The sequence below is a fragment of the Hirundo rustica genome, chromosome 15, assembly GCF_015227805.2.
Source record: "Hirundo rustica isolate bHirRus1 chromosome 15, bHirRus1.pri.v3, whole genome shotgun sequence".
Classification (NCBI taxonomy): Eukaryota; Metazoa; Chordata; class Aves; order Passeriformes; family Hirundinidae; genus Hirundo; species Hirundo rustica.
In genome coordinates, this window is record NC_053464.1 from 13,739,727 (window position 1) to 13,977,962 (window position 238,236).

The 238,236-nt window shown below is 53.4% G+C and overlaps 9 protein-coding genes across 19 annotated transcripts; 3 read left to right on the forward strand and 6 right to left on the reverse strand.

Moving 5' to 3' along the window:
• Nucleotides 1-1,757: 1,757 nt before the first annotated feature.
• Nucleotides 1,758-4,769, reverse strand: TNFRSF13B (TNF receptor superfamily member 13B). Its single transcript, XM_040079505.1, has 5 exons — nt 4,634-4,769; nt 3,672-3,788; nt 3,483-3,509; nt 2,979-3,179; nt 1,758-2,032 (listed from the first exon to the last, which is right to left on the reverse strand). The coding sequence occupies exons 1-5, from the start codon at nt 4,767-4,769 to the stop codon at nt 1,758-1,760; spliced, it is 756 nt and encodes a 251-aa protein (XP_039935439.1).
• A 10,649-nt stretch (nt 4,770-15,418) lies between these two features.
• Nucleotides 15,419-88,795, forward strand: MPRIP (myosin phosphatase Rho interacting protein). 7 transcript variants are annotated; one of them, XM_040079014.2, is made up of 26 exons: nt 15,419-15,567; nt 26,371-26,448; nt 28,233-28,298; nt 46,349-46,500; nt 48,397-48,481; nt 51,849-52,059; nt 52,578-52,737; nt 58,954-59,095; nt 59,595-59,711; nt 61,874-61,930; nt 63,091-63,159; nt 63,380-63,469; nt 63,893-64,002; nt 64,948-64,986; nt 68,267-68,852; nt 69,772-69,888; nt 72,815-76,678; nt 79,554-79,701; nt 80,290-80,407; nt 81,335-81,494; nt 81,584-81,703; nt 82,268-82,354; nt 83,000-83,162; nt 83,478-83,563; nt 84,654-84,719; nt 87,604-88,795. In XM_040079014.2, exons 1-25 carry the CDS (start codon nt 15,448-15,450, stop codon nt 84,684-84,686), a joined length of 6,978 nt encoding a protein of 2,325 aa, XP_039934948.1. In that variant the 5' UTR covers nt 15,419-15,447; the 3' UTR covers nt 84,687-84,719; nt 87,604-88,795. The 7 variants fall into 7 exon arrangements, with proteins under 7 accessions (XP_039934948.1, XP_039934949.1, XP_039934947.1 ...); XM_040079015.2 differs by having other exon boundaries at nt 84,654-84,715; XM_040079013.2 differs by lacking the exon at nt 84,654-84,719.
• A 4,614-nt stretch (nt 88,796-93,409) lies between these two features.
• Nucleotides 93,410-94,862, reverse strand: PLD6 (phospholipase D family member 6). Its single transcript, XM_040079441.1, has 2 exons — nt 94,454-94,862; nt 93,410-94,175 (listed from the first exon to the last, which is right to left on the reverse strand). The coding sequence occupies exons 1-2, from the start codon at nt 94,860-94,862 to the stop codon at nt 93,937-93,939; spliced, it is 648 nt and encodes a 215-aa protein (XP_039935375.1). The 3' UTR covers nt 93,410-93,936.
• A 1,695-nt stretch (nt 94,863-96,557) lies between these two features.
• FLCN (folliculin) lies at nt 96,558-107,940 on the reverse strand. 2 transcript variants are annotated; one of them, XM_040079021.2, is made up of 12 exons: nt 107,897-107,940; nt 106,372-106,650; nt 105,027-105,173; nt 104,159-104,380; nt 103,472-103,632; nt 102,543-102,634; nt 101,666-101,856; nt 100,987-101,100; nt 100,492-100,615; nt 100,087-100,218; nt 98,722-98,827; nt 96,558-97,971 (listed from the first exon to the last, which is right to left on the reverse strand). In XM_040079021.2, exons 2-12 carry the CDS (start codon nt 106,618-106,620, stop codon nt 97,770-97,772), a joined length of 1,740 nt encoding a protein of 579 aa, XP_039934955.1. In that variant the 5' UTR covers nt 106,621-106,650; nt 107,897-107,940; the 3' UTR covers nt 96,558-97,769. The 2 variants fall into 2 exon arrangements, with proteins under 2 accessions (XP_039934955.1, XP_039934954.1); XM_040079020.1 differs by lacking the exon at nt 107,897-107,940 and adding an exon at nt 107,704-107,810.
• A 4,270-nt stretch (nt 107,941-112,210) lies between these two features.
• Nucleotides 112,211-123,067, reverse strand: COPS3 (COP9 signalosome subunit 3). The gene is made up of 12 exons (XM_040078903.2): nt 122,969-123,067; nt 120,082-120,211; nt 119,099-119,211; nt 118,946-118,995; nt 118,006-118,098; nt 117,088-117,267; nt 116,013-116,153; nt 114,788-114,961; nt 113,855-113,941; nt 113,471-113,584; nt 112,855-112,935; nt 112,211-112,549 (listed from the first exon to the last, which is right to left on the reverse strand). Exons 1-12 carry the CDS (start codon nt 123,021-123,023, stop codon nt 112,496-112,498), a joined length of 1,272 nt encoding a protein of 423 aa, XP_039934837.1. The 5' UTR covers nt 123,024-123,067; the 3' UTR covers nt 112,211-112,495.
• A 1,703-nt stretch (nt 123,068-124,770) lies between these two features.
• On the forward strand, nt 124,771-171,497 carry NT5M (5',3'-nucleotidase, mitochondrial). 2 transcript variants are annotated; one of them, XR_009208335.1, is made up of 6 exons: nt 124,771-125,600; nt 128,185-128,285; nt 128,668-128,728; nt 129,060-129,174; nt 129,333-131,622; nt 171,487-171,497. XR_009208335.1 is itself a non-coding variant. In XM_040079515.2 (5 exons), exons 1-5 carry the CDS (start codon nt 125,337-125,339, stop codon nt 129,488-129,490), a joined length of 699 nt encoding a protein of 232 aa, XP_039935449.1. In that variant the 5' UTR covers nt 124,771-125,336; the 3' UTR covers nt 129,491-132,402. The 2 variants fall into 2 exon arrangements, 1 of the variants encoding a protein (XP_039935449.1); XM_040079515.2 differs by lacking the exon at nt 171,487-171,497 and having other exon boundaries at nt 129,333-132,402.
• MED9 (mediator complex subunit 9) lies at nt 156,598-160,902 on the forward strand. Its single transcript, XM_040079508.1, has 2 exons — nt 156,598-156,746; nt 160,105-160,902. Exons 1-2 carry the CDS (start codon nt 156,610-156,612, stop codon nt 160,319-160,321), a joined length of 354 nt encoding a protein of 117 aa, XP_039935442.1. The 5' UTR covers nt 156,598-156,609; the 3' UTR covers nt 160,322-160,902.
• Nucleotides 162,285-164,251, reverse strand: RASD1 (ras related dexamethasone induced 1). Its single transcript, XM_040079173.2, has 2 exons — nt 163,872-164,251; nt 162,285-163,627 (listed from the first exon to the last, which is right to left on the reverse strand). The coding sequence occupies exons 1-2, from the start codon at nt 164,155-164,157 to the stop codon at nt 163,083-163,085; spliced, it is 831 nt and encodes a 276-aa protein (XP_039935107.1). The 5' UTR covers nt 164,158-164,251; the 3' UTR covers nt 162,285-163,082.
• Nucleotides 171,498-172,720: 1,223 nt separating the features above from the next.
• Nucleotides 172,721-224,465, reverse strand: PEMT (phosphatidylethanolamine N-methyltransferase). Of its 3 annotated transcripts, none has more exons than XM_040079499.2 (8): nt 224,446-224,465; nt 221,781-221,888; nt 202,025-202,140; nt 194,129-194,274; nt 189,635-189,746; nt 175,638-175,712; nt 174,799-174,859; nt 172,721-174,101 (listed from the first exon to the last, which is right to left on the reverse strand). In XM_040079499.2, exons 2-7 carry the CDS (start codon nt 221,871-221,873, stop codon nt 174,805-174,807), a joined length of 597 nt encoding a protein of 198 aa, XP_039935433.1. In that variant the 5' UTR covers nt 221,874-221,888; nt 224,446-224,465; the 3' UTR covers nt 172,721-174,101; nt 174,799-174,804. The 3 variants fall into 3 exon arrangements, with proteins under 3 accessions (XP_039935433.1, XP_039935431.1, XP_039935432.1); XM_040079497.1 differs by lacking the exon at nt 224,446-224,465 and adding an exon at nt 224,184-224,273; XM_040079498.2 differs by lacking the exon at nt 224,446-224,465 and adding an exon at nt 223,396-223,650.
• Between the last annotated feature and the right edge of the window lie 13,771 nt (nt 224,466-238,236).

Sequence of the window (238,236 nt, forward strand, 5' to 3'; positions counted from 1 at the left end):
CCTGAGCCAGCCAGGGCAGGAGCTGCTGGTGCCACACAGGGTGAGCTCCTGCTCTCACTGGCACGGCCCTAAAATCCTTCTCATTTGAATAATTGATGCCTCTTGATCCTCCAGGGATGTCCTAATTGCGACACTGGCGGCACGTGTTCACTTATTTCTGTCCTGTTTTTAAATAAGGTTCAGAATCTCTGTATAAATACCATGACCAGGGGTTCCTGGAGGTGACACTCGAAGGTCTGTAGGGCACCAGGGCTGGGCTGGATCCACGAGTCCCCAGGAGCTCCCTGCTGGAAAGGGGCAGCCTGGTGAGGCACTGGCTGCTGCTCAGGGTTTTCCTTCTCCTGAATTCCCTGTCCTTGCTGGGAAGGGCTTCCTGGGAATTCCTCCCTGTGAGGGTGGGAGGCCCTGGCACAGAGTGCCCAGAGAAGCTGTGGCTGCCTCTGGATCCCTGGAAGTGTCCAGGGCCAGGTTGGACAGGGCTTGGAGCAACCTGGGAATGTGGAAGGTGTCCCTGCCCATGGCAGGGGGTTGGAATGTGATAATCTTTATGATTCCTTCCAACCCCAAATCATCCTGGGATTCTCCCTGCAGAGTCTGGGAAGGGAAATGCGGAGGAGGAAGAGATGTGGGGCTGTCGGTGCTGGGGGGCCCCACCCGAGGGGGATCTGAGCCCCAGTGAGGGTGCGGGACGTGGTGCTGCAGGAACACGGAGCAGGAGCCAGGGTGAAGAGGAGCCAAGAGGTTTGGAACACAAACAGGAACCTGAGGAGAACAGAGCAGGAGCAGAGCACAAATGCAAAGGGAGACTGAAGGATGTAGGAGACAGAGCAGGAGATGATGGGAGGGCAAGGAAGAGGCTGAGCTGGAACAGGAACCAAGAGCCTGGGGAAGCTGAGGGAGAGATTAATCTGTGCCAAGGTGCAGAATGAGGGAGAGCTGAGGCTGAGCAGGGCTGGGGAGCTCAGCAAGGGTGGAGGCCAAGGTGACTTCTGGGGCTGAAAGACTTCTGGAGTTGTAGAGGACTTGCGTTGCTATTGATCCCACAGGATTTGGGGCCGTGGTGTTGGAGACTGTGGGAGCTGAGGCTGTGGGGCAGAAAACCACAGGTCTGGAGACCACGGGAACTGACAGCAGCATGTTTAAACACAATTCCATTAAGGATTTTGGTGCCTGTCCCAGCTCCTCACGTGCAGCATCATGTCCTGGTGGTGAGGCAAAGCCTCACCATCGCCCATGGCAGTGCTGGAAACTGACAGTGGAGCTTCCCACACTGGCTCCTTACAAATTCCACCAGGAAATCCTTGGATCCAATTCCACATTTGAGATGTTCACAGCTGTGAGAATCATTCTGATACATGAAGGAATGTCCAAGCAGGGAGGGGTGAGCTCTCCATGGGCAGGCACCGCTTGGTCCTTTGCAGGGATGCTGGTGGTGGAACCAGGATGAAAACCCCCCTGAGATGTCCCCAACGGCCGGGATGCACCGAGGTCAAGCTGGAGGGTGAAGTCAGATGCTGCTACATGGGAAGCAACTTCTTTCACTGGGAGTGCCCAAGAACAACGGGAATTTAGTTTCCTGGGTGGAAGCAAACAGCTCCGTGCAACCTCCAGCTCTGTCTGTATCCTGCAGCCCTTGGCACAGCCCGGGCTGGGTGGGGATTGTTCCAGTCACTGGCAGCAGAGGGTGAAGCAGCTTTGATTTGGGCGCAGAGGGAGCATCCCTCCGTTCTGATCCCGTGCTGGCACATCCACTGAGCTCACACCACGGGTGCCTTCTCTTGGGAAGGAGAACAGATGATTTTGAAGTGGCCGTCGTCCTGGCTGGGAACGGCCCCGGCGCTTCCCGTGCTGCAGATCCCGGAGAAGGAGGGAGCAGCCCTTTCCCCAGGGTGGCAGGAGCTGCCGGGGCAGGATTTGGTCTCTTGTACAGCAGAGCCATGTCCAGGGAAGCAGAAGCCACAGGTTTCCACTGGTTCTGGGATTCTGATGCTGGTGAATCCATCACCAACGCTGCCAGCCTCCACCAGCCGATCTGCAAATAGACTCGGAGTCAGCTGAGGGGGTTTAGGAGCAGCTTTGACCTGAGGATGCCCTGAAGCACTGCACTAGAGCCCGTGAAAAGCTGTCCTGGAACTGGAGAGGACACCCAGCTCCCAGCATGGATTCACTGCATCACTTAAAACCACCCAGAAAATCTCTCCAAACCTGGTGGCTTATCTTAAAAATGACCCTTTGATCCCTGTGTCCTTCAGCAAACAGACAGGAACGGCTTGAGGGACAGTCCTTGGAGTGACTCCAGGTGTCACATTGGCTCATGGGCACTTCCTGTGTGATTTTTAACGTTCGTGGCTCTGAGGTGGATGTGTGTAAACGTGGATGTGTGTGATGTGAGTGCAGAAACAGGTAAGTAGGCAATTCTTCTTTGGAAAGGCAGGAGAGAAGAAAAGAAGGAAGAATAAAAACACCTTTTCCATGTTGAATTGTTCCACGTTATCCTTTCTCCTTTTCTCCCTAACACAAGGACTTGTGAAGCCCCTCTGGCTGCGGAACTAAACCTGGGTTTTTCTGGGATAGGTGCTTGTTTTGGGTTGGCTTTTCTCCCCTGTCTTGGTTTTGAAAGACAGTTGTCTGCCAAGGAAAGCTAGAGCCTCTCTTGGAATGGAGAATGTAAACCCCCTTCTCTCCAAGACATCCCCTCAGCCTCTGCATGGGGTCTGGAGAGGTCCTGGCTGTGGAGCAGCTCCAAGAGGGAATCTTGGAGGGGATCTGTGCCCGGGGCTTTGCAGGGAGAGACTGAGGGGTCACAGGGGCCCAGTCCCGCTCCCCTTCCAGGCTCACCCTCTTTGTCTTTGCTGTTTCTCGCCACCCTGTCAGGAGCTGGCTCTGCTTTCTGCCTCTCCAGCAGCTCCTGGCAGCCCGAGCCTGCCCCCCACAGCCCCCCACCCTCTCCCAGTGCCCCCAGCGCCGCCAGCACCCACCTTTGGCAGGGTCCTCCTTGCAGTGGCAGGTGCCGGCGCTGGCCTGGCAGGAGACCCCCTCTCCCTTCCTGCGCAGGTGAGTCCAGCCCAGGAGCAGGGAGCAGATGAGGGTGCAGAGGCAGAGCCCCAGCAGCAGGTACAGCACCAGCCACGGGTCCTGCTCGGCGCACGCCTTCTGCTCCAGCACGGCGGCGGGCGTGGCTGTGGGGCAGAGACACGGGGGAGCTCAGGCACCTCCGCGGCGGCTTTCGGGTAGGGAAAGGGCTGATGGAGCCCGTGCCCTCCGCTGGGAAAGGATCTGAGAGCAGCTCTGGATCCCCTCTGTTCGCCGGCACTCCTCTTCCACGGTGAGGGAGAGGAGATCCCTCCCCACACCCCATTCACGCCCTCCCCCATCTCCAGGGATCGCTTCAAGCCCACTGTAGGACTTGGAGGTCTTGGAGATCGGCCCCCTCCTCCTCCTGTCCCCGAGGGCCGGGGGCAGCTCAGCCGGGTGGGATCCACAACCCAATTCCAGCCCGGCTGGAGGAGCTGCCCAGCCTGTGAAACACCAGCCCAGGATGGGGAAAAGCCACTGCAGGATGGAGAAAAATGGGAAAGAGATGCCCCGGCTGCTTTTGCCCAGCCCCCAGAAGCGCAGTCCCAACCCCTGGGACAAAGTGGGGCACTTTGGGTTCCCCTTCCCCGACTCACGCTCGCAGGACGGGGCGCATTCCTTGGGGTGCTGCCCGCACACCGCGCTGCACTTGATGCAGTTCTTCACGAGATCGTCGTAGTAGAACCCGGGTTTCTTGTTGCAGTCCATGGACTCTGCGGGAGGAGAGGGAGACGATCACGGTGTCCTCAGGCCCGGATTCATGAGAGGATGAGCCCAGCTCACGGCGCTGGCAGGCACAGGGTGGGACCTGCCCACTGCCCGAGGCGCTGGCAACCTCTGCAGGGCTGGCAGGGGGACAGATCCACGGGGTTTGGGGTGGTGTTTGGCTGGAGAGCCGGGGAGAGGCATCTGCTCGGGGAGGGGATGAGCCAGAGGCAGCCATGCTCACCTGGGAGCTCCTGGCTGCCGCTCTCAGAGCTGCTGCTGCTGCCCTGGGGCTGGCACGGCTTTTTGGGACGCACCAAAACCTGCCTCAGCACCGGCTCGGGATGCCAGGAATGGCATCTCCTGTCCTCAGCCAGGAGTTGTTCCCTTGTGGCTACTGAATGAACCCTGGGACGGGGTGAAGCCGCCTCAGCCTACGGCTCAAGGAAAGGCGCTGGCACGGGGTTGGGGGCACGAAGTTTCTGTCTCCTTTTTCCACCTCCCCAGGCGTTTTCAGGACACCTCAGGGCCTGTCCCAGGTCAGGGGTTTGTCATTATCCGTATCCACTGAACCTGGTGGCTCCCCAGCCCTGCCTTGGGAGGGTGGGGTGGCCCCAGGAGGGGACAGGGGTGCTGTGACCCCGGCAGGGAGCAGTGCAGCGCTGCAGGTCCCGGTCTCGCTCCTGAGCTGTTGCCAGCCCCAGCCCATCCGTGGGAAGCTGTCACGTCCCCCCGTGGTTTTGGCTCGAAGCTCTGCAAAGCTGAGCGGGCTCAGAGCCTGTCCCGGGGTCTGATCCTCCCTCCCAGCTTTGCCCCATCCCCGATGGACAGGCAGGGACAGCGCAGCACTCACCACACACAGCATCACACCTGGCCAGGGAGCGCCGGCACGCCAGGCTGCAGGGGATGCACTGGGAAACCAGGGTGTCCCAGTACTCCCGGTCAGTGCAGTTCCTCATGGCATCCTGCCCCACGCGTGTCCCATCCATGGCTGCAGGACAGACACACGCGTGGGTACGGGGTGGTCACGCGGGGCAGGGAGATCCCGGCCGCCCCTCTGCCCTCCCTGCTCCCAGGCTTGAGCAAGAGCACACAGTCAAATCTGCATTTCAGACTCTGTGTGTGTGTCCTGTGCCAGCCCCAGGGGACGCACAGAGAACCAGCCCCGGCTTCGAGGGGGCCCCGTGCTGTGTCTGGGGGTCCCTGCACCTGCCAGTGGGAGCCCAGGCTCTGGGGGCTGTTCCTGTCTGAAAATACCAGAAACACGAGCTGGTGTGTCATTGCTGCCCTTTCTCTTGGGTGCTCTGGTGTCATAGTGAAACCCAGGCCGATGTGTAAGACGTGTCAGAGCAGAAGGAGGAAAAATCTCCCCAGGAGACTGGGCACCGGTTTAACCAGTGCCGGCTGGAGGTGGATGTGCTCTTGTCCCTGTCACGGGCTGCTTGTCCCCTCCCCGTGCCCTCGTGCACTGGGTGTGATGCCACCGGCACAGGAGCAGTTCTCAGCAGCCTGAAAAATCTGCCCCAAAGCTTCATTCGGAAGAATTAGCTGGCTGATAAAAGCTCCTGCGTTGTGCCACGCGCGGGGTCTGCAGCCAGCGCCATGGAGCTGCTGCAGAAGCTCTGACCCAACACGAGGGTGGCCGTGGTGGAAATGTGTGCTTTACAGCCTGAGAGGGCTCCGCGGAGCCACATCCCTCCCCGGAGCCGCATCCCTCCCCGGAGCCGCATCGCTCCCCGGAGCCGCATCGCTCCCCGGAGCCGCATCCCTCCCCGGAGCCGCATCGCTCCCCGGAGCCGCATCGCTCCCCGGAGCCGTGCCTGGAGCCGCATCCCTCCCCGGAGCCGCATCCCTCCCCGGAGCCGTGCCTGGAGCCGCAGCTGTTTCCTGCACGGCTGGGAGATGCTGGTGCTGACAGAGCCCAAAGGTTTGAAACTTCCCCGAAGCCACAGTGCTGGTCTCTGCGTGCCCGAAGGCTGAGCTGCTGCTCTGGCAGAGCCAAACCTTTGATTTCTACACAGAAAATCCCCTGTGCTCTGCCAGGATTTCTCCTCTATCCCTAGGACCCGGGAGCGTGCAGAGGTTTGGGAGCTTTGCACGTCCGTCCTGCCACTGCCGACCCAGCACCTTCCTGCAGAGGGGCTGGGGATGTTCCACATGTGCCTGGGGCAAATTCCCTCCCATTTCCAGGGAAAAAATCCTCTCTGCACTGAGATGCCGGCCTGACACTCCCAGTTGTTCAATTAACATTGCTGTAAAATTAAATAATGACTTTCTGTCGAGCTGACATCCCCAGGTGGAGCCAGGCTCAGGCCATCGCAATCCTCGGATGCTCTTGGAAGAAATTTTGTACCTGGAGAAATCCCCCAGGAGTGGCAGGAAACCCTTTGGGGGGTTCCTGCAAGCCCTGGGGATGGCAGGGAGCTGAGCCACCCTTGGCTTAGGGGGGTTTCCCTTGGGAAAATTGATGGGAAACGGATCTGGGGCTGTGTTAAAGCTGAGGAGCTGCAGGCTGGGAATCTCCCTCCCAGATGCTGCGAGGACACGTCCAAGGAGATGTTGGGTCTCATCTAGGACAGAACTTCCCCTCCCTGGGAAGTCCCAAGGTACATGTGGTGCTCCCAGCATGGATTTCTCAGCCGTGGATTTTCCAGCCGAGCCAGGTGAGATTTCCTCTGCCTCTCAACCACCAGGATCCTCTGAATTCCCCCACAGAGCCCTCAGGCCAAGCTTTAAGCAACCACAGGACAAGGGGGAATGGCTTTAAGCTGAAGGAGGGTAGATTTAGATCAGTTATCAGGAAAAAATGCATCCCTGTGAGGATGGTGAAGCCCTGGCTTAGATTCCCAGAGCAGCTGTGGCTGCCCCTGGATCCCTGGAAGTGTCCAAGGCCGGGTTGGACGGGGCTTGGAGCAGCCTGGGACAGTGGAAGGTGTCCCTGCCCATGGCAGGGGGTTGGAGCTGGATGAGAATTCAGCTCCCTACCAGCTCACACCATTCTGTGATTCCCTCTCCAGCCCCAGTGCGCTGCCCACCCTCAGCTCTGAGCAGACCCTCGGCTCCCTGCGGGCACTGGGAGCAGAACCAGCCCCAAACCCTGGCACAGACACAGCCCTCGCCCCCAGCCCTGCAGCCCCTCCCCGGGGGAACTCACGCCTGACTCTCCAGCGCTGTCTACTCGCCCCAGGCTCCTGCCATGGCCCCACGAGCTGCAGCCCTGAGCCCCTGCACGGCTCAGGGGTTTATTATTAGAGAGATTTGATTAATGCCTGCGCTCTGCGTTTCCTGGGGCTTCCCCTCGTCCCTTCCATGCAAATTGGCTGCACACTCAGCGCCCTGCATTGGCTCGTGGGGTCCCTGGGCTGCTGGGGACAGGGTGGGGGGACGCTGTGTCACCAGGACCAGGGACAGGTGTCCTGGGCCAGGTGGCCACATTTCAGAGGGCCTTGGTGGAGTGGGAGCTCTGCAGCACCCGCTCTTGGACCACAGGACTGCGGCAGAATCCCAGAATTAAAAAGGTTGGGAAAACCCTCTAAGATCATGGAGTCCAACCATCCCCCAGCACTGCCACGTTCACGGATGAACCACATCCCGAGTGCCACAATTAAACACCTTTTAAATCCCTCCAGGGCTGGTGATTCCACCACTGCCCTGGGCAGCCTGTGCCTGGGGGATGTTTCCTTCAGAGAAAGGTGTTTCATTCTGTGTGAGGCAATTGCCAGGAGCAAGCATCGCTGGGAGCTTCCATCCTTTCCATGTCCTCAGGATGGTCAGCACAAGCCTCTGTCCTGTCTCCTAACTCACAGAACATCTCTGGAGCCCAATGAGGTGCCTTAAACATTGACTGTCTCTGGTGATCCACGTCCAGGAGGCAGGAGGGCTGTGCTGTGTCCTGCATGGGCAACGGAGTCCCAGCTGGGCTCGGGGCACAAAGCATTAATAACACGTGAATAACACATGAACAGCACATTAATAACACATTAATAGCACATTAATAACACATGAACAGCACATCAATAACACAGCTTGCTCTCACAGAGGGAAAGAGCCACCTCTGCACTCCCGAGGTTTGTCCCTGTTTCCCGGCACGGCTTTGGCAGCGGTGCCAGGAAGAGGCACGAGGTGCCGGGAGCATGGCAGCACAGTGACTCAGCTCAGTCCACAGGGACGTTTCTGCAGAAGCAGCTCAAGGAGGAAGGAAGCAGCAATACCTGTTATTAAAAACATTAGTGGAGCAGCGTCGAGGGTTCTTGTTTGGTTCAAAAACTCCTCTATTTTGTGTTTGCCACGTGGAGCTGGAAGGGAGAGGCCAGAGGATGTTTCACTCCTGTGTCCATTGCAGGGACACTGGAGGATGATCCTGCTCATGGGGAGCAGAGCCCGAAGCAGAGGGACGCAGCTCGTGGCGTTTGGATGTGACCCATCACAGCCCAGACCCTGAAGGAGGGCGGGAAGCAGCACTGGCATCATCCGATGGACCACGGGGGCTTGGAGCAAGGACCAAGAGAGGAGGAGGCGCCACAGCGACACCGCAACGCTGCCACTTGTCGTGTATCCGGTATAAAGGATGAGATCTCCGCTGCCCTTCAGCCTCCCACTGGGAGGGAAATCACGATTTTGGCGTTGCCTGAGCTGGTTGAGTGTGGCAGAGCTGGGAGATGGCCCCAGCCCGCCGGCTCTCGGGGTTTTGCAGGGGAAACTCACCTCTGTAAATAGCACCAGAGACTTGCAGTTTCCACCCTGGTGAGCTCTCGAGGGGGAAGTGAGAAGCACTTGGGGGTGGTTTGTCCCTCCTCGCTGAGCAGTGTGGTTTCAGCTGTAGAATTCTGGAGCTGTGTGGACTGCAGCCCCATTTTCTCTGCTGTGTGCCCCAGTGGCCTGACTTTCTGTGCCCCAAACGCCATCACGCCCTCCTAGAGCCTCTGAGGATGCTCTGTGGCTCCCCATCACCTCTGGACATGGTCCCCCGTCAGCTCCTGTCCCACAGCCATGACAGTCTGGGGTTGTTCCCGAGGTTTGGGCAGCCACTGCCATCCCCCTGCTCTGGATTTCTGGATTAAACCCTTCCCTTGCTGAGTTCACTGGTTCCCCAGAGCATCAACCAGCAGCTCCCCGTGCATCCTCCGAGTGCAGTGCATCCCTCTGCAGGGCTTTGCATCCCCCCACATCGTTTTGCATCCTTCAGTGCCCATCTGAGCCTGGCTCCGGAGGTGCCACCCTCTCTTCAGGGTGACAGAGCCCGTTTGATTTTTTTTCCTGACAACAAAAATCTACTTTTCTGCGGGGCTCTTGCCCCAGTGGCAGTGCTGCAAGGGGAGCTGCAGCTAACAGGCAGACAGGGCGGATAATGCTTGGCTCTGAAAACTTTTAGGGGGTGCTTTGCCTTCCCCTTGAGCGACTCTCTTGGGATGATTTCCTCCCCTCAGCCCCGAGCCTTGGCCAGGGCGTTTGCTCGCACACGTGCTGCTTTTAGGGCCCGAAAAAAAGGGAGGGGCTGCGGGGGAAGAAGGAGAAGAAGGGGGAGAGGAGCCCTTTTGGATCGAAACCGCCAACTGCGGGGCCGGGCTGAGCGCAGACGGCTCCCAGGCTCATTTCTGTCACCCTGATTCCCCGCGGAGGCGCTGGGGACAGGACGCGTCTGTCCCCGCACCCAGCCTGGGCATCCCCCGCGTCCTGCCAGCGTCAAAGCACGGACAGAAGCACGGCCTGACCGAACCCCGGGGCTGCTGCTGCCCCCGGGGCCGTGCAGAGCTGAAGGACATCGCCGTGTGCCCGTGTGCCCGTGTGCCCGTGTGCCCGTGTGCCGGCGGCTCGGGGCGCGGCTGTGCGGATGCGTCCCCAGGAGATGGCAGCCTCGGCCAGCGCAGCCCGGCTCCCGCCGGCCCCCGGCGCTCCGGCCGCCTCCCCCAGCACAGCCAGGCCGGGGGGGATCGCAGCATCACAGAGTGGTTGGGGTTCAAGGGACCTTAAAGCTCAGCCGGTTCCGCCCGGACACTTTCCACTCGCTCAGGTTGCTCCAAGCCCGGTCCAACCTGGCCTCGGATGCTTCCCCGTGGGGATGCAGCCCCTCCAGCCCGGCTCCTGCCCTCCCCTGGTACCTCGGTTTGCAGCAGCTCCCAGAGCCTGGGGGGTTCAGGGCCCCCCATACACCCCTCACTGCTCAATTCCTCCCTCTGCTCCCCTGTCACCACCCCGGGGCTGCCGTGGGGCATCATCCCAAGGATGCTCAGCACCCAGCGGTGTCGGGGGGTCTGACCCTCACAGGGGTTGTGCCGGGGCTCTGGGTGAGCCCGGGGTGAGCCAGGCTCCGGAGGTGCCCCTGTGCATCGGCGGGGCGATGCCGCGACGGCCTCCTTGCCAAAAGCCTGCACGGATCAGGGAAAGGGAAGCATTTTACCAAAAGCCAGGCTGTGCTCGCGGCTGGTTCCCCAAACCCAGCAGACAGCACAACAAGGATGGCCAGATGGGAAAAGACCTGGGTTGGCTGAGGTCTGGCACAGAGATGAGGAAAAAGCCCTAAAAATGCGTAGGGAAGGAGCAGGGGAAAGAGGGTTCAGTGCCAGGGCTGTGTGCTGAGGTGTAAAGCGTGGGTGGTGGATAAAGGAGATGAGTCAAAGAACAATCTTTGTCCAGAACAGCTGATGTGATTAGGTGGAGTTTTGACCTGGTGGGAACAACTCCTCGTCCTCACTGCTGAATTCTCTCTGGAGAGGCGTTTTCCTGGCAGAACCCTCATGGGAAGGGGTTTGCAGCCTGCCCAAGAGCTCTGCTGTTAATTTTTAACACTAAAACCCTGGGGAAATTCCAGAGGACTGGAGGGTGGCCAGTGGGAGTCAATTTAATATTTAAAAGGGATAAAAGGGCTGATCCTGGGAATTATAGGCCAGGTGAGGCCGATCGCCGTCCCTGCACAAATTATGGGCTGGGTAATTGAGGATACTGTCAGCCAAAAATTAGAAGCTAAAAATATAATTAAGGTCGTTAGCTTGGTTTCATGGATGGCAGCTCCTGTCAAGTGAGTCGGCTTTGGTTTTTGGCATGACTCTGGGCTGGCTGATAAAGCTAATTGTGCTGCTGCATTATAATGGGTTTCTCCAAAGTATTTAATTTAGGGCCATGTGACATTTTCATTTGTAAAACTTGCATTATATGGAGCCAGCAGAGCAGACATCCGACGGCTGCGCTGGCAGCTGCGGGGCGGTGGCCGAGGGGGCGAGCGATGGAGGAGGCTGAGAGCGCTGGATTTTGCACAGGGTGATGTTTTTAGCAGGGATGCCGAGGTCACAGGGGGTTGGCAGGGCGGGCAGCCTCACAGGGGGATCCCCTCTGCCCTGACAGGAAACACAGGTGGGAACGAAAATTGGGATTTTCCTGCTAAAGCCCAGCAAGGTCCGATGGCAGCAGCAGCCATTGATAACGCAGCTGGGGGTGTGATTAACCAGTTTTAGGAGAAAGGTAGGAACTTGCAGACATTTGGCATCTCTGGACAAGAGGAAAGTTCTGCTTGATGGGACAGGGTTTGTTGCTGCTTCTGCATGTGTGTGCAGCTCGCTCTGGACCATCCTCCTGGGCTGGTCCATCCCCATGGAAGCTGCATCCTCTCCTCTGGGCTGCATCAGCTGCAGCTGAGTGCTGTGGATTTCCTCCAGTGGATAATTTGGGTCCTTTTCTTCTTCCCAGTGGAAAAAATGGGATTGAACGGGGCTTGGAGCAACCTGGTCTAGTGGAAGGTGTCCCTGCCCATGGCAGGGGGTGGAACAAGATGATCTTTAAGGTCTCTTGCAACTTAAACCACTCTGATTCTGTGACAATTGGGCACTGAGCATCCATGGGGCCTCTCTCTCCATCCAGGAAGGCGTTTTTCACCCCATATGGATTTCCACCCTGTGGGTCTCACCCCTATAAGACACACGGCGTCATGACGGGCATCCAAGCCTCCTTTGGTCAGCGTTTCCTGCCAGATATTCCCCAGGCAGGGCTGTGGGGGGCTCTGGGCTCCTCTCGGAGCAGGGCAGGAGGAGGGGAGCCCTGTCAGGCGCCGCTCAGTCCAAGCCTGGATCCAGTGTGAATCCAGGAGCCAGCTCCGAGCCGTGACTCCTGTCCTCTCCCCCGGGCATCCATCTGTCTGGCTCCACGGTAATGACGGCGAGCTGGCGGCACGGAGGCGTTAAATGCCTTGCCCAAGGTGCCGTGGGGAGCGATGGCCACCCGACAGGAGCGCCCGGCTGTCCTGCTCCTGCCCCGCCAGCGCCCGGCCCTGCAGAAAAATGCGCCACATCAGAGCCGGAAAAAAACACGGCACAGCCCCACGGACCGTGTCCCCAAACCGGTGACATCCTGGTGAGCAGATGGATGGTGCTGGTGGGATGTGCAAAGCGTGACCAGGAGCAGGGGCTGCTCGGACCCTTCCCTGGAGCTGGAGGGTTTTGCCGGTGCCCTGCCGGGCTGAGGCTGGCACAGGCCGAGCCGTGACTAACACCTCTCGGTTTGCAGCTTGTTTACCTGGCGCTGGGGCTTCTTTTTGGAAGGCTGACTCACCACAGCACCTTCTCCCTCTCTGCCGCTGCAGCTCCCTGACAAAAACTTTCCATTTTCCCATTGTTTTAATTGCCCTCGTTTGAGAAAACTCCTCCGGAAAAAAAAAAAAAAAGAACTGGCTCTTCCACCGGGTTGGAGAGACATGGCAGCCCCAACTGGGCATTCCCGATGGGAGGAGGATGGGTGGGACACCCACCCCACGGCACCCTCGGTGCCACGGCTGTGCCAGGATCCGGGGCGCACAGGGGACATCGCAGGCAGTGAGTTTCCAGCAGCCACCAAACGTGGCACACGGGCGAACGCACGGCTGAATGCGGCCCGACAGGTTTGCGGAGAAGCTCGTCCCGTTCAGCTGGATTTTTGGAGAGGCTGGAGCCAGCCCCGGCAGCAGCCGCTTTCCCGCGAGGTGCTGCCGGCTCCGGCAGAGCCGTGCGCGGCGCCAGGTCACGGCCCCGAGCCCACGGGGCAGGCACAGCCTGCGGATGGGGCACACGGGGCTCGCCCCACGCTCTGTGCCAACGCCGCACCGTTCCTTGGGGAACCGTGCCCCGTGGGAGCAGGGAAAGAGCAGCCCCTTCCCTTCTGGAGGGTTCCTTCAGTTTGTGGGGTCAATGCCCTGAGGAGGTGGAGAAGGGTTGGGGACCATGAGGACAACACGTGGAGGTGTCCATGGAGCTGCAGAGAGGTTTTTTGATGGAAAAAAAAAATGCTGGGCATCCGTCGGAGCTGTGGGATGCAGGGCATGCCAGGTGCCCAGCAAGCAACGTGGCAGGGAATAATCCAACATTGGGGATGGAAGCAGGGAGGGAGGAAATGGGAATCAGGGAAGGACAAGAGCTGGTTGGGAAAATCATCCACCCTTCTCCAAGGAGCAGCATTTCCGCTGTCATGTGCCAGGTGAACCCTGGACCCACAGCGAGGGCAGCAGGGTCTGTACATTCCAGAGGGGAAAATCCCCTCTTCCTGGGGCGGGGTCGTGCTGCTTTTATAACATTAGGATCAAGGAAAAGGTGGGAGAATCCACCCAAAACGGTGACGTGTGGCCACCCTGGGATCATCATGTGGGCTCGGGGCTGGCTGAGGATGCCCTGGGGGTCACCGGTGCTCTGCTGTCCCATCCCAATCCGTGCCACACGGTGTGCGCTGCGAGTGGCCCTGGCAGGATGGAGAGAGATGATTAAAGCTGCCTTTGATGAAGCAAAAATTAATAAACAAGCAGGCAATTGTGCTGGGCTTTATTTACTCGGGATGACAGCGCGGAGCCGGCGTGGCGAGGCCGGGTCCCACATCAAACAGCGGGACAGCGCCGGGCGCGAGGGGACCACGCCGTCGCCTCTTCTCCAACGGGTTTTTCCTGGTCCCAAAAATCCAGGAAGATCCATGTGTTGTGTTCCTCATAGCAGGGCCCCATCCCACTCCAGCAGGGAACACTGGGATGAGCAGGACATGCTCTGTGCCATGGTGGTCTGACTGTGGCAGGATGTGCCAGACTTGGGTGTATTTTGGAGGTGACACCTGGCACCTTTGCCCTGTCCCCCTGCCCCAGGGTCAGCATTCCCACCTCTCCTGACCCAGAGTTGCTCCACAGGCACTGAGCTCCCTTCCCTGGCACTCCTGTGCAGAACCCAGGGGCAGAGCTGGGAGGCCAAACCAGTGGCCTCGCAGCGGGTCCTTATCAGCCGGTCAGGAATATTTACCCGCCGGTTTCCACCGGATGAAAACTCACTGGACAAACAGGAGCTCCCAGCTGGCCCCAGGGCGGTGGCACAGCGGGGACGTGGCTGAGGTGGGACATGCAGCCCTGTCCCTGCTTCATCCCCGGTCTGTCCCCAGTGCCGCAGGTCACCGAGGTGCCACAGGAGCGTGAGGGACATCGTGCCCACCAAATCCAAGTGTCCAAGGGTCGGTGACCATTGTACCCCCTCGTGTGCCAAGGCTGGGGACAGCGTCGGGGTCATGGATTGTCACCCCGTGTCACTGTGTCCCGCTGATGGGGTGGGCTGTGTGTGGGCTGTATGGGAGGGTCATTGTGCTCTATGGGGGCCAAGGGCAGGGGCACTGCTCCTACAAGGGGCTGGGCTGAGCTGAACTGGTCTGGGACAAAACGAGCTGAGCAAAGCTCAGCTGAGCTGAGTTGAGCTGAGCCGTGCTGAGAGAGGCTGAAGAGAGCTGAGCTGGAATGAGCAGAGCCAAACCAAGTTGTGTCAGGCCAAGCCGAGCCGAGCTCATATGTGCCAGGCTGAGCCAAGTCAGGTTGAACTGACTTGGGCCGAAGGAAGCTGGGCTGGGCCGAGCTGAGCCAAATTGTGGTGGGCTGAGCTGAGACAATCTGTGCAAGGCTGAGCCGAACCGATTCGAACCAAGCTGGGCTGAGCCGAGCCGGGCCGAACCGGGACTAACGGGGCCGAGCCGGGCCGAACGGAGCCGAACGGAACCGAGCCGAGCCAACGGAGCCGAGCCGGGCCGAACGGAGCCGAACGGAACCGAGCCGAGCCAACGGAGCCGAGCCGGCCGAGCAGGGCCGAACGGAGCCGAGCCGAAGGGGGCCGATCCCGCCCGAGCTGTCAGCGCACCGCCCCTCCCCGCGGCCGAGGCGGCCCCGCCGCGCCCGCCCCTTTCCCTGCTCGCCATTGGCCAGCGCGGCCACCCGTTCGGGGCGGGAGCGCGTTCCCATTGGCGGGCGGGTACGTCGGTCCCCGCCGCGCCCCCGCCCCCTTTTCCGCCTGGCTCCGCGGCGCTGGAAACTTTGCGGGCGGCGCAGTCGGGAGCGGCTCCCGCAGCGCCCGCACGCCCGGCCCGCCCCGCGCCGGCCCCCGGCCCCGCACCGCACCGACCCCCGCGCCGCCCCTCAGCGTCCCGCCCGGCCCCGCACGGCGCGGGCAGCGCCGCCCCTCCGCGCTCCGCCGCCGCCCGCCCATGCGCGCCTGCTGAGCCGCAGCAGAGGCGGCCGCCCTGCGCTTCGCTCCCTCCTTTGATTATTCTTTTGCCTGCTGTATTCGTTGGCGTTCTGTGTTGGTTTTTGCGTTCGCCTGACGCCCCCCGCGGGCGCGGGGCGGCGGCGATGGGCGCGGCGGCGGGCGGGCGCTCCGCGGGGCGCTGAGCGGGCGCTGAGCGGGCGCGGGCCGCGCCATGGCCGCCAAGGACAATCCCTGCAGGAAGTTCCAGGCCAACATCTTCAACAAGAGCAAGTGCCAGAATTGCTTCAAGCCCCGCGAGTCCCACCTGCTCAACGACGAGGATCTCAACCAGGTGGGATCTTCCCCCACAAACCCGCTGTTTTCTCCCCAAAATCCAGCCCGGCGTCCCGCCCCCCTGCCCGCCCCTAGGGCGCCCTGGCTCTCCATGCGGTGTCCGCTGGCCCCGTGGGTAGCCTGGGGTCCCACAGGTACCTTGGGAGCCCCCTGGGGAGTTTAAGGTCCCATGGGTGTCCCGATGGATAGCTCGGGATGCGATGGATAGTATAGGGTCCCGTGGACATCCTGGGGTCCCACGGATAGAACAGGGTGCCACGCGTGCCTGCTGTCCCCATGGCTCACGCAGGATCCCATGGGATTCCCATGGGTGCTACAGGGTGCCTGCTGGACACAGATATGGTAGGGTCCTGTGGGATCAGGTCAGGGATGCTGTGGGGTCCCATGGATGTGACTTAGAGTTATCCTTATATTCCTTGGGATGTTGTGGAGCTCCAAGGGTGCTCCCTGGTCCCATAGGGTATGTAGGAGCCCCATGGGGTGTTCGCTGATCTTACAGATAGCCCAGGGACCCACAGGTATCCATGGATTCTGTGGTGTGTTCAGGAGCCCCACTGGTGCAGTCTGGTCCTGTAAAGTGTCCAGGAGTCCCAGGGGTGCCTGCTGACCCCATGGGAGGTGCGTGGTCCCATGGGGTGCCTCCTGACTCCATGGGTTGTGTGTGGTCCCATGGGGTGCCTGCTGACCCCATGGATAGCACAGGGATCCACATGTATATATAGGTCCCCTGGGGTGTCCAGGAGCCCCATGGTTGCTCTCTGGTGCCATAGGGTATCCAGTGATTCCAGCGGGTACCCGCTGGTCCCATGCGTATCCTGTGGTCGCTTTTGCTTGCTGACCCCGCAGATAGTACAGGGACTCACAAGTATTTGCAAAGCCCCTGGGATGTCCAGAAGCACTTTGGGTGCTCTCTGGTCCCACAGGGTGTCCAGCGATCCCATGAGATGCCTGCTGACCCCACAGATGCCCAGGTGTCCCACGGAGCACCCACAGTGCCCACTGTTCCCATGGCTCACCCCAGTGCCACCTCCCCTGGGGCCTCACCCCCTGAGGCCATGTGGGGCCCCGCACCAGCACTTGGGGTGATCCCATCCCTTCCTGGGGTGCATGGCAGCAGGTGGGGGGTGAGCTCCTGTGAGCTCCATCAAGCGATCCAGAAAGTCCTGGGAAAAAAAAAACAAAACTCTGTTGAAAACAAAACGTCCCCTCCTGGAGGTGCCGGACATGAGCCCCCTGCCCTACAACCCGCTGCTTTCCCAGGGACATGGGGAGGGGACCCCAGCCCCTTTTGGGACAGGGTTCAGCGCTGGGGGGGCTGCCAGGGCTGGGCCTTCCTCCTCTTCCTCCTCTTCCTCCCCGGCCTCACGCAGGCCCAAGGCCGGCACTCCCATGGCAGGGGGTGTTTGGGGCATGGGGGGCGTTTTTGGGGTGCGGGGGCCCGTCCGTGGTGTCGGGGTGAGGGGAACAGGGCCTCCCTCCCTCCTCCCACACCTTTCTGGGCCAGCGCTGCCATCCCCGCTCCCGATCCTATTATGGCAATGAGATCAGACATATTGCTGCGCTCGCTGGGGGGGCGGCGGAGGGGGGGGCATCGTGAAATCTGAGGGCTAATATGGAAAAAATGTAACTGGAAAAAAATGCCGTGGTGTGTGCGGGAAAGGGGAGGGCGGCGCGGAGCTTCGCGGCCGTGCCCAGACAAAGGAGCCGTCCCGGAGGGTGCTCGGGAAGAGCCCCCCGCTCCCGGCCGGCCCCTTCCCGCTGCCCCGGGGATTGCGCTGTCTCCTGGTGCGAAGCTTATTGACTTTTGTTGGGGGGCTCAGAGCATCGCACGCAGCCCGCCGTAGTGCCTGCCTGCCTGCCTGCCCTGCCACGGCGGCCACCCACCTCTCTGGGGAGCCGGGGACGTGTTTCGGGCAGCCCCTGGTTGGCTTTGTTCCCGTCGGGCCGGTGGGTGGCCCTGGGGGGCTGCCCTCGCGTCCGGCTCCCACGGGGTCGGGGTCAGCCCCGTGGCCGGATCCAGGCCCTGCGCGGGGGGCTCGGGTTGGGAAAACGGCGCAATCCTGCTCGGCTTCTCCCTTGCAGCTGGGGTGAAGTAATCCCGCTTCCCAGATAAGATGGTGGCTGTGGTAGCGTGCGATGCACGCACGCACCTCCCGCCCTGCCCGCGGCTCCAGGAGCCCCCCGAGCCCGGCGCTCGCCCGCCTCCCCTCCCGGTTTGTGCCCCGTTTCGCAGCCTGGCTGGATGTGGCGGTGTGCTCGCTCCGAAGAAGCACACCCAGGAATAACGGTTCATTTAACAGCTCTGAATGTTTCTGCCTTTTAATCTCAAACATTTTAAGCTTGTGTTGCGGGGTCCAGCTCTGCAGCGTGGGGGCTCGGTGCCCAGCACGTCCTATTCTCCCCCTGGACAGGGACAGTGTTGGTGATTACCTAGAGCCAGGCTAGAAAAGTCTTTTGGAGTCATCTGACCTTTGTACTTGGCTTGGAGGAAAGGTGAAGGTACTTCACACTTACGCACTCGTGTCTCTTTTGGATTTTTATTAGATAAAAATACCTGTGTGTGTGTCAGGAGCTGCCCCCGCTGCTTCCTGAGGTGCTGCAGGGCGCTGGAGCCGCTTGGGGTAGAGACCCTGTGTGTGTTTGCAAAGAGTCACAAATATTCAGTGGTAGTAGTGGATTTCCATCGTGCTCGGGAACCGGCTTAGGAATGGGGCTGGGAGGGGGGGAAATCCAGCCCCAAACATCAGGATTAATGAGCTGGAGCTCTCTAATAATAATCAGACTTAGCGCTTCCAACTTCAAAGGGCTGTGCGGACGCTAAGTCCCTAATCCCGGGAGCGCTGCGTTCACGAGTTGTTTTTGTGCGTGGCTGTGCTGCCGGACGGGGCTCGGTGTGATTTGGGGCAGCTACATGTGGTCCCACCATCTGTTGGGGACATGACTGTCCCCTCCCCAGGGTGCAGGTGGGAGGTGATGTGCTTTTGCCTCCCTCAATCTGTGTTTGACCTTCTGAGGTGCCCACACAGCATGGGAAAAATTGGGTCAGTCAGCATGGCTGTTCTCCCTTTGGGAAAATCTGTTGCTGTGGGTTGTGAGCTGTCAGATCCCTCGATCCTGTGCGGTGGCAGGATCTGGCCACTGGCAGACACGGTGCTGTTGGTGGTTCTGTTCTGGCTGTGCCACCCACCTGTTGCCAGCTTGTCTTACGCTGCTCCTTTCCCATCCAGGGAGAAATTCCCTTTTTGTGGGAATTTCCGCTTTTCCTGGCAAAGACATGCCCATGCTGGCACTGCACGGTCCCTCTGTAACCACCTGCAAACCTCATACGAAACTCGGCTTTCCAGAACCTGCCCTGTGAAGAGGGATGGTTCCTAGCGTCCCCCTCCTGTCTCCAAGAAAAAGCCAGTGGGACCCTTTTCCCAAGCAGCCACCCAAGGCTCTCGTGGGGGTGTCCCTGTGGGCTCCCTGCTCTCCACGCTGGCTGCTCCGGGCCAATCCATGTCTGCACACACATGCCCTCAGTGTGTGAGATGAAGCCCCCAACAACATGGGACATGCTGGGAATTAACCTAAAAATTTTGCCTGGCCTGAATTGGAAGAAGAGCAGAGTGTAAAGCAGTTGCTTTTAATTTTCTCCATGCATTTGCTCTCTCGGGGAGTGGGGACTGGCACAGATAGAGGAATTTGAGGACGTCTTTCCAGCTACCAGTGTCTTTTTTTCCCTCGTTTTTTTTCTTTTTATTAGAGATCGTGGCACAGATGCCCAGAGGACCACCCAGTTAGAAAATAGAGCTCGCAGAGTTTTCCCACTGCCTCTTGCCGTGACACCCCTGCTCAGTGGCAGGGGGTGGTTATTTCCATCTCTTCTCCATTGGACATTATCACTTTCCTACTGTTCTGGATGCTGAGCAGCTGGTGGCCAGCAGCCCTAAGGCTGGAGTGTGTCAGCGTTGGGTCGCAGATTTGGCTTTGCTCTGGGACATTGCATCCATAGGGCTGGGATGCCCTTTTCCGCAGGGGTCTTGTCCTGGCTCCTTGCATTGTCCAGAGGGTGACAGGGTGAGGGATCATGTCCCGGCCACACTTTCCCCTCCAGCCCTGCTCCTCTTTGGGAGGGAAAGCCCCCGTTTTCCTGGAAAGCAGCCCCTGCGCTTGCATTCCCTGCTCCCCGCTGCTTGTATCATGCTGCAAAAATCCGCCTCTACTTGACTAATTATTAGCACTGAACAGGGGGAGATTTCTCTGCAAATGTCAAATTTGCCTCTGTCTGTGGCAGAGGGCAGGGACTTGGGGGGCAGGGTCATGGTGGCTCTGCCCTTTGGGCAGCATCCCATCCTTGGACAGTGACGCGCAGGCAGGGAAGGCAGCAAGCACTCGGAAGCTGTGTTGGATGCTGGCATTAATTTGGGGTGCACTTGAACCTCTGCCTGGCCCAAGGGAAGGGACGTGGTGGCGCCTTTGGGTGCTGGAGAACCATCCCACTTGCTTGCTGCTGGGTTTTTGCATGGCGCCGCACCTTATCTGCTGGCACCCGACAAAGTGATAAATCCCCTCTCCAGCACCGTGGAGAGATGTTGCGGCTTCTCCCAGGCGCTGAGGAAGGCCAGTGGTGGGAAGTGGTTAGATACGCCTGCTCGCTGCCAGGCACACCGCCTTCGGGGCTGCTCGAGGAGGAGCTGGAATTGCAAAGTCCATTCTGTCCCGCTTCGTTTTGCTGCTGCTTGACAAATTCCCTGTGCGTGCCTCGGCCGGCTCTCACCCCGACTGCCCCAGGCAACGGCGGCGCTCAGACCCAAGCACGGCCCTGGACCAGGGGTGTTTGCCGAAGGAGGCCGGCTGTTTGCGCGAAGGGTGAATTCAACCTTTCCCCTTCCTGTTCCTCTGGCCGGTCGGTCACTCCCACTGCCCACACAGCAGACTGTTCGGGCAGCTCTGTCCTTTGGGATTTGCCGGCGCCTGGGGCGGCGCTGGCGGAGTGCGAGGAGGGCTGTGCCATGCACGGTGCCCAGCAGCTGGCAGTAGCGCTTGGTGCTCCTTGTGCCCCAGGTCCAGCCTGTCCAGTCTGGTTTGGCCTTGTGCTGCATGTGGAGATGTGTCGGTGGTGAAATCCTGGCCTGGGATTTGCACCTCTGGCAGTGGCCGACTCATGCCTGCCTTGTGCAAGTGTGTTTTGGCAGAAGAGCAGGATATGGATGGAGAGGGGACTCTCTCCATCATCCAGGGTGGCCTCCAGGAGCTGCCCAGGTCTTGTCCTGGAAAAAATACTGTTAGGGCTGAACCCAGGGGCAGTGGGAGTGACCAACAAGAAGCTGCTTGGATGAGGAGCTGGGGGATGGGAGAGTGTTTTTGCTTCAGGAATGGTTGTGGGTGCTCAGAGGCAGCGCTGCAGCCTCCACGCTGGGGTTTGGCGTCACCAGGTGACAGACAGCAGAGGGGAAATGTTGTTCAGGCAGGGAAACAGTGATGTAAGCAGCTTAACTACTGAGGCTGGGCTTCATCCCAGCCCTTGGGATTGCTGCTGGAGCATGGGTTTGCCCAGCAGTTTGCAGAGCCTCCCGACAGCCGTGGTCACGGGTCTCTGGTGGATCTCCACCTGCCATCCCACTGGGAGCGCACAGAATGTCAAGTGATGCCTGTCTCTCAGTTCCTAGAAGCCATTCCGTGGGTGGGAACACCTGCTTGGGTAACACATCCCATTCCCTCCCTGAACACCGTGTCACCTTCCCCATTCCTGCCGAGTGACGGCTGCTCCGACTCATCCATCAGCGATGTTCTCGTGGCTCCAAGGTGTGCAAAACTGAGAGCAGAGTGGAGCTGAAACGGCCCAGATTTCCTGTTTTGAGGTTGCAAACTCAGTATTGGTAGTGACTTTCTCCTTGACCTGTGCCAGAAACGGGTCCCCGCCTATGGGGAGCTGAGTGAATCAGGAGACAGTGCACAGGCAACAGTGACCTTACTGTTGCCCCTCTCTGGGTCTGGATGAGAGCTGTGACCCCACTGTGCTCCCCTGAGTGTGGGGAGCAGCAGGCACTCCTGTCAGAGAGGCTCCTCTGGTGAATATTGGGGCTGACCCATAAAGGTGATGGAATGACTTCCACCATGGATTCACCCACAGCCTGGGCACATCATTCTTTTGTGGGGCTGCTGTAAGCCCTGGCATCACTCCCCTGGTGCACAGGGCTCCCTGCTCCCAGTGCTGGAGGCAGAGCCTAAAGCTCCGATGCAGCAATCCATTTTTCTTCCCCTTCCCGCTCAGTTGCCAAGCCTGAACAAAACAAGCCCTGCCTCCACCCGAGACAGGCTGATTACGTCTGCCGGCAGCCTAAACAGATTATCCCTCCCGCCACGCGCTCGGAGCCAGGAGTCTCTCCCGGCTGTGGATTCGGACTTCCCTCAGAACATGTGGGGGTGGGTGGGCACCGGCTGTGGGAGCATCCCAGCCCACCCAGGTGTCCAGCACCCCAGCAGGGATGTGGGTACTCGGCCGTGGGGTTGAGTCTGGACCCTAAGAGAGGGTGTGCACGTTGGTACAGCTCTCCTGTTCCACCTTGTGCAGTGAACTCCTGCTGCACTGTGGGGCTGGCACGCTGTGGCTTCGGTGGGTCCTGGGTGCCTGGCTGGTTTGTGTGGGGAGGGAAGAGCTGAAGGTACCACCAAAAACACAAGAGGTGTGAAAGCCTGTCCAGCAGGCAGCTGGATGGTGTCACAGCCCACCTCCAGCCCTGTGATCTGGTGCTTCGTGGGCTGCCACGCTCCTGTGACCTATCCTGCCCTCTGGAAGCAGGTGCCCAGTGGCCCTGGGGGTGTGCAGGGGTTCCTGTGTCACCCTGGGCTTTGGGAAGTGCTGAGTGGCTCTGCACATCCTTCAAGCCCAGTTCCCCATCTGCTGGGAGTTGTGTTCCCAGTGCTGGTGGAGCTGGTTGGGGTGGTTTGTCCATGCCTGGGCAGCATCAGCACAGCAGCCTGACAGCTTTGTGTAAACCCAGCTGGGGCCGCTTCCTTCTCCGCTTCCTCCCACCCGCCGTGCTGCCGGCGCTGGGCTGGAGGCAGCGTCCTCCCCCTGGATGCACTCTAGGCCCATGGGCTGAGGGGATGGAAGCAGTGGCTGGAACAGCGACCTGAGAGGCAGGTGAGGCGCTGCGGGTGCCCCGCAGCCCAGCTCCAGTGTCGGATCAAAGGTGGGATGCGATACCTGGACACTCCCAGAGGTGTGACAGGAAGCGGAGCGGTGACGTGGGGATGTTTCTGCCTGAGTCAGCCTCCAGCAGTCCCAGGGAAGGGATGGAGCTGGGCACCGTGGGGCTGCAAACCGGCCGCACCTCTCACGTGATGAGCGTTACCCCACCCTGCCCCAGCTCCATCAGCAGCCGCTCTCCACTCTGCTTTCCCATAGCATTTTGTGGCTCTCTCTGCAGCCAGGTAGCTTCTGGTTAAAAGCAAAGCCACCCACCCACTGCCTGAGCACCCTGTGTGGCTTCTACCTGTGGAGAAACGACTTGCAGCTGCCCATTGGATATCACCAAATCTGCCAGGAGGCAAACAGGGCCCTGTGTGGTTGAAGGCATCCTGGGAACCCTGGGGTTGCTCTAACACCATCCCTGAATGTGAGGTTGGACAAATCTCCTCGGAAGAGGGAATTTTTTGCTCTGAGGTCTTGCTCAGCGCTGGCTGTTGCATTTTCCTCCTCTTGAGGAGCTCTTCCAGAGGAAGCTGAGCCAGTGGAAAGGACATGTGATTCCAGCTCCATCCTGGTGCTCCAACACCCCCTCAGACCTGCCTCCCACATCGGGTTTATTTTAAACCTTGCTTCAGCAGGGCTATTCCAATCCAGGTGTGACGAGCTTATTTCAGACACTTCATGTGCTAATTCATGTCCCTTTCATTTAGGCTTGTACCTCTCTGAGCATTTGCTTGGTTTTAGCAGGAGCTTGTTTAGGTTTGGCTTTAAAAAGCGCTGCTGCGTGTTCGTTTGTTGATGGGTGGAACCAGGCTGCCCACGCTGCCTGGCTCTAACTCATACCTTTCAGCTATTTTGGTTTCAATATCTGGAATTGGATGCTTCTGCCTAAGTAAGTGTAGCCCACTGGTGGTTTTTTATGACGCCGGTACAGAAATGACCATGCTCTGTGTTAAGGGTGTGTATTTCAGGTGCTCGGTGTTTATTTACAGACAGTTTGTGCTAAAATTGGAATGGCTTAGGGCAAAATCATGTCTGCTGGGGGGTGTGAGCCAGGCTGAGGTAGGGCAGGACTTCATGCCTGTAATACTGGGTTGAGGCTGCTTGCTGCTGGCCCTGGTGATGATGTCCGCTCTTGGTTTCACAGTTACTTAGTCCCTGCTGTGGCACTGGGTCCTGCCTGCTGCCTGTCACACAGGCTGGATGCTGTGGGGTGCTCGGAGTGGCTGGGGTGGCTGCAGTGCTGTGGCTTGTGTCAGGGAGAGTTTTTGCTCATGGGGCTTTGCTGGGTTGAGCACTTGGTCTTGGTCTGGAGCTGTGCTGGGGCATGGAGGGGAAAACAGGATGGCGGAGGGCTGAGCCCTGCACGCAGCTCAGCTGTCCGGAGCATCACCAGGGTGCTGCCTTGGTGCTGTGGTGCCAAGCACTGGGGATGTCACATGCTGTTGTCACTGCCATCCGCTTGTTCCTGCATGGTCGAGACCACTCCTCAGATCTTCTCAAGCCCCAGCTGCTCAGCACTCACCCCAGGTTCTCTCATGGCACTTGGGGATCCCATTTCCTGTCACAGCGACCCATTGAAGGCTCTCTGATGGGTCATCATTAGTCATTTGCAATTCTTCTTTTCCCCTGTAAAACCCAAGAGAAATCTGGGATGTTTGACTCTTCCCAGGCCACGCTGGTGGCCGCGGCCACATCCCAGCGTGGCGGGGAGCGTTGGGATCCCCGGCTCCGGAGCCCTCCCATCGCGTGGGCACGGATGCGTCACGGACGGCTTTGGGTGGGGGCGCGGGGCGGGGTGTGCCGGGGGAGTGGCAGAGCCTGGCTCACCTGCGGGGCGTTGGCAGCGTGGGCTGCAGGGAGACGGGCACGGAGCCGGGCCCTGAGCAGTGCTGGGCAGCTGGAGGTGGCGTGGGGACCATGGGAGAGCAGGGCACCAGCATCCAGGTGAGCTGGGCAGGGGTGACGGGGGGGCTCTGGGCTCTTTGCCAAACCCAGGGAGGGTTGTGGTGCACACAGGTGCCGTTGTGCGCCCCCAGCGTGGTCGTGGGAACAGGTGTAGGGGTGCCCTGGGCCCCTCTAACTCCCCCAAACTGGATCCCAATCCCAGCGCTTTGTTTTCATTGGTTTAAATCTCATTTAAAGGGGGAAGGAAGGAAGGTCTTCTCAAATCATGTTTTCCCAGCTGCTGGGAGAGCAACACCTCGGGCTGGTATGTCGCATGGTGGAGGGGATATGAGATTTTGTTATTTCTTTTCACTTTATAAACAGCAAAAGGTCTCCTCCGGCGTGTTTCCAGTTTGCTTACTCAGTGCTTCATGCATTTGACAGTTTCTGGTGCATAGGCAGTTTTTTCTATTGTTTGCAGGGATTTTTCCAGAGGGGAAACTTTTTTTTAACATTACAAAACCACAGAAACTGGCAGGAGGAATCTAGGGGAGGTACTGAATTGGAAACAGTTTTAAACTTTAAGGAACAGAAAAGAATGAAAGCAACAAGATCAACTGAATCAGTTAGAGAAGAGCTGGGAGTGTGCGTCCTTGTGACTTTTTGGCTGGGCCAGGATAGACGTGCATGGATGTTCCACGGTGGAAAGCAGCGTTCCCAGACCCAGGGTCTCTGAGAGCTGGATCTGCTCTGGGTTTCCTCCCTCCTGGTCTGTCTTGGTATCTGTGGAGCCGCCTTGCTGGTGTGGCAATGCCTTGCCGCTCTTGCAGCAGGATTTGGCCCCAGCCCTTGCCAGGTGTTGGCTCATCATTTACAGCTTGACAATGCAGCAGGAGCGGTGCCCGCAGGACTCTGCGTGGGAGGACGTGCCCGGTGCCCATCCCCATCCCACCGCTTGCCGTGGGTCAGCTTCACCCTGGCCCCTTCTGCATCCAAGCCGCCGGTGGAAAGAGCCTGGATATTTTTTTTCCCACTGACATACGGCGGTGCTGCAAGGTTCTTTCCGAGTATTCTTTCCCTTTCTCTTCCCGGCTGGCTGAATGAGCTGTTTTCCCTCCTCCTGGCTCTGACCTTCCTGTGTGCTCGGCCGTGGGCCTCTGGACGCTGCTGGCAGGGGGAGCGGGCTGGCAGGGGCTGCCCCTGCAGGGAAGCAGGAGTTGGATGTGCACAGCACAGGAAGCGGCTGGGAACTGGAGAACTGCCAGCGCTGGGTAGTTTTTCCTCTCTTAATTAACAAACGGAAAACATCGAGCTCTCCTTCAGAGCGTGTTTTTGCTTTGGAGTAGAGGCACGCTGCCGATGGCAATGGGAAGAGCCGTCGGTGGGGATGGGCTGTGCCGCTCGGCAGTGCCCGGGAGCTCGGTGCTCTGGGCACGGTGCCATGCAGGAGCAGCTGTGTTTGGAGTTTGTGGCTGGGGTTTTGCCTCCTCCCGAGTCCTCGTCTCAGCCCCGTTGGCACACAGTGTGTGTCACACCGCGGGTTGCCATCAGACACCACGTTCCCTGCGCTGGGAAGGCTGAGTTTGCCTGCGTGCGGGAGGCCGAGCTCACGCAGCTGCCTTCGTGCTGGGGCTGCTGCAGTTCCCCGTGGTCCCTGACCATCGATTCCCCGTGGTGCTGATCCATGTTGAGCCGTTTTCCGTCGTGCCTGAGTGTTTCTCTGCTGTTTCTTTGCAGGCCAAACCCATTTATGGTGGCTGGCTGCTGCTGGCCCCGGAAGGAACGGACTTTGACAACCCCGTCCATCGCTCCCGGGTAAGTGAAGCTGAGACATCCCCTCCCCATGACGTTGGTGGGGGTGGTAGGAGGAGCAGCAAGGGCTGTCCTTGCCCTTGGGGGTGGCTGTGACCCTGGGAGTGCCGAGGGCATCTCCGTGCACCCCTTGTGCAAACCAGGAAGCTGGGAGATGTTTCTGGCAGCAAGGCTGGAATGCCTTCTCTGGGATGCAAGGTCTCCCGTGCTGGGGCAGGAGCCTGGGGCACTGCAGGTGCAGGTCAGACTCAGACTGTGCAATTTTATTGCTTGTTGCTTTTGCTTTTTGATGTTTTTGATGCTGCTCTGGATTTCCTGCCACGTGCCGTGCTGCCAGGAAGGCGCTCAGGCCAGTGGGGTGTGGGCTGTGTGACTCTGAGCTGTGCTGTGACCAGTTTTCCTTTGGGGCTTGGAAACATCTACTTTATTTTCTGCAGCTCACCATGAGCGTGCTGCCCAGAGCTCTAGAGGGAGGCTGCATCCCATCCCCTACTGTGAATATGCCAATGTCAGGCAGGTCCTGCAGCAAGGAAAGGGCTGAGTGGTGGCTCCCATTTGCTGTAACCCTGCAGAGCTCTGAAGCCAAGTGGGACCTGCAGACAGAGCAGGACACACTCAGCTCCTTCCCAAAGGGGTTTTCTCATGCCTGGCAGAAACAGCAGCATCCTGTGGGCATGGAGCATCCCCCAGTTTCCTGTCCTGGGGGGTGTGAGGCTCAGAAGGATGTGGCCAGGCTGATGTCCTTTCACTGCTGGCTTGTGACGAGGACTTTCAAGCTGTCCCCAAGCTTGTCTTGCAGGGAGCTTCTGCTGAGGCTGCCAGGATGGGGCTGTCTTGTGCGTGGGAGGGATGGCAATGGTCCGTGAACCCTCTGTCGTGCAGCCAAAACGCTCTCGGAGCTGTTTGTAGTAAAAAAATTGCTCCCGAATGAGCAAGAATTGGGTTCTGAGTTCAGCCTGGGGTATATGGGTCATTACTTGGAGTCACAGCTTGTCATAGACTTGATGGCCTCACATCAAGGGGACGTGGGATCCCGTTCTCCCCAGAACCCAGGCTGCCTGCTAAGCTGGGGCTTGTGGAGGTCCACAAGGTCCTCTGTAGTTCTGCTTGTCCCTGAGCACCCTGGACTTTGCCCGAAGGCTGAGAAAAATGAGATAAGAATTGCTGCACTGGGGCTATGAATCCAGGATCTTTTTTATTTCAGCCTGCTCAACCAGTTTTTGCTCTTGGCTGAAAACAATCTGGCACACATGAAAAAAAAAAGAAAGGGCAGTTTTCCAGCCAGATCAGTCCTTCAATCTGATTTGCTGTGCAGCTGCAGAGGCAGCAGTGCCAGCACGGTGCCAGGATTGCCTGGGCAGTGCCATGCCAGAAGTATAACCACCATCCAGACTGAGCTCATGTGCTGCTGGGGGATGCCTGACGTGACACCCTGTCACCCTCCAGCACTGGATGCTGGAATAGATGATGCAGGATGAAGCTGAGAGCTCAGAGCATTTAGTTTGGGGATCCTTCTGCCGAGTATTCCTGGCATAAACCTGAGTCATGAGAAGTTTAGTTTGGATATTGGTTCTTCCCCCAGAGGGTGGTCGGGCACTGAACAGGCTCCCCAGGGAGTGGTCAAGGGCCCAAGGCTGCCAGAGCTCAAGGCAGTCAGCATTGGGCAATGTGGGCTGGTGCACACAGACCTTTGGCAGGGCCCAGCTGGTGTGCAGCTCCAGTGCTCCCAGCAAGGCCCAGGGACTGGTGGGCACTGCCATGACCCACCTCGATGTCTTCTCTTGCAGAAATGGCAGCGTCGGTTCTTCATCCTCTACGAGCACGGGCTGCTGCGCTATGCCCTCGACGAGATGGTGAGTGCTGCCTGCTCTGGGGATCAGCTGCGTTATCTGCTGCCCTTGGAGTGCTCTGCCAAGCTGGAGGAGAGTAGTGCTCGCTGGGTTTGACTCTGTGCCAGGCTGGGTTTGTGTGGGAGCTCAGTGGACACTCTGCAGAGGATGGTGGGTGTTTGGGAGGTGTGCAGGTCCCCCCGGCATGGGATTCATCGGTTGCTGAGGGATCCCACTCTGGCAGGAAGTGCTGGAGGGGATCCCCGAGGTCATTCCCCCTCCTTTTTGCCATTTTCCTGGTGCCAGCTGGGTTTTGGTTGTGGTGAATCACCTTGGCAGTGTCCGACAAGGAGGCCCTGCCTAGCGATGCCCGTGGAAAGTAGGTCAGCTGGAACGCCTTCCTGCTGCCTGCCCGCCCCGGAGCTGCAGCTTGTCACCAGCACCGTCCCCACCGGTAAAAGGGGATCAAAGGAGGGGAAACCCATCCTCTGTGAGCTGCACAGTGGGGGTGAGGAGCCCAGTAGGTCAATCCCAAGAGCACCCGGGTCTGCTGATTTATGCTGCTGGCTACAGCAAGCCCACGGGAGGGTGCCCAAGGCTGTGCAGGCTGGCACAGTGGACACCCAAGTGCTGAGATCTGCCTGACCAGGAGGCTCAGGAAGCCAGCTGGAGAGAGCACACCTGTGGGACAGGGACATGTGGGGACCTGCATCTGTGGCAGGGAGGCTCCCTGCGAGGTCAGTTGCCTTGGTCCTCCTCCAGTGCCTCCTGTGAGGGCACCGTGGAATGAGGAGGCACGGCGAGTGTGGCTCAGATTTCATGCTGTGTTTGTTTGTATTTTTACTTGGGGTTGGTCCAAGTGCCCTAAATAATTTAGATGTCTTGGGTAGGAGCAGCGAGGCTTTAATACATTTTCAGTGTCAGCAACCTGGCTCTGCATTGTGCTGGTGTTTCCTGTCCTACACTGGCAGGAGGGTGCTTTGTGTCTGGATGGAGTAGGGAGATTACCCAGTCTGAGGCAGAGGTGCAGGAATGCTGGGAAGCACACTCTGGAATATTTTTTTGCTGTTTTGCATCCTGAAGAGGTTGACCTGTCCTAGGTTCTGCCACTTCTGGGCAGAAGCAGACAGGCAGTACCCCCAACCCTGTGCCACAGAGACCAGAGAGCACCCAGAGGACAGCAGGAACATCCCGCAGTTCTCCAGGCACCTGTTGGGCTTTTTCCCCTTGAGAAGGGAGAAAGTGGAAAAATAGAAACCAAAAGGGAAGGTCCAGATGTGCAGCATGGGATGGTGTCCCAGACAGTGTGACACCACTGTGCTGGCTTCTGGACTCACTGGCCACCTGTGGTGTGATCGATCCCCCCCAGGAGGGTCTGGCCTTGTCATAGTCATAGATGGAGGAGACTGTCATGGATCCTTGCTCCTCACTAGGGTTTGACACATGGTATTAAAATAAAATACCCTCTTGACCTTTCCATCCCTCCAGCTGTCTGGCACCTTGCCCTGTCCCCACCATGGACAGGTGAGGTGTGACAGGGGGTGCCAGCAGAGACAATGTTTTTTTCCATGTGGGATCCACTTTGCAGTCCACTCAGGGATTATCTGCCCACAGTGTGCCCCAGTTTCTGTGCAGGAGCTGGGTTGGGATCCCATGGGAGCCTTGGTGCGGAGCAGCCTTGGGAGCGTGCAGGAGCTGGGCAGCAGCTGGCTGGAGACCTCCCAGGCAGTTGCAGGCTGGGATTGAATGGCTTTGCTTCAACCTTTCAGACAGGAATTTTGTGGGTTTGGCAATTTTTGCTCTTACTAAAAGCAGAATTGGAGGGAGGGGTGAGCTTGGGAGGGGAGTCCTGGGCTGGTGATGCTGATGGAGACATTCCTGTGCCTGGCCAGGGAAGTTCTGCTCCTGGCTCCCAGCAGGTTGGAGAGCAGTGGGGTATGGAGGGGCAGCTAAAGTGCAAGCCCAGGTTGGGGAGACTTCAGGGAGTCCCTGGAGATCTTGGTGCAGTGGTGCTCAGAGGAAATGGGATGGGGCAGCATTGGGCACAGGGAGCCTTTTTCCATGGGATGGGTAAAGTTTGGTGTTGGATTGGAGCATTTTGGGCATGGAAGGTGAGACAAGCAGGCAGCAGCTGTCCTGCTTGTCCCACTCTCTCCTGAGACCTGCCAGGGATATCCCAGAGCTGATCCTGAGTCCGTCCTCATGCTTGGCCACCTTCTTTTTGTGTGTCCATCGTTCTGTCTGTCCTTGCTCTGCCATAGTTCCAGTCTGAAAACAAAATGAGTTCTGCGTGATGGCTGCGATGGGGAGAATTTGCACAGGCTGTGGACCTTCATCCCCACGGAGCAGGCTGAGCTGCCAGACTCTCTCCCTGGGGTCTCTGTCTTTGAGGCTGGGTGCAGTTGGTGGCACCCAGAACCAGCCTGGCCACGGGGAATGCCCAGCAGATCCCACCCCCTTCCCCTCTGCAGGGACCGTGCCAGCAGCTGTTCCCAGCTCTGCCGAGCCCTGGCTAAGCCGAGCCTGCTCAGACGTGCAGAAATTCCTGCCTCCCAACTGTGGGTGGATGTGGAGGTTGTGTGATCACTTAGGGATGCCTTCCCATGCTGCGCATCCACGACTGCACCCCGATGGTAACTTGCTCCTGCTGTTTGATAAACCTTTGTACTGGGGCTGCTGATGACAGGGCTGATGCTTCTCTGCAGAGCTGGAGGATGACAAAGCCACTGTTTTGAGGGAAAGCAGGAAAGAACAGGCTTGGGATTGAGCTGCTGTGTTGTGAGCGTCCAAGGACGAGTTTCAGTTCTCCTGGTAAAACACCCTGTGGTCTCCAGTGAAACCACTGCCGTGGGAGAGCAGCTCCGCAGTGCTGGGGCGCTCCAGGAGGCTTTGGTTGGGATATGGGAGCTGCCACAAGAATAGTGCCGGGCTCAGGGGCCAGAGCCAGCAAGTGGCAAGTGCAGAGCTTTTGCCTCCTTTTGTTTTGATTGCTGCGATCTATAATTAGCGGCCGAGGTCTCTATAAATAGAGCCTGTGTGCGTGGGAATGGAAAGGCAGGAGGGGCTTTGTAGGGATGGGGAGCGCTGCCGTGTCCCTCCCTGCGCCTGCAGGTGGGCACTGCCTGGGGATGGATCCAGCCCCGTGGCTGGGGCAGGTCAGAGGAGTCTGGATCTCCAGGCCATCTTCTTAATGAGTGCATGGCCAGGCCTTGTCTCTGTGCCTCAGTTTACCCCTGTGCTGCTTCTCTTGAGCTGGGATTTATACTAGACTGGCATTTTGCGTCCTCCCTGGGGGTATTCTTGTGTCACATCAGCCTTCATTTTGGTAGCTGAGACTATTAATTTAGAGGGTTTTTGCTTTGTGCATATACTGGTTTGGAAACAGGGCAAAATTCAGGCTTGTCTGGGAGCATCTCAAACTCTCTGATGCTGTGAATGAGGGCCAAGGTGAGAGAATCTTCTGGATGGGCTCTTTTAGTTTCCCTGCAGGGATTCAGGAGGAGCATCCTCGTCTGTGTCTGGTACTACCCAGCTTGATGAAATGTGTAAGCCCTGTCTCTACTCCTCCCTTTACTTGCTGGAGTCAAATTGCTTTGTGAAATTGGGAAGGGATCTAGGAGGATGCTTGAACCAGTAGTCAGCCACCTCAGTACCAGAGATTTCTGGGGTTGGATGATTGTGTCCTCCGTGGTGGTGTTGCAGACCCTTCCCAAGCTCACAGCAGGGTGGTCCCGCTCCTAAATCAGGAACTTGAATGGAGCCTAATGTCATTAACCTCAGTATAGTGGAGCAGACATCCCTGCTCCAACCTGTGATGGCAGGGAGAGAGGCCAGGAGGGAGCCAGGAGCTGGTGGGACTGGGGTGGGATGAAGGGTGAGGCCAGCCTGGCATCTGGGAATGGTTAAGGGAGCAGTGGGACCCCTGGGCTGAGTGTATAAACAGGAGAAGAGAGGCCAGCTCAGAGGTGGGAGGTCTGGCACTACACAGCAGGGCTGCGGGGTCACATCTGGAGACCTGCTCGGCCCCAGGCCCCATTCCTGGCCACAGAAACCTAAGGAACTGATAAATGGGTAAAAAATGGGAATGGTGTAAGCATTGGTGGCAGCTGGAGGGGGATCAGAGGAAGGGATGTGTGCTTGCTGTTGTTGTGATCCACAGACCTGGGTGATTATTGTTTCCTAATTCACCCCCGTCCAAAACCCTCTTTATTTGGAGGAAAGGGGCATTTTAAAATGTCACTGTCAGCAGAGCTGTGCCATGTTAATTTTCATTGTAGTTACCTCTTTTGTCATCTGTATTGTTTTAAGAAGCCAAGAACCCGTGCGTGTGTTTTTTTTCCTCCCTTTTAGATCAAAGCAGTTTACTTCAGTTTTGGCACAGAGTTGAAATTCATTGGCAGGGATTAAAAACAAACCTTAAACATCCTGGCCTCTCTGTCCTTACTTTTTCCACACGTTTTGCCATTAAAGTGTTTCCAAACTCTCCCTGCCCCCTCCTCTGTGGGAGCAACCAGACTTTACAAACCCCATCCCCAGTGGTTCTCCCTCCATGGACACAATTTTGCCAGTGCCTCTGTTTGCCAGACAGAGACTTTCAGTTTCTGTTCAGCCTAAAAAGCTTTTGGCTTGAATCAAAGCATGTTTGAAATTTAAAGTAAGCAGAGACAGGAAGGCTGGGTGGGAGTGACTGTGAGGCTCAGACAGTGACAGGGACCCCCATCCCAGTTTTTTCCAAGACTGGATGTAGTAAAGTCAGGGTGAACAATGATCTGTGAGGAGGTTTTGTTTGGGGTGTTTGGTGTGAATCTCATAGGTGATGCGGTAGCAATAAGGAAAGGATGGGAAAATTGGGAAGCAGAGATCCTTTCTCCTTCAGGGAAGCTGGGCAGGAAAGGGACACCTGAAATCAGGGTGCACAAAGTACATCCTTGTGACTGCTCTAGAGGAGATGCAGAGACAGCACAAGTGCTGGTGACTTGACAGAGCTCAGACATCTTTGATGAATTTGTTGTGTTTATTTTCAGTACTAATTTGGGGGAAAAAATACCCATGAACTTTCAGGGAGCCCTGGGAACTCATTTCCCAGGACATTGCTGAAGCCAGGACCAAGCAGCCTTGAAGGAGGTGAGAGGAGGATACACAGATCTTCATTTGTGGTTTTATATTAATGCCTGCCTTGATGTTGGTGCAAGTGTCATTACTGGGGTTGGGTGTGGGGATCCCATAAGGGTGGCTTCGGGGTGCTTGTGTCTTCCCATTTCTCTCTGTTCCAAGTGTCTGGCCCCAGTTGCTGTGGGAGGTGGGTCCTGCTGTCAGGATACCCGTGGACTCCTCCAGGAATAGTTCTTCTGTTTTATGTCTTTTAGTTCAGCTTAGTGTGCTTGGGAAGGTAAAACTGCTGAGCTGCAGTAGGAGGATTTGGTAGGGGGCTGAGGGAACAGGAAGGTCTCCTCCAGGGATGGCTTCATCACGAGTCCTGACAACTGACAACGGCCAGGGACCATCATCGGGGCCCCAAAAGCACCTGGGTTTATTGTGAGCTTTGGAGAACACTGCTGTCCACATCCAACCCCCCCTAGAAGGACATTTTGTGGCTGCAGGACCCTCCTGGGAGAGGCGCCGGTGTGAAACAGTCCGTGGTGGGAGGTTTGGGAGTTAACAGGCAGAAAGAGGATGAAAGTGGAGTTGAAAGCTCGATGCAGCCAGCAACCTCCTAACACAAGCTGCTTTGATGACCTGGCCCAGGTGTTTCCTTCCTGGAAACAACACAGCTCCTATTGTCTTCTGCAAAGCTGGAATTGCTCTTAGGCTGAGCAGCGAGGACAGGTTCAAGTGGCTCCATCCTTCTGCTTTTTCCCCACTCCTTGTCCCTCGGGACCTAGCAGAGATGTTTCTGTAGAAGACGTGTGCCAGAGCAGCGAGGGAAGTGAGCTGGAGTTTAGATGGCATTTATCTTGTTTGTGGGGGGCAGAGTGAAACAGGAACTTGTAGCAGCTGGATTTCCTTTTTGACTCCTGGACCTGTGGCTTCCAGCCTGGCTGCGGGCTCCTGGTGAAGGGAAAATTGTATCTACCCTAAAAGGTTAATGTGAAAATCAAGCTCTGATGGCATTTAGGGGGGAGGATGTCAGGGCTGGCAGTGAAATGGCGCAGCTAAGGCTGAGCAGTTACCCTCGCACGGGCCTTGTGGTCCCCCCGGGCAGCAGAGGAGGGGGCAGCAGTGGGTGCCTGATCCCAGCTCTTTCCAAGCCAGGGCAGTGCTGGACTCCCAGGCATCCCCCAGTCCCTGGGTGGCCGTGCCAGTCCGCACGTGAGCGACCAAACCACCCAAGGAAACAACAACAACACCATTTTTTCACGTTGCTGTTGCTTGGTGCTGGGGAGAGGATGTGAAATGAGGTGCCTGCAGAACAACCCTGAGCCCACCAGCTGCAGCCATGTGGTGGGGATGGGGTCGGGTTTAATTCTTTCCAGCCCTGTTGTAGCCCACCAGATGAGGTCACTGAGGACCACCAGTGGGCTGTGGGCTACAGGTTGGGTGATGCTGGGTGACAGCATCCCTTTCCCTGCTCCTAGGAGAAGCAGCATGCCAGCTGCTGGCACATCCCTCTTCCTGTTGACGGTCATGAAGTATCCTGGCATTGACTGGTGGGATTCAGTGCTGCAAACCCCTCAGTGACACCTCAGACAGGAGGAGGACGAGGACATGAATGGAACAAGGCAACAAAACCGCTCCAAAAATCAAAGCGCGTTCCCCCTTTTTTTTTTTATTCCCGGCAGAGATCCCGCATTCATTGATTGTTGACATGACATATGTGAGTTGGAGAAAGGCAGCGGCAGCTTCTGGCAGGGGAGGAAGGGGCTGGGGTGGGGGGGGCCGGAGGGGCTCTGCAAGCCGAGATGCTGATTACCAGGGGCAGCAAATAGCTTGCAGCTGCCTCCGCTCAACACGCTCTTTGTGGCGCTTGCAGCCACTCTTTGGACGCAGCTATTTTTAATTTCCCCAAGCGCGCACAAAGCAAAGGGGGGTGGGCGATGCCGCCGGCGTCCCCCCTTCCTGCCCCCCGCTCCCACCCCTTTCCCAGCCAGCCCTGCGCTTCCCGGCTTCCTCCCACCCTCCGGGGAATGTGGGGAGCTGCACTCCCCCTTTTCTTTTTTTTAGTTTTTTTTTTTTGGGTCCGCGTTGAGAGCCGGCCTTGGCTCCCCCCCCCCCTTCCCCACCCTGCGCCAGTGTGTGCGGGGAGCTGGGAAAATGCAGAAATAAATAAATACGCAATTAGGCAGGCGTCCAGCCGTGGAAGGGGGGCGTGCTGCGAAAAGAGGCTCCGGCCAAATTTTGGAATGCCTGAGAAAGCGGCTGGAGCTGTGGGCGAGCGCGGGGTTGTGGGATTCCTCCCGATGGAAGGACCCCCGAGGAGGAGGAGGAGGATGAGGAGGAAGGGTGGCAGCTCCCAGCCTTGCTCTTGGGGTCTTTCCCCCCACTGACTTCTCCCTGAGCCCAGGACAAGGCGTGTTTGTGCTGGAGCTGTGGTGAGAGTGGGGGATCTCAGCGTGCTTTTGCCTCGTCTCAGGAGCAATTTTTGTGCCGAATTGTGCCCTCTGTTCAAGCAGCAACACGGTTCGGGGTTAATAAATTACTTATTTGCAGTCCTTGTTTCTCTGTTAGGTAAGCATTGGTGAATATGATATTTCTGCTTTATCCCAGGCATGAATTATTCATCAGGTTTGGAGGCTGTAAAAGGGACGTCAGGTTAAAACTTGCGTGGAGACAAGCTGAGGTCTTCGGTGAGGTTTTGTTAAGAGCTTTTCTCAGGGTTACCAAGGCCAGGGTTTTTGCAGGAGTCTTCCTCCTTTTGTCTCTGCTGTTTTGAGGCATTTCTGGTGAAAAATGAGAATTTCCTGGAAGGTTTGGTTATTGGTCTTGCTTATTTACTTATCATGGGCTGCAAGATACGAAAGTAGAAATAAAAAAGCCATGAAAAAACTGGTTTCCCTTTATGCTAGACCAGGTAACAGCGTGTTCATGTGCTCTTGGTAATACATATTTTGTAAGATCTTTTTATTTTGCCCTATTTCTTCAAAGCTACAGAAGAGGCTCTTCCCTGCAGTCACTGAAGTCTGCCTGCAAGTAGGTAACGAGATAAAAACAGCCAGACAGTCTCGCTGAAAGTTGAAATTACTATAGGTTAATCACGTGTGTGGCAACTTCACTTACCCTTCACCTCCTTCCTGCAGGATCTGATCCAGGAGCTGCTTTGTGGGAGTGTGTTCACAGGCTCGTGCTCTGCCGCCCGCCGCAGGCAGCGCAGCTCCTCCTGTGCTGCTGCAGGAGAGCAGGTCCAGGGGCAGAGGTGCTGCATGTGGAGCTTGGGGTGCTCCAGGAGCTGGGGAGAGTCCCACCTTCCATGGAAGTTTTTTCCACACACGTTTTCGTGGCGTGGACCCCAGCACAACGCCCAGTCTTTGCTGCCATGGCACCCCTTGCCGTGGGGCTGTGGGGAAGAAATCCTTCCCTGTGAGGGTGGGGAGGCCCTGGCACAGGCTGCCCAGAGAAGCTGTTGCTGCTCCATCCCTGGAAGTGTCCCAGGCTGGGTTGGTTGGGGCTTGGAGCAACCTGGGATAGTGGAAGGTGTCCCTGCCCATGGCAGAGGCTTGGAACTGGATGGGCTTTAAGGTTCCTTCCAACCCAAACCATTCTGGGATTCTGTGGCATCATCCTGAGGGTCTTGGCTCTTGCACCCCGCAAGCCCTGGGTGCTGTGGCTTCCAGGTGCTGTAACTGTGGCTCTCCATGATTTTATGGCCAAACAGAGCCCTGGGAACCTGCAGTGAGGCCGTGGGCTGCTCTCCCTCTGTGACCCATGGCTGTTCCCACTCTCCTCCCAGTTCCCTTTGCTGTGGGTGACTGGTCCTTGGGCAGAGGAGACAGAGGGAACAGGCGCGCAGGGTGGTTTGAGAAGCGTCCCAGCAGCATCCTGAGCTCATGTGGGATTTCCACCTGTTGTGATGGTGTGACTGGAGAGAAAGGTGGGGTTTTGGAGCACACCCAGCCATGGCCCTTTCCTCCACATTTCATCAGCCCTGCTGGGATCGCATTGATAAAATCACAGGGATCACCAGGACGCTGGGGAGCTACTGGGATATAATTAGGGTTTTGGTTCACTTTCCTGGCTGCTTTCCTGTTAGGGGAGGGACAGCAGGGATTATGGATGGAGCAGATGTGTGTAGGGAGGGGACGTTCAGCTTGCATGGGTGGTTAATGCCATGTACAGGCCAGTGCTGGGGGGGAGTGAAGTCTGTCATCCCAGGCATGGGGGATGGAGAAATCTCTTGTGCTCATCCCCCTCACATGCACTAGCCCCAGATTGCTCCTCTCTGCTGGGATTGCACAGCTGCTCCCAAAGGAGGGGCTGGGAGCAGCACACGGCTTTGAACTCCCTCCTCTCCCTCTATTCCTCTACAGGAGCCAGATGTGAGCAGCAGGTTTAGGGACAGTTCCAGCAGCTCTGTGTGTTAGTCTCAAAATTTTCCTGGGGATTTAAAGCACTTTTTACCCCAGGTGCCACTTGCCTATGAACTGCCTGGCCAGGACAGCTCTTTGCTATCAGTGTCAGTGCCTCCCCCACATCGTGCCTGTGGCAGCAAAGCCCAGCTCAAGCTGCTGCTGAGTGGTCTCCTTGCCCCACAACAGTCGTGTGTGCCTGTTGGCAACTTTTCTCCTTGGAACTGCCCAGGAGCCTCACATTTTGTGCCATTTGATGGGTTGGCCAATGGTCAAAGTCTGGAAAACTCCCTCCAGCCGTCACCTTGGCTTTTAGGAAGGTCTATAGGGTCCATACTGGTCTGGAAGCTGCTGGAAGCAACGCAGAGTGGGTGTGGGATTTTCTGTAGGGGCGTGGGTGCAGGAAGTGGCTGCTGCTTGGTTGGCTAAGCCCAGCCAACCTCTTTGGCTCACGTTGGCCCTCGCACCTCCAGCTGCAGACCCAAGCGCCCTGGGAGCCCGGCCTCCTGGTATTCCCAGCTCGGCAGGAAGCTCTGCAAAGTTCATAAGAGCGGCGCTGGGGAATAATGAGATTTCCAGACTAATTTGGCCGGATTCAAGAACTTCCACTGAGGCATCTGCGCCTGTGGGAGTTTCCCGAGCCTCCGGTGGTTGTGGTGCTGCTGATCCCAGGGTTGTCCTCTCCTCCTCTGCAGTTGTTGAGTGCCAGTACAAGACCCTGCATTGACAGTGCTGGGGGGTGAAGGTGGGATACCCCACCATGGTGGCTCCAGGGCCTGAAATTATGCAGAGCCCCAAACAATGGCTGTTGGGGGTGGCTCTTCCTGGCTGTGATGATGCTGATGACTTGGTCTGTCCCTGATTGCTCTGCTTGGTTGCATTTGCAGGAGAGGTTGTGGGATGGCTGGGGATGAGGAGATCTGTCCCTCCTTCCCCTCTAGGCTGGAAGGGAGATGGGCTTACTTAGTGGGAGGTACAGGGATTTGATTGATTTAATTTTCTGCCTTCCTTGGATGACAGTTACTTTGGTCATGTTCCCTCACCCCCGTGAAACAGAAATCCAGGTCCAGCTGTGGTGGAGCAGAGCTGACCGACATGGGTAGAGGTCATCCTGCCTCGATCCAAGCTTTCCTCCTCCTGAGCCGTGCCCAAAACTGGCGTCACTGTGTGCATGACCATCTTTGTGTGTGGGTGACCTTAGGGAGATGTGGTTGCTGGTGTTTGGTGAAGCCCCTTGCTGCTGTGGAGGGCCATGAGCACGGAGGTGGTGGTGAGCTCCTGCACATGTGTGCCTGGCACGCGGTGCAGGGACCACCTGGGACTCGTCTCCTACACTGAGGGGGTGGAGGATAAAGTTGACAAGGCCAATTTGGAACGGTGCAATTTCAGATTCAACTATCAAGATGCAAATGAAGCCCATTTTTCCTTCCCACCTCCAAACTACTGCAGTTCCCTCTCCAGAAAGCTCCTGAGAGGAGTGATCCCTGCCCCAGGCTCTGGTCTGTCCATGGTCTTGCCGGGTTTTTGCCATCAGGCTGATTACCATGACAGCTTGCTGGAAGGCTGCAGATATTTGCTTCCCCTTTGGCTGTTGTGCCTGTAGATGCCACGCTGGCAGCTGTGAGCAGATGGGGTCGGATCGGTTATCATGTATTCCTCCCGCCCCCCTCCTCAGAGGGGAGGAGGACATTTTGCATTTTAAATGCAACTAAATCCCATAGAGTAAGAGGAAAGAATAACTATTGGGTTTGCAGGGCTGCAAGGGGGTGCCTTTGGCGCTGCAGGGCTGGCAAATGCCTGTGCATTTCTGGGCTTCTGCTTTGGTCCCCAAAGAGTTGGGATAGGACTTGAACAGATGCTCCAAGCTCTTTGTAAAACGTTTGGCTTTTTGCTCTGGTCTGCAAACAGCCGGGATGGCAGCTCAGAGCAGCCTCTGGGTCCCCCATCCTGGAGGGTCCTTGCTGTCCTTCCCATCATGGTGCCGACATTTTCTGCGTCTCTCTCCCGGTGTTGGAAGTGGAATGTGCATATCCATGGAGGCAAGCTTCCCTGAAAAGCTTCTGGACTTGTCCATGCTGCTGAGGACCTGGAGGGTCAGACACAAGTACTGAGGGAGGTTGAACCCACTTGGTGACCACCACTGGGTTTGCTGACCCTCCCTGCCCAGCGCGGGCGGTTGTGCCAAGGCTGGATGCGGCTGTTCCCACCGTGCACAGACCCCTCCGAGGCCGTTCAGCAGGAAAGAGGTTAACAGGAAGGAGGCAGGCTAGGCTCTGGCTGCCAACTCCGACCCTGCTTTGGAGTGGGGAGCAGCTGGGAGCTGCAAGAGCAGTGCGAAAATAGCCTTATAAGGCCAAGACAAGCCGGCTCCAGCCTCCACACAGCCCCGGCTGGGCTCGCTCCGCTCCAGCACCCGCTCACCGGATGGGTGCTCGCGGAGATGGGGCTACAAATGGGATGTGTGACCCCAAACCTGATGCCTGGGCACCCCTGGGATGGGTGCTGCCCATGCCTGGCTGAGGTGGCACTGGGTGGGAGAGGAGCCCGAGGGTGCACACAGGCAGTTCGCAGGCAGCTCCCGGCCTCGCTCAGTGTTTAGACTCGCTGTCTGTGGACATAAACACCGACTCTGCTTAAAAGCGGCCCCTGGCTGAACTCTCCTGCCCAGCCCCTGCACTTCACCCCCTTCTCAAACTGCTCCCCAGGGGAGAAAATTCCATCCCGCTGGCAAAAGGGGAGCTGATGTTGTTTGATGTCCTGGTGGAGGCTCAGGAGGGCCCTTCAGGGGCTGGCATGCAGGGTCAGGTGTGTGTGGCACTTGCTGACCCATCCCACCCCCTTGGGCTGGGTGAGCTGGGGCTGTGGGGAATTCCTTCAGCAAAAAGCAAATCTCAGGAGCTGTCTGTCGGCACCTGTGATGAGCAAGCCAGAGTCAACAGTGGGGAAACCTATGGTGGGGCTGGGGGAAGTGGCATTTGTGGCATTTGTTCATTTGGGGGATGTTCTGCATTGCTGGCTGCACACCAGGGCAAGTGTCCTACCTCCTTCTTGTGCTGGCACAGGTCTGTTGCCAGTACAGAGGCACGTTGGCAAGTGCCAAGGCCACATCTGCAGAGCACTGTTTGTGCCTCCATCTGTGAAAGGTGACAATGGTTTCTGTCAGGCTGGTGAGTCCAGGCAGTGGTGACATCTGGGGACATCTTCCCCTGTTTCTTGCACCGGGGCACAAGGTGTGAGTACTGAAGTGCAGGGGACGTGTTGCTTGATACTTCCCCTGTGGGTGTGACAGCTGAGGACATGATTTAATGGTGAACGTGGTGGTGGTGCCGGGTTGATGGTTAGGCTGAATGATCTTAAAGGTTTTTTCCAACCTTTATGGTTCTGTGATTCCCCTGCCAGTGGTAAAAACCTATTTTTCCATTGCCTGGTGCATGGCTGGAGGTTTCTCAGTGGCTTTCATGAGCAGTAGATGCTGATACAGGAAGTTTGCATGTGCTCAGGTAGCCAAGAAAAGATACCTGCCACTTCCTTGGGTGGCACAGGGAAAGCAGAGCTTCCATGGGGGTGTGGGAGCACAACCTTCTACTGCCCTTCCATGGGTGACTGCTCCAATCCATCCTTTTTGCAGAGCCCACAGAGGTTGTTTTCAAGAGCCTTTGTCTAATTTAATAAATCCAGGATGCTCAGCCTGCCAGCAGATCTATAAGTGTAATAAAATCCGCCCACCGCAGCGCTCCAGCCCCGTTGTGGCCCTATCGATAGCCTCGTGCCTGGTGGCAGGAAGCCCAAAAGGCTCATTAAAGCCCTGCTGCTGTGCCAGCCGTGCTTGCCTGGCGCCTGGGCAGCTCAGGGCAGGCTGAGCCAGCCCTGTGTGTGTGCACTGAGCATCCCCAGCTGGGATTTGGGAGGTCGTGCCTCGCCTTGCGTGGCTGAAAAGGGGTGACTCTACATCTGAAAAGGGGATCCTCTGCAATTACCTGAAAGGTCGTAGCCAAGCGTGGGTCAGTCTTTTCTCACAAATAGCAAGTGATAGGACAAGAGGATATAGCCTCAAGTTGCTCCAGAGGAGTTTTAGGTTGGATGTTAGGAAAAATTTCTTTAATGGAAGAGTGGTCAAGCATAGGAATGGGCTGCCCAGGAAAGTGGTGGAGTCTCCATCCCTGGAAGTGATCAAGAGATGTCGATGTGGTGCTTAAGGAAATGGTTTAGTGGAGGACCTGGCAGTGCCCTGGGTTAATGGCTGGAGGTGTTTCTACGATTCTGGAGCTTTTCAAGGAGTCGGTGCTTTCTTGATGGCCTCCAGGTGGGAATGGTGGATGTGGCTCTGCTCTGGGCTCCCAGTGCCATGCTGGTGCTGGGAGCTGCGTCTCCAAGCTCTGTCTGTGCCCTTGCCCAAGCCGAGTTGTCTCTGTGTTGCCCTGATGTGCCTGTGAGGATGAGACAGCGAGGTCTTGGTCCCTTCTGTTTGCATCCTGCCTGCAGCACTGTGATCAGCTGAGCCTGGGCACTGGGATGGGTGAAGCTTTTAGCAAGCACAGGAGCTGCCTTTGCAGAGCTTCGAGTGAGCAGCAAGTGAGCAGCGCTCGGCAGCCACCCTCATGAATATTTTAGCTGGGAGAATTAACATTTGTCAAGGCACATTTACGGAGGCAGCCCCCATCCCCAGGCGCCACAGGCTCGCTGCTGCTCCAGGGCAGAGCCAGGCAGATCCTGAGCCCAGAGTGGGACAGCAGAGCTGTGATCTCCCCTGGGACAGCCAGGCCCCGATGCCAAGGCAACCAGCCTGCCATGCGAGATAGACAAATGGTTGTGGGTTTTTTGTTTTTTGGTTTGTTTTTTTTTTTTCTTTTCCCCTCCTGGTTCTTGGCAGAAAGTAAAATGTCCCTTTTGTTTGGTTTCCTCCTCCCCCTGCCCCATCGCCTTTCTTTAAAGGTTGTGTTCCAGATTTCATCAACCCACGTTGTGTAATAGCCCCAGAGAATGGGTTGGGCATTGGCCATGTCCCATGGAGGCCATGGCAGAGCCCCTCCTTGGGAGCTTGACCGTGGGGTTACCTGCTCCAAAACGTCCTGTGTACAGCTCCTGAGCAAAGCCCCCTTGTATTTTGTATCAAGCTGCCATGATCCCCATGTGATAGAAATGACAGGGAAAGTCCTTGGAAAAAAATTCAGAAATTTTTGAATCTAAATAATCCTGGTTTTCTACCTCAGCCCTGCAATGCCTTATGGAAATGAGGGACTTGGCAGATAAACTCTTGATTTACAGCATCAACTCCTGTACCTGGGAGTTCATCACCTGTGAAGCATCCAGCACCGTGCTGGAGGATGTAGTAATGCCCTGCTTGGGATTTCTTCCTTCAAGCTTCTAAGAGGTCACCATTCTTTCTTTCCCTCTTTTCCACTGCCCTAGGAGGGGGTTGCTGAGCTCTGCATCCTAGCAGCATCCATCCAAAGATCCCTGCATCTCATGAAGAGGCTGCTGGTGTTGTTGATGTGGAGAGCCTGGCATGACTCATGGCCTGGGCACCCGGGGAGGGAGAGGAGGAGGAGGAGGAGAGCTCTCTATAGGCTTTGTGTGTTATGGAGAGGGATGCTGTGAGCACGTGTGTGTGTCAATAGGGTTCTGTTATTCCAGAGGGAAACAGCAGCACAATTGTTTCTTGTCTCCGGTTCCTCTGCTGGCACTGGCAGCTGTAGCTGCTCGTGTGATGCAAGTGCTCCTTTTCCTGTCCTGGTGAGGGACGGGGACTGCTCGAATGACTGGGCTGGAGGCACCTGGTGGCACTGGTGGCCTCAAGGAGAGCTGCTGCTGGTGATGGTGGCTGTAATGGCGTCCTCTGCTTCCACAGAGGTACACCCTGCCGTGCTTCCACTCCTACCTCTAGTTAAATGACACACCCAGCCACCAGATCCAGTTCTGGGGTAGCTGTGGACTCCATCCCGTTGGCAGCAGCATGGGAGAGGGCAAAGGCAGGGCCAGAGCCTGGGGACGAGGCTGTCCCTCAGCTGGGGACTGGCAGCAGCCAGCAGCTGGAGCAGGAGCTGAGCCTGAGCATCCACTCCTGCCTCACCCAGACACAAAGCCACCCTGGGGTCTGATGCTAGGTTCAGCCTTGTATCAAAGCGTCTGCTCTTCCAAGGGCTGGTTGAAATCCCAGCCCTGTTGTTTTAGTGTCTCTGCCATGCAACACCTCAGTGCTTCTGCATTTGTTTATTCCCTTCCAACTGCTGGAGCCACACAGTCCTCACCTGGCCAGGGACCAGCTTTGCTCACCCTTCTCCAGGGTTCCCCAGCCTTGAGAAACCTTCCAGCCCAGAAACAGAGCTGAAGAAAGGGTCCAAGCCATCTCCTTTTCCTTGGTGGAGTTGTTGTGCGTGCACACGCGTTTCCATTTGCATTTTGCTTCACTTCAAAGCGCCTGTGCTGCCTCCGAGGAAGGAAACAAGTGGTGTAAAGGAATTTACATCCCAGCGAGGCTGCTGGTCTGTCAGGTTTCATCTGCTACCGAGGGGTGTGGGGATGCAGGGGAGCTGCTGTGGCATGGAGGGTTCATCCCTGGGTTCACAGGTGGAAGGGGGTCATTCCCAGCTTTGTTCCCAGCTCTTTCCTTGTGTCCTGGCTCGGAGGTGTGGTGGTGGACTGAGACCCATGTGTCAGGCTGTGCAAGGTGCCAGCATTCACCCTTCACAGGGAGGGCTGAGTGGCAAAACCACTCTGCAGGGCCAGCCCAGCAGTGGGGAGGCCCCAAACCGGCTCCTCTGCTCCCGGCACGCTTCGGTCAGGGCTGGGTGTGGGCAGAAGCTGCAGCTGCCCTGAGCTGCCGTGGGGTTGAAGGGTGTTGCTTCTTCCTCTCCTCCTGTGCCAGCTCCCTGCCAAATCCCTCTGGGCCCTTTAAGTGAGTCAAGGGACTGAGTGGCCCAGGATCCCCCTGTGGGACTGGGGCTCCCTCCCTCCTCCTCACCCTCCTGTCCTTTTTGAATTCCCTGGTGCAGAACTGCTCTGGGAGGGGAAGGAGGTTGGACCTGGCCCTACAGTCCTGGAGGCCTTGGCTGTGCCAGAGGCCAGCAAGACAAAAACTTTTCTAAGACTCCACTTGGAACAGGAGAAAGTTTTTCCGTTGGGTTTTTATAGCTCCCGGAAAGCGGGGTTTTATTTTTGTTGTCTAAGACAAAAAAATCCTCTTAGGAGCTGACTACCCGTGGCGATGCAGGGCGGGAGGCTGGGCCTGGGCTGGGCTTTGCTTTCCCTCCCTGCATCCTGGGGGTTCTCTGGATGCTGATTTCCACAAGGAAATGAGGAGGGTTTGGTGTCCCTGATGTAAAACTGGTCCCATTCGTGTACCCAGTGCTGCAGCGCCTGTGATGGCTCCTTGCCACCCCTGGGCTGTCATAGGATGCTCCCACCCAGGGACACAGCTGCCTTTTTCCTGGGGAAAGGGGCTGTTTCCCACCACCCACAGATGGCTAAACTGTGGGCTCTGGGGAGCTGATCTGAATTTTCTGGGTTTGTAGGCTGGGGCCGTTGAGCTCTCCCCTGTCACCCTTTCTTTGCATGGCACAGGCTGCTTTTGGAGGGGTTTTGCTGGCAGGGGAGCTGGTTTCCATGGTAAAAACCTTAACAGCATCTGCCAGAAATCCGTCTCCTTGTTGGCCTGGCCATCTGGAGGGCACAAGGAGGCTTTGGCAGGGTGAGGAGGTGTCCACAGGCTGCTTTAGGTCCTCCTTTGGTGCTGTTGGCAGCTCGGAGGGTTCTCTCCCTCAATCATTTATGTCCCAGGTGCAGCTTTGCCCTGGGATGCTGGATGGACCCCAGTGTCACTGAGCCTGGTGGGGACATGGGAGCCATGGAATTGCTCAGGAGGGGAGGGCTGCAGGCACTGGGGACGGGGGGATACGCCGTAATCGGATGAGCCAGCGCTGCTCCAGATGGACCTGTCAGCTCTTGTCAGTGCTGACACCCCTCTGGGTGTCCCTCAATGTCCCCTTGGGCCACAGGGGCCACCACCTGTCCCATTGCACCAGGTCTCCTTGGAGCTGTGGGGCTGAGAAGTGACACTGTTCAAAAAACCCACCAAGCAAGGTCCCTTCCGTGCTGCAGTCCCTCCCTGGCAAACTCCATGGGGCTTTTTTAAATTTAATGGGAAGAACCTGGCACTTGTGTCTGTTTATCCCTGACCCATCCTGTGCTGAGGGCAGTGGGACCTTGCTGCTTTGCCAACCCTGTCCCCAGGTGTCACCCCACTAGCCCAAATGCAGCTGCAGACCCAGAGTTGGCCACTTGATGCCCTTCCTTGGTGTCCAGGAGCCACAGCAGAGCATCCATACATCCCTGAATATTTGGCATAGGAGAAGCACCTTACTGGCAGGAGTTGTACCTGTTGGTCTGTGTCCCCAGATGTGTGACACAGAGCTTTGCCACGTGCTGTGCACGGCACACGTATGGATCTGATTACTTGTGGGCAAAGCGTCTTGGTGTGTAGGCTCCTGGTGTCCTCCAGGAGAGCTTTTAGGGCTCAGCTGTGCACTCCTCTGCTCTTCTCTCCCTAAAGTTGCTGGTTTCTCCTTTCCCTCGCAGCCGACCACCCTGCCGCAGGGCACCATCAACATGAACCAGTGCACGGATGTGGTGGATGGCGAGAGCCGGACGGGGCAGAAGTTCTCCCTGTGCATCCTGACACCGGAGAAGGAGCATTTCATCCGGGCTGAGAACAAAGAGATCATCAGTGGGTGAGTGCAGGTCTGGGGCTGAGCCGCTCCCAGGCTCTTCCATCAGCCAGGAGGAAGAGGAAGGTGGGTAGGACCTTGACCAAGGCTGGGTGCTATGGCTGTGCGTACCCAGGCTGATCCTGGGTGCTGGGGTTCATGAGACCCCACAGTGCTTTTAGAGATCCCATCAGGCACCCAGCCCGCTGGCACAGGTCCTGTCCCCACAGCAGTGATCCCATAATTCTGGGGCTGGCATGTCCAACCCCAAGTGCCCCATACACTCTCTGATCCTTATCTCTGGTCAGACGTGGAATCCTGGGGTGGATGCTCCCGACTTCCCTGGTCCCAGGGGAGCATCTTGCTTCCAAGGATGATTAAAATGTCACAGCAACGCAGTGGCTCAGTGATACCAAAGATCAGACTGCTGAAACGAGGAAATCAGTGTAAATTTCCCAACTCCAGGTGTTGGGTGGTGACCTAGAAACATCCTCTTCCATCACTCACATGCCAGGTAGGGCTGAAGCTGGTGCTGGTGAAGGTGCAGAGTTGAGCTGCCAGCACACAGTGAGAGAGTGTGGCTGTGCTGCTGCTCATCTGAGAGCCTTTCCCACATGGAGTGTCTGGAGCTCAGTGCCTCCCTCCCAAAATTTGATGACATGTGAAACTCCAGCAGGAAGTTGAAGGGATGAACACTTGCTCTTTCCCACTGTTCCCAAGGCACAGCATCTCCTGCCTCCCCCAGCCCTGGCAGCAGCAGTGTCAGTGCTTTCTGCTGACATTTCTATTTCCAAGCCTTACCTTCGGCTGTGACTCCCCTCGTTTTGCAAATACTTGTTGCAATAGACATTTGTCTACCAAGAGCTCAGGATTTTGACCAGATGAGCGTTTTCATGCATTGAAATTTCCCTGCCCTGCTGAGACAAGTGAGCACAGGTGAACCTTGGGTCGGCAAACCTGTCCCCTCAGCCCCATTCACAGCGACGTGTTGCAGTGGAGAATCATGGCACAGGAGAGTGAGCTCCTCTCCTCCCTGGTGGAGCAGTGATTATGTCCCAAACCATGGCCAGCCCCCCTGGCCTGCCCTCTCCGCCCTCTCCCCACGCTCCAGTTCCCAGCTCAGCCTTTGTTGCCAGTTCTGCCTGCCGTGGGAGGGAGAGGCATTGCGGAGTGAGGTGGGGCTGATTTATTGCTCATCAGCCCAGCGATGGGTTTTGAAGCAGAGCGTTTGCTCCTGACTGCAGGCATTAATCATCCCCAAGCAGTCCCGCTCTGGGGCCGAGCCAGGCTGGTTTCGTTTGCAGTTGCAGCACGACAGGAAGATTTCCCTGGCTGGGGGAGAATTTGTTTTACGTTCATTCTGTGCTTCTGGTGTTTATTGCTTAACCAATTGATGTGGTCATCTCCGAACGCTTTACAGCAGCAGTGTGCAAAGTGGGGGGAGAAGGAAAGAGGAACAGGGACATTTGAAGCAGGAATGTTTCCCAGTGGTCCAGGGATCCCTGTGGAGCTCTCAGAGATGCGGGGGCAGGTTGTCAGGCCACACCACGGTGGGAGGACACAGGACTTCTCAATGCCGAGTTCATGCTGCTCTTCCTTGGACAAAAGCGCTTTGTCTGCAGCTTGCGGGTGTTGGCATCACTCAAGGGGACGGTCCTGCTGGAGGCTCTGTCCCTCTCCAATGTCTTTCAGGATCCTTGAATCCCTGCCCCATGTCAGCCTTGGCTGTGGTCTCACTTTTGCAGAGATCAGGTTTTGAGCCAAAGCACCCTGGGGTCATCCCTCTTTTCCTGCTTTATTTTTCCCCCAGCGGTTGGTTGGGATGGTTTCTGGGTATTGTTCACCAAGCTGGCCCTGACCAGGTCACATCACTCCTGTCCCTGTGGCACAGACCTCACCTTCTGCTTTCTCTGCCTGCAGGTGGCTGGAGATGCTGATCATCTATCCCAGGACAAACAAGCAGAATCAGAAGAAGAAGAGGAAGGTAGAGCCCCCAACTCCCCAGGTAACCCAGGAGCACACCCACACACTGCCACCCAGTCCCTTCTCCCTCTCAGGGCCATGTCCCTGCTCTGGTCCTGGGGTAGATCCCCCCCAGCCATCGGGGTCACCATCCCCCCGATGCTGCCTGTGTGGAGGGTGAGAGCTGGGGCAAACCAGGGCAGCAGATGGGTGCAGATTAATTCCCGGTCATCACTTCCAGGGTCACACACTCCTGCTTTCCTGGCTGCTTTGGGGGCACGTTTTTCCCCCTGTGTGCTGTTTCGTGGTGCCACCCCTGCACACAACCCTGGGAGTGGCCACAAAGCCACGTGGGTCCCCACGGGGGACCAGGGAGAGGTGCTGTTCATGGGCCGTTTCATCAGAAACAGGATGAAATTCCATCGGGCTCCAGTTACTCCCTTTGAGATGACCCCAGAGATAATGGGAATGAAAGGAAAATACTAAAGGCCAGGGCCAGGCTGGGAGCTCCGGGGGCCGGAGCTGGGCTCTCCAGGGACCCAGCAGTGGCTTCGTGCTCACTCTGACTATAAATGGTAAAAAGTGGGGCCGGCCGTGACTCACTCGTTCCTGCCCTGCTCCCACGTGGCCGGAATGGGGGAGAATCCCACAGATGGGGAACGTGACCCCAAGGCCACGCTTGTCCCTCGCCGGGGCTGAGAACAGCCGTGTCCCTGAGGCTGCCCGAGCTCCGGGCGCGTGTCCCACCCTACAGGGGACCGGCTGGGAGCGCTCCTCCAGCCGTGCCAGGGACCAAAACCAGCATCAGGGCTCCCCTGAGCCTTGGTTTGCAGGTCCTCTTTGATGAAGTTCCAAGGATGGCCCTGGTACAAACTGGGCCGTGGATGGGTTTTGTACAGTGTTTGTTTAAATAAGTTTTCATCACTCCGCTGGATAAAGACATTCTGGGCAATGGGAAAAAAGTTAGTGGGGCTTTTTTTGCAAAAGATCCGAGCTGTGTAAGTCTGAGCCACCCCTTGCCAAGGTCTGGGGTCCTCACAGTCTGAACGACCCCTCAAGTGCTGGCTCTGGTGATGCTCCAGGGAAGATGCCTCCTCCCTCCGTGTTTCGAGTTGTCAGTCCTCAGTTCCCAAGAAGAGAACTGTTGCATTTGGAGCACCCCAGGGAATGGATGTATCAGGGCAGGGATGCTCACCCTGGCCGGGGTGCACCACTAAACCCAGGCTGGGTTCAGGAGGGGGACGGCGTGGAGAGGAGAAGAGGCGCAGAGCCAGAAAAACATCATTCTGGGTTACATTTCATCACCATGGCAACTTCTTGGAAACTCTACAGGATCTGAGCTCCTGAGCACCAAATAAGGGAAGCGGCTGTGGGAAGGATGCCGGCTCCCCCTGGGCAGATGGGCTCCCCAGGTGCTTGGGGATGGGGACCAGAGACCCTCGTGGCACACTGCCCTCTTGTCTTGGGACAGACCAATCCTGTCTTGCTTGCTACCTTCCACTCTCTCCATCCCATGGCTTCCAGCTTCATGGTGCTGGAAAAAAGCTCAAATTCACTTTGCAAAACCAACCTCAGTGTGGGAGCTGCTGCTGGATGTGCTGTCAGGCACTTAGGAGCAACCTGCAAAGGCAGAAGCAGCATCTTTCGTCTGTCTCCCAAATCCTGCTGATGCAGGTGGCTGCTCCAGGGAAGGAAAGAGGATGCTGAGGAGAAAATCAGCACCAAATTCTCCTCTGTGAAATGGCCTCTCCTGAAGTTGGATGCTGTTCGGCTTGCTCTCCATGTGCTAGTGGAGAAAGCTTGCCCTCTTCCTCAAGATGGCCACACACTAATCTGGAAACCAATCAGATCAGCTTTAGAGCTGCTTAGGGAGGGGTGTACACCTTTGTGATACTAAAAAACAGTTGGATATTCCTGCTTTTTCTCACTCTCACATAGTTCTTGCTTGCCTGTGGTAGAGCTAAGCTTGGATGCTCTTGGAGCATCAAGGTCATTTCTGAGTCCCCCCATCATTTTGCATCATCCCTCTGCAAAATCACCAGGGTGGGAGCAATGCAGGGAATACCGCTCCTGCTGCAGATTTTTGGACAGGGAGTGTTAGGTGTTTTCACTTTGCTTTGCAAGCAGGTTGCACTTTTAGGGGGAAGAAGGAAGGTTTCTCTTGCAGCTTTTGCCGTGCTCCGGCAGAGAGGTGCAGGCAGCAGGAGAGACTGGAATGCCTGTGCCTGCCTGCTGCCCATGGGAATTTGAGGCAGGATTTGGGGCTGAAATGTGGGATTTGAGTCTGTGCCCTGGGTTTGCACAGGGGTGTGGCAGGCTCAGGTAAGCAGAGCATGCCCAGACACACCTCATGCAACTGGAGGCCGGTTTTGCCAATTTTGGTGCACTCTGCCTTTTGGAGTTGTTCATATCCCTGAGCAGCAGACAGTTAATGTCTCTGCTCCCTCACAGACTTCTTTTTGGCCCACATCTCTGCCTAATTAAATACATATCTACAAATAATTACACGGGGGTGTGTGTAAGTGATATATAAAGATCTATATCCTGAGCTGGTGATTAGCTTTGGGCTTGGATCAATGAGGGAGAGTATAGGGGAGCTTGGAGATTGGCCTGATCCTCTGCTTGAGCAGGGTCCCCTTGAGCAGGGTGGCCGTGAACTCTGGATCGTTTACCTCCAACACTGCATTCCTTTAGTGTGAAATTTCCCAAGGGGATTTTGCTTTTTCAAATTGAGGTCATTTGCTGCTTGTCATGGCTGTGTGTGGAGCCAGGACCCACTCCCTGGGAGATCCCTGGTGGCTCCAGCACAGCCCTGCAAATGCCAGTGGAGGTGCAGGGCTAAAACCCATCTGGTGTGGGAGGAGGGGGTAAAGAGGATGCTCTTTGCAGCCCCTGTTCCCAGCTTTCAGTTGCCAGTTCGTGCACCCCTGTATCCCCCCTGCTCCATGGAAAGGGAGCAAGCAGCTGGAAAACTTCCCACAATCCAAAGGGGAGTTAATTGTCTTTGATTTATTGGTGGCTTTAAGAAAAATAATCTGTGAATGCAGAAGCTTAATATGACAACAGCAAAACATCTGCTAATGAACAAAGCCAAGGAAGGAGTAGGGAAAGCTGCTGCCTCTTCTGGGTCCCACTCTGAACCTGGGCTGTGGCCACCAGAGGGGCATCATCCATCATCTGATGGACTCCAGAGCTCCTTGTTAGCAGAGAAGCACTGAAGAGGATGGGGAATGTTTTAAAAGGGTGTAAAGCACTGGCACGTGTCACTGTCCCATCCCTGTCCCGCTGTCATGTGTCGTGGGCAGCACCCAAACTGTGTGGAACTCACACCGTGGGGCCAAGCTCCTGGGGACCCCGAGTGTGGAGTTGGGGCAAACTCTCTAATTTCCTGTGCCTCCTGGTTTTTTTAGGAGCCTGGTCCTGCTAAGATGGCTGTGACCAGCAGCAACATTCCCAGTGCTGAGAAGGTCCCTGCCACCAAGTCCACGCTCTGGCAGGAGGAAATGAGGGGCAAAGACCAAGCAGATGGGGGGAGTGGCATTGGACCAACCCAGAGCCCCATGCAAGGCCAGGCTGGGGCTGCCAGCTCCATGAAGGATCCCGTGCTGGACAGCAAGGAAGGTGAGAGATGGGGATGCCAGCACTGGTGTAGCATCGTGATGGTCATGCCGTTGTTCTCCCTGGAACAGTGGGGGCTGGGGACAGGTCACAGTGCTGGAGACATTTCCCTTATCTTCCCACTCAAATGGGGAATGTTTTCTGCAGTGAGGTGTCCATTGCCTTGCACCCACGGAGCTGTGGCTGCTGCCAGGCTGGGAAGGACAGGGATGGGAATAGATGCAGAGATGTGACTGCAGCTGCCCTTTTCTTGGTTTGAAAGTTCAAATCTTTCTCCCCTACAAACCTGGCCCAAGGGCTGGATCAGCATCCCCAGTCCCCTGCAGACTGTCCCACCATCTCCATGGGCATGAGGGCTGGGCAGGGTGGAAAAGCCAAGGGTGCAGGAGGTAGCACCACATGGGGCTGGTGCCCAGACCAACTTTGCTCCCACACCTGCCCCTGTCCTGGGTTAGGGCATTTCTTTCTTAAAAGCAGAACTTGGACTTGAAACCAAGCGCGGTGACTTCTCTGTCCCTTAGAGGAGAGCTCCATGAACGGAGACCGGATAGACTGCGGGCGGAAGACGCGCGTCGAGAGCGGGTACTTCTCCTTGGAGAAGACCAAACAAGACTCGAAGCTGGAAGAGCAGCAACTGCAACCCCCACCAAGCCCGCCCAGCCCCAGCACCCCGAACAACAGGTACAGTTATCCCAAATCGCCCTCGCAGGAGCATGCCCAGCCCTTTCCTTCCCCAGGTATCCGATCAGGCGACCGAATGATTCACAGCTTCTCTCTGAACTCCTTGGACTCGAAGAGCAGTTGCTCCATGCACAAGGACTCCAGCAGCAGAGATGTAGGAAGGGGAGCTGAAAAATCGGGGCGTCCCCTTTCTTTTAAAGCCAGCCGGCAGTACACCACCCTGGCCGACGTTCCCAAGGCCATTAGGATCAGTAATCGTGAGGCCTTCCAGGTGGAGAGGAAGCGGCTAGAGCGGAGAACCCGGGCTCGTAGCCCTGGGAGAGAAGAAGTGGCCCGGCTCTTTGGGAATGAGAGAAGGTAAGGGATGAGTGGCTCATCTCCTTGCATGCTTCTAGCAGCAGTGAGGTTGGAGGGAGCAGGTGGAATTCGTTGGGTGGAGCCTCTTTGTTTTTCAGTGCTCCTGGGTTTAAGGGTGCCCCATCCATGCTGACCGAGTGGTGGGATGTTGTCAGTAGTGGCAGTGGGCAGGTGTCACCCTGCCTGGCTGCTCTGGGGATATGGAATGATTTGGGTTGGAAGGGACCTTAAATTTCATCCAGTTCCATCCTCTGCCATGGGCAGGGACACCTTTCACTGTTCCAGGTTGCTCCAAGCCCCATCCAGCCTGGCCTTGGACACTTCCAGGGATCCAGGGGCAACCACAGCTTCTCTGGGCACCCTCTGCCAGTGCCTCACCACCCTCACAGGGAGGAATTTCATGCTGCTATTTAATCTAAACCTACCCTGGTGTTGGGTGGTGTTGGATGCCCACGTTGCCATCAAGCCCACCCTGCCGGCCCCTCCCGGCGCGGCACACGCTGGCAGCCGGCACCATTAATTAGGTTAGCTCTCCTAATGGCGTTAGTGCCAGGTGCCTTACGCAACTGCCTAATGAGCTGAGAGAGGCTTCAAAATGTCACGGCATTAATCTGGGAGAGGAGGGAGAGGCGGGTGCAGTGCCAAGGCAGGGCTCAGCGGGCTGCAAAACAGCTTAGCGCGGAGGAGGACGGGGAGGGCGTCCGCAGCGCGCGCCGGGTGCCCTCTGGGCGAGGCCAGGGACGGGCTCCACTCGCCCTGGGAGAGACACGTTCGTGCATTGAGGGCAGTGGAGCAAACTGGGAGACAGGCCCTGGGCGAGAGGGCCGCCTGCCAGTCTGATTTTCCTGCCCTGGTTCTCCTCCGGGCATGTTCTCTCTCGCACAGTTTCAGTAGGAGCTTCTCCTCTGTTTCTTCCCAGCCCCTAAAGGACTGTTTTCCAGACTGGCTTCTGAGAGCTGGGAGCAGGTCTGGGATGCGCAGCACAGCCTTGTGCTGGTGCCATCAGTCAGCAGGAGGATCCCAAACCCTGCCCAGAGTGTGTGCAGGGAGTGCTGGACTGGGGATAAATGAGGAAAGCTTGGGTTTGGCTTTGTCTGCCTTGGGAATTGGCTTTTCCCCAGGGTGGAGGAGGAGGATACCACCTTGGCCATCCTGGCTGGGGACAGGGCTGAGAAAAGGCTCTGGTTTTCAGGCTGAGCTGGTGCTGCCTGTGGGTGACATCGTGTCCCTGCTGTGTGACAGAACAGTGCATTTCTCCAGTGCCAGCAGTCCCTTGCCCTGCGGTATCCTGCAACACTGGGATCATCCTGCACGGAGCTGGGGAGCAGAATTATAACAGATAACGGGGCCTGGGAGAGGACATTGCTGCCAGACTCTGTCCTTTTTTAACCTCAGGCCCACTCACTGCCTGCTGGTTGGTGCCTTTTCCCAGGAAAAGTCTGTTTTTCCCAGCCTGGCTCAGGCTGTTAAGTTTTTTTTGCTTATCAGTATTGGCAGCAATTTCCCTGTATCAGCCCAGGGCTTTTATCAGAGCAGAATGGGTGCAGGGAGAGGAGCAGGAGCTGCACCAGGTGCTGGGGTCTTGCAGCCCATGGGGCTGAACCTGGTCCAGCTTTTGGGAGGGGGGTGATGGCAGAGAGAAGGGGGAGGGGTCCTCACCTGCCAGAGGGTTTGGCCGTGGATCACAGCCCACGGCGCTGCAGGAACGTGCCGTGAGCAGGGATGGCTCGGTGGGTGTTCAGGGATGGGAACGTTTGTTTTCTCCTCTGGTAACTGGGAATTGGCCAGTGCAGGTGGTGGGGTGGAGAGGCCCTGTGTCCTGGAGCTGGGACAGCCGTGTTGGAGCTCAGTGGACTCAACAGGGCACAGAGACGCTGTCCAGTGTTGCACCCGAGAATTAACATTTCCTAGCACCCTGCTCAGCTTGGCTTGGCTGCTTTTTAAACTTGAGTTTACTTAGTCCCCTTGTCCCTCTCATTTTTCTCCTCCGAGCTCAGACTGTGCTGTTTGGTTGGGCAGATACAAAAACTCATTTCCATGCTGTGGGGTTGGCTTTTTCCCCCTGGTTTAACACCATTTGTAATAATCCTTCTCAGTAACCCACTAACATGTCTGGGAACACTTGTCCCATGCCAGCCCCACAGGCACCAGCCAGGCGTCGTGCAGATCTGCTCTCAGTGCAGCCAAATGATCTCACTCAGATTCTGTTGGTATTTTCAGCTCTTCCTCCGATTTTTTTTTTTTTTTTGGTGTAAATCAGTGCAAGTGGCAGAGCTGTGGATGGCAAAGAATTACTTGAGGTACCCAGTGTTGCATCCTGAGTGCCACACCTGCAGGCTTAGCTCCAGATAAAGCCGTTTGTCGAGGCTTCTCATCCTGTTTTCCTTATCACAGGAAATATTACGTGATTTAAGTCCAGGAATTTTCTGTGTTGACCCTTTATACCTGACGCCGCCTCCACGCCCCATGCAGACGTCTGAGCTTGCAGCCACTCAGAGCCAGGAATCAGCAAACAGGAGATAATCTCCACGATTTTGGCGGAGCAGCAGAGTGCGAGTTCCCTCTGCTGGCACGTGGCAGGACGGGGCTGCGGCACCCACCAGGATGTCACACTGGGCTGGGGGACAGGGATTGAGGCCAGAGGAGTGGAGCCATCGCCAGTCTCCCTTCTCAGACCCATCCCTAGGGCAGAAAGGCTGGGGCAGCTCTTTGGAAACCCCATGGATGAATCTCAAGGTGTTGTACACAAAAATCACAAGTGAAAGGAGCTGCAGGAATGTCCTTAGGCAGCAGTCCCCATGTCCCAGAGGGACTCTGCAGCTGCAGGGATAAATCCCTGCACATCTCAGGATTTCTGTTTGACAAACTTGGCTTTTGGTGCACAATTCCAGGGGTGCAGCCTGTGAAACCTCAGCTTTCCCAGTTGACCTTGTGTTCTTCTCCCACTGGCAAGAGTTCACTGTGGTGTCAGCCAGATCTGCTGTAGGAGAGTGGTCAGGGGCTGAGGTGTATTTCTAGCATCAATTAATAGCAGAGTTGCCTGAAATTGCGTAAAAGACTTCTCTCGCTCAAATTCCTTCTCTGGAGTTTCCTGAGGTGTAAAGCTCTGCTCTGAATTCTGCTTTTCCCCATACAGACGAGCTCCTGCTCTTCCAAATACAGTTTTTTTCCTTGTAAAACTATCCTCATCATTCTTGTGGACCTCTTGGGAAATTCCTCTTCCTTTTCCTGACACTCGCTATCTTTCCTGATGCTAAATAATGAATGAATCCAATAAAAACAAAGCCCTTTCTTCCAATCAAAGAAAATCACTTTAATGACAGCTCGTGCTGCTCTTTTGAGCTTTCCTTCCCACTGCACACCCTCTCCACTAACAGCTGAGGTCTGCAGCTTGGGTTTAGTGGCCTGGAAAAGACTAACAGCCTGCATGGCCGAGGAATTCCTTGGGATGAGCTTTTGTAGTTGAAAAGCATTACATGGCACCACAGCTTTTAAAAAGCTTCCTCCTACCTGTCCCAGCCTTGTTTTGTCCACACAGAGCTGCTGTGCGGAGGGAGCAGCTCCATCCAACACGTGGGGAGGGGAGGAGAGCCCGCCCTTCCCCATCCCTCCAAGATCTCTGGCAGAAACCTCTCTGAAATGTTGATCTAATGGGGAAAAAAAAAAAAAAAAAAAGATTCTTTCCTGTAATCTGGTTGATATTAACCCTTGGGGCTGTGATTTGGTTGCAGTGATTTATTTTTCTCCTCCCTTTTTCAATGACGAATGACTGGAATGATTTTGATTTTGTTTTGTATGTAGATGCAGATATATAATTTCCTCTTCTGTTCATTCATTTTCCAGCCTTGTTTTCTTCCAGGTCTTGTTGCTCTCCACCTTCTCCTGCTGTGTTGCTGTGTGACGTGTCCACCTTTACTTCGCCTGCTTCGCTACCATCTCATCTCAATCTCAAGCCGTAGAACAACCTGGTGGTGCAGCCCCTTTCATGAGAAATCAACCTGCTTTTGATTTTGTTTTTAAGTTTTTTTTTTTGGTTGGGTTTTTGTTCCTTTTTTTTTTTTTTTTTTTTTTTTTCCCTCTTGATTTGTTTTTCTTCAGACCTTCACCTAATAGGGCACAGACAATGTTAATTCATGGACCTTTTCCTCCCTCCTGAACTGAGACTCAGAGAAGGCTGGGCCAGTACAAAAAGGGTTAAAAAAATGTGACTCCAAAACGGTTCCCTGTCTGTCAGTGAGCACAGAGCGTGGATTTATGCCTGTGTCAGACATCTCATGAGCAGAACATCCCAGGGAAATGAGGAGTTCTGCACGAGCCCAGGGTCTGCCCACTCCCAGTTCGCAAACTGGGAGGCAGCGGGGGCTGAACAGATGTCCCCTAAAAGCATCAAGTATCTTTAAATTTACAAAACAACGTCTTCCCCACCAATTTTGTCCCTTCCTCTTTGGTTGTGTCCTGGCAGCCTGGCTCTGAGCAGCAGTGGGAGGCCCCAGCCCCCCAGGGGATGGGATGTGCTCAGACTGGTTGTCTCATTTATAGAGTTTGGTGCAAGTACTGGTTGAAAACTGAACATCTCGTGGTTTTTGAACCCTTAACCTGCTGTTCCTCTTTGTGGGAAGTGTTAAAAATGTTTTTATTTTGGATAACCTGTTCTCTCTCATGTGGTTGCCATTGTGATTTTCACGCACATCAGAGGCTCACACAGAACAAGCAGCCCCAAGTTTAGATGTGGCATGTGTGGGTCCAAATTCTGTGCCAAGAAACCACCGGGACAGAGCTTTTTGGGGAGGTTTGAAGTGGAGCTTTAAGCCTCACAGCTCAGAGCACAGCTGGCATGTGCTGGTGGTGGGTTATTGCTTTATATTCCCAGTTTGTGATTGAAGACCTGAGGCTGATACTTTCCTGAACCCCCAGGAATGCAAACTTAGACATGAGCAGGTTCTTTGGAAATTCCTCTCCTGTGGGTCAGCGAGCAGCTTCTCATGCTGAAACAGCATTTCCAATTCCACCTGTTTGCTCGTCCTTAAGAGAATCCCATTTGGGTTTGATCCAGGGTTGCCTGCATCCACATTTCCTCGTAGTTCTCCATCCTCAGAGACACAAGTGCCACGGAACAACGAGCCACCAAGGCAGTGTCTGAGAGCCCAGGTTGTGCTCCCTGATGTCCACATTGGATTTTCAGCACAGTTAAAAGGAGGGAAAGGCCCCAGGTTCTCCAGGGAGTGCCCTGCCGTGGTACAGGGTGCTGCTCATCTCCTTGAGCTCTTTCAGCTGGTGCATCCTGTGAGCCAGAACTGTGGTCTGAGGGCACCTATGGACACCCCTTGCTCCATGCAGTCCCGTGGCTGTTCCCTGTGTGGGGCTGAGTTTTCAGAGGTTCCTGTTGCAGTGAACACACTGGGGGGACCCCGAGCCACCTCTGCACCCCAGCTTGGTCTGATGTGTCAGTGCTCTGGGATCTGGGGAGCAGTTGAGAGCCCCAGTGCTAGAGGGTAAAGGCAGAGCTTAAGCCAAAGCTACTCCATAATCCCTGCTTCCCAAGGGGCTGTAAATTCACAAATAAAAAGTTATTGCTGGTTTTGTGAGGGGTTTCTAGTTACTGAAGAAGATGCTAGGTGCAGAGCTGAATAATGTGAGGTTTTTCCCCACTTTGTGGGTAAAACAATGTCAGATGAGGGTTTTTACCCTGGATTTGGCCATGCTGGAACTCACAGAGAAACGGGGACCAAAAGCCAGGTGTGCATGAACTCCGGGTCGAGCAATTCTTCAACCTTAAATTTGTGGGCTTGTACAGCTCCACGCAGTTGCTGCTCTTGTGTTTAAACCGTCTCTGGTTTCCCTTTTGTCTCTGTTTTCCAGGAGATCCCAGGTGATCGAGAAATTCGAGGCACTGGACATTGAGAATGCGGAGCACATGGAAACGAACGCGTCGGGAGGCGCTGCCCTTTCCAGCGAGACGCGGCAGGGCAGGAGCGAGAAGAGGGTTTTCCCACGGAAACGGGTAAGATGCTCAGCCAAGTTCTCCTGGAAGATGAAACCTGGAATCCTGCAGCCCAGGATAGAGGGTTTAGCTGCAGGGTTTGTTCCTGGATGTGGATTTGGAGTCGCAGGCAGGTCCTGCAGGAGCCAAACCTCTGTGTGTGCGCAGTCTGTGGAAATTTTCCTGCTCTGCTCCCTTGGCCCAGGTGTGGATCAGAGTGGGAAATCAGGCTGTCTCTTCTTTCTCCGTAATACAGAGGGAAACTTCAGATCTTGCATGGCAGGACACATCAGGATAGGGTGAAGTAACAAAAGAAACAGGTTTGAGAGTCCTAGATATGCTTGGATATAATGGGAACAAATTAATGCCTGAAAGGACAAAAAAACGTATTGCCAAGGAAATGACACTTGTTCTGAGCTTCAGATGCCCCTTAAATAAAGCAGATTTTTATGCCATGAGCCAAGAGAGCAGGACTCTGTCCTAGTTCCTGCACTGATCTGGGCTAATGCTGTTCACACAGGACTTCACTTGTGAAGGAGCAGCCGTGGGCTCCATCCTGGATGTGTCTGCGTCACCTCTGTCCCCACACCGCCGGGCAAAGTCGCTGGACAGAAGGTCCACGGAGTCCTCTATGACGGTGAGCCACCAGGACCGTGTCCCCTGCCTTGGGGGAGGACATGAGAGGCCTTTCCCAGAAGGTCCCACAGAAACTGGACTGTTGCTGCTTTCCTCACAGCCAGCACGCAGGATATGGGATACACTCATGAATTTGGAGGAGGTTCAGGAGCCTGAATCAGGTGTAACCAACCCTGAAAGTCTCAGGGGCTCAGCTGGAGAAGGGCCACACTCTTTGCCTGTTGCAGGAATTAAAACTCAAACTCTTTTGAGGAGCAGGTTTCCTTAAAGTGCAGCAGCAGCTTGGGAAGCAGACCCTGTTCTGGTTATTTTCCCCTGGAATACCTCATTTCCTCGATGTTTTGTGCGGTGTGTCAGGCACTCATGCTGTAGGTCACCCTAGAAGTGTTGGGGTCACCTCACCTGGCCAGAGCCCCTCTTTGCCTCATGGTGTCCCCCAGCAGAGGCTGCAGCAGGGCATTTCCAGCTCAGCAGAGAGTCAGCCCAGTTTCTGGGCTTGGACCAGCTGCTGTGTCATGACTGTGGTATTTTCATAGGATCACAGAATCCCAGAATGGTTTGGGATGGAAGGGACCTTAAAGATCATCTTGTTCCAACTCCCCTGCCAGGGGCAGGGACACAGACCAGGCTGAGCAAACACGTCCCAGTTTTCTAATGCCATTTCCTTGATGTTTATGCAGTTGGAAGTGGGGGTGTGAGTGGGATGAAGGCTGCAAGGAAGGGCTGAACCTTCCCTCCTGAGCTTTCCTCCCTTTGCATATTTCAAATGCTCACCAGACCTGGAGGCAAACAGTACAGAATAAACACAAAGTTCTCTCCTCTCCCTCACCACCCTTCTGTAGGGACAAAATAAATACACTTGCTAATCTCTCAAATAGATTACAGAGCTACTGTAAATACAAGTTGCATTTTTTGTGGATGGACAGCTTCTATTCAAGGACTTATCAGAAAAATGCAGTGGCTTGGTGTTTCTGGAGCTTTTCCTGTAGACTTGTACAACCACAAGAGTGATTTTAAAATTCTTGGTGGGAATTAAAAGTGCAAGAAGTGCATATGAAGTGGCAATGCACATTATCTAGTGAAGAGAAGAAAGTCACGCAGGTTTAGATTAGATATTAGGAAAGAATTCTTCCCTGTGAGGGTGGTGAAGCACTGGAACGGATTCCCAGAGAAGCTGTGGCTGCTCCATCTCTGGAAGCATCCAAGGCCAGGTTGGATGGGGTTTGGAGAAACCTGGGATAGTGGAAGCTGTCCCTGCCCATGGCATGGGGTGGAACTGGATGATTTTACTGTTCCTTTCAACCCAAAACATTCTATAATTCAATACTTTATTTTCCCCTGTGTTTTTGTGGAGCAGGACTGGGTTCCCATCACGGGATCACTCAGATGTGGGATGTACTGCCCCACAGGTTTGATTGAATAGGCTCCCAGCCCCAGTTTCCATTGCTGCCCTTGCTGTAGCCCATCTCAGATGCCGCAGCTGCATTTCACACTCTGCTGTTCTTTCCTCCTGCACTCTGCAGCACGTGGAGCAGCTGGAGGAGCTCAGCCTCGGGGGAGTGAAAGCATTTCCACCACATCCTTCCCTGCACACGGGCGGGGCTGGGAGGAGGGGCTGGCAGCAGTTATCCCACGCTGTCCTGCTTGCTTTTTTCAGGAATTCAGCATCCCCATGCACCCCCATTGGAGGGAAAAGCAGGTGTCATTTGGATGGAGCAGGGCTCAGATTCCCTGTATTTCCAGCCTTGGGAACTCAGCCTGTTTTGAACCCTGCAGCCTTGCATCAGAGGCACATAGTTTTTCTTTCATAATATATAATAGAGGGTAAAACTGCCTGAAGTCTTGCTAATTCTTGTTTACCCTTTCTCTGTAATGCTGGTGTAGCAGTAGGAAATTGCAGGAGAAATGGTAGGAAGGGAACAGCCTGAATAAACTGTGCAGAGGTCTCCATTCCTCCTGGGAGCAAACATTTAGCCACCACGCAGTGTAATGATTCAGTTTGGGCTAGATGACCTTTAAAGGGCCCTTCCAACCCAAACTATTCTACGAATTTAACAGCTGTGGTCTCTTTTATTGCTCTGCTGGGTTTTATGAACTCGCTGCTGTTGCCTTCTGGGCGCAGACTCTTCTTCCCTCTCCTGATCCCTCTTTCCTTTCTTCCAGCCCGACCTGCTGAACTTCAAGAAGGGCTGGTTGACAAAGCAATACGAGGATGGGCAGGTGAGTCAGGAGAAAGCTCTGCCCTTTGTGTCAGTGTTTGCTGCTGTGGTCCGTGCTGGTTTCTGGCAGCTTACTCCAACATCCTGGCTGTGCATGGAGCAGCTCTCGGTGCTGATGGAGCCCCAATGTCCTGGGTAGATCAGTATTGGGCTTCTCTTGAGGTGGGAATTGCTGGTGCTCTGTCCTGGGGAGGTTTCAGAAGGTGGATATCATATGGTGGGTTTCTAGGGAGTCAGGGCAGCTTGGATGGCAGCACTGGTTTCATGTTCCTGTTCCCTATTTATTAGTCTCGTCTCCCTTGCAACCCAGCGACCTCTTTGGTGTCAGAAATAGGCTCAGGTAAAGTCTCCTGAGTGCCAGGGAAATGGCAGTAAATAAATAAATGAATGGCTCTGAGGGAAGCAGCTGGTGCCACTTTCCCACTGCCAATTCCCAAAGGGCTGCAGGATGTTCTTGGGAGTGGGCACTGGTGCTGAGGCAGCGAGGATGGCCCTGGCTGTTCCCAAACTGTCCCTTCCCTGCATTTCCTTCCCTCCTACTCAGCTGTCAAGAGAAAACGAGGACAATTTTCCCATGGCTCTGGGTGGCCCAGGCTCTGCTGTGGGTACCCCTGGGTCCAAGGACACATCCACAGACAGCCAAAGGGGAATTGGGAGCTGGAGCGAGTGCTTTATTGACTGAAAGCTGCCTTGGGTGAGGCTGTGCTGGAAGCGTTCAGGAGGCACATTTGTAAAGAGCAAGGGCCAGGAATAGATCCCCAACTCAATTTCTAGGTACTGCAGATAAAACATGAATCTTTTACTACTTTTTTTTTTTTTTTTTTTTTTTGTGCTAAAAAGGTTTTAAGTGCAGTCCCTAAAAGCCTTGTCTTGCAGTGGAGCTAATGGGGAGGCTGCGATTGCCCCGTGGCTCTCGTGGTGTCACTGTCACGTGCAGGGTCTGGTACTCTGCAGGGTGACAGCAAACCATCCCTGTCCCTTACACTGCTGCCTGTTTGGGTCTCCCCTTTCCCATGGAGGGGCCTTGATAAAGGAGCTGGGAGGGACAGGCATCCAGCTGCCTCCTGCAGGGTGTCTCTGCTGGTTGACTTTGTGAGCAGCCATGGGAATGTGGGGGGGAAGGAGCAGGATTGTAACTGCTCCATCTTTGTTGTTTCCTAGTGGAAGAAGCACTGGTTTGTGCTGACAGACCAGAGCCTGAGATACTACCGGGATTCAGTGGCAGAGGAGGTAAGTGTCTTCTGTCAGTGTTCAGCCTGTTATAGGGCAGCTCCTGGTGCTTCCAAACGGATCCTGGGCAGGTCACTGCCTCCCTCAGTGCCCCCATTCCCAGATGCCAAAGTCCTGGAGCCCCTTTGTGCTCGTCAGGGACCTCCTGTGCCTCCCTGTCACCCCACCATGCTTTGGGGCTGCAAAGCTTTGTGGCTTATTTTGCCTCTTCCCTCTGCAGGCAGCTGACCTGGATGGAGAAATCGATTTATCCACGTGCTATGATGTCACTGAGTACCCAGTTCAGAGGAACTACGGCTTCCAGATACATGTAAGGAAAATGTGGGGAGGAGAAAGAGTCCAGCTGCAGGACAGCTGATGGGGATGCTTGTCTGTGACAAGGGGAACATCTCACCAAACACCCAAGAGAGGTCACTCAGCATTCCCTGCAGTGCTCCAGAGAGTTTGGCCTTGGGTTTGAGAGCCAGTTTTTTAGCTGTTGGAAAAGGAAGGGGGGAAAGAGAAGGTTTTGTCACAGCCTTAGGGTCTCACCTATGGCAGAATCAGCCTGATTGCTGAGAAATGCTAATTCCAACCAGGAGTGTGCTGGGGGATGCAGGGGCTGGGTTTGACCTCTTTGTGGCCAGCAAGAGTGCCCCAGCACTGGGGCTTGGGTGCAGGGTGGTCTGGGGGAGTTGGGAAGCTGCTGGTGGGTGCAGTCACCTGCTCTGAGCTGTTCTTTCTGTCTCTGTAGACAAAGGAAGGGGAGTTCACCCTCTCTGCCATGACGTCGGGCATCCGCCGCAACTGGATCCAGACCATCATGAAACACGTTCGCCCCACCACTGCTCCCGATGTTACAAGGTAAGGGGGGGCTGTAGCAGCCCCTGCAGCTGTGTGGTTTGCTGTGCAGGAGTAACTCGTCCCTCATCCCTTTTCTTTCCTCTTTCTGAGCCTGTCTGTTCCTGGAAGCTGCAGCTCTTTCTCACATCTCTCTGAGCTTAATTTGGATACACTTTGTGGGGACGCTGATATGCCGAGTTATTCTTACGCGTGCAGATTTCAAAGAGGGTTGAAAATGTGGTTTTAATTTGTGCATAGGGCTATGAAATACTGTTCCTTTATCAAGGCTCCTCTGGATTCCCACCAGGTATTGTGAAACCACTTGGATTCAGTTGTGCTGGGTTCACCCTTTCCTCTGGCTACTGTTCAGCATGAGCTGCCCAGCCCCTCTATGGGTCACAGCAGCAGGAGCCCAGGGGTCAGTTTTAGAAACTGTTTGGCTCTGATCTATTTTAAACTCCAGCCAGGAAATCATCTTCCCTCCTCTTCTCATCTTCCAGAAAGCTGCTGCAGCTCGTCCCCCTTAAGCTGTAGTAATGCTGGTGTCTCCTGCTGCGTCGGTGCCAGAGGAAGGGGACCTCTTGCGTCACAGAGTACCTTCTGTGGGCGCTTCTGGCTGTGTGTACAGGGGGTTTGGCCTCCTCACAGCTGTCTGTGCTGGCCACACTCGTACAGGCCACCTCTTACAGGCTGCATGGACACGGCCGCACCACTAACTCCATCTCCTGTCCTTACCGTAGCTGCAGCCAGCAGGTTTTTGCCAGGTTTATCGCTGCGTTGGTGGAATGGCTCTTCTCACCCAGTGCTGTTGACCTGGAGATGCTCCAGCCTCTCCTTCCCCATCCTGCTTAGCTCTCAGCCGTTGTTTTCCCAGCCCTGCCCGAGCTCTGGTGGATCTCACAGGGGTCTCGGGGAAGCCGCCTCTCTCCTCACTCCTGTGTATGTTTGATTTCCATGCAATCCCAGGAAAAACTTCTCTTTGAAACTATCCGTGCTGAAGCCCAGGTTGGAAAACTGTGTTCTCTCCTGTATTAACATTCTGTGGTTTGTATATCTCGTGATTCACTGCATGCTCCTCCTTTTCTGCACCTCGGATGGGAAGTCCTGCAGTTTCCATTTATTTTTGCTGCAGTTTCCATTTATTTTTCTTTCTTTTCTTCCTCCCTTCCTTTTTTTTTTTTTTTTTTTTTTTCCCTTTAAATAAAAGGCAGAGAGAAGGGAAGAAGCAACCTGGTCTTGACCCTTGGTTTCCCCAGACTGGTATCTTCCGATGTGACTAGATAACGAAGATGAAGATCAAGGAAATTTGAGGGGACCTCTCTGCCTTTAAAGAGCCAGATGTATTTATGGTTGCTCACAGGTTACTGCAGCACGATAGCCCTGTGCTCACTGTCTCACCTGCTCTGAGCCCACACAAAGTGGTTTCACTTGGCTTCCCCTCTGAGAGGGTTCAGGCGCAGGTCCCGGTTGGGCAGTAACTCGTTACACTGCACAAACAGACCGTGATCCGATCCCGAGCTGGGAAAAGGGAGCGATGTGTGTGCTTCTGTCATTTCCCACCGAGCTGATGTCGGACGGGGTAGAGGCTGGCGTGGCTTAGTGACGTTGCTGAGGAGTCCTGTGCTGTGTGTGGAGCGGGTCTGTGTTCACTGGTGCCTGCCTGGCAGCCCTTTGCAGCAGCGTGGGGTATCCCAGCCCATCCCACCTGGCTTTGGGATGTCGTTGCATTCCGCACCCGGGAGGCAGCGGGTGAAGGGGGCTGCTGGAAGGGCACAGGACGAAATGCCCGAGGCTCAGCGTGGAGGGGTGCCAGGCGTTGGCACAGTGGGGGCAGGCAGGGTGTTGTGCTCGGTGTGGCGGGAGGGCAGCAGTGCTCACACAGCCCACACGCTCCTGCAGCCCCTGGCCGTGTCTCATTTACCTGCCGCCGTGGCTCCGCCCAGCCAGACACGCCTTGTCTTGGTTTCTTGAGCCCTGATGATGGTTTACGTTGCTGCGTGTCTCAGCACCTGGCGTGGGGAGCAGATGCTGCGCTGCTCCCTGCCCTCAGCAGTGCCCTGCAATCTGCAGAGGCTCTAATTGCAGTCTGCTAATGACGATGGGGCAAATAGAAAACACCCCTATGAACAAAAGTGGTTGCTTCAGAGCTGGATCCAAGTTGAGCTCGCAGCCCTTGTGAGGCTGGGTTCCCCAGTGCTCCCCAGTTCCCTGCAACCTTTGTGCGCTTCTTGCCACAGCGTGCTCAGCTTGCAGCTTGAACCACTCCCACGCCCACCCCTGTTAAAAAAAGCCTTTTTATTTTGACCTATAAGTACCATTGGGAGGCAAAGACCATCCCCTTCCTGTGTGATAAGAATTAATTTCTCTGTGGTGGAGGAGATGTGAAATGGTTGAGCAGAATTAATAGCCATGGGGCATTTGCAGGAGGTGAAATGAGAAACTTTGGGTCAACCTTCTGAGTGTCTTCGCTTTGTTCCCAGCGGCCATCCCTCTGCTCCCTGACCCACATCCTGTGCCCTTTGAAAAGCAGCAGAGGAGAACTGAGCTCGTGAGAGATATCACCTCTAGAAATGCCAAGATTCTTCCACGTGGGTTTTAGAGCAGCAAAATTTCTGTGTCCCAACACCATATGGCAGGCCCCAGGACTCTCATCTCTTTCCTAACACTCTGCCATTTTAAGACTCAGTCTCATCCCTGCTTTACTTTAAAATGCAGCTGTAATCACTAACTGACTCCAGATTGAGAGCCTGGCTTTGGAGTCGTGCAGTATCATGGGTGAGGAGCAGTGACATTTCATCATCGTGCCTTCTGGGTTTATTTTATTAGCTGCAAGTGACAGCACTGGAGAAGGAATTATCTCTGAGCTGGTTTTAGCCTGTAACTGCCAGAGTCTCTCAAAACCAAGCTCTACTGAGCCTGTGGTTTGCTGCTGGATGACAGTGCATCGGAAGATACTAACCACACACAGCCATGTCTTCTGCTCCATCCTTTGTTTTGGGCGTGTGCACATCCATGAGGTTCTTGCCTGGGGGCTGGGGTGGGTTTCTGAGGTGGAAGAAGCTGTGATGCTGCTGTTGCTGCTGCTGTTCCTGATCACGGCAGTTCCCATGCATGTGGTCCCACGGGTCAGAGCCTGTAGTGAAGGGCTCAGTCAGCTGTTTTCCAGCTCTTGCAGAAAGCTTTTTGAGTCCCTGCTGGGGGCTGCGGGTGCTGTGGTTGTATTGGAAGCAGGGAGAGCCAGGAGTCAGCCTGAGCAGCAGGACTGTGCTTTGAGAGGCAGCTTTTGGAGCTTCGGGTAGCAAAGAGAGTTCACCAAGTGTCCACTACTCCCTTGGGACAGGCTTCCTCCACAGACTTAGCACACTGCTGTTTTCTGCTTTGATTTTGATCTGCATGTTCAGGGCTGGCATGTCCGATTTTAATGAGCTAATACTGCCTTATGGATTACCTGTAGGTTAGAAATGGTATTGCCTTCCCATATTAACTTCCCCTGCTTGATGAGTATGTCTCCCCCTTCAACCCACCAACCTCTAACACTAAAAATCATTCCTTGCTTGAGAAATTGGCATTTTCATTGATTTCCGTGATGTGTTGAGTAACGTGCTCTCCTTGCTGCCCAGTGCCAGGGGGCCTGCCTGTGCTGCCAGTGGGGCTGGGTGCCCTGGGGACGTCTGTGCCTTCAGTGCAGATTGTGGCACGGAGAAGTTACGGACCCACTAATGCTTTCCCACGCTAAAGGGGAACCTTACCCTTGTTTCCCAAGACACTCAGAGCTGCTCTGTGCTTCTCCACCCCACAGCTCCGAAGCCAGCCTGGCTTTGGTGGGATTGGTGGCATCTTTCCCACAAGCACGTGACTATGGCCGTGCCAGCCGGGGTGTGCATGGAGCCCCACAGCCAGGGGGCTGGAGGAGCTGTTGGAACCTCTGCCAGCACAGTTTGGGGTCGCTGCCTCAGACGTGGGTTGCTGCTTGGTCATGGTCGTTGGCCCCAGAGTGGCTGCCCAGGAGGAACAAGGTTGGGATCAGCCGCTCGCCAGGTGCCAGGGTGTCCCAGGAGCAGCCGGGGCCGCTTGCACCGAGGCTTTGCACACCAGCACAACCTGGGGAAGGGCAGCAACAGCTCCTGCGCCCGAGGGGAGACAGAGGGGCAGGGGGCACCCACGTGGCGTTGGCTTGGGCTTCCAGCAGCCCTTTTCCACCCGGCTCTTCGAGGCATGCATGGGAGCACTTGGCCGTCTCCAGCACCCAGTGACACTTTCTTTCACCCTCTCTCTGTCCTCGCAGCTCACTGCCAGAAGAGAAAAGCAAAACAAGCTCTTCCTTCGAGACTGGTCCGAAGCCGAGCGAGAAGCCGGATACGGAACAAGCTGAGCTGGACACGGAGCAGAAGCGGAGCCGTGCCCGGGAACGCCGACGAGAAGGACGGTCCAAGACCTTTGACTGGGCTGAATTCCGCCCCATCCAGCAGGCCCTGGTGCAGGAGCGTGCCAACGCTGCAGACTCCTCCAGCGGCGGCTCGGCCGCCTTTCCCAGGGACAGCGGAGCTGCCGACGCCGACCCGGGAGAGCTGGAGCGGGAGCGGGCCCGGCGGCGGGAGGAGCGGCGCAAGCGCTTTGAGATGATCGACGCCGTGGACGGGGCAGGGTCAGAAGAGGCGCTGAGGATGGAGGTGGACAGGATCCTGCCCGTCCCAGCAGACATCAAACCGCAGAACGTCCACGTGGAGATCGAGCAGCGCTGGCACCAGGTGGAGACCACCCCACTGCGGGAGGAGAAGCAGATCCCCATCACGCCCCTGCACCTCGCCCACGCCGAGGACCGGGAAGAGGGGCTGACGAAGCAGCACCTGACCACGCTGCTGGAGAAGGAGGTAAAGGGGTGTGTAGGGTGCAGGCTGCCTGCCAGAATGACCTTCAGGCCGCTGAGGTGACTGTAGGGAGCCTGAGATAGGGTTAAAAATAGCTGTAAATAGTCCTCCTTCATAATAGCACTAGTAGGGATGCTGTGGGTTCCTTGGGGAGGTGACAGGGCACAGATCTGCATCCATTCCTGTTCAGCCTTGCCAGCAGCTTTCAAGTTTCCCACAGCTGCAGAAGGGTCTGTTCCTACGGCCTGGTGCTTCCTTACCGCTTCCAGCAAACACAGCCTGATTTGTGGTGGTTGTAGCAGCCTGTCTCTGAGGAAATGGGAACAATCAAAATGTATCAACCAGACTGCCAATTCCAGCTCCTTAATCCTCTGTGCCTCTGCAGCTAGAGAGATTTGTGTCTGCAGTTATAAACTGCCTTGAGTTGCAGCACACACCACAAAGGCTCCATTTTTGTGGAGCCTACATCAAACAGTCTTAAGATTTTTGGAAAAGAGTGGAGGAGACTCAGCTCACTTGGAAGAGTTCCGTGCCTGGGATAACAAAGGTTGTTGTTAGTTGGGGTTAAGGTGTATTAGTGGGAATGAAAGGGGTAACCTTTTCTTATGGAGTAACCAGGAATATCACGGAGCTGAACTGGGCTGGGATTTGCCAGGGTCGTTCCTGGCACGAGCTGGTGCCATTCATCCTTTGCCGCAGTGAGCTCTAGGAATTACACTATTGCATAAATAAGTTCTTTCAGAGGGGAGGGATTTTCCTGGCAAAATGAAATCCAGGTTCCAGAGCAAAGCAGAGCAGAGCAGAGCAGCGGTGGCTTCAAAAGCTCCGTTAATTCTGCTCTGTGTCCGCTCCAAGCCACTTGTTCCTTATGGCTGATCCACTGCCCACTCCCTGGACTCTGTCTCTCTTCATATCCCTCCAGCTGGAGCAGAAGCAGAAGGAGGCCCTGGAGCTCCTGGAGCAGAACCGGCACCTGCAGGATCAGCTGAAAGTGGCTCTGGGCCGGGAGCAGAGTGCCCGGGAGGGCTACGTGTTGCAGGTAGGAGAGCAGGGAGGAGAGGGAGATCCATCTTCCCTGTGCCTGAGGGATCCCTGGTGGGCTTCCTGCCGCGGCGTTGCTGGGGACATCCTGGGTGACCACCACTGAGCTCCGAGGGATTTGACTTTCCTGCAAACGTGGTTAATTCTGTAGCATTACCAGAGTCGTCTGCTTATGGAAATCTCTGATCTGGGATGGAATAGAAGGTAGCATTACCTGTTAGCCTTCCCAAGGGAAAACAAAACAGAGCCAGATGGGACCTCAGCGAAGTCCACATCTGATCCATCCCATACTGCGTTTGCCTTTGCAACAGCTGTTTCCCCCTTTCTGTGCCCCAGATACTCCCCTCAGGCAGTGGGGTGCACACAAGGCTTTCCAAGCATCCCAAAGCCCACCAGTTGCTCGTGGCTGGGGATTTTGTGTGCCCGTTACACGGCAAACACAGGACACTCAGATGTACCTCCCCGGCACATTCCCTCCAGCCAGAGTGGGATTTGCACTGGGATGATCTGTTATCCTGGATCACTTCGGTGGTTTCTGATGTCACAAGATTCTTCAGCAAAGCCTAGAAATGAGTTTTGGAGGATCTGGCAAAAGAGATGGGATGGTCTGTGGGGAAACCTTTCCTCCCCTAGTCCAAACAAAGCAGGTTTTTCCCAGCCCTTCCTCTGGGAACATCCATGCCTGGAGGAAGTCGTGACACCTGCAGGGCAGCTTCTGGCTGCTCTCAGGGGTCCATAGTCTTGTTCTGGGCAGGGACAGCATATTGACCTGCTCAAATCTACTTGACGAAACTGGCTGTGGATCAAAGTGGCCATGCATGGCCACACGCTGCGCTCCCGTGGCAGCAAACCCAGTGTCGATGCCAAACCTTGCATCCTTATTTCTCACAGGAAAATTTTCCCTGAAGAAGTTGCACAGGCAGTGGAGCCAGCCCAGGGAGGGGGACATCTTGCCTTCCTTGCCCATGATCTCCCAGGAGGAGTAATTAATTCATTTCTGGAGTCTCCGAGCTGACAGTGCCTGCTTGGAGGAGTTCCCATTTTCACTTGGCAGAGCTGGAAGAGTAACGAACTCCCACTTCCCTGGGGCAGAGGCGTCTGACCTCCCTTTGCCTGGAGCCTGGAAAAATCAGGGAATGGGGATAAAAGCTGGATGCTGAATCCACCATCAGATTGAAGTTGGCCACAGTGCCTTGATACGAGGAGGGGTGGCAAGAGGGGAAGCCTGCAGAGAGGCTGAGCTGAAGTGAGAAGTGACCCAAACTTGGACCTGGAAGTTGGAGAGGGTTTTTGGAAAGGTTGGGGGCTTTTGCCTGCTCCAGTCTAATTGTTCTGGGGATTTCCCTTGTGTTTCCTGGGAGCCAGAGGGATTAAAGTCCTGTTCTAGAAGGGAGTCACTCCACCAAACCCTGCTGGGGGAGTGGAGCCGCTGGAGGAATTCAGCAGCCGCAGTCTGCCGACAAACATCGCAGCATTTTCTTGGACAAACCCTCTGAATTTCATGTGCTCCACATCCCTCCAATCATGCCTGATTTTGGGGAGGTTCCTGCATTATCTATGGGGAGGGCAGATGGAGAAGCCTGACGGCTGCCAATCCCTCCTGAGCTGCCGGGGAGGCACCAGCCCCTCCTTGGCAGCCTGATCAGCCCCACACGGGGCCCCATGCCCTGCCTGTTCCGTGGGGCAGTGCTGAGCCACCCCTCCAATGCATGTGCCGTGCACCGAAGCCTCTCTGGCCTCGTGTAACCCCTCTCTTGCTCTGAGCTTCCTCGGGGTGGGGCACCCTAACCTCGAATCCCTACTGGGAGAAACACCAGGAGCTCCCGCTCCTGGAAAATGAGCTGGAGACATCTCCCAGCTCTGGCCACGGCGGGTGGGAGGGGGCACGTACTAACCCGTCCCGGGCAGATGTTCTTGCATGTTTTTGGTGTAAAGCATGAAATTTAACTTAACATAACTGAGTGTCACATCTGTGGGCTTTCCTTAATCAGCAACCAGAGTACAGCAAGGCAGGCCAAATTCCTAGGCTTAACGCTGTGCTTCTCTCGCCTCTTCCTGTCTGTGTATTTTTTTTAAGATACATAATTTCTGTCGCCTTTTGCATGACGCCTTCTGTGAGTTTTCTCTTTGCATGCTCCATTGCTTTGGTTTGAATCTCACAAAGGTTGGTTTCTTTCATTTTTACATTCTCATCACACCTTTTCCTTCCCTCCATTTGTTGGGCTTTTTATTTTGTCCTTTGTTGGTTTATTTTATTTATTTTGCAGGTAGAGAAATTAGATCCTCCCTAGCCCTAAGCTTTAGCATAACAGCATCTCTCTAATGTGATGAGCAGCCACTCAGAAATGACATCGCCACCACGATGGCTGGCCCGGCGCCCCGTGTTTGGGTGGGATGTGATGTCATTTGCTGTCACCTCACTTTCTGTTGTTGCTTTTGGTCGGTAGGACTGTGTTACCTGAACTGTGCACTTTTTGTTTCACAACCAAACAAACAAACTCGCTAAAAAAAATGCAGTTCCTTTCTCCTCCACCCTGTTCCATCTCCTCCTCATCCTTGGCATTTTTCTTTTGTCTGTCTGTCTCCGTTTTACTGCTGGTGTTTTCTTTTTCATTGTTTTTTGGATTCTGTTTGAGTTTGGGTTTATTTTTTTTTTCCATTTAGCCTGTTACTGTACAGCTGTTTCGATGTCGTGGTCAGTGTTTTCTGTTACTGGAAAGCAGTTGTCGCTCATTAAAAAAAAAACAAAAAAAGCTGGTTAAACAAATCAAATTGTGCCAAGAACAAATCATCCCAATTGGAGCAATGGGTAGCAGCCAAGTCGCTGCGAGGAGCTTTTCCATGGCCTGCCTGGCCAGAGGTGTGACACTCAGAAGGGAGAGCCAAGAGTGTTACTAATCTAGTATTTAATCAATTTTTTTAAGACCGAGGTGGCCGCCTCGCCATCAGGTGCCTGGCAGAGGCTCCACAAAGTCAACCAAGACCTCCAAAGCGAGCTGGAAGCCCAATGCCAGCGTCAAGAGGTGATCAATCAGCAGATTCAGTCGCTGAAGCGCAGCTACGCCGAGGCCAAGGACGTGATCCGGCACCACGAGGCCGAGATTCAGAGCCTGCAGGCGAGGCTCAGTAACGCGGCAGCCGAGCTCGCCATCAAGGAGCAGACCCTGGCCAAGCTCAAGAGCGACCTGAGGAGCGAGAAGGAGAAAGCCAAAGAGCAGCTGGAGGAGTGGCAGCACGGCGAGGCCGCGCTCAGCTCCCAGCTGAAGGCCAGCGAGCAGAAGCTGAAGAGCGCAGAGGCTCTGCTGCTGGAGAAGACCCAGGAGCTGCGGGACCTGGAGATGCAGCAGGCTCTGCAGCGGGACCACCAGAAGGAAGTGCAGCGGCTCCAGGACAGGATCGCGGACCTCAGCGGGCAGCTGAACGCCAGCGAGCAGGCGCGGGTCCTCATGGAGGAGAAGCTGCAGAAGAACTACGAGGCTTTGCTGGAGAGCTGTGAGAGGGAGAAGCAGGTTTTGATACGGAGCCTGAAGGAGGTGGAGGAAAAGGCCAACGAGTACGAGAACCAGCTGCAGAACAGCGAGCAGCAAATGGAGATTCTGCAGAAGGAGAAGCTGAGCGCCAAGTTCGAAGGCAGCGAGCTCGTCCACCAGCTGGAGGAGCAGCTGGCCATGAAGGAGGCCAGCATCCAAAAACTTGCCGAGCACATCAAGGAGCTCGAAAGAGAGAGGGATCAGATCAAGTGCCGGTTCCACGAGCTCATGAATCAGGTGGCCGAGTCGGACAATGAAGTTGCAAAATTACAAGCAAAGTTGAAAATGGAAGAGACCAACTACCACAATCTGGAGCAATCGTTCGAGGAGGTGTCGGATCAGTTCCGGGGGGTGCAGGAGGTGCTGAAAGAGAAAGAAGAAGAGCTGAGACACGTTAAGGAAATGCACTTGAGAATTGTGGAGAAGAAAGATCAAGATCTCAGTGAGGCTTTGGTTAAAATGGTTGCTTTAGATAGCAGTTTAGAGGAGACTAAAGTAAAGCTAAAGGCCAAGGAGGAGGCTTTAAAAAAATTGGCTAGTGTGGGCTCAGGTCCATCTGCTGAGGAGGCAGAAGACCTTGGCCCCAGTCTTGAGGCTGACGAAAGTCATTCATCCCAACTGGGGCAGGCTCTGCAAACTCAGGATGTCCTCCCAGCTCTGACTTATGCACTGAAGGAGGAGGAGGATGAGGTTCTTGAGACCAGTCAGAGGCAAGTGGAGGAGTTTGGCTCCCCATCTAAAGTTGTAGAACTCCAGGACCAAGAGTTGGTTCAGAAAGCCTTAGCAAAGCCTGATGTAGGAATCATGGGGGCCAAGAGGCAAAGGATCCGTTTTTCAAGCATCCAGTGTCAAAAATACATCCATCCAGATGGATCAGAGAAAAACTGGACAAGCAGTACTTCTTCAGACACCAGCCAGGACAGATCTCTGTCTGAAGAAAGCATGTCCTCAGAGCCAGCTCTGGGTTACCCCTCATCGGGGACGAGCGATTCTGAGACTTATCTCTCCATCATCCATTCCCTGGAAACCAAACTTTATATTACAGAGGAAAAGCTCAAAGATGTGACGATGAAGCTTGAAAGCCAGCACGGCCATAACCAGGAGACGCTCATCGCCCTCCACCATCAGTGGGCCAGCACGGAGTCCCAGCTGCGGGAGCAGCTTCAGACCAGCCTGTCCCAAGTCAATGCTTTGATCTCGCAGCTGGAGAGCGAGAGGCAGGAAAAGTTCAAGCTCATAGAAAGTCACGTCAGCGAGCTGGGAGGTTTCCAGATGAAAAACGATCAAGCGCTGACTTGCTTAGAGAAGTGCAGGGAGCAGCTAAGATCCTTGCCCAAATCAGACAAGGGAAAAGAGGGTGATTTGTTCCTCGTTACTCTGTCCAGCATGGAAACAACTTTATCAAATGCAATCCAAGCCTTGAGCGGGGCGCCAGTCCCATCAGAGTATCAGCAGAGTGAAAGCCTCACCACAGAGAGCCCTGCTCCAGAAGGAGGGGATTTGGGAGAAGAGGAGCACGTCTCCAAGGAGCAGCAAGCAGATGTGTTTGACACTGGCCAGCTGAGGTGGCTTTCTGAGAGGGTGGCATTTGAGGCTTCTCTCATCAACCAAATTGCAGAGTCTTTGAAAAATGCAAGCTCTGAGATAGCCCAGCTTCTGAGAGAGATCCAGGGAACCGCCGAGGTGGTTTTGTTGGAGCCAGCAAGTGTTTCTCGTACAGCCCATGATTTGGCCAGCATCCTGTCTAAAAAGCTGCTGCTGGAAGGGGAGTTCTGGAGCCAGGTGAAGGAGCTGAGAGCACACTTGGGCACTAGAGAAGGAGGGGCTGAGGGTAAAACAGAAACAAGTTTGGGCTTTTCCCCATGTTTTCTCAGTGCTGTAGCAGATGCTACATTGATCAAAGCAGAACTTGGGTTTGTTGCAGAAAAAATGAGAGAGTCTTTTCATCAGAGGTTAAAAACAATCGAAGAAGAGCTCCATAATACCAAAACCGCTCTCCAGCAGCACAAATGCATGTTGGAGGAGATCATCCAAGCGTACAGGACTCCTGAGTTTGACAGAGTTATGCACCAGATTTCTGAAGCACTTGAAATACAAAAAGATGCTTCTGAAAGAACGCAGATCTCTTGGGATGGGAGCCGTCTCCAAATGGTGCCGTGCCAGGAGTTAGCCAAGGTGGAGGAGACCGGCAGCGCACCAGACCGTAGTAGTGAAGCTCTTGTTTCCATTCAGGAAGATCTTGCCCAGCAACTAAAGGACAAGTCCAGTGTTCTGAAGGAGATATCTGTTGCCTTACTCTCTCTGCCTCCCGAGGAGGCCACGAGAGACTGTCAGAAGCTCCTGAAGATGCCCCAGAGTCTTTCCTACCATTCGTGCCTGGGAGACCTGGAGCGGTATTCGTCTTTGTTAGTCCACGATGCCATTGTTCAGGCTCAGGTTTGTTACGCCGCTTGCAAAGTCCGGCTGGAGCACGAGAGGGAGATGAAGTCCTACAAGGAGTCCTTGCAGAGCATGGATGCGCTGTGCCAGGAGCGCGTGAAGACGGTGTCTCTCCTGCGGGACGAGTACGAGGAGCTGCTCAGGAAGCAGCAGGGCGAGTACAGCGAGGTGATCGCCGTGCTGGAGAGGGAGAACGCTGACCTCAAGGCAAAGGTGTCCCAGCTGGACAGCCAGCGGAGGCTCTTGGAGGAGGAAGGGCATGAACACAGCAAGAGCTTGAGCGAGCTGCAGGGGCGGTATGAGGAGGAGATCCGAAACGTGATCGAGCAGCTCAACAGGACAGAGGATGCCCTGAAGGCCGAGAGGATGGAGGGGCTCAACCAGCTGGATGCCGTTGTCCGTGACAAGCAGAGCATGGAGCAGCATCACCTGGAGCAGATGCAAACGCTGGAGGAAAAGTTCCAGGCCAAAATCAAGGAACTGCAGGTCATCCACGGCGAGGAGCTGCAGACACTGCAGGAGCACTACAGCCAGAACCTGCAGCGCCTGCAAGAAACCCTCGACGAGTACCAGAGGCAGCACCCGGAGGCGTCACCCGCGGTGGCCCCGGGCGCTGGGGACACCTGGGCGGCCGGCGAGGCGGGTGGCACCGGGCAGGACCCCGGCAGCGACCCGGACTCCATGCACGGCCTGAGGGAACGCATCCAGGAGCTGGAGGCCCAGATGAACGTCATGAGGGATGAGCTGGAGAACAAACACCTGGAGGGGAACGCTTCCACTTTGAGGGAAAAATACCAGAAAGACTTTGAAAACCTAAAGGTCTCGATATGTTTAACGCTTTCTGCTTTCCGCTGCTGAGCGTGCGGGAGGGCGCGTGCAGTCCCAGGGACATCCCCTAAAAGAGCCAGCGTGCTGAAACAAGCCCCAGAGTGTTAGCCAGGCCTCTGTGAAGCATGGTGTTTCCTTTTTCTCCATGCTGGGGTATTCTAAATGCATTGCTGAGGGCTTGGGAGGGTGGAGGTGGTCTTTGCATGGAGGAGAAAGAGAGTTTCGAAGTAGCTCGATAACATCACACTGCTCTTCAACACAAAGACCTCAGTGTTTCTCCTTGTACCCAACACATACATTTTCTTTGTGACTTCCCTTTAAAAGCATTCCTCAGCTCTGTCTTTCCCAATCTGATCAAATCTTCAGTCTGTCTCTGCTGCCTTCGAAAACGCAGGATGAAATGGAAACTTGATGCTCTCAAAATGTATGTTCCTAGGGAAAGTAGCTGCAAACAGATGCCAAATTCTGTAGCAAAGCAGAGCTCCTCTGCAGGAGGCTGCAAGGGACCATGCTGCTGTTGGACGCAGTAATTCTGTACACAACAAAGAGTGCACAGTTACGGAACACCCAGGTGAGGTGCAGAGAAACCCACTGGCAGTGAAATGCCACCTTTCAAATTGCCCCACCAGCCAGACTGGCTGTAAAACTGGTTTGAGATCATCCAGCATCTAAAAAAAAAAAAAATGGCTTTGGTGGTTTGCTTTTCCTAGGAGTGCATTCCCAGTTTGGAAGTGAGTTTAGGGTTGTAGAGGACTCTGGCAGCACCAGGGGAGGCTGCCAGGTCGAACAGGAAGCCAAAAGGGCAGTGACGCAGAGGCTGTGCTGGTGAGACTTTCACAGACCAGTTGCCCTTAAGAATCATGAAAAATGTGGGAGAGCTTGCTTCCAGCCACAGGATCCAGCACACATTTGAGCCGGGGGGTGAAGTGTGGCTCAGCTCTGGCCAAAAGCTGGTTTTAGCCTGGGGAGAGCAGTGGTTCTGCTGAATCCCATTGGAATTGAGTGGTGGTGGTCAGAAAGCCAACCAAGCAATTGGAAACCTGCTCAAACTAGAGGCTTAAGTGTGCTGCATTCTTCTCTTAAGAATCTGATGGAGAATGTAACATCAGTGTCACAAGAGTAACTCCTCATTCTGGAGGAGGGAAGGCTCCTGGAAGAGCTTGGAGCCCTTCCAGTGCCTAGAGGGGCCCCAAGAGAGCTGGAAGGGACTTTTGACAAAGGCATGAAGTGACACGACAAAGGGGAATGGTCTTTAGATGAAGAAGGGTAGATTTAGATTAGTTATCAGGAAGAAATTATTTCCTGTGAGGGTGAGGAGGCCCTGGCACAGGTGGCCCTGAGAAGCTGTGGCTGCCCCATCCCTGGAAGTGTCCCGGGCCAGGTTCAAGGCTTGGAGCAGCCTGGGATAGTGGATTGTGTCCCTGCCTGTGGCAAGGGGTGGAACAGAAGGGACTTTGAGGTCCCTTCCAACCCAAACCATTCTGTGATTCAGTGAGATAGTGATTTGTACACGTGGATTTATGGCAATGCATTTACGATACATTAAATAGTGAATCTACAGCCAGACCTGTGGCAGAGTATGCACCTTTCTCTTCCAAAATGAGAGGTGTTTCAGGAGTTGGACTTGATGATCCTGGTGGATCCCTTCCAACTCGGCATATTCTGTGATTCTGGGTGTAGTGAAGAATCCTGCAGGGCTGCTCTGTCCCACAGCCAAGTCCAGGCAAGTTCTGGCACTGAGTTAGGAGTTTAAAAAAACAAACAAACAAGGCTGGGAAAGTAAAGAATGCCTCGGGATTAAAAATTAAATGGGAGGGGAAAAAAACCACCAAAGCTGAAGATTGGGAATGAGGATTAGGCATAGGTAATAGAGCATTAGCCAAGAAAGTGATGCTGAGAGGTGTATGTTAGCGAGGGTCAGTGGTGTTGGACTGTCCTGAGCGCTTCTGTCACTGGGAGAGTAAATTTGTCCCCCTAAAATTTCCCATGGGGTCCCAGAGGTCCCTAGGTGACAGTTGTCACTTTCCATGGAAAACACTGCTGTTAATCAAGGGGAGCTCAGCTGAAATCAGGGAATAAAGCCAGCCTGTGTCATTAAGGGGAAAAGCCCTGTGCAGTGCTTGGCATCAGGTTTGTCCCAAGCTGCCCGATGGGGCTCAGCACCTTGTCCCCAGTGTGTGCCCCTTCTTCCCTCCTGCTTGGGCCTGCCTGTGGCTTTGCTGGTCCTGTCTGTGTCCCACAGCCGTGTGTCCATCCAGGGTCCCGATACGCTTGGGCTGGCAGCTGAGCTGGGAACAGGCGTTTGCATTTGTCTGCTGCAAAGGCAGGAGTAGGGGCTGTGCCAGGGGCAGAGGGACCAGGCAGGAATTCAGAACCTCGCCCCTGGTGAATCCCAACCCCCCAAATGCCTCCTCCTGTGTTCCTGGCCTGAGTTCTTTCCTAGTAATTCAATTAGCAACTAATTTTCCCTGCAGCAGTTGTAGCAATACTTGGTTGGGAATTAAGATCCTGTTGCTGTCACATCATCTTCCTTCCACCCAGAGGCTGAGAAAAACAGGCACTGAAAAAAGCAGAAGGGGCACAGAAGGGGTTTTTTTTGGGTTTTTTTTTTGACATATATTTGCATTCCCCAACTGGGTCTGCCCCTGTGCATCCCTTTCCCTGGAGCTGTCAGGGCTCGAGCGACATGCAGGACAAGGCCTGACCTTTGTGAGGTCCATCCTGCTCCACGGCTGGGGAAGCAGAAGATCCCTGCTGGACCTGGGGAGCTGAGCTGCCCGTGGCCTGTGGCTCCTGCTGAGCTCCCCACCGCCCTGGCACCGGCCCTGTGCTCCTGGGCCAACCCTTTCCCCTCCTCCCTTTGCAGGCAACATGTGAGAGGGGCTTTGCAGCCATGGAGGAGACGCACCAGAAGAAGATTGAGGACCTGCAGCGGCAGCACCAGCGGGAGCTGGAGAAGCTGCGGGAGGAGAAGGATCGCCTGCTGGCAGAGGAAACGGCTGCCACCATCTCAGGTGCCAGAGGGTCCCCCAGGCTGGGGCAGCTCTGTGGGGATGGGGACACGGGGGTGGCCTTGGCTGCACTGAGGAGCAGAGCAGGGGTGGGGTGAGATGGGAACAGGTTTGTGGGAAAGATGTTTCAGATGGAGGTCCATCTCCTGGTCATCCAGGTTTGGTGCCCATCTCCTGGGCCTTCTCCAGGCTTGGTACCCCTGTCTTTGGCTGTTGCACAATCTGATGTTTTCCATTCCAACTCAGAAAGGAGTCCAACTCATTCCTGTGGTTAAATTATTGCCAATTCCACACTGAATTAATTCTTTAGTGCCCCCGGGAATGTTAAAACACTGGAGTTCAGGGGCTCTGCATTGTGAGTCCCACAGTCCAGGAAACAACGTGTGAAGTGGACAGTCATTTGGACTCTGTTACAAAGCAGGATTTGCAGAAGCCCCTTTGCAGCTGGGGCACAGACTGAAGGGGCCGCGAAGCAGTGGGAGATTCGCAGGGATGGCTTTGGTTTTGTTCCTTTAAGAAAATGAGCAAAACCTCAAAAACGCAGCCGTGGGTGGAGGCTGCTGGGTGCTAACACTGTGCTGCCCCTCCCAGCCATCGAAGCCATGAAGAACGCGCACCGGGAGGAGCTGGAGCGGGAGCTGGAGAAGTCCCAGCGCTCCCAGATCAGCAGCGTCAACGCCGACATCGAGGCCCTCCGAAGGCAGTACCTGTAAGAACATCACTGTCCTCTTGCCATCTTGCAGGGAGATCACGTGTGGGAGAGCCTTCTCTCCCATTTGATCCTGGCAATGACTTTGGGGTTATTTCAGGGACATCTTCCCTTGGTCTCGACCCAGCTGCATCCATCAGAGCCTCCTGGTTGCCCATAATCTTTCAGGCTCCCGGTCAATGTCCCCACGTTACCCAAAATAGCTCCTTAATGGTCCCCAGAAGCAGCAGATAAACAGCCAGTGCTGCTTTTCACACAGCTGCAGCAGCGAGGTCATTCAAAAAGTGAGGAGGAAGTTCTGAGCTTTCCATGGCAAGGCTGTCCTCCCGTGGGAACTGAGCAGTGCTGCCTGTCAGCTTTATCAGCCTTGGTACATTTGTATCAATTGCAGAGGTGTGCAAGTACACCCGGTCCTGGGTGCCCAGAGCAAACTTAGAATCCTGGAATGGTTTGGGTTGGAAGAGATGTTAAAGCTCATCTCATTCCAGCCCCCTGCCATGGGCAGGGACCCCTTCCACTATCCCAGGTTGCCCCAATCCCTGTCCAGCCTGGTCTTGGACACTTTCAGAGATGGGGCAGCCACAGCTTCTCTGGGCACCCTGTGCCAGGGCCTCCCCACCCTCACAGGGAAGAATTTCCCATAGGTAGATTTTGACAGATCTCAGCTCAGTTTTTGAAAACCTGAGAAAGTTCTGCCACTTAACCTCTGAGAGAGCGACCTCCTGTCCCCTTTGGTGCCTGAGCACGGCTGTGCCAGGAGAGGGAAGAGTTGACTTGCTCTAGGCTTGAGTTTTTTCCCAAAGGGAATCTGCAGTCCTCATCCTTGGTGCTTAGCTCCCTGTTGGGTTGTCCTGGGATGACGAGAGAGGAGTGGGCACGGGGATGTGTGCGTGTGGAGAGGGCACTACCCCCGGCTGTGTTCTGCAGGGAGGAGCTGCAGTCAGTGCAGCGGGAGCTGGAGGTGCTTTCGGAGCAGTACTCCCAGAAGTGTTTGGAGAACGCCCACCTGGCGCAGGCGCTGGAGGCTGAGAGGCAGGCCCTCCGCCAGTGCCAGCGGGAGAACCAGGAGCTCAACGCCCACAACCAGGTGAGGGTCCCTGCCCTGGTGACCGTGGGCTCCGTGCTGAGCCGTGGCCGCGCTCCCCCTTCCCACAACGGCTCTCCTGCTCTTCCCAGGAGCTGAATAACCGCCTGGCTGCGGAGATCACGCGATTGCGGACCCTGCTGACCGGGGAGGGCGGGGGAGAGGCTGCTGGGTCGCCTCTCACGCAGGGCAAGGACGCCTACGAGCTGGAGGTGAGTTCTGCAGAGCGGCACGTGGGTGGGCACAAGTGCTGTGTACCCTGGGAGCGTGTCACAGCAGCCTGGGAGCGTGTTACAGCCTGGAGGTGTCACAGGCTGGGAGCGTGTCACAGCCCACAGGTGTCACAGGCTGGGAGCGTGTCACAGCCCACAGGTGTCACAGCCATCCGTCCCCCAGTCAGCTCTCATGGCTGGTCAGCACTGATATCATGGGCTGCATGGGGCCTGGGGATTCTGGGGTCCTGATCTTCTCACCACGTTGAGCCAGACTCTCGCTCTCCCTTCTGCCAGCCCCTGGTTGTTCCTGGGGTCCAATCCACGCAGAGCAGTGGGGACAGAAACTGGAGTGTGCAGGGAGCACATCAGCACTGCAAGCTTGGGCAAGTTCCCAAGAGAAACAGGAGTTCTCTTGTGAGAAGCAGAAGAGGGGTGGACCAGAGGCTTTGTGGTGCTGGCATGGGGCTGCGTCTCCAGCCCTTGGCTTGATTGCCACTGGGCACAGCAGGTATCACACCGTGTCTGCTCAGGTGCAAAGATGCTGTTTTCTTTTTCCCACAGGTCCTGCTGCGGGTCAAAGAATCCGAAATCCAGTACCTGAAGCAGGAGATCAGCTCCCTCAAAGACGAGCTGCAGACTGCACTGAGGGTAATGCCAAGTGTGGTTCTGCAAATCCTCTTACTGTGCATTGCTCCTGAGTGTCTGTGCTTAGATTTCAGCCCATTTGCACCCAGATTTGAAACCATATTTAATTTTTCCCCTGAATGTAATTCAATACCCATTTTGGTGTCATCAGCAAAGCACTCCATGTATCAACTTAAGGCTTACCCCACAAAGGAGACAGTGTGGGAAAACATCCCTTTCAGCGTGATTTCCCCATTTACTGTCACATCAGATCAGATTTAAATGGCACAAACAATCAGTGTCAGAGATCTGCCCAGCCTCGCAGCGGTGCAGCTGGTTTGCTCTGGACGAGCCAAGGCCATTTCTGGGAATTCTGCTTGAATTCTGTGTCTTGGCTAAAACGAGAAGCCGCAAACAGCCCCGCAGCCGAGGGGCTGCAGGCACGGGCAGCTCTGTGTGCTGGCCCTTGGCTCTCAGCTCTCCGTTCCCGCAGGCCCGGATCGCTGTTGGAAGCGGCTCCGGGGGCGTGCGTTGCCTTGGCCGAGCCTCTCTCCCGCTGCCGGCTCTTCTTCCGTCGGCTTTTGCCAAGCTCCTCTTCAGCGCATCCACAAACCCCTCGGCTCCAGCTGTCTGTCTGGCTCCATCGGGTTGTTCTTGTTCCCTTGCCAGGATAAGAAATACGCCAGCGACAAGTACAAAGACATCTACACGGAGCTGAGCATCGTGAAGGCCAAGGCAGACTGTGATATCAGCAGGTTGAAAGAGCAGCTGAAAGCAGCCACAGAAGCTCAGGGAGAGAAATCCCCTGTGAACACCACTGTATCGGGATATGGTCAGTCCTCCTCCAGCAGCTCTAAGCAGTCCTGGGTGTCCCGAGCTAACACGGCAATCCTGGATGCAAACCCTTGTGCACTAATGGGTCTGAGTGTAGGACTTGGCCGTCCAACCCAAAGCTGATGAGCTTTGAAAGCCTCCTGGCTTTTTGCATCAGGAAAACCTCGTGATGCAGGGATGCCCGAAAGCCCCCTCTGCCCCTGGGGCAGCGCTAAGTCGGGCTCATCGGGGCTGGGAGGGCAGAGCCCCAGCCCTGTCCTTGCAGGAAGGCAGTGGGCACCCGGCTAATCCCACTTCTTTTGCTTCTTCCCAGATATTATGAAATCAAAAAGCAACCCTGATTTCTTGAAGAAAGACAGATCCAGTGTTAGCCGGCAACTAAGGAATATCAGGTCAAAGGTGAGCTCAGATGTGCTGCCCAGTGGGATGGGAATGAGGAATGCTCAGCATTTCTCTTCGGTGGGGATCCCAAGTGGGAAGAAATGGCCAGGGGAACAAAATTAAGAATTTCCCAGCCACTAGTGCTAGCTTGGATGTTTTTTTACTGCAAGAGGACTGACTGTGCAGCCAGGCAGGGCCTGCTCCCCCGCTCTGGACCCTGCTCAGATGGAGGCATGAAGCTGCTCCCTGGTTGGAAAAAAGGCTGAAGTTCACCTTGTTCTTTGGTCTTTCACAGGAGGACTACCCCAGTATCTGCTCCCTCTTTTCAGCTGAAATATAAGTGCAAATGTTCACATCATTCTTGTTTTAGTGTTCATCACTGCAAGGTTTTTTGTCTTTATGTGTATCAGCAATGCCTGAGCCCTGGGCATATTTAACACACACTTTGCTTGTGTGTTAACATGGTGCAGATGGCCCTGTGCTTCTGTGGTCCTTCTGTGCTTGCCGTTGATCCCAAAGCCCAGTGATGCTGTGCCAAGCTCTCCTTTGGCAGCCAGTTACATCATGTGGGACCGCAGGGATAAGGAAGGGCAAATAATGCTGATCGGGAGTCAGCATTAAACATAGGGCAGCTGGGAGGAAGCTCAGCGTGAGCAAACCTGCTTTGCCTCTCACCTGGTGCCTCGTGCTGATGTTTGAAGTGGTTGGGCCCTTGCAGGGCAGGCAGAATACTTGGAGCTTGGTGCCCATGTGGGGAAACACTCGGAGATCTGTGAGCAGCAGCTCCTGAGCTCAGGGCGTCTGCACTGCACCCAGTGGACAGAGAGAGGCCTCTGCACATTTTGGGGCAGCCCAGACCAGCTGGACCACTCTGATGTTGGGTTTCCCTTGACCACTTCAACTCAGATCACTTTCTGTGTGGTCCCCATGTGTGTTGCTTGGTGGGGAAGGAGAGGAGAGGAGAGGAAGCAGGGGCTGTGCCAGGGCATCGCTGCGGGGCAGGGGGCCGGGGCTGCGCCAGCGCAAATTCATTTGGGATTTATGAGCTTCTTCTTTTGTTTTTGTTTGTTTGTTTTGTTTTGTTTTATTTTGCCTTTTCCTTCAACAGTCCGTTATTGAGCAGGTCTCATGGGATAACTGAAATGAACCCGAGTCCAGGTTCCCTGCCACGTAGGTAAACACACCGGCACCCGCCCAGGCCGCAGCCACCACGGGAGCGGCCCCACCTCTGCATGCACTGCTCACACCTCCCTGCCAAACCAGAGCCCTCCTTCTCTCTTAATCACTCACTGACAGGTTTATTCGCTGCTAATTCTTTTCCTGGGCGAAGGGGAGGGGAGAAGACAGTCGTACCCAAGGCCCGTGTGAAACACGGTCTCTCTGCCTCTTCCCTGGGGAATGTGGCTTTTTGTCTTCTTGCTCTTCCCACCCTCACCAACACAGCTCATCGTCACCGAGAGCATTTGGACGTGGTGGGGCACGTTTTCCTGTTTACTGTGTTGGGAGCGTGGGACACTGAGTGTGCATGCCTGAATGACTCTGCATGCCTCAGACTAAACTCCAGCACCGTCCAGGTCTCGTAGGAAAACACCTGTTCTGCTGTTAGCCAGGTGCAGGAACAGTCAGGGACACCTTTAAGTGTAATTCCCATAACAGCCCAGAGCATGGAAATGGTCTCAGCCACCACAGCTGCAGAGGGAGTGCCCTGGACTGCCCTAATTTCCTTTACCCACAGTTGCTGCTTTTTCAGGTTGATCCATGCCTGAGCAAGAGTCTTCCTTGCCCAGTAACCTTGTCCTCCTGCTCTCCATCCCTGAGCTTCCAAGGCTTCCAAGCTCATCCAGCAAAAGGAGGGAGCTGACAGAAATGAGGCTGACTCTAATGAGCCAGTTATTTTCATTAACTGGAGCAACAGTGAATTTCCTGGCCCATGGCAAAGACTGAGGTGGGAGCACCTGCAGAGGCAGGTTGGGAGAGGGGAGCTCCCAGCACGGTGGGTGGAGAGCCTCAGGAAGTCTGTTGGAAGATCCCTTCATCACAGATATCATCCTGCATTAGTCTCACTTCATCAGGCTCTCCTCATCAGCAACTGAAACGGTTGTGGGACTGCCCGGGGGCTGAATTTGCTGGAATTTGTGCCATCAGGCAGAACAGTCTGATGATTCCTGGTGTCTCTTTCCATCCATGGAGAAATCAGATGCGAGAGCTGGAATGCATGAGCTGCTCCCATTTAAAGAGGCCCAAAGCAAACTTCCTTTAGGAAGTGTGTGCTCAGAGGCTCATCCCAGGAGACTCTGCTGCCCGTTGGAAAGAGAGCACACAGCGTTTGGAAATTCAGTCCAATTTAGTGCTTTCATTTCCCTGCTGCCTGGCAAAGCCCTTCTGAGTTTGTGGGCCCGTGGGAGGAAAAACATTTCCAGAAATACAGGAACCATGAGAATCTGCACAGCCTTGGGGGCAAGTTTGTCATGGAGTCCTGCCTCGATAAATACGTGGGAAGGAAAATGCAGCCCAAAAGTCCAACCTGCTGCTGTGATAGAACAGTCCTCTGGCACCACAGCCAGGGAAGGGAAGGGAGAAGGGGAGGTGGCTGCCTTGATAGTAGGGTCATGGAATCACAGAATGGTTTGGGTTGGAAGGGATGAAAAATATCCTGTTCCAACCCCCTGCCATGGCCATGGACACCTTCCACTATCCCAGGCTCCTCCAAGTCCCATCCAGCCTGGCCTTGGACACTTCCAGGGATGGAACAGCCACAGCTTCCCTGGGCACCCTGTGCCAGGGCCTCCCCAGCCTCACAGGGAAGAATTTCTTCCCAATATCCCATCTATCACTGCCCTCTGGCAATGGGAAGCCATCCCCTCTTGTCCTGGCACTCCAGCCTCTCATCCAGAGTCCTCTCTCCTGGAGCCCCTTTAGGCTCTGGAAGGGGCCCTAAGGTCACCTTGAGCCTTCTCTTCTCAGGCTGAACAATCCCCATTCCCTCAGATTTTCCTCCTAGGAGCTGATTTCCATCCCTCCAGTCTGTGCCTTCGGAGGTGCCAAGTCTTGGTCTGTGAAGCAAACAATGTTCCAGCTGCAGCATGAATTCTTTGCAGGTTCCAAGGGCCAGGCTGGCAGGCAGAGCTGTGGGGTGGGGACAGGCAGTGGGGCACAGAGGGGCAGAGCCCTGGCTATAGGGGCTGTTTTTAGGGTGGCTGTGTCTCCTCACCTACAGGGACAACTCGCCACCTCTCCCCAATGTCTCGTGCCACAGGTTTGGGGCTGCAGGAAGGAGGGTGCTGGCATTAGCCTGGTGCATCCCCTCAGGCTGGTTTCAATTTAAAGCTGCCCTACAGGAGTCAGGCAATTTGTTTCTGGGTCTCTGCCCATCTCAGCGCTCTGCTGCTGAGTCCTCACGTGTAGGTGATGGATTTTACAATTCCAAATGCCAGGGGGCTGTGCTGGCCAGCTGAGAGCTGTGCCTTGAAATCTGGATGCTGCATCTGAATTGGATCAGCCATCAAAGCCTGCCAGACCTGAACAGCATTTAGGATTCCTCTGTCTCAGCCTGGGCTGTCGAGGCATCTTTGGCTTGGGAGAGTCCCGGGGTGGGGTGAGAGAAGGGCTGGGAGGTTGCTGGCAACACACAGCAGTTTCCAGGGTTCCTTGAGCAAATCCTGCACGGACTGGAGCCAGGCCTGTCCCCGTGGATGCCACAGTGGTGAGGCAGGGAAGGACCAGCCTGCAGGTCCTGGCAGATCCCAGCTGGCCTGCCTGGGGCTCCCTCCACCGGAATCGCCCCATCCAGCAGCGCCCTGTGAGCTCCGGGGGCCGTTCCCAAGTCAGCTAATCCCGCTTGCAGCATGATGTGCCTCTCATTCGCTTCTGGTTCGTGGCCTGGTTCGTTTGCAATCTCACCCTGTCTCAAGGCACCGCCCTCCATAACCGTGTGTTCTCCCTCAGCATGTCCCACTAATCCTCCGCCCAGGAGCCCGTTCCTCGCTGCCACGTCTCCTCCGCCCAAGCATCGCTCCCTCCCCGTGCCCCAACGCTCTCTGTCTTTTTGTCTCTCCCAGAGTCTGAAGGAAGGCCTGACTGTGCAAGAACGCCTGAAGCTTTTTGAATCCAGGGACTTGAAGAAAGACTAGTTCTCCCCGCTCCGCTTGACCACGCGCACCTCCCAGCTTTGAGGCAGCACAGCACCAGCACCGTTTGTCTCTCGTTCCTTACGATGTCCTCGCTGTCGTTCGTCCTGACGCCCCGACGGGACCCGGCGCCGCGCTGGCGGTGCCCCCCCTCGCCTCCCCGGCTCCTTTCCCTGCTTTTGAGATGCTCCAGAGACTCTTGAGAGGGAGAGGAAGGGATTGGAGTGGGGTTTTTCCCCCCCCACCTCTCTTCGGCGCTTTGTAGGAGAATCCTTTCTTTACTGTAAACCATTACACTAAGTGTCAGTATTAAGGCTCAGTAGCCTGTTAATAAGCTATAGCTCTGTCGGGAAGAGCGAGCAGGGCCTGGGTGGTGTCAGCCAGACCGAGCTCTTACTGCTGTCTAGAGACCCCGTGCTCAGAGCACACCAGGAGCCTGATCTAACCATTGATCTCGACTGCATTACTTGCACCTACAAGGGGGGAAAGCCGGGGGAAGCTGTCGGGGAGCGCGGCTCCGTGCCGGCGGCCGCAGCCTGGAGGTACAACACTGACATCTCGCTGGAGAAGGATGCAAGAAGTGATTCTCCTGCCCCGTGACTGTGCCGTGTCCTGAATGTAGGTGCCACCGAAGCCTGGCGAGCTTTGGTGGCCGCCCAGGTGGTTGTGGATGGGGAGCTGCAGCTACTGAAGTGCGCACCATCGAGTCGGCCCCGTCGGCGCGTCCTCGCTCCCGTCTCGCTGGTGGTCGGAGTTGGTGTTCCAGGGGCCGAGCTGTAAGATCACTTTCTTGCCTCTGTTAGATCAAGCCCAGCACTCTTTTCTTTTTTTTTTTTTTTTAATTTCTTTTTTTTTTTCCTTTTTTTGGTTTTTTTTTTGCTGTTACTCCCTTCCTCTCATTGAATCCCGTGTATCCCAGGGTCTGTGCGCATGTGAAACTCCCTTTTCCTAGTCAAAGGAAAGTAGAGTAGAAAGTAGAGCCAATATTGACTGAAAATGCACAGTGCTCAATGCATATAATGCTCCTTTTTTACCAGCTTCTTGAATTCAACTCTTCTTGTCAGCAGGGCAGCTCCTATTTTAATTCTTTAATCTTTTTCCTGAAATAAAAATCTCAAAACCAGTATGTGCTTCAGACCTTCTCAGTCCTAATAGCTTTTGTATCTAAAACATACAATTTAGCACTGTGAGGCAGATAAATGCATACAAACCAAGGGATGAGGAGCTGGTAGCGCTGCATGGTCTCAGCCAGCTGAGCAGAGGCTTCCTAGAAGAAGCTTTGCAGGTGTGGGGCTTCATCCCAGGATAAATCTCAAGATGCCACCTGGAAGGATCCCAGGTCACCAGGGCTGAAGGAAACTCTGGCACGCTGCCTTCCCAGCCTGGTTAGGTGCTGAGTGACCACTTCAGGCTGGGATGTGGAAGATACCCTGGCCTTCACCCGGAGCAGAGATTCCTCTTGTCCTTCAGGCACTCGGCCAAGGTTGAGGTTTTGTGTCTGGTGCTTGGCACAGGCGCAGCCCTCAGAGCCCCACGGGGTTGGTGGAGCCATCCCAGTCCTGCCAGGCTGGACCACAGCAGCTTCCAGAGTTACCTTCCTCCTCCTGGGAGCAGAATCTCTTTTCCAGCCAGCAGACCCTCAGCAGGACGTGGTGTCACATGGGAATCAGGCTCTTGTCCAGCTTGTGTGGCCTCGCCATGGCCAGGTGTCGAGCCTGGCACCTCACAGTCCTGCCCAGAGGAGCCCTGCTTGTCCCCAGGCAGGATGCCAGCACCTTGCAGGGGCAGAGCAGCTGTTCCTGCTGGGATGCTCTGTGTGCCTGCGTGTGCGTGGAGGTCCTGGAGATGGGAGCCGCGTAGGAAAGACGCTCGCCCTGTCGGATACAAAACCTTTCCCTCGTCAGCAGCATCTGCCCTCAGGTGTGTGGAGGTGCAGCCAGTCCCTGCGTCCGAGTTCAGCACAGCTCTTCCATGATCTGGGCACTGGAGAACCTGGGAACCTTCCAGCCATGACCCACCTGGATCACCTCTCCAGCCACTTCATCCCTGGCTGCTCCGGGGCCGTGGTGAGCTCTGATCTCCTGGCAGAGGCCATGGGAGGCAGCATGGATTTGGGATGGCACGTGGGCCTTGTCATTGCTCTTCCCTTGCAAGGTGTCACTGGCTCTAGGAGAGCACCCTCCTCCTCCTCCTCCTCCTCCTCCTCTTCTCTTCAGACTTAGGATTTTGGACTAAGACTTTGTCCTTTCTGACCAACCAAGCAGAACGTTCTGCTCTCCTTCTTGCCACGTGGACCCTGACCTTTCTTCGATTCCCCAGAAAATCCTGCTCATATGCTTTAGCTTGAAGGAGCAGACATTTTCCATGGGGGACTTGGGCTCCTCTGGAAAAATAAATGGAGAATCTTGGTACAGACAGGGCTGAGCAGTGGCCTTGATGTTGTCAGGATCAGCTGCACCCTCCCGGGCAGTGCTTGGGAAGGATGTCTGGGATGTGTTTAGGGTGGGAGCTGTGAATTCTGGGGGTCACTGAGAGGAAGAGGAGGAAGGAAGGAAGGTGCCTTATGCAGCCAGATGTTCTGAACCCCTGCTGAGGGTTCTGGGCTCACTCTGAGCATCTCTTCAAGGCGAGGGGCAGCTCTTTACCTGCCTTTACAGCAAAGAAAAAACCTGCAGCACCAGTAAACAACCCCAAACTGAAATACTCCTGCAGATGCCAGGACTTGAAAATAAAGGGAGAAGTCCTTTTATTCATAGCAGTGATCCTCAGTTATCCTGCTTCTTCCTGCCCAAGGCTTCATCCACCTTTTGGGATTAATCAGTGGCTATTTAAATTAGAAAGTGTGTGGGCAAGTTGCTGCATTCTGCATCACTCCACACTATTGACAGCACCAGAAAGGGAGGTTCAGGAATAGTCAAGTGCAGCAAAGGCTCAGGTGTCTCCTCGTCAGCTCCAAGTGATTTTATTTTTCCTGAGTAAAATTTTCCTCCCATTTGCACCATCTCCCCTGAGCCAGACTGAATCCCTCTTTAAATGTCACCTTTTCTTTGCCCACGTATTTAACAAAAAGAAGAAGCAAATTGTCATCTTTTGCTTCAAAAATAGAATTGCTTAGAATTGGTGCTGACTTGTAAACCAGAAGATTCCTCTTTTTTTTTTGGTACCAGGGAACTGGGCTGCATTGCAAAATGTCACTTTTGTACCTACTCTGATGGCACTTCCACAAGATCTTGGCATTTTTGTCCTGGTTTGAATATTCAGTTTGTTGTGGACACTGAAGCGCACGCACACTTGCTGTGGTTTGCCTTTGCTCTGTATTTTCCCTCATTTTTTTAGGTAAAAAAAAAGCTTTCTTATTCTTCTCTTTTTTAAAAACAGAAGTAATTTAATACCTGTATAGTATTCCAAGTGTGCAGTGTAAATATTTATTCCTCAGCAGCTTGCAGAGGGTTCTCTTTTGTGACTGACTTGTGGGTTTGATTTTTACTTCTTGAGGCCCCACGTGTGGGTTGGGAGAAGAGGAATGAGTGTAACGTGTCCAACCCGCCCCATCTGCCCTGATAAACTGCTTTTTTTTAGGTTTGAGCACTGTTATAAATAACCTTTTCAAACCTCTTCTGCTGATCTATGCCTTTAGCTTTGAAGGTACCTGTCCCAAGATCGTGTACAGTTTGAGCACTGTAACCTACTTTGCTATAAATCTGGGGTATTTTTTCCCAGTCAGAGAACTCAATAATTTTGTGTTTGAAAGCAGAATCAACGCTTGTGCCTGTGCAGAACATTTGGGATGCTCTCGGGCTGCCCAAGGGAGCCACAGCCCCCCTGCACAGACGCCCAGCCCACAGCAGCGTGGCCACGAGCTGTAACTCGCTGTGTGACTACAGCAGGAAGATCCAAGGCACTGCTGCAGACACAGGGAGCACCAGGCTGGGAACAGCAACCTCCCTGGGAGCAGGGACCAGAGGGTGTGGGATTAACTAGAGAAACCTGGCAGGTTGGTACCAGCTGAACTGACCCAGCTGGCCCTGAACTCATAAATAACGGGGGCAATTAGCATTGTTTTCCTCGAGCTTTCTTCACCCTGCGTGCAGGACAAGAACCCCCAGTGTTTGTTCTCACCTGGAGAAAGCAAAGCATGTAAAATGCCGGAGACTGTGGTAAGTAGGAAGCAGGAATGCTCCAGCTTGGCCAGTGTCCACCTTCCTGGAATTGTGGAATTAAAGGATCATTTGGAAGGATGGAGGTTTGTGGGGAGGGAAGGAAGCTCAGTGAGGCTGTGGGTGGTGTCTGGAGTGGCAGTTTCAGGTGTTAATGGTCAGTTTTCCTCCAGTGCCCCCAGAGCAGCTTGGCCTTGGCTCTCTGAGCAGAGCTTCACCCGACTGACCCGTGATGGGCTCAGATCTGGGCACTGTGCTCTGCCATGGGTGTCTGGGAACAACCCAGAGGGGCTGTGGGCTCTGAGGGAGAAGGAGTCGTTTCCCAGAGTCGTTTCTGTGCTGCTGTGACAGAGCAGCCACTCCTCGTGGCCGGCAGCACCAGGGATGCTGCAGCCTGGGCGCTCTCACGCATCATTTTGCTTCCCCCTGCAAAGGGGAAGGGTGTGAAAGGCTCCTGTTTCTCCAGGTGTGTGAGTTCCTGTCTCCTTCCCTTCTCCCACTCCCAGTTTATTCCAGTGCTGTTTTTAAGAGCCACCGTTCCCGACCAACTGCTCGCTGTAATAGAAACGTCACTTTGTTCCCACTGTATTTATTCCTTACAGACCTTGTGTGACAAGCTAGGCTCCCCTGGATGTAGCTGATCATTTTTACTTTGTAAATATAATTACCTAACTTTACATTAACTATATGGTAATAAACTATTTTTGCACCACCCTTTGCATGCTGTGTGTGACAGGTTTATTTCTAGAAAGAAGGAAGAACAGGGCAGAGGTCAGAGCACGAAAAGGAAGATGTTTGTTTTTGTAGTCGTACTTCACAAAGGAAATGCAACGAGCAGCATTTTGACAGTAAGAATATATTTTAAGTAGTTTAAATCTAGTGCTGCTGAATGGGATTTACTGGAGAATGACCTTCCCCAGGTGCTTCCATACAGGTAACATGATTTTCTCTCCCCTGTGCAACCTTTCTCAGAACAGAACAAATCTAAAATCTGGGGATGCCCATGGATCATAAATATCTTAATAAGGATCTACAGGAATGAGAATGCAAAGGTCAGATGAGGCTATAGATGTTTTCTGTGAAAATGGTTTATTTAACAGTGCCAATCACAGCACTGCTGGTAACAAAACTGGTAACAGAATATCAAAACCTCTTTTCATCTTGAGATATTAAGGCACTTTCTGTTCAGTCAAAAACAATTCTTACATAGACACTATTTAGAGTTTGAAATTCTTAGGTTTACATCATCTTTGTTCCACACTGAGTAGTGGGGACAGAGATCTCTCCTCGCTGTCCCCAGGCTGGCGCTGCCAGGCGAGGGCACAGACCATGACACGGTGTCAACACCTGAAAGGACCAGGGTTTGCAGACCTCACCTGAAGTGGGTGACCCAACTCCAGCCACAGACTCTGCTCTCCAAACAAACACTGATCCCAAAGAACCATTTCTCTCATTTCCTTCCAGACTTCCCTACACTTCCTTGCTGGAAGAGAAGGTGTCATTACCATCTGTGCTCGTGCTTTCACACCAGAACTCTGCTAACCTTTAACCAAAAGAAACACAACAATCAACACTTGAAATTTTTTGCTATTACCTTTGCTATTTATTCCTTTTACCAACTTTCAACAATTAATGCCAACAAGAAAGGCAACCGAGGCACTTAATCTATAGAAACTCTTAACTCTGCTGTAGCCTCTTTACTTCTCCTTTAGTTACCCGTGTAGAGGAGCCCACGGGCTACAATTCCATTTGGAACTGGCTACAATTCCATTTCATATCCCGAGATGGGAAACTGAAACACCTGCGGAGCATTGTATGAACACACCTGGTCTGCACAGGGCACAGCAGGAGCCTGCCCAAAGTCTTAATGCCTGTGAGTGCAGCTCTGCCACTGCCACCCTCACAACCAAACAGTTGTGTCATTCCCTCTAGCACGGGAATGACCCACAGCAAGGGATCCATGGCATTTTAGGGCAGAGAACACCACTTCTCTGTGAGACATTTACCAAAGTTACACCCACATGGACAAAACAATGATGTCCACACATAATAATAAAATCTGTGGCTGTTGCCATGCTGCACTTTCCCTGCGAGGCAGCTCAATCATTCACTGCTTTTTGGAAAAAAAAATGTAATTGGCTGGATTGTACTCTTCCCAAATCCTTTCAAACTCATCCTGAAAAGCCTTCACATACTCGACGTCCTCCACCACCAGCACATTCTCCCGGTTGCTCTGGATGGCCTGGGCGGTCCAGTTGAGGGAGCCTGTGATGAGCATCCTCCGGTCCACGATGGCGAACTTGTGATGCATGTACCCGCTGTGCTGGTCGTGGCGCACCTGGATCCCTGCAGAGACACAGAAACGCGCTCAGGGGCCGGCGATGGGCCACGGCCGGTGCGGGGCTCCATCCCCGTCCCGGGGCTCCGTTCCCGTCCCGGGGCTCCGTCCCAGGGCTCCATCCCCGTCCCGGGGTTCCGTCCCCATCCCAGGGCTCCGTCCCAGGGCTCCATCCCCGTCCCGGGGCTCCGTCCCAGGGCTCCGTCCCCGTCCCGGGGCTCCGTCCCCGTCCCGGGGCTCCGTCCCCGGGTTCCGTCCCCGTCCCGCAGCGCAGCCCGGCGCTCACCCGCGTGGCGCAGGCGGCCGACCTGGGAGCCGTACATCCCCATGTACTGCGCGTCCGTGACCATGCGGACGCGGACCCCGCGGCGGTGCAGGAGCTGCACGGCGCGGGCGAGCTGCGGGCAGGAGAAGGAGAAGAGGCAGAGGTCGAGCGAGCGGCGGGCGGAGAGGAGGCGGCGCACCAGGCGGCTCAGGGCGGTGTCGCCGCTGGGCAGCGGGCACGGGCAGGGCCGGGCGGGCGCTCCGGGCTCGGCCGCCTCGGCCAGCAGCGCCTCGATGCAGCAGGGCCGCGAGGGGAAGAACAGCACCTCCCGCACGGGCCGGGCCCGCCGCCAGGCCGCCACCGCCAGCGCCACCGCGGTCACGGCGCTCGCCACCAGCGCCGCCAGCGCCGCGCCCCCCGCAGCCCTCATGGCCCTCACGGCCCGGCCCGGCCCGCGCAGCCGCGGCGGGAGCGGCCTGTGCGGAGGGAGGAGCGGCCGCCACACGGGGCTGGGCCCGGCTCCGAAATGCCGGCGCCCGCCCTGCCCCAGGCCCCGAGCCCTTTCCCCGAACGCTGACGGAGAGCCCTTCGCCGCACACCGAGCCCTTGCGGTGGATGCTGCGAGCACGCAACGCATCCTTTAATCACAGAATGGTTCGGGTGGAAAAGGAGCTCAAAAATCATCCAGTTCCAAAGCCCCTGCCATGGCAGGGACAGCTTCCACTATCCCAGGCTCCTCCAAGCCCCATCCAACCTGGCCTCGGACACTTCCAGCGATCTAGGGGCAGCGACAGCTTCTCTGGGCAGTCTGAGCCAGGGCCTGCCCACGCTCACAGGGAAGAATTTCTTCCCAATATCCCAACTATCCCTGCCCTCTGGCAGTGGGAAGCCATTTCCTCTTGTCCTGTTCCTCCAGGCTCTCATCCAGAATCCCTCGCCAGCTCTCCTGGAGCTCCTTCAGGCTCTGGAAGGGGCTCTAAGGTCTCCCTGTCACCTTCTCTTCTCCAGGTGAACACCCCCAGCTCTCCCAGGATCCAGAGCAGAGGGGCTTCAACCCTTGGAGAAGCTTTGTGGCCTCCTCCGCACTCGCACCAGCAGCTCCACGTCCTCGTGATGTGAGCCCCAGAGCTGGAGGCAGCTCTGCAGGTGGAGTCTCATGAGGGCAGAATGGAGGGGGACAATCACCTGAGGGGACAGGGGTGACAGAACTGGTACCAGAAGGGTTTGTCTGGAAGTGCAGGCAGCAGTGACCCAGCACTGCGTCCATCACACGGCAGCTGCAGCACGCACCGCTCCCACCTCGCTCCCAGGCACACGCTGCTCAGCCAGGCAGGAATCACACTGGAATACAGAATTATCCTGCCTCAATCAGTTTGTCTCTAAGGCGTATCGTTTGGAGGGAAGGAGGGTGGTGAAAGATGTCTGCAGACATGATTTTTTTGTTAATTAAGCTGTGCACATTCCAGCTCTCGCTGACGGCAAAGGGAGCACCCGCGGCCTCACCTACGAGCTGCAGGAACCTGCCCAGGCAATCATTTGGCAAATCCCACGTCTGGATGTGTTCTGGCAGGCAAGCACAGCTGCGGTGTAGGTTCACTGGCTTGGCAGCTCTTTCCCTTCTTTCCTGTGAGCATTTTATAAGTGTTAAGTTAGTGGTTTCCTTGCCCTGGCTCAAAACTGAGTCTGCTTGTCCCTGACAGCCTCGTTTCAGGACAGGATGGAGAGGGATCAACAACGTGCACGACTCACCGAGCAACAGCCAGGCTCAACTTGTGACCAACCCTCTGCTGTTCTGGAAGGAAGCACTGGGTTAGGTTTTGATGTTGGATTGCCTGGGAGAGCTGTTTGTTTAAAGACAAAACCAGTTCAGTAATCAAGAAGGTCTCCATGCCAAACGACATCTCGCCCGCTCTGTTACGCAGCTCTGGACTGGATCAGAAGAGTTTTAAAATAAAGATTACCAGGTCAGTCAACAAGAAATTAATACAAAGATAGGAGGAAAAGACCTGTATTAAATTCTCTACATTAGATGTAGGCTAAGGATGCAGGAATTTTGTGGACCGGTTGCTACTTTCCCCCACCACAACACACACACACTGAAAATAAACACAAAACCAGGCTTTGCTCATTTTACAAAAATAGCTCTTATGAGATTTAATGCCTGTCTCCATTTTACAGATGTTCCAGACAAAAATCAACCTCCATATTTTATATATAAGAACAGAACTTGTGACAAGCTGGAACATCCTCTCTGAGCTTGAGTGAGTGTAGAAGGTCACCTGGGTAAAACCTGCCTTTAGCTTGTTCAAAATATCTGTGGTAACGTCAAGTGTTCCCAATAATGATCCAGAAAAACAACAAAAATAGACATAAACCCCAGACTTCACAAGAGAAACAGTGATTCCTTACAGTACAGATAAGGAATATCTGGTTAGGTAATTAAAAAATGCACCAATGTTTTCATGAACTATTAAGCAAAAATGGCTACTATAGAGTTATATAAGGGAGCACCTACAGGTTGAATCTCTTCTGCTTAACTTAATTAGGAAGCTAAAAAAGACAGAAGAGAACCTTACCCTGGCGAGGTTATCTTCATTACCTGGAAGTTCTGCAACCACAGGCAAAACAAGGCGAGTATTTTCCCCTCTTGAGAGGCAAGGAGGCTGCGTTTTGAGATTTCCTATTTTACAATTTGGCCTCCCAGACAAGATTTCCAAAGCAATTGCTAAAACCGTCTCAAGTTAAGATATAAATAAATAAAGAGGAGTGACAGGACTCCCATGGGATATCCTGACTTATGCTACAGCAGAAAATAGTCTCTTAAATCTGAGCACGGAGTGGTTTGAAATAATTTACACGTGATCCATACCCTGTGACGTGCCTCTTATTTTTGGTTCTTGTTCTCTCAGGCATTTAGGAGATTTATGTGGGATTTCAGTGAGATTAACCATATGCACTCCCAGGAGTTCTGGATGTTGTCACACCTGCCAAGGAATCTAAAGGTGAGGCCTGCTGCCTCACCACGACGCTTAATGAGGACAGGATGGGATTTTAATTAATTTAGCTGATTCTTTGAGCGTTGCTGTTTTAGTCTTGAGTGTGCACGTCTAGACTGAGAGCAGAGTTCCAGGAGAGACAGCAGCACTGTGGATTAGCACTTATTAGTCCAGTCTCACAGCAAGTAGAAAAGACTCAAGTCACTCTTCAAGTTGGTTTGAGGACCAGGGGAATAGTGATGAAGCCTCACTATCCACCTAAAGCACACGCTGCGGGCTCAGCAGAGGTAACCTGGGATCCCTGCCCTTCCCTGAAGGCAGCAGGGGAGGTCGGGCACCCTTTAATTCCGGGACTCCGAGGACGTCGGGCTGCGAACGGTCGACATCAGGTGGGATTTGTACGTCTTGCTCAGGCCGGTCATCCAGAACTTGAGGAGTTTGACATTGTCCTCCTCTGCAGCTCCCAGAATGCTCAGCAGTTTTTGGGTATCCTCCTTGGGTCTGCTGTCCACTTTAGTGAATTTAAAGAGGACTTTCACTTTACTGCAGGAAGAAGAGATTCCTGTCATTATCAGATGGACTCAACATGCCATCAAACAGGGAACAAGGAGGAGCTGGAGCTTCTCTTGGCACCTACTGCAACTAAATCTCAATAAAAGCTTCAACCAGTGTTTTATTGAAAGGATTCTCATGCTTTGATGAAGGAGGGTGATTAGTTAGGGAGATAACTCATTTTCAGCAATAATGGGCATATCTCTAGTTTGTTTTTTTTCATTCTAGCGGAAAGTAGAACAATTAATTGTGACAACTTGGAAGACACATCCAGTGCCCATGTGCCTTCAGGTAAATTCACCAAGTCGTGATGTTCCATGAATTATTTCACATGACTGACTGCTCTCCCTTTACAGCTACCTGCACCTCTGAAATGCAGTGCCTGAAGGCAGGACCCGGGCATGTGTTTGGGTGTTACCTGTGCTGGGGCATGGCCACACTGACAGGCAGAGAGGGATTTGCATATTTAATCCTCCTACCCAAGGTGAGGCAGACAGGTGTTGTCATGCAGGTAACCTACAGATGTGTGAACCGAAGCATAAAGGTTAAGAACTGCTGAAAGCCAAAAAGAGAGTTAGGACTAGAGTAGAAAATTCTTAACTCCTGACTTAATTTGTTCCTGTAAATCCAACTCCTGCTGAACTTCAGCAGAAATCACCTGACTGAAGTGTGTCCTGCACTCTGCTGTTACTGCTCCAGGGGCAGCAGCAAAGCTGCTGAAAGCAAGGTAGCTGTACTTACTTCATCCACTCCTCCTTCAGGCAAACAAGGCACTGATCCACAACATCCACGGAGAGGTTCTGGTTGGTCAGGGCAGCTTCGATCTTGTTCAAGATTGTTGGGCCAACTGCAGGAGCAGAAAAAAGGGGGAAAGGGTGAGAAAGAGGACACACGAGCTAAAGGTTACTGCTTACACCTTTACTACTGCTAATTGTTAAATATATCCCCCAGTGGCCTGCTGGGATTTCACTTCCATGGGAGAGGAGCTAAAGATCATCCCATTAGAAAAACATCTGACCCAGGAAGCAACATGGAATTTAGTGAAGGACCCTGGGACACCCAAACAGGTTCAGGGGCCTTTGTTTTTAATTCAGACCCACTTTTAAACTCCTGATTAGCTTTTGTTGTGCCCTCACCAAGATCACTAAAAACACAAGGTTATGAAAAAACCTTCACGTTTCTTTGTATGATATACAAACATACATATAAAAATATAAACCCTCAACTTATATTTGATTTAATGTTCCTCTTGTTAAGGGCAGTTCAAGGATACTTAATGAAAAAATAAACTAGCAACCAGCTCAAGGACCACTTTTTGGAAGTCCCTAGGAGACTTTTTTCCCAGCAGTCCATGGCCTAGAAAGTTTGATGATGTGGTGGAGAAGAGACCTTCCAGTGACTATTTTTGTCCAGACATGCATCTGACTGGATGGAAAATAAACTGGTGTATTTATACATTTGGGATCAACAACAGGAAGAGCACTATGGAGAGAGCAAGTCTCTGCTTTGCATCTCTGCCTTCAGGGACAGAGAGCAAGGATAAGCCACGTGCTGTGTCTTTTGAGACACTCAGTGAGGCCAATTCATCTAAATTAAGACTTCCCAGAAAAGACAAGACTGATGGACCTGACTCAAATCACCTCTAGGTGCAAGTGTTCAGCTGCTGGAAGGAAGTAGGTAAAATTCAGTAAAAAAGTTTGGGTATTTCTCTATCAGTCATATCTGACTACCAAGTGGAACATGGAAAATTAGTGATGTCACGGACCTTACAAGTCAGTCTTACTCAAAATAAACACACAAGTATTTCAGGATTGAAAGCGTTCACTGTGGGTTACAGAATTTCCCTACAATTTTTCTCATACCTATGTTACAGAATCCATTTCTCGTTTATGAAAATGAATAAGCAAAATGCTGATCTGGTAGAGCAAATCTTTTACAATTGAACAATCTGTGGTGAACCTCACCTCAAACAGCCAAGCCCCTGCTGAATACTGACCTGGCTTCTACCCAAACCTCCTTAAGGGCCAGTACATGAAAACCAGTTAAAGATCAAGACGCTCTTTTAATCTCGGGGACAGAGGTTCTTTCTGCTTCCAAATCACCCACCTCGATCTGCTGCAACGGGGCTCCCACTGGTGACAACGAACTCGTACTTGTTGAGGGACTGCTCATCATCAAACAGGGTTGGGTAGAGGCTGGAGCGGGTGGCAGCACGGACTTCCACCAGGACTGCAAACTCTGGAGCAACAAGAGCCCAAAAGAGCGTGAGCTGTGCCAGCCCAGGTTCCAAAACACAGCTACAGACCCACCTATGGTCAGTGCCTAGAGAAGGCGTCACATCCTACAGCCACCGACCAGGCAAAGACACGGGGAAAACGAAATGAAGTGGTTTGGGCTTTGTTTCATGCAGCCAATAGTTATTTAAACAAAATTTAAAAAGCAAATAAATATCTAGCGTTCTTTGAACACGACATGACAGGGAGGGGAGGGGGTTCTGCACCAGGTTCTTACCAGATGAGAGGATGTGGGGCGGGATGAGGACGTGCGGGCTCAGGCCCAGGAAGTTGCAGCGATAGGCTTCCTCGTACTGGTCACTGTAGGGGATGATCCGCACACACCCGACGGGCAGCATCGTCTGCAGGGGGAAACCAGCCAAGAGGAACTCTGGAATCAAACAGGTGAGTACCACTCTCTCCCTAACTTCCAGGGCTAACCAAGACCTGGAGCGCTGCTTAGGCAGATGCTCCTGATTTGGGGGATCAAAGGAACCTACTCAGCTTGAGAGCCCCTGCAGTCCTGCTGAGGACAAGCAAGATGTCCAAAGGTTGAGGGGATTTTGTTTTGTGCACGTTTTTGGGGTTTATTTTTGGTTGCTGTTTTTTTTCAAAATCACATAATTTAGAACATACTCTTCACAAGACTACGTGTCAGGGGCAGATCATTATAAGGGCTGGAGTAGTAGAGATGTAAAAATATGCAGCCAAGGAATAAAGGAAAGCGTTTTACCCGTAGGACATCAAAGGCAGACTGGACAAGATCCATATCCCGAGCTTTCCAGATGACCTGGTTCCCCATCAGAACATGCCAAGCCAGCATTCGGAATGCTGATGCCCCAAGAACCTGGAAGAAAAAAACCCCAAACATTCTGCATTGCTTGCAATAATGAGTGAAATGTCTAGTTTGTCCTGTTAAAAACATGAGGAAAATGGCTAGACATGGATGTGGAAATTTAACACGTGAACCTTGGGCACATGAACGTTCTCCCTCAGCCAGGTCACTGGGAGCACAGGAGAAAAACAAGATCCATATAGAATAATTTTTTCTATTTGTAAATTATTTTTCCCTCTGAATTTTTTTTTTTTTTTAAAGCAAATACTACTTGGCTTTGAAGATGCTGCACAATCTCTGTATTAAATTACTGTCACTGTTCTTGGGAAGAAGAGAAGTGCAGGATTTGAGAGAAATCATCTGATCCCACCCCACATGACTGATGATCACCAGAGGCCCACGTGAGGAGGGGAGTGTGCCCAGAGCTGCAGTTCACATCGTGTTCCTGGCTGGGCAGGCACTGTGCTGAACACAGCACCAGGCAATGTGCAGACTGCAGGAAATAAATGTATCTTTAAAAAGAAAACCCCAACATTATCAGGAGAAAAGAGCCCGTGAACTCTGCAGCCTTTCTCACCTGCCTCATGTGCCTGAGAGAGCGAAAGACAGACAACCTCCTGTGAGCTACGTTCCAGCTGTTGCAATCTGGCATCAGAGATGGTTCAGGGGAGCTTTTGGACAGCTCCTGCCCTTCCACAACATCTGGCTGGGAAGAAGGTTTCTCTTCTTCCTCAGAGCCGTCCCAGCCTTCCGACTCTTCTTTCAGATCTAGCGAAAAATAAATTTTAAAAAAAGGCAGATTGGTCATAAAAACTGCTGCTCTCTAGGAATGGAAACTGGAAAGTGCTCACATGCTGCAGCCATGTGATTTTGGGTGTATGTGGGAAGAGAGAGCTCAGAACACAGAGACTTAAAGTACTGGCAGCAGCAGAGACACACCTAAGTGTTAATTCAGATAAAAAATAACTACTGAAGGGTGAAGAAGGGACTTTCATCTTTCAGAACAAAAGTCACATTTTTTTGATCAGCTATGTTCTCTATTCTTCTTTTAAAGTTATGGACAAAGCTTTGTAGATTCTACTCTACGTGGTTAATGAAATAATCCAATGCAGGGAAAAAACCCCAAACTCTGATCTTTAACTTTTAGAAAGTTTGTAGAAAAAGAAGCAAGAAATCCATATGTTGTGACTGCAAATCCTTCTGACTGTGGAGACTCTCTGAGAGAGCCAGCCCAGCCACAAAGAACAATAATCTTGATGATGCAACACTGCTACTCAAGTGACAAACACCACGTGCAGAGAGCCTTTGCGGTGCCTGGAGCTGCTGCAGAGACGACCAGGAAGGTAGAGCTGATGAGCAATGGCTGTGCTTGAGATGCTGATCACAGGACTCAGTGTTTCATCATCTAAAGCATCCTCAGAGGGTCTTTGCAGCTCTGGAAGCCTCTGTCTCACCTGCAAGTTTTTCCATCTGAACGAGGGTGTCTTCTGTGGGAGCTCCCTCCAGAAGCTTCTCTGTAAGCCGGCTACCACAAGCCTTCAGAAGCCTGGAGGCATTGAAGGGAAGAGAAGCAGAGTCAATGCAGCTTGCCAGGTGCAGAAATCCAGTAAGAAACTTGATGTCACGATGTCAAACAAAACATCCAACCACCAACCACTGTGTGCTACCTTCCAGCACATCCCTGTGCTCTCCTCAGCGTGGGACTATCGGCCCATCTTACAATCCCTGCCATGCAAAGCCATCCAGATCCCGGCATTCTGCAATTTCTTTGTGCAGAATGCTTATCCCCCATCCAAATCACATGCCAGTGTTGCAACCCTCCCTGTGGCATCTTTCCAGGGAGGTTTAACGAGCCAGCTGGGCACTGGAGCAACTGGACTCTCTCAGAGCCCCATGGCTGCACCTCCCACGCCACTGATCGCAGCACAGGGGCACTCCCAGGTGAACCACCACAGTTTGTCACGTGTGAATTCGAGGTGCAACACACGGAGGGTAGGAGCATCTTTTATTCCTTTCTTCCACACTGCAAAACCTTTCCATCTGCATAGCCATGGCTTCTATTAGCTGCCACGTTAGTTTTACTTCACAGCAAAATGACTTTTTTTTTTTTTTTTTGTCCCAAAGACATCAGTGTTCGCTCCTTCTAATTCAGATGCTACTTAGCAAAGACTCAAAAAAAAACAAAAAAAAACAAAAAAAAAAAAAACAAAAAAAAAAAAAAAAAAAAACAAACAAAAAAAAAAAAAAAAAAAAAAAAAAACAACAAAAAAAAAAAAAAAAAAAAAAAAAACCAAACACTCAAATGACATTCCCGCTCTTTCAGGATATGGCAGCATCCTCCTGAGGAAGGAGCTGCACGAGCTGAGAAGCGCAGTGGCGTTACCAAGCAAAGGAGGTGTGCAGGCAGGCCCAGAGGTTCTCGTCGTTGGTCAGGGACGTCAGGGAGCGCGCGGCGTTCCCGTTGCGCTGGTGCAGGAAGGGGGTGAAGGCCGTGTTCATGCGCTGCGCACGCTGGGGGCACCCAAACTGCTCTGCCTCAAACACCTGCACACACAGCCAGCGTCACAGACTGCAGGAGATCCGGCGTTTGCACAGAGCTCAGGCAAAAAAAACAAAACACCACAGCAAAAATACCAAGTGAAAAGGGTGTGTCACACACGCTCATCCAATCGTGGGAAAACAGAGAGAAGGGACATTTTATTCTCAGGTGGACTAAAGCTATCACTTGTGTCCCAAAATCACTGTCCTTCTCAGATTTACTTGCTTACATTTGTAACAAAGCTGTTCTCTACGAGGCCCGTGAAAAGCACGGAGTGTTTCAAATGACATAAACACCCTGTTCCTTCCCTCCCACATCCCCAGACACAGAATCCTGGAATGGTCTGGGCTGGAAAGATCGACTTGTTCCAACTCCCCTGCCACCTTCCATGAGACCAGGATGCTCCAAGCCCTGTCCAACCTGGCTGGGAACACTTGCAGGGATGGGGATACACAGCATCCTCCTGGGCCTTGTGTCAGTCTTAATGACCACCCTGGCATGAGCTGGATCAGCTTTCTGACTCAGACCCACCTTCAGCGCTTTGCCCTGGAGCTCATCAATGATGCCTCTGATTTTTCCCAACAAGAAAGGCCAGGAGTTGATGAGGTAAATCCGGTCCATCATGATGGTGATGATGCTGTACCAGCGCTGGAAACCTCGTGCCAGGCTGTCTTTGATAAAGAAGGTGTGGCTGAACACAAAACCATGCTGTTCATCTCCGAAAAAAATAGGGCCTTCACGTCCTGGGCAGACCTGAAGGGAAGGGACACACACCAGAGTCATTAAACACATCACAGAGTAACCAACTGAACAGTTTCCTGCACTTTAACATCCACTTGGTGAATAAATGAAGCCTTTTTACGCTACTGTCCCAAAAGTGTGGTCCAACAGCCTTCCAGAGGTATCCTACAAACACTCCAAATCCTTCAATTTAACTGTATTTTAAGAATTCAGCTCCATTCAGCTACAATACTGAGAATCCAGAAGGAATTTTGCTGATCCTGACACACAAATTCTCATTAATCTGTAAGGTTTTTCCTTCATGTCTGTTAGAGGATGAGTATTAATGGTCTACAAAGGGCACTCAATGCCACATTCAGAGTTTTTTACAAAAACCAGGTTATCTTACCATGAAAAATAATAAGCACAAGGAACAAAACCAAGAAGGGGATATTTTTGGCCTCACAAGGTGAGAGGAAGGAACCCTTGACGTCACCAAAGATCAAGCTTAAAAAATAGCCCCACTCCTGGAATAAACAGACTTCTGTGCCTGTCTTTCCACCTGGTCCCCTCCATGTTTCAGTCTGCACAGAGCAGCCAGGATCAGCAACGGAATATCTTGGATTTGAAGTGGTGCAGGAGCCATAAACAGCGTTTCCCTGTCCTCCAAGGCAGGTACCTCACAGCTGAGGCTGCGGACGCAGGCCTGGCGCACGATGCTGAACAGCTGGGGGTGGTTTGGGTGCTGGTGGCTGACGTACTTGATGGAGGTTTCTTTGTCGTGGCTGACGTACCCCGGGTGTCCTCCTGCAAGAGAGCGGCAGCCCTGAAGGCAGAAAAAGCAAATCCAGCCATAAATGAGCATGCAGTTATCTCAGGTTTCCAAAGAGCTCTGACTGTTCACTCCAAAGCACCATAAAATGTTATTTACACACGGAGACAGGAACACAAAACTCCGAGGGCAAGGAAGGTGAGTCAGGGTCAGGATTTGAACCCAGCTCCTCACACAAAATTCTGACATACTTCCTCTGCTCTTGTGCTCATTTTCCACTATTTTAACTGAACTGTGAACTTGGTGCTGGCTCTACAGCTGGTAAAGTTCAGTTACAGCAGCTGTGAAACCAACTGGCCAAACAAAACTGGCCACAACTGAAGGGAAAGTAAATAATAAATATGTCAGAAGAAGTACTGGTAGAAGACAAGTATGAGAATCACAGAATCATGGAATGGTTTGGGTTGGAATGGGACCTTAAAGATCACCTCATTCCACCCCCTGCCATGGGCAGGGACACTTTCCACTATCCCAGGTTGCTCCAAGCCCTGTCCAGTCTGGCCTTGGACACTTCCAGGGATCCAGGGGCAGCCACAGCTTCTCTGGGCACCCTGTGGAAGGGCCTCACCACCCTGACAGAGAAGCATTTCTTTAGAATATCTAACCTAAATTTCCCCTCTTTCAGTTTCAACACAATACTCCTTATCCTAACACTGCAGCTCTTGATGGAGAGTCCCTCTCTGGATTCCCTGCAGGCCCCTTCAGACACTGGAAGGTTGCTGAGAGGCCTCCACTCAAACTTCTGTTCTCCAGCCCTGAACGACTGAGAATACATATTTTTCCTATTGTTTTAATTGTTTTTGCATTTTTTTTTGTTTCCTGACCAATACTGCTCTTAAAATTACTATTAACAAATGATCTGACCTAACCTAATGAAGTAAAAGCTCTTTGAGGATGAGGAAAGCGTTTCTCAGCCACAAGAGAATCATAGATCACAGAGCTAAAGAGTCCTCAAGGTCCAGTCAAGTCAACAACAGCTCCTTCATCATCTTGTCATGGATCATCAGGATTAGAGTGAGGGCTAGCTTGCAGTTTATGAGGACTTTGAGATCTCCTGGCACCAACACATCCAAAACAAGTGCTGTTCACGTTTTTATTTGCCTCTAAACAATTCAATTTGCATCAGAGAATCCCAGAGCCCTTTAGCCCAAGCCAAGGACACCGATGCCCACGCACAGATTTCCACACTTGCCTCACACATGTCTGATTTCTTTGGCCCTGGGCTGCTGGAGTCGGCGCTGGCCCCTTCAGCCGGGCTGTGCGAGCGGATGCGGCTGCTCATCTGAATCCCACCTTCCTCCTCCTCCGCCTGCTCATTCTGCCCGGAGATGTCCCCGCTGCCGGCGCCCTGCGGGAGCGGCGAGTGCAGGACCTCGGTGCAGAACAGGGTGCGAGGGCCGTGGAGCTCACAGAAATGGCACAGGGCAACGATAGCGTTCATAGTGAGGGCTCAGCACACCCGCCAGGCCTCCTGCAGCCAGGGACAGAGCGCACGGTCAGCACACGGGATGTCACGGCATCTCCCAGCCCTCCCTGGTGCCAGCTCTGCTCTGCATCCCACCGGGAGCAGCTGGCCGTAAGCTCAGCCTGAGCCTGAGTCCAACCTGTGAGCGATCCCCACCTTGTCACCCAGAGCGGAGCACTGAGTGCCATGTCCAGCCTCTCCTTAAACGCCTCCAGGGATGGTGACTCCAGCACCGCCCTGGGCATTCCACTGATCCAGGACCAACCTTCTGTTTGCTGGTGGGATGGCCTCGACCAACCCAACCTGCCATGCCCAGATCCCCAACGCTAAGCCAGGACACCTCAGGCCCCATGGGGGTGAATGGGGCTGGAGCAATCCCTCATGCCCAGATACCTCCAGTCTTACAGGGGCAGGTTCAGGAAATCCCAGAATGGTTTGGGTTGAGGGAACCTTGGAAATCATCCAGCACAACCCCCTGCCATGGGCAGAGACCAATTCCACCAGACCAGGTTGCTCCAAGCCCCATCCAGCCTGGGGCTGGTCACTTCCAGGGATGGGGCAGCCAGAGCTTCTCTGGACACAACCTGTGCCAGGGTCTCACCACCCTCACAGGTAAATTTCTTCCCAATACCCCATCTAACCCTGCTGTCAGTGTGAAGCCCTTCCCCCTTCTCCTGTCACTCCAGACCCCTGTCTTGTTCCATCTTCCCTGTAAGTTCCATTTAGGTACTGGAAGGCCACAATTAGGTCACACCAAAGCCTCCTCGTTTCTAGGTTGAACAACAACAGTTCTTCCAGCCGTTCCTCAAAGGACAGCGGCTCATCCCTCTGATCAACTTGGTGGCCTCCTCTGGATCAAGGCTGAGGTCGCGCAGACCATACCCCAGCGCTCAGAGCCTCAGGCCGGAACGGGCCGGCCCTACCGAACGCCCACGGACCCGAACGCCTCAGGCCTTACCAGAAACGGGCCGACCCGTCCCGCCGGGCCCAGTGTCCGATTTCCCGTGCCCGGTCACCCCCGCCCAGCCCCCGTTCCCCGTGCCCGGAGCCCCCGCTCACCGCGGCTGCCCCGGCCCGTCCCGTGTCCGCGGGCACCTGACACCGACTGACCCACGGCCCGTACCACCCTGACTGCCAGCTGGGGGGGAGACAGGGGCAGACAGCTCCCCACCCGCGCTCCTGCCGCCGCCGCGGAGAAGAGAGAAGATGGAGAACAAGGTAGGGAAGAGAGAGATGAGAAGCCCGTTCGTACCGCGGGACTGAGCTGGCCGTCCCGCCGCTCTCCCGGGGAGCAGCCACCCCCCGGCTGCCGCAGTGGCTCGGCCCAAGGCCGCCCTGTCCACAGGGGCCGGGCGGAGCCATTACCTCAAGGGAGGGGAACATGAGGAGCTGTGGAAGGCGCCTCCTCCCCTTCCGCGCTACACCTGCCCCTCTGTCACGGCGTAGAGGGGGAACAGCGGTGTCCGATCACCTGGAACACGAGAAGAAACCAGCGGCAGCCAGCGACTCGTGGGTGCCACACCGGGAGCGGGCCGCGCTCCCCCCGCGGGGTGGTACGGGCCGCGCATGGGTCACGTGACCCGCGGGCTCTGGGAGGGGCGCCGGGGCGGCCCCGGGCGGAGCCCCCGACGGAGCCGGGACCGGGACCGGAATCGGGACCGGAGCTTGGGCTGGAGCGTGCCGCGATAACGAGCTTCGGCATCGGCTGCCGCACAGCCCCTTCCCGGTGCTTCCCCTCGCCTCAGGGCGGTGCCGTGTTCTCCGCAGGCTCGGCGCGACTTCTCCGTTGGAGGGAGACTCAGCACCTACCGTCTGTCTTGATTCCTTAAAGTGCTTAGAATGTAAGATTATGGCAGATGAAGGTTTCGAAGTATTGTCGTTTCCCGATTTATAAAGCAGCTCTAGGGAGGTATTTACACAGGTACAGCCCGGGAAGGGCAGGGGAGCAAACAACCAAATTAAACCTCTTCAGCCTGTTCATTTCCATTAAACTACTCCTGCTTTTTTCCAGGGTATCAAGTTTAAGTATTAAAGGATTGTTTAACTCTAGGAATCTATGACGGAAGGTTAAACCAAATTCCATGTGAGCTACTAGGCTTCAAAATAATAAAGTACCAGATTCCTCCCTGCCCTTTGGAATTGCCCTTTACTGAGTTTTGAATACCTGAATCTGAACAAAAGTAGTAAATTTTCAAGAAGATAACAGCATAGATTATTCAACTGGGTAAAACTTGTACTTTAATCCCAAGAAAGAGCAACTATTGCTGATGCCACTACAAGACCTCTGGATCCAAGCAGCCACACGTGGACTAATAATTATGTCTCTGATTAAAACAATAGCCAGATGGTCAGCAAGATTGATTATGACAGAAACACAGAGCTCAGACACAAATCCCAGAATGGTTTGGGTTGGAAGGACCTTATGGACCTTTGCATTCCAACTCCCTGCCACGGGCAGGGATGTCTACACTAGACCAGGTTGCTCAGAATAAAAGCATTCCATCCAAAATCCCAAAGCCCATCTCAGACAAGGACCTGCAGCAGCACTTCTCAAGAAAGACACTAAAGAAATATTTCTATGTGGAATTGCTCAGGAGAGGTCTGAGAAGCCACCAGCAGGGCTGGAACAACTCTGGAGCAGAGGGCACTGCCACACACAGCAGGCAACCAGCAGCCGCCCCAGTCAGCCAAAATCACCTGAAAAAGCAGCTAGAAGAGATTCCCCCCCCCCAAAAAAAAAATCAAGGAAACCCCAAATACAAAAGACCTGCAACCTCATTTAAGACAAACTAAGAACGACTCATTTGTTATCTTTATTTTCCGATAGTACATTTAAACAGCTTCTCAGGACTAACCTCCCAGGCCAGCGTGGCCACGTGGAGAACATTTCCTAGGTTATACAGATCGCCTATGACAACACAAACACGGGGCTGTGGCTGTGCTGTGGGACACACAGGGAAGTTGTGGAGAAGGAGGCAGCTGGAGTTACGCCATGGAGCGATGGCTCAGCAGAGGTCACGCACTGGGGCTCCTCAGTGGCACAAAAACAGGAGCGGGGGCTTGCACACAAACAGCTTCAAACCATTCCTTCTCAGAAACGTTTCAAAATCTCACAGTGACTGGCCTAGAGACCCCTCCTGTGGCTATGAACTGCAGCTGCACATCTGAAGCTGCTTTCAGAAGTGCATTTTGTGTCTTTGCTAATTAACATGCATCAAAATCGGAGTCAGATATCAAAGCATGCACTCAAGTATTCCCTGGACGCATCTTGTGTAGGATGAGAAGAAACAGCCACGGGACCCCTGAGAGTCCAAGCTGGGAGGAGCACAGCACACAGTGTTCCTGGATTTGAGCAAAAGTCCTTCTGCAGTAAACACAAATTAAAACCAGAAAGCCCAAGTGTTCTCGAGGCCTCTCAGCTGACCACAGCACAGGCAATTAGTTCCAAGACTTGGAAGGAGCTGCTTCATTAAAAATCTGACTTAATTTCAGTGCTATCTCAAGACGTGCAGATGCCAGACCATGTGTGTTTATCAAACTAGGACTTAAAAGCCCTTCCCTGGAGCACTTTTGGTGAATGCTTTATCTACTGATTCTACAGGTGGGACCTGACTTTGAATTTCTAACAGAATTCAGACATTAACAGCACAGCTAGCACGCCAGAAAAGGAACCTCAGCAGTTCTCTAACGTTAAAAGCATTTGCCCTCTTAAAAATCAGATACATAATGGAATACATCACTTGAAACTATTACACAGCTATTTTTGCCATCCTTTTGATGTGAGCATGGATTTCTCTGTTTAGGCAAGAAAAAAGAAGAGAAAAATCTAGAGCTATTTGCCAGCTGCATAGATTACTCTGCTTCTAGTTCCACAGCTGGAAAACCATCCTTCAACTCTCAGCAGGTAAATCCATGCTCACTAACAGGAACTAGTAGAGTAAAAATGGACATTCCTGTTCTTTTTCCAACTCTGTGACAGCATCCTGAATACATTCTCCCCTGGCACAGGAGCCCCTTGGCAAGGAGAGTTGAGCCAGGCACATTTCTGGATGGGTGGGGTTTGGGGTCAGCTGTTTGCAGACCCTTCTGTGAGTGCCACACGTTGTAGTAACAAACACCCTGTTTGGGGCTCGAGCCACAGCATCACTAATTACTCATTTAACACTTCCACGGGACCAGAGGGGAAAATGGTGTGTGTTCAGCATTAAAATCACTGCAGGATTAATTAGGATAAAAACGTTCAAAATCATAATTCTTTTCTAGTTACAAGACTCGTAAGGCGAGTTATGAAGAACCCCAAGATTTTGCTTAAAGATCGGATATAAAAGTTGTCCCAATGAAATTCTCTCTGGCAGGACGTGATGAGCTGCTCACACTATAAACCCTCCACTGTGTTCAATACTAAACTGCTATTTTATACCTTCAAAAACATCCTTCACCACCAACCACAACCTGGGACGCCTCTCCTCACCAGAAAGCAGCACCCTGCTGTCACAGAGGCTCTGCTAGAGTCACGACACCGGTTTTAAGTGAAAACCCCAACACTTCTGTATCAGCACTGGAAGCACAAATGGAATATTTTCAATCACAGGTGACCTCAATACATACAAACTTCACACAGCAAGGGCCAGGAATGCTCAGCTCCCACCTGGAAACAAGCTGGCAGGATAGCAGGAGCAAGCAGCTCCTGGTTTCAGGTGTTTCAGTAGGAAGCAGTGGCTGCTGCTTTCTAGTTTTCTGACTTGATGACAGGTTTATTTCTGCCTGACAGGAAGGTGTTTGAACAGTGAGAATCTTCAGATACACAAGAACAACAGAAAATGAAACAGCCTGTTGATTTAAGGGGTGAAGCACTTTAAAGAATCCAATAAGAAAATTTTAAAGTTTAAAATACTAAGTTAAAAACCAGGTACCATTCCAACATGTTGTATCTGAATAAAACCTTGCATTTTGAGAGCTGTATAGAATTCTGTTTATGTTCCATGCAGAAACACTGGTTTCCACCAAAGAAACTATCAGCCTGTTGAATACCTTCATGCCAGTTGCACAGGAACAAACATTTAAATTTCTTTCAGTGTAAACAATTTCCTATCTAGAACCCTTCAGAACACCAACGTTTTCCAAATATCCTTTTGTTTAGGTCTAGTAAGTTTCATCTAAGAGCAAATAATATTAGCAGATATTTTGTACCAGAAACTTAAAATCATAAACAGCTGTCATGTATGTTTTCCATATATGATTCCTACTTTGCAGCAAACTTCCTTACAAGGACACGCTGATATCCTCATCCTTTTGGGAAGAACAGTCCTTATTTCCTCATTTAACACACAGACCAGCTACACTGGGCATATGCAAATTCTCCACATTACAATTTGCTTGAACTCCACCCCTCTGCCCCCACCACACATACGAGAAATCTGCACTTTGAGCCAACTTTAAATACAGAGTAATGAACCAATAATTATCTTGCAAGTGAACCAACACTAGTTTGTATTCTTCCCTGAATAACACTTTTTTTTTTGCAGAAGAGAAGGACTGCTACAGAAACACGGCAACATTCAAACCCTTTAAAACAAAAGGTAGATTATTTAATGCATTAACAATGTTAATCTGAAGATAAATAAATCCACAACAGACTTTCAAGTTTCTTTTGAGATTTCCTTTTTCTTTGCAGAGAATATTTCTGATATTATACAGTACTGAGAGGGTGTTCTTTTATTTTCTTAATGTCCAGGTGAAAAGCAAAGCTCAGTTCTCTCTGCCCTCTTCGTGGAACTCCTCAATGCCCCGTTCCAGGCGTGATTCTTTCATAAGCTTTTACTTGAAAGCGGAGTGGTGAGCAACATTAATTTCAAGAATAACTGGATGGTTTGGTCCCTGAGTCATCTTCTTGAGAGCCCATACTCTAAAAGGAAAAGAGTTACTTCTGTTCAGAAACAGGTCTGCAGGCTTGAGAAAGACAGCTCTTTGAAGTGAACAGGTAAGAAAATAAAGTGCCTATGAAATAACATGCACTGAATTTTCTGGTTGAAATCACTGCAGGATTAATTAGGAAAAAGCACCTTCAAAAATAATAAATTATCTTTACGATGTCTCATGATGTTTATGCACATATTAATAATGTGTAATAACAACACTGTAAATACTGGCATTCAGTACAACATACTCACTGCACTGAATGAATCTCTTACATGACATTAAATCCATTACCTTCTGCACAAACTGAGGGTTCACAGTGATCTCTTGATCCATGGCTTTCAGTCGTTCATCAAGCTCTATACATTTCAGCATCTTAAAAATATGTATGAAATGGATTACATCATCCAGCTTGTACCTGATCTTCAAGACATTTCATGGCTGTGCCATGTAGAACAAATAACTTTTGCAAATAACTAAAGTTCCACATCAAAATGTTCTCATCCCTGACATCCCAAACAAAAGTGTCAGACCGTATTTTATTCCCTTCATTTGAACAGCCCTTTTTAAGGCCATTGATAGACAGTCCCATGAGGCTCAACCACCTTAACCTACAGGCAGGTTATTGAGAGCCAGTGGAACTGATCCAAGTTTAAAACCCTAAAAACAATCTTTCTAATCCATTCAAGGATCTTCCCATCACCAACAGCAAGCAGTCAGTCTCCTAAAACAGCTCAAGCTATGCAGGACACAACAGGGAACATCTAAAACCCATAAAAATACTGTGAAATAGTCAAATAATGATTTACAGTCCTCTATATCTAAGTTACTACACTGGCTTCTGCCAATAACTCTCTGATTACAGACTACGGTTCTTTGGTAAGAATTCCAAAATCAGTAAAAGATTTACCTCCTGATCAATGTTATGAAGCATAGCTGGATTGTTATATTTTTCAGGATTATCATGGAAACAGACCATACCATCTTTCTGATTAATACTTGCAAAGATTTCACCATCTTCTATCTGAAATGACAGAGGGTTTAATAGAAGTTATCACCAAGAACAGAATTTCCAACACACAGACTCTGTGGAATTGCCTTTAACTTGGTTGCTGTTATTTCCCACAGGTTCCCCATGCCTTATCTTACATGGACAACAGCTTTTTAATTTTTTGAGAACTGTCTCAACAGCACAGCAGACTGCCAACATTTCCCTGAAAAAGAACTGCTCAGGATGTGTACTGCCAACCCAAACACTACTTTTGGGACAGTTTAACCAAGTCAGAGGTCTTACCATGTGGAGGACGTATTTTTCTGCTTCTTGGGGCCCCGACAGCTGCACTCGACTTGCCATGTCTTGTAATGACAATGTTAAAAACGTCTGAAATTTACAAAGTTTGAAAGTGTTAAAACTGCGTGTTTAGGATGTTCCTGTTGATGCTTCATGGTCTGTGTAACCTGACTATGAAAGTTTGATGGGAAGGAACAAGTGCAGCACACAATTATTAGAGGGCTCATGAGAGTGAGTCAGTTCTTCCTCCAGATATTAATTTGTTACACTGAGCACGTATGGAGTCATTACTCATTCCAGCAACTGCATTTTACACCAGACAGCCCTGACCATGTCCAACCTCATTCTCTCAACTTTTTACAAACACAAGTGTCCACCCCTTGAATTTCCTTTAAGAGATGCATATATAAAGCTCCTTATGAGATTTGTTTCCTACTGCAACAAATATAATTTGAGCTTGCCAAAAAAAAAAACCCAAAACAAAGCGCTTTCCCCAATCACCTTTCAGGAATAATCTGATCTCTCAGCTGAAGGAGCAAATCACTTCAGTGCTTCTGTTTTTCCTTTCATTTCAGACATTTCCAAAATCTGTCCCATTCCCTCACTCTTTTTTAATAAAGTGGCCTGTAAAGTTCAGTTTTCCTACTTTTTGAATAGGGATGAAGGTCACTGGGTTGCAGCACTCACTTTTTTGATTACCTACAAAAACCTCATGGGCAAACCCCCCTGACAGACAGATTGAGTCACCTTTTAAATAATGCATAAGCACCCAACTGATTTGTTTTCCTTTACAGGACATTCTAGTCTCCTTTGTTTCAGACACAAATCTCAGTTTTAATAATTTCTCTGCCACATTACTCTGTTATCACTTAGCTCTAAATGGGATATATTTCAGAAATTCACTCTTAGAGGAAAACCGCTCACAGCTTCTCTTACCTTGGTTAGCCTCTGAATATTCTTTTTGTAGAGAGATGACAAGCATTGCTTGACCAGCCCCATATTGTTATCTCTCGTGAAAGTTTCACTGTGTTTGTTCACCAGATTTCGAAGCTCCGAGGGTTTATTTGTTGAATAAACTTGTGCTAATTCATGGTAAGCATTGCTAAGAGGCTGCAATTAGAAAAATGAGAACCCTTCTTAAAGAACACAGTGTTCATCCAGCCTCACAAAACTTATTCAGTGCTCCAACATGAGAAGCCATGCAGGCATTGAAATAAATTTAAGTAGCTTGGGCATTTCTCATAAAAAAGACAGGGTGCCCATACGTGGCTTTATGGCAATGACAGACCCTCACACACTAAATCTGTATACTGCAGTGTAACATTTAATAAACATCATTCCAGGACCTCTGTGTGACAGTTTTACTTACAGCAGTGTGAAAAAAAAAACTCTCTCAACTGATCAGCTGAGTTTGAGGTAAATATTGCCAGTAACTGCCTGTCCATTGTATTTGTTCTGCCCTCTAAGACATCCATCCTTGACCACAGTGGGTGACAGCATCGACTGCAGAGACTCAGAGGGTGAAACCAGTTCACCCAAACGACCCTAAAATGCTTTGAGCTTGTTTATTAGTCTCTGAAATTAGAAGAATTTTGGAACTCTCTAAAATTTTGGTCACAAATCAACAAACTCAGTGTTAAATAAGAACTAACTTTTAGAATTGTATTACTTAGGATCAGAATCCTCTCAGTAGCAGTTTTGTGTCCCACTCTACACCTCCTAATCTGAATGTTTAGGGACTCCTAACTCTCATTTTTTTTCAGAAGCTTTTATTCTTTAAAAGCTGGGGTTTGGGAATAAACTGTTTAGCACTTTGTGCTTCAATCAGATGAAGTTACAGGTCAAATCTTTTCATAATGACACTGCAGCTTGAAAGCCAATTGAAATCTGAGTATTTTTTAAATTCTGACATAAAAAGCTATAAAGGAATGTGCAGTATCAGCAAAAGGAATATTGATTAGTACTATTCAACACTGAAGTTTTCCTAAATTTTAAAAACATGTATCACTGACATCATACAATCATAATGGTTTGGGCTGGAAGGGACCTTCAAGTTCATCTCACTCCAAACCCCTGCCCGGGACAGGGACACCTTCCACTGTTACACATTTACAAATTCAGATTTGTTGATCTATTATTTAAATGCATTTGCAATACTTACCTTAATGAATCTACCAACTATCTGTGAAGTGTATTTTGGTAGCTGCTGAACTTTACCAAGTAGTATCAAAGAAACTAGGATATACTTTTTATATGATTCCAACATAATGTGACTGACTGCCATGGCTGGAGTAGTTATTGCCTAAGCAAGAGAGAAAGAAATGGAACAGAAATTTAGTCTGCTTACTGGAAGATCCTGGTAGCTACTGCATGAGCAAAAAAATCAATTTCAAGCTGCATGCAGACATATGAAATGCTCCTTTGAGCAGTGAAGCTTAACTAACTTCTGTCAAAATTAATTATCCAGACATACGCAAAAAAAGGGAAATTTTATACGAGCTACTCAAAACATATCACATTACAGTGGTGCCTGTCTTAAAATAGACCTGCTCAGATAGAATCAAAACTTCCTTCCTTGGAATATATCTAAAGCTGTACCAGAAATCACCTGTAGCTACTTGTGAACCTGCATTTACACAGACCCTCAAATTTTATAAAGCTATTGCATTATCAGAGGTCTGCAGAATATGAAAAAGGGATTTTAGTTCACTATGATACTGGAACTACTCAAGAGCTGACCCTCATTTACAAAAAAGAAAAATGTGGCATCAATTTGTTTTGCGCATTTCACAGCATTTCCCTCACATACAACATTTTCCCAATTTTATTACTTGTATTTCCTTCCCAGATAAAGCAAAACCAGCAAATATTATAACAGCCATGAATAAGCAAAACTCCCCTCATTAAAGTAGCAAAGGTCTTAGCAAAACCACTGGACTGTTTTTTAAGGACACACAACCGTGTGTCAGCCTGCGACCTGTTTCTGTGCTGCAGTTTTAAGCAGGCAGCTGAAAAATATTTATAGTGAGATAAATTTAACATCACCCTTTGAGCTGCACAGCTTTATGCAATGAGGCTGTGAGACACTTAAAGGAAAACATCTCCAAAGAAAACATCTCCAAAGACAGTTTTGCGTGTGCCAGTTCAAAGCTGCTGTGTTTTCTCAGCATTGTTACGCATCTACTTCTGCCTTTCCAGACATCACACTTCAGACTCATAATTCCATTTCAAGTTACCTGTTCATAAAAGTAGAGTGCTCTTTCAAAGTTCTTTAGCCCAGTGTATATCATCCCACCATAGTAGTAGTAACATAAAAAGTGCTTCGCATCATATGCCCCATTCTCTTTACAAATATCCATCATGTCCACATCTAGATACGGGAGGGCAGGTTTAAAGCATTTTGCTAACAAACAGAGCTACAAGAAAATAAATCAAGTTTTCATATATTAGCCATTTCCATTCAAGTTTCCATGAGAAGGAGCTGAAATTAAATTAATTAGTAGTACTGCATAAATACCACTCTTCCATGAGTTAAAAAACAGAAAAACAGAGCATGTCAGTAGTGGAATAAAACAGGTTGAAAATCTTTAACACAGATTATGAACTGTTATAAAATTATCTGACCCCTAAAAAAATTAAACTCTGACAGATCTGTTTGAAACTCCAGGGCTGCCAGACTACTGTGCTGGCAGCACTAAATATTGCTGTGAACATTCCTGTCCAACCCTGAATCCCAGGAGCCAAGAATGAGACAGAAGTACAAATGCAGGCCAAAGACACCAAGACAAACATGTCTTTCGTCAGACTTGAGCAGACAGCAGCTGGATATTACACTGATACCACCCAAGGTAAGTTCAGTGTGACTTTCAGCCCACAGAGAACAGATGTCAAAGGACTTTCTGAAGTCACCAACAAAATTAAAGATCTGAGGACATGCACCGAACATTTAAAATTAGTAATTAATCTGCACATCAGACTCAGATTTTATTTCAGTATATCATATTATTTACTACTGGAAAAAAAAACAACAAACAAACAAAAATCCAGTTGAAAATCCATTCTTACGCTGCAATATGTGAACATGCATTTCCTTGAAGGTTTATAGGTATTTTATAAGCTTTTATTCTCACAAAAGGCCCTTCTGATCCCCTTACCTGGCAGAGATCTGCGTGTATTGAGGTCAGCTGGTTTGTGTTCATCTGCATCTTGTCTATGGCTTGTCTGAGAATGCTAATTCCTCGCAGGGGCTGTCAGAAATTACATCTCTTTCAGATAATTTCTCATAGATGGCAGCACATTGGATCTTATGTTGACACTTACAAATGAAAAATAACACTAATTGACAGGTTCCATTAAATAATAGTTAACTTGAGGTTCCCTTTTTTTAGGACATCGCAGCCTCTTGGAAAATAAAATTAACCCTGCCCTACACAACTTCTCCTGATAAAGTGATCAATTCTGCTCCACAAAGCCAATCTCACCAGGAATGCAGTAATCTGTATCAATAAGAAAACCTTCCTCGATTCCCTGACTCCATCTAAACTCCCAACAAAGACTAAAGACAAGGTTCTCACTTCACTCCACTTAGAAGCAGAGATCAAATCTCGTCTGTCTCGGGCTAGACTTCACCAAAGTAGCCTGAAAAAGTCAGGATTGTAGCAACAAAACCACTGGTCACGTATTTCTTAATCAAGCTTCCTGCACATTTTAAGGTGTTTCATTAAGGACATTATATAACACCAGTGAGAATAACAGTGAAGCTAAAATCACTGACTCACCCTTGCAGCTCTCTCCTCTACTCATGCACACATTGTCTCAAGAACACTCCTGGCACTACAGATCTCCTATTTAATGTGAGAGAATGTGTTTGAAGGCTTTCTCCCCCAAAAATTATCTTCCTTAGGTTTTCCTTAGAGAAATCTTAGAATTTTGCGTTTGGTTCATTACCTTTCAGTAAATTTAACAACTAAAGAGCTGTACAGAAACACTTGATGTGAAGTTAGTGGTAAATCTTTATGGAGTAAGAGGCTGGTGACACCCCCTTTAAGCCTTGGGCATGGAGTAGCTTATTTGTACTAGATGATACTTGCTCACCTGTTTTCTCTCCACAAGGGCATTTGTTAACTGGTGGCACAGGCCAGCAACTAAACACAGTAAAAAACAAACAAACAAAAAACACCTCAGTGAAAAAACAGTATTACCAAACTATCCAAAAATCTATCAAGTCTGAAATTAGGCTGAACTTACAAGTGTCTGTTGCATATCTAATGTGTTCTCCATTGCAAGTGCTGATAAAAAGCTGCACCTGTGAGAATAACGTTTCGAAATCAGGGATGCTGGGCATAGAAAACTTCACAAACCTGAAATAAAAGAAACAAAAGGTTTAGCACCTATTGCTTGGAGATTCATTAAAACAAATCATTTTCATTGCTAAGTCTCTGCATGTAGGTGCTTGCAAACACAAATCCAAAGTGCTTATGATACATGGCATAGGATTTCCCCAGTAGCTGCACAACAACATCTGAAACACCTTTCTATGCACAACATAATTCTCAATTTAGTGCAAACTACAATGGCAAAGATAATTTTCAGTATTACCAGTATTTTGTTTCAAAAGAGTAGTAGTACAAGTAATAGGATTTTGATCTTTCCCTTGAAAGAGAAATGTAAAATAGCAGTGGAACCTGCAGATAGTTCACTTGAAGTCAGATATAGCCAGTTTGAAATTCAAGACTAAATACCTTAGTTCAGCATCCCCAAGGGAACTCAAGTTTTATCTTAAACTCCAGACAGCAGCAAGAGCCTCAGTGTTGTCTGAAGACAAACACCCCAGACCCATGATAAAAGCCTGTTTTTTACTGGAATAAAATGTCTTGCTCCATGCTTACAGTTCAGTGTATTAATGCCCTGAAAATAAAGATTTTAAAGCTCATTCTATACCCTTTTGCTGAACACATATGGAAAAACACTTATGGAATCCCAGGCTCGTGTTGGGAGGGACCTTAAAGCCCATCCAGTTCCAATCCCTGCCATGGGCAGGGACACCTTCCACTAACCCAGGTTGTTCCAAGCCCTGTCCAGCCCGGCCTTGGACACGTCCAGGGACCCAGGGGCAGCCCCAGCTTCTCTGGACAACCTCTGCCAGTGCCAGAACAAAACATTTTGCTTGGTTGACAGTTCAGCTAATTGCCTGACGTTTTAATATTTAATTAAAAGCAAGCAGCACTTACAAGACAGCAAGAACACCTAGCGAGTGTTCCTGTACATCCAGGGCACCGAGCACTGTATCCAGATGAGAAAGATTTTTTGCTAGCAGCTCTCCACTTTTATTGATCAGTTCACAAAGCTGGGTCATTTGCCCTGAAAAATAAAAAGCATTGTTGTCAAAGCCTAATTAGAGAACATTCACCCATTCCCACATCTCATTATAACCTGCTCCCCCATGTAACCTCAGGAAATAATAGTATCACCCCAAGTTTTAATTTTCTACCCACCCCATTTTTTTATAAAACAAATACCAGAGCTTGTTCCTTGCTGGTCCTCAAGTGCTACCCAACTTTCAGATGTGCTCATAAGCATTTTTTTGAAGTAGACATTAAAGTTACAAGTAATACCGACAACAAAATATTTAAAAACCCATCCTTACATTTACTTTGTATAATTAAAACTACAGTGTTATTCTATATGCTGTGAGCTATGAACACAGCATGAAAAGTGACTGCTTTGAATGAGGAAGGTATGGTAAGCACCAAAACCCTTAGAAAGAAAGCAGATCCATTCCCATGAACTGCTTTCAAACTCTTCCTCCCCCACAATTAACTGAATGAATTAAAACTACGTCCTTCTGAAGCAGAGTATTGTTTCAATGTTCAATCCCAGCAGATTAGAGAGAAAAAAACAGAGGTTCTCTCATCCTTAACAAAAGTCTCCATAAAATGAGGTATAGTGCCTCCATTCAGAGAGATTTACACTACCCTCAGGTCTCTGGCCTTTTCCTTTGAGAAAGGAAAAGCAGGGAAGTTCTAACAATGAAATGTTAGTTTTGAAGTGACAGAGGGATCAAAGATTCCAAATGGGGGACTACAGCCCACAAACTTGCTTCCAAAACTGTTCTCCATATGGAATTAAAAAAAGGCATAAGCATGGGAAGGGATGGGGCTTGTAAAACTCTATGTACTTTGATAAAGGTGTTCAGGCACTGCAAACTCCTAGTTCTGGTATCCTCCCTATTCCAGAAATCCACCCCTTTTACAGTTCTATCACTTAGCAGTCACCTAAAAACAAAACAAACCCCCAAACAGACTCTGAGCAAACTGGTCTGGTGGAGGGTGCCCCTGTCCATGGCAAGGGTTGGAATGAGATGGCCTTCAAGGTTTCTTCCAACCCCAACCATTCTGGGATTCTGTGATCTATCCCTCTACCCAAACACCAAACAACTTACAGTCCAAGCAGAAATTCCAGTACCAGGTCCAACTAAATGTCCCTTTCTGTCACCACCCAGGTGACAGTCAGAAATGACAGTCAGAAATCACCACAAGTACACACACTGATCCTCGGTGCTCTCACATCCAACTGCCTGTCCGGCTCTGGATTTACTTTCACAGAATCCCAGAATGATTTGGGTTGGGACTTCAAAGATCATCTCATCCCAAACCTCAGCCATGGACACTTTCTGCTATCCCCAGGTTGCTCCAAGCCCTGTCCAGCCTGTCCTTGGACACTTCCAGGGATCCAGGGGCAGCCACAGCTTCTCTGGGCACCCCGTGCCAGGGCCTCCATGCCCTCACAGGGGAAGAATTCTTTCCTAATATCCAAATTAACCTTACTCTTTTGTTATTATGAAGCCATCCCCCCTTTCCTGTCCCTCCAGGCCCTTATAAATAGTCTCTCCTCCTTCTCTTTCCTGTAGCTCCCTCCAGATACTGGAAGGGCACAATCAGGCCACCCCAGAGCCTGCTCTTTTCCAGGCTGAACAATCCAGATTTTCTCAGCCTTTCCTCATCCCTCCAATGATCTCGGTGGCCTCATCTGGACTTGCTCCACCAGGTCCATGTCCTTGCTGTGCTGGGGACTTTCTCACAGAGAACATCTCCCTGGCTCATCCCTAATGGGAGAACTTACAGAAAGAAAACAAGTCTCTCCTTGAGCCTTCTGCATCCCCAAAACTCTGTGATAGAAAGCTCTCCCGCTCAATGACAGGAGAACAAAGATCCATCTTCCATCTGCTTTGTACACACTCCTTACAGATATAAATCGTTTCTAAATTAGAAATACTTTGTATTTATTAAGTGAAACCAGAGTAAGAGAAAGCTGGAGCTCAACCCAAGAACTGCCAGAGAGAAAACCTGGGGCCATGGTGGGAAACATCAATTTTTCATCAGCTTTCATCAGAGGAAACATCTCAGGCGGAGACCAGTCAGAACACATTTCACAGAGCATCAACACATAGGGAAAGTTCAAGAACCAGGAAACGCTGCGCCCACACACAGTAAAATTAGGAGTTTGGCAGCGAAACTAAGGAATTCCAACTGCGATTATTAAAACCCCTTGTGGACACGTGGTTACAGTCTCAGATCTGTCACACAGTTCCGTGGTGGGGCGGGACTCTGTCCACGCTCTGCTTGGAAATGTAGAACACGGACACTTGGACAATTCAGAAATATATTTTAAACCAAACTTATCACAACCTGCCTGTTCATTAGGGAGGCGACAGGCTGGGCCACACAATCCCAATTAAAGCCCGAGCGATGCTCGCTCCTCCCCCTATTTTAAAGGCTCAGATTTTGGCAGCATCACCGGCGCGGGCTCCGCTACCGAAACCACCCCCTGGGAGAACCACGGAGCTCCGTGAGAGCACCGCCGGTCCCTCGTGCCATGTCACACCGCCGGGATCCCTTCGGGGCTGCCCCGAATTAACCCCGGCACGGGCCCCGCAGCTCCGGGGCTGCAGCACCCCGGACCCGCGCCTGAGGGAGCGCCGTGCGAGAGGGCAGGCCCCGGCCCGCCGCCCCGTCACCCGCGCGGTTTGACGAGCTCCATCGGTCTTCGCCGTCCTCCCTCGGCCCCGCGGGCCCGCCCCGTCCTCCCGGTCTCCCCGGCCGGTCCCGTCCCCCTCACCCTGGGCCGAGAGCTGCCGGACGCTGTTGACGAACTGCTCCAGGGCCGACGCCATCTTGGCGGCTCGCGCCGCGGCCGCGCGCGCTGAGGGGCGGGGCGGGGCGGGGGGAGCGGCGCGCGCCGGGAGCCGCCGCCCGCCGCCCGCCAATGAGGGCCGGCCGCGGGAGCCGCGCGACGCCCGCCGCCCGCGCGCCGCTTCCGCCGCCTCTCGCGAGAAGCGCGGTCGCTATGGCAACCGCCGGCCCCGCGTCAGGCGCGCGGGCGGGGCCGTGACTCAGCAGCGCTCCGGGGGGGTGGTGACGTCACGGCGCGTCACCGCTCGGCGACATGAGGCCTTCCGCGACAGCGGGGACCACCGCGACATGCGGGCCTCGCGACATGAGGCCGTCGTTTCACCGGGGGCCCACGTGATAAGGGACCCCTGCGACACCGGACCCGCCCCGACACGGGGGGCCGGTCCCTTCCGCTGCCCGCGGGGCGGGGGGTGAAGCCCACCCGAATGGCTGCACTGCGCCGGCAGAGGTTTAATCCCTTTTGTCCCTCCTGACGGGGACTCGATGTTGAGGTTGTCGTCTGATTGCCTGGAATGTTTGCTCTGGTACCAGGGAATAGGATTTAAATCCCTCAGGTTGATACACGGGTCTGTATTTTCCATCCCTCGGGAGCTGAAGCAGCGTGTCCCCGGAGCTGTTGCAGGCAGGGGATGTGCCGGTTGTTCAGTATCCGTGAAGATGATGGAAGCCTGAGTGGAGAACACAGAATCGTAAAATATCCAGAGCTGGAAGGGACCCACAGGGATCATCCAGTCCAACTCCTGGTCCTGCACAGGACAAGCCCAAAATCCCACCCTGTGCCTGAGAGCGTTATCCAAATGCTCCTTGAACTCTGTCAGGCATGGTGCCCCCACCACTACCCTGGGGAGCCATAAATTTGCCTGTATTCCCTCCCTGCTTAGTCAGGAGCATCCAGCTGTGTTGAAATCCCATTCCTTGCAGGAAGCAAAACGCCTGCGGTGCAAGTGAAAGCACAACACAGCCCTGACCTCCGCACATTCCCCTCCCAGCCTCAGCTGAGATCACCATCGCGTGTTCCAGTTCTTCCTTCCTTCCCTCCGTGACCTTCCCCAGGTCAACAGCAAACTTGCCTTCTGTATGAAACAAGAACAACACATTCCACTCGAAAACATTCTGGACTTGAAAAAAAATAAATATTTTGGAAGCTTTTTATTGCTGCCGGGCAAAATCTTTTATTTCCCGGCTCAGTGGTTGCCTAATACTGTCAGTACCACTTGCAGAACTCCCTGTTTTTCGTCAGTTTTAACCCCCAAAGTGTTATTTTTTAACAGATCTTTGGTGTCTTTGGTCAGAGCACTGAACCTTTCCTGGTGCAGTGGGTACTTCTTTGGGGTCCGGGGACGGGCTTTTAAGGTTCCCCGTCACGCGTGGGGACAGAGTTGTCACACGGCGCAAGAACCGTCAGAAACGGGTGCATTTTCTGCAGAAAATCATCATCTTACGTGTACCCCCAAATGTACCCACCACCTCTGCAGGCAGGGACGGGCACGGGGAGGGGAACTGGCGGAGGACTGGGTATCCCAAAGACTGACAGCGAGGGAAACTGAGGCAGGGAAGGAGGGAGGGAAGGGAAGGGAAGGGCAGCGGGGCTGGGGCAGCCTTAACTCGGGCGGGCGGCGCGGAGCCGCTGCGCTGTCGCTGTTGTGCCGCTTTAAGGCGGTGCCGGCGCTCCGGGCTCGGCAGGCACCGGGAAGAGGAACTGGGCTTTGCACTGCCGGGTCGGGGCGAGCTCCGCGCCGGGCACCGGCACCGCTGCCCCCGCTCCCCTCCCGCCGCCGCTCCGCGCTCGCTGCCAGGGAGGGATGGGGCGGGCAGGGGGAGGACTCGCCGGGGGTCAGGACGGGTCTTTGCATCCCCCCCGAGCCCCCCGGCAGCCCCTCTGCTCCCCGCTGCATGCCCCCGCCGCTCCTTCCTCCCGCAGCACAGGGACGCGCTTGACAGGGCTGCTCGCTGCCTCGGTGCGTGCTTGAGATAGAGGCTTGGAGAGGCTTTCCCCCTTTGCTTGGAGAGCCCCCCCCAGCCCCTGCTCTGAGCCCCCTATCCCCTGCCCCAAGCTCCCCATCCCCTTCCTCGAGGCCCCTTCCCCTGCTCGAAGCCCCATCCCCTTCCCCGAGCCCCCTACTCTGAGCCCCCATCCCCTTGTTCAAGCCCCCCATTCCCTTTCCTTAAGCCTCCATTCCCTGCCCAAAACCCCCATCCCCTGCCCTAAGCCTGCTTCCCTGAGCCTGCCATTCCCTCCCCGGAGCCCCCTTCCCCATATCCCCTCATCCCCTGCCCCGAGCTCCGCATCCACCATGATTTTGCTGAGCTGCTTCCTGCACCTGCGGCCCCGGCACTGCGGCCCCTGGGCCGGGCTGGGCAGGGGGCTCGGCCCCGCAGCGGGGTCCCGCAGGGCTCTGCGGGTGCTGGTGGACATGGACGGGGTGCTGGCCGACTTCGAGGGAGGCTTCCTCAAGAAATTCAGGGCCAGGTACCCTGACAAGCCCTACATTGCCCTGGAGGACCGGAGGGGCTTCTGGGTGTCGGAGCAGTACGGGCGCCTGGGACCCGAGCTGAGTGTGAGTTGTGCTTCCCCCGGCTCCACGCGTGGGCTTGTTGTGGCCAGAGCTTGGCCCTCGGGGATCCTCTGACCCCCAGGTCATGGGGGCTGTGCTGGGGAGGGCTGTGGGGGGCCACCAAAAAGCTCCCACGAAAGTTCAGGAGCACAGGAGGGCTTCCAGCGGTGCATCTTCTTCCCCAGAAATCCATTTTTTTTCGTGCACATCTGTGTCTTTCTTAGAATGCTAGGGTGGGATGGGACATCCTCCTCTAGACCAGGCTGATATAATGGTCTAGTGGGCTTTTTCTCTGCATGCCCGGATGGAGACAGGTGCAAGGAAAGGGGGTATTTCAGAACATCTGTCTTGAAATACCCCAGATTGTATAGCTGGGGTTTTCTAGCTCTGATTTGGCCACGTGGATTGGTGCTGTTCCTAGATGGATTATTTAGCTCCTCAATAGCAGTGTGAGGGGTGGGATGCAGCAGAGCAGTTCTGACCAAACCATGCAATTGATGCTTCATTTGAGGGCTTACTTAAAATTAAAACAACCCAAGCCCTCCCATGTCAGAAATTATCATATTCAGTTTAATAATTAAAGCCTAAAAGCAGAAGGTCTCTCTATGTTGTCATTTATCATTCGGCAACAGGATGACTGCTGCAGGGAGTTGTTTTCTGCCTCTGCAAGTTTCCCATCCCAGTGGATGTCTGTGGTCTCATCCATGGATTGCAGTTCACTGGCTGAAATGTGTTATGGTAAATAAAAGTGTTCCTGTTGTTAGGAGTACAATGGTTACAGGGAAAGGAGCGGGAATAAGGTCCAGGGCTCTCCCATGGGCAAAGTACTGAACAACTTGATGAGCTGAAGGAATAAAGTGTTCTTTCTGGCTAGGAATGGTGAAGGGGAAGTGCAGGACATCGTTTGTGCAGTAAAGCAGCTGCTTAAAGTTTGGCAGGGGTAATGCGTGATAACAGGTTTTTTTCTTTCTTGATCATAACTACTTTGGATGTGTTAAATGAAGTGAGCTCATCTTGTGTCTGCTGTGATCATGTAAAACCACCAAAACCTTGGGCTGAGCAATTAGCAAAACTTGCACAGACTGACTTCAGGGCAGTCCTGGTTTCCCCATGGTTTCAGGGCAGGGCTGAAGTGAAGAGGAGCTGCTCTATGGCTACAGACACATGGGCCATTCCAGTCTGGGACCAGGGAGCAACACTGACCTGCTCCAGGGACCAGAAAATAGGAGCCAAAGAGTCCAACGAGCTGCAGGTCACAGCTCTGAAAGGGAGAAAGTTCAGCAATGCGCTGAGCACACAGACCTGGAAGGATGGAGTGCCCTGGACAGGCAGGGAAATTCCTTCTGGGGATCGAGGGTCTGTCCTGGCTCATTATGGCATTCCCAGCCCGGGGGTTTTTCCATCTGCTGGGCAGGATGCTGGTTGTGGTGCAGCAGGGGATTTTTGTGGCTCAGGGAGTCGAGTGGGTCTTTTCCTCAAAGTGAGCTTAGTTCTTCCCTCCTCAAGCTTGATTGCAAAATGCTTTTTGACATAATTGGAAGTAGGATAGCTGCGGAAGTGCTGCTGCAAGAAAACACTTCAGTGCAGTTTGAAGTGCTCTGCTGCATGAGGCTGCGTTTCTCAGGTGTCTCTTGTGGAGCTACAGACAGTATCTTAAAAATTAAACATCGCTGCTCCCCAGTCTGAGGCTGGGCAACTGGAGTTTGAATGTTTGCGTGGCCCCGTGGCAAACTTTTACACTGGTTGTTCTTGCCATGGAGCCTGGAGGCATTTCTGCAGCTCCTCAGCTGCATCACAACACTGGGGCTGGGCTGCTTCTGCTTCCTCCCAGCTCTCCTCCTCGAGGACGTGGTGTTTGTGCAAAATAATCGCTTTCCTTGCCACCTGTTTGAGGCAGTGCAGGGGCTGCTGTTCCTAAGAGCTGTGCTGGACCCATTGCAGCCCCTGGACTCTGCTGTCACCCCAGGGTTTTGCTCCCTGTGGTCTCCTCTCTGTGCTCCCCCTGTGCCATACCAGTGTGCCCAGGCTGCTGTCCTGGATGTTGTGTTTCAAATCCCTGCCTGGGGATGCTCTGTTTGCCTGTTAGATCTCGTCCAGGCGATCGTGAGGAAGAGCATCTGCATTCATCCTGATGTGTGGTTCATCCTGTAATGTGCCTTCTCCTGGGAGAGCAGCCTCGCTGCTATTTTAAGTGATCTCACGGAGACAAATAGGCCAGACAGCATCATGGTACAGCAGAGCCAGCAGGCCACATCAGCTGGATCCACGTGGATCCGTCCCTTTGGATGGGTTTGCTTTGGATCTGTGGTGTTTGGCCTTACAGGAACGTGCAGCTCCCTCTGCGTCTGGGGCTGCAGAGGCAAAACCAAGCTTGTTCCAGAGCATCTCCCACCTGAATTGTGTGGGGTGGGTGAAGGTTGGTGGGTGGGGAGCAGAGGCACCCACAGAGGCAAGAGGGGTGAGCAGGAGGGGACCGGCGCTGGCGGTCCCACTGTTCTCCCTGTCCCATCCTCTGTCCTAGCAAAGGGTGAGGAAAATGCAGGAAAAATTGCAAGAAGTGCAGTAACTGCTTGCTTTCCCCTCACAGGAGAAAGCCATCAGCATCTGGGAATCCAAGAACTTCTTCATCGAGCTGGACCCTCTCCCTGGGGCTGTGGAAGCTGTGAAGCAAATGGCAAATTTGGCAGAGTGAGTATGAACCTGCCCATGGCGTGTGGGGATGGACAGAGGAGCAGCTGTGTCTTCACATCCACCTCTTGGCAGAAGTGCTGATACAACAACAGCATTAAAAATCAATATCTCCCAGCCATCAGGGAAGGGAGGGGAGGGAGGGCTCTGACTCCTGGAGCAGTCACCTAGAACATCAGCCATGTGCAGCCTCTTCCCTTCAGCTCTCTGCTCCCAGCAGAGGTTGTGAAACGAGGAACTTGATTGTGCTGTGGGATTCTGTGAGATGGGGGATTAATCTCTTAAATCTGTCTGATCTGTGTGTGCTCGGGGTACTGGCTTTGTGCTGCTGCCTGCTCTGGCCCAGAATGACACTCTGCCCCTGTTTTTCTCCTCGTGGCAGCACCGATGTGTTCATCTGCACGAGCCCGATCAAGAAGTACCGGTACTGCCCTTACGAGAAGGTGAGCGGGCCCAAATCTCAGCTCCCTCTTCCATCCACGCTGCCCAGTGATAGGTGTCTGACCCCTGCATGCCTCTGGCTGTAAAATTTACCTGTTCCATCCATTTTCATGCACTGAGGCTCTTGGTCTTAGTCTTTGATCATGACATCAAAAGCTGCTTGATTTTCAAAGAACTTTTACTCCAGCAGCATCCAAAATCCATCCCACTAATGAACTTATTAAGAGAGAGATCCTCCCTGTGTGGGAGCCAGGGCTGCTTCCACTGCACCAAGCACCCCCTGCCCCATCCATCAGCCTTCCCTGAGCTCAGCAGCCATCTCTTGCCTTCCAGTATGCCTGGGTGGAGAAGCACTTTGGCCCCGAATTTCTTGAGCAGATTGTTTTGACACGAGATAAGACGGTGGTTTCTGCTGATCTGCTTATAGACGACAGACCTGATATAACAGGTAAGAGACGAGGGCTGAAGGAGTGACTGGGGGCAGCCAGGGATGGGTGTCGGTGCTGTTTCCGTGCTGTTTGGGTTTTATGACTTTATGAGATCAACTTCAGCGTTTCACAGTTGTCCAGACCACTGACCTTCCTTCCTTCCTTCCTTCCTTTGCAGGGGCAGAGCAGAACCCCACCTGGGAGCACGTGCTCTTCACTGCCTGCCACAACAAACACCTGCAGCTGAAGCCCCCCAGCCGCCGGCTGCACTCCTGGGCTGACGACTGGAGAGCCATTCTGGACAGCAAACGCCTCCCGCCCGGCCAGGCCACCTAAACACCGGCCCCCACGGCCACCTGGGGCTGCAGCCACCTGCCTGTGTCCCTGTGGAGTCCTGCTGAAGGCCAGAACCACGCATGGACAGACAGACAGACGCTGGCCCTGCTGCAGAGAGGAAGAGGAGGGTGAGCTGAAGCGCCACAGTCGCCTGGACTTGAGAAACAGAGCCCAACCCAGCCCTGCCACGAGGGAGCAACGGCAGGATTGTGCCTGTGGACCTGACAGCCTGGCTGGGGGGCATTTCCCACTGCCTGCTGGGGTCTCTGTGCTGCATCTGCACCCTCACAGGGCCAGCCCAGCGTTTCTGATGGACAAGGTCACCCTCAGCGTGTCACTGCCCTTGCCTGGTGCACAGCATGGCACAGACCAGCTCTCCCTCCTCCCCTCCACGTTATGGTCAGGGATCTTGCCTGTGGTTCGTTTAGTCCTTGCAGGGTTTCATTCCCAAGGAGCTGCCTCAGGGGGTGTTTCCCACTGGCAGTGCCTGGATCTGGGGAGAGGGGTGGCTGGAAGGGCAGGGAGAGCAGGCAGCTGTTGGTTGTGTTGGTGGAGGATTGTCACGAGCACATCCACGGATGTTGTTTGCAGTTCTCACACGCTGCAAGGGAAGATGTTGGGGGGGACGTTGCTGTTAAAGGCTGGGGAGCTGTGCTGGTTTCAGGGTGGAGTTAATTTCCTTCACAGAAAATACAGCCCCATACGAGCCACTGTGAAAAAAATTAACTCTACCTTGGCCAAAACCAGCACGGGAGCCCGTTGAGAGGTGCCCACGAGCTGTATCACAGGGCAGTTTGTTCTGCAGCTCCACCAGGCTCCCAGCTCTGGATGTCTGGGGACAGAGCGTGCTGCCAGTGCCACTCCCCTGGTCCTGGGCCCCTGCAGAGAGGTGTTCAGTGCCTGGCTGGTGCAGAGGGGTCACGGCACACGCTGCTGTACCAGCCACCTCTGCCAGGGCACAGTGCAGGGGCTGCTGAGCTCTGGGAGCAGCAGCGCTGCTGGGAAGCTGCAGTTGGCCACCAAAAAGGGAGGGTTTAGACCAAGGGGCAGCTCCAAGAGGGATGTTTCTGGCATAGCTGCGCCCGCAGCCTCTTCCTCCCTTGTTTGTCTCATTTTTGCTTTGCTGAGCCCACACCAGTCCAGCCTTGAACTTGAGCGACCTGTCTGGCACGAGAAAGCAGCTGCTGCTCCTGGCCTCAGAGACACTGCTGGGAGAGCCTGGCATCCCCTCCCTGCCCGTGGCACTGGCACAGGGCAGCCACAGCCAGCTGGTGCTGGCCCACCCCGGGCAAAGCCCCAGGGATGAGCTGGGTGTGTCACTGCTGACACCACAGAGGCCATCAGACCCCACTGCTGTGTGTCCCCACGCTGTCCAGGATCCCCCTGCCCTCCTGGCCCAAGGACTTGCTGGCTGCAGCAGTAAAATCCCCCACTTGGACACGTAACCCCACAGGCAGGGGTGGTAGCCAGGGCTTGGCCGGGGTTTGCCACCCTGGGCTCCGTGCTCACACCTTTGGTTTGCCTCTCCCCTCTCCTGTGGGCCCCCAGCAACGAAAGTACATGAACTTAAAGCTACACAACCAACAAATAATGTAATTCAGCAGTGGCAGCCAGACCCCTCCCATTATCCAGGACCTGGAGGGGTTCTGGAGTTGGTGCTTTGGAACCTGTGCCTTCCCTGGGTGCTGCAGGGCCAGGGATGGGGCCTGTGCTGACTTGGGGCTTGCCCCGTTTCTTGGCATGGGGAGAGTTTACTAAGTCTCCATGGTTGGCCCAGGGCAGTGGGACTTACATACCACAAGCATCTTTTTTTCTTTCTTTTTTTCTTTCTTTTTTTCTTTCTTTTTTTTTTTCTTTTTTTCTTTCTTTTTTTCTTTCTTTTTTTCTTTCTTCCTTTTTTTCTTTTCATTTTTCTTTCCTGTTTAAACCACTGTGCGTGTTTCTGGGTGATGGGTTTGGTTTGGAGGGGTCTATTTGGGACGTGCAGCTGCCTGAGGTGCAGCCTCCCGGCCAAGAGCTGCTTTGGAGGGTTTGCAGGCTGGGAACTGGGAACACCACGGGCAGCAGCTGCAGCTGCTGAACATCAGGAGCCCCTTGGCTCCACCAGACCTCCACTGGCTGTTGGCCCCTCTGTGCAGCCACGGTGACTTCATGGGGTCCAAGCCGTCTTTTTTCCTAATGGTACCATGTAAATATGAGCTGCCTGAGCTCCCCAGAGCCTTCTCCCTGCTCACTGAGCCAAAAGAAGCTGGCACATTGCCCCAGCAGCTGCCCAAACCTGTCATCTTCCCCCGAGGCTGGGGCAGCCCCGAGGGACGTGGCTCTCTGGGGCCAGCAGGACTTTTCCCCATGGTGAGCTGTGATGCCAGAGAGACCACGTGGGTTCGCACCAAATATACTTGAAAGCAGAGCTGGAGTTTCTCATGCCTGAGGCTCCATCTCCATGCACAGAGATCCTGAGCTGGAAGCTGGACTGTTTGCTCCCACACTCAGGACTGGGAAGGTGACTCCACCGCCGGCAGATCCGCCCCTTCGTCGTTCAAGCCTGTCTGTGTCCAGCTGAGATGCACAGAGCTTTGATTTTTGAATGTACATCTATAAACCCGAGGCAGATGAGGAGCACCGCAATAAACACCGGGTTGTTCGGCATCCAGCTGCCTAGAAATGGAGTTTGGGGTTTGCAGTTTCCCAGCTGTGGCTCTGTGTGGGGATAGGGGGAGGTTTCACCTCCAGGTTTGGGAATGTCCCCTTGTCCAGAAAACCTGGACCCAATCCTGCTGCCCTGGCAGTGCCATCACCCTGGTAGACACAGTCCCTGAGGGCAGAAATAAAGCCAAGGGGTGGTTTTGGGTAGACTTCATCTTCCTAAAGAGGGAATATTCCCTTCCTTTTATAATAAATAAAGCTGTGAAGTGTGTGTCCTGTTGGGCCACAGAGCAGAAGCTATAGAAGGGGCTGGGACTGTCACGGGCTGGCTCTCCCTGGGATTTTATGCCTTATCCATCACTGCTGGCTGCTCCACGTCCCCACACCCAGGCTGTGAGGTGTCTGTGGACTCCCTTGCCTGCCGTGGGGCTGTGCCATGAGAATCCCTCTGCATGACCAGAACCCGCACGCTGTGAGCGATGCACAGCCCAGCTGGCCACTGGGACCTGGGGCACGTTTCCAGTAGAAGATGGAGCAAACTGGAGAGACTGCATCCTGATGGAGCATGACGAACTGGTCTGCAGCTGTCTGTTCTTCCACGCTCTCCTACGTGGCTTCTTTTCCACTTTGAAAAGCCTCGGGTTGCAGATATCACACATATTCCAGGTGATAAGCAGATTCCAAAGCAGGCAGAGACAGAGGGGAGGGGTAAGGAGATGGTAGCGCCCTGGCCCTGAGCACAGGGCAGTGCTGGTGGGAGCCTTTGCATCCTTCCCGTGGGCAGGAGCTGCTGACAAGTGTGCGAACACCCACCCCACCTCAGGGCATTCCCACCTGAAGGCATTCCCCTTCTCCCCAGTCCGCGCTGCACCAAGGTGGCAGGTCCTGGCAGGGCGGGATGCTCGCCCCTGGCTCCTGGGAAGCAGCGGCCACTCGGGTGCTCATTCATGAGCTCGTTCTCACCTTGGCCGCTGCCCAAATCGCTGGGAGCGGTGTGAAATCCCAGCGGAGGGCAGAGCCAGGAACGCAGGGGCCAGCCGGGGCCAGCCCTGACGCAAGGACAGCGGGTGGCGGGGGACAAAGGCAGGGCAGGGGACGGGACGGGAGGGAGGAGGGTTCACCCAAATACGCAGGAGGGGAAGGAGCGGAGGAAGCGATGGACCAGCCGGAGGCAGCTGGCCGGGGCTTTGCTGCCCGGTTTGAGGACAGGAAAGGAGCGGGAGGGTGCCTCAGGGCAGGTTTTGCAGCCCGGCGGTGCCAGCGCAGTGCGGGCAGGACATCCATGGGGATGGGAGAGGGATATCCATGGGGATGGGAGAGGGATATCCATGGGGATGGGAGAGGGATATCCATGGGGATGGGAGAGGAATATCCATGGGGATGGGAGAGGGATATCCATGGGGATGGGAGAGGGACATCCATGGGGATGGGAGAGGGATATCCATGGGGATGGGAGAGGGATATCCATGCGGATGGGAGAGGGACATCCATGGGGATGGGAGAGGGGTATCCATGCGGATGGGAGAGGGATATCCATGCGGATGGGAGAGGGGTATCCATGCGGATGGGAGAGGGGTATCCATGCGGATGGGAGAGGGATATCCATGCGGATGGGAGAGGAATATCCACTAGAGGGGACTGTGTGATCGCGGGTGGCAGCGCGCTGCGCTCAGCGCCGTGTGCCGGTCCCGCTTCCAGCCCTCCCGGTTATCCCAGCCCGGGCTCCCGTGCCCTCTGCATCCCTCCCGCTGGGCACCGCAGCCCCGAGGCACAGATGACCGGGACCAGCGGGTACCGAGGGGCAGCTGCGGGAGCCAGGAAAATCAGAGGGTCGTGGAATGGCTCGGGCTGGAAGGGATTTGAAAAATCATCGCATTGCAACACACTGCCATGGGTAGGGACGGTTTCAATTTTTCCAGGTTGCCCCGAGAGCCATCCGATCCGGCCTTGGACGCTTCCAGGGATGGGGAAATGTGCTGGGGTGGCCTCCACCAGCTGCTGAGCCTCCTCCCAGCCACTTGCTCTCTCCCCAGCTGGACGGGGCAGAGAATGGGATGGGCAAAAAAATGAAGGACTTGTGGGTAAGAAGATGAACTAGGCACCTATAGGACCCATATAGAAAATATCCCTGGAAAAAATCACAGACTCAAGGCCCCTGATGGCCCAGAGCATCCCTTCTTTACCTGCTTGGTTCTGCCCCTGCTTCCCCCTGGGACCCCACAGCTCTGAGACTGCACATCCCGCCCCTGCCAGCCTGAAATCCCCCAAGGAGCTGGAACATGACTTTGCCTTTTCTTTTTGCTCACTCTGAAGTTGGGGTCGGTTTTGGGGAGCAGAGTGGGGGCAGATCTGCCAGTGGGGAGGACAGGGGGACCGGGGTGGTTCCTGGTGGGTTTTGCTCGCCCTTCCACTCTCCCCCAGCACCATGAAATTATTTCCCTCCTGGTTGGATTAATGGGATTTGCTTCTCAGTTCGTGCACAGGGACTTGAGTAATGCACTCCCCGGAGAGAAATCAATTTCCCTTGCCACAGCAGTGCTGGGGAGGCCAGGCCAGAGCCCACATGATAGGCTGCACTGGCCTTCTCCTGTCTTTCAAGGCTCCACACACATTAAGCCCGTCCTCCTGGCAAAAATCTTGCAAAATGTTTATTTGTGACTATGTTAACAAACATGCTTGGGGAACATGTTGTATTCAGACGTGAGCATGCCACCTTCCCCCTGCCTCCCTGGGGCCAGGACTGCGGGCAGCGAGGGGCCAGGGCTCAGAGCTGCCACAATCCAGCTGACGCTGCAGCCGGAGCACCGCCGGGACCGGCAACCCCGAGCACGAGGCCACCTCGCCTGCTGTTCCCACCAACCACCAAACCTGCCAGCAACATCCCACCAGTGCCTTTTTCCTGGAGGTCCCCAGCTCATGGATTTTTCCTGGAGGTCCCCAGCTCATGGATGCAGCTGGGGGAAGGGTCTGACCACGACCTCGTAGAACGCTGGTGTCCTGCAGCCAGAGGGACGTGGACACAAGGGCTCCAGGGATCCTGTCCAGCTCTGTAAACACCCGTCAGAGGGGAGGGCACTGCTGTCAGGCCACACCATGGGGCAGAGAGCAGTGGAGCTGAGCTTGCACAGCCCACAACCACCCTGAGCTCATCCCTCTCCCTCACCTGTCCAGTCCTCCTCAGCTGGTCGGTGCCAGCAATGATCCTGGGATGGAGAAAGTGCCCTGGAGAAACGGTGCTGCTCCTCTCCCAGAACAGACTCACCCTGAATACGTACTGTTTTAAACTCTAACTTGTCAGATTTGGGGTGAACTTGCCTTGGCTGTCTCTGGGTCCAATCCCCATGCCCCTGACTCTGCTTTCAGCATCTCCAGGTAACCAGGGCTGGAGCTGGGTCTGTTTACCTGAGATCCAGGGGAGGGAGATGAACAGCAGTTACTGAAGGGCTGTAGTTCATGTACTGGGTGAGAGCACTGAGGGTCTGTGGAGCTATAATCAAGCCTGTGAGCCCCTGTGTGCCCTTGGCATTTTTCCTTCATGCCATCCCAGCTGGGCAGCACCTGTGCTGCCTTCACATCCATCTGGTGAGTCACCCAACAGCTCCTGGGGATGGCTTCAAAACACCAAAGGGCTCCGGGAAACTCCCAAAAGTGCTGGGAGATGCACTGGCAGCAGCTGTGGAGGCTGGGAGTTGGCTTCTGTTTAGTAGCAGTTAGGCAAGAGAGCCCTGTTGCGAGTGCCAGGGGACGCGTGAGGACGAGGAGCAGATCCCAGGAGAAGGGACAGGAAAGGCAGGGACCTGGTACTGCAGAGCACCTGAACACCGCACTGGTGCCACCCAGGCAAGGCTCAGTGCTGTCACCAGGCTTGGAACTGGATGGTCTTTAAGGTTCCACCCCCAGACCATTTCATAATATCACTGCTGAAGGCACCATCCAGGTGCGGGCAGCAGCCAGTCCCAGCTCTCAGCCAGCTCCTCATCTCGGTGGGACTGGGATCCCTGGTGCCTGTTGCCCTTTCTGTGCCCACCTGCACGAGGCTTTTGGCCAGCTGGGAACTCCCTGGCTCAATGCCCCAGCCCTGCTTCCTTCCCCTGCCAGTCACAACCATGCCAGGTAATGAATGACTCCATAATGAGCCCCGAGGAACGATCTCTGAAGCTTTCCAGGTGTTCCCACCCCTCCTCTTGCAGGCATCTCCTTTGCTCTCAGTCCCAGAGCCTCCGGCTCCCACAGCCTGGAAAAGCAAACTCATGCCTTGGGTGCCTGTTTTGTAAGAGATTTTCCTTTTCCAGTCTAGCAGAGCGTTCTCACAGCTGTGCTTCCTGCTCATGCATCTTGTGCTCATCCTTTTTTATCCCAGGGAAAGTGCTCCTGGGTGGCTCCTGGGGACAGGCACTGGTGCCAGTGGCAGCCTCAGCCACCCTCAGAGCACAAGGGGATGTTTTGGGATTGATTCCCTGCACCAGGGCCAGTTTATTTTCTGCAGAACATACCAGTCTGCAGGGAAACGTGTCTGACTTTAAAAGTCCCTGGCATCTCCTCACTCCAAAACTGATCTCTAGGTTACCCAGGACCGTTCAGATTATGAAAATGGAGGCACAGAATGTGCTCTAGTTCCCTCCTGTGTAGTGGGGTTGGGACTGCTCACACCTAAGGGATACAGGAAAACAGGGAGCTGAGTGTCCCTCCTTGCCCAGCATGGGCAGAGCACAGCTTTGTAATGGGAATTCATAAAAGGAGACCACAAAGAGTCCACGAGAAAAGGGCAAAGCCTCATTTCTACGCCTCCTGGTGTGGCCACAGAGCAGAGACCCCCATGGATGGGGTTTTTGACAGTGTTTTGTAGCAAAAAGGGTTTCGTAACTGCCCAGACCTTTAGGGTTGTGTGTTCCCAAGAAGCCATAAACCCTCCTGCACCTGTCCCCCCAAATTTACAGCACTGCAGCCCCAGCCATGACCCAGAACCCACCCAGCCCCAGGGACCCCGCTGTTTTCCAGCCTGTCCTGCTTTGCAGTGTGCCTGTGGAACACGTCAGACGTGCCTGGAGGAGTGTTTCTGGCCCAGCACCTGCTTTCCCCACGCAGCATTGTTTCCCCAAAGCCCAGGAGAACGGCAGCAGCTCCACACGGTCTGACTCCTGGCAGAGCCAGCCGGCTCCGTCCTGCTCCGAGGTGGTTGTTTCATCCCAAACTAGCTAATTCTTGCTGCTTTTTCTTTATTCCTGCGTTTGAAGGAGGGAGGGGAGAACAAAACAACCCTTGGGGTGAAGTTACCTCCTTAATTAACAAGGCTGAGAGCTTTGCAGAGGTTGTGCAGAAGGAGAGAAAAATAAGGAAAACTGGGCAAAACCGGAAAGGATCGGGTTCAGTTGTCAGACCAATTAACCCAGATCCACACTCTCCCCCTGGATGAATTGCTCGTTACTACGTAATTGCTCGGGCCCAGCTCCTGATTGAGAGAAATTAAAATCAGACACTTAACAAGGCAACCTGGTGTGGAGATGGGATGCAGGAGCTGCCTGGGGATGCCATTCACAGGACAAAACTGAGGGAGAGCCCAAGCTTGGAGGATCTTGCTGAAATCAGCATTATCTGCACCATTTGCACCATCCTGGACTCAAAACATGGCTGGGCTGGGGGATAATTTGAAAAGGCCCTGGGAGGTGGTGAGAGGAGGAAAGCCCAGATTTAGCCGAGCAGTTCAGCATCTGCATAATTGCAATGTAGCTGCAGGTCCAGCTCAGCTCAGTGCAGGGTTTAGATGAAATATGAGGTGTGCTCAGTCAGGGACAAAGTGATTCAGGAGCTCTTTTGTCTAAAGAAAAAGTAAAATTCCTTGCAAACCCTTCTTGACTCTGTGTTAGGACCCATCTGCCCAGAGAAGAGGGAAAATTCCACCATTATAGACTTTTAAATCTATACCTAGTGAAAGAAAGCCACTAATCCTGATAAATCAGCCTAGGGAAACCGGCCCGTCCTGTGTCTGAGCACGTTCTTCCATGTGAAGGGCTGATGAGTTCACGTGCAGTGGGAAATTCAGACACGGTGTTTGGGAAAGCTCAGTGGTTTCAATATTAGCTTAAGAGTAGGCAAACATGTTTTCCTGCTGCTGAAGGAGAAGGGTATCTCCTTGTGGGAGCATTGGCCTTTCCTGACCCCCGTGGTTCCATCTGCCTCTTTTCCTGCCTAGGAATTATCTGTGGAGCAAGGGAGGGCTGCAGAATGCCCCGGGCATGGCTGCACCCCCAGCACCGCTGCGCTGCTGTGCTGAGGTGTGACCACAGCTCTGCTTGCAGCTGCTCGCCCTCCTGGCTCACCCTCCTGCAATATCTGCATTTCCCTCTGGAATTTTTGGGGTGTTGCTCCTGTGCTTGGCTGGTGCTGGGCTTTAACTTGTTTTCAGCCCCAAGTGCTGACCCCCATCCTTGGCAAACCCTGCTATGGTCTGTGCTTGCTGTGCACTACCAAGCAGTATCCTTAAAGAAAAAAGAGCCCTGGATACCCTGGTTTCAGCAGTTTGAGCTTATCCTGGTGTCTGGTGCCTGCAGTCTCAGCCACACACGTCCCTGGAGCCAGGACAGACACCCCAAAGGGCTGAACCCCAGTCACAGCTTTAACCCATCTGACTCATCCCAGACATTCTTGACATCTGCTTTAATTTTTGTTAATGAACCAGCTGTCCCAACAGGTCATAAAAACTACCACAGGCAGGGCAGCAAAGGATGAGAATAGCCCAAGCCAACTCTATATCCCCAACTGGAAAACCCCAAAGACTCCAGCAGCACGTGTCTAAAGGAAAACCACCGGTGCTCTGGCTGTGCCTTCACCACGTGTGTTTATTGACATAGAAAACAGCCACCGTGTGTTTTCCACCTCCAGGCTCAGCCCACAGCCACCAACACCCTTCAAACATCCCTTGGTGGGATCCAGGAGAGTCTGAAGGGTCCATCCACCCCCGGGCGGTTTCATCTGAGGTTGGAACGGGCTCAGGATTTTCCTGTGAAGGCCCCGGGATTAAATTAAAGAGGATTTAAGCAGATGGTCGGTTCTCTGCTCATCATAGTTGGCAAAATGGGAACCATATAGCTGAATTGTCTGCCTGCACTAATTAATGTTTGTACAGTGCTCTGTGCTGCAAACCGCTGCCGACGTGCTAACTGCTATCATTAGTATTATTACTAAGCTGTTTATGCCTGTTCCAGTGCTTTCTCTCCTCGTCCCCAAGGGCTTTGCCTCTTTTCCTGTGCAGATGTATGGGAAGAGGAATCAGCCCTCTCAGGCTGGCTCTGCCCCAGGCTCAGATCCCTGGTTTGCTGGTGAAACCCTCCGGCTGTGCCCGCAGCACCCGCTCCGTGGTGAGGGCAGGGGCAGCCGAGGACCAGGAGGTTTTGCCCAGAGATGGGGTTTGGCATCATCCTGCCCATCCCCAGGTGAGGTGGTTGTCTCAGTGCCCCTCCTGATTGCAAAATGGACTGGATGTCGCTTCCCTGCCTCCTTCGTGTTCCCGCAGGGAGAAGATTTTTTTGTGCTCTTAGGGGGCTCTTTGCATCCTTCTCTGTCACTTGCATGGCAAAGGGCTTTGTAGGGGAGGGGAGGGATCACTCATCCCTCCTAATGACCTGAGAGGAGACTGAGGAGCAGAGGAGCTCAGTGATGGATGAGCTCAGCCAAGCTCCACGACAGGCCCTTGTCCCTGTGCAATAACCGAGCAGTGACGTCTGCTGCCACCGGCAGAAGGGACGGGCGCTGCATTCCCTACAAACAACCATCCTGCAAGACAGTGCTCTGCACAGCTGAACGATGGCTTCTCCCTTTCCTGCCCAGGGAAGCTTTTAGCAGAGAAGCAGCTCACCAGAAATCAGGGATGCTGCCTCTGGAAAGCAGTGAAAGAACAGCCATCTGCTCACGGGTGCACGGAGCAGCAAACGCTCCCCACAGACACACTGGAACCTCAGAGCTCGGGATCATGGAATCATGGAATGGTCTGGGTTGGAAGGGACCTTAAAGGTCACGGGGTTCTAGTCCCTTCCATGGGCAGGGGCACCTTCCACTAGACCAGGGACACTCCCAGGGTGGAGGACACTCCACAGCTTCTCTGGGCTGGTCCAGTTCCAGTCCCTCCAGTTCCAGGCACAGATCTTTGACCTGAGCAGTGTTTCCAAGACGAATCCTTTACTCAATTAACCCGACCAGACAGAACATTCCTGACCATCCCCACTGGCACCTTTCGGACACCAGAGTGGTTTTTTGTGGGAAAGAAACTGCCCAAAACAAGAAACTGGGGCAGTCCCTGAGAGGAACCGAATGAAATACAGAATGCAGGGAGCCAGGTATCCAGCTTGCTACAGGCAGCATTCCCAACCTTGCTCCCTCAAGGGGAGGGAGGCACCCTCACTGCCCAAACAGTGAGACAACTTGGCTGAGGGCTGATGCAATGCTTCCAATGGGAAGTTTAGGGCGTGAATCATCTTTATTTTCCCCCCACAGCAAACGCATGAGATGAAACGAAATTCAGAAAGTTGGATGAGGAATGCAGGCAGAGCAAAGAGCTCCTGGAGTGAGAACAGGGATTGCTCCAGCCAGGACAGGCCCCACTCTTGCCCTGAGCCAGGTTCCATTTGCTTTGCCGAGGTTGTTTAGCCCAAACAAAGAATTGCAGAGAAAAACAGCTCCGGCAAGCAGGCGATCAACATTTTCTGCGTGGTTTGAATTATCCATGACTTTTGACCCAAGATTAAATCTAGTGTGTAACTGGTGGTTATATATTGAGTCATATGAGCAGCCTAATCGCAGAAACCCCACGTTCTCCAAACAGCCCAAGCCCCGTCGGGGCCGACTGCGAGCCGCTCACGTTTCCCAGCCAAAGCACCCTGCAGCTTTTGCATCATCCTTTTAATTTAACACTCACAAAGCACTTTTTTTTTTCATCCCACCGGTATCTCAAGCCCAGAACAAAACAAACCCAGCGACGCCGTGAGCGGCCAGCCCAAGGAAGGCAGATTTCCCAGGAAGTTTGGCCTCCGGGCGGCTGCGCCGGTGTCTGGTAGAGGGCTGGGCTCACGCTGCAGCGTTTTTCTCAGCAGGAGCTGTCTCTCCTCTCCATCCTCCATCAGCAATTCTCCTGATGCGCATAGAAATTGCCTTTTGACTTCTACCTCCAGTGTAATTTGGGTGAAAATGAGCACAGGAGTTGGAAAGTGTTAGTGGGGGGTACGTGGCACGGAACGGGGCTCTCCTGGGGTGCGACGCCGGCTTGGATCCCCACTGCGAACGCAACAGGGCTTGGCACAGCATGGCCCTGGCTCTCCCCAAAGTCATTTTTAGCTGTTTGCACCTGCCTTTCCTCTCCTCAGGGCTGCGGGAGGGCTGAACTGCTTCACCTCTCCCGGAGAGCCTGGCTAAGAGCCGTGAACGGCTGTTATCAGGCACGGGGATCGGGTATGGCTCCTGCCGGCGCAGTCCTGCGGGCTCACCGGGTATTTCCCAGAACCCGCGGCTGGGACGCGGCTGGCACAGCCCTTGCGTGCTGGAACTCTTCACCATTCCTCTGCCCGGCCAGGCTGGCGGGCAAGGCCGACCTAGGGACCTGGGGAGGAGCCAAAATGGGGGTGATCCGGGGTCTGCCCAAACTCTGGTGAGTGGGGAGTGTGTTGGAAGACGCTTGCGTTGTGCGGGGGGTTCCCATCAGCTCACACACATTGGGTTGGCAGCGGGAACCTCACAGGAACACCTGCCCCAGGTGTCCCTGCTCCTTCCCTAGCCCCTTTCCCAGCTCTGTGCTTTACAAACCCCAGTGTTCCCAGCCCCATAGCAGCTCCTAGCCTGTGGGGACCTGTCTTCACTCAGCCTTGGCTGAGCTCAGCCAGGAGAAGGAACTGGGGAGATTTTGGACCAGTGAGGGGTGCACGGGAGCCATGGAGGGAGTAGGGTGAGGGTCTCACAGCCTCAGATCCATGCTCGGAGCTCAGGAAGAGACACCCAGCTTTTTGCAGCAAGGATAAACTAAGCGTAAATCCTCTCTTTCCTCCTGCAATAACTCACTGGCTGGTGGCAACCCAGCTGGACGAGCATGACCTCAGCACGGGCTGGTTGTCAGTCTGGTATGGAGCTGCTCAAGAGGCATTTCATCACCAAAGGCTCTTTGTCTGGAAGGCCAGCCACTGTCTCAAACTGTCCCAGGAGGGATGCTGGTGATGCTGTCCCAGGTTTAGGAGGGGGACAGCTCCATCCTGGCAGCCCCAGATCCCCAGCAGTCCCCCAGGCAGTGCTGGCTTCGGTGTGACCCTACACCTCCCACCACTTCAGTGTCCCCCCAGCTCATGGCAGACCCCAAATGTGAACACCTGATCCCACTGCAGGGACGTCTCCCTTTCCCTTCATGTTGATCCCACCCCCGAGGAGAATGCCCAGCTCCTTGCTGGTCTGAACTGGTGCAGGCATCATTGCTGGACTTTCACCTGGTCAAGGTGGTTCTGCATCACTTTGCAGTGAAAATAAAGGAACAGCTGGAGGGGGAAAATTCCTGGTTAGTAAACAGAGCTGAGCAACCACAGACCTCTCACCCAGGAAGGGAGGAGGAGGGCAGAGACAGCCTGGGAGAACCCGGGGCTGGATTTCAACACTCTGCAGAAGACAAGATGCTTGTATTGAGTGTATTTAATTGTCTGGGCTGCAGCCCTTCGAGCAGCCGTTTGTTCTGGTCGCAGAGCCCTGCATGGATAAGGAGGAGCTGGATGGGAAGGGAGCAGTGACAGCTGAGGAATGAGAAGTGGTTGGGATTTGGGGTCGGCACTTGGAGCTGGCTTTGCCCTCTCCCCTCCCTGCCTCCCTGCAGAGGAGGGTGCTGGTGCAGGGAGAAGATGTGCCTGGGGGCCAGGGGTGTCCCAGACCCCAGTTACTCAGGAGCCCTGCATTTGCACAGCTCCTGTGCTTTGTGTTATTGCTGAACGACTTCCCTGCGTCCAACACCGCATCTGCTGCCACTCGGCATGACTTGCTTTGTCTTTGGGTCACCTGGTGTACCCCGTGGCAGTGCCAGCTCCTACCATGTCCCTCCTGCATGTGGCAGATGAGCAAACTTCTGAACTAGAGGCAAAAATTTGCATTTCAAATTCTCACGTATGTTTTATTTCCACGAGGGGAGCGGGTGACTGAACACATGCACACTGTCACCCGTCCTGTGGATGTCATCGCTGTCCTCAGGGGACACTTCTCTGACCTCAGAGCTTTGTCCTGCACGGCCAGGTAAGGTCACGCTGGACTAATGCCGGGGTTCCTTTGGTGCTGGCTGTGACAGCTCTGTCCCGCTCCACCTCCACCATAAATCATGGCAGGCTACAAATCCTTGCCAGCACTCAGGGACCCGTCCCGGGGGAGGGCAACGGTTCAGCCCTGAGGCAGCAAAAACAAGGATCATGTTTTTCACAGGGACAATATCAGCCAGAGGCACAAACAAGACCCCGGAGCAGGGGGTGCTGGCACTGCGGCACGTCAGGGCGGCACCGATCCAGCCCGACCCGTGCAGGGACAGCTCGGGGCACAAACCTTTGGCAGGGCAGATACTCCCAGCTGAATTCGGTTCCTGACCTGACTTCTGCATGAATCCTCATGTCAGCACAAGAAAAAGGAACTGAGCAGGGCAATAGGGACACAGGGCAGGAATACGTTGTGTTTGGGGGTTCGAGGAAATGCTGGGTATTCCTGCCCTGCAGAGGGACTGTGGCCAAAGGGGATGGGGATGGAGCTGCCCTGGGTGTCCCTGCTCCTTCCCTAGCCCCTTTCCCAGCTCTGTGCTTTACAAACCCCAATGTTCCCAGCCCCATAGCAGCTCCTAGCCTGTGGGGACCTGTCTTCACTCAGCCTTGGCTGAGCTCAGCCAGAAGAAGGAATTGGGGAGATTTGGGGAGATTTTGGACCAAACACCACAGGACAGACAAACAGCCTCAGCCTGGCTTTCCATGGTACAGGCACTTGAGATCAGGTTTAGTTTTCCTAGTAAACTCCTGAGGTCCCCACAGCAGAAGTTTCGTGGGAATCTTGATTTTCTTTAAAAAAACCCCCACCTGTTTCCCTCCTATGACAACTGCCAGAGGAAGCCCAAGACTGCAAAAGGTGTTATGAATTTGTCAGTGAAGAGATTAAATGGGATCTCAGCACACAAAAAGGGGCAGAAAAACCATGGAGGGTGAGCAAAAGTGGCTCCCGGGAGTTACTGGCACAGCGCAAGGATTTGCCGGGAAATGCTGCAGGAGCCTCTGTATGCCTGCACGTGCACCAGCGTGGCAGGACCCGTGTCATTTCTCATCACTGGCCGCTCACAATCTCTTCCACAGGAACCAGGCAGATTATTTCTCCATTTGTGGGTGTGGGAGGTTGATAAGCAGCAGGGCCAGGAAGCAGAGAGATTGGGATTTTTTGTCCTTGGGCTTGTCCCAGGGCTGGCGGTGGGTGACAACAAAGTGCCAGGTCCCCTCCTGCCATCAAGGGTTGTGGTGATTCACTTTTTCTTCTAGAAATCTCCCTTTCCACACTGAAGGAACAAAATACCCTCATCATCTGCTGCCTGCCCACCTCATGGCTGAAATATTGAGCAGTGAACCAATGCCAGCCCTGTGCAGGGAGACACTGCCCAGAATCCTTCCTGATTTTGGTGCAAGGTCCAGAGTTTCTGTGACTCAGAGTGCCCTGGTCCCTGAGTAAGGACCAGCTGACCCTGCTTGTGGTGGGATGTGGGATTCAACCCCATTTTCCTCCATTTTGTGAGCATAAGCATGGCCTTGCTGCAAGCCCCAGCTGCTCCCTGCCCTCCTGACCCCAGCCTTGTCCCCACAGCACAGTCCAGGGTCACTGTCAGCAGCTCCTCGGTGGCCACGAGCTGGGTTTTAGAGGTGAGACAAGGCACAGGCACCTGGATTCCTCATATGCTGGTTTTCTAGTTCAGTGCCCTGTGCTACCCAGGGCAACAGTCACATTTTTCATGGAGCAGCACCACAAACTCCCTGACCTCCCTGGGCTCCCCAGCACGTGAGCTGCGGTGAGAGCCAGGGGGGTTTCCAGCTGAAGGCTGACTGAGAGCCTCTCATCCCTGCTTGTGCTTCCAGGGGAGCTTCTCCAGCCAGCCTGGCTGTGGGAGAGGATGGGGACAGCTTTGGAGGACAAAATGGGAAGGATGCAAAGGAGCAATGAGGTTGCCCGGGGTGTCAGAGCATGGTCCCCACCCCCACCACAGCCAGGAGGCCGTAACCTCCCAGGAACAGCCTGAAGGTCCCGTTCCAGCTCCCAAACTGAAAACAAAAGTGCGTCTTGTTCCCATCCTGTTTTCAAAGCCAGAAAGGTCGGGGCCGCGAGAGCGCTGCCAGGCTGGGCAGCACTGCCAGCTCCCATCGCCTGCCCCGACCTCGGCTCCAGCACGGACAGAAGTGTCCCACTGCTCCTCCTGGACACGGCTCCTCGCTGGCAGCACCGGGATGGCGACAGCTGAGGGTGTCCCCAAAAGCCTGTGTCTGGAGACGAAATTCATGCTCTTGTTTCTGCTCCCTGCACTGCGTCAGGAGAGGGGAGGGAAGACAGATGTGGAGCTGCTGGAGCAGGTCCAGAGAAGGCCACAAAGATGCTCCAAGGGCTGGAGCAGCTCTGCTGTGGGGACAGCTGGGGGTGAGAGCTGGGGGTGTTCAGCCTGGAAGAACAGAAGGTGGCAGGGAGACCTTAGAATCCCTTCCAGTGCCTAGAGAATCTCTAAGAGAGCTGGAGACGGATTTTACATAAGGGCACAGAGTGACAGAGGGCAGGGTTAGATGGGATATTGAGAAAAACTTCCTCCTGGTGAGGATGATGAGGTGCTGGCATAGGTTGCCCAGAGAAGCTGTGGCTGCCCCATCCCTGGAAATGTCCAAGGCCAGGCTGGATGAGGTTTGGAGCAACCTGGGATAGTGAAAAGTGTCCCTGGCCATGGCAGGGGGTTGGAACTGGATGGCTTTTAAAGTCCTTTCTAGTCCAGGCCATTCCATAGTTCTGTGGATGGGAATGCTGTGTCCAGGAGGACACACTATGGAACCCTTGCCCTCAGCACAGCTCCAAAGCCTTCAAACCCCTCCCGAAAAACACCATCAGCTCCTGGGAGTTTCCCTGCCACTGTGAAGGGATTTTCTAAATTCCTCAAGCCCTCGGAACTTTGTTTTCATTAAATTAAGGCCGTCATTAGCAGGGCTGGTGCTGCTGGCATCAAGGGCTCCATGGACAGCCCTCCTGCTGGGATGGCTTGGGGAGGAATGGGAAGGATCCATATGTCAGGGAGAGCACCATGGACCTGCCATTGCCACGTCAGGCTCTGAATGTTCCCACTCATCCCCGTGCCCTGTGCCTGCGCCGCTGCTGCCTGCTCAGCGGAGATTATTAACAGGGAAAATCGTTAGGCACAGGGCTGGGAGCTCAAGGGACACGCGAGTGCCTCTGTCACTTGGAAATCAATCCCTGCCATCCGCCCAAGCTGAGCTTCCTCCAGCCCAGCTTGAAATGACAGCAATTTCACTCCATCTGGAGGAGGAGGAGGGGTGGTTTCTCCCGGTCCGGCGCTCAGCGGGATTTGCTGCCTTCCGGATACCAGAGCAAACAGCTGTGTTTTGCCCATGGACCTCGACCACAGCATCCACAGCCGAGCCCTGGGAAGAAAATTCTTCCCCAGAGCCCTGTGGAGGAGGCAGAGTTTTGGGCTTTAGAGCCAGAAACTGGAAAGGACTGGGAGGATGTCGTGAAGGGCCATCAGGACCTGCTCACCCCCTCACTACCCAGGGGTGGAACGAGGGTACAGGGACCTGTGGGCTGAACAGACAAAGCTGTTAGCACACCATGGAATTCTTATTCTCGGGGATAGCTGCCCTGCTTGACCCTGCAGCAAGCAGAGGGGTTTTGGGCACCCCAATGCCTGTTGTTAGGGAGCAGCACACCCGATAGCCAGGTCCCTACGAGCACCCTGCGTCCCCAAAGCGGATTTGGCATTCTCGCTCACAACGTATTGACATTCATTTTGACCTTTTGAATCACAAGGATGTTCTGTCCTTCCCAGCCAAGTACAGCCTGGATCCCCCGTGGGTGGATTATACTGTATATACAGTGCTGCAAATAGGGAGCTGGCAGAAGAGAAAGTGTTTGTGTGCTCGCAGGGGTGCGGCGGTGCTGGGATGTGGACAGGGAGCTGCTGCCAGTTCCCGGTTTTCCTGCCAGGATGCCAGAGCGGATGTGGCACCGCGGGAGGAGGACGGTGATGGTGGCAGGAGAAATGCCAGCGGCTGGTTTGGTGAGGGAGAAAGGATCCTGCTCAAGCGGGAGCCTCCTCCTCGCCAGCAGCTCCCGACTGCTGCCGGATCCCCGCACTTCCCGTCCTCCTGCTAATTGCAGCTTTTGCATTGAGGGAACACGAAGAACTGCAGTTAGGAGACAGCGTGCAAAATCAGCCCCGAGCGCCCAGCTGGCTCCCGGGGACACTGCTTTGGGTGATCCTGGCCACCCAAATCCCTCTCTGGGCAGCAGCAGAGGCGGTTTCGGTACAAAACCTAACCCAGCCCCAAAAGCTCGAGCTGGTACGACGGGCAGGGTGTTCCCAAAGGTGAAAAATTAACATCCAACCCATGTCCTGGTGCAGACCACATCCTGTGCCCCGAGATGGCAGCACTGGCAGGGATGGAGCAGAGAGTGGGGTGCAGGTGCATGAATTCGGGGGCATCATCCCCATCACCCGTTCCCTCACAGCCCTTAGGAGCCAGAGCCGGTCCCTGGCTGGGGCTGCCTCCTCCCTGCCCTCTGCAGTTTCGGCCAGCAAGCAGGCTTTGCCACAGGGCCAGCTCCATCCAGCCCGGATCTGGCCACCCTGCAGCCCCACGGCGCCAGGAAAGCCATTGGCTTCATGCACCCAGCCCAGATGCGTCACTTATCTCTCCCTCTACCCCTGACACATTTTCTCCTCTCTCCTTTCCCAGCCAGCTCATAGGACTCTTATCTCAAACCCCAAGCCACTCTTTCCTAGGCAAACTCAGCAGCATCTTTTGCACACTCATTTCTAGGGGCTTGTGTATTATATGAGGGGCACAAGTGACACCCTGGCAGCCAAACCCTTTTGCCCGACATCTTTATGCCACACAGATGTCCTCAAACCCCTTCCAGCCACCAAGGCAGGAGGGTTAATTCAGGAGGCGCTGCTCCGAGAACAAGGTTTGCACTTGACAGCTGTCTGCAGCTGGTTTGTGGAGAAGAAGGGAAGAGCAAGTGAGGTGCAGAGCCCAGGGCTGAGCTGGGAGCTGTGGGATGGGATGGATGGGATGCACAGTCTCTGCTGATGCTGCCTCAATCCCACATGTTCGTGAGCATGAGCCGAGCAGGAATGCCCCAGCTGCCTGCTCAATACATCCTGCAGCACGGAGCAATTACCAGCAGCCACTCCAGGTGCCAGATGGGGCGCAGGGAGAGAAGCACCGCGCTCCTGCCTTGTTCCAATGCCGTCCCTGCTGCCAAGCCAGCCTCGTGCACTTGAGCAGCCCCGATCCGAGGTGGTGGATCCTCGGGTCTGGCAGAGAGCTTGTTGGTGGAGGAGAAATCAATGCCCAGTCAGGGGTTCCTGCCACGTGGCTGCTTCATCCAACACATCGCATCAGGGGAGAGGGTGACGCTCGCTGCGGTCCCGGCCGGCCGCGTGTCCTGGCAGCATGGAGCAGGTCTGTCTGCCTGATGGAACAGCGTGGGGAGGCTGTGACAAACCCTGCTGCCCGCAATGGCATTGCCCAAAACCAGGGATGCCACCAGAACACACACACTCTGAGAGCGGCAACAGAGCAGCCTGGCAAACTGTGGTCAGGGGACCCTCAGCGTGCCGACCTTGCTTCAGGTGCCCAGATCCAGCCTGGTTTGGCCTTTCCTGGCTCAGAGGAGCCGCTTTCCAGCCCTGAAATAGCAACTCGGATGATGAATTCTCAGCAGCTGGGGATGATGATGCAAAATACTCGTTATCCAGCAGGAACAATTAGACTTATGGCAATTATCTCTGCAGTTGCTGAGAGAGGCCGGAATGGGCCGGCCAGCAGCCAGGTCCCAGTGTAATCCCTGGGTGGGAGAGATGCGGTGCCCAGCCTTGCCACCAGCTGCCATTGCCCTGCAGGGCAGTGGGAGCATCCCAAGAGCTTCCTGCAGCTCCAGGAGGGCTGGTTTTGCATGGGAGTGAGGGTGAGGACGGGTCAGTGTTTACGTGAATGCCAAATGTCCTTCTCTAACGACATTTGTTTGCATTTGTTTGGATCAATGACGAATGAGCTGAGCCACACTTGGGTAAGAGGATGGTGTCAGGGATTGAAATGCTTTGAGTGATTCTCTGGCCTCTCTCTCTGCTGGATGCCCCCACAAGATGGAGCTCAGCTAATCCACAAAGTAGAAATGGGCAAAAGCTGGCTCCAGGCTGGATCGAGCCATGGGCACCCGATGGTCACTGAGATGGGCAGCAGCTGCTAAGCTGGGCTGTAGGGCATATTCCTTTGGGGAACAAAGTCAGGGTTTTGGCTGAGAAATGCCTATGGGGTAAAGGCAGGAAGGACAAATTCATGCTTTTCTCAAGTCAGAATAACAAGAAGGGTTTTTCTTTTCCCCCTTTGACATTGTTTGAAAACCTTAATTTGATTCCCCTGCAGCTGCTTGGAGCCAAACCCCCAAACCAATCCGACCCCGATAAGCAACTCCTCCTTGGATAAATCAGTGTGCAGCCAGGTTGGAGAGAAAGCTTTTGGGCAGGATGGGACTTGGCTGAGCATTGGATCACCAGCTCAAGGAATGCCCAGGAGCGAGGGAGTAGGAGCTGGAGCAATACTGGAAGAGAGCCTGCCCTGGGAAGCTTCTAATGAAAATGTTATCTGAGGCAAAAATGTCGCCACATCCTGGCCTTGTTTGTGCTGCAAGAGCCAGCAAACTTCCCAGGAAAGTTTAGCTACCTGGTCATCAAATCCTGCCCAATAAGCCTTGTTTATTAGCAGCTAAACATTAAGCCCTTGGCAAACAGGGATCCTTGGGGCCAGGGACATGTGACTGTGACAAGCCACTCTTGGGTGCCAGCGCCAGAACTGGATGCCAACATCCTGGGGATGCTGAGGGCTCACAAAGCGCAGGGGCAGGGGGAGAAAGGCTCAGCAAAACACTGCTCTTGCAATGGCCCCGCAGAGATGCACCATTCCCCAGGTTAGGAGAAGGATTAAATGGTTTCTCACTGGAGCTGGAGGGAGACTTCACCTCCCAAGATGTGTCTCCCATGGTGGCAGTGCTGCCCCAGAAACCCACTGCTCTGCTGCGTAAAATTATCCTTTAAGGACACCTGAGTGATCTTGCAAAGCCCACATAAATTTTGCCTCATTTCAGTAATTAGGCCAATTATAGGAAAATGTTGTTTGCAATTCAAGTGAAGGATGGGCTAAAATCTTAACCAGATGCTTTTTCTGTGGTGCCAAAACAAAGTCTGAACAAAGCTCCTTTCCTCTCCCCCCGTGTTAAGTAACCCAAGAGAAACATTTTGAAGGGCTCCAGCATCAGGTAATGGCTTTTTCTGCCACGCTTGAAGGGACCCTGAAAAACACACAAAGCCTGACCCACTTTAGCAGAATAAGGACTGACTCCAAGAAAGGGAGCTGGGATTTCATTAATGTTCTTAATGTGGCTCCATTAGTGAGTATCTGCTGTCTGCATCCAGGTAAATTTATCTGTCCCCTCTGACACCTACACAGTGTCCTTGTGCAGGGCAGTGGTGGCCTGGGAGCCATGGATGCACAAGCACAGGGACACAAGAGCACAAGGATGTGCCCGGGGATGTGCCCAGGGATGTACAAGCACACAGGGATGCGTGTGCAAGGGATGTACACATTTGTGCTGTCCCACTCCAACACCTTCCCAACATGCTGGGTATGCATCCAGGAGCTCGGGGGAGAAATCCTCGCCTGGGCTGAGCCTTGGCCTCCAGTGCAGACTCTTGCAGCATTGCTTCAAGGCCATGATTGCATATTGAGAGTGAAACTGCTGCTGCCTCATGTTTTTGGCGGCACGTGTTCGGAGCCTCGCTCGTTATTTGTAAATAATGGCAGGGACGTTGCTGACTCACCACACTGCGGCGGGAGCCAGCAGGGATCCAGGGCTGCTTTTGCCCAGTGGTAACAAGGGCACTTCCCTCTCCAGGCGTAGGTTTCCTCAGGGACCCCCCCAAATTCATACTCCAAGTTCCTGCTTCGTTCCTGCAAGGTGACTTTTGCCCCTTTGCCCTGGGTGGAAAACAGCCTGGAGTGTTCAAGCCTGGCTGTGGGATGAACTTGTGGGGATGGTTCTGCAGGGACTGGTGGCTCCCAGGACTCAGCACTCTGGGATGCTGCATGGGCACAGAACTGCCCAAGGGAGATAGTGAGCTCCAGAGCCACCTGCAGCTGGAGCTGGGCCAGGCTGGGGGCCGCCGCCGCTCCGGCTGCGTGTTTTCCTCGATCCATGCTTCTGCGTAGCTGATCTTGTGCAAGAAGGCCTCGGTGCTCCCTCTGCCCACGCAAAGGCCAGGGTGCCCTCCCCGGGGTGGCCTGGGCCAGCCTTTGTGTTTGGTCAGCAGTGGGGCGGCATTGGAGAATGTGGTGAGGTCACTGGACACTCCCTGTGCCCTTGAATCATCCCTGCTCACCTCCCGAGGCTCAGAAGCACTGACCTCCGTAGCCAGGCCAATGCCCTGCAGTGACACCCAATGGGGTGCTACAGGGAGCCTGGCCAAGCCTCCTGTGCCACCTCTTATCCCAGGCTCTGTCCTGCACTCTGGGCTCTCCTCGAGGGCGGCCTCTCCCAGGTCATGGGGTGTTGGCTCTCCTGACAAGGCAGCCCGGTTTCCCCAGCAGTCAGTGACTCCAGGAGGCGTTGGGGTGCTGTGGCTCTCTTTGGTGCTGCTTGTTTGGATCTTAAATCTCAATGGCACCTGGGGCATCAGCAGCTCTGGGAGCATGTGGGAGTACAGGGCTGAGTGTTTGGGGCAGATAGATCTCCAGGGCCCAAATCCTTCTGGTAAAACACGGTTTCAAAAGATGAAGCTCAGTTTATGACCTGCCACTCCCATCAGCCCCTGCATGAGAAGAGTGAAACACCAAGGCCTGAAATGGTCCCAGGAGTCAAGACAAGGCAGAGCCCAAGATCCAGTTCACATCTGGCCAAAATTAGGGATATCTTAGCCACAAACCTGAGTAGTTGTAGGATCACAGCCATGACCTAACAAAAAGGTGCCCTGACCACAGCCAAGGGCTGGAGCTGTAATTTCTCATCCTATCACCTCCTCCCAGGTGGCCACAACCCTGACAACACCTCCCTGACTGAGCAATACAGACTTATCCCACCACGGCAGCTTAGCAAGACTGAAATAGAAAATTCAGCTGATGATGCAGTGCAGGAGCAGGAGGAAGAGATAAAGTTCAACCTGGTGATAGCCACATAGTAAAAAATGATAACAGAGCTGGTGGCAACAGCACAACAAGATCCAGATGGTCCAACGGCAAAAAGCAGAGCCCAGTGAAATTGTCAGACCATCAATACAAAAACATCAAGTCATTGTAGGGAAATAGTGAAAGGCACAAAGTCACCTGGTGCTGAATTAAATAACTGGTGGTAAATACCTCTAAAGTTCCCTTTGGAAGAGGACAAGAGGTACAATCTGTACAGAAATGACAGGAGAAGGAAAAATAACATTGGTATCATAAAGAAACAGGCAATAACAACAGATACTCTGGATACGGATTATTTGATCAGCTGGGTTTTAGGATAATGGGTTAATGAAATGTCTGGGTGAGAAATGAATGTACACAGAAAATCAGATGGTTTGGAAACATTCACACATTTCAGACACTGCCTGTCCAGCAAGTGAATTGTACAAAGAGCCACAATTAAATTGAGGAACAGGTTGATCGTTTGCGCTTCAGGTTTATTACCAAATCCAGGGGGAAATTATTAATTTCATTCATCACTAAGTGTCTTTGTCCATGCTTTAGCTGCCTCACATGGAGTTTCCACAGGCTACTCATTCAAACCCTTCTGCTGGAAATACTGATAGCAGGTGAAAAAAAATCCAGAATGAAAATTGGGAAGAACTACAACCCACCACCAGCTCCTCCTGAGAACAGCGGACAGGCTGACACAGCCCCCCCATCTGAGATGGAGACCCCAGCACAACTGCTGAAGGATTTGGAAGGAACTGCACTAGAAGGACAGAACAAAGGTCACCAAAGTCCCCTTGGGACAAGGTCCCACAGCTTGGAGCTCCGTAAGGACAGGTGAAGATTTGGGTGCACCAGCACTGCCCCTCACCTGAGGTCAACGCTGTCTGCAGACCCACAACACCAAAAATCTTCTCTTTACTGCCAGACCTGCCAGCTGCTCTCATCTCTCCCTGCAGCCCTCACCGGGGATATGAACACACTGTCATGCTACAGACCACAGCTCTGCTGTGCCCTAGTGCAGGCTGACACCACACAGTCTCATCTCACCAATTCACCAGCATCTCCAGTGGTGGAGGAGCCTTTCAAACTTTAACCAGACTGTGAAACACCTTTGCTGTCCCCTGGACTTGCCACGAGATACAAGCTCCAAGGACAGAGGTGGGTCACCTGGGGGAGCTGGAGGAGCTGTTCCCACAGGGAAGAAAAGGCAAGAGGCGGGGACACACCAACTAGATAAAGCTGTGTTCCAGCACTTAGGGAACATGAGACTCCAAATAGAAATGGAAAGGCAAAAAAGAAATGCTGATTGACAGCACTTTAGGTACTGAATGGTATCTGCATGTTGTCACCTGCTGGAACAACTGCCTGACTCAACCATCAGAGGCAGGCATCCAGCAGCCCAGCAATTATTGCTGCCCTCCTCCAGAAAGCCAAGGGGAGAATTAACACCAGCACAGTACTGAGGCAAATGTCCCCCACAGAGCCTGAATCAACTCTTGCTTTAGAAACAGCACTTAAAAAGAGGCAGAAATGAACCTCTTGGCTCAGCCCCATCTGAAGGACACAGCATCCTGTGCCTCGTGCTTGGCTCAGTCAAGGGCCATAAATACCATCAGCCTTCCCACAGGGATCTGCTCAGCGGAACCTGGGCTCCCCCAGGCTCCTTTGCACATTCCAGCATCAGTTACCGAACCAGGATCTATTCCTGACAGTAGGAACAAAGTGAGCGATTGCATCTGCTATATTTAGAGCAAACAGCCAATACCCCCCATTTAAATGGCTGCCAGCATTCTCATTAGATGTATAAATAGCCTCTGTTTGTTTTCAGAAAGAAATTGGTTTAAAAAAGAAAATTGCTTTCCCAGTCCTCCTCAGCCTATAACCATTGAGCAGGGAGCCCTATTTCAAATGAAAAATTAAGTCATGCGTTTTGTCTAAGCCAAACCAGGAATAAAAGCTCTCAACTGTGGCTGGCATTATTCATGCTGCGATGCTTTGTGCGGATACAGGGGTTTGAGAGCAGAGGCAGCACTTCGCTGAAGCAAATTGAGGCTGCTTGCTGCAGAGGGGCATCACCCTCCCTCTCCCAGCCTTGTCCACACACCATGCCGAGCCTCCTCCTTGCCCCTGCAGGTCAGTCACACCAGAGCTCCATTTCTTCACAGAATCACAGGATGGTTTGGGTTGGAAAGGACTTTGAAGATCACCTGCTTCCAATCCCTTGCCATGGGCAGGGACACCTTCTGCTAGACCAGGCTGCTTCAAACTTTGTCCAACCTGGGTTTGGATGCTTCCAAGGATGGGGCAGCCACAGCTTCTTTGAGCAACCTGTGCCAGGGTTTCACCCTCAGGTGGAAGAATTCTATCACAATATCCCAGGTAATCCTGCCCTGTGGCAGTGGGAAGCAAATTCCCCCTGTCCAAAATCCCTCTCCAGCTCTCTTGGGGCCCCTTTAGGCAGCGGAAGGGGCTCTAAGGTCTCCCCAGAGTCCTCTCCAGGCTGAGCACCCCCGGCTTTCTCAGCTGTTCTCCCTAGTCTTTGTCTCCCAGCTTCACAGCAGTCCCAGCCCTGACATCACACTGCTGTTCTTCCTCCAGATTCCTCCAGTCTCCAGCCCGGGCTCTTATCCAACACTTCAGCTTGCTTTTCCCTTTTTTCCCAACTGATGCTGGCTGTGCTTCCTTCCTTGAGCAGAAAGTTTGGTCCCACATGAATATCTGCTCTTAAGGCATTTCAAGGATCACATCTCCATCATCCAGCCCATATCATTTCCATTTGCACTAAAGTCAAACTGAAGACACCAAATAACAAAAATACATGATGGAAAGCTGGAATATAACAGTGTAACCCTGCTGTGGTAATTTACACAGAATAATGCAATTTTCCTTCAGATTTGGCTTGAAAAAAAGGGATGTATAGAGACTTGGGACACCAATCCAAGTGTGTTGAGGGGCTGGGAGCCACGACCAACCTAGGGATATAGCTCCTGAGACCTCTGGGTGGTTCCTGAGATCTCTGGATGGCTCCCGTGATCCCTGGGTGGTTACTGGCACACACGGATGTTTTCTGAGATCTCTGGGTGGTTCGTGTGGTCCCCGAATGGCTCCTGGGACACCTGGATGGTTCTTGGCACCCCTTCTCCTCACCCTGCCCTTGGGGTGCGGGACTCCACAATCTCTCCTTCCTCCAAGCCCCCCAGCTCCTGTGTGGGACTCGGATGGAAGGTGGGAATCATTGGGGGGGTGTAAGGGGAGGATCCCTGGGGATGACAGGGGGATCGCTGAGAGGTCCAGGGGGGATCACTGTGGGGGTGCAGGGGGGTAGCAATAGGGGGGCATGGGGAGGGATCACTGGGGGTCTCACTGGGATCACTGGGGGTTTCAGGGAGGATCACTGGGGGTTTCAGGGAGGATCACTGAGGGTTTCAGGAGGTATCACTGGCAGAGTGCAAGCGGAATCACTGTGGAGGCATTTGGGGGATCACTGGGTCACAGGGCATCACTGTGGAGGCATTTGGGGGATCACTGGGGGTTTCAGAAGTGATCACTGGGCGTTTCAGGAGTGATCACTGTGGGTTTCAGGATGGATCACTGGCGTGGTGCAAGTGAAATCACTGTGGAGGCATTTGGGAGATCACTGGGTCACAGGGCATCACTGTGGAGGCATTTGGGGGATCACTGGGGGTTTCAGAAGTGATCACTGCGGGTTTCAGGATGGATCACTGGCGTGGTGCAAGTGAAATCACTGTGGAGGCATTTGGGAGATCACTGGGTCACAGGGCAGCACCGTGGAGGCATTTGGGGGTTTCGGGGAGGGATCACTGGAAGCTTCAGGGGGATCACTGGGGTCTCAGCGGGATCACAGTGCGGGCGCGCCTCACGACCGCACTCCCGGACCCTCAGAGCTCCCCGGCCCGGCTCCAGGCTCGCTGAGGGCCGCGGCCGCGGGCTCCGTGAGGCGGAGCCAGGCCGGGCCCGCCCCGCTCCGTCACTGCCGGGCCCGCCATGGCGTCCGGGCCCGCGGGCCGCGCCGCGGAGGAGCCGCCGCCGCCGGAGCCGCCCGCCGAGCAGAAGCCGCCGCCGCTGCCGCCCGCGCAGGAGGAATTCTCCTTCCTGCCGCTCGTCCACGACATCATCAAATGGTAACGGCGGGCGCGGCCGCCGCCATCCCCCGCCCCGCCGGGCACCGCGGCCCTGCCGCAGCCGCCCCGCTCGGACGGTGCTGCCTCTGAACACAGCCCTCGGGGGGGCTGCGTCAGGAGCAGGGCTAAGGGGTGCCCTCGGCAGGGATGTTCTCCCGGCCACAGCGTCCTCGGGGATGACCCGGATAGGGAGTGAGGCAATGGGATGCCCCCTCTAGTGATGCTCGCCCGACTCCCGGCATCTCCAGGATGCTCTGGATGGGAACAGGGCAATGGGGTTTCCCCTCGAGTGATGTCCTGCCAACCACAGCATCTGTGGGATGCCCTGGACAAGGAGCAGAGTTATGGGGTTCCCTCTGAGTTGTTTTCTCATCCATAGCATCCCCATGATGCCTTGAACAGGGAGCTGGGCTATTGGATCCTCCCTCAAGTGATGCTCTCCCAGCTCCCAATTCCCCAGGATGCCCTGAACAGGTAGCAGGGCAATGGGGTCACTGCTGCAGTGATGCTCACCATCCTCCCAGCATCTCCTTTGCCCTTTTTCTCTCAACTGGAGTTCCTGGGAAGAGTGTCGGAGGGAGGTGGTGTAGTCCCAAGTGCATTCCCACGCCGAGTCGTGCCAGTACCTGGGTGGTGTCTGGGTCACGCATGGCTCAGGTACACTGCCCCACTACTAACCCCAGAGCAGGAGCACTGTGTGTCCGCTGGGTTATTGCTCCAGGGAACTGTACTCTTTGGCTGATAACAGCCTCAGAAGGTACAGGCAGCGCGTCAGGAATGCAGCCCATTTCTGGGCAGTTGTAAAAAAGAGGATGGCTTGCTCAGTGGGACATACACTGTTCTCTTCCCAGCTCAAGATAAGCACTGTACAGGTGGAAGGTGTTAGTACAAGGGTCCTGAGAACTGACGTGTTTTCTGGCCAAGGGTAACCCCTCCAGAGACGCTCATCTGAATTCCCAGAAAGGGCATGTCTCTGCCATTGAAATCCATCCTGGCAGGCTCTGTGCTCTCACCTGGGCACACTGCAGGGTGAGGCAGTGGGCATGGGAAGCATGAATTGCTTTCTTCCTGCCCTGTCCCTGTGCACTCATTGAGGAGCTGATTTGTGTCCTGCCGATGTTTCACTTCGAGCAAGCACGTCTGAAAGGTGAGGGAGGTTCATCCTTAACAGCTCTGCAGCCCAAGCAGCCCAATCCGTGGGAATGAATACCTTTGACACACCAGTCCAGAATGGGTATAAGAACACAAACAACTGTAACCTCAGTTTCCCCATTCTGCTAGGCCATCAGATTGTCCCCTGACCTTGATTCTCTCTGATCTGTGCAGACCACAGAGTGAGGCTAAACCCCCTGCCAGGGGTGTGCGTGTGCATCACCAGAGTGGGCAGTAGCCACGGGCTGAGATTGTGATATGTCACTGATCAGGTTGTAGTGACTCACAGATGACAGTCCTGGGGATATCTTGTGCCCTGTCCCACCCCTGCTGCCCAGCTCTCCCTTGGCTTTGCGTGGGCTGTTTCTGGGGCAGCTTGAGCCGATGTAGGTGCTGAAGAGTGTGGCAGAAAGGTGGCACCACAGCAGCCAGCGGTGGGATGTTGTGCCTCCTGTCCCTGACAGATGGCAAACGGGCTGTCCTCTAACGCTGCCTCGAGTGGCAGAGCCCAGCCCTGCTGTTCTGACACTGACTCAGCTGTGAAGACACATCTCCAAGGTGACTCTGTGCTCTGGAGCGAGGATGTATCGCGTAAATTTGCTGACATTCAAGGACGGGTGCTGTTTCCTGTTGTTTGGGTCTGGAGAAAGTTTTCCTAAACAGGGTCTGCTGATATTTTCAGCCTTGTACAGTCAATGACATCACTGCTGAGGTCCCACTGTGTGGCTCCTCTGATAGTGGTTTGTGCTGGTGTGGTGAAGAACACCGTGCCTTAAGGCAGGTTTTGTTCCTGGTCCCTCAGCACAGGCTGTGTTTGGATGCTGTGTTGAACCCTGTGTTAGTGCAGGCAGCTGCAGGCTCTTGCCACATGTTCTCACTCTCACCTCTCCATGCCCCTAAACAGGGAATCGCTTCAGTGGCTTGATCCAGCGGGAAAAAAAACCCCACCAACCCTGAAATATTTATTCATTTGGATCAACCAGCCAACAGGCAGCTGTCAGTTCTCCTTGAGCAGGGAAGGGGATGAGATGTGGGGAGCACACCCCTGTCAAAGCCAGCCTGCAGCTGTGGTGAATGAAAGGCGGTGTCACCCCATCCCTCCCCAGATGTGCCATGGGGTTGCTTGTGTGTGTGTTTCTGTATTTTTCCACTGCCGACCTGGCCCTGAGTGCCTGCATAATGGGGAGACATTATAGTACCAGCTGCAGTTTTATTTAGAAGGGAATAATGAATATTTTGTTCCAACAGGCTTTTGAAGCAAGCAGCAGCCATCTGCTTAAAAGTTTTGCTCTCAGCCATGTCACGATTCCCCAAAGTTATAATCGAGCACCTCTCTGCCCTGGTCATGCCAAGCAGATTTATTTTTAGGTCTGGCTATTGAACAGGCTCCCAGTTTTTCAAAGACCATTAGAATCCTGCTCTCCCTATTAACAGGCAGCCTGGAAGCAGGGACTTGCTTTTGCCTGGAATCAGTAAAACTTCTTGCTGGTGCTAACAAAGCTGAGTCAGATACTAATGAGGGTTCAAGGGCAGACGCTGCCTCAGACAACACTGAGCCTTGAAAAGCGCAGAGCTGGCTGCAGAGCCAATTTTGCTGCTCTTAAAAAAAAAAAAAACAACACCCCAAATCAACCCAAAAAAAGCCCACCACTTCTCTTTTATTAAGTATAAATCCCCAGAGACTCCTTTTAAAGCTCCCAAGTACCATTTTCTCTGCCTTTGGACACTCTCTGATACTTTGGGGAACAGTTTCTGTTTTCTGCTGTCAAGCTGTTTGACTGCATTGATTTTTTTGTATTACAGCAGCAACAGGTCACGGGTGAGACTGAGATCTTTTTTTCCAAGTGACTGCACACAACACATATGCAATCTTACCTTCCCCAAAGAGAGGTACAGGAGTTCAGGAGGAGAATTTAGCCTGCTCCAGGGTGATGTTTGAAAGCTGCAGAGCAGCTCCTAACCTGATTAATGCATCCTGAGGTGGCTGGATTGTGTGCTGGAGATTTGTAGGAAACCAGTTTGCCCCTAAGCTACCCAGTCTCTATACATCTGTGTCATTTTATTGGGATAGGTGAATCAGCTGTGTTTAGCTAGACACCAAGAGCAATTTTCCCAGAGAATTCTAGCTTAAACCCTTGGTTGTATTGGAAATTACAGTGTTTTCAATAGGAGGATTCACAGTGTCTCGATTTTCTCTCCTCTGCAGCATGGACAAGGACAGCCAGGATGTTCACCAGGTACTGAATGAGCTCAAGAACAAGTTCCAGGAGATGAGGAAGCTGATCAGCTCCATGCCTGGCATCGGGGTGAGCCCAGAGCAGCAGCAGCAGCAGCTGCAGAACCTGCGGGAGCAGGTCCGGACCAAAAACGAACTGCTGCAGAAGTACAAGAGCCTTTGCATGTTTGAAATCCCCAAGGAGTAGGAAAGACACAGCTGCACTCTCCGGGTCTGAGTTGCCTCCTGTCCAGGCTGAGCAGGGTGGCAGAAGCTGACGTTTTCTTCTTTCGGTTTTGTGGTGACAGAGCTGTGGCGCTGTGCCTGTGTGGACCGTGAGTGTGTGACAGGTGTGTGGCACAGGACACCGTGTGCTCCCCTGGGACAATGACAGTGGCAGGTTCCCTTGATCACCTGCAGGACTGTGCACTTACATATCCCATCTCCTGTTTTCTCTCTGGGTGGGGTTCTTCTTTTTTGTATTCAAACAAGCAGGAGACATTCTGCTTTCTCCTCACTAAGGGTCAAAGTACCTGCTGGTGAAAAAGGGGGCATTTCTGCTTTTTTTTTTTTTTTTTAATAAACTTAAAAATGGCCAAACATCAAAAGGGAACATGAGAGGGAAGCATGAGCTGTTTGGCCCTGCTCCTGGAAAGAGTCTCTGGTACACTTTCCATTCCCTGTGTGTTGGAAGAGGAATGATTGCTTTCAATTACTTCTGTATTTCTCTTTTTAAACAATTGGTGGTTGTTTCTGAGATGAGTCAAATAAAGATCTATAAATTCCAAACTGCCCCTCTTGTGTGTTCACTGAGTGGATGTGGGCAGAGCAGGGGCAGGATGTTGGCAGCACATGGGATCCTGGGCCCAGCTCCAGCGTCTCCCTCATAAAACACAGGAAGAGCAGCAATCAAAACAAAGGGCATAAATGATCAAAGCTTCTAGTTATTCCATACTAAAGTCAGGCTCAACAGGACGGATTAAGTTCCACATCCAGGGGCTTCCCACAACCACAAACATTTGAGCAGCTGGAACAGGTAATTCTGCTCAGTGGGATGGTTGTAACTCACCTGTAGCTCAGAGATTTACTCTGCCCCCACTGAGATACTGTACTAGTACTTTCTTTGGGAAGGTGCCAGTGTGTAAACTCTGAGTAAAGCAGAACACCGAGATAAACAAAGCACAATGTACACATTTTTTATTACTGAAATTGCCTTTCCACCAGCCATTGCCTGTCCCAGCTCAATAAATTCCTGTGTCTCATGCCTGGATGGTGTTTTCCATTCTTTTGCCAGTTGCTGTTCCTGTGAAATCAGGCATAGGCAGAGCTGGAAGAAACGACTTGTTGCCAAAGAAATGTCTGGCACTTAGCTCAGGAGCAAGTTAACTCTGTCAACTTGAATCCAAGTTTCAAGCGAAACTGCGACGGTTTGCCGTGCAGTCTCGCTCCCCCACCGTTATTTTATGGCTTCAGTATGATTTTTTTTTTTGCCATTAATACGTACTAAACACAGATCTGTGCTGCTGCATGAGGGGGAAGCGGGGGTTGAAAATGAGCTGGAGCCGGGAAAAGCTTTCTTTGAAGGGCAAACCCGTTTCCCTCTCACTTCCAGCAATGATTACTGCAACTTGTTATTGGGAAGAGATTAAAAACCATCAGATGTAAAGGTGACCTTTCGAGCAAAGTACTTCCTCTACTCATATTGCAGAGTAAAAACAATATCCCAGCTGGGGTGCCAATGAATCAGTCTGTATTGACATCATTAAAGCGTGCTTAGTTAATCGGCAAGGAGCATGAAACACAATCAGCTCTTTATAACGAAGTGATGTCAGTTTGCCGGGCGAGCGCAGGCAGTGACACGCCGCAGCCCGGCGCGTCGTGGGGCCGGCAGCACCGTCACTCGGCGTAGTGGGGTGAGGAAAGAGCGCTGGCTCAGTGACCCGTCGGAGTGAGTAACTCCCAGCGCGGCCCCTCGTTACCCTGTGCGCCAAAAAACCCGGCGGCTTGCAGAGGCGGGAACCTTTGCTCCGGGAGTCGGAGAAAATGGGGCAATGCAGGGCTCGAGCGAGAGGCTGGTTCTGCCACCTCGGAGCTCAGGCCTTCTGTTTAGCAGGGCTTGGCTACGGGACAGGGCGAGGAAGCAAAGCAAACCCACAGGTGTCATTTCTTTTAAAAGGTTTTATTAATTTGTAGAAAAAATAAAACATCAAGTTTCACCCACGGTAGAAACACTTGAAGATTTTTTTTTGTTTTGTTTTGTTTTGTTCATGTCAATGACAAACGATACCTACATAAAGTGCCTATTATTTTATTTTGTAAAACCCTTCCCACTCCCCCCACCCCTGCCCCCCCCCCCCCCAAAATCTTGCAAATCAGACAAGACAAATGTAAACAAGAGTCAGGTTTTTGGTCCATTGGGGCTGTAACTCTGCAATGTCTTTGCAACAGCTTAGAAAGTGTCTTCTGCATGTGTTTTGCAGACACAGATGAACACACAACACAGAGCCAAAGTCCGTGCACAGCTTCTCAAGTTGGAAAAAAACAAAATAAAACAAACTAAGAACCGACCCCAAAGCCGCAGGCAGGGGCTGGCAGGCCCCTGTCCTCCCTCCTGAGGGCAGTGCCTGAGGCTGGGTGGTTTGGGAGGGAAAGAAACACCAAGGTCTGTGCCCTCCACGCTCATCCTCCCACCTGGCTGCCCAGCAGCTCACCCTTTCCCTGTCTCTTTGCCCAGAGGAGGAGGCTGTTCCCATCCCCTCCTGCCCTCCAAAGCCTCCCCCTTCGCATCCCTCTCTCCCAAAACGCACCCCCAGGGAGGGAGATGATGAGAGCGGGAGGAGGGAGGCTGGGGGAGAGGCGACGCCCTCTCTGCCCGGGTGGGCACCTGCCCAGAGTCAATTCGGAAACGAGCATCTTTCCTTCTTTCCTTCCTTCCTTCCTTCCTTCCTTCCCGTGGCGAGCGGGGGCTCCTAGCTGATCACGCAGCGATCCTTCTCCTTGCCGTGCCCGCCGATGGCTTTCTCGCGGATGTACATGAGGTCGCTGTGCACGCTGGGCCGCCGGGCGAAGGGGGCCACGATGCCGTACGCCTCCTCCGTGCCCCGGCCGCCCTCCTTCAGCAGCTTTTTGCCTTTCAGCGCCTTCTTGTGCAGGATGTCGCAGTACTGGACCGAGACCTTGCGGTGCAGGTCGGGGCTCATCTCGCTGGGCAGCTTGGCCATGGCGAAGAGCGCCTGGAACATCTGGTCCAGGCTGCTGTTCCTCTTGGCTGAGATCTCGAAGTAGGCACATTTTTTGGGGTCCTCTCCCACCAGCTGCTCGATCTCCCGGGGCTGCACCTCCCGGTAAAAGTCCCGGTCGCCCTTGTTGCCGCAGATGACCAGTGGCACCTCTATGTTCTCCTTGGTTTTGTTCTTCAGGCACGACTTGGTCTCCAGGATTTGCTGCTTCAGGCGCTGCACCTCCTCGAAGGAGTCTCGGTTGTCCAGACTGAACACAAGGATGAACACGTCTCCTGGGGACAAAGAGGGGACATGAGATGGTTGCAGGGACGGGGACACAGAGACACCCACTCCTAAGCCAAACAGAGACTTGGAGAAGGAAGGACCAGGCAGCACCTGGGTCCTGCATCCTCCATTTCACCAAGAGGAGCTGCCCAACCACTTGAACGCACAAAACCATTATCTCCCTCCTCCCTGGACTGCAAAAACATCCCCAAACTGAGCAGGAATCTGGCAGAGGGACCTCCTGACAAGTACCTGTGAGGATGGAGAGGCGGCGCATGGCTGGGAAGGGGTGGTTGCCCGACGTGTCCAGGATGTCGAGCTGGTACACCTCGCCACGGATGCTGTAGAACTTGCGGTGGAAGTCCTCGATGGTGGGCGTGTATTGCTCCTCGAAGCGGCCGGTGAGGAAGCGTGAGACGATGGCCGTCTTGCCCACCTTGGAGGAGCCCAGGATGACCATGCGGTAGCAGTTCTTGGCGGGGATGCTCAGCTCGGCCTCGCTCGGACACATCTTCTTGATCATCGCTGCCAGTTTCATTGACGCCGGCAAAAGCGCAGCTTGCGCCGAGAAGGAGAGGAGGAGAAGGAGAAAGGCGCTGCCCGCCCGGCTGCTCAGCCCCTCTTCCCTCTCAGGAAGGGTCGGTGTGAGCTCTGCACGGCGGCCGCCGCGTTATATGGAGCCGGCAGCGACCGCCCCTCGGCGCGTCACGGCCCGGGGCGGCGGCGGCTGAGTCAGCGCCCGGCTCCGCGCCCGGCCCGGGCTGCGCGCACCGCTCCCGTCCGCAGCCCCGTTCGCACTCCCGCGGCTCGGCTGCCCGGTCCCGTTCACAGCCCGGTTGTGTCTCCGCGTGTTTGGCAGCCCCGTTGCCGTCCGCAGCCCCGTTCGCACTCCCGCTGCCGCGCAGCCCGGTCCCTTTCCCACCCCGGTTCGCGCTCCCGGGGTAGCACAGACAGATCCCGTTCCCACCCGGTTTGCGCTCCCGGACATTCTCAGCCCGGTGCCGTAGGCAGCCCGGTTGGAACTCCGCTGCTCCGAACTCCTGCTCGCACTCCCGGTGCCTTTCACTGTCCCGTTTGCAAACAGATCTCTCCGCATCTCAGCGCGGGGTCCCTGCGCTTTGTTCCCGTCCCGTTCTCAGCCCGGCGCGGGCCCCCGGGGCTCGGGGACTGGGGTGACCCCGAGCTGCGGGAACCTGCGGCGGGGGGCGCGGAGGGTCCCACGCCACTCCCTTCCGTGGTTTTGCTCCGGTTTACATTTGCCCGGTGCAAACGCCCGAAGGACCGGGGGAAAGACCCCGCTCGGTGCGAGCTCCGGTGCACGGGGTCGGGAGGAGAGAGAAGTCTCCGTCCCACCGGGGGCTGCGGCGAGGGCTGGGGGCTGCGCGGTGACACCGTGACGGAGGCTCTTAGGAGGGCGGCTTTCATTGACCCCGACCTCCAACCTGATTCTGGTCCCGGTTCCTGTCCCGGTTCCTGTCCCGGTTCCTGTCCCGGTTCCTGTCCCCGTTCCTCTCCCGGTGCCGGTGCCGCTTCTCCCCGCTAGGGGACAGGCGAGAGTCCGGCCGGAGACAGCGCGGGCTGGGCCGGGAATGGGAACGGGAACGGGAACGGGAACGGGAATGGGAATGGGAACGGGAACGGGAACGGGAATGGGAATGGGAATGGGAATGGGAACGGGAATGGGAATGGGAATGGGAATGGGAACGGGAACGGGAATGGGAATGGGAATGGGAATGGGAACGGGAACGGGAATGGGAATGGGAACGGGAATGGGAATGGGAATGGGAACGGGAACGGGAACGGGAACGGGAATGGGAACGGGAACGGGAATGGGAATGGGAATGGGAACGGGAATGGGAATGGGAACGGGAATGGGAACGGGAACGGGAACGGGAACGGGAACGGGAATGGGAACGGGAACGGGAACGGGAATGGGAATGGGAATGGGAACGGGAATGGGAATGGGGAATGGGAACGGGAACGGGAACGGGAACGGGAACGGGAATGGGAACGGGAACGGGAACGGGAATGGGAATGGGAACGGGAATGGGAACGGGAATGGGAACGGGAATGGGAATGGGAACGGGAACGGGAATGGGGAATGGGAATGGGAACGGGAATGGGAATGGGAATGGGAATGGGAATGGGAACGGGAACGGGAATGGGAATGGGAATGGGAATGGGAACGGGAATGGGAACGGGAACGGGAACGGGAATGGGAATGGGAACGGGAATGGGAACGGGAATGGGAATGGGAACGGGAATGGGAACGGGAATGGGAATGGGAATGGGAGCGGGAATGGGAGCAGTGCTGTACTGGGAGAACTGGGAATGGTCAGCCTGGGTAACAGGAAGCTCCAGGGAGATCTTAGAGCCCCTTCCAGTGCCTAAAGGTGCTCCAAGAGAGATGGAGAGGGATTTGGACGAGGGTTGGAGTGACAGGACAAGGAGGAATGGTTTCACACTAAAAGTTGGCAGAATTAGATGGGATATTCAGAAGAAATTCTTCCCTCAGGGTGGTGAGGCACTGGGAGAGATTGCCCAGAGTGGCTGCACCCATTGCTGGAAGTGTCCAAGGCCAGGCAGGATGGGACTTGGAGCAACCTGGTCTAGTGAAAGGTGTCCCTGCCCATGGCAGGGGGTGGTACAAGAGAAAATTTAAGGTCTCTTCCAACTCAGCCTGTTCTATGATAAAAATACAATACAATAAATTAAAAAACCCCACACCAACCAAAACAACCAAAACAACCAACCAACCAACCAAACAACTAACTTAGCAAAAGGTGATACTCTAATAAGGTTTGGGGCAGCAGAAGCCTCACCTATAACATGGAGAGGGACCTCAGAACACACAGACTGGGGTAGAGCAGTGCCTTCCATCAGCACTGCTTGGGAAATGGATGGTGCTGAGCTTCTCATCTCCCCCGAGTGTGGTGTCACCCTTGGATATCAACTGAAACTCTCTCGGAAGGCTTGTGGAGGGATTGTGGCTGTCTGTGGTTGTCTGGAAGGGAGCAGCAAGTCAAAGAGCCCTGTACAGCCCCGTCCCTGCCTGCAGGGAAAACATCCTGCCCGGAGGCACAAGGACACTTGGAGGAGAGAAAGTGGGACAGTTTCCTGTGTTTATTCATCTGTGTGCGAGACAGCGAAGAAGTTTAATAGCTGAACATGAAGCCCCACTGCACCACCCCAAATAACAAAAAAAAAAAAAAAAAAAATCATTTAATCGAAGCGGTTGATGGAAAACAACGGGGGGAATAGGAAGTGGCAACCTCTGGAGAACGGACAAATCAAATATCTCGATCAGCATTTATTGTTGGCCGTACGACTATTAATAGAGTCAGGAACAGGTAAAAATAGCCTGCTTGAAACCTGCTCCTGGCTGACAGGAAAAAAAAAAAGTCCATTTGTTCCTTCTAAATAGTTCTTTGGGCAGAACATGCCAGGAGACAGATGTGCACTGGGATCCTGTGGGCTTGGTGGAGTGGGAGCAGAGCCAGGGACCCCCTGACAGCAGGGACAGGACGTCAGGGACCTGGGGTGGGTGGAGGAGAGCTGCTGGTGGTGGCAGCTCCCAGAGAAGAGGACGTGGGAACTGCCTGTGCCACCCCAGAGCCCAGCTCCTCACGGAGTCACGCAGAGCCCGAGCAGGGAGCATTACACAGCGTTAGCTGAGTCCTCCCAGGCTCATCTGGAAACTCATCTCCTGTAGGAGCAAAGCACATTGGCTGGGAGCCGCTGCCAGTGACTGATGATAAAGGATCCACCTCGCTGCAAGGCAGAGCCTTCCCACGGTTATGACTCTCTTACAAATCACCACCGATTTCTGACCTGACTGCAAATAGCCCAAGGCTTAAGCAGGCGCAGGTAAAAGGGCATTTCCCCCACGGCTGCCAGAGTTTGCCCCTGCTATCTGTGGGATGTTTCGCTCCTCCTCTGGTTTTGGAGGACAGAATCTCTTTCATGCAGCAGCTCAGCAGAGCCAGGGCCGCGGGCAGGATGCTCTGCACCAACCCCGGCGACACCTTTAATGGAATCACCTCCAGCACAGATCAATCCTTGTTTCCTTGCCGTTTCACTCCCTATTTTCACCCTCCTCGGTTTACCAGCCACCTGCCAGCCAGCAAAACCCACCCTGTGTCCGCGAGCAAGTGGCTGAGGAAAGGAAATTCCACGAAAGTCACACAAACATCCCGGCGACAGAACACGCGGCTCCCCAGGGCCCGGCTTGGACAAAGTGTGCAGCAGCAAACCAGAGCTCGCAGCAGCAGCACCACGGCAAAAAATGTAGGAAGCAAAATGTTCCAGGAAGCAGGAGCGGCACCAGGGCGCCCAGCACGGGCACAGGAGAGCGGGGGATACTCGGAAAAGGACAATTACATCAGAACATGAGTTTGGTTTCTGAGTGTGCTGCGGAGCTGGGAAGGATCATCCCCCCGGGGCCGGGCTGGCCTCGGTTCACGGCCGGCTCCTGCGGGGCCGAGCAGTGAAACACCACTGGGAGAGCCATTTGTGCCATTCCCACCTGGCACAGCCCCTGCAGCTGTCCCAGGCCACGGAGAGGGGCACAGCCCACATGAGCTCCTTATCGTCGCCGCTGAGGTGCTTCGCACCCTACCAAGGGCTCATCCCTGGGTAGCGGCACGCGGAATTCCCGAGCTCTGGAGCAACCGCGCACATGGAGCCGAGCCCAGTTCTCCTGGCTGCCCAATTCCTGCTTTTCTCCCCCAGGACTGTTCTTTGGAAAGGGCTCCTCTCCCTGGGGCTGTACAGCACGCTGGTGTCCAGCTCCTTACCCCGCTCCCAAAGAACCAGCGTGGGCTGCGCATTTCCCAGCAGCTGCTGGTGAACAGCAGAGACTTGTGGGACCCCAAATCCTGCCCTGGCTGCTCCCCTGGGGTGGGAGAAGGAGTGAATGGCCAGAGGAAGAGGGAAGCAGCTGGGTGGGGAAGGGAAGGGAGGCTGTAGCCATAGTTCTTGCTTGTCCCCCTGAGGAAAAGCATCTGATTAAATCAAGATGCAGCATCCAGGGTTGGTATTCATTCCCTATATTATTAGCTTGTCTCATTTTATTAAATCTCTTTAAGGCTTTTCAGAAGAAGCACGTAATTCCCAAAATGTAATTTTTCCCAGATGAGATATGATGCAGAAGCTGCTCCTTCTCTGGGGACCAGGAGGTGGCTTTATTTGTCTCCCTCCCCCACCCCATGCTTCTTTAGCAGCACTTTTCATGTCTCTTGATTCCTTTTAGCACTTGGGATTTGATTAACAGAGAATCTGGAAGCCTGAGATGTCTCAAATCCCCAGTTCCTGGAGTTATCCAGGCAAGGAGTGGCAAGAAGTCCCTCGAGACCCCATCCCTGTGCTCAGCGTGATGCAGCTCCAAGCCAGGAGCACCCTGGAAATCTCCTGCTCCCAGTTTCCTTCTCCTTTCGTCCCATCCTCTTGCCCATCCCATCATCCTGCCAGCATGAACAAAGGCGTCTCCATGTCCTGGACGTGTCCCCAATCTCCAGCACCTTCTGCTCGCTCCCAAAGAGCAGAGTTTCCTTCAGCTTCTCTGGGATTAGGGAGAAATGTCACCTGTAACTGGAGACAGGCGGCGGCTGGGCTTGGAACACGAGGCACAGGGGAGAGGGAGGCTGCGTGACCCCAGTGGAGGCATTGGTGGGGATTTCAGGGAGGTTCCCATGGAAATAGAGATGGCTGGCAGGGTTGGCAGGACAGAGGTGAAAGCCCGGGAGGAGGCAGGGGCCGGGTGGGCAGTGCCAGGCAGGGGCTGGCAGAGGGAGGGGTGGCAGCGCTGAGGGCTCGGAGCCTGGAGATGTTCCCTCTCAGGTCCCACATCTGCTCCTGCGGGTCCGGAGGAGCCGAGGGGTGCAGAGGTTGGGATTTGGGGGAGTTGAGCTGGGCAAAGGCTGAGCCAATGGACAAATCCAGGACCCTCGAGGCTCCCATCCCAGCAGGCAGAGCCTGGCCCCGACATCCTCCCAGGACCGCGGCGGCTCTGAGCCCTCCTGCGAGCCCGGCTGGGCAAGGAGCCGTGCTCCGTAAACAGTTCCTCCCGAAGAGAACGCAACATGGAAAAAGCAGCACATTCCTACCATTTTTTTTTCCCTTTGAAACAGGATCCAAGGAGGATACGGCTCACCGGGCTGTCTCGGGGCGCCTTTTGAGTGTGAAAATTAAAGAAAACAGCCTCGGTAACTTGTCCTCTGCCTCATGGCGGGAGCTCCGTGCGTAAGGACCCCTGGAGTGAGGGTGGAAACGGGCTGGGTTGGCTTGGATGGAGTCTTCTCCCCCCTGTCCCTGACGGGGGTGATGCCAGGGGCAGGGGGACAGCGGGCATGGGGCACTGCTGCTGCTGCTCTCTTGGCACTGGGGGAAATTTCAAAGCTTTCCCTGGACACCAGTGAGTTGGGATCCGCCTGTATCCCAGATCCCTGAGTATGGACCTGAGGCAAAGCCCACGCAGCTCAGCCCTGGGATCCCCATCCTGCCCCAGGTGTTTGTTTGGGCTCCAGCACCGGGGGTTTCCCCACATGGGAACAGTTTCCCACCGGGGCGTTCTCCCCGTTGCTTTGTGAGCATTTAAAGTCCAGATTGTTTCCCCTACGCAACAGGGACAGGACAGACTGGTTCATTCCCCCGCAACGATAAATTCTGTCGTGTCTCCTGTCCACCTTCTCTGGATTAAGGGATCCCCAACAAAGCAGCGCCCAAACTGCCCCCAAAGCGCAAAGTTCATCTTTGCTTTTACACCAAATCCCGACCACTGGCCAAAAAGCCAAGGTTCTGCCTCAGTGTCGGGATGGGTTTGGGAGCCCTCACCAGAGCCCTGAGCCCCTCATCTCCTGCCACCTTCCCAAGGAGCCAAAGTGCAGACTCAGCAAGCAGGAGGCGGGCGGGAATGGCGAATCCCCGGGGCTGCCAGTGCCACACGTGCTGCCCCCATTGCGCCGCGTGTTTATTCCGTGTTTATTCTGCCCTTGTTTGCCACGTAAGGGCCGGTGGCCGTCCCTGGGGCAAGGCAGCGCAGCTTCCCTGGGCGAAAGCAAACGCTGGCGCGGGGTTACAGGCGGTCACAGCCGAGGGAAGGACCTTTGGGAATGTGTCCCTGCTCCTGGGTGTCACCACCATCAGGGGAAGGACCACAGGATGCAGCCTGCACCTCCCGAGGCGATCCTGGATGAAGCATCCTGCCAGCGCGGAGCTGGCCCCGCATCCCCGTCGCTGGGGGTGTTTATTGTGCACGTGGGGGGTGTTTATTATCCTCTCACCCCGAGGAATTACCACGTGCAGCCCCAGGGAAGGGAGATGTGTGTGGGGGAGCCACGCGAGCAACCAGGCAGAGAAAAGCTCCCCGAGGGTGGGCTCAGGGCTCTCCGGTGGGATGGGGAGACCTGAGGCAGCACAGAGCAATGACCTTGGTGACCCAGCTGTCCCTGCCAGGTAGGAGTTGAGATTTAACTAGTTTCTCCTGTCCTGGTGTTTGCTCTGGAGAAATATCCCAAACTTCAAAGAAAGTGTTATCTGTGGCGTCAGCACACGGCATCACGTGAAGCAATTCCCAAGGCTGCAAACAACTCCCCTGCCAAGCTCCAGTGGGCCCAGAAAGGTCCACGCTGGGTTTTGAAGGCGTGAAGGTACGAAAACGGCCCCGTGACCCCATTTCCAGGGACCCCATCTGGTCCTTGATGTCTCAGCAAGAGCTGGATGCTCCTGCCTGTGCTGCTGCAGAGCTGGAGCTGCAACCAGCTGGTGCTGGGGGTCCCACAGTGCAGATCCCTCCTCTGGAAGCAGCAGGACTCACGTTCTGACCCTGGCCACAAGATCCATCCCTGCATCCACGCAGGATGTGTCCCAGCTGCAGCCAGGAAGGGGGGAAATGGCTGTGACACCACCAGTGCTTCGTGCTCAGCCCGAAGGTTTCACCCCTCCCTGTGTCATCTCAGATTCCTGGGAATATTAGGCAACTGGACAGGAATCACCTTTTTTTTTTTCCTTCATTATAGCCAAAGAGAGTCCCCTAATTCCCTTGCTGTTAAATACCATAAACCAACATAAACAATGATTTCTCTGCATTTCCCTCCCTGCAACCCCCGGGAGCAGCACAGCAACACCTGGGACTGGTCCTGGCCACGGCCACCCCCTGCCCCAGGGAGAAAGGTGGGCTCAGACCCCATGAGATGGGCTGGAACATCAGCTTCCAGCTCCTCACCTTCCCTCTTCAGGGGAGAGAGCAGATGCCTCTAGAACACCAAACTCCAACTTTATGGCAGCCAGAACCAGTTCTGTGAAGGCAGAGACGTTTAATCCGTGCTGGCTGCTGCAGGAAGAGCTACTGAAACCAGGGATGCGTCTGGCATAGCCCCAGAAGAAAAAAACCAAAAAAAACCCCAACCTTTGTGCAATGCAAAGCTGCCACAGAATGGCTGGGAGGTGGGAAAGGCTGGAATTGGCAGTGGAGGGAGAAGGAGTGTGTGAAGCCAGTCCCAGCACAGCACCAAATCCCTGTGCTCATGGGATGCTGTGGGCATGGGATGGGAAGCAGCTCCACCACGGGTTTACGGTGACAGACACGCGTTTTAGGAGGCTGATAGTGGCTGGGGAGGGGAATGGCACAACTGGGGACCCTTCTGGCCTTGCAGCAGGGACTGGGAAAGGCACACGTGGTCCCCAGACTGGGAATGGGACAGCACAAACAGAGCCCTCGCTGTGTTCTCGTTAGGAATAATTCTTCCCGTATGAGCACGTGCTTCTTCAGTAAATACTGATTTCACTTATCAACAAATCCAAGTCTATTGACATCAGAGACTTTGAGCCAGGACTGGCAACTCTGACATAAATTGTCTGAATAATGCAATGTATCCTCTCCTCGATGGTTGCTATGGGTACTGGGCCGGTTTAGCCTCCGTCTATAAACATTAGCTGTGAAGGGAATGTGGAAACTTATCTAAAAATAAAATACTATGCCCAAATCTTTGAGAGGAAGGTGGTTGACACGGCAATAAAAAAATAAATCCATGTGTAATGGTTCTGAAGTGATGAAACACAAACACAGCGTTCGTGAGCCCTTCCGGAGGAAATGGAGGCCGGACTGAAAAGAGACCAACACTTTTAATTCTGCTGAGCAATGCCTGGAGGGTGAGTTAATTACAACGTGTAAAAGCAAAAGGAAATGGAACCGTTTCATGGAGGTGACACTGAGCAGAGGGAGGACCCTCCGTGGAGGGGAGGATGTGATGCTGAGACGTGGCCTCGCGTTGCAGCGCCCGCGCGGGAGCCGGCAGCAGCACAGCTCCCTTCTCCAGCGCCTGCTCGCCCGGCCATTTACAGTTTCTTTCTCAAACTGCTCTGGGGATCTGTGAAAACAGAGCCTGGGCCTGGAGCATCACCTCTGGAGTCTTTCTGTTCAAGGCAGGATTCAGCACTGGACGATTCTGGGACGCGCCGAGGCTGGTGGAAGGGGCGGAGGGGCACATCCGGACCTGGCTGCTGCGTGGTGTGGAAGGAAGAAACGAACTTTTCCCTCTCTTCCCTCCCTCCCACTGCCCCTGCAAGACAGTGAAAAACAGCTGGAAGGCACTGGGTGGTGGGAAAGGCAGCAGGACCCTCATGTGGACCCAGGGAAAAGGAGGGGCTGGGGCATCAACACGGCCAGGGGTGTGATGTCTGTGAGGTGCAGACAGGGATCGACCCTTCCCCTGGGCCTTGTCCACACTGGGGCTTCCCCAGGGGACAGCTGCCATCCCTCCATGCCCCTGGGCTGTGGTTTAGGTCATACATTCACATTCCTGTGCTTTTCAGTCACTTTTCTCAGAGCCTTTGCGATAGTGTGGAGACACTGCAGGGCTCTGCACGGGTGGGAAACGGCAGCTCTGGACGGGGAGGTTCCTGTCCCAAAAAAGAAGGGGTTGGTTTTTGGGTTTGCAGCAGGTTTTGCTGTTGTTGAGCTCACAGCAGTTTCCCCTGTTCCTTCTCCATGTGTTTGAATCCTCAGGGGTTCTTGAGCTCTCTCCACTGCTGCATCGAGCTTTGTCTGCTTCTCGTGGCTCTCAGGCAGCACCTTCAGATGATCTTCAGGATCAGCTGGAGCTCTGCTTCCATCTGCTCAAAGCTCACTTATGAAAGGCCCCCGGTGTTTCCATCATTACTGTGCTTCCCTCCAGTCCAACGGGAATTCCTTTGTGCCTGCAGATCTCCAATAATCAGTGTGGGAGAAGAGGTGGGGAGGTCCTGCACCGTGTAACTCCCGGGAGAGCATCGGGAGCTGGGCACGGGCACCTCCATCCCCCGTGGGCTGTGGCAAGGAGCTGCCACCACGCTCAGGCTGTTCCTCTGGTCACTTCCAGCGCTGCAGGGAGCTCAGCCGGCTCATTAAGGGTTGCTGGGTTAATTACTAGGATACATCTCAGTAGGAAAATGGGCAAATCAGACAGGGTGGGGGCCGGAGAGGCACGAGGTCGCCCAGAGAGTGCTCTGCAAAAGGCAAAGGGACAAGAGTGCATTGGGGACCTCACTGGTGCCACAGCAGCTCCGTCACAGCAGCAGTTACGGTGCTGCCAAAACCTCAGCAGCGCCCTGGGACTGTCCCAACTCTCCAACAACCAGCAGGAAAACGCTCTGGGGGTTCCAGGATTGCAATGAACCCCCAGGAAAGGAGCCTGGCCAGCAGCCTGTGCTGTTGGAGAAGCCTTTGTTCCACCAAACAAACCTGGGCTGAAGTTTTAGGGTGAGCCCACTGCAGAAATGTTCCCGGCTCAGGCAAGGAGCAGCTGTGGCAGGGATGCCTGATTTCCCTGAGGGATGAGCAGGCCCTCTCACACCATCCCTGCCACTCTCTGGAGCACCTGCCATGGCCAATAGTTAGGTTTTGGGTTTTTTCCTGCCTGATTCAGATTAATCCTGGAGCCTCAAAGCTTCCCAGCAATTTTCCCTCGCACTGATTCTCAAGAGTATAATCAAAACAATTTGGGGGCTGCTGGTCAGGTGCCAAGAGGCAGACAGAACTGCTGCTGTGAAAAGCCTCTCTGCCTGGGATTTTGCAGAGGCTTGAAGCTCAAATGCTTTGAGAAGTGTGGGAAGAGCTCTGGAGAAAGCAGGGAGGAAGGAAAGCAGGACTGGGCAGGGGTGCCCAGCAAAGCAGCCCCTGAAATGTTCCCATCAGCAAACCTACCTGGGGCTACTTGCTCTTCACTCCCTTCTGCTTCCTCCGATAGATCTCCTCTGTGAAAGGCCTGTCGTTGGGGAGAGAGGGGGCAGAGACAAAAGAGAGGGGCAAAAAAAAGGGAGGAAGAATTAAAATCAAGGCTACTGAGCGCTCACCTTTGGGCCTGTAAAATTTCACGGGTTGGCACAGCCTGACAATTCCTGTGCCGTGGCAATCCCGGTCTCAGCCCCTCTGGATCTGGAGCAGCTACAGCACCATCCCTGTGCCGAGCAGGAAAAGGCTCAGCGCACACCCAGACTCCCTCCTGGGGCAGACCACGGCTCCCTGCATCTCCTCCTCCCTTGCAAACACAAAAGACCTTTCACTGCTGAAGTACAACTGCTACTTCTGGGAGTTATTTTGTGCTGCTCCATCCTGTGCTGCTGGCTGGGCTATTGTGGTGCAAAGCAGCAGAGAAGCCCATCCAAGGAACTACAAAATGCGAGCGCTTCTTGGAGGGGGCTCTTCTGAAGACACAATGAGTCCTCTCCCTGCCTTCCTTATTGTTCTTGTATAGACAGAATCTGGCACCCAAAAGGGAAAAAAAAAAAAAAAAAAAAAAAAAAAAGAACCCTCATTTTGATAAAAATAAATGCACAAATGTTCCTAGAACTCAGCAAATAGTTTCAGAGTGGAATCTGCCCATTATCAAAACAATTGAAAAATAATCCTCTGTTTTCTTTCTTCCCCGCTGAATTAATTGGAAGAAAAAAACAACATCTCTACTTGTGCAGTTCTCTGAAACCTCGAGAGTTAAAGCTGGGTAGAAATAATTAGAAGCTCTCCAGTTCTGCACAGCTACTCACCCCTCGTAGAGCACAGCAATTGTGTAGGAAATTGCCACTACAGCTGTCAGCAAAAGGCCAGCTGGGCTGGCGTGCCTGTTTTGAAAGAGAAGGGAAAGATCAGGTAAGTACATGGGCTTATGCAAGACCTGGTTGAGAAAGTGAAATGAGACACTGGGCTACAGAGAGCTCTCACTGCTCATTAAACAGAAGCAAACAAAAGAGTTGGGGTGGTTTTTTTTTTCCGTGCTTAGTGTTAACTGTCTTAGACAGATGTTACTTGGTGGAGACTCTTCCCCCAGCCTGCTTCAGCGATTTCTTTTAAGTCTGATCCCTGCACGTCCCTGCTATGAGAGCTCCTGCTTTGATGCTAAATCCCGAGATTATAGGGATGTTTAAGGGCTGAGCAGCTGCTGACATATGGCTGCAGCTCCCAGCCCATGCTCTGAGGGAAATGCCTGATGTCCCAAAAAGATGGGTCAGCCAGGGAACAGGGGACACCAGGCAGCCAGAGCAGCGTGTGGCATCGTACACATCCGAGTGGTGGCTCAGCCAGCGCAGGGATGGGGATGGGAAGGGATTGGGAAGGGATAGGAAGGGATGGGAAGGTTCATTCCTGCCCTGGGAAGGGTGCTGGGGGCTTGGTTCACTTTTAACCCCATTTCAAGGTGTTTCAGGGATGTGTTCTCCAGTGAGATGTTGGGACTGATGCCACTCACTGCTCCTCACTCTTTGGTTATGGGGAGAGATGATCAAGAACTGAGGATGCAATGGAGATGGCTGTTCCTCTCAGCAGAGGCCACAGCTTTGGGACCAAAAATCCTCATCATCTCCTGCTCTAGAGACGTCATAGAATTGCAGAATCACGGAATGGTTTCGGCTGGAAAGGATCTCAAAGCTCATCTCATCCCACCCTTGGCCATGTGCAGAACACCTTCCAAAATCCCAGCCTTCTCCAAACCCTGTCCAGCCTGGCCTTGCACATTTCCCCACCAAGGAGCAGCTAAATACTTTATTTGCTGACAGCCAGCTCTCATCCCTCTCGGGGCTGCCACCAGCAGTTAAAGGCAATCACCAATGTCCTAATTAAGGGGGACAATTAAGATAAGCTTTAAAGTTTCTTCCAACCCAAACCATTCTGTGATTTTATGAGGATAAACATCCCACAAGCCTGGTGCTGGTGGGAAAACACACCTGCAGAGAGAAACTGAACCACCTAAACCTCATACTGGAGCCACTTTCAGGTACCACCATCAGTCCCTGGAAAAGCACCCACAAATCTCCACCTTTTCACCATTTCCAATCTGTAATAACTTTTCCCCTCGTTAGGAAGCTTCGGGCAACTTCCTTCTCTCCCAAGGCCCTGCTATTACATGCTTAGTCATGTCTCCTTCTTGATTCCTATCAGAGAGAACAAATTTACATGATTGTTTGTTGACAGCAAGACCTCTAATTGCATCATTTGGCTGCAGCTCCGGCTCTGATTTACAGAGCCTGTTGCTGTGAGTTAGAACACTTCCCTAGCAGAGGCACACAAAGCTGTCCCCACACAGAGAATGCTCCATTTGTCTGGCAGGAGAAATGAGGCTGCTCGACACAGGTGATGAGCAGCATTTGGGTGAACTGCTCCCGTCCTCTTACGGCTTTGACCTACATATTGGGCCACATCTGACTGTAGCAGCGATGATGAATCAGTCAGGAAGGGTTTGTTGTCCTGGTAGGAGTCTTTTTTTGTTTGTTTTTGGGGGGTAGGAAGCCTGTCTGTCCCCAGCCTTGCTGCAGCTCCCCGTGGCTGTGGGCTGTCAACCCACTTGATGCTTTTAAGGCTGGAGTCAGAGGACAGGCTGGTTGATGTGATGTGTTTTCATCCCTTATGGATGAGAGTGGATCGATCCTTTGGGTTCTGACGCCACGACAAGGAGAGTGAGGCATCACCAAGACAGGACAAATGTGCTCTGTGTTTTAGGTCTGGCCAGAATCAGACAGCTGGAAGATTCCTCCAGCATCCCTCCTGCTGCCACAGAGATGGGACATCAGCTCTGGCCTCCGAGGGCAGACACCTGACAGCTTCTGAAAACCCTGGGACCTCAGGAGAAAGCGCGGACCCTCCAAAAAACCAGCCAGTGGAGGGTGTGCAGAGAAGGGAACGGAGCTGGGGATGGCCCTGGAGCACCAGGAGCAGCTGAGGGAGATGGGGAGGGCTCAGCCTGGAGAAAAGGAGGCTCAGGGGAAACCTCCTCACTCTCTCCAACTCCCTGACAGAAGGGGTGAAGCCAGGGATGAGAGGAAATGGCCTTGTGATAAATGTGCTAAAGTTAATTCGTGTTATCAAATTATACAAGGTAAATGTTGAACTGTATAAAATATGAATGTTAGAAATGTGTTCAAATGTACATAAAGTAAAAGTAAAATGTAGAAACTAAAAATTAGAAATTTCCTGGCTTGGGAAGCACAGGAGGGACACGAGGAAAGTATGATTGGAATTACCAGAGAGGGGGCCTTGAAACTATTGCTGCCGGGAATCCCTGAAAGGAAACAAAGAACCACGGAAGAAGAAGATACAAGTCCGGAGACCAAGATAATCACTTCAGATGGATATCTCTACTCGTCTCCGCTGAAATTAACATATACACGACACACCCGGGCCCGATCATCAACAGCATTGTTCCACCCTACCGGTCTATTCAGACCTCCGATACCAGGACTTGAATAATTAATGAAGACGCCTCGGAGAGGATAACGTCAGAATTTCGGACTTCACTCCGCGATCTTGTGTATAAAAAGGGACAGCCGGAGACCAGAAATTGTGAACTTGGGGGGGATACCAGGCTGACAGAGCTTGTTATCCGCGTTCACCCGGCACCGATCCCGGGCTCGGCGCTGTCCTTTTAAATCGTGGCTTTCCGAGACTGATATTTTGTCTCAAAATAAAATTCTAAATTTTGATACTTTGAATTTGGTCGATCTTATTTATAACAATTCTGGTGACCCCGACGTGATTGGAGTGATACCGGGACCCCCGAGGGACCCCCGTCTCTGACCAGGAGGCGCACCGCTGAATTCAGCGGCCTGGCGGAACTGGGGTATCCGGGAGGAACCGATCAACCACACGACGAACAAAACAGCGAAAGCCACATTTAAAAGGGAGATAGGCGAGGTCAGAGCTCTCGGGGAACTCGGGGAGGTTTTTCTTTGGAAGCAGAACCTCCGGAGCCGCGGTGAAGAAATCTACTCATAAAAATCTACGTGCACGAAGAATCCACGCAGGAAAAGGATCGTAAGTATTGCGTGGTTGAGTGGGGAGTGACCGAGCGTGTGAGTGAGACGTGATTTTATCACGAAGCGAGTGGGACCCCAAAATCGCAGTTCCATAGTCCCGCGAGGGGCGTGGTCGGTTGCGGGGGAAGCGAAAGTTTCGGGGGTAAAACGCACCTCACACGTTAAGCCCTGAAAACTCGGGGAGTTTTCGGAAAGGGGGGTCGGTCACAGGAAGGCTGGGAGGGAAGGTTACGTCCTTACAAGAGTTCCGGGGACTGGTAAACCTTCCAGCCTTGGACCAGGGACGGTCCGGGAAGGAAGTAAGGAGAAGAGAGCTCGCATACACCAGAGGAAACCCGGGGGGGGGAGCGATCACCCACAAAGGGCTAGTATCTGGTAAACTCACACCATGGGACAGACAAAAAGCAAAGCTAGCAAAAGGAATCTTAGGAAACCAAAGCGGGGAACCGGTAAAGGAATCCCTGAAATCCCAGTTGAGAGCCCGCTGGGATGGATGTTAGAACATTGGGAAGAATGCCCCATAAGGGAGGGAAAATCCAAGAAACGGATGGTGCATTTTGCATAGAAGTATGGGGTGGGGTAGAAATACGGGATCACGTAATTTGGCCCGTGTTTGGAACATTTGAAGAATGGATATGTAAGGCACTGGTACGTTATGTCGGAGAAAAGGGAACTGTGGAAGAACGGGAATATGCGGGGGTCTGGGGTAGAATTGATGCAAAATTACTACCCATAAGGATAAAGGACCCTGCCGATATTTCCGGGGATAAGTGGGAGCCTTTAGACAACTTGCCTCCACCTTACATAGTACCCTCACCCCCTCCCCTCCCTGAGCAGAACAATCCACAGAACCCGGGGAGATTGGGACCCCCTCTGGGACGGAGGATTCCTATATCCCCGTCTCTCCCCTCTGCCCCTCCGTTGGAGTCACGAACAGTGGCCCCGGTCCCACCGGTCGGGCTCCCTCCCCCGCTAGAACCTGTACAAGCCACTCAGTCACTGGGAAGAGGTACACAAAGTACAGACACCCCTGCGCCAGCCCGAGATGACCTGTTGCCTGATCTAGATCTGGCGGCTTTCTTTAATTCTCCTGAAAACACACAGCAGGGTTGGGCAGAAGCAAAACACTCACCTCCCGCTAGGAGGACTAGGAGACAACTAAAGAGGATGAATGAGACGGAGAGTGAAGGGGAAGGTGAAAGAGCAAATCTTTTCCCCTTAAGGGAAATTCCCACTGCTCCAGGAATTATCGGGTACGTAAACGTCCCGATTAATACCAGTGATGTGAGAGCCTTTAAGAAGGAGATGGGAAAACTTATGGATGACCCTTTAGGGGTCTCCGAAAGACTAGATGAATTCTTAGGAACTAGCATCTATTCGTATGAAGATCTTACAGCTATTCTCAGATCTTTGTTCAATACGGAGGAAAGGGAAATGATCAGACAAGCGGGGATACGGGAATGGGAACGGAGGAACCCTCAGAGCACTCCTGGAGATCAGAAATGGCCAAGCCAAGATCCCCGATGGAATGCTCAAACTGAGGAGGGTAGGAGAAGCATGATTGATATGAGGAACATCATCATACAGGGAATAAGGGAGGCCGTGCCCCGGGGACAAAATCTGAGCAAGGTCTTTGGGGAATGTCAAGGGAAAGATGAGACCCCCACAGAATGGTTGGAAAGGTTGAGAAAAAGCCTCCAGATATACTCTGGGACAGACCCTGATTCTCCCGTGGGGGAGGTACTTTTAAAAACCCAATTTGTAGCAAAATCATGGGAGGACATCAGGAAAAAGCTGGAAAAGATTGAGGGGTGGCAGGAGAAGGGATTGCAGGAATTACTGCGGGAAGCCCAGAAAGTCTACATGAGAAGGGACGAGGAAAAACAGAAGATACAGGCTAGGGTGTTAGTAGCTGCAGTAAGGGAAGCCCAGAAACAGGAACGCCCACAAGCTTCGGAGAAACCCTTAAGGAAAGCACCTCCGAGGGGAGCCACACGCCCGCAAAAGGGGACTTCAGGAAAATGGATAGAGGGAATGGAATGTTTCTATTGTAAAAAGAAGGGACATATGAAAAAAGATTGTCCAAAGAAGATGAGAGATGAGAAGATGTTCCGGGAGGACTAGGGAAGTCAGGGGCTCTATCTTTTGGGGTCCATAACATCAGGAGAGCCCTTGATAACATTGAAAATAGGACCCCAGGGAACAAAAATGGATTTTTTGGTAGATTCAGGGGCTGAGAAAAGTACATTCAAGCAGCTGCCCCCGGGATGCCGAGTAAGTAAAGATTCTATGGTAGTTATAGGAGCTAAAGGGGAGCCATTCAAGGTACCTATAGTTAAGAATGTGGAAATAGAATCAGAGAATAAAATTTGTTTGGGAGATATGTTGCTAGTAGAAGAGGCTGATTACAACCTGCTGGGTAGGGATTTGATGGTTGCACTGGGGATCAACCTCATCATAAGGAATTCACAGATTACGGTTAGTATATATAAACTAACCTGTGAAGATGAGGACAAAATTAATCCCAAGGTATGGCACACAGGGAAGGAAGCGGGGAAATTGGCTATGGAACCTATATCAATTGAGATTGAAAAGCCTGAGGATCCCATAAGGATCAGGCAGTACCCAATCCCTCTAGAAGGGAGGCGGGGGCTGAAACCTATAATAGAGGATTTGATCAAAAAGGGCATATTGGAGCCGTGTATGTCCAGACACAATACCCCAATACTGGCTGTTAAAAAGGGAGATGGGAATTATAGGTTAGTGCAAGATTTAAGAGCCATAAATGAAAGAACAAGAACTCGGTTCCCTGTAGTGGCTAACCCCTACACCCTTCTGAATAGGATCTCCCCGAGAGATACTTGGTACAGTGTTATAGACCTAAAGGATGCATTTTGGACCTGCCCTTTAGCTGAAGGCAGCAGGGATTTTTTTGCATTCCAATGGGAGGATCCAGACACTAACCGGAAACAACAGTTAAGGTGGGCCTCACTTCCCCAAGGATTCGTGGACTCCCCAAATTTATTTGGACAAGCATTGGAAAAGTTGCTAAGTCAGTTCTCCCCTAGGAAAGGGACCAAGATTTTACAATATGTAGATGATCTACTGGTGGCTGGTGAAACAGAGGAAGGTGTAAGAGAATGCACTATTGATTTGTTAAACTTTTTAGGGGAAAAGGGATTAAAGGTAGCAAAACAAAAGTTACAGTTCACAGAATCTGGGGTGAAATACTTAGGGCATTGGTTAGTAAAAGGGAAAAAGAAATTGGACCCTGCAAGGGTAGCTGGAATCATAGAACTGCCCCCCCCTAAAACCAAAAGACAAGTACGTCAGCTATTGGGGCTGTTAGGTTATTGTAGGCAGTGGATAGAAGGATATAGTGAAAAAGCAAAATTTTTGTATGAAAAATTAACTGCAGAGAGGATAAAATGGACAGAACAGGATGATAAGGAATTAGAGCGATTAAAGGGTGCTTTGGTGACTGCCCCAGTATTGAACCTCCCAGATATCAATAAGAAATTCCAATTATTTGTGAATGTAGAAAACCACACAGCACATGGGGTATTGACACAAGAATGGGCTGGGGATAGGAAGCCTGTAGGTTACCTTTCAAAATTGTTGGACCCTGTAAGCAGGGGGTGGCCTACATGTTTACAGGCGATAGTAGCAGTTGCCTTATTGATAGAAGAAGCCAAAAAGATTACTTTTGGGGCTCCCATCACAGTTTATACTCCACATAATGTAAGAACTATTTTACAACAAAAAGCTGAAAAATGGCTCACAGATGCCAGATTGCTGAAGTATGAGGCCATTCTCCTTCATGCTCCAGAATTAGAATTAAGGACAACACAAGCAAGTAATCCTGCTGGGTTCCTGTTTGGGGAAGCTTCATCAGAGCCTATACACAACTGTATAGACCTAGTAGAATTACAAACAAAAATTAGGGAAGATCTGGAGGACGAGGAGCTCGAAGAAGGGGAAAAATGGTTTGTAGATGGGTCAGCCAGGGTTATAGAAGGGAAAAGAAAATCAGGATATGCAATTATAGATGGGAAAACTGGGGGAGTGATAAAGTCAGGCCCCTTGGGCACTTCATGGTCAGCTCAGGCATGTGAATTGTATGCTGTGTTGCAAGCACTCAAAGGACTTAAAGGAAAAATAGGAACTATTTTCACTGACTCAAAGTATGCGTTTGGGGTAGTGCATACCTTTGGGAAAATCTGGGAGGAAAGAGGACTGGTGAACACTAGAGGAAAAGGGTTAATACATGAGGATCTAATAAGGCAAATTCTCAAGGCAGTAAGGGAACCAAAAGCTATTGCAGTGGTATATGTAAAGAGTCACCAGGCTGGACTACAGTTCAGAATACGTGGGAATAATTTGGCTGATCAGGAAGCCAGGAAAGCAGCTCTCCTAACCCTGGATACCCTGGAAAGCAGGACAGAAAATTTTGGAGAAGGTTCTCCTCATCCCACAGAAAAGGAGATTGAGGATTTCAAGAAAATGGGGGGAAATTTAATAGATGGGAAATGGAAATTGACTGACGGTCGAGAATTGATCCCAAAGGCTTATGCAAGGATCATATTAAAAAGATTGCATGCACAAACTCATTGGGGAACTCAAGCTTTAGCAGAACAATTTTTGAAATTTTTTGGATGTAAGGGTATCTTCGAGTTAGCCAAGCAGGAGGTTCAGAGTTGCTTGGTCTGCCAGAAAATTAATAAATCAAAGGTCAAACACAATGCATTAGGGGGACGTCCTTTAGCATATCGCCCCTTTGGGAGAATACAAGTGGATTTTACAGAGTTACCAAAAATAGGTAGATATAGATATCTGCTAGTGATAGTAGACCAATTAACACATTGGGTGGAGGCATTCCCTAGCCCTAGGGCTACAGCTCAAACAGTAGCACGGAGATTATTGGAGGAAGTAATTCCCAGATATGGAATCCCTGATTCCATTGATTCAGATCAGGGAACTCATTTTACATCCAAGGTCATAAAAAGCTTAGCAGAGGCTCTGGGAATCAGATGGGAATATCATACCCCATGGCATCCTCAGAGCTCAGGTCAAGTAGAGAGAATGAATCAAACTCTGAAGGCACAATTGTCAAAACTTATGCTAGAAACTAGAATGACTTGGATAAAATGCCTCCCTCTAGCCCTCCTAAACATCAGAACACAACCTCATTCCGGTTCGGGATTATCTCCATTCGAGATGTTGTACGGAATGCCTTATGAGCATGGAATGTCAGTTGGACATCCCCGGGTGGAGGATTGTCAGATCCAGTCTTATATCATTGTGATTAACAAAAATTTGCAGGAACTCCGGAAGCGTGGGTTAATAGCACAAAGCACCCCGCTGGGGTTTGCTATCCACAAGATCCAGCCGGGTGATCAAGTATTGATCAGAGCGTGGAAAGAAGCACCGCTGTCATCGCATTGGGAGGGACCTTTCCTCGTCCTCCTCACAACAGATACTGCCGTGAGAACAGCAGAGAAAGGCTGGACCCATTGCTCCCGAGTGAAAAAGGTGGAACAACACAGCAGCTCTCCGCAGTGGAAAATCACCTCTGCACCTGGGGATTTAAAGCTGAGAATTCACCGAGACACCCAATGACCAGCGCTTATCGGATAAGTTGCACTCAGGCAGGATGTCCCTGCTATCCTTTTGTTCATTTTAAGTGCGGGTATTGTGAACAAGTTTGGGTAACTCATTGTGTCCGGGGGGCTAGACCTTGGAATTTGTGTGTACCTTGTTACGAGGAGGAGGTCAGGCTTACCAATCTATTCCTATACGTTGCCACAGAATCGGGATTGTTCGAATTGGATTCTCCTGAGTGGTTCCACTATTACACTAAAGGGTTAAGGGGAGGATTGAATAAAAGGGCGGATCCACTCGTAATTGAGTGCAGGAGAACGTTGAAAGTACCCTGTAGAGGAGATCAAATAAGGAGAACGAGGTGGGAGCAGTACAAGAGGCGATATGCTCAGAGAAGCACCGGCAGGGACCCGGAAGAATATCCCTGCTGCCAAGAAGATGGATTACCCCGCCGCTGGTGGCAACCCAACGGGCGAAGGGTGGAGCAGAGGGATAGGCCTATGGGTAACCCTGGTGATCCTGAGTCAAGCCATGTGCCCCACGAATGGCCTCCACGAACCCCAAGAGGGGATGGGGATGGAAACTAATCTCCCCACGGTCCCTCCAAACCTTACCCGGAACAGAGTTTTGGAATCCAGGGTACGAGTAGACTGGTTTACACCAAAAAGGGGGGAGAATCGTCAGTGGAATGAAGGGGTTAAATTGAACAAATCCAATCACCCGATGGCAACGGCTAGGAAAAGGAGGGAGGTAAGCAGTCTTCCTTTGATCACAACATGCAAAGAATGTAACAAGACTGTGTGGATTGGAGGGAAAAAGGAGAGTACCTTTGTGGGATATCTCCAAGTTAACCCTTTATGTTATGATAAGAGGAAACTGAAGATGTGTGCCTTGAACGGGAAAACATATTGGGTGGGACAAAATGAGAAATTGCAAACAGCTACTTTAGCGAATGGACCTATATTACTCGATATGTTGGGGGAGAACGATGAAAGGGTTTGTTTAAGAATGGATAAAGTTTTTTGCTTTTCCAAGGACGAGGAAGGGTTAGACCCTGAGAACAAGATACAAAAGGTAGCCCTGGAATTTAAACGACAAGAATTGGCAGCTAAGAAAAAGAGAATGGAGCAGGAAAGAATGAGGACATTAAGTGAACAATATGATCAATTGGAAAAACAGTCTAATGATTGGAGTCTGGCTACTTCCAGCAAAAATCTTTTCCTGGATTTGGTACAGGAGATTGCTACCGAGTTAGGGCTAACTAATTGTTGGATCTGCGGAGGATTAAAATCCGCCGAAAGATGGCCATGGAAAGGTGAGAGTTTAACTCCTGAGCAGTTACTAAAATGGGATAATAAAATCTTAAACACTTTAACCCGGCCAGGAGGGTGGACACTGGATGAACGAGTAATAGGGACAATCTGTATTAGTAGGGAAGGGAATGTGTACAGTGATGTAGTGGGATACACCCCTTGTCTATCCACTCTGGCTGTAAATTCCAACAACAGATCCAAAATGTGGCAACCAGAACCCCCAAATGGGTACTGGGGAAAAGAGAAGCAAGGAAAGTGTAATTGGGTAGAGGAAATTGAACTCTGTTGGCATGAACTCACTAACGCTAACCCATATTACTCCTTAACTGAACTGGTGGAATTTTGGGACAAACCGGAAAATATAGACATTAAATGGAAAGCTCCCAGCGGGATTTATTGGATCTGTGGGAAAAGAGCATACAGTGAATTGCCCCGGAAATGGAAAGGGTCCTGTACCCTAGGTATGATTAGACCCTCTTTCTTTACACTCCCCAGAACTGGTAGCAATTTGCTAGGGGCCCCTTTGTATGAAACCCTCAGCAGGAGAAAGCGAGAGGTAAAGAAAGGACTCCCACAAGTGGGAGGGAATCAGAAATGGGGAGAGGAAGAATGGCCTGCAGAGCGCATCATAGAATACTATGGTCCAGCCACCTGGGCACAGGATGGAAGTTGGGGTTACAGGACCCCAGTATACTTATTGAACCGGCTAATCAGGTTACAGGCTGTAGTAGAAATAGTGTCTAACCACACTTCAGACGCCCTGGAATTGTTAGCCAAACAACACTCACAAATGAGAGCTTTCGTATACCAAAATCGAATAGCTCTGGACTATTTACTAGCAGAGGAAGGGGGTGTGTGCGGGAAATTTAATGACTCAGAATGCTGTATCGAAATCAATGACTATGGAGAAACTATTAGAGATTTGGCTGCAGAAATTAAAAAAGTGGCGCACGTCCCAGTGCAGAAATGGAATTCAATCCTAAAAGCATCATGGTGGGATCAAATATTTGGAACGGGAGATTGGTGGAAGAAGGTGGGGTTCTTTATCCTGTGCTCAGTGGCTGGGTTAGTGTTCTTGCCTTGTTTAATACCTTGCCTAATAAGACTAATTCACACTGTGGTCCAGGGAATGCAAATAGCAGCCCTTCCTATGGATCCGGAATTAGCTTCAGGAGGATTAGCCAAAGAAAAAGCCACCTCAAAAATTATGAATTTAACCGAGGAAAGAAGTACTGCGGCTCAGGTGTTAGAAAAATTTGAAGCCCAGATACAGGGAGGAAACATAGAGAGAACATATTGGAACAAAACGACAGGGGAAAGGTTAACAGAATAATGGTTAAGAGGCTTTTTTATCTTGACAGAGAAAAAAGACTATAACCAGAACACGAATTAAATTGGTGAATTTGGAAGAGGGGGGATTGTGATAAATGTGCTAAAGTTAATTCGTGTTATCAAATTATACAAGGTAAATGTTGAACTGTATAAAATATGAATGTTAGAAATGTGTTCAAATGTACATAAAGTAAAAGTAAAATGTAGAAACTAAAAATTAGAAATTTCCTGGCTTGGGAAGCACAGGAGGGACACGAGGAAAGTATGATTGGAATTACCAGAGAGGGGGCCTTGAAACTATTGCTGCCGGGAATCCCTGAAAGGAAACAAAGAACCACGGAAGAAGAAGATACAAGTCCGGAGACCAAGATAATCACTTCAGATGGATATCTCTACTCGTCTCCGCTGAAATTAACATATACACGACACACCCGGGCCCGATCATCAACAGCATTGTTCCACCCTACCGGTCTATTCAGACCTCCGATACCAGGACTTGAATAATTAATGAAGACGCCTCGGAGAGGATAACGTCAGAATTTCGGACTTCACTCCGCGATCTTGTGTATAAAAAGGGACAGCCGGAGACCAGAAATTGTGAACTTGGGGGGGATACCAGGCTGACAGAGCTTGTTATCCGCGTTCACCCGGCACCGATCCCGGGCTCGGCGCTGTCCTTTTAAATCGTGGCTTTCCGAGACTGATATTTTGTCTCAAAATAAAATTCTAAATTTTGATACTTTGAATTTGGTCGATCTTATTTATAACAGCCTCAAGTTGCCCCACAGGAGGGTTAGGTTGGATACTGGGAAAATTTCTTGCCTGGAAGGGTTCTCAAGCCCTGGCACAGCTGCCCAGGGCAGTGGTGGAGCCACCATCCCTGGAGGGATCTCAAAGCCGTGTAAATGTGGTATTTTGGGACAGGTTTTAGTGCAGATCACGGCAGTTTTGGGTTAACGCTTGCACTCGACAATCTTGAAATTCTTTTCCAGCCTAAATGATTCTGTGATTGTACGAACCCAGGTCCCAGGGAAGAGAAACAGCCAAAACCACCGTGAGAAGAGTTGTGCTGAGCTTCCCCCAGGGCAGGTGGGTGGTGTCTCGGTGCTGCTTTGCACAGCTCCAGCAATTTGTTCTCGGCAATTATTTGTCACGCCTCGCTGGCCTTAATGGTGGCAGCCTTTTAACGAGAAAAAGGAGGCAATCACTGCTGTCCTGAGCTGCTTCCAGCTGCTCCTGCCCGGAATTGTGGTGGAAGACCACAGCGAGAGGCGTGAGGAAGGGATTCTGTGACAGAAACAGCTCAGGAGGGTTCAGCGGATTCTGCAAAGGTTTTAGGAAGTAGTTTGGTGATGGATTTAAAACCAATAAAGATCTCCTTCTATTTCCTCCTGGGCAAATCCCTGTTTCTGCGCTGCTGTGGGGGTCGTGGTGTGGGGGGACTCATCCTGCCCCACTCCCCACGGCAATATCCACGTTTCCATGGTGTTGCTGCAGACCCTGTGGCCAGCTCTCGTGCCCAGCATTGCCTCCCTTTGGCTCTCCTGCACCGTTTCCCAGGATTTAAACCCCATCCAAGGCCGTGGCTCTGCCAGGGAGGGAAGCAGCCTCATCCAGCCAACCCTGACAGCACAGGGGGGGATTTCAAGTGCAGAACTAACAGCAGCAAGGCTCAGTGGAGACAGGAGAGAAACCATCAGCTTTACTTATTACCAGGGGCTGCACACATGGCTGAAAAAATGACCAGAGAGTGGCAAAGCACTTCATTTTCCCCACCCAAGCAGAGGAGAGGTGGTCACAGTCAGGAGAACCAGTGCAAAATACCCAGTGATAACGGCCTGCAACACTCCATGGGCTCCTGAAGTAACCCAGCCAGGGTTGCTTTGTGTTTTTTTTTTTCTCCTGGGCAAATAAATCAAACGTGATATTAAATGAAAACCACATCAAACTTGTTACACCGAATAGAGTATATTGCTCATTTGCTGCTAAATTACAGCCTATTCATTTCCTCCTAAGCAGGCTATTAAGCCGTGCTGGATCACACAAGGAGCGTTTCGGAAGTGTTATCACCGTGGGCTGGGGGAAAGGGTGCCTTGGCTTGTTTTGCTTTTTTCAGAGTAATTGCAGGGTCACACTGCTCCCCAGTACCCGTGCCCTGCCCCTGCCGAGTGACACCCTGCATGAATTTGGCCCTGACTGTTGATTTTTCCACGTGCAGAGCCTGCCAAGGACCTCGTTTGCTGATGCCTCCTCTCCCCCAGCGCTTGGCCGTTATTTATTTTTTCTACAACGGACACTGCGAGCGTTTCGAGACGGCGCAAGATTTTCCACGCACAAAAATAGCCAGGGCAGGCAGAAGTCAGGGCATGCTGCACTTCCTCTGCCATCGCAGAGTGTCTTTTTGGCCCCCAGCCCACCCTAGCACCTCGTGCCCTGCCAAGAGACCCCAAACTCACCCCACAACCAGAGGTGTTTGCAGGGGCATGTACTCACATGAGGGACCAGCCCAGGTAGATGGCTGTGCTGCCCCAGTACATGGGATTATCCAGGACGCTGAAGGGGAAGCTGGTCACTTTTTCCTCCATCAGGATGCCAAAGTAATCACCTAAGAGCAAGCAGAGAGTTTCTGGTTAGGCTCCATGAAACTGGGAGTCCTGTGGGGGGCTTTGGCACACTGGTACCCTGCCAGGGATACACAGCAAAGGGTTTCGGCTCTGACTTCCAGGCTGAGGAAACGGCAACAAGTAAGTTGTTTGTTTACTCTGTGTCTATCAGCTTTTCCAGGAATGGCTCTTTGCCCACCAGGAAGGTTCATGCATTGCAATGAGGCTGTGGCAGCCACGTCCCTCATCAGGACACAGCTCCTGAGGTCCCAACTGGTTAATTCTGCTTTTCTCATTTGTAAAATTGTCTGTCAAACGCCACTCCACGAGGAAGCAAGTGCATGGGATCAAATCCATTTAATGGGAAAATAAACCCAGGGCCGTGTAATGGGTGTTTGGAGCCGTTAAAATCATGACCACCACCACCAAATGCCCTCATCCATAACGCCACCCTTATCCCATAGTTCAGAGAATTTCTCAGAAATTTCAGAAAATAGCACCGCTGCCTACAAAACACTCAGTGATGGGCACAGTGCTGCTGATGATAATGGGTGATTGTCATCTGTAATGAGGAAAGCTTTCAGAACTGTCAGCATCCAACCAGCTTCCCATCCACCTTGGAGTGATCCTGCCACCCTCCCGAAAGGAGCTTGGAAAAGAAATGACACGGAGACGTGAGCAACTTTTCGGGGGGTAAAGGGCAGGATGCAGATCTCTGGTGCTGTCGGTCTTACAAGCGACACCACAAAGCACCACATCTGCATGATTTTTAAATCCCTCCGCTGCTTGTGCCAGAGCTTGACAACCCCTTTGGTGAAAGAGTTTTTTTCCTGACATCAAATGTAAACATCCCCCGGTACAACTTCAGGTCATTTCCTCTCGCCCTGTCCTTTGCTGCCTGGGAGCAGAGCCTGACCCTTCTCTGGCTGCACCCTCCTGGCAGGGAGTTGTGGAGAGCCAAAAGATTGCCCCTAAATCTCCTTTTCTCCAGGCTGAGCTCTCCCACCAGCTCTTCCAGCTGCTCTTGGTGCTCCGGACCCTTCCCCAGCTCTGTTCCTCTCTGTCCACTGCGCCATCCGTGCTCCACGTCCGCTGCACAAGCGCTGATGCGTGAGGAGCAGCCGGTCCCTCAGCCCAGGGCACTGCCACCACCCTGGGTTGTGTCCCCAGCGTTGCTGCCAGCCCCTTCCCTGACCTTGGGCAAGTCTCCTCCGTCCCTCCCCGGTGCTATTGTGCACCGATCATAACATCGGCCTTTCTCAGAGCACAGAGGGTGGTGAGGGTTAATGTATGGTGAGAAAGTGCTCACAAATCCAGATAAAAGGCATTACAGGAGTGCAAACTATTCAAAGTTATTATTATTACCTGGATCGTAGTGTAATTTCTTTGACCTCACACGGTGCTAAAACATTTATTTCTAAGGATAAACAGCCCCTGCCCAATTACACAATGCTTTTGGGCTTTAACTACAGGCCACTAAGTGAGATAATTGCCTTGTATTCATACTATATGTTCTCACAGTTACTTGGCAATACATCTCTGAGATTGTTCTGGTAGAAAGAACACATCACCCCCTGCCACAGCCTGTTTCTGCGCTTTCTTATGTGTCAAAATGCTTCATTAGCCCGTGCCCGCCCTTGCCTTTGAGCTGAGCACCTCACTCCCCGCACGGCACTGGCACTGAGGAGGCTCACACAAAGCCCTGGGTCCGTGGGGCTGGCAGAGCCTTACCTGTGCCCAGCCCTGGTGGGGCTGTGCAGCCCTCCAGGCAGGCTGCCCACGAGCAGGAGCACACAGGCAGCTCCCCAGGAGCTTTTCCAATGCAATCTCTGCCTCTAAAGCTGCACAGGTCAATGAACACGACCACCAGAGAGGTGGTTTGGATGTGTTTATGTTCAGAGAGGTGCTTGGGGACAGGACTGGGCACAGCATCACCCTGGGCATCTCCTGTGCCTGTGCTGAGTCCTCAGGAATCAGCTCCTTGCCAAGCCCAGGCACTTTGGCATCTAATTCGAGCTGCTTTTTGCTGGAGGTCTGTGCAGCCATCTCTCTGCACAGGGTGGGATGACAGCAGCAAAGAGCCATCCAGTGCACTCTGCCAGGTCCCCCCAGAATCCCTGGAGCCTGAAGCAGCACCTCTGCTTCGTCCCGGAGAGCTGTCGGCTTCTCCAGGCCCAGCAACAGACTTTGGTCAAGTCAGATTGACTTGAAATCTTGGTGAGTGCTGGAAGAAATGTCACTGGGCTGTGAGGAAGACGGACTCAGACAGGCAAAGCAGCCTCTCCACGTCCTCAGCCTCCAGATAAGCCAAGCCTTCATCACCGTGTTTTTTGGGAAACAGGGCAAACAAGGAGGGCACTGAAGTGATGCCTGAATCCCAGTGAGGGCACAGCGTGGAGAAAGGGCACCAGGGCTGGCTCTGCCAGGGAGAGGGGCCACATCCAGCTGCTGCAAACAGCATCTGGAGCCGGTGCTGCCGTGCTGGAGATGGGGTGGCACAGCCAGGCTGTGGAGAAGGGTGACTCACACAGCTCCCACTGCACCATTTAGCCCACACTAGAGAGAGACAAAGTGTTCTGCAGCTGCTCCAAAGCCTAAACGTGCTGTAAGGAAGGAATTCAACAGGCAGCCCTGCCTGTTTCAGCCCTCACTGCTGTAGAAAAACTCACGAAGGGTCAAATCCAGCTCCAGTGATTTTTGAAGTGCCTGTGTGTCAGAGGCTCTCTCAAAACTTCTCTTGAGCTCAGACGTCGACGGTGAGAAGAAGCTGGATCCCCTCCTTGCCAAAGCAGTGCAGCCCTTTGCTACCTGGAGTCTTTGCTCCTCCTGCAGCAACAGGGCAGCACTAAAATCCTGCGTGGATGTTGGAAATACCAGACCTGAGAGAGAATATCCCACAGGAGATCCTGCAGAGCCGTTCTCCTCCCCGTGGCTGGGTAACAAACCACTCAAGGGGTTTGTGTGGAGAAGCTGTTACCAGTCCAAGGATGGATCCTCTGCGGGGCTCCAGCTGGGCCATGCCTCAGTGCTGCAGAGCTCCTGAGCCAGCCTGGCAGCACTGGCACGTGGGCCTGGCATGTTCCCACCCTGACTCAGCTCTGCCCCGCGCCCGTCGTGCCCCGCTAGCGGAGAGAGCTGGTCCTTGCGTGTCAGTCCAGGGCACTGGTGGCAGGGAGAGACTTCCTGGCAGTGAGGATGGAGCAGAAATGCCTTATATGGACCACTGACACCCAGCTCTCCCCTGCCTCAGGGGATACAGATCCAAGGGACGGGGCCCTCTCACCTCTTACGCTGAGCCTGACTCACTTGTTTGCTTTTTCCCAGCGGTTCAAGTCCAATGGATCCTCCTGGTCGGATGAATCAGGCTTTACGTAAACAGCTCCAGATCTGGCTGAACTTCAGGAGTATCCAAGCAGCTCTTGCTGATGGGTACTCCTGTGCCTGGCCTTCCTGGACGTGTCTCCACAGGCACAGCATCACTTCAGGGGGCTGCCGGTGGTTTTGGAGGATGCTGGTGCCCGGTAGCTGAGGGACAGGGGTGTGACAGGGGGCCAGGAGTGAGGCTGCACATGGAGGATGAGGATGTTTAGGAGCGCTGAGTTCTATTTCTGGCAGCGGGATTTTGGCCAACTCAACACATTTCTTTGCAACTCCACTTGAAATCAGGAAGGCTTATTACGTCCCTCTCTTCTTCCTAGCGACGCCACAGGAGCTAATTGAATTTGGTTTGTAAAGCACTTGCAAAAGCACAGCCTAAATGAGGTGTCAAAGCTGGGGCTGTGATTATTTCAGCCAGCAGGAGCTGCCCCTTTCCTTGGATATTTATTGTTCCTGTCTCTACTTTATTTTTATGAATTCCACACATACTGGCGTGTTTTCAAAGTCAACAATGCTAACAGAATTACGCTCTAAACGTGAAAGCAGGCACAGTGGAAAATGCCTTCTGCCATAAAGCGGCAGATGAAAGGATCTGTCAACGAACATCAGGTTTATTGCAGAGGGGAGAGCAAACAACATCCTGCCTCAGCACGTGTGATGAGCAGGTGGGTGCTCGGAGCGGGGCTGCTGGACAGCTCACACCCGCTGCGCCAGCGCTGCTTGTGAGGTCTTGAGCTTGGGGTCCCTTTTCTGGAGGGTGTTTGGGCTGGCAGATGAGCAGCTGTGCTCTCAACCTTCAGGCTTGATGCTGGAGGTGATGGGATCTGCTGAACAAAACCACTGTGCGAGGTAACAGCAGGACTGGGTCATGCTTTGGTATCACAATGACAAATCTGACAGCCCGAAAGGCAAGGACAAGGGAATTCCTACGACTCTGCCCTAGCAAGAGATCCCTGCAAGGATTAAATGCACTTTCTGGCAAAGCTGTTGGATTTTCAGGGCTTACCTAGGAAGGTCCCGGTGAATCCCAGTGCCAAGAAGCTGGAGATGACAAACAAGGTCCCTACAGCCAAGATGGCCAAGCCTGAGTAGTAGGTCCAGTGGGAGTCCCAGCTCTCCAGCTTCGGCTGGCTCTTCATGGCTTCTGTGAAGCTGGTGGGGAGACAACAAGGGCTGTTAAAAGCAGCAACTCATAATTCACATCACCCATGACCCCTGGGAGATGTGGAGCTTTGGGAATGGAAGCTGCTGAGGAGGATCCCTCTCCAGATCCCTTTTCCCACCCGAGCCTACTCAACCTCCCAATGGGAGAAGCAATCAGCTGAAGACTGTGAGGAGCCAGGGCTTGATCTGGGGCAGCTATTTCTACTCACAACCTTCGCTCGCTCCTGGAAATACCAGTCCCACTGATCTGTGATATCAAACGCTTTGCTTTATTCACCAAATCCAAGTTTTCATCATGACTGAGAGCTCTGGGACAGACGCCCTTGCAAATGCCGGAGGCAGAGGACTCGAAGGGTTGGGAACAATTGGCTGGATTATCTCGTGCTCCCACCCCCGTTCCCCTCCATCAAAATATTTTGCAGCGTTCATGTGTTAGCCACGTGCCCAGGAGTGATTCACAGCTGGAGCCTGACAGTCAGGGGGAGGATTGGAACGGCGAAAGGAAAATACGAGAGACGAGGCGTTCTCGAGCGCGAGCACAGCTCCTCCGCTCCAGGCTGGGTCAGGCATTTCGGCTCTGACCTTCCAAACGCCCGTTTGTGATCGGAATGATGGCGACCCCTCCCTCCAGCCCCCTGAGCTCTGCCCAGAGCGGGGCTTGGCAGGCTCAGCATCGCACACGGCTCCGGCACAAACGCACGATGACAAAAGAGACAACGCTGCGATTAAAAAAACACCATTAATACCAGGAGAGGAGAGAACAGACCCACAGAGCTCTACACCGTGTTTCTCCACATGTTGTTGACAGATGAAGTAGGAAACTTTGAGCTTTTTTTTTTCTGATGAGCACCCTGGAGGCTAAAATTCAAGTGGAATAACAGCTCTCCTGCTCCTCCGGCCACCACTGCCTTTCAGGGCCAGCAGAGTTATTCCTGCCCACAGTCCTGAGCTCCTCAGCTTGAAAGTGCTTCCATAACGCTACCTGCAGGGCTTGGGATAGCTTTTCTCCCTGGTGTCCATCTTCCCTAAGCCCTGCAAACCTCTGCATTTTCCCTGTTGTCCAAATAAAAGCTGAGAGAGACAGTGCTGCCTGCGTGGCTGAAGGCCAGGCAGCTGAAAACACATCTTTCAAAGCCCTGATGGCAAGTCCAGGATAATACCTAAACTCTGTGGTTTAGGAACCTGGGTGATATCCTTTGTTCACTTTGGAGCTTGCTCCCACTAGGCTTTCTATTGTTGAGGAGTTTTTAGGACCCCAGAACAAGACATTTAATCATCAGTTTGGATTGGAGCGAGGAAACAAAACACGGAATAAATGTAATACGCTCAGAAGTGAGCAAAACCACGGCGTCTGGGTGATTTACACTCTGGAAATTACAGGGAAATTCCTTTTTCAGGGAGCCAAGCACAGACAGAGGAACAACAGCGTGGCCCCAGGCGATGTAGGCACAGTCCCCAGGGCTGGCCCTCCTCCAGTGCCCAGCACAGCTCCCTGTGCTCACACCGGCTTAGCTCAAAATCATTTCCGATGGGAAGACGCAAATCTGGCTGCACCGTGAAGCAGCAGCAGCAGCAGCTGCACAACCCTTTGCATCATCTCCGTGGTGTTTATTTTTAAATGACACAAGTCTCCTCTGTGAGGAAGCCAGAAAAATCCATGTCCCTGCTACCGGCACTGCCTGGGTTTGGGGAGGAAAGCAATCCCACTGCAGGGATGTGCCTTTCTGCCCGAGGAATCCTGCCCTGGCTGTGCACTCTAAACACACCCTGATATCCCCGGGGATGCTCTGCAGCTCTTTACTCAAGCAGAGGAGGATCTGCCTTTCACAGCACGAGGGTTTGGCTCCACATCTAGCCAGGGCACATCCAGAGGGCACCAGCACCAGGAAGGATTCTACAGCGATTTGCTGATCCCCAGGGAGGGAAATCCGGCACAGCAATGCTGCGCTGGAACTCACTTGGATCCCAGGCATTGGCAAAGAGAGGGCAAAGCAGGAAGAGGTCCAGCAAGAGCAAAGCCCTCAGAACCTGCTTCTTGCTCTGCGTGAGCTGGATTCACGCTCTCTCACATCCTCGGGGCTTCTCTATCCAGTGCTGATGACCTGACTCAGACCCTGGAACAGAGGTGGCTTCAAGAGCATGAACTGGTCAGCTGGGAACCAGCACTGGAAGTTCTGCAACCAGCACATGGCATGGTTTGTTTTGGAAAAGCTGTCTCTCCTGCTCCAGATGATCCCATCCTTCCTTTCCATGGTCGGATAGGCCTGCATTAGTTATGCTCATCAGCATGTCTTGCTCAGTGCCCTGCTGTTTGGCTTACAGCTGGGGAGGGAGGTGTTTGCATGGAGATAATGGACTGCCTTTCCCTCTAGGAATGGTTTATATCTTCCTAAACACACTCTCTATTTGCATTAAACATGATGCGCTCAGGAGTTCTCTGAATTGGTAAATAAACCTTTTAAGCATTTATGACGCTGGGCCGTGACAAGCAGCACGGAGCCATCAATTATTCCAGCACCCACGATGGTGAGGGACCCTCCCTGGCCATGTTTCGCCCTCCCTGGCAGGGGAGGACAAGGTTTTGGGCATTTCCCTTGCTAGGGAGCCGGTCTCCTGAAATACAGCACCTTTCAGCGTGTCACCAAACCAGTCCCTTCCTTCATGTGCCTCTGAGTCACGTTGGTGACAGCATTTATATTTCAGGCTCACGACAAGGCAGCGGCGCAGCTCAGCATCCAAGAGGACATCAATTAAAGCCAGGCTTTGTCCCAGTACCTGGAATTGCCTTCTGTGCCGAGCGGAGCCATTGCCATGGTGAGGAGCATCCATCCCTCCTCCAGCACAGGGGAGGGTGGGGAGCCTGAGACCTGCTTTGGTCACATCCCTGGCTGCTGTCATGAGAACGGCTGTCCCCATGGGGGGGGCTTGGAAGATGTCCCCCAGCTTTTGCAAAGGGAAAACGGGGTAATGGGGCTTCTCCTGACATCTCCCCACACTTGCCAGCAGGACACCAGCTGGGAAAAGCTCAAATCCTTCAACTCTGCTCTGGCCAAACCGGCAGATTTTGGCTAATTCCTGGCAGGATGGGAGCAGCCAAGGCAAGAGGCATTGTTCTGCCCATCCTTCCCAAAAACACAGAGGTTCTTGCTCAGGCAATCAGAAATCTTATCAGTGCTCCAGAATCTTATCACAGAATGGTTTGGGCTGGAAGGGACCTTAAAGCCCATCCAGTTCCACCCCCTGCCATGGGCAGGGACACCTTCCACTATCCCAGGTTGCTCCAAGCCTCATCCAACCTGGTCTTGGGCGCTTCCGGGGATGAGGAAGCCACAGCTTCTCTGGGCAACCTGTGTTTCCACATAAAATTTCCTCATAAAAAATTTCTTCCTTATCACTAGTCTGAGTCCCTCTTCTTTCTACCCCATAATAAACCAGATGAACTGGAAAACCACTCCAAGTGGCTCTGCACAACGGGGATGGACATGTCATTCCAGTGGGTTCACATGAAGAAAGTGGGAGTGAGGGAAACGGGCAGCAGATCCTCTGGCTGGGACACTGACAGGACGTGCAGCCAGGTTTGCACCTCAGGTGCTGATTTATTCAACCAGAAAACTTAACAACTCACAGTCCAAAACACATCCCCAAAGGCCACAAGGAGCAGGAAGAAAACCTGGAAATATTGTACCAAAAGAGAAGCTGAGGTTTCTAGGTCTTGTTGGGAGCATCCCTCAGTGGCCCCCACCAAGTGTATTTTGTCATCCCTCTCCTCCAAAGGAGGACAAAGACCTCGTCCAGCAAACTGGGTCGCTGCAGGGAGCAGCCCAGCAGTGCTCCCTTTGACTGATCCCAAAAACCAGCCTGGAAACTGGGGCTGACAAGCACAATTGGAGCAGAATTGGGCCAGGGGCCAGCAGGCAGCAAGGAAGCAGCAGTGGTACAGGCAACCAGGGTTTCGGTGACAACAGCCACCACTGCGAGGTGCCACAGTCACTGTGTGGGACGTCGGTCCGTCCCCCATGCCGGAGGTTTTGTTCCTCTTGCCTAAAGGAGGCAACGGGGATAAAAACCATCCGGGTGGTGCCCAGCAGCACAAGCTGCAACAAAAGATCTTGTTCATTAGGAAACAGCAACCTCCACAACACCGAAATCGCCCTGCTGATACCACTGGCAATTGTCAGCCCGGTCATCATCCTCACAGCTTCTTTTGCCAATAATGACTTTGCTTTTCTGACAGCACCGGGGTGTGTGTGTTATTTAGGTCAGCTGGGGGCTGTGGCAGCTTCTCCCCCTGCCTCACATCTGAGCTGTGAGGTTTCCTCATCTGGATGCCGTGGGCAGGAGGTGCTGTTGGCTCCCTGGGGCTTTTCCTGAACAGGCATCAGATATTTCTGGCACTGTGGTTCAGAGGGGGCATCGACTCTGTCAGGCCAGGCTCGATTCCCATCATCAAGCTCGGTCACTTCTGCACACACGGCCGTGCGGTTCTGGGATCGATGCCATTTACAGCACACTCATTCATGGTTCCAGCTCACAAAATTAAACAGGATTGAGCATAAGGTGAGAGGCACTACCTGGCAATGACAAAAAAAAAATCCCTTTTCTGTGCAAAATCTCATCCCAGGGTGGATTTATTTTCTCGGACACACCAGCTCCAAGTGAGAAATCCACGCAGGAGGCGATTGCCAGAGTGTGGCATCAATGCAGGACTCGATGCCAGCCTGCAGCACAATGCCACTGAGCCCCTGCTAATGGCACTGGCTGGCACAGCCTCTGGGAGACTCGCTCACACTGAGACACCCCAACACCTGCAGCACCCCCAGTCAAGGTGTGCACTTGGGTGCTGCCTTTCAGCTCAAGAAAACATCCTGAGACCCGTCAGGAGGGAGGCTCAGAACCTCCCTGTGCAGCTGCCCAAGGGTGGGGAGTGTGCCAGGGTGTGCCAAAGGCAGTGCAGGAGGGTTTGGAGGCAGTGCCAGTGGCTCACTGTGAATAAACTGAGGCGGGGAAAGATACCAACAGTGGGTGAGGGAGGAGAGAGCGATACCGGACGCGAGCCTGGAGGACGGTGAAGGTTGTCACGTCCCGTGTCACACAGATAACAGTCACAAACTGCACGCAGTGCAGATAGTTCAGAAGTTCAGGAGTTGTTTTCACAGATAAGAGCCTCGGTGATGGAAGTTCCTTGCTTCTTGCAGGAAGAAACTGCTGTACCGAAAATAATCATTGCGCCAAAGCAATTAAGGATGCTTGTCTTGTGCACTTGACTAAGCAGGTCCCCTCTAGTCACAGGTCAGTCTGGATTGCAAGCCAAGGCTGATAATGAAGCTGAGAGCTGGGAAGCATCTAATTGCTTAACTGAGCACAAAGACATCCCTCTTCTTACATGCAGGGTGTTCTTTTGGAGCCAAGCTGGCACAAGAGCATCAGGGTGCTGGGCTGAGGAAGGACCCCAGCACAGACCCCACGTGGGGTGGGTGGTGAAGCAGCCACGCATCCTGGCTCCCAGGTGCTGTCAGCCAAAATGCCAACCCACTCCCAAAGTTCTGCCTGCTCTGCCCTCCCCTCCTCCGCCCCCAGCTCGGAGCCTTTCAGAAATTCAGCTGCCGAAAGGAAGCAGGCTTTTAAAACCAAAAGAAACATCCCCTGGGCTCCTCATCGCTCCCTGGCAGCCTCCACCCACGTAACAAGTCCCCAGAGCAGGAAAAGAGGAGTTTTAAAGGCTGGATCACAGCACTGGAGGTGGAGGGACCCCTGAGGCTGCCTTTTTGCTCACTATCAGCAGCCCTCACGCTCTGCACAAGCAGCCCTGGCCACGGTGCGAGGCACAGCCCGCACCAAGGGATTGTCTCCCAGGGGCTGAGGAGCAGAAAACCTGCTCCAGTAAAAGGAACCCAGAGAATAAAATAAAGGGAAAAGCGAAATAGCAAGAGCAGGTTAGACACGTCTCTGGTCACTGAGACGACAGTGGCTGTGTCATATGAAGCCCCTCTGGAGAGTGGAAGCCCGGGCTGTCCCTGGCTGGTATCGTCATGCAGGGGTAGGGTGAATCCCTGCCAAGCAGCAAAAACTCTCCAGGCTGGAGCAATAAGCCTTGGGCAGCCCTGGAGGTGTGACCGAGCTCGGAATGGAGGCAGAGAGGCTCCCAGGTGTGTTTTGGGATAACTCCAGTCGCTGCTGCTCTGATGATCACCCTGGAACCACCCAATCCCTCCCACAGTTACGGGCTTGCCTTGCCAGAAGAGCTTCCGAAGCCTGCTAGCCATCCCTCGGGCCAACTTCAGCACCAGGGAAAGGGGAGGGAATAACACAATCACGTGGAAACACCTGGGCAAAATAAACTTTGCATTGCAATAATTTGAAAGGCTTTGGCCCATCGGGTTGGGCTGGTGTCTCATCTGTGCTCTGCTGGGGCTGAGCTGCCCCATCTTGAAGAGCCTCTCCTCCAAACCCAAGGTCCAGATGGGGCTTTTCCAGCCCCTGCACTGACCTTGCTGTTTCCTTCAGGGCCCAGCTGCTGGGGTAACTCAGTGAGTCCCCAGAGTCCCCACAGACTCATGACACAGAGCAGAGCCAGCCTTAGCAGGGCTCTGAGTGCTCTGCAGGGGCAAAGAGTGACGCAGTGCCAGGACACACGAGGCCACTTTGGCCCTCTCAGCAATTCCCCCTCGGTGCCTCGCTGACCCAGGAGCCAGCAAGACCACTGGAAATGAAGATTGTGCCTCCACCAGCTGAGTTTTTAATTAAAGGCAAGGACAAGGCTTTGCATTGCTTCCCAGACAACAAGTGACTATGTAATTAGTGCAAGAGACTGTCGAGACATTCCCCAGCAAAATCCAAGCCTGCTGTGTCACGAAGACATCAGCAGCACACACACATGCCCTCTGCATTCGATTATAGCCTTGCTCACTGCGAGTCTTCTTTCAGTTTCTGCTATCAGCAGTAGCTGGGACAAACACAGAAGGGCAAGGGCAGGTCCTGGTGTCATTTCCAGGAAAGCAGAGCTCCTAAATACATGTGCAAATTCCAACCTAAGAACTCTTCGCCTGGGAAATTACCCAGAGTACTAAACAACCCATTAGCTCTGACCCTGGTATAATTGAATCTGGGAATTTAGTGAGTCTGTCTCTCCTAACAGCAGTGCAGATAAAGCCTACCTAAGATCGCAGATAAATTGCCGGCATTGAGGAAATCTTCTGCAGTAAAACCTCTCTGCTGCACTGGGAACGTTAAAGGACATCTTCCCATGGAGTATGGTGTACCAGTCGTGCAATACTATTAGCCAGCACAGGTAGTGTTTAGAGATAAGAGTTCCAAGAGACTGTTTGTTAAGTGCACAGGTAATCCTGCTCATCTGCACAGGAAACTGCGGCTTCTTAAAAGCAGCTTTAATTTTGTTTATGATTTTTATAAGAAAATTAAAAAATTCTGCTGGTACATATGATCCACCCTGTGTAAACAGCCCTGCCACCTGGGCTGCCCACAGGAGAGAGGACACATCCCCAGGGAGCAGAGCAAGGTAACCTGTGACACTTAACAGCCGGTGAAACTGATGGGTTTGGCCGTGCTGCTGCATCCCTCATCTTTATTACAAATCCTGGAATAAATCTGCTGCCGGCTGAAGTTACCCAACCGTGGAAAAGCAATACGCTGGGGTTAGATTTAACACTGCTGAGCAAATGTCCCTTTTTTCCCCCCCATTTCTTTCCATGGATATATAGCAGCAGGATGAGCTCCTTACCAGTGGCTCCTCACACAGTTCAGCACCAGGATGGCAGCGCCCAGGCAGTAACAGGCAGCGTGGGGAGAGCCGAAGACTTGGCTGAGTGCTCGTGTTTTGTGCTCCCATCTGGCTACCTGGAGAGAAAAGGGAAAACAAAGTGGGTGGTTGGAGTGCCTGGAACATGCTGCCCCAGGAGCACAAATCCCACAGCCTTGGCCTCACATGTTCAGGACACTTTGTCTGGGTGGCTTTGTGCAAGAAACAAGTGGAGGCCACCGATGGGACATGGCTGAGCCAAGCCCGGGGATGAGAGCTCCTTCTCCCACCGACACCAGACCCTGCTTGCATTGCATATGCCCTTGCACACAAGGGCAGCCAGCAGCATCAAGGCACAGGCTCAAGAAAAAAAAGAAAAAACAAAAACCAAAACAGAAAATACCCTACAATCAGTTTTAGGGAACACAAGGCTTGGACACGTGTCTAACAAGGCTGAGAGCACTGCTCACCAAAACCAAGAGGCCCCTGCCATGGATCCTAATGTTGCTCTCCTGAAAGGAAAACAGATCCCTGAGTAGGGGATGCACCACAGGGACGCTTAGCTCTTACTTTCTGGGCTGTGGCATCTCCCACATCCATTCTCAGGGATCACACCTGCCAGGAACAACCCCTCCTTCTGCACAGCCAGAAAAGTTTGCAAGCCCTCCCTTAAGCTTCCCCAAGACAAGATCTGCCAGCTTTGCCCAGAGAACTGCTTCCACTTGAACCAGCTTAGTGTTCACCAGCCCTCAGCAGTTGCAGCCATCCAGGTTTAGTGTGCCCTCCTCACCCATCCCAGCCCAGGACTCACACATCCACATGCAGCATCCCTGGGGAGGTGTCAGCATCCTTCACAGCACACTTCTCCCTGGTTCCCACGTTCAGCTCCCTGCTCTGCAGATGCTGCTGGGCCCCTTCCCAAACCGTCCCACAGATCAGGAGGTGCCCTCTCACCCTGGGAGGCTGCTGCACGCAGGTGGCTGGAGCTGCTCCCAAAACCTGCAGATCCAGATCCACCCCAGTCACCAAATCCAGGCCCAGCACCCCCAGCTGATAAAAATCCTTACAGCCACTTTATCCTCGACCTCTCCCGCATCCCTCGGAAAGCTGTGGCTATATTTATCGCCCCTCTCGGGCTCCACTTGCAGGCACCGAGCCGGAGGTTTGGATCAGACATCAGACCCGAAATTCCAGCCAGGGAGAGAGAGCACACCTGGGCAATGAAGCGGGAAGTGGGAGTCAGCAGAACATCTCGGCGCCAATTTGCTTCTCAGACATGGCTGGCACTTGATTAGCTTCAAATGCACTTCACTCCCTCGCATGGAGCCTGGGCAGCTTTGGGGGGCACCTGCAACCCAGCTCTTCATTTACTCTGAATGCATTTGGTAATTTATTGGCTCAATTTGAGCAGAAAAAGGCAGCTTTGCAGGTCTCGCTCTCTTCCCAGGCTGATGTAGAAGCACAAAGCGCTGCTGGTGGAGGGGGACTGCTGGCTTCAGGAGGGGGGAACGATGAAAACCTCTGATAAGCAGGGGTACTGATTTCACATGCTGAGAGCTGATTCAATTAGTTATGCAATGATTGCTCTGAAATTACAAATCCACTCATGACAGAGAGAGCTGCTTCACTGCCTTTTTCTGGCTGGTATAAATAGTTTGTATTCTAAATTGAATTTAAAACACCGTGCGTCACGCTGCTGCTAAAATCAGAGCTGCTGTTTGAGCGCTGAGAGAGTGGAAAAAGAAATATAAGGTGCATTTCCACCTTTGGAAAGTAAAAAGTGACCAGACAGGTGACTTGAGTCACAGATGGAAAAATGCAGCCACGTGCCAGTTATTTGTACCAGCTTCCTAATTCCCTGGAAATGATTCTGGCAGCGTTTGCACGGATGGCAGCTCCTGCCTTGCTCAGGGAGCTTTGAAGAGCATCTCAGCAGCAGCAGAGCTGAAGGAGAAGGAGAAGGCAGAGCCTCTGGGATCAGAGGGAAGAGCTGCCGTGCTGCTGGGAGCCACGGAGGCGGTCAGTGTAACCACCCTCACCTTTAGAAAGGCACATCTGGGCAGCAGTGCCGGGATGAGGGGCTGCATTCCCGAGCCCTTCAGGCAGCAGCTGCCACGGCATCACTCGCAGCACAGCCCAGCTCGTGCCGCATCACACAGCTGGGACTGAGAGGCCAACTCTTATTTAGCTGCCACAGCCTTCAGATGGGACCCCAGGCTCCTCTTCAAGCCCACACAGGAGCCATCCCAAGCAAAACTGGAATCCAGCTCGGGGCTGGAAGCGGCGGCACCCACCGGGCCCCACGGCGATATTTCAGTAACAATTAATTAGTTCCGGTTCTGGTTCTATTCCTTGAGCAACTAATTAGTTCTGGCTTGGTTCTAATTTTCTAATTTTAGTCATTTTGAGCTAATATTAGCACTCGATCGACCCACAGCTACGCAGCTGCCTTAATGGCTTTATAAAATGAGCCGACGTGTTATTATTTATGGTGTGACGGATGTAAAATGCTTCCAGCATCCTCCACGGCCGTGTGAGGGACAGGGCAGGGCTGAGACCAGCAGCAGCTTTCCAGGAGGCTGCACCCATTCCTGGTGTGCTCTTTGCCCTCCCAGCCAAGGTGGGCACTGTGCTGACCGTGTGCTGTGTGTCCTGGAAAGGAAGAGAGAGGAGCATTTTCGTTTTTCTTCCAACTCCAAGTTTGGAAATGGAGCTAATACAAAGTTTCCTGTCTTACCCAAGGGTCAAAGCAATAGAAAAAAATTCCTTTTCCAAAGCTCCCAGCACTCTGCTTTCACTTTAGGATACTTGGTGAGGGCTGCAAGTAATTTTTTTAATGTTTCCCCCAATGCTCGTTATTGAAATAAATCAACGAGCGGATGTGGCTGCAAAGCCTGGGATGCTCTTGGGTCCCATGTTCTGCCTTTGGCAGGCCATTCCGGGGGCAGGCTCAGCTGCCTGATGTTCCCAGGGAATTGCTTCCTTCTAGACGTAAATTTGGGGCCGATTTCTACGTAACCGATCCAAGACATTTCCCCAACCACTCGGGCAAGTGCGTAAACAAAAATGAAAGCACCGGCACGCATCCCCAGTGCCTGCCCTGATGGAAAATGGAAATGCTCTGCGTTTCCTTTTCTTTTTTTGGGTAGGCAGACCACGAGCCACCTCGAGAAAGGCCACAAATAACCTCTCAAAAAGCAATTTCATCTCACGATCCTCCCTCCGCAGCGATCAACGGGAAATGCTCTTTCCAGCCCTGTGTGCATGGCAGACCACGGCCTCTCATTAATATTTAGTGTTTGTTTGAAGGAAATTGATTCTTTCTGTCTGCCATCCAGGGAAGCTGCCTTCTGAACATGCTACATTTTAATTGCTCGGTCCCAGCTCTGAATTAAAGCCTTTGTGCTGTTTCATATGACTCCACTGCTGTATCTGGCTCGCCCCAGAGATGGGCAATGAAACCAGATAGCCCAAAGGCTCAGGACAAAGGGACACCTTGCATCTCGATGCAAATCAGTCATTTTACGTCCTCACGCTGCCCCATCACCATGGTACCCAAAGCAAAACGTGCAGGGACTGGTGAATTTAGCCTTGTGGCACTCCTGGGAGGCTGGGATGGATTAGCAGCTCCTTTCAAATCAAAGGAAACTGAGGCACAGCAGGACTAAGGTGAATGTTTGCTTCCCAGCTCTCTAGGGAGCAGGGTAGAGGGGCTGTGTCTACATCCTGCAAAATCCCATCATCCACCCAGGGAGATGCTCTGCACATTTCTTGGGATGCCCTTGCCCTGGACAAACTGTTGGCATGAAAGCATTCAGTGTCCAAGCCTGGGTTGGAGAAAAGATGACAGTGAACAGGATGTCCTCCCTTCACATACCCAGCTCACAATATCCAACAGCACAAAGGATTTTTCCCTGTCCCATGGGGTCTAGGAAGCCTGCTGAGGGGTCCAAAAGTCAGGAATTCCATGAAAAGTCCAGAGGAAGAACGATGAGCCCTCCAGGATACATCTGAGCCCCAGTCCCAAGAGGATGCAAGTTCATAGGGCAAACCCTGCATATACAGGTGATCCAGCCCCAACTCAGTAAAAACCTTCACGCAAAACTGACCTGAGAAAATTTATTTTCATAGAATCAGGGAATGGTTTGGGTTGGAAGGGACCTTAAAATCATCTCATTTCACCCCCTGCCAGGGGCAGGGACACCCTCCACTATCCCAGATTGCTCCAGCTTGGGCTTGGACACTTTCAGGGATGGGGCAGCCACAGCTCCTCCGGGCAATCAGAGGCCTGACCATCCTTACAGTAAGGAATTTCTTCCAACAGAATAAATTCCTCCTTCAGTCTGACCTCTCCTAGGCCAGCCATGGGCTAAGTTCTCCCGTGGGGTGCTAGGGCAGAATCCCTGACTCTGGGCTTAGGTGGCTCCATGAGAGCATCTCCCACTGGGAAAGACATGCCCCAGCTGGCTCCTGACTTGCTGAAAGAGCACGAAACCTGATATTACCCTTATTTCACCCACAGAGACCAGAGGCATCGATCTCTTCCTGTTAATGAAAAATCCATTTTTCCCTTTCTGATTCCCTGTAATCCCTCATTAAAGCGTAAGGACATTCTCTGCTCTCTGTCACTGCTTGGATGCTGGAAAACGACCCTGCTCACAGCCATTACATTTATCTAAAGACAGGTAGGAAGAAGAAAGACCCGAGAACCCACATTTTGGTTGTGGTGCTCCCGGGAGCAGGCAGGGAAGAAGAAATGGAAATGCAAGCACTGGGGCTGGCTGACCTTTGCCAAATACCAGAGGAGCCAGCCTTTCTGGCTGTCCCAAGTGGCCGTGGAGGAAATGAGTATGGCCTGACCTTATCCCTCCTAACTGGGTGCTCCAGCCCTGCTGCAGCCAGCAGCACTCAGTGCAGACAGTGCGGTGCCAAAGGAAAGCACCAACGCCACCGCTGTGGCCAGGCTGAAAGCCTGCATCACTTCGTCTCAGTGTGTCCCTCCTGGGTGAGAAAAACTCTGTGTTTCCAGGAGGTTGCAAAGCTTAGGAGAGACGGGAGGATGGTCCTGGGGAGCACGGTGCATGGCCACCCCACGGGATGTGTGGGGGCTGTTCCTGCAGCTCACCAGGACAGCACCGAGCCCCTGGCACAGGAGTGGCACCACCCGAGGCTGGCATGTGCCCGTGTGCAGCCACATCAGCCCACCCCAGCACCAGGTACAGGCTTTCCAAAGGCATGTGCAGAAAATGCCCCGGGGACTTGCGTGCCACTGGCAGCAGGAACATGATTAGCAGGAGCTCTGGGCAGCGAAGGCAGGAGAAAAAGAACAGAACAAACCACGGTTTTAATTTGTACAAGCTGGTAATTATAGTTGCTATCTGTCTGAAATCTCTATTGAGTTTATTTAAATATGTTCTCCGTGAAGGCCATTCAGACAGGAATTATCAAGGTGTTGCAGCAGAGGAGATAATGCCATGCAGTTTTCAACAGATCAAGGGCTGATTAGGAGGAATTAATTAGCTGCTTAAACAGTCCTTGACTCGCTGCAGCAATTAGCCGTCACCTCCCTGCAGTCACGTTCCCGGGTGCCGCCGATACAAAGCACAAAACTCCATCCCTGTGTGCTGGTGTGAGCCCCTGGCCGGGCCTGGGTGGGCACATGGGAAGGGATCCCAAACCCCCGAGGGCTCCGAAGGGCCTGGCAGACAGGCAGGGGTGAGCTGGGCTCTGGGGACTCCCGTGTGCCCGCCGCAGTGCCCATCGCCGGTCGGCGATTCCCAACACGGGGATTCCCAACATCGGGTGTCTTCTCTCCTCCAGCCTTTAGCAGGCCGGTTCCTCAGGCATTCCTCACCCATCACCTTTTCTGTGCCAGGAAGCAGCAGTTCCCGGCTGCGCCCCTGCGCTGGGGCCAGCGGATGATCCAGCAGCCGTTATCCCACATGCCATCGCCCGCTGGCCCTTCGGCGGGACGGCAGCATCACCCCTCGCCTCTGCAAGCGCTAAACCACGGAAAGCTGCCACTGCAGAGCTGGAGGCTGAGCCATCCCCACTGGACACTGCCCAGGAGGAGAGCTTGGGGCGACCAGGAGACCACCATGAGGCTCTGAGCCCCTCCTGCCAGCACAGTGCCTTTGCAGGAGCTGGTCACAGCTGCCAGGCTCCTGCCAGCATCCCAGTGGGCTCCACTTTGCTTAGCTGCTTCCTGCCTGCACTAGGAAAAACTGAGTTACTTCTCTGAAGGTTTCTCAACTCTCCATTACAGAGAGCCACGAGATGGTAATGAAGCCTGAAAGCTTTTTAGCAAATGATTAAAGCCTTGCGAAGTTCCCCCACCAAGTACTGGAGCAGCAGCTTCCAGCTCATGCAATTAAAACACTGAACTGATATGAGAAGAGACAAGCGCCGCGTTAACGGTTTCACGCGAGCTGTGAGGCAAACCAGGCTGAGGACTGTGTCCATGGAGCTTGCAAAGGCTTTTTCATGGCTAATACCCCACGAAAAGATGCACTCAGAGATAGTTTGATGGCAAGCAACAGGCGCTGGGGACAACAGGTGACAGTCTGTGCCCACGGACGTGGAGCCAGAGCACGGCAGGGGCTCCAGGCATCCTGGTCTGAGGGCTGGCAAGTGTCCCAAGAGATGGGGAAGGGCTGGCTCATCCAGATCTCCCCAGTAAGCTGTACCAGTTAAGTTTTTCCCCTTTCCCATTCCCTCAGTGGTGTGATGGCAGTAGCAGTTGTCAGCGAGCCACAGCTGAGCAGCACAGCTCAGCTCCTCCGTGTCTGCCAAGGGCTTTCAGTTTGGAAAGGAAGGCGTCAATTTGACGCAAGGAAAATTTTTCCGTTGCCTTTCACTGGCTCTGGATGGGGGGTTTGTTGTTTATTCCAGCCAAATAAAACAGGAGTGGGATTTTTGAGAGACGAGGCGTTGTGTGGCCTGGCTGTGCAAGGACACTGAGGTGAGGAACAGCCAGCTGGAACACTGGGGCTGCACACCCAGGTGACAAAGAGCTGCACAGAGGGGAAAAACCCACGTGTTTGCAGGCTCTCACAGTGGAACATGGGGTTTGGAACACATAAAGGGCTTCAAACAAAGGAGAACATCCAAGTGCTGAAGAAGAGAACTACCAAGAGGCAGAGAGCAGGGTGGGCTGCTCTCCAAAACCAAGAAGCTGCAGCGAGATGAGACAGTACGACAAACCCACACTGCCTAGAGCGCCCGTCACCCAAACCAGCAAGTTAAGAGGATGAAACATAAGCTGGAGTGCCTCTTCTCGTGACTCCTTCCCCTTGAATGCTGCCAGTGAGGAGGTCAACAGGGTCCAGTCTGAGCACTCTGACACAGGGAGAAGAGTAAAGCGACACCACTTCTTTAGAAGTGGAAGGATATTGGAGCAACCCAGCCTGCCTCCACCACGTTTAGCCTAAGAACCAACCCTCCCTGCACTCATACCTAGTGAAAGTAATTGGACTGAAATGGCATGGGTCACCTCAGCTAACAGCCTTGAAGGTAAAACAAGCCTGCAGGTAAACAGATAAGGGTTTCATAAAGACTAGGTACGCTTTACCTCAGAGTTATCCCCCCAGATTACCTCCATATGAGCCTTTACCTTGAATCCACTCATGATAAAGAGTGAGATAAAAAAAATTCATTTCTCTAATAGTGTTTATGTGATTTGTCAAAGTAGGATCTCATTAGCTGGCTGCAATGAAAACAAGCCCTTGCTTAGCGTATGCCAAGGCAGCCCGGGTCCATCAATGTTCCATGAGCCACATCCTCTCCTCTTCAATAAAAACAAAAATGACACGGAATATGCGCTGTATTTGCTAGCAATTTCCAACACAAAATCAGAACAGTTTCTCCTCAAATCGAAGAGCTCATGATTTATGTCCAAAGAGCTGGAAGCTGAAGGCAGGTGATTTCAATAACCCAGAACGAGCTGTGTTAATTAATTCTGAGAGCGGGCATGGGGAGCCCTTACGAGCAGCTCCCCGAGAGTGAAGGGCGATGCGCTCCCGCCACAGGGAATCAGGCTGCACAGCCCAGCCCGACTTTCCCAGCCAGCAAATCCCATGGAAAAACTATCTGTGAAATAATGATTTCTCCAGAGCGCAGCACCGGATGGGGAAGGAGCTTTCCAGTCCCAGCCTGGGACGTGGAAGGGATGGCCCAACAGTGGGAGAGACACGGGCTGCACGGGGGAACGGGGAGCAGCTGGGACACACCCAGCTCTTCTAAACCACGAATGCAACCAAATAAAATAATCTCCTGAGATGAGGGAAAGGCAGAAGCTGCCCCTGCACAAATATGTGGGGGTCTGCTGGAGCTCAGAGGGAAGGTAAGCGCTGCCAGATGAGCATCTCGTGAGCAGGACGGTGAAGCATTTTGCCGGATTTCTTTTCATCTTCCGTGCCCAGATGACTTGGCCCACGCTCAGCTTCCCACTGCACACAGTTCCCATCCAGAAAACCACAAGCCTTGTATTTTCACACGTTCCTCTGAAGCTCAGAGTGTTTTCCTTGGGGCAAACAGATTGGAAACAGGCAGCCCATAGCAGGCGCTTTCGTAAACAAACCAGAAGCAAAGGTGTGCGCCAGTCTCTTGAGTGACTGCGAACACTCTGCCCACCTCACATCCTGTATTTGCAGGGCCTTTTTTTCCTGTTGCTGGTACTCATGCAGCCCTAAATAAAGCAAAGCTGAGGAAGTGCCTGAAGTGTTCTAAACAGCTGCTTTCAGCGAACCAGGCCGTCCACCCAACAGAGCCATTTTCAAACAAAGGGATCCAACAATAGCACTGACAGTGTTTGAACTGGCACGGATTTAGGAAGACAAGCTCTTTGCTGCATCACACTGTCAGCAAGCACTCAGTACAAATGCCACGTTACAAGATAAACATCTCTCCTTTTATTTTTTTTTTCTCTTTTTAAGACTCCCCCTTTTACTTTCGCGCCTCCGTTCAGTCGCGTTGTTTCGAAATGAGGCCCTGGATCCCAATGGATCACAGTGCTGAGGTCAAGTCCCTCTGAGTTTGCTTCAGAACCTTGGGTTCAGTTTTAAATGTGGGGAAAAAGCTTCATCTGCCTCACGAAGCATCCATTCTGCTTTTCAAAGCTTTCCAAAGCTGCTGCAGACCTCTAGTTCCAATTGCTATCGCTGTTGCAAATAAGGTCAGCCTGATTAAAAAACAGTTATTCTAGGTGGAGTGAAAATGGTCAATCTTCAGCCAGTGCATGCTATGTAAGAAATATCCTGTTCCTGAACTGAAACAAGCCTTCACGGGCTCCAGGTAAAAGGAGATTGAGGTCACCTCACAAGTGACATTACTTGCAGCCTCTGATTCATGGCAGAGAATGTGTAAAGCTATACTGGAGATGTCAGCTAAATCAGGTGTTTCTTTCTCTCCTGTATGACCTGTATTTAATTGCAAATACCACTGTGAGCAGCCAGTGTCCCCAGCCAGCGCAACTCACAGATGTCACACTGCCTGCAACTGAAAACTGGGGCTGGATGCCGCAATATTTCAATTCAGGCAATTACTCAAGGAGCTGTGGCCCATGGGAGTGAAAATACTCCGGCTCTGTTGTCTCAAAGATTAAATCAGAGGCTCCAATTCACCCAATGTATGAGTAAGAAGGAGCTGGCAGGAGAGAAGGGGAATGGAGGAAGGCTGTGGGTGACAGCAAGCAGCAGCCTCTCGAGACACAAACGCAGCAGCACACAAGCACCCGTCCCCACAAGGAGGAAAATAAAGCAGCTGAGCCATCCCAGCACTGCCTGGAGCCTGTGTTTGATGTGAAGGTTTTCGGGCCTGGGCATCATCTTTGCAGTTTGCTCTCGTTAATAGGTTTGCTTGGATTCCAGCTCAGCCCAGCTCATTAGCCACGCCGCCGAATCCCACACTAATTCTGCATCCATTCTACTGCTCCAGATAAATAATAAGATTGCCTCCACGCAGGGGTTGTTTTCTTCCTCTCTCCCCCTAATGCAGGTCTGGTAGCATCTCATGCATCTGTTAATGAAGTCCATAATATCCAGAGTTTCTCAGCAAGTAAAAATTACAATCATTAGCCAGTGAGTGATGAGAGACAAAAACACCATTTCTGCTCGGGCTGGCAGTAACAGTACAGCGAGTCCATGTCCCAGAGAGCTGAGCCTTGCTCTCCTGTCATATGGTACCCAATGTTCTTCATTAGCACCTCTCCCTGATAGAGCAAGGCAGCGTCCTGCGGCAGGTCACAATTACACACAACAATTAATTCAGGGAGAAACAAGGACAGGCACTGCAGAGGAACACTTTGCAGCGGGGTGGTAAAAGGATGAAGTGGAAGAGGAATAGGATCATTTTAAAGCCCTGCCCGAAACCAAAAACAAGTGGAGGCACAAGTGACAGCGTGGTAGAAGAGCCATGGCTGGTTTCCTTGTGCACGACTTCGTAATTTTTGTTTTAAATAGAAAAGAAATACAACAATTACTCTTTTGGTCACAATACCCCAGTGACCAGGAGCAGCAGGCTCAGACCAGGACTTCTTGTGCTATTTGCAAACAACATACAAAGCCGAAACAGCTTCTCCCAGAGCTGCAGCCGCTCGCTTGCTGCCCTTTTATGAAATTAGGGTTTAATTCTCTGGAATAAGTCTGCTAATAAGGAGTCCCAACACACCCATCCTCTGGACAGCGTGTACCCGCTCACCGTTCCCCCAGGAGCTGTGATGGGAGGGGGACAGAGAAAGGGGGGGGAAAATAAATCCACCTCAGAGAGCACAAAATGCAAGAGAAATCCAATACTCCTTCACAGAGGAGTGAGAGGTTGTTGGAATAGAGGTACTGGTTGCACTGGCCACGTTCAGCAAAGCACTGATTTCGTCTGGAAGGGCCTCCTGTCCTCTCCCAGCTGGACAGATCATGTTCCAGGCTCCGTGTTAAGCCTCTCCTGGGAACATTTCCCACTGAGGACACGCATGTTTGCGTGGCAGCAACAATAGAGAGGGACAATGTGATCTTTATGTAAGGCGGGCTCTGTTCCCCTCTGCCCGGGGATGAGATGTTCAACACACGGGCACAGCAAGTAACAACAACCTGAAGGGTTAAACACAACCACGGGACCCCTCGGCCTTGCTGGGGTTCCTCTGGGTGTGGATGGGTGTGACCACGTGCCCCACGGTGTTTGTTCATCTGTTCAGTGCAAGAAAAGTAACCCAAAAGCCGAGTGAACGCTCAGGCATCCTCAGATCCTGAGATCTGCATCCCAGGGGAGCTCCTTCCCCCTCCTGCAGCCTCAAAGCCCAGTGCTGGGATACAGATACCAGCCCTGCATCCAGTGCTCAAAGATTCTCACAGCCTTTTGCTCCATGAATTTCTACTACAGGCCTGCACAGAGGTAGAGGAGAGAGAAGCTGAGAAAGTCCTTCCAGATATGGATCTACTCACATCCACACCAGTGACCAAAGCTTAATGGATACAGGAAGAAAAGCAACGCTCCTCCGTTGGGCAATGCACTTGCTTTGGCTTCCGAGCACATCAGCCTCTGGAAAATGAATGTACAACAAAAATCTCGAAAATAAACTAATTCAGTGCTGCTCTCCAGCCTCGGGAATGAAATGAGTAAGTCTGCAGTCATTACAACAATGTCCTGGTAAAAATAAACAGGAAAGGGCACTAAGTAGGAATGCTTCATAGTTAAAAATACAGTATCTCGTCTGAGGTCATTCCATTTTTTACAGGAACAGGCATGCACGCCTCAAAGTGATCAGATTTGGTAGTACTTCCTGTTACAGATGGACACCCCAGTCACAGACAGATGGACAAGGTTCTCCTCCCCAGTCCAAAACCCTACCTGGGATGACACAGACCCAGCATCTGCTACTGGGCTGCCAGCTCTGAAGGAAGAGGCAGGAACTGGAACACCTGACTACGTGGTGGGATTTGTGGTCTGTCTTCTCTTCGCTCAACAAGACTGACAAGGAGGATGACCAACTTTTTTCTGTCTAAAAGGCGCAAAAAAGATGTTCAAGCCAGAGGTGGTCATGCTGAGCAGCAGGCAGGCACAGAGATGATGCTGGACAAAGGGCAGGAGGCAAGAAAAGTGGGCAGAAGAAGTACTGTAAAGGATCATAAAAGCTGCATGTACACTTTCCTTCACAGAAAATGTCTTTGTGCTTTTATGGCAAGGAGCTGCTACAATTACAGCTTCTTTTATAAGCGAAGCAGAAACCAGATAATGAGCAAACCTCCCACCGCACAAAGGAGGTGACGAAGGCGTTCTGGAAGCCCTGACCGCCAGGCTTCCTCGCAGCAGCCAAAAGCATAGAAAATTGCTAAAACCCATCTCCATTTCACCCTCTTCGCGGCTGTGAGCTGTTCATAGCCTTTTTCTTCCCCAAAGTACAAAAAGGATCACACCAAAAATGTGCCTACACAGATAGCAAGTGAAAGGCGTTCAGCCAGACAAAGCAGAGCCTGCACATGCAGACCTGCAGAACGAGCCCACGGCTGCATCATCCCTGGTCCGGGGAAGTAAAAAGAGGGAACAAAAAAAGGTTTCACAAAGGAAAAAAAAAAACAGGTTAGATATTGTCCAATCCAGGTGAGTTTGTACTTCTCCACAGAGGTTCATGATTTCAATGACACATGGGAAAATCAAGAGTTGCCACCAGTCTTCCTCTCCTTGACCTCAACATCCACTGGATGAGCAGGGTAGTTTGATGAAGCCATGTGCAGGTGTAAAAGCCTGGGGCTTGCAGCTTTTCTGGAAACCAAATTTTTAACTTCCTAAAAGTGCTGTCCCTCATTCCTGCATGGGAGCAAGCACAGATGTTCAGATGGCTTGGTAGGAAAAAGGAAAATTCAGGCAGCAGCTCCACAGCCCCTCCCTTGGGTTGGTGTCACCCTCCAAAATCAAACCCCCTTGGTCTGTAGAGTCAATGCACTGCTGCTCCCATCCCTCTGCCACATATCAACCAAACCAGGCACACTCTTGTGTCCACAGCTCATGTCCTCCATGAACAAAATACATCTGCACCAGCTCCCAAAAATCAACCGTTTCCCCCTGGGTTTGGGTACAGGGCTCTTAAAGCTTTGTCAGGACCCCTCAGGAAGGGGAATGTAAGAGTGCAGAAGCAGACAGGCAGCCTGGGAGGCTGCACATACTTGTTTGCTTTAACTAAGATGAGGCTCCTGTTATTTACAAAGAACCAGTGTCCAACAAGCACTGCTGTGATCCGGCTGCTGAGTGCCACACTCAGGAGGGCAGGGATGTGGGATGATCCTGCCAAGAACCATTTCCAGTTGCACATATCACTGAGGTCATTAGAGAAGTGGAAAACACATGGAGGGTTTTGCTTTAGCGATTTACTAATCTACTTTTCCACCCATTTGCTGCTGCCATGTGAGCAGCTGGAGATGTGTCCCCTCAGAGTTCATCCGGGGGGGGAAAAAACAGGGAATATGAGGCAGCATTTTCTTTGGGGTGCCACAAGCCAGAGTCAGCAGCCCCACCGTGAATCCCCAAGGCCTCTCTCCCCACCACGAGTCTCCAGACATGCAGAAGGTGCAGCTGCACCGCGATGGAAGCGCAGCAGCGGGGCGTACGGAAATAACCTCCCGAAAGCACCCAGCACACTGTGTGGCTGCATTTCTCCATCAAAACAGCCTATTTTGGGAGATCCCATCCTTCTGGGAACTGGGCAGGCTTCTGCTAAGCAGCCTGTGCCACGGCACAGCTGGAATACACCCGGCTCACGTCTGTGATTGTGGCAGGACCCTGGGTCACTGACATTCCAGGGGTGGCAGTCCCCAGGCTATGCACAAACACCGCCAAAGCCCAGGGCCACGCAGGAGGAGCTGCCTCTTCCACCCCCCCCAGGCTGGGTAGGTAAAACCACTTTCTTTTCTGCTTCCAGCTGCACCTTTCCTCTTGTCCCGTGAGACAAAGGTGGTCACAGACTTGTCATGTCACGAGCAGCATATCATCAGCACGTGAGAAGGCTTAGCAGCAGGATGGCAGGAGAGGGATGGAGTGGGGTGGAGAAGAAAGGGCCTTTTCCAGCTTTCCAGGGTCTACAGATAATCCTCTGATCCATATGGAAACAAGACACTTGGCTTAAATTTTTCTTTTTTTTTTTTTTTCATCTTTTGTGTGTGTGCTGACTTACTCCAGCAGGGCTGCCAGCAGCCTGCAGTTTATTTTTAAATAACTAAACAAGAGAAGTCCAGTATATACAACAAAGACGCCAGGTTTTCAGAGAAACACTCTGCAGATGCTAAAAAAAGCAGGCTGCTTATCGGGTCAGCTGCGAGGTGAGAGGCAGATTCTGACCTTGGTTTTGAGAAATGCTGAGCAGGCACGTCGCACACCGGCTGGATCCCGAATTCACTTTAGGAACAGGCGCAGAAACGGCTCAGCTTCCCAAGCACAGCCTGCCTTGGCAGGTACCCATGGCACGGTGGGTGGGCAGCTGCTGGAACGACTGTCACCACCTCACCCAGAGCCCTGAGAGCGTGCCCAGCTCGACACACAGACAAAGCATCTCAGCCCACAGCCGCCTGGCCAGGCCGGGCTCCACAATACCCCCACCACCGGCAGCTCAGCCCGCAGGGACATCATCAAAATATACTGCACAGCTTCTTCAAGAGGGTTCGGATGCAAACACCACCACCTCCAGCTGTGAGGCTGTGGGAAGCAGCGCTGGGACGAAGGATGTGGCTCTCCCTCAAGGTGACAGCGCTCCTAATTGTGTCACTCCAGCCGGCACGCCGGAGGGCGCGACCCACTTTTGGCGCTCGTTACGTGGCTCGCAGCGGCGCCGACACGCTGGAGAAGCTAAATTTAGGAGACAAACAGGCCCGGTGTTACACACCCAGGCAGGACTGGCTCTGTTACGAGAGCTGGAGAATCGATGCCATCCGCTTCCACGCGTTACAGCAGCGCTGCGAAGCCCTCGGTGCCGGAGTGAAAGCGTTACCGAGTCACTTGGAATAGAATTGCCACTAAATGCTATTTGGGAGACGGGGAAAGAAAAAAAGAAAGGCAAATCCTCACTCTTGCTCAGCTATTGTAGGAAATGAAAATGGCTATTGCTGCCTGGTAGAGAGTCCAATTATGAATAATGTGCGTTCTCTCCCTGCACAAAGGATGAAAGGCATCAGAGCTGGTGGTGACATTTTAAGACCAGAGATGTAAGAGCGGATCTGAGCCTCGTTGCAAGCCCAGCTTTACCCCAATAAAGAAACACTTTCTGCAGTCAATTGCCTTGCAGCGTAGCTTGAAGCCCTGCTATTGATCTAGCATCTGTTATAAGCAGATAATCATCGCTGCTGTGCCACGGCTTCTATGAAGGGGTCTAAAAGCACTTTCCAGAAGCTGGTTGAGGGCTGTTTTCTGCTCTCCCTTGCAGCTGTAGGAGGGCAGAGGTTTGTGGGGGAGCCCACAAAAGTCTCGCAGGTTGACAGAATTTGGAGGCCAGGAAAAAAATATTGAATCACCCCAACTCATTCATCTCCCAATCCTGTAAACTTCAGGTAACTGAGGAGCCCTCCCTGCAAGGCTCTGCTGCCATCCCAGCCCTCACACAGATATTTTATACCCTGCAATTTCCTTTCCCCAGTGAGGTGCTGACACACCACCATCAAGCCACAGCTCAATCCTTCCCTTCTCTAAGACAGGCAGTGAGAGCTGCTGAAATCTCCCATTTCAAAATGGAAGCATTTCAAAAAGCATCAGGCTTTTTTTCTGCTGTCCCCAAAAGGTTTCTCAGACTTTGGCTCACTGAGGTCTGAATCCCAACAACTCCTGAGCTTCCATCTACTTCCCAGCAGCGTGGGGATGTTTTGGGCCAGGCGCTTTCCTCTGAGTTTAGCAAGAAGTGGTCAGAGGTAGGTGAAATCAGACTGCCAGTGCCCGCAATCTCCCCCCTCCCTTCCTGTCCAAGCACTTCTTACCCACTAGGCAGATTCCTCCAGTCTCCAAAGAAGGAAAAAGAGATGGGAAATTAAAAATAAATGAACCAAGAGATACACATCCATCAGGACCCAGGCGTTGTCAACCCAGGTCCCTGTGCAACTACTTCTTTAATCAAAACCTCATGCAGCTTAAACGCTTGACAGAAGTCTAGAACAGAGATCATGTTACCCTGAACGGGGAAAGCTGCAACCTTGAAGAATAAAATCACTGTCTGATGGGCTCTATTTTCTTGAAAATCACGCTAAATTACGCCAAGCCTGTTCCTAGCTGTGACATTTGAGGTTTCACCCTGCAGATTCCTGTGAGACACACGGGTGTCTCGAGGGGATGACCGGAGGTGACGGGAGGAGTGAGCTCTGGGGCGCCAGCTGAAGATGAGCCATTTCTAAATCGGTCCATGACGCCAGACCTAAATTTTTAAGAGGCTCAAATCAAGAAAAGATTGCTGATGGATGCACTCCCCACTTCAAACTCACTTGCGTGGTGATGGACGTCAGACTGCCGGCCTCACGGCTATGCCTGGCTGCTACTGAGAGTGACAGAAACCTTCCAGCTTTCTAGAAAGTCCTCGTGTGCCAAGGCTCAGCCAGCTCTTTAGAGCCTTCTGCATGCAGGTTATCTGCCTCTCTTGGCTTGAAAATGTTTGTCTCTGAGGAGTTTTTATTTACTGCCTTCCTTAGTTACCAAGGGATGAGAAGTTTCTCCCATCGTTCTGTAGCTTTCTAAACACAGATGGGATTTATTGAAGTTCCTGTTGCTCTGGCCTCATTAATGTTTTATGGCACAGCTCCAGAGATCCAGTGGCTGCTCCTTGCTGGGTGCCCCTTTACAGCCCCACGGTGGCTCAGGTCTCCTGGCTGCACGGAACATCCTTGAGGAGTTTTAAGTGATTTCATTCCCAAAACAGCTCTGCTGCTTCTTTTTTAGACCTCACCTGCATCCTGCCTCCAGTGGGACCACAGCTCCCAGCAGCTCCTCTCATAACAGACACGGTGGGTGGGAAAGCAGAGACAGCATGAGCAGGAGAGAGGAAAAAATACGGGAAAAACTCGAGAGAATAGTGCAGGAACACATTCAGGCTGTGCCATGGACAATACAACTGTCCAGGGACAGGCAGGATTTTTACTGGCATGAAGGGATGGAAGCAGAAGAGGGGGTGCAAGCCCAGGGTTTGGTGAGGAAATGCAGCGGGTGGCCCTGGGGAGACATTGCCAGTACCCTCCTGCAGAGAGGAAGGTGGGAATTGTGAGTCCTGAGGCCTTCTGGAAAAGCTTTTCTCCCCTGCAGAGAAAAGGAGGGAGCATCAGCACAGCCCAGCTGGAGCCTGCAAATTGCCCCATTTAGGCTCTGGTCCTCAAAATTGCTCATACCTAAAGTACATCCACCAACCTGAGAAGCATCACGTTTTTCTCTGGAGGCCACGCTCCTCCACAGTCTCCAGAGTCTGTGCTACATCCCCAAACTCTGCAGGTTTTGTTCCAGAGAAACCTGCCTGGTGCTCACCAGGTCACCTTGCTATGACCAAGGCCTTGGGATGTGCCTCTCCATGATCCAAGCACTGCATGAAGCCGGGGTTTCCCCACCACATATTTATTCAGAAGCACTGCACAGCAAGGACAAGCCGGCACCAAACTTTGGAAGAGGCAGATCTGGCTGGAGTTCAGCAGAAACAGGGAATTAAGACACTGAACGAAATCAATGCATCCCCACCCAATTTCTATCCAAATCGGGAATTTCATGCACAGGAGGGATTTTGACCAGCGTCCCACATTAGTTACTGAGCAGAGAGAGCAAAGAGTGCTTGGCACTGTGTAGAATTCCAGCCTTTGCACTGAAGCTCTTGGAAACCCAGAGTAATTCAGATGCAGAAGCAATCTCAGCTGCTGGGAAGGAACTCAAAACAGCCGAGGACAGAGAGAGTCTGTGCAGGGATGTAGGGAAAGAAAGAAGAGCTGCTGGCGGGGTGCAGAGAGGGGACAACGATCACATGGATAAAAGGATGGGGAGGAGGAAAAGGAAGAAAGTCAGGGAAAATCCAAGGAGCCACTTGCTGAAATGTACCTGACAGTGGGGGCTTGTTTAGGGCTGCAGGACCCACAGACTCCCTGCAAGAGCCCTCCAGCATTGCCTGGTGTGAGCCACTCACTGGACTGAAAACACCAGGGAGACGCTCGGGGGCTTGGGCAGAACAAGGACGGAGGCACACGGACTGCAAGATCCACCCGGCCCGTCCCAGCCGGGGAAACACGGAACGCCACGCTCAGAGCTTTCCACAACGCCCAGCTCACTCAAACCTCCTGCTCCCAGGCGCAGCCCTGCACGTCTGGCTTGGAGTGCCACCTGCTGCCAACGGCGCCGCTCTCCAGGCCCTGCGAGGGGACAAACAGCAGCGCAGAGCAACAAACTCCCTGCTCTTACATCGGCTTTCCCCGTCCTTTAACCGCAGCCAAACTCCTGATCCAAAAAAGCAGCGCTATTTCCCAAGCTGCAGGCGTCCCGCGAGTGGCAGGCATAGCAGCAGATGCTAATAAAGTACTTTTTTCTCTGCCTTTCATGCAGTTTCTCGCCGGAGCCAGCCTCTCCCCCCCAGAGACCACATCCCGAATCTTCTTGTTCATTGATTCTCTACGCTAAACGATGACTCCGCAGTTGAAATAATGTGGCATATTCCAGCCTGGATTTCAGACACCGTGAGACTTTTTAATAACCGGTTGCATGAAAAATTAGGGAGGCTGCAACAAAGAGCCCCGACAGAGGTTTCCAAAGTGACTCACAGCCAGTAGAGCCTCCCTTCTCCAAAGCCCAGCGTGAGACAATCTCAAGAGCCCCCGCACTCAGAGAGAGAGGAGCCCTCCCCCTCTGGAAAACTAAGGCCTTTTTAAGGAGAATTCTCCAGGGAGAGAATCCCTGCAGGGAGGTTTGGAAGGCGGATTTGGGAAGCATGGCTGAGACGACATCCCATCCCCAGGAGCGCTCGCAGGGATGTTTCACCCCAGGCCTCAGCTGCGCTGCTGAGGGTGCTGCAGGGTGGGACTCACCTCGTCCTGCAGCCAGCCTGGGCTTCCTGCTTGGCACACTGGCTCTGGAATGCTCCACATCGGGGCTAGCAATGACTCCTGCTGGTTTTGCAAGGAGGCAGCAAACCACAGCAGTAACGGGCAGTGGAGGCTTCTCCAGCCTTGGCTCCCAAAGCCCCGTGGCACCCACAGCCACAGCAAACATGACCCATGCACAGGTACCCTGCTCCTCCTAGGGCTGGCTCTCTGCCAGCCCTGCAGCTCTCTGCCAGCCCTTGCTGCACGGTGGAGGAGGAATTTTTTCAGGCCAACTTTTGGCTGACTGTTTTCGCTTCCTGCCATCCACACAAACAGCTGCCAACGTATCTCAAGGGGAATTTCAGCAGGCAACATATCCAGTGCAGCCACGCTGATGGGGATTAATGCCATCCGTGCTCAGTCCCAGCAGGGAGCAGGGCCTGGCTGCTGGGTGGGACATGTGGCTGAAGGATGGGTTTGATTGCTCTGCTCCCTTTCCCAAGCTCAGCTCCCAATTCCTTCTGTATCCTGTGCTGGCTCCCACCTTCACCTCCTCTGTGACAGCCCTCAAAGTCACCCCCAGCCCCAGGAGCTGCAGCACAGCTCCCTGCTCACCCACTCCTAAGGTCTAACTGAGCACAGCTCCCCCCACCCAGCCCAGCAGACATCTCAAAAGAGGTTTTTCCTCCCAAAGGAAGCTGGGAAAGGAAGGCTGAGAGTAAAGCAGCAGGCACTCTTACCACATTCCAGAAGAGAGGGTTGAAGGCGATTGAGAGGGCAGCCACAATGAAGCCAGTGTCGGTCACATCCACGTAGCCAAAGAGCTGCACCATGGCTGCCGCATCCACCTGTGAAAGAAGGCACACTTACTGGAATTCAGGACCCCACAGGGACACTTCACCTCAAACCAAACCCACCAGCTGCCCCAAGGGTGGATGAACCTTTCACCAGCCCTAAGCAATTGTGTTGTTACAGCTTGCAAAGTGCAAAGATCAGAAGAAGGATGGGGGCTTCTCCAAGCTGTCCCCCCAAACCTCAGGGACACTGGGCTCTCCAGGAGCCCCACGCTCACAGCGGTGCCTAGAAGGACACAAGGCACGGAGGTGACACTGCTGCTCTGAGGATGAGCACCAGTCCTCAGCAGTGTTTTTTAGGAGAGGGAGCACCATTCCACAGCAACTCAGCACGCCTCGGGACACAGGACTGTCTCAGGGATGCCAGTCCACGTGGAACCCCCTGGAAATGAACTGTGTCAGCTTCAAACTCATCTCCCATAAAGTCAGAATGATGCAAACCCCCTCCACAGCAAGAGGGAATGCATTTGCACTGCAAGGAGCTGCAAAAGTATTTCCTGTCTTAATGACAACAAAAATCCCTTAAAACCCACTGCTCTCCTTTTAAGAAAGAGAGATGTTTCCCCCAAGACAGCTCTCTCACATTGTCAGCATTTCTACGTGCAGTAAGCCATGCTGCTTCTCCCTCCTCGCTCCCTCTCCCTGTGCTGGTATTTGGATGAAAAAAAAGCCAGTGTCTTTCTTTTTTTTTTTTCTTGGTCAAAACCTTTGAAAACAAAAAACAAAATAGCCCATCCCAAGCCCAGCCCTCACTTGAAACAAAACCAAGACAACATCGAGACGTGGAAGGTTTTTGCTTCCCCAACACAGCTGTGTTTGCAAGTCCTTTGGATGCCAGGGGACAGGCACAGCTTGGAAAGGTAGCGGGCTCCTCAGAGGCTCTCGGAAAGAACCAGAGCCACAGTATCATCCGTGGAAAGGGGCTGGTAAGCGCAGCACCTCTCCTAGCCCAGAGAAAAGGCTGTTGGAACGGCTCCTGTGCTGGCCCAGGGCACATCCAGTCGCCACAAGCGCCTCCTGCCCAGCTATGACTGCCCAGGGTGCAAAGTGCAGGAGCAAAGACCGTACAGCCGTGGGAAAAGGGGGGGATCCTCCGGGGGTCCACAGCTGCCCTCAAACCACCACTGCCCCACATCCTCCAGGCTCCTTCATCCGAGCCCTGGGGACACAGGTGCTGGCAGAGAACAATGGGAACAGCCCCCAGGGCCTGATCCAGACCCATCTCCCCCTACTCCCACCCTCCACAGCCTCCCCTCCCTTCACCCCCGAGCAGCCCTTCCCCACCAGACCTCGTCCCTCCAAACTGTCAAGCCACAACCCAAACAGCTGCTGGCACCGGGGCCGAACTGTCTAATCCCGCTTGAATTGCAATCCCGTGGGACCAGGACAGCTTCTTTTCCTCTCATTTTGTACGGTGCTGAGCACAGTGCTAGCACGGGCTGAACAAAAGCTTCTTGACCTACTAACTCCTGGCAGGCACCGTCGTTAACACCGCACTCACCTTCTTTTCTCCTGCTCAACAACCAAATTCGCGGCTGCCAGCGGGAGGCGGATTGGCCTGTGCCTCGCGTGTGCTTTTCGGGATAAAAGGGGAGCCCTAACGGGATGAGCTGTCTCTGCGAGCCGCTGGGACAGCCACGTAACAGGCACAGAACATTCAACTTTGCCCCCTCCTCCACGGTGAGGGATCAATGACCGCGGCAAGCAGTGCCCCCAGAGTCGGGGAGGGTGGGAACAGCATGGGCAGCTGGGTGAGAGCCCTGCGGGCACCCAGGCGAGCGCTGCACGGGCACCTGGGTGAGACGGAAACGGGCACACGGGTGAGCGCCCTACAGGCACTCGGGGGAGAGCAATACAGGCCCCTGGATGAGAGCTGCGTGGGCACTTGGCTGAGAGCTGTATCGGCAGCTGAGCGAGTGATAAATGAGGGCGGCACGGGCACTCCAACAAGAGCTGCATGGGCACCCGGGGGAGCCGGTGGCAGCACCCCCGGGCATTCCGCGCAGTGCCGCTGCAGCCCCTGCTGCCTGCTCGGACCGTGCCGTCCCGGCTATGGTGCAGCCGGGCCGGGGAGGGCGCTGGGTGCACACGGGGAACCGGGGACCGAGCATCCCGAGGCCTGGCCGCACCTGCGGGCACAACCCGGGGCCCGATTCCCAGCGGATCCGCCGAGCCCCGCGGCGGCACCGGGCGGGGCGGGGGGGGAATCCATCCCCGGGCTCCCCCCGGCTGCCACGGGCCGGGCCCTCCCCGGGGCCGCCCTCCCGCCCGCGCCCGGCCCGCCGGTACCTGGCCGTAGTCCAGGCCGCCCAGCCCCTCGCAGCACTCCCGCGGGAAGCGCCGGGCCCCGCCCGCCGCCGCCTCCCGCCGCCCCGCGCCCGGCCCGGGCCGCCCCGCCATGGCCGGCCGCCCCCGCCGCGCCCCCGGCCCGGGCCCGGCGCCGAGCCCGCCGTGGCGCCGCCGGGAGCCGCGGTCCCGCCTCCCCGGGAGGAGCCGGGCCTGGAGCCGCGCCGGGCCCGCCCGGGGCCTGCGGGCCGGGGACGGCACTGACCTCGCCGCCGGCCCGGCCGCCTCGGCTGCGGGTGCGTGGCGGTGTCCGGCCGCGGCGGCACGGAGAGCGGCCCCGCGGCCGGGGCTGGACTTCGACCCTGCCCGTAGGAGCGGGCGGGACGGAACCCCCGGCGGGAGCCGGAGTGCGGCTGGCGGCGGGACTGTCCTGGGAGGGAGAGAGAGGGAGAACCGAACGGGCAGCGCCGCTGCGGGGGCTCTGCCAGGCCCCGTCTGTCACCTGCCAACCCCTGCCTGTTCCGTGCCAACTCCCCTGCCTGCCCCTTGCCTGATCTCTGCCCGTTCCCTTTGCCTAGAGAAACTGTGACTGCCCCATCCCTGGAAGCGTTCCAGGCCAGGCTGGACGGGGCTTGGGGCAAATTGTTTCCTAGCCCGTGGCTGGGGGTGGAATGAGATGATCTTTAAGGTCCCTTCCAACCGAAACCATTCTATGATTCCATGATTCTGTCATCCCTGCCCATCCCCTGCCCTGTCCCGGTTCAGTGCTCACACCAGGGCCGGGAGCTGGGGAACAACTGCATTGGCTCCCTGGCACAGGAAATTAAATGTCACTTGACCAATATTACTCATTCAAGGGCAAAATGTAAAGCCACCAAGTCTAAATGTAATTTAAGGACCATTCATTGCAGCCTTCTCCCTTCAGCCAGTGCGGTATATTTTTTTTATTGCTGTTATTATTACTACTCATGTTATTTTTCTTCTTCAGTCCTCTCTAGGATGTTTCTGGTTGGTGCACCTCTTGGGCTGCAGTCCTGGACCTGTCTGGAAAATAGAATACTATCATCCCTGTAGACTCCTGAGGGTCCCTGCTTTTGCAGATCCTGCTTTGCAAGGAAATAAATTTTCTTCAAAAAGGAATTTGGTGTGAATGAGCCGCAAGTGTCCCTCCAAGAGGTCTCATGGGAGCAGGGAAGGGACAGGATATCCGAGTACTCGTGTCCTGGCAAGCACCGAAAGTGTGCATGAGTGATGGCCCACTTGAAGCCCATCCCAAGAAAACGGCATCTTTGGAGGATACACTTCAGCAGACCCCAGGGATCCCAGTTTGGCTCCATGGGAAGCCAGCCTTCCTTAGTTCTGCTGCTCCAAACCCCTCTGTGCACCAGCACATCCCCACCTCCCCACCTGCACCCCCAGCTCCGGCGCTCGGGGTGCTCACGCAGGGTCCAAGGAGCACATTCACCGCACGAACCGGCCTGGTTTGGGGTGAGGCACACGCCGAGGCACTGTGGGTGGGAGCAGCGTTCCCCATGGACGATCTCCAGCTGCTTCCAGCCTCTTCTCCCCCGCGCTGGATAATTTTGCTGTGCCAAGCGTGTAATTATCGCCTCTGCCATCTCCCGGGCTGGGCCGCGGGAGCAGGTGGGAGGATGTTTGTTCTGAGTCCCACCAGCTGGGTGCTGGGAGCAGCAGGAAGGGCCACGGGGATGCGGTGGGAGAAGCGATGGTGGCTGGGGAGCGTGAGATGCTAACGTCCCTCTCCAGGAGGAATTAGCAGGGAGAAACCTCCAAAGTGTCCTCCCAGCTGCAAGGGGAGGGTGTCCTGGTGATGCCAGCGCTGCCAGCTGGGACAGGACGAGGATGTTGTGGCGCAGTGAGAGGAGGGAAGGGTCTGACTGAGGGATGGATGGTGAGGAGGTGCAGAGGGATGAACTGTCTCACTGGCTCCTTGCTCAAGGTCAGCAGAGCTGGGCTGTCATGAAAACGTCTGTCCTGTCATGGAAACGTCTGTCCTGTCCCCTCAGTGAAGGCACATGCTGCAGAATCCAGTGTCCTGCCACCAGCTTATTGTATTTAGGGCAGCGAATCACACTTGAGCCTCCATGCCAAATTCCCTGTCCCTAAGTTTTTCCATATAAGAGGGAAAGAAGGCGTTTGTGGCAGTGGGGCCCCTCCGTGCTGGCCTTCGTCCCACCTTGGACACATCCCTGCAGCTGTGAAGGAGACAAAGAGGGCTTTCTGCAAAGGCTGGATTTTATGTGCCCATCCCTCCCCTTCTCCCCGTGGCATGCCTTTAGTCCAGCCCTCCTTTTCTGAGCACCAAGCTCAGGAAGAGGACATTGCCCTCAGCTTTCCCAAGTCCTTTCTCAGCATGAACTCCCTCAGTGCCCTTTGAAATCCCATCACAGTCCCAAGAGGCCCCTGATGAATATGGAGTTGCATCATGGCAGAGGATGCTGAATGTGTGTTAGCAGGACACTGCGGCTTGGCAAGATGCGGTTTGTTCAGGAGCATTTCAAATTTCAAACACAACCCGGGAAATTCCCCACATGTGGAAATCTAGGGCAGAGAGTGCTGTTGGGTGGTTTTCCCTTAAAAATGGGGCATTGATTGGGAAACTGCAGTCTGGTAACCAGCACAGAGGGACAGTTCTCCTTACAAAGCCAGGAAAACGTTTTCAGGCCAAACGATTGGTTTCCTTGCTGGGAAAATAAAAGACATGTCTTGTTCCCATTCTTTTTTGTCCATGTGCCTGTGTTACGGTCCCCATGTTCAAACCTGCCCTGAAATGAAGCTGATCCCTGTGGTTTTGGCCCTTGCAAACCTGCAAGGGCTTGTGCTGATGGGTCGTGGAGATTGAGGACAGAGCATTGAAACGTGTGGTGAAGAACAACAAATAACGCTGGAGCACAGAGCCAAAACCTTGGGGAGAAGCAGCAAAATTGCAGCTACTCCTGTGTCCTCCATCAGATAATGTGCTGTCACCAGCGGTGTGATGCTGCAATCCAGACCTGCAATCCTAGTCGAAATCCTCTAGTGTTTGTGCTGGAGGTTAGTTCTATTTATTTTCTGATGAATGATTTACTTGAGTAATTGGCACACAGCTCCCCTATTACAGATCATAAAGAATTAATCACGAGATTTTCAATGCTCCCCTATCAATTTTATTAGGCTTGATTGAGCGCAGTGGATTGGGAGCATATGGTATGTGAGGCAGACTCTGCTCCCAGTTACACCCTGCTTATGCTGAGGACTTGCTCAGCTGCTGATCCCTGTAAATCCAGAGAGACAGCTGCTCCTTTCCTCCTTTCCATGCCCCCACTGTTCCTGGAGTTCCCTTAAATACCCAGGGATACGGAGAACAACCAACACCACCTCCACGTACCTAAATTTTTCCCAGCGCCTGAGATGCTCCCAAACTGGAAGCCAAGCTGGGTAGAGGATGCTTTGCTTCCAGCTCGTCCGTGTATCAGCATGAAGCCAGAAACTGGAGCCAAAAGCTTTGGGAGCTCAAGATCTGCCCCTGCGAAGGGGACGTGTCACGGCGTGGGAGGCTTGTCGCTGGTGAAAGCTGAGGATGCCTGTGCTGGCGTCAGGGAGTCCTGCCAGCCAGGTTTGCCCATGGGAGATGCTTTCTTGGAAGAATTGGCAGAAAGGAGCCCTAACACCTGCAGGAGCAGGATGACACATCCCTGCCCCGAACCAGCAGCACAGCGTGATTCCCTGGAGCAGAAACCTTCTTAAAAGCCACATCCCCTGCGTGGTTCCCCTCACGCAGAGAAGCAGGAAAACCTTCAAAATTTCCATGTGGAAGGCTCACGGTCCTTCCCTTGCTTTTTGCCTGTGGGTGTTGTTACCGTGCAGAGTCGTGATTTCAGGGAAGGGGATGGTGCAGGGCCCTGCTCCGGCTTCTGGGCTGCTTTCACCTCGGTGAAACTGCTCCCAGTAACACCAGTATCTCAACAGGTATTTACAGGAGAGAATGGGAACCTCGGGAGTAGATGGAGCTACTTGCACAAGCCCAGCTTATCCCGAGCTAGCTATCCTTGCAAAGCAGCCAGTCTGGCTCAGCTTCAACCCCCATCCCCATCTGCTGCCTCGAGCAGCTGCATTGAAGGGCACCGAGAAGTTATTGCCAGTAACTGTTGGCAGGAGCCAGTGTGGAAACCTCCCTCTGGGAGAGCTGACCTGGGGAGGGAAAATCAGGAATGCAGCAGAGGACAGAGCAGGATCTGGCTGTTACAGTCAGAACTTTTCGTGTACGCACGCTCGTGGCGCAGGAGCAGAGCGAGCAGGATTTTGCACAAGGGTCTTGCCCAGCTTCGGTGCGCCCAGCCCATGGGCACACTCTTCTCTGCCCTGCCCCTGCTGCCTGCACCTGAACCAGCTCTCCAAGGCCTTGTTGTGTCCATGCTTGTGGGTGAACATCCTTCAGAAACCCCCCGGGAATTCCACACTGGCTCCAGGTGAACCTTATGTTGAAGCTGGGTCCCACCCGGGTGCTCTGCCCTGGCACAGCCACAGCCTGCACTGCTTTGAGCCAGGGCACCGTGCCCTTGTCACACTTCGGTGGGGAGAAGCACACAGGGAAGAGGCAGACACAGAGGCATAAAGGTGAATTTTTCCAGCTCCATTTCCAGGGAGCTCCAGTGGCCCTCGGAGCCACACATGGGACGGAGCAGGAAAACATCCTGTCAGAGGATCTTCCCGACATCTGCGCTCTGAGCCTTGTGGAGGTAACCTTTAGGGGAGGATTCACACAGCTTCCCTGCTCCCCGAGGCCGCCTTCATCACCAGCGTGTCTCTAATGAAGCGGAGGCTTTGCTTTCTGGGATCAATGAATCCACTGATCGTGACCTGTCTGCTAAGTGGGAAATCAGGTCTCTCCCTCCCCAAACTCGTCTGAGCTGGGCTCAAACAGCAGGTTCTGTCCCCAGGGTTACTCTGTGTCGCTTAATTGCAAGCCCCGTGTCTGATTAGAGAGCAGCAGCGAGGGTGTGCAGAGCACGGAGCGGTGCCTGCTTCCCCAGCCTGGGAGGTGGCTGCAAAGAAGGAGGACATTTTGAGGCTCCAGGTGGGTGGAAATCACCCAAATTCCCCTTTTGCAAAAGGTCTTGACTGTGCACAGCTGGCTGTAGGGTTTGCTCTCCCCCAAAGCCCTAAATCCCTCCAAAGCACTTTTCATGGGGACAGATGCTTTAAGGGAAGCTGAGGCTTCCCAAAGCAGAAGGCAGCTGAAAAGGTCACTGCTACCATGTTCCCTGGCCACAGGCGCATCCCATGACAGAGGTGGGAACAACCTCATTACTTCTGGGACCATCCAAAGAGGCTGAACAGCTTTCCCTAATGCTTCCTGCACCTCCAAACCACCCTGTGCACCCCCGGTGCCTTTGCCTGTAAGGTGCAAAGGGCTGAACCAGCCTCCAATATAATTCCCTGCACATCAGCAGCCCAGGGATAAGGTGCATTGCTTCAGACACATCTAATTAGGGTGTTCCCATTAGCTGAGCCATCCAGATACCCAGTGCTGGCTGCAGCATCCAGGAGGGATGGGGTGGGATGGGATGGGATGGGATGGGATGGGATGGGATGGGATGGGATGGGATGGGATGGGATGGGATGGGATAATGGGATGGGATGGGATGGGTTGGGATGGGATGGGTTGGGATGGGATGGGATGGGATGGGATGGGATGGGATGGGATGGGATGGGATGGGATGGGATGGGATGGATCCATCCCTGAGTCACAGCACCAAGCATTCCCTCAGTGGCCATCCCTCATCCCTCGCTCTGCTGGTGCCTGGCTTTTCCCAAGCAATCAGCCTTGCTTTCAAATGTGACCCCCAGGAGGGCTGTGGGGAGAAAAAGCTTTCATTGAGGAATTGGCTGGGAAAAAAAAGCCTGGAAGTGGAGGCTGCTTCATGCCAGGTGTGATGGCCCCTGCAGCAAGTGCCCGATCCCAGTGCTCAGTGCCACAGAGGGCTTGGGCTCAGAGCCTTTTCAGAGCATCAGCCTTTCCCTGGGTGGTCTCGAAAAGCTGTGGGGATGTGCTCTGCCTTCAGGCTGAATCCACGTGGAAGGCTCCTGGGGAAGGGCTGACTGCAAGGCAGGGACACAGACACGTGCTTGTGGGGGCCAGGGAAGAGGCTCCATGGGGACACAGGTCTATCCTGAGGAACCGCAGAGCCAGCTATAAATACCTCCTCAGAGCATCACTCCCCCTCCTCTTTGATGTTTTCCTGTTATTTACTTCAAACCCACCCCTGCTGCTGTTATTTTTATCTTATCTCTTCTTTCGCCCCTGCTTTTGAGTCTGTTTACGAGCTGCATCACAGAAGCGTTTCAAAAGGAAGACGGGAAGATGGTCAGGGACCCTGGGAAGAAGGTCAGGGACCCCAGGGAGAAGGTTGGGGATGCTGGAAAGAAGGTTGGGGACCTCAGGAGGGCAGAATCTCTCCAGCTGCCAGCACGCTGCTCTCCAGCAGCACATGATGGGCAATGCAGAATGTCCCTATGGGATTATGTGGTGGGTGACCCAAACTACTCCCCACTGCGGGAAAGGGACAAATGGGGTCTCCTGCTGCTCTCCAGCGACCCACATCTGTCAAATTTGCAGGAAATTGGTCTCCCTGTGAGGCCAAACCCCTGCCAGAGCCAGAGGAATCCAGGCAAGCAGCTCAGAAATTAATGAAAGTGGAGGCCGTGTGAGCAGTCAGACACAGATGAGCTTAATTCCCTTAAACGAATTAAAAATACATCACTCCTCACCACCATGAGTCCAGAGCCACAGCAGCAGGAGGGGAGTGTGAGCTCTGAATGCCTTGGCCCCTGGATCCCCCCCAAAGTGAGGAACCAGGATTTCTGCCATGATCCTCACACAGGCAGACTGGGAGCTGGGTCCCCTTTCTGGGTGACGATTCAACTCATCTCAACAAAAAAGAAACTGCTGGAGCCAACTTTTTGCTTCTCTTCCTTCACCTTTTCAGCCCAAACCGATCTTTGATTGTATAAAGTGGCATGAAGCAGAACTTCTGGGGTTTCCCCACCCGAGCCAAAGCAGACTGTTTATGTTGTTTCGGGTTTAAGATCTTTAATCCCTTTAATGCTAAAGAAAGATGCTGTCCCTTTTCCCTGCTTCATGCAACTCCCCACACCCACCTGGAAGCACCAAACTCCAGGCATTCCCTTTGCCAGGGTGCCTGCCTGTGGCATCAACCACTTGCCAAGAATTGGGGTTATTTTTTGCAGATTCCCATAAAAAAGGGAAGCGGCTGGGATGTGGGTCACTGCCCAGGCAGGGGTGTGGGGGCTCCCTGCCAGCCCTGGCCCTTGGGAGCGATGTTTTCTGCTGTGCTTTGTTTCTGCTGGTGCAGAGCCCCTGGGACCCTGTTTGCACATTGGCTAACAGGGAGAAATCGGATCCAAAGGTCTGGGAAGGAAGAGGGAGAGGCTGGAGTGAAGCTGGGAGCATGGGGTGGCCCCAGCACCCACTGGCCACAGCAGATGTGGGATGTGGGGGGAGGAAAGAGCAGCTGGAAGTGTGGCTGGAGCAGGAGTGAGGGTGTTTTAGCAGCAGATGGGTTTAGTGGGGGCTGCTGTGGATTCTTCAATATGGGCAAAACTTAAAATCCCAGCAGGCTGCTCCTCTCCAAGCCCAGATGGGCAGGCATCCAGGGCAGCGTGCTGGCCCGGATTGCACGGAGGTCATGGCTGTCCCTGCGGGCTCTGTGAGCTGGAGCCTGGTGAGGACGGATGCTGGGTGGTGGGAAACCACAGTCGGGGGCTGCTGGTGGCTCCAAGCCAGGGCATGGCACCCTCCATGGGGCTCCCTCCCTGCTGCCAAGAATGCTCCAGTGGAAAGCAGCTGGGAAAAGTCCTGGGTCACTGTGGTACCCCCAGAGACCCCACTGCAGGCACTGATCCTGGTATTCAGCTGCCTCTCCCCATACACTGGTGCTGCACCGTGTCTGGCTTTGCTCTGGGATCAGTGTTGGGCTGAAAACAAATTTTGGCTGCATGGAGAGCGGCGACGTCCCAAAGCTGGTAGGAACACACAGGACAACCCTAACTGGGGAGAGAAATTCCCTCCATCCCCTTTTGCCTAAAGCCAGGCCTGGCAGCGTGCTCTCCCAAGTGAGTACTCAGAGAGGATGGGTGTTCCCCTAGCCAGGGGGGGCAGGAGCATCTGTGGGGACAGAGACAGGATCCAGCCACTTTCCAGCACTTCAGTGCAGGATCTGAGTGCAGTGGGTGCAGGGATGGGGCTTGGGGCTGCAGCAGCTGTCAAGGAGCATCGTGGGGTTCCATGATCAGCCCCAAACCTGTCCCTGCTGAGTTCCAGTGCAGGGAAGCTGCCTGCAATCCATCACCTCTCGTGGAGAGGAAAATAGGCTCGGGGGCATGCAGTATTGGTCCAGGGCATGCTCTCTCTGCTTGGCTAAAATGACACTAATTAAGCCCCTTGCAGTGTGTAAAAGCTATTCCTACAGGGCAGACAATTAACCTTGAAACTTGGCTTTTAGTGCTTGGAGGGGAGCGAATTTTTCATCCTGTTATTTCCCTGTGCTATTAAGCTAATCCTGGAGACCGTGAGGGAGAAGCCGTGTGACACGTCTGCAGCTCCCAGCCTTGCCAGGAGCACAGTGTGTGGCCAGAATCCTCCTGCTCCATCCCTCCACCATGCTCAGATTTTCACCCACGGTCTCCCAACAGCATCATCAGTGCTGGGGAACGCCGGGAACCGGGGATGGGACCAAGGGCACACGGCAGGGCTGTGGAGTTACATGGTTATTGTGGTCAGAAGTAAATCCAGCCTCCTCTGAGCATGCTACACGCAGTGCCAGCCCAGCCTTGACTTTTCAGGGAGTTCCCTAGGAGGGACAGAGTGTCCCTGGCTCTCCAAGGCTGTGGCTGCTGGCATGGCAATTCCTTGGGCCAAGCTCTGTGTGAGAAGTTCTGTTTTCCTGGAGGAGAAAGGGAAGGATGAGAGAGGTGGAAAAAGGGGGACGATTTCACCTGTGAAGGTCAAAGCCTGCTGTGGGGCTGGGGGTGTCCCCAGGATGCCCTGTGTCCTGCCCAGAGTTCAGTTTCTCCCCCCAAATGCAGACAGTTACAGTGCTGAGCTTGGGGACTCTGAGGAGAGGAGCTGGTGGCTTGGTCTGATCCTGCCATCAGCAGAGGGGAGGGAAAAGGGAGGATGGATAACCAAAAAATCCCCTCCGTTAGCTGCCACACAAGCACCAGCACATAATGAATTTAAGCACTAAAACCCAGTCCTGGGATATTTATTACAACGAGCTGCAAAAAGGTACTGAAATGTTAAAAAATCCCTGAGGAAGAGAGCACTGGGAGGGTCCTGCGAGGTGAACAGCAGTGAGAACTGGGGGGTCTGTGGGTCCCCCCACTCCAGGGATAAGGATGGAGCATCGTGGTGATGGTGCTGCCAAGAGGCAAGGGAAGATGTGGAAGATGCTGCTTCTGGCACCAGTGGTGCCATGAGTGCATAAACCCACCTTTGGGTGCCCGGAAAATACGGGAGAGGCATCCTCCAGAAAGGTTTTCCCTGTCTTCAGCAGCAGCTTCCCACTGGTGGGACCTGCAAACCCTCATACCTAGCTGAGCATTGGCTGCTCCGAGCCTCACCCCAAAAGAGCAGCAAACCTCCTACCTGAGCACTCCCCTGAGAGCTTTTTCCAGCTCTAATTGGCCTTTCCATGGCAGCAGGGGAGGCTGCAGCACCCCTCGAGGAGCCATTTTCCATGTGGGAGCTGTTTCTCCGCAATGGTCTGGTTTTAAACTGCTTTCCTCGTTTGGTTTTTTTTTTCCTTGAGGGGGTGGTACATTCTGGAGGCTGGATAAAGTGACGGAAGGGAGAGCTATGCCGTAAAAGCCAGTCTGCTGCTAGAGCTGGTGGAAAAAAAAAAAAAAAAAATAAAAAAAAGGATGCAGCAAAGTGCCTTTGCAGTTGTTCAGTCATTTGTTAGCCTGGCTGAGAGGTGATTTGTGTGGCCGAGCACCAGCTGCAGAACATCGTGTAGGGCAAAATGCCCTGAGTGTGTGCAGAGACCAGAGGAAGGATCAGGAAAGGAGGATGAGAGAGTACTGAGATTTTTATTTTTTTTTTCTAGGTGATATTTTTGACCTGTCTGCCTCACTCTCCCTTCTACAAAATAGCGCTCATTTTCTCCAGAACTCCCACGGAGGTAAATTCAGCTGCTGTTGGCTCACAGCTCTTCCCTCCCCAAGAACCCTGCCCATGGAAGTCACTTTTCCTGCTGCCCTGTTGTTTCTCACATTAGCTTTAATTAAAAATAATAATAATAATAAAGAGAGAGTAGGTGCCCGTGGTAGCAGATGGGACTGGCTTCTCCTTCCTGCTGTAAATCACAGAGGAGTTTTTTACCTTTTACCTTCCTGGGCTGAAGCTCTGGGGGCACTGATCCTGCCGGAGCCAGCCCCGGAACGACAGCACAGCTGGCTGCCAGTGCCATCCCCGCTCATCCCTGCATCCCTCCCTCCGGGAGGAGAAGGCAAACCAACCTCCTGCACCTCTCGTGCAGAAGTGGCCGGGTCCTAATGGGATTTCTAAATCACGGCTGAGCTCCGGAGCGTCTGTGTGCCGGCATAAATCAGCCCGGCTGGAATCGCCGGTGCTGCGCTGATTTACGCCAGGGAGGTGCGGGGGGAGATGCTGGAGGGTTCATCTGAGTGTCCCTTGTCCTCTGAGCTGTGGCAGGAGGCCACAAATCATCTGGCAGCCGTGGAAATAACTCAGCAGCCTGAGACTGGGCGTGGGGGTGAGGCAAGTGAGCCCAAAGGGGTTTCAAGGTGGATGTGGGAATGAGTTTTAAAATATAGAATAGAATAGAATAGAATAGAATAGAATAGAATAGAATAGAATAGAATAATAGAATTATTTCAGCTGGAAAGGACCTGCAATGATTCTCTGTTCCCACTGCCTGATGATTTCACGGCTGACCAAAAGCTAAAGCATATAATTAAAGGCATTTTCCAAATGCTTCTTGGAGACGGGCTTGGGACGTTGAAGGAAGCCTGTTCCAGGGTTTGACCACTCTCTCCAGAAAGAAAGAATTTCAAATAGCCAGCCTAACACCCCCTGCAACAGCACTTTGCACCGTTCAGAACCTGATCTTGATGATCTCGGAGATCTTTTCCAACCTTAACCAATCTGATTCATTCCCACACATCCCATCGCTTGATCCCAGGGAGAGGAGCACCCCTTGGAAACCTCCCAGGCCTGCTGGAGGCTGGGTTTCTCCAGGATTTGGGGGTATTTTAGCCCGTATCTTGTTTATCCATGGGAAGAAGGAGCCTTCCGGAGCGTGGGCGGTGCGGGACGGGCTGGGCAGGCACCGCGCTCAGCCCGGGGCTGTTTCACATCGCGCGGATGCTTGCTCCAAAGCTGGAAGGGATAAACGTGGAGCGGAACGCGTGCCAGCAGACTCAGCTGCGATAAACCCGGCGTGAGCGCTGGGCTGCGACAAAGCAGCGGCACCGAGGGGCTCACGCTGAGCCGGCGGCCAGCGAGCCGGGACGGGCTTGGATCGGGATTCGCAGCTGCGGAGCGGGGCTGGAAGGGACCTGAGCGCTGCCGGGAGCCACCGCGTCCTTGGCTGACCATCAGATGTACCTGTCCCCAGCCCCGGGGGAAAAAAAGCACCTGCAGCCTTGCAGCTGGCACGTAGCGCTGTTCTGAGGTGCAGGTAAATTCCAGCCTGCTGTGTCTCGCTGGAGAAAGGCTGAGTTCGGTTCGACAGAAGGGAGATATTTTTACGGTGAGGGTGGTAGAACACTGGCATGGGTTGCCCAGAGGATCTGTGGGTGCCCCTGGAAATGTTCATGTTCAGGTTGGGCAAATTTATCTACACAGAGGTGTCCCTGCTCATTGCAGGGGGCTGGATTATGTGCCATTTTTTAAAGGTCCTTCCCGACCTAAACCAGCCTAGAATTCTATTTCACGGAGTCCGTGCGGGGCTGTACTACCTGCACGTGCTGAGATGGGTTTGGGCTGGGCAGATCCTGACCTCACACACAGCATTTAGTGCCTCGATGGTGCAGGACGGGCTGTGGGAGCAGCTCAGTGTGGGAGCGAGGGCTCCTGCTCTGCACAGGGATATCTTGGCAAACTGGGTGCGATTCCCAAGGTTAAAATTTGTCACCGTGCCAAGGATAATGCCTGGGAGGGAGCAGGGGCTGCCCTGTGTCACGCTGCCGGTCTCTTTGATCTCCCACTCTGGTTTGAACTGCTGCCTCCCACCAAAACACCCATGGATGGTCATTTGACCTAGTTTTATTTTACTTTCCTCCCATCCTGCGCTGCAGAAAACCCAGAGCAGCTTTTCCCCGAAGTGTCAGCACTTTATCCAGCGCAAGTCCCGACGTGCTCCCCTAATCACAGACACACCGACACGCACACAAGCAGGATCCAGCTCCCAGGGCTCGTTTCTATCCCTGTGCTTCTTGATAGCACTGCAAATCCCCACGCTGGCTTCTCAGGTCGTAGCAATACCTGCGGCAGAAATACCTCCTCGCCTTGAGCGGCACGCTTTTATCCCGAGACGGTGTTTGTTTAGTGGATTGTGATTCTAATTCGGCAGATGGTACCAACAGCTGCCAACCCCTCGCCTTATCTCCCTCCTAGCAGGCGGCACTGACCCGATGTGACCCTGTGCCGGGCTCAGCCTGGCACCCAGGGCTGTGGGGGTGAGGATGTCCCCTGGCAGGACCCTCGGTGTGGTTGGCACCAGGCAGGTCTCGGCCAGGTGGGGAGTCCTGGGAGCCAGAGGATGCTGTAGCCCTCCATGAGGATGCTGTAGCCACCCACGAGGATTCTGAAGGCCCCCCCGGAGGATTCTGAAGCCCTCCCCGATGATGCTGAAGCCCCCCCCTGAGGATGCTGCTGCCCAGATTCCGCTGCCCGGGCCCTGCCAGGGGCTGCCCCAAAGCCGGGCAGAGGCTGCCACTTAGTGTTGGAAGGGAGCACGGCTGCTGCAGGGAGCTGGCAGAGCGCTGTGGTTGGGGACAGGCCACTCCTTTGCTCCTTGGAAGGTGCCCAGGCTCCTGCTCAGCCCCCGGGGTGCCCAGGCGTCCCTGGGTGCGGGTGCTCCCATCTAACGATGGCTCTGATGATAACTGCAGATGGGGCTGATGGGGCTCGTGCTCCTGCATCCCCTGTTCGTCCCCTTGGGGTGCTGGCAGAGGTCACCCCCACCAGCCCTGCACCCCCAGAGAGCTGATGAAGGTCCTCAGCCCTGCCCAGGCACTGCCCAGATCAGCCCCATCTCAGTGTCCAAGACAGAATCACAGGGTGGTTTGGGTTGGAAGGAACCTTCAAATCCACCCATTTCCACTAGAAATCCACCAGGTTTCTCCAAACCTGTCCAGCCTGGCCTTGGAGACTTCCAGGGATGGGCCAGTCACAGTTTTTCTGGGCAGCCTGTGTCCTAAGGTCTCCCTGGAGCCTTCTGCTCCAGCTGCTCTCCTGGATGTGCTACTATTAAAACAATATGACTTAGACACCTTTTTCCTCGAGAATGTGGCACCAAGGCAACCGGGGGAGGTAGGATCCTGCTGCTGTCCTGGGCAAGCTCTCCCCTGCCTCAGTTTCCTTTGTATTTACAGTCGTTCAATGAGAAACAAACTCTTCAACCAGATCCCAGTGTCCCCTGACTGCTGGAGCAGAGCTCAAGGCCCCTTGGCCATCGGGGGAAACTGAGGCAGGGCACAGCCAAGGCGGGCTGGGTGGTCCTGAGCAGCTCCCACCACCCCAAACATTCCGGCTGCTGTCATCTCCTGCTCCTTCCCCTCACCGCAGCCCGATTCCCTGGAGGCGGCGGCGGCAGAGCGTCCTTCCCGGTGATGTTATATTAGCTTAATAGCGTTTTTCCACTCCATTTGAGAGGGGAATTTACAATGATCTCCGATTAGGGCCGCCTTAGGAATGGCTCTGATTAGCACCATCCGCTCGCTGGCCACCCGGGCTCACCCTGCCCTGCTCCAGGTCCAAGGGCTGCAGGTGCCCGCTGGCCTCACC

Bases quoted from the DNA above. Each gene is read 5' to 3' on its own strand.
- FLCN (XM_040079021.2), bottom strand. From the start codon at position 106,620: ATGAACGCTATCGTTGCCCTGTGCCATTTCTGTGAGCTCCACGGCCCT. The intron at 103,633-104,158 runs GTGGGTCTGAGT...CTGTGTGTGCAG, and splicing joins TCCAGGGCAAAGCGCTGAAG to GTGTTTGAGGCAGAGCAGTT. The intron at 100,616-100,986 runs GTAAAACGCTTT...TTCCCCCTGCAG, and splicing joins CTGCCTTTGATGTCCTACGG to ACGATGCTGCCCGTCGGGTG.
- MED9 (XM_040079508.1), top strand. From the start codon at position 156,610: ATGGCGTCCGGGCCCGCGGGCCGCGCCGCGGAGGAGCCGCCGCCGCCG. The intron at 156,747-160,104 runs GTAACGGCGGGC...TCTCCTCTGCAG, and splicing joins GTCCACGACATCATCAAATG to CATGGACAAGGACAGCCAGG.
- NT5M (XM_040079515.2), top strand. From the start codon at position 125,337: ATGATTTTGCTGAGCTGCTTCCTGCACCTGCGGCCCCGGCACTGCGGC. The intron at 125,601-128,184 runs GTGAGTTGTGCT...TTCCCCTCACAG, and splicing joins GCCTGGGACCCGAGCTGAGT to GAGAAAGCCATCAGCATCTG. The intron at 128,286-128,667 runs GTGAGTATGAAC...TCCTCGTGGCAG, and splicing joins CAAATGGCAAATTTGGCAGA to CACCGATGTGTTCATCTGCA.
- PEMT (XM_040079499.2), bottom strand. From the start codon at position 221,873: ATGGTGCAGCTCTTTGGCTACGTGGATGTGACCGACACTGGCTTCATT. The intron at 202,141-221,780 runs GTAAGAGTGCCT...TTTTCTCTCCAG, and splicing joins ACCCTCTCTTCTGGAATGTG to GTAGCCAGATGGGAGCACAA. The intron at 174,860-175,637 runs GTGAGTAGCTGT...CCCCAACGACAG, and splicing joins ATTGCTGTGCTCTACGAGGG to GCCTTTCACAGAGGAGATCT.
- TNFRSF13B (XM_040079505.1), bottom strand. From the start codon at position 4,769: ATGGATGGGACACGCGTGGGGCAGGATGCCATGAGGAACTGCACTGAC. The intron at 3,180-3,482 runs GTGGATCCCACC...TCTGCCCCACAG, and splicing joins AGCCGGGCTGGAATTGGGTT to CCACGCCCGCCGCCGTGCTG. The intron at 2,033-2,978 runs GTGGGTGCTGGC...GTCTATTTGCAG, and splicing joins CAAGGAGGACCCTGCCAAAG to ATCGGCTGGTGGAGGCTGGC.
- RASD1 (XM_040079173.2), bottom strand. From the start codon at position 164,157: ATGAAACTGGCAGCGATGATCAAGAAGATGTGTCCGAGCGAGGCCGAG. The intron at 163,628-163,871 runs GTACTTGTCAGG...CTTTGTCCCCAG, and splicing joins CCGCCTCTCCATCCTCACAG to GAGACGTGTTCATCCTTGTG.
- PLD6 (XM_040079441.1), bottom strand. From the start codon at position 94,862: ATGAGGGCTGCGGGGGGCGCGGCGCTGGCGGCGCTGGTGGCGAGCGCC. The intron at 94,176-94,453 runs GTGAGCGCCGGG...GTGTCTCTGCAG, and splicing joins CGGCCGCCTGCGCCACGCGG to GGATCCAGGTGCGCCACGAC.
- MPRIP (XM_040079011.2), top strand. From the start codon at position 15,448: ATGGCCGCCAAGGACAATCCCTGCAGGAAGTTCCAGGCCAACATCTTC. The intron at 64,003-68,266 runs GTAAGGGGGGGC...CTGTCCTCGCAG, and splicing joins ACTGCTCCCGATGTTACAAG to CTCACTGCCAGAAGAGAAAA. The intron at 83,564-87,603 runs GTGAGCTCAGAT...TGTCTCTCCCAG, and splicing joins TAAGGAATATCAGGTCAAAG to AGTCTGAAGGAAGGCCTGAC.
- COPS3 (XM_040078903.2), bottom strand. From the start codon at position 123,023: ATGGCGTCGGCCCTGGAGCAGTTCGTCAACAGCGTCCGGCAGCTCTCG. The intron at 118,996-119,098 runs GTAAGTTCAGCC...TACTGTGTTTAG, and splicing joins TAGATATGCAACAGACACTT to TTGCTGGCCTGTGCCACCAG. The intron at 112,550-112,854 runs GTAATGGATTTA...TTTTCCTTTTAG, and splicing joins ACCCTCAGTTTGTGCAGAAG to AGTATGGGCTCTCAAGAAGA.